The 235,326-nt window shown below is 33.2% G+C and overlaps 14 protein-coding genes across 17 annotated transcripts; 6 read left to right on the forward strand and 8 right to left on the reverse strand.

Moving 5' to 3' along the window:
- The first annotated feature begins 28,760 nt into the window (after positions 1 to 28,760).
- LOC144842345 (dual specificity calcium/calmodulin-dependent 3',5'-cyclic nucleotide phosphodiesterase 1A-like) lies at positions 28,761 to 64,927 on the forward strand. The gene is made up of 14 exons (XM_078698819.1): positions 28,761 to 28,977; positions 32,537 to 32,608; positions 44,180 to 44,429; positions 47,652 to 47,843; positions 48,662 to 48,728; positions 51,391 to 51,507; positions 54,529 to 54,669; positions 55,544 to 55,644; positions 57,873 to 57,998; positions 59,784 to 59,888; positions 60,554 to 60,674; positions 62,203 to 62,284; positions 64,183 to 64,376; positions 64,787 to 64,927. The coding sequence occupies exons 1-14, from the start codon at positions 28,947 to 28,949 to the stop codon at positions 64,925 to 64,927; spliced, it is 1,740 nt and encodes a 579-aa protein (XP_078554945.1). The 5' UTR covers positions 28,761 to 28,946.
- Positions 64,928 to 65,085: 158 nt separating this feature from the next.
- LOC144838411 (uncharacterized) lies at positions 65,086 to 69,247 on the forward strand. The gene is made up of 2 exons (XM_078693752.1): positions 65,086 to 65,530; positions 65,896 to 69,247. The coding sequence occupies exons 1-2, from the start codon at positions 65,341 to 65,343 to the stop codon at positions 66,147 to 66,149; spliced, it is 444 nt and encodes a 147-aa protein (XP_078549878.1). The 5' UTR covers positions 65,086 to 65,340; the 3' UTR covers positions 66,150 to 69,247.
- A 1,754-nt stretch (positions 69,248 to 71,001) lies between these two features.
- On the reverse strand, positions 71,002 to 82,564 carry LOC144838418 (uncharacterized). Its single transcript, XM_078693766.1, has 11 exons — positions 82,445 to 82,564; positions 80,484 to 81,296; positions 79,932 to 80,038; positions 78,357 to 78,518; positions 76,985 to 78,120; positions 76,556 to 76,590; positions 76,080 to 76,179; positions 75,174 to 75,401; positions 74,226 to 74,641; positions 73,706 to 73,912; positions 71,002 to 73,334 (listed from the first exon to the last, which is right to left on the reverse strand). Exons 1-11 carry the CDS (start codon positions 82,502 to 82,504, stop codon positions 73,305 to 73,307), a joined length of 3,294 nt encoding a protein of 1,097 aa, XP_078549892.1. The 5' UTR covers positions 82,505 to 82,564; the 3' UTR covers positions 71,002 to 73,304.
- A 4,983-nt stretch (positions 82,565 to 87,547) lies between these two features.
- On the reverse strand, positions 87,548 to 96,272 carry LOC144842596 (uncharacterized). Its single transcript, XM_078699087.1, has 4 exons — positions 96,188 to 96,272; positions 95,485 to 95,547; positions 89,221 to 95,343; positions 87,548 to 89,049 (listed from the first exon to the last, which is right to left on the reverse strand). The coding sequence occupies exons 1-4, from the start codon at positions 96,270 to 96,272 to the stop codon at positions 88,070 to 88,072; spliced, it is 7,251 nt and encodes a 2,416-aa protein (XP_078555213.1). The 3' UTR covers positions 87,548 to 88,069.
- Positions 96,273 to 96,476: 204 nt separating this feature from the next.
- LOC144852599 (uncharacterized) lies at positions 96,477 to 99,003 on the reverse strand. Its single transcript, XM_078710507.1, has 5 exons — positions 98,839 to 99,003; positions 97,774 to 97,810; positions 97,616 to 97,654; positions 97,322 to 97,381; positions 96,477 to 97,042 (listed from the first exon to the last, which is right to left on the reverse strand). Exons 2-5 carry the CDS (start codon positions 97,787 to 97,789, stop codon positions 96,492 to 96,494), a joined length of 666 nt encoding a protein of 221 aa, XP_078566633.1. The 5' UTR covers positions 97,790 to 97,810; positions 98,839 to 99,003; the 3' UTR covers positions 96,477 to 96,491.
- A 1,173-nt stretch (positions 99,004 to 100,176) lies between these two features.
- LOC144842665 (uncharacterized) lies at positions 100,177 to 104,231 on the reverse strand. The gene is made up of 3 exons (XM_078699219.1): positions 104,041 to 104,231; positions 102,183 to 103,372; positions 100,177 to 101,192 (listed from the first exon to the last, which is right to left on the reverse strand). The coding sequence occupies exons 1-3, from the start codon at positions 104,145 to 104,147 to the stop codon at positions 100,360 to 100,362; spliced, it is 2,130 nt and encodes a 709-aa protein (XP_078555345.1). The 5' UTR covers positions 104,148 to 104,231; the 3' UTR covers positions 100,177 to 100,359.
- Positions 104,232 to 109,295: 5,064 nt separating this feature from the next.
- LOC144838451 (serine-threonine kinase receptor-associated protein-like) lies at positions 109,296 to 113,532 on the forward strand. Its single transcript, XM_078693822.1, has 7 exons — positions 109,296 to 109,448; positions 109,762 to 109,897; positions 110,366 to 110,447; positions 110,789 to 110,961; positions 111,812 to 111,949; positions 112,533 to 112,669; positions 112,807 to 113,532. Exons 1-7 carry the CDS (start codon positions 109,331 to 109,333, stop codon positions 113,019 to 113,021), a joined length of 999 nt encoding a protein of 332 aa, XP_078549948.1. The 5' UTR covers positions 109,296 to 109,330; the 3' UTR covers positions 113,022 to 113,532.
- Positions 113,533 to 124,776: 11,244 nt separating this feature from the next.
- Positions 124,777 to 127,042, reverse strand: LOC144852615 (uncharacterized). The gene is made up of 4 exons (XM_078710531.1): positions 126,744 to 127,042; positions 126,515 to 126,660; positions 126,190 to 126,326; positions 124,777 to 125,519 (listed from the first exon to the last, which is right to left on the reverse strand). The coding sequence occupies exons 1-4, from the start codon at positions 126,944 to 126,946 to the stop codon at positions 125,376 to 125,378; spliced, it is 630 nt and encodes a 209-aa protein (XP_078566657.1). The 5' UTR covers positions 126,947 to 127,042; the 3' UTR covers positions 124,777 to 125,375.
- Positions 127,043 to 127,922: 880 nt separating this feature from the next.
- Positions 127,923 to 140,455, reverse strand: LOC144838425 (next to BRCA1 gene 1 protein-like). The gene is made up of 18 exons (XM_078693778.1): positions 140,209 to 140,455; positions 139,827 to 139,889; positions 138,950 to 138,968; positions 137,631 to 138,208; positions 136,415 to 136,511; positions 135,841 to 135,913; positions 135,450 to 135,623; positions 135,047 to 135,250; positions 134,686 to 134,815; positions 134,067 to 134,345; positions 133,396 to 133,609; positions 132,859 to 133,014; positions 132,508 to 132,570; positions 132,195 to 132,331; positions 131,730 to 131,948; positions 131,159 to 131,448; positions 130,799 to 130,904; positions 127,923 to 130,579 (listed from the first exon to the last, which is right to left on the reverse strand). Exons 1-18 carry the CDS (start codon positions 140,302 to 140,304, stop codon positions 130,385 to 130,387), a joined length of 3,093 nt encoding a protein of 1,030 aa, XP_078549904.1. The 5' UTR covers positions 140,305 to 140,455; the 3' UTR covers positions 127,923 to 130,384.
- A 1,694-nt stretch (positions 140,456 to 142,149) lies between these two features.
- On the forward strand, positions 142,150 to 167,914 carry LOC144838459 (ubiquitin-conjugating enzyme E2 E1-like). 2 transcript variants are annotated; one of them, XM_078693833.1, is made up of 6 exons: positions 142,150 to 142,270; positions 142,687 to 142,903; positions 152,696 to 152,746; positions 161,148 to 161,280; positions 162,601 to 162,748; positions 164,622 to 167,914. In XM_078693833.1, the coding sequence occupies exons 2-6, from the start codon at positions 142,692 to 142,694 to the stop codon at positions 164,717 to 164,719; spliced, it is 642 nt and encodes a 213-aa protein (XP_078549959.1). In that variant the 5' UTR covers positions 142,150 to 142,270; positions 142,687 to 142,691; the 3' UTR covers positions 164,720 to 167,914. The 2 variants fall into 2 exon arrangements, with proteins under 2 accessions (XP_078549959.1, XP_078549968.1); XM_078693842.1 differs by having other exon boundaries at positions 142,172 to 142,245.
- A 1,177-nt stretch (positions 167,915 to 169,091) lies between these two features.
- Positions 169,092 to 178,502, reverse strand: LOC144838467 (dnaJ homolog subfamily C member 7-like). The gene is made up of 13 exons (XM_078693856.1): positions 178,338 to 178,502; positions 177,662 to 177,750; positions 177,340 to 177,464; positions 176,724 to 176,837; positions 176,281 to 176,355; positions 175,624 to 175,742; positions 175,203 to 175,356; positions 174,849 to 175,013; positions 174,018 to 174,109; positions 173,827 to 173,900; positions 173,225 to 173,371; positions 172,726 to 172,878; positions 169,092 to 172,333 (listed from the first exon to the last, which is right to left on the reverse strand). Exons 1-13 carry the CDS (start codon positions 178,463 to 178,465, stop codon positions 172,224 to 172,226), a joined length of 1,545 nt encoding a protein of 514 aa, XP_078549982.1. The 5' UTR covers positions 178,466 to 178,502; the 3' UTR covers positions 169,092 to 172,223.
- An 8-nt stretch (positions 178,503 to 178,510) lies between these two features.
- LOC144838475 (splicing factor YJU2-like) lies at positions 178,511 to 182,589 on the forward strand. Of its 3 annotated transcripts, none has more exons than XM_078693874.1 (7): positions 178,511 to 178,556; positions 179,118 to 179,193; positions 179,939 to 180,039; positions 180,445 to 180,589; positions 180,792 to 181,099; positions 181,393 to 181,525; positions 181,655 to 182,589. In XM_078693874.1, the coding sequence occupies exons 2-7, from the start codon at positions 179,170 to 179,172 to the stop codon at positions 182,168 to 182,170; spliced, it is 1,227 nt and encodes a 408-aa protein (XP_078550000.1). In that variant the 5' UTR covers positions 178,511 to 178,556; positions 179,118 to 179,169; the 3' UTR covers positions 182,171 to 182,589. The 3 variants fall into 3 exon arrangements, with proteins under 3 accessions (XP_078550000.1, XP_078549993.1, XP_078550008.1); XM_078693867.1 differs by having other exon boundaries at positions 178,536 to 178,556; positions 179,113 to 179,193; XM_078693882.1 differs by lacking the exon at positions 178,511 to 178,556 and adding an exon at positions 178,616 to 178,637.
- A 114-nt stretch (positions 182,590 to 182,703) lies between these two features.
- On the reverse strand, positions 182,704 to 186,160 carry LOC144838493 (large ribosomal subunit protein bL21-like). The gene is made up of 7 exons (XM_078693895.1): positions 186,014 to 186,160; positions 185,525 to 185,564; positions 185,166 to 185,263; positions 184,282 to 184,448; positions 183,885 to 183,937; positions 183,579 to 183,682; positions 182,704 to 182,888 (listed from the first exon to the last, which is right to left on the reverse strand). Exons 1-7 carry the CDS (start codon positions 186,075 to 186,077, stop codon positions 182,827 to 182,829), a joined length of 588 nt encoding a protein of 195 aa, XP_078550021.1. The 5' UTR covers positions 186,078 to 186,160; the 3' UTR covers positions 182,704 to 182,826.
- Positions 186,161 to 189,091: 2,931 nt separating this feature from the next.
- LOC144842757 (uncharacterized) lies at positions 189,092 to 234,895 on the forward strand. Its single transcript, XM_078699319.1, has 27 exons — positions 189,092 to 189,247; positions 196,607 to 196,810; positions 197,295 to 197,547; positions 197,990 to 198,105; positions 198,935 to 199,139; positions 200,641 to 200,806; positions 201,299 to 202,224; positions 202,894 to 202,977; positions 204,383 to 207,271; positions 207,911 to 208,041; positions 210,396 to 210,480; positions 210,588 to 210,734; positions 211,216 to 211,292; positions 211,589 to 211,729; positions 212,161 to 212,310; positions 213,796 to 213,949; positions 214,394 to 214,513; positions 214,830 to 214,945; positions 217,750 to 217,965; positions 218,248 to 218,355; positions 219,323 to 219,498; positions 219,718 to 219,798; positions 220,078 to 220,212; positions 221,053 to 221,184; positions 221,600 to 221,687; positions 221,778 to 222,776; positions 232,556 to 234,895. The coding sequence occupies exons 1-27, from the start codon at positions 189,092 to 189,094 to the stop codon at positions 232,769 to 232,771; spliced, it is 8,271 nt and encodes a 2,756-aa protein (XP_078555445.1). The 3' UTR covers positions 232,772 to 234,895.
- The last annotated feature ends 431 nt before the right edge of the window (positions 234,896 to 235,326 follow it).

Below are 235,326 nucleotides of genomic sequence, written 5' to 3' on the forward strand. Positions count from 1 at the left end.
ATTAAAATTAGTTAAGCAAAAATGTATGCAAATTATCTACTCTTACTATGCAACATCTCCTTTTTGATGTAGGTGCTTGTCTGTGCTGGTAAAAGCATGCACATAGAAAATTAGACTTGTCGAGAGCAGCTAGTTTGATATCCTTTAGGTTAGATCATGGAGGTAATTTTATATTTGTGCGTGATGCGTGTATATAATAGTATAACTTTGCTCTCCGCAAACGCATCTAATTTGTAAACCAGGTCACATCGTTTCAAACTGTTTATGCATGTTTTATTACTGATGTGTTCACGTTTATTTTGTAGGTTTGCAAAACTTGTGTTCAATATAAGCACTTGTTCTTGAATATATATAAATACGTTTGACGGGTGGGTGCGTTTAGTTTCTACAATGATATCATAGTACCACCAGAAGCATGTGCGCGCACTTCACGGTGCGCGCATAATACTGTTTTATTTCAAGCACCATTTTCTACGGTGTAGTTACCCCAATTCCGGTTGTAGCAACCGTATAGCAAAAATATCTAGTGTGAACCAGTCCTATTGAATGTGAACCACCAATCATTAGTCCTTGAAGTTAATTGCGTTTATGTATAAGATGAAATCAAATTGAGAGCTAAATTACTGAACTATTTTCTACTCAGTGTGAAGCCATTGTTCCACACAATGCTATCTTAATTATTGATGTTTTAATGGATCGGCACAAATGTAAAATTTAAATGTGATTGATAACTGTAATGAGTAGGCTATGTATTTTGTTTGCGAATTTTTACAAAATGTAAATAATGAAATGTAAAGGTTAGTTGATTGTGAGGACATACTGTTCACCATTGATAGGCCTAACTAGTGATCGAGTCAGGATTTGTACACATTCTTTCTAATAATTATTACCTTTTATTTTCACTACCCGCCACTACACTAAGCGCCTATCGTATAAAAGTAATCATAACATGTCTGTGTTATTTGTTACTCTGGCTTCACTATCAAACTAGTTTGACAAAAACCAGTGGGATGTGCCCAAATATGGTAGTGATATGACATCATCATGTCCATATATAGGCACATCACATTCGTTTGTCATATCAAGTTTGATAGTGCAGACAGAGCTTTAGACTCACTGCGACGTCGCTTTACGTAAATAGAGCTAATCAAACTACATTTTGTAAAATATTGGTTCTCCTTTCAAATGCACTCACATGTATGACATAGGTTCAGGAGTAAACGTTTAAAAAATAATCTTTAGCCTAAAGAAATTGATGAAAATATAATTGATAGCGCTGACTGCTTAACAGCAACAGGCGAAAATTGCATTGTGTACCCGTAAGGGCTTTAGATTTTAAGAAGTAATCCAATTAACTGAAAGGCTAGAGATTTGAAAAAGTAAGTCTATTCACTACAGTACATTATTATTTCAACTGATAGATCTGACTTTGAAGAAATTTAATTCACAACTTTCATATTCAAAACTCCATTTCATTGTGATAAATTAAATAAATTGGTATCTAAGTCTAGACAGTAAATGTTAGACATATTGATTGTTCCAACCCAGTATCTAGCCTGCATAATCTTACCAGGGTTTTTTTTTTTTTTAAAGTCTATAGACATCTGCGCGTTAGACAGGAAAGCTTAATAACGTGTTCTTAATTGTACAGGTTTATACTGAGAGTAGCTAGATTAACGCTTTGTAGAAACTTGTTGATCTTGGAGTAGTCAACAATGCGTCTTAGATGGAAATGCCATAACGGCGCACCGAACAATCAGTAAAGCTCTGTCTAAACTTTATGTGACCAAACAAATGAGTTTTTAGAAAATACTGCCAAATTTTCCTAGTTTTTTTTTGTCTTTTAATTAAACATACTCAAACATAATAAAAGTCTGACTGGAGCTCCACTTTTAAGAAAACCTGTGTTGCTGCATCATTATACTTCCTTGCGCCTTATGGAAACTACACGAGAGCGTGTGCTTAAAACGGAAATATTCCCCATGCTCGTCGTACAGGGATGTATGTGCATGTAGTCGAAAAGGTATATCAAGCGCGAGGTATGCAGCTTTTACTATATAGATCGGACGTGCACTTGTATTTTGCACAATTTTTAACTGTTATGAATGTCCTTTCCGGGCGCATAAAGGCTCATATTCTCGACCTCACCCCTCTACTGCCAAATTATGCAATTGTGACTTTACATCAGCCGTGGTTATTTTAAGCATTTGGGTAGTAGTATATAGAGTGAATTGTGTCAGTGCATTATTGTATACCATGATAAAACGACAACATCAAATCAGTTTGGCAAATACGTAGTGCATTGAACTGAATAATCATTTAATTAGAAAAACACGTTCTTAGATTTGAAAACGCCACTTTAACAATTTATGGTAATATCACGTGATTATTTCTAAGATATATCGAGATTAATAAACAACAAACCGCGCGAGAAGAGAATAACACTCATAGATCACATCATCACGTTTTTATTAAAATGAAAAACCTTAATTGTTGATGAAAAATCCTGGTTTTTTGATGGACTAGTTTAATTGTTGGTATTATAAAATACATTTTAGATAATGAGAAAATGAACAGGCCATTTGTATTGTTGACAGCAGGTTGGTAGCATTTTTAGTTTAGCCATTACGAGACTGGTTCATCATTGTAGAACGAGATTCTCTCTGATTAATCTTGTAAATCCGACAATATACGATTTGCTGCCTAAACTTAGCGTACAAACTGAACGATGTTTAACAGCTCATTGTGAATCAGTGAAGATGCCGTGGATGCATAACTAATTGCCGCGTACCGAGAATATATACAGGGGAAGGTGAATGTACACGGTGCGTTTTATTTTCTTTTAGTTATTTGCGTGTACTGTCCACGTGATTTCTCGTAAACGTCTTCTCGAGAGAGTGATTGCGTACTCATCTTCCTATATTCCACGGATTTGTGGCGCTCGACGAAGGCTCAGAATTATTTCTAACGGCTGACGTAAGTTGTATCTATAATTGAACCTAACTCGACTACAGCAGTTTTCCTGTACATACATTATACGTGCATTTTAATTATAATTGCCAGAACAATGATGTTAAAATCTGTGTTTTAACTTTATCGTAAAAAATGAAAGACGGTTTATCAGATCAAGATTATAGTACTATAATACTCTTACGCTCATTTTGTTTTATCCGTATCAAAACATATTCTATTAATGAATTGTTAAACCCAGCCAAAGTGTAATTCCCAATGATTCTAATTTCCTAATTAACATTTAAAACAAAATGTGTTTGCCTCAATGACTTCAAGATGCTTCTTATTAATTAAAGAGAATATTGTTACTCGGTTACCAAAGGCACTGAGAAAAGAAATTCGCAACTGCACGTATTTTCCTCTTATCTTATATTCAATAATATCTAAGCATTAAGAATCGCAAACGTTTGAGAGTGATTCATTAGCGTGAGCGTTTGTTATAAAGTGTCACTGTTTAGCTGCCTTGATTTACCGTATTTTACAAGAATAAATAGAATAAGTGATTGGAGAAATCGAAAAATAGGAAAATATAGGCCTATACTCACTGATGGAGCGTACTAAATGATAACGGAATCAAATTATTTCTGAAGATGAATCTATTAAATATGTAATTAAATAAGACATCGTGTATAGCATATAACGACGTATTGGTTTATTTTAACGGTATATTACATGTGAGAGGAACACTTGATTATCTTTCTAGCGATACTAGTGGCTTGGTTCACAAAACTGGGAACTTCTGCTGTCAAAAGCGATGCCTAATTGTTAGGCATTAGGCCTTGTTCGTCGAGGTTTCAATCGATTTATTATGTGTTTGAAAAAATAAGTTTTGTATCTATGTGGATTATCTATAAAAACAATGGGATCCATTGTTTGTACACCATCTGATCCAACTGAACTTGTTTATGTCAATTCGAAGGAAACAACAATACAGACCAAGAAACAGAAAATATCCGTCGTTAGGAAAGAACTACATGCCGGTGATCAGATCGAAGAACAAGGCCAAGATCGGGAAAATGTTAAAACTGTTAAGAAAAATAATCGGCGGATGAAACATGTACAGGAGGAGTCTACTTCAGGTCAGGTCAGGGGTGAACCCCAGGTCAGTCCAAAAGGTACGTTGTATTTTTTCAGCAATACTTTAATTTTTTCAACAGAAAACATTTTTTTACAGGAGAATAATAATAAATATACCCACAGACGAGGGATTTCTTTTTGTTTTGTAATAAATAGAGTTATGTTCATCAAACATACAGTACCTTGTTATTATGTTTTTGACCGTTTTCCGGTTCGAGAGATCTACCGAAAATAAAATGTAAACCTACTATTTACAACAACCAAAAAAATTGTTGCTATTTTCTCTGTTTGTTGTCGGTACGATCAATTACTAATACACACTCGTATTGCATTGAAAAGTGCTCGAAACAATGTTCTGTGAACACACACGACACCGACAAACAAAAAGCTAAAAGTTTAATTCCCGAACACCATGGGAAAACTCAGAACAGAAAAAAAATCGGTAATTGAATATATAATAAATATATACAGTAGTCGTTTATTATTGCAACAACAAAAAATAAAATAGCTCACAGGCTAATTCACACAATATTTACATATTGATTAGACATAAGGAAATATAAAACATCAAAAAAACTATCATTGTTACTACTACTGGGCATATATCGTATTCAGTATTATTAAAATTAAATTCTCACAACAGTTTTGTAACCCTAAATCAGGATATAAGAATAAATCTATGATAATTTGTGTTATTTAATTGGACACTCAGTTCCTACTTAATTCAGTGCTAATGATGATCTAATGTATTGTTTTGCCAATTGTAGTTCTCAAGGTACGAGCAAATCGATTTGACTGCAATTTTAGACACTAATTGGTAGGAAATTATAATATGTCATACTACAAAGAATAATAATAATGTACAGGTGTGCTGTGTAAAGCAGGTTTTACATATGAAACCAGGTGTTTATAAAAGCAACAGACCTACATTATATAGAACACTGTGGTTAGGTAAAACTACGTGATTAGGTAACACTACACGTTAGGAAACACTATGTGACCAGGTAACACTACGTGATTAGGTAACACTACGTGATTAGGTAACACTAAACGTTAGGAAACACTATGTGACACAGGTGATCAGGTAAAACTATAATTAGGTACCTCAAACACAATGGAGTTTGGTATTAACAGTACATGATTTCTGATGTTTGTGTGTATGAGAGAAGCAGATAGCGGAAAAATCAGCTCCCGCTTATTTATGTTATTTGACACCTTTTGGACTTTTATTGGGATCTAGATTTACCGTAATAGCAATGAACAAGGAACTGAAAGGAAAGTAACACTTTTTTTATTACAGAAAATTACTAGATTCAGTGATTAAGACCTTTTACACCTAGGCCCACGGATAGACAAAAGTTATACCATAAGGTCTTTAAAAGGGTTAGTCTGACTCATTTCATCGTTAGGACCTCAGACAATAGTACCCTTTAAATCGACCAATCAGAGCGAAGCGTTGTTGTGCTAGGCAACATTACCAAGATGTCACATACTGCTGATATTTGTTGGTTTTAACATAGTTCCATGATCATAGCCTCATCTTTTCCTACTGGAATTTCCTCGAATTATCGTCCCTTGGTGGAGGAGATGCGCTTCTAAAATATATTTTCTAATAATGTATTCGCCATTTTTCTTGATGAATAATAGAGCTGAGGCCAAAAAAGATTACGAGCGTTAAAAAAAAAAATATCTAGATAGAGCACACCTAAGCCTTATGCAAATTCAAATCATTTGAGTTTTTGACACTACCATAAAGAAATCTCAGATCCATCTAGTTTTATGTATCATTATTACATACTGTTATACTACAACTGTTACTGAACACTATTTATTGCATGTTATTTTAAACAATAATTATCCTTTCTGAAAATTCAGGGTTGGCGGAAACTTCTCATATCGTTCCCAATAGAGCACTCATAATAGTTAAAGATCGTCAGTAAATATTACGGATGACTGTTATTTTATTTCAAATAATATTTTATGTATTGAGAAGTCAATAATAAAAGTGAAAAAAGTCTGTTGATTTATCAATAGCGACGTATTGTTTCTTGTGATCATACAGTTAAAATGGTTCATTTTTTAGTATGGACGTTTTGATTTTAGTACCGTCGTGATTGTATCTATTCGTATAGTAATTCTGCATTACTCACGAATCTCTCCTTCCGTGATTTATGAACGTTGGATTGCAGGCTACTTCTAGCGGCGATTAGACATCACTCTCTCTTGCTAAATGAAAATTGCATCAACAAACAAATGTGGTCTAGTTTCAGGCAATACACTCTGATTCCTAATTCTATTCTCACTTCTCATCGATCGCCGTTCATTCGATGATTGAATTGAAGCCTAGGCCTATGTATATATCACAGAAGCCGTTACATCCTCGAGGTACGTGTTATTATTTAGATATATTTAAACTAAGTACACAGGTCATATATATATAAATGTAATTAGCTAATCTATTGCGGCGAGTGTATTAATTGATATACATACAGTAACCAGCGTAATGTTTAAATACACAGGTCTGTACAAATATGCTACACAATATTTTCGTAGACTAATGCATATAAGTGCTGTTTGCCTATGTGTTGTACGCTTAAAAAACCAGCACAGTATGTAACAATGTTATGCCTTACACACGTACTTATAATAGAAATGATTGTAGGTAAAGTAATCACGACGCCGATACATTAAATAAACATTACGCATGCGCAGATGATTTCTATGTACAATCATCAAGTAGCCTATTGCATTGTCAATTGTATGTAATTGTTTTTGTTCTCAATGAATGAGCTAGTGTACAAGTGGGCAGCATTATCCGCTATATTGGCTATTGAAGAATGAGTTTATTGAAAAATGAGAGGGGGAAGGGGGTCGAAAGTTGAGCTCAGCTCTCTTACTGACAGAGAATAGAAGATTTGTAAACCATATTTAAACAATATGTTCAATAGAATAGAGGACCCAGTTGTAGTTTCTTTTATGATGCAAAAATCTGCATAAGTTATCCTTTTAAGAGAAGTGAATACATTAAAAATATTTAAATGTAGGCCCTAATTATTATGTCGTGTATAGTATTTATATTGCTTAAATATTAATGGTGTTCTAATGTGCACCAGCCCCATTCCGATCAGCAATATCTTGGTATATCATATAATCGAAAGTATGCCTATGTTTTGTTATAAAAAAAAGTTGGGTTCTATCTTTTTATGCAACCTTTGTATTATAATTCAGTACTGTGTGGTTATTTTCCTATAATGCTAGGTACAACTATAGCGTTAATTTACTGATATATTGCTATAATAGACTGTATTTATGCATTACATTTTTGTACCAATCCGTCACGTATAATAATCAAATCGCAATGAGATGCAAACATTACAATCTATCCTGTAATGAAATACTATATGAAAATTGGCAATTGTAAAATATTCGACAATCATACGAGATCCCTCAGTATAGTAATCATGTAGTTTGAAGCGTTTTATGTAGATTTGTATTCTGTGTTCAGAGAAATCGTGTAAGGTCAGTCCAGAAGACGATGACGCTTTTTACCAATTACAAACATCTTCAATTTCACCATTACTCGTCTTGTCTTGATGCATTCGATAGCTGGCTGTGTTATAAATAATTCAATTCTCTTATCGCCTATGTTATCTTGATTTCTTCATATTGAGCTATGTAATCTTAATGGCCATTTTGCTTTCTTCTTTATTTCCAAATTTATTTCCAAATGTTCATTCTTGTCTTTCAATAAAATGTCATTGCTATTATGTTTATCAAGTCACATTAATATAAAGTATCATAGGCAAATTCCAATATACAGTGCCACATGTGACGATGATGTAGTTCATTTGTGACTAAAATGTGGTTTTGTATCACGAAATGTTCCTAAATACGGTACTGAACAATAAGACGTTACGGAGAGTCGGTCGAAAATTTTTCTAGAGATATCATTATCATCATCATCTGCATAATCGCCATAATCATCATCATCATCATCACCATCATCATCATCATCGTCACCATCATCATTATCACCATCATCATCATCCACCATTATCACCATCATCACCACCACCATCATCACCATCATCATCATCATCGTCACCATCATCAGTATCACCATCATCATCATCACCACCATCATTATCATCATCATCACCACCATCATTATAATCATCATCATCACCATCATCATTTATCATCATCGTCATCATTATGATCATCGTTTTAATCAAACGAATCTCTGTATGGATACGACATAATCATCCAATTGTAAACCGGCAAAGACCATATAATATTGTGTATCTTCACATATGAATTTCTTTCTTACTGTATTTTTTATATACTTTCGTTTCACATTATATGGCCTACAGTTCTATCAAGTTTTTTCTGTTGAGCTTTTTTATCTTGTCCCTTTTATTTTTGTCTATTCTTGTCCATGAATAAACTTAAATTGAATTGAATATAAAACGTAGACTCGTGTAAAAAAAAGAATGATGGCGTCACAGTCTCGTTTCAATTTGAACGATTTATTTTCAATTACTAATGTCTAGTCAATGATAGTATTAATGGAAATTATTATTTTTATGTAAGTGCTTTAATTACACGGTACATAAATATCGATTCGTTGTTTAAAATGTTAATGGTGGTATTCCATTCTATTGTTATCGAATATGATTGGATGTTGTACATGTTGTACAAATACATTTAATTTTATATTATTGCTTAGCTTTTTACAAAAATCGCTGTGGGAATCATACGAGGCAACAGTCAGATAAGTCCATTCCCTTTCTCATTTACACAGACGCAGACTAGCATATATCACCCTCTTCTTATCAGCTGTCTCTAGGTAGTTCCTAACTGACTATTGACAGTCATCTAGATACGAGTCTCGCTGTATTCACTTTTAAAGCTCTGTCTATACACTATCAAACTAGTTTGACCAAAAAAAGTGAGGTGCCCAAATATGGTGGTGATGTGCCCAAATATGGTAGTGATATGACATCATCATGTCCATATATGGGCACATCACTTTTTTTTGTCACATAAAGTTTGATAGTGTAGACAGAGCTTAATACATGTTATCCCGGTCCTAGGACAACGTATATATTATTTTTAAGCAGAGTCATTGACTTATAACTTGCAACAAAGATAATTTTGATAAGTTTGAAATAAGTCTAACCTCTGACCTTTTTACATCTTGGTACGGTCTATGATAATAACTCTTTCATTTTGTCATTATACCATCTCTATTTTAATTTGTCTTCCATCTCCATTCCATTCCATATACTTTGTACCCAATAATCCATACATTTGATCATCAGAATACATACAAGACATAGCATATTAGAAAGCTGCGTGATGTGTTATTTTTGTTCAAAATAGAATGCCAGATATTAGGAAAGCGTACCGGACACAATCAAGTAAATCGACGCTTTAGCACGTACGTTTCAATGTTTTATTAACCAACATGTTTTGTTAACTTGTTAAACATTTCCAACATCATAGATGAATTGCTCTGTTGGTTGTTTATTAGGACATTATATTCCTAATTCACTTTGTCCTTAAGAGAGTGTATTATAAAAGGGTAGATTTTGTATTTATTATTGAAATAGAGCAGTTATAACTAACTCATTTTCAACCTATAGATATATCACTCTGTTATTTTATTTTGACATATAATGTTCCAAGCAATTTAGTCTGTGTTCCGACTATGTACTTCTCCTTTCCGTGTTTGTCTGTTCATTCCGCATTTGTCCAATCCGCGTTTTTGTTGTCTGTGCTTCAGTGCGTATAGATACATTTTCTTTTCTGGCCCTAACGGCCGCTCACACTATTTGGACATTATATTCCAGATTTGTCCTTATTTGGGAGTGTTATTATATACTGTAGTTTAAGTGTATTATATTAGAATAGCAGAGCATTTTTTTACCAAAATACAAAAGGAATGGGAAATCTTTACTAGGTTAAGCAATCTTCAGCTTTAACATTGATGACAGCCCGGTCTACTAATTACTTATGGAATTCAATACGTTTATTATCAAAGTAGGTTTTACATCTCTCGTCTCAAGGTCTGTCTACTTTATAAATGATGACTTTTTTTGTCTATTTCAGTAAACATTTATTATACTCAGACGTGTCTATTTTGACAGGCTGTGCATACACAATGTACATCTCACATTGTGCATATTAAAAATGATTATTGTCTATCAAGTGATCGTTATCGAACAGTAAAAATAAAATATAGATAGTCATGGCTACAACGCTTCAATGTGAACCCGTTTTAATTTACTCCAGGTGTATAATTCAGTGTGAACTAGGTTTAGAGCTTGGTTCACAGAGACCCAACACAATGACGTAAGCGCAGCGCAAGTAATTTGACCAATCACAAACGATGGATTATTCGAACCGTCACTTCTCATTGGTCAACTCGCTTGCGCTTACGTCATTGAATTCAATTTTTACCAGAATCCATACACCTCATGCTTAATTTAAGTGTCCATCTGGTTTTATTATACTGTGTATCATGTTTTACTTGACTCCAGTGTGAACCAGACTTTCTGTAATTTGGTATAGTGTGAATCTGTATATTTCTTTCGGTGTAAACCCAAGTTTTAACTTAAAAGTTGCTTTAGTGTTCACCAAACTTACTTTAGATAGTTAGCATGAACTAATCTTAATAAGTTTGGTTTAGTGAAACTAACTTTTATTTTTTTCACCCTCTAGGCCTAATAATATGAACATGATGCCATATCAAATGATTAACTGTCGGTAGACAAATTACAAAATGTCTGGCTTATAATCGTATATTGATACTAGAGTATTAATTTGATTTAGAAACACGTAATAAATTATTCTATACTGTCCATAGGTAATGTAATTTACTTTTTTTTATTATGAACTATGTGGGCTGAATGATTACCCTTACCTTTTACCATTCAATTGCTCTAAGTTAATACACTTATTTTTTGTTATTTTGAATTATTTTTTTTGTATCTATCTTACATTAAAACTTGTGTACAGCATTATAATTATTCATTTTTCATTCAAACACAATACACAGTAGACCAAAAAAGTGTGAAATTTAAACGACGCATGGCGGGAAAAGTCTAATCACCATTTGTTCTGAAGATGGCGATGTTAGATTATTTTGTCTGCTCACATGTTGATACGTATCATAGTTAATTTCTATCGACTATGGTTGAACCGGGGGTTGAACATCATTATTGCCATTCATTCATTTAGTTGGTCAAAAATAATTACAATAACAAACATTTCGTATCATCAACATTGTTTCGCCGTCATCGTCATCATCGTCGTCCTTCCGGCTGATCATTATCATCATTACCATCTTCCTCGACATTCTCATAATTATCAGCAGATCCTTCATCATCATTGCCATCATCATCAGCATCATCATTATCGTCATCATCATCATCGCCATCAGCATCATCATCATCATCATCATCTTCGTCATCATCATATCATCATCGCCATCATCATCATCTTCATCATCATCATCATCTTCATCATCATCATCATCATCATCACCATCATCATCATCATCATCATCATCTTCATCATCATCTTCTTCATCATCGTCATCATCATCATCTTCTTTATCATCATTATCATCATCTTCATCATCGTCATCATCATCAGCATCATCATCATCATTATCATAATCCATCCATCACACAATAGTTCATTCAATTACACGTTTTGTCAAATTCTACAATCTACAATAAACATTACCACATACCCAGTGAATCATTAGAAATATAATATTTTCTAATAATATTAATGTTTGAAGCGTTAAAAACACATTTGAAAATAACTAAATAAAAAATTGATTTGTTTGTATTAATGCTATATTAAAGCTTGCTTACTTGCTTACTTTAATTTCTTTTCTTGCATTATATTAATACGTTTATTATTGGTTGTATATTTATTTGTTACTCTGTATTTTGCTCTTTGTGGAAATAAAAGTTCAGTGTGTAGGTTAATTTATTGTATTCGTTGGTAAATGTGTAATATTTGTCACGATTGTTTGTTTGTTTTTTGTCATTGCAACAACACGATCGTTTATAAAGTAATACGATATTTTACGGAACATTTAGTGCAATTTTATACATGGTTAATTAAGCTAGTTGATAACATGTCAGTGTCTTATGTCAAAATTCATTAAAAGGCTCTTCTTGCCACTGTTGTTGCGTGATAGAATATTTTAAAATGCAATGAATATTAATTTATGCTTAACTTATCTACGTTTGGCCAAAAGCTTGGTTCCCACTTGCACGTAACTCAAGTACCTAAGCGCACCAATTGTCGCTTGTGACAGGAAAACCCATCACTTGAGTTGTGCCTAGGTCGCTGCGTTGCTTCGAAGTGGAAACCAATCCTAAGGCCCAACGTTATAGATAAAGCATATTTCATATTGCGTATGTAGGCCTTACACTAAAGCGTGGTTTCCATTGGACGCAACGCAAGGACGTAAGTGCAACGTTTTTTGACCAATCAAAAGCGATGAATTATTTAAAACTGTCGCTTTCATTGGTCAACTAGCTTCCGTTGCGTCCCAGTGGGAACCAAGCTTTAATTTCTTAAGGTCAAGTTTAAACTCAATACATAGTTTGGTAATTATGTCAATATTGACAAAACGGTATTAATTCCATATTGTCTTGAATTGATATGGAGAGGACCGTCTAAAAATAATCAAACTCCGCACTCAGAACCTTGTCAATTTTGGCGATTCAAGTCAATAATACGTTACCTAGTTTGACAATCGTAGAGTGAATGCAAGTTAATTGATTAGATTTACTGTCAATGCAAATATTTTTATTTACACCCACTAATTATATTATTAGATAAGTCTAAATGTATGTATGTTTTAATAATCGGTTTATTAAAAGCCCAAATTAATCAATCAATTCTCCAAAGCTTGTCATAACACCACACCGTTTATATAACAAATGGATTGATCGGAGATTCGGTTATATGTCGTTAATACTCGTATTAAAATCTTCTCACTTTTCCGTTTGTACAGCACAATTGGATAAGGAATACAAATTATTTTTACTGTTGGCTAAAACATTTTGAGAATGCGATCAAACGCGTGTGTAACCCTCTCTTGGGGATTCCCTTCGTGATAGTGGCACGTGGGAGGCACGCGCCTAAAGTACAAGTGACCACGTAGAGTAATTAGTTAGAACAACTATTTGCTAACTCAATTACCTGGTAAGGTGTACAACAGAGTATTGGTTTCGAATTTGAGAATTTCTTTCTGGCCGAAGGATTTTTTTCTAGTTGAAAGAAAGCTTTAAAGAAGACGCGAACGTGAATTCTACGCGCGCGTACGTGAAAGTAGAACTAAATTGATATCATCAAGTCATGAATTAAGTATGTCATGCGCTTACAGTATATCTTATACATATGGCACCATTTGATTTAAAAATATCATGTATTATGTATAGACTAGATCCGGAATGACATGTTAGATTATTGTTAACGATGATATCCGAATTTACGACATATCATTGATATGTGACCTATAAAATATTTATTGAAAATGAATACAGTATACAAATTAAATAAAACACATTTACAATATCAGACGCAAAAAATGTTTTGTTTTAACTCAAATAGCTAGAAATATAATCGAGGCAAATTAACATGAAGTAAACAAACTTGTAATATCTTTGGGTATCTTGATGTAAAATTGTCCGCTAAAAATGGGCAAGTAATCATAAAATTACAATAACTTTGATAACTTTGGATACCGCTGTAAACGCTTGTTTGTGAAGTAAAGCATAGCAAAACAATGTTGAGAAACTCCAGTCAATAATTGCGAGGAATGGCGAACAGACGTCTACAATTTTAGTTGGGTATTGAAATCGTATTAAATGTTTACATGTATAATACAGAGAGGAATGGGGTTTATCAATGTCTGTATTGTAAGGCTCTGTCTACATTATTAAACTAGTTTAACCAAATAAAAAGTGTGATGTGCCCAAATATGGTAGTGGTATGCTTAAATAAGGTAGTGATATGACGTCATCATGTCCATAGGCGCATCACATTATTGGTCACATAAAGTTTGATAGTGTAGACAGAGCTTTAAGCTAATAATTCCTGTCATCTATTTACTCAACTTACTATAGATTAGACTTTGAGAAGAGTAAACAAAAAACAACCGAAAGTGTAGCCTTTTTTGCTAGTTAGGCATAACACCAATTCTGTAACAAATTAGAAGCCTCAGATGACGTCTGAACGCTTGTAATAATTGTCTCTATCCAGCTTAAAATCTTGCTAAGTATAGTTAATACACTCATTTATATTCTCAAGTTGTTTTGATAATCCTTATTGAATATTAAATTTAATTTGCATAATATTGACTATCTTTAGATGATATTCTTGAAAGTATTAGTTAATGTAGTAATAAGTGAAAGTGCTTCCACGAGAGATGAGAATACTGAAATTGTTGTATTGACCCATTTATCTTGAGTTGAGTACTGTAATTAAAACTCGAATAAAATATTATAAATGGATAAAATGCTTATTTAAAGTGCTTATATTGGATGAGACACGCATGCGTGTCTCTTATAGTAATGTGTACATCTGTGCATCATCAATTAAAACATCAGTATCGTATACCATGTTTAACGATAATATTAACGAAAAGAGAAAATGTTCAAGAGCGATACTGAAATTCATAATAGTATAGTAGTAGTAGTAAATCTGTATTTATTCAAATTAAGTTTCACGAAAATAAGTTTTTCATTAAGGTCGTGAATAAACATCTCAAGCTAACATGAACAAGTAAGAACAAACAAATTTGCGAGAGTGAAAAGGGTTGCCCAAACCAAGATTCAACTTATTACGTTTGCTCAATCGGTTAGTGGAATATGTCCATATAGATGATTCGTTTTATGGAGGATTTGTTTGTCAATATTACGATCAGCCGTTAAAGGGCGCTGTTATTCATCTTAGGGCAGAGCCATATATTGAGAGAGTTACGACTTCGAATGGATTAGAAGCCATGTTTGTGTCCAACTATTCCTATGTAGCGTATGGAGTTGAGTCTTTTATTTTGAAAATGTATAACGTTCAAAAGGCAATAATTATCGAATTTAATATCAAAACAATCAATTTGTTTAAATGTTTTTGTTAAAATAATAAAAAAATTATAAAGTTACTGCGAACATGGTTTTAAACAACAAAAATAGCAATTTCGGAACGGCTCTGGTTGTGCGCTCCATGCACGCTCTACGCGTGCGCGTTTAGTTTGTACAGCGATTCTCTATAGTAATGCATTGTTTTTACATTTTCTTGTTTAAAATCATGTTCGCAGTTACTTTATGATTTCGTTATTATCTTGACAAAAGCCTTTAAACAAATTGATTGTTTTGATATTAAATTCGATATTTAAAGCCTTGTGAATGTTATACATTTTTAAAGCAAATGACTCGACCCCATACGTTACATAGGCATAGTTGGACACAAACATGGCCGGTGTGCACACCACGTGACTTTCTAAAATCCGTGAACGCAATGCCGTAACTCTCTCTATATATGGCTCTGTCTTAGGGCAGAGCCATAATATATGGCTCTGTCTTAGGAGTTCCTTATGGACAATTGAATCGCTTTTTTGGAAAAAACTTTCTTGCATGTACTCTAAAGCTTGGTTCCCACTTTTGACCAATCACACGCGACAGTTCAGGTCCATCGTAATTTTTCAAAGTTGTAAAATGTTGACTTTGTTGACGTGTACATCTAGCTATGTCCACTCCGTGTTAAAAGCAGACAGTAATGTTCCTGATATGGATTAGTAATGCAAGCATACCGTTCGTCAATAATATTTGGCCGTCGGCTCGATCGCCATCAATTGACGTCAAACAATCAGTATATGACTATGTTTATGACATTATTTTGTCCAATAGGTCAGTCTGTTGATTAGTATAGTTATATCCGGTTGTCAGTCGGTCGGTTAGTCTGTTCACTTGTCAATCGGTCAGGTTTTTGGAATGGGGCTAAATGATTCGATTGGTTATCTGTTTTTTAATCAGTTGTCGATCAGTTTATTGTTTGTCCAGTGATTCGGTCAGTCAGTTTGACATGTAGTGTTTTTGTTTTCAATCTGGACACTTACACCGCATACTCTAATTAAGTGACCAGTTGATGTCTTAGAATATATATGCATCCATTTCTAGCACTATCATCTACATTATATTGATTGATTGTTTAGAGATCCTACTCATTTAGCTCGCATTTGAAAGGTAACGGTTTACTGTGCCGATCTATTAAAAAAACATGCTTATATCAGCAACCTACATACAGTAAGCTTATTAGCGGCTTAAATCGAAGAGCAGTAAATTATATATTATTTGTATTTTTCTAATACTGTATTGCCAGAATAAATGGAACCGGATATGTAGATTTTGATATAGTAGGATGAATTATGTGCATGTATAATGTAATGTTCACTTACTGTTTAAAAGCAAAAATGACATCCTTCGTCTTAAGACCTAAATGATTATTCAGGATAATATTATGCGGATGAGATTGAGAATATGAACCGATTAACAACTCAGTATCTATGACAATTCCGTGATACTGCCTCAATGTGCGTCACATGTGAGTACCGGTACTGTATCATACTGTATTTTATCCCTCTCGTTCGTTTCACGAGGTAGTGTTCCCTTATAAGCGTGTCTCCTCTCCTGAATAGGGGTGTTCAAAAGAAACGGTCCTATGCTGAGTACGTCATAACAATAAAGAATGATAATGATGACTATTATTACACTTAAATGGCAAAATGTAATACTGCATTAATGACAATAATGTGAAGGGAAAGGCACGACGTATATCCAAAGTTTAGATAAGCATGGTGTTTTTGTTTTCATTGTTTTTTCATGATATACTTTGTTGTTGTTATTCTTTTAAAAACATAACATTATTGCCTTTCGTCATCGCATTATATGATTCCACAATGTCATCCTTTCAATCTCTAAAATCGAATATAATGGTAGGCTTTCGTATCGATCACAAACACACACACATTATCCGTTTATTTCTTGGCGGATTGAATAGCTTACAACGTCTCAAATATATTATTGATATTGGAATTTACTGTGCTTATTCTAATGACTCTGCTTTAAAAGGTTGTATTTACTACCGAGCAGCTTCATCTTGTGTTTTCTCCTGTCTCGTAAATTGCTTTATAGATGATTTCGTCAGATCGACGACTTAGAAGTTTATACGAGGTGTACTTATATATGTTTTGTTAGGCTACTTGTTGTTACCATTTTAATTGAAATTTTATTCACAAATATCCACAGATACTCCGTGCTGTTTCTCTACATGATAATTTTGTCCAGTATCATAGTCAAATTCCGTAATACAGCATCTCATATGTATCACATGTTTCTTCTGTCTCTTACTGCTGCAGCATCCGATTCTCAGTGCTGTATTTCCACACTGTGATAATTTTGTCCAGGCAAATTCTACAGTATCTCATGTATATCACATGGTGCCTGTATCATGGAACGTATTACTTGTGCTCATTACTGAAATTATTCTGATGGATTGACTGAATTTATTCAGTTTGTTAATGTCAGTTTTTACTGTTACACTAAAAATGTGTTAAGTATTCCTAACGTCGACATAACATGTGTTGTATTAATTTATGTATCACAAACAAATTAATGCTTAATAAAAAATAATCCCTGTATCAGAAAATCATATCCATTATTTAAAGATGTATTGTCCCTCAACAACATGGCAAGTGAACATTAATGAAATGAGACTTTTAATAGGCCATTTTGTATTTTTAATAAAGTTATTTACTCACGTAGAATAAAAACAAAAAAATAATAATGATTTTACTTACGGCTATAAAAAAGGCAAATAAAGGTTACATTTAACCAAAAACTCATTTTCTGACAGATAATTTGACTATTTGTTGCTTTAGATTACAGTTTTCTTCTGGTAAAATATTTGGGTGCAAGTGAATAACTACAGTATTGTGTGACATTAAAATGGCATATTCAACAACAACACAAATTTTAAAATATATTTTTCCATAGGAAAAATACCTTTAAAGATATACCATAAATAATAACTGATATTTTATTCATTCGTTTGAATTATTATATTATAAAATTGTAATAGATAGATATGTAATCTATGCCACGAAGGCCATTCGCAGCCGATTACAATTCTACTACAGGCGTCTACAAAAATATATAAATCTGCTCCAAGCAATACATTAAGAGCAGTTAACACAAAATCACTGACATTTTTTTACTATATTGAGAACACTATACAAAATCACAAACACAACAAGTTAATTGAATCAGCAGTTTCCTTGCAGTATCATGTCTAGTTACAATAAACAGCATGCAGTATCGTGTTTGTAGACAGCAACAGCCCTACAATAGCACCTCCAGTTACTCATACTCCTGCTCTTTATCGGCATGGCATGAACGTCCGTGTATCGGGTGATTACGTTGTTTATTCAAACGAATTTCCTATATATACAGCATACTGCAAACAACCTTTATAGTGTTATGTGCGGTAAAAACATTTTTCCTTATGATGTGTTTTATGATTTTTACAATTAGCATCGAAAAGCTTTATTGATGCTTGCCTGCGTTCATTTTGTTTCTGGATCACTCGAGGCCCATCCATCAGAAAACTACACATTTATTAAATTGTTTTCTGTCTACCTACTAGCGGTTTGCTTAATGAAATCTCTGCATACAACGCTGTCACCCATGTATTATGCAAGTGATGTATCATGCTCAAGTATTGTTATTGGTTGTAAATACTCACCTAATTTAAATGACTTACAGGAAGAAGAAGACATCTTCGTAAGAAAATACTTTTAAATTCTGCTCATGATTAATTCAGAATAATTTATATGTAAAAAGCTTCTTCGATCATCAGTACTTAATAACTGTTTTAGTGAAAATATGTCGTTTCATATCTTTTAATTGGTTTCTTTGTTTTGCTTTATTTTTCAGTAATTTGATATAATTATTCTGGATAATTTATGCAAAAAGCTTCTAGACCAGGTCTGTTTTAGTGAAAATATGTCGTGTTTATCTTATACTTTCTTTCCATACACTAACTAATTGATATTAAATTGCATTTGGAATAATTATGTAAAAATCTTCTCCGTCACTCCTCAATAGTTTATCTTATACTTGGTTTAGGCCTATTTGTTTTGCTTTCTCTTTCAATATTAATGTACATTTAAATTGTTGGAATTTAATCCTGTTCATCAAAATAAAATTAAAATTAGTAACGCGATATCGGCCTGTAACAAACTTATTTCGTAAATTACTTTCGATTTTCATGCGATTTATATAAATTATACGTAAATATTTTTCAAATGTTTATAGTTATCAAGTTTTATTTGATAAATTTGTGTGACTTTCCCACATTATTTTAACATAATGACGTCATTTATGTTATGATCATAACCAATGTTCTTGTTTTCCCACATTAAATGTGTACAATGACGTAATTTATGTCATAAAATGAAATAATACCTTCAAAAGAGTTCTTAAATGTATCCAATTCAAATCAAATTAAATCGAAGTTTGCCCAGTGCGTCAGTGACACAAACACCACGCAGTTGATGCGCGCGTACAAAAGTATGTACCTATCGGTATTTGAACGCGCGCGTATATGATCAACACTACCTGTCAGCGTTTGAACACTTGTAAGTTAGGTCTACATAGTGCATGTAATAATTATAATAGCCGACACGGTAAGTAAAACGCTAGTAAGTGGAATAAAGAATTTATAGTACGTACTATTGCACGCCATGTGACCCTAAATCGTCCAATCAAATGACAGGAATATATTTAGATGTTTCTACTCGACTTCGTCTCGGGAAAATATAACCTTTCATCATTCACCTTATGACATTATTTGTACCATTCCACGAATATGAAACATTCATTATGTGTATATTATACTATATTTTATAGTATTGTGCAACTTCAAGTTCAGTGTGTTCATGTTCTTCTTTATTGAATGCTTAAGTCATTATATCTAATTGATTTTAAACCGTAATGCTAAATCAAATAATGATAAACGCCGAGCATCGATTTTTTGTATTATTGGACTAAAAATTGATTGAGATTTATTCAAACTGTCAGTTGAAATGACGTCATGTTTTTAGTGAGCGTATGGACCGTTCAAACGGCAGGTTCATCGCTTTAAAACGGGATGTTACTTTTGGTCGTTTTTATCACAGTCATTTGACCGATAGTAAATGTTGTAATGATTCAGTTGGATGTTCCTAAGTAGTAATTATGATATTTAACAACACAGGCAGCAGTATCGGTGGATTGGCGAATACATAGTTTGAATTGCCTGTGATTAAAATGCTATAGTCTGAATTTTGGAGGTAATTAATACTACAAACACACGATTCTCTCAAGCAAGCTTTGTACGTGAGACTTGTTCAGTGGAAATAATGAATCGCTGCTGCTTTTCCTAGGAAAGATTGGCTGTTTCTTAATTCAACGCCTCATCACCTTACATACGTTTTCATAATACAGTTACAACTTGCACACAAGTATCTTTTATATCCGGTGTCTGAAACATTTTTCATTCCGACTATGCTTTTCATCGATTATGGAATTATTTTTGGTGTGACTATTACGGCTTTGCATGCAGCAGACAGTAAAACTTAAAACGGCGGGGATGTTATGCGTCTGGTAATTTTGCGCTTGGGAACTAAATACTATAACAGACTTACTTACTGAAGATGTCTGATAAAAGGCAGTTTCGGAAATGTAAAAGCGCAACATTTGTTGTAGATGGATATAACTACACAATAGGTTAGTTATGTTTTTGTTTTTCGATATCTCTGTTAGCTAAAGCGAAACCATGAAGAAACGTTTTGTATTACCTCTGTGCCGGGTAAACCTTCCGTAACTAGGGTAGGCTCAACATTCCAAATGCCATAAATTAATGTTGAAAAGGTATAGTGCATGCATGCTTTAACAGCGAGGCCTACTCGTAAGATTATTGTTGCAGTGATGATGACGACAGAACAGGTGTCAAATACGGTAGTCATTATCATCATCATAATCAGATGACATGATAGTTCAATCACGGGTGTTGGAAACGTAGGAAATTTGTTTTATTAATGTTTTCCACTTTTTGCCAATTGTTGTCTTGTTGGTTTTGTGTTCTCTCAATGGGGGCCTTTGTTTATTTATGCTATTCCACTGTCAAACATGCAGGTAGACCATCTAAACATGTGTTTTGTACTTTATTGTATGTTATTATACTTGTTCACAAACCGGTTTAAACGAATATTCTTGGATTGTAATTTACGATATCTAGGGCTAAGAGTTTAATCAATTTCCCGTCTACCCATTAAATAATACCCCTAGTAAAGAACCATTCTTCTAATTTGAAAGGAAATGTAATTGTCCTGGGCCTTTGGAAATACGTATGTGTTTGTACAGGTGCTTTACACCGTCGCAGTGTTATAGATGGCTAAACCAGAAACGAGTATTGAAAAACGTTCTTTATATGATTTTAGCAGTCAAGTACTTGGAATCGTTTATTATCACAGCTTTAATGCATAATAATTTCATAGAAAATTATCAAGGAAATTGCTAGTATTAATATGTATATTCCTAAAGAGATTCTGCTGATGAGGTAGATGATTATTATGACGGCGGCAGGCTATGAGTTGAATAAACATGAAGGATAATGCAAGTTTACCACGTTCATCAACATCATAATCAGCGTATCCAAAACTAAGGGCTACCCCCTCCCCCAATTTAGAAAAATACAAATCCCAAAAGAAGGATATTAGGTTGACCCTTCTTAAGATCCGCCACTGCTGTCCGTTCACTGGATTTCGTCTGCGTCGTATTCGCTGTCGTATCCTACATTAACTGTATCCAATAGGCCTACTGTCTCATTCCTACAGCGTAGGCCTATACGACGGCTACCCATGTTAATTTCCTGAATTTGGTTATTTCTATTATTTACGTTGCTGCGCACGCACCGCATGATCTTTCATGTGCGGTACGGGCTTTCCAACCACCACCACCCCCGTCCTGGATTTTTTTGCAATAACTGTTGTTATCTGAAGCTGATTGAGATCTTCTGACCTAATATGATGCCTTGATTACGTGTTATAGGTCTAAATAATAATTATTAACGTATTAAAAGCACTTGGTAACTAAATAATGTGTTGAAACAGTTACAGTACATTATGAAACATCACGGTGCATTGAATACACCGGTAATATACTTACCATACTAAGACCACAATCAAGTGTTGTAATCACTGGAAAAGTGTATCGTTTTTCGATTTAATTAATGTTGAAGGGCTCTTTGTTACTTAAACCATTCATGATTCTGTATTGATTGAACAGTATGTCGGGATATGCATTTAAAGTCGGTTCATTTGCGTCCCATAGTGATCACCATCTTTAGCTTAAAATCACGTTTTAACCCGGATATTGCTTCTTAGTTACATTATTTATAATTAGATGGTAATCTCTTTCCTCTTAATTTCCATAATCAATTTCTAGACCATTGCCAGTGTATGCTACTATTTTTGTACGACAATGACAAAGTTGAATTCTGTGTATTTTTATTTGTAATTATTCCCAATCACTTAAACATGATAAAACACGTCTATTGTCTAGAATGTAGTGTGACGTAATGCAGTATATAAATAATATTTAAGGTACTAATTAAGATAGCATGTACTAATAGTTTGATATTCTCTTATCCACGCACTTGTCCCCTACAAGTCTCAAGCCGATTTTCCACTAGGCGAATTTGTTCGCGCGAATCGAAAGCGCCAGCTTGTACGCATGCGTATTCATGTTTACATCTTCCAAATCCTTCTCTATGCATGCGTATTAGCTAACGCCTTCGATTCGCGCGAACAAATTCGCCTAGTGGAAAATTGGCTTTAGATTATAATAGCCGATAGTAAACTACAGGAATCACAAAACGTTATTAAATAGAGTACATCTAGTTTGCGTCTATCAGGCCATTGTTTACTTAGTTTTTGACAATTTCCCGCGAGACTCAATAACATTGATTTATTGCTGCTTTCATTTTAACCGAATGTTGATAAATGATGCGCAAATAAGCAAATGTCAATTACACATATGGCGACAACAGGTACGACGAGGAAAATCAAGCGATTTCGTAGTAAAAGTCGACGGCGACGATCTCAATCATTGCCACGACGTTCCATACATCCAGACAGGCATTTTTTTCTTCATATCACGACAAATTTCGAAATGCATTGATAATATGAAATTTATCGTCGATGTATTTTATTAAAATCGATGTTACGTAACTTTCGTCGATGCATTTCATTCAAATTGACGTTACGTAACGTGTCGTGATGTCATTCACACATTCGCGACAAGTTTCGTTAATGCATTTTCATTCCCATCGCGACAGATTTCGTATTTTCAATTTTATTCACATCTCGACAAGTTTCGTATCAACAATGTATTTCATTAACATCGCGACAAAATGTGTAACGTCAATGTATTTCATTTAGGCCTACTTCGCGTCGTCATAAAATTCTGCATTCTTTAATTCATAACACGAAAAAAAAGTATTAACCTTTGACATGAGTGCCACATAGTTGAATTACCCATAGTTCACGAGAGTTGCCAACTTCTATATATCCTCCTATTAATTGTTTTTATTTCTGCACATTTCATACGGTCATCCAGTTTGCATTTTGTAAATGCATCTAACATCAACATATGGAACATTAAAACTTTACCTCGAATGGCCGTAGGTTGAATTACGTTATACGAGCTAGTACATTATATTATACTATATCAACTAAGTGTGTAAAAGGTTAACTAATAAAACACTGTGCTCTACATTTAATATATGTGACTCCTGCTTTACGTCTTTCTGAAATAATTTCAGTAATATGTGTTTGCGAAAGAAAAAAATGTGTTTATATGAACTGTACAAAAATCATATCACACAAATTCAGACCATAAAAACCTTGCCTACCATACCACATACCATCATTATTATATCCCATCCTATCATACCACCATCACACCTCACCATATTAAACACCGTTTACTATGTTACAACACGATCCATGGCACCACATACCATACCATTACAACAACTACTTCATACATAAAGATACAGATACCATACCATACCACAAACACTGTGCTCCATCCATTCCACAAACCATACAAGTTTATACCATATATCACCATATATACCATACCACATACCACACGGCACCATCATACCCATCACCACGTGTCCTACGACCATCACCAATACAGTACCATCATGGGTGTTATTTTTCACCAAGCCTGCATTTGGATCAATGGCTAAAGAGAACTATCGGTCCGGTTTGCGCCCGTACGAGGTAAAAAGCTTTGTCTACACTATCAAACTTCATGTAACAAAAAAATGTGATGTACCTATATATGGACATGGTGATGTCATATCACTACCATATTTGGGCACTATCACATTTTTTTGTCAAACTAGTTTGATAGTGACGGACTCATAGAATAGCCATGAATGTTGGTTTAACTGTACTTGTTTTATTTATCTATGCAATTCGTTCGTTAACAATTTAACATTAGGATACTTTAGTTTATAAGTGAAAATACTGCGTCATCATAAATCCAGTAATCCGTTTCCTTGTCACCAACCTTCTAACAATTTTCGTAAATATATCATATTAATTTTTTGTCAAGCAAACCAAATGTTTGGAATAATAAGTTGAGATTTTATAGCTCGATGTTTTAGAGGTCAAGATAGTTTAGTCTTAATTTTCTAAGTGCTGTCCTTTCTCTCCATAATCTCGTATCGTTATTAGTGATTAGTTTTGTAAGCACACAAACTCTTAATGGTTATGCGCGCAAAGGTACGCGGACTCTAGTACGCATGACTGACGAATGAAGTCACAAAATAAATATTTTTACCTACTTAGGATATAATTTAAAACAGTTTGTATATTCTTTAAAATAATTTACAGTCTGCAAAATGAACCATAACCTTACTATGCGAGTAAAAACGTTTATAGTTTACGTAGAATGATCTATGTCAGTTGACATTAAATAATGCTAAATTGACCTCTGACACTGCGATGGATTGACTAATGTTTCATCCATAAACATTCGTTTACATTTTATTTTCGATTCAGTAGCATTGCCAATTTTCTACCTACAAACGTTATTTCATATCTTTGTTGTTTGATAGAATAATCCGAAATCCGTATTTAAATAATGCCTCTGTCTGTGACTGGGTAGGCCTATGCGAGTAGGACTTCTAGTACACCAGATCGTTAGTATTTTAGTCCACGACGCAATTTATTCAGAAATAAAATTAGCCATAGCTTATAATTTAAAATTTCAGAAAGTTCAATTAGGCCGAATTATTTCATATCAAAACGAAGTCAAATAAGTAATTAAAACGTATACAATCCACTAGGAATAATTAATTGTATTAATTAAACTATCTATCTAATTCTATCCGAATTAAAAGACGTTTAATATACAATTTACAAAGAGAAATGTTGAAATAATTAATTATTATTAATATTATTCTTTAAGAAAGCAAATTTTTAAATATTTGTAATTAATTAATTAAACAAAAGCTACATGTGCTTAAATAATTTAATTCTTAATAACTCAGTAATGGTCATCTGATGGCAATTCATTATGTGAACGTATAGTGTTTATATCAGAAATTATCGTTATTATTACCATCATTATCATTATCACCATTATTATCATCATTATCATCATCACCATTATCATCGCCATTATCATCATCATCATCACCATCATCACCATCTTCATCACCATCATCATCATCACCATCATCAACATCATCATCATCATTGTCATCATCATCACCATTATCATCATTATCATCATCACTATTATCATCACCATCATTACCATCATCATCACCATTATCATCATCATCACCATCATTTTCATCATCATCATCATCATCATCATCATCATCATCATCATCATCATCATCATCATCATCACCATCATCATCATCATCATCATCAACATTATCGTAATCATCATCATCACCATCATCATCATCACCATTATCATCATCATCATCATCACCATCACCACCATTATCACCATCATCATTATCATCATCATCACCACCATTATCATCATCATCACAATTATCACCATCATCATTATCATCATCATCGCCATAATCATCACCACCATCATCATTATCATCATCATCATCAACATTATCGTAATCATCATCACCATCATCATCATCACCATTATCATCATCATCATCACCACCATTATAATCATCATCATCACCACCACCATTATCACCATCATCATTATCATCATCATCATCACCATAATCATTATCACCACCATCATTATTATCATCATTATCAACATTATCACAATCATCATCACCATCATGATCTTCACCAATATCACCATCATCATTATCATCATTATCACCACCATCATTATTATCATCATTATCAACATTATCACAATCATCATCACCATCATGATCATCACCATTATCACCATCATCATCATCATCATCACCATAATCATCACCACCATCATCATTATCATCAACATTATCGTAATCGTAATCATCATCATCACCATCATCATCATCACCATTATAATCATCATCATCATCATCACCATTATCACCATCATCATTATCATCATCACCATAATCATTATCACCACCATCATTATTATCGTCATTATCAACATTTATCACAATCATCATCACCAATGGATGTGATTGCGATACACTAAAACCACCGTTTAAAATTGCCAATTAATATCTTCCTTAATCAAAACACTATTTGAACGGATCTACTTGGGTTCACTAGTCATCGCTGGAAATCTATTTTCCTCTTGGTTAAACCATGGATTAATGAATATTCATTAATCCATGGGTAAACCGACAAGGATCAGTTTGGATACGTTTTCTAAATATGCTCACTGCCTTGCCGTCCACTTGTATTAAGTGCTTTTAAAGACTTTACCAGAATGACAGTCGGGTGAAATAAATGTTCTGTAATCCTGTGGGAGAAATTAATATAACACGTATAACATTAATTGTTTGTTTATTTATCAATCAACCTACTGATTTTAAAAGTGTATTTCATATTAGCCCGGCCCACATATTGCAACCCTCCCTAAGCCTACAGATCCACGAACGGTCACTTTACATATCAAGACTCATCGTTGAATTGTATTTTTCGTAACTCGGTTTAGCTTCTAGATAGTTTTAAAGATTGCGTATCAAATTTGTCATGAGTGTTTCCCCTGTGAAAGTCTAATTTTTAAACTTGTCAAATCTGAAACATATACAACAAGTTAACAGCTTGAATGCACTGAAGCATACAAATTAAATTTGTGTGCGGCATTTGAATGAGAAGTCGATGCTACGCGTAATTTAGGACGACATTAACTTAAACATTTGATATGATTCTTTGCTGTTAGTTTATACAGTATTTAAACCTAACACTAAATATAGATAAATCCCATAAGAGCCATGCGTTACCACTAACATATAGTCTGCTATTACTAATTATGAAAATCCATTTAATATTCCGGAGACGTGACCGTAGATACTGACTGTTGATTGGTCAAATGTATTTTTTGTCGGTAGTGTACATTTATTTCTATAATTCCTTGAAAAAATATTGCAATACTTTACTCCTTTTTTGTACACCGAACAACTGACTAGAAATCCATTTGCAGTATTGTATTTTCGTGATATATATAGATAGTACGCGATATATTTTAAAACAGGCACCATTAGTTGTTGATGGTTTCCATAGCAACATTACCGTCAGTATAGTTTCATATTTCGCTTACTATATTTGAAATGCTTAAAATCGTGTAGATTAAAATATATTTAAGGCATGTATCCACGATTAGTCTTGTGTTTCAGCCTGAACCAAAACCATTCATTGATTAATTACTAAGATTAATCTTCCTATCACATAAGTGAATTATTTAAGTGTATATAGTATCATAAAAGATAACCCCCTCCCCACTCCAAAGCAGTTTTTTTTTTAAACCTTCCCAGTATAAATTCCGGTTATTTTTCATTTCATCAGTCATTACCTACACAAACTTCCTTCTTTCTCGCTCTCGCTGACTTTCAAAAGTATAGTTTAAAACTTCCCAGTACAATTGCGGACAGTTCAATTCCCCATGTATCGAACGACGACGTAGACTTGCTCCAAGTTTATTGTCTTTTTTATGTTATTCCACACGTCGTTTTGATTTTTGTCTGAAAATACAAACGTATCCAAACTCAAGTAATACACGTATGAAACGCCATATGTGCAAAAATATTTATATTTTTACCCCGATTTTTACTAATACTCCGTCTGGCGCCCAAACTAACGACGACGTTGCAACGGTAAAAATACTCTCTCGGTGTAATATTTTGATACACAGCGCCCTCAAGAATAACAAAAGTTTTTAAACGTTGTCGCGTTCTCATCCCTTATCATAGAACTCCACATCTTCTGATAAGACTATTTTTACTATATATCGCCCTCATTTTCATCATTACGCGGTTTTACAATTTGCCTGCGTGTATTCATTATGACTTTAAATCCGTTCATCCTTCTGATTGTAAACCAGATCCATAAGTCTATGGGAAGAAGAGGGCATATTTTGTTTGTTGACCTATTTCTTCAGCTTTGATTTTATGGGAGTACCACCCGTGTCTGTTACGTATCCTATGAACACCGTCGCAGCTAATTACCCGCTTTGGTTCTATTATTAGCTGCTCTAAGCTACAGAATGGAAGACGAGAACGCAGATCGAGCTCCGGGTAGGTTTTTTTTTTTTTTCTGCCCATCTCATCTGTCGTGCATTCTTACTTTCGACACTATGTTAGTCTTGAACTGAATGCATTGGAGCGTACGGTTGACAATTTCGCTTAAACGTGTTTGTTTCATGTACGTATACGTAAGCGCATATACATAAGTAAGTACCTCATTTGAAAAAGTCAGGTGCTTATGTGGCGGTGGTAATTGTATCTGTAAATGTGTATTCACCCTAAAGTGCACGTACCGTTCTGCACTCCATGAACAAGTATGCATCGGCCAACATAGGTATATAATGTTTATATTAGACATTACGTCAGTAATATATCATTCAAGCTAACGTTGTTGACACTAAAGCACGTATGTAAAGTAATGTACTATTGAGATACATACTGTGTGTAGCAGGTAATATACACTACATTCAGTCTCCGACTCGTGTTTAGATAACCTATCTTATGAGCATGTCTCACGTAAAAAAAGCATGTACACTCTGAGGAGTTTAATTTAAAGCGCCGGTTTGAACGAAATGCGAACCATGTGAAATTGTGATTAAGCTGTGCTCAACGCGTAGGCCTACTCGTCGTAGAAACTGCAATATGTATGTACATTATTCGTAATGTACAGAATTCATCTTATAGGCCTATAAATAATAATATAATAGTAATTTTGTTATGGTTGTTTTTTTGTCGTGTTATGGTGAATGAAGTGCATGCAACTTTGTTTATTACAACATAATGCTTGGTTCCCACTAGAGACTCACAATGACGCGTAACGCAACGTAAGTGATTTGACCAATCACAAGCAATAGAGTTTTACAACTGTCGCTTGTCGCTTGGTTAACTTGTTTGCGTTGCGTCTACGTCCTTGCGTTGCGTTTCTGGGGAAACCAAGTTTTAGAATGAACTAACATTTACATTAAACACGTCTAATGTAAACACTACATGGAAACTGCTGTAGAAACACACATTATGAGGTCGAATGATAGTATGGTGTATGAAAATATGTTGTATGAGACAATAAATAAAGAGATTAAAAACGCTAATGGTTAAATGGCGTCTGTAAAGCAATTAATATTCAAACAGAAACAGGGCAGTTAAAGGAACGAGTGAACGCCGTGCATTATAGAATATTTTAAATATTTATTAAGAACTAGACTTAACTTTGGACTCTAACAACTTAATTAAATTAGCAATTGTCGTTATTTTGCTGCTAGGCAAATATGGTTACCAAATGCTGTTAAAGTTCAGACTTGGTATGAACAAGCGCGCGTGTGTATTAGTGCACGTCCGATTTTGTAGGCCTCGTGTTTGAATTAGGACTATTTACCCAGGTAATTCGTTTCATGTGATATATACAGATATCGCAAATCTGTTTGGAAGGAACTAACTAAATAAATAATAAGTCTGAACAGGCCCATAGAAAGGTACACGTGTAGACTTCGTTAGACTGGTTGGTCTAAACGAGTGTTAAAACGCGTACATAAGGTTTAGGTAAAGTCAATGCCCCCCCCCCCCCCCAATTATTGTTTGTAGGCCTACAAGTTTCAGTTAGTAAATAGGCCTACTATTCACGTGTTTACACCCAGAGTTAGCGACTGATCTATACGTCGACTCAGCCATAATTATTTCTGAAGCGTCTATGGAGTCCAACTATTACACACGGCGTTTCGAGTAGGCTGTCTCCCTATCATAACGTGGGACAAGGGCTACAGAATTCAAATGTCATTATATCCACTTGATTCGCATCAACAAAACATGTGAGACTAGAATGATGGATTTGCATCCAGTTTACGTGCCTGATAGACACTCTTAATCTGTCATTGCTAAATGATTGAATGTAATAAAAAGTTGTCTTGTGGGGACTCGAGGCACGATTCATTTATATTTCAACACAGCGCGCAACGATATTCAAACAAGGGGCACGTACATAATGTTACTCATTGATCCTCAACTGCACTGACGTCATCAATATTAAGTTAATAAATTAATCAAAAAGTATTTTTGTAAATTTTCACTTATCTTAAATCAATTTTAGAACCATGAGAAGTAAGAGTTTCTAAAAATATACATCTTCGGCAAAAAAAAATAATAATCTGAAAATGAGATTGAAAGTTTATTGCAAAATCAATATTGACGAATGATCTACCGAGTGTAAATCAATGTTAAATTAATGGACGACGCATCCGTGAATTGTGTTTAACGATTTTTGGAGGCTTTTTCTTTGAGGATAGTTGCGTGTTAAGCCTGTTTTCCTGTCGACGTAACGTTACGGCGAGTTGCGTTGAGTTGCTTTGAATTTTCAAATCGAAGAAACCAGACATTGCGGAGACCGAGGTTCTCAAATTACTGTCATTGTAGTTGGACTGAATGTTCTCTGCAGCGATTGTTGTTTTCGTACAAAGTTGGGGACTCCTTATGTCAAAGAAATCCAAGATACTAAATATAACTTAACCTAACCCTCTAAATATAATCTCTCTCGCTATAATGTAAAAAGAAGCTGCTCATGGGAATCGAACCCCATACAGTACATCAACATGCAAGCCAATCGAATACAGCGTTAGAATTAGTAAATGCTTACGTCACACCTCATGCTTATTTTGTGACGTTCTCATGAGTGGTCCCCAACTTGTACGAAAACAAATATCGCATCCCGGCATGCCATGGCATTACATTGTCTTTAACGGTTTTATAAAATTTTGTCGTGATCAATTGTACACATAATTTCTATAATTCTGAATGTTAAATATTCTGAAAATATTATTATAATTATCATGTATAAACGGCAAAGGTGAGGAATTCTATGAGAATGTCGCCATAACCGAGATTCGAACCCGGCATGTTCTGCTTGGTACTGCAGACATCCTATACCACTGGGGCTTCCATATGATATGGTTGAAATTCGATTAATATTTTAGTGTTTGCCGTATGGGAATTCTCTGAAACGGTCAGTGCCTTCAATAAAAATATACGTTAGCATTGCATGAACTTTGTTAGAGTTTATAAATAACAAAATCAAATTAAAGAAAAAAAGAAAATTGATGTAACAAAAATACCAATTCTAATGTCAAGTTCACTATTGACTATAATAGTAATCAACGAGTTAAACAATATTCCCTGAGCATGATGACGTCGCTACAAAACACAGTTCAATCAAATATTTTTTAAGACCACAATTATCAACATTAATTGCATGTTATCATCTCTAGAGTCTTGATATAATTGATGCTTGATTAAGTGCAGTGGTTATCAATAGATGGGCAGTGAAGATTGGACGGTTTGTCGATTAAAAAATACTAATGAAATATATATCTGTTGATAACGCAGGTTATATAGCGTGTTTCCCACTAAAGACGCAACGCAAGGATGTAGTGACTTGACCAATCACAAGCGATGGATTATACGAACAGTTGCTTGTCATTGGTCAACTCGCTTGTGTTGCTTCTACGTCCTTGCGTTGCGTCTCTAGTGGGAACCAAGCTTAAGTTTTGTTCATTTAAAAAACAAATTGTTTCTATTTATATTATGTGTAATTTACTGAGGTTGAATTATTTGTCTTGCTTTCCAGTGGCTAATCTACCTCCAGGGCATACTGCCGAGGAGGTTGGCGAACACGGAAATACTCAGGTAGTCGTTGCACGTAAGTATATTCGTTTTATTCCCATAAATAGACTAAAGCTTGGTTCCCACTAGAAAACAAATATGCCGCAATGCAACGTAACGACGCAACGTATCGACGCAACGTATCGACGCAAAGTGATTGTAGCAAGATGTCCTAGATGGGAACTACGCGTAATGGAACACTATATATATATATATTGGTTCTCACACGTGAATCAGAGGCGACATTTCAAAATATCTATAATTAATTTGGTTTCGAGCAGTTGAAAGATGTATTATAGCTATTTATCTTCATATTATGTAATAATATATTATTATAAAACATTTAGTTTAAGAGAACAACATTCATTGCATATTTTTATTACATAATATATTTTAGTTTGGACAGTATATAAACCTTCCCTCCACACCACCTCAATATAGACATATGTTTTGACGCTACGATTTACTATTAGTAGTACTAGAAGACATCTCTATTAAAGAGACATTTTTTTAGCCCGAAGGTGTTCCTTTAATAAAGGTCCAGCTGTATTAATAGTAGTTCAATACCGTGAATATCAGTAGTTGTAGTACGGTACTTATTAGTAAGACATTATTATTATTTATCAATAATTATCATACAATAATACTGATACCAGCTTATTATTAACGAAATATAATATATTATTTTACCAAATTATAATATAAATATCATTAAATCAAATAATTCACTTAACTGTATAAAGATGCAAATGTTGATATGCGGCTGCAATTAGTCATCTTTTGTACGCGCGCGTGAAGTTCATGTCTATGCCGCGTATCATTGACGATATCAGTAACATAATCGGTATATAATTGCCTCGTATAACTTTCTAACATTTCTGAACTTGCTCTGTTATGCAACACAATACATTAATGGATTTCAAAATCTAACAAAAAAACTCATGGCGGCAACATTAACATGATCATATCTACTAATGTCTTATTTGACGTCATACAGTTCTCAATAATTTGTTTGAATCCGGTAATAACTTCTCTAACCGTTGATTACCGTAATATTACAACTCATTATTGTATGAGATATCTCGTACAATTCTTGCTTTTTTGAGTTGCTTCTTAGGTAAATGACAATATTTTGATCATTCGCATTTAATATGCCTATAATCTTCGAAGTACATATTCTCGGCATGAGTTTGGTATATTGATTTTTGAATTGCTGAAGATTTCTTGAGGCTGTGTTATTTAATCAGACACGATTGTTCTACTACCTAGCTAGTAATCATCAATAAACACGCGGTATTGTTATGCATTGATTCACTACCTTTTTACGCTTCATACGTGTGTTTTTTTTCTGGATGTTATGGAGTCAATTATAGAGAAGAAAGAGGGACACCACAATGGTATTGAGGGTATGTTATTATACATAATTTGTAGTCTAGTCGTGTTGTAGATAAATGACGCTAATGCACTTCTTATACTGATGTCTCCATGGACGTATATTTCTATGACTAAATTTGATTTTTCACCTGTCTTTTGTGACTTTTTAATATCCACAATTTTTTTTTTCAATTTTTTTTGTACATTTTTATAGGCATAATAGGCCTACTCTAAACGTATCAGTATGATACACTTGTTGACTTTTGTATTTTCTCGCAATTTTAAGGGTACGCTATCGTCGAGCTCATTTCGAGTGTTTATTTTTTTATGTGTTTTCTTTTCATCTCTTTATCGACATGTTTTTCTTTTCTGATTTTTCTTTATGTTTTGATGATAACCATGATGATTTTATTTGAAATAGCAAATATAATAATAACTAGATTTTAATCAATAATAGGGCTAAATATGTAAAACTTTATGATAGAATACAGTACTGTACAATGTTTTTAATTCATTAAATATTCCCATTTTATAAATTGAATAAGCAATGATTTTGTTATCGTTTATTATTCAACCAGCATAATATCAGTACAAAAGAACCAGCTAAATCTTGTATAGGCCATGACTATCTTTTTTTGTACCATGCTTTCGACTTAAAATGTTAATCCTCTCTTTTAATATCATGTTGTTAATCTATTTTGCCACGATTATTTCAGTTACACAAAGTTTACGCGCGCGTACAAACAATGTACAGACGATTTATTTAACCTTTTTTTAATAGCGAATAAATCTATCATTTCATGAACGCGCACTATTCTAATTAAATGTACTGTGCGTTACTACACAAATTATTCGTAATGAATTAAGAATAGCCAATTAATTCTCCGCGGCTTTTTGCAATCAAATATCAATATTATATATTATTATATTATATAACACAGCTGATTTTCTTGTCTGATTTTATTTTATAAATTCAATGCTTATACAGATAAACTGCAGGATTGTGACCTTTGACCTCTCATCTACCGCCTTCCATGTTTATAGCCAAAATAAACGCAATTTTACAACCGCGACGTTATATCAACTAGACTTCTTTAATAATAATCTTTGTTCGAAAATCTTTAATTTAGATTTCAAACATGTACGGACGGAATGTTTTTGCGAACCTTCAATCGCAGTATAGTCAGCATGATTCTTGTAATTATTCCATAGCGTTCTGTCAGAGTAGTTTGAATAATGGCCTGAAAGTCGGATTAAAACGAACAGTCTCAACAACAAATCCTCGACTTGATTAGAAATTCGTATTATGGGTTTGACCGTGGATTTATACCGTAGAGACCATTTATTACCATACGCGAATTGTTAGTTTCTTGAGATGCGATGCGTATTATAACTAGTATGTAGTACGTTCTTTTTCCATTCAAGGTATTTTCAAAGAATGATATTAAAAATGAACCATAATAAATTGACAAAACTATCCCCTTTTTTAATCGATTAAAACGACTTCAAAATCCACTAGATATCCACTTCGAGCCGCCGATTAAATTGTCTACATATAGGCCTAGACGCTCGGCAATTGAAGCATAATAATTTATAATAGGCCTACACGTCCCCCATTTCAGAAAACCAAATTTCCGACACTGCCGTTATAACCCACAACTATACGTATCAAAACAAGTTACTCAAAACAATATTTATACTGAATATTCAGCAATAATAATTATATGATAATTACGGTATAATATTAATTATTGAAATTATTTTTTAAGAACATATCTTCGAGTGTGCTAATTGCTAATTAAATTGACGTCAACGCCAATGAAAATGTTTTCAATAATTACTAAGAATTGATAAACAATAATAATATGAAAACAATTACTATTAATAATGCTATCGTCCGTCGTGACAAACAGTGACGATACAATAAGAGGCACTCGTTTAACGTCCGATTTTAATTTTAATTTTAAGATAATTATAATTATATAATACATGTTATTAAAGTTTCCAAATGATAATATATACTTATAGTTAATGCTTGTTAGCAAATTTTTCACAAATCTAGGAAAAATTGCTTACCAATAGCTTTCTTCGCCAAAGTGTTCAGAAACATGTCTACTAATAAACATGGTATATATTGTGTATTGTTGTTTCGTAAGATGTCAACGTGAAAAGAAAATAACTGTCAAATGAATGTATTTGTGTGAAACATATGGCCCAACAGACTGGATGCAATTTAATGCCCTGTTACCTCTGTGGTGACATTAGCCATATTTCAGTTTAAATTCATTGCTTTTTTCAACATTAGCTGAGTGTAATGTGTTAATGTTGTTAATAATTGTACGGAAATTAAACGCACATTATAAAACAGATTTCCATAAAAAGGATAAGCTTTATTTTTGTTTTGTTATAATACTATTTAGTTTCTTTCCCTTTAACAAACATATTTGTTTATTATCCCAACATAACTCCTCGTTTGCTGTAATCACACTGTAAGATATATCGCGAGCAAACTTACAATCGCCATCAATTTCTTGTTGCAAAGTCGTATCATCCCATCATTGTTTGAACGCGCGCGTCGTATCCGTCATCGTTTAACGCTCGCGTCCTTTCATTTTTTAAACGCGGTGAAATGTTCATCATTGTTTGATCGCACGCGTACCATTTTCGTTATCGTTTTAATGCGCACAGCATTGTCATTATTGTTTGACCCACACGTCATATCCATCACCATTTGAACGCCTCGTATTATTTCCATTACCATATTGAACTTCCATCGTTGTTTAGACGCGCGCGTCGTTTCATTTCCATCGCAGTTTGAACAAGCACATCAATCATCGTTTAAACGTGCACGTCGTGTCATTTTCATCATCGTTTGTGAACGTGCACGTCAAATTATGTCGATCTGTGAGTGTACATCGTTTCTAAAAGCACATTTAAAAACATTCCAACTTCATGTTTTATAGAAATGTTTGCAAGTTAATTTAAATTGTCTTTTACTGTTAAATGTATATTACATTATAGTAATCAAAAAGGTTACATCCGTCAGAATGCATCAAGTATTCTATTACTTGATTCCCCATACGACATCATAACACTTACCGTATACCTTCTTTACTTACACTTAAAAATATGAGCTTTAATTCGTAAATTTATTTGATTCTCAAATTACGTTGCAGAAACGTGATCAAGACGACACAAATTTGTTTCTGATTGATTCAATGAGAATAGACGGTATAACGTTTGAATAAACAATCGTTTGAAATTACGGACACAGATTGGTAAAGTACAGATCCGTTAGTGCGGGTCCGTTGGGTTCTTCGTAATGTGTCCATTGATATCAATGAGTTTAAAATCAATGATTCTGGTCTTTCTGACAGTTTTAAGTTCTCAAAGCCTATGATTGGAATAGTATCAATAATGTAGTAGAATGTATTCAACAGTAAGTAGTGGAGCTGTAGCTTGGTGGTTAACGTGCTTGCCTTCCACAACAAAATGTACCGGTTTCAATCCTGACATTGCCAGGGCTGTAACTTACGACTCTTTCAACTCCACTCCCTAAGCCTCAAATGAGACTTAGTTTATAAGCACGATAAATTATAAAATATTTGATCCATCCTGTAATTGGAAAATTAAATGTAGTGTCTTCATAAGCCTTTTTGTATTGGTCGGAGGTCTATTCTTTAGTTAATTTATTCCCTTCTCTGTGTTGAATCTAAATTATAATTTCTCTGTAAAAGTGTGAAACCTGAAGTATGACCTTTTTATCATTAAATACTCATTATAGTAGATTCGCCGTAGAGTTCACGTCGACCTGTTTATCAAAGTAAAATTAGACCGTTGTTGGACTAACTGACAAATCCTCATCAAAGAGACAAATTAAAACGATGTTACTTAGGCCTGAACGGTTCTTCAGTGAGTCTGTCACTACAAGTGTTTAAAATTGTTAGCATATTCAGCTAGTTCATTAGACGAATATGAGGAAGTTAGGAAAAGACTTGTATCAACACATTGTTTGTTTTTGAAACAGAATCAATCAAACATGGCGGACACAATTTAATTAAAGTTGCAACAGCCGAGTTTATGTAAAGAACACTGAAAAAAGCTAAAAGCACTGCTACTAAATAAACAATAATAAAGTCTATAAGTTGAAAAGAGGTTACCAAACATTAATATAAAGTATTTAAAGAGCGCGTACAAAATATGTTCCATTTACATAATTAAGTAAACGCGCGGTGCATTCCATTTTCATCAGTGTTTAAACGCGCGCATGAAAGCCCCTGTAGGCCTTTGATGTGACGAATTATTACAGTAAAATAATTGTTTAAAAAGGTACGGTATACTAGAAACTAGTTTTTTATTTATTGTTATCTCTTACTGATTATATAGGAAAACCATGGATTCATATCAGTCGTAATAGTTACACTAATTACCATAAATGACACACAGAATAACTATAACTGCCGAGTGTTATAATGTGACTAAACATTTATAGCTACATAAATATTCTCTTACTTTAATTTAATACCGTTATATCATTCGAGGAAAATAGTCCATTATGTAACACGACTATAATATAGGCTAGTTACAGTTAATTTTAGATTACAACGTGGATCAATGTAAATATTTTATTACGCCATGAATATTCACTTTTAATTTAATACCGTTATCGCATTCAGTTGAAATTGACCTTTATGTAACAAGACTATTTAAGAGGATAGTTACAGTTGAATTTAGATTACAACGAGGATACTATCTACTAAAACTAAAGTTAATGCCCTCTTAAAGGAGAAGTCGTCTCCAACATCTTCCCATGACATAAGTAGGCGCATGCGTACTTAATTGTAGTACATTTACGTGTCTGAAAACACCATCAGCTCTCAATATCGCATACGTATTATGTAATCAACACGAAGAGACCAGATTGAACGCGCGCGTACAAATACTGTATTTCGTCTGTTTGAGAACGCGCGCGTACAAATACTGCAAATTTTAAAATATTCGATGTCACAGACAATAGCAAATGATACAGTTCATGTGTCGTCTACAAGATAACACTGTTTTTGGTTTTTTTTCAAAATATCTCTTTAATCCAATTCTCTGCGGAAATTCACTTTTAATTAGATTATTAATTATTTTTTACAGTTTTTTGTTTAGTTTTGTACGTATTTCATTTAAAATAATGCTTAAAGTCGTTGTGTTTGTAAACCACAATATAATGTGATTTGGTCAAAAGTACATCTATAACCGTTAAACTCTATATAAATATAACTGTTAATTTGAAGTGACGTTACAATCCACATAGGAAAGAACACGATACATGGAATAAACACGAGTTGTCGCGTGATCACGCGATAGATAAAGTTGAAAGTTATTGGTGAAAATCTGGATGGTAATTAATGATCTGGAAAAAAATAAATATGCATTTATAATTTGGGAACTAACTGTGTTGATTCGATAATTGCGTTACAACAAAGTACAACTCTTGATTCCATCGAACTATTTAATCTTTCCATGCATGGTTTTCTTGTAATAAAAAATAATAAGATGTTCACATTTGTAGACCTACATGTGTGAACATTATCCCATGGGATTGTTTATGAACATGTTACATTATTTAATGGTTATTGAAGATGTCAAAATTAGCGCAAAATAAGACTGTACTCATGTGTATACATACAGGTGTAAATCTAAAAAACCCGTGAGACAAACTTGTTATATTATTCATTTATGAAAGTCTTTGTTGACGCGCGATATGATATCCTCCTGCTCTTTATATAGTCTAGGTATTTTTTGTTTTGCCGAATGAAGCAAACATCATGAATTAGAGCGGAGAAAATATAAATAATTCACTTATAAGGATAAAACTATACATTTACACTTGTTTGTTTCACAGTTTACTGTAAATATAGTTTAATGGAAAATGTTTCAAAAAATGTTTTCATCTGGTTTTTATTAACTAATCGTACGTATTTTTTACTGGTTTAAGATAATAATTGTATAGGCTACAGATAATGGAAAATTATGGTTATGAAGAATTGAACGATGCCGTCTTCCGTTCCGTGAAACAAAGCAAATGTGAATGTAACATAATGGAAGAATTTTTACATTTTAATTTTTGTTATTGAGATATTATCAAGTGGGTTCGAGTTTTGTCTGGAAACACGAATGTGTAAAATAACAAAATGCATCCGTAAAGCCTTATCTACACTATCAAACTTTATGTGATGTGATGTATCCAAATATGGTAGTGATATGCCCAAGTATAGTAGTGATATGACATCATCATGTCCATATATGAGCACGTCACAAATATTTTTGTCACAAAGTTTGATAGTGTAGACAGTTTTATGAGAAAAAATATCTTGCTGTGGGCCATGTGTATATGCCTGCAATCCTTTGCCAAAAGTTGATGGTCCCTGTATAACATGATATAATTCGATCAAACGGTGTCATGTTGGAGATAGGTAGTTAGGAGAAAGGTAGTATAGTGAGGAGACAAGAACCTGCAAGTGATGTCATTGTGTTTCTAGACATAATAACCGTACGGATAGCTTACCTCATTCAAGCTTGGCTGTATTTAGTAAAATCATCAGTCAGAATCAGAACTTATACACCATGTTTTCTTTTCTAATCATTGACGTTCACTTCAATTAACGTTACTTCGATTAAGTTTACTTTTCATTAATTGCTGAATCAATCTGAGTTGAATTCACTGTGTAGTATTCATTTCGCGAAATATGAACTCTCAAATGGTAATAAGTGTATTAATGAAAGTTGAAATTATCAACCGTTTCGTTGAATATCCTGTGAGAATAAATGCTATATTAAAGCAAAACTCTTTAAAATACCACCTTTGTAAAGAAATAACAACAATGATGGGGATATTTGTGAAACTCTCAAAGGGAAAATGTAATTCTAAAAAAGAATTCCTAAAATTTAAAGAAAACAAATCTGATAATCATCAAATAAACTAGAGATAACACACAATTTCGTTAAAATTTAAGAAAGAACCTAATAAGTGTTGATTGAGAACATTTATGAATTCGCGAAATTGAAAGAAAATAATCTAATAGTCATTAAACAAACTAGAGAAAACACACGATTTCGTTAAAATGTAAGAAAGAACTTAAAAAGTATTGGTTTAGTACAATCATGAATTCGCGAAATTGGAAAAAAAAACACACTTTTTTATAATTCAGCGTTAAAAGAAATGACAAAACATAATTTGTTGATGAGAACATTGCGCATTTAAACGTCTGGTTGTTATTGCACATATATATTAATGAAGATACCTCGCTGTTCATTAGTCACAATGCAGATTGTTGTTTGCTGATAATTACTGATTTAATCGCCTGTGATACATGGCTTTGTATCTTCAAGATATCTTACGTTATTGATAGATTTCCTGTTAATACATTCACGATGTAGGTTTATTGCTTTTAACATCATGATTACTGTCATCGGACAAAGATGCATGTTGTATCTATTTTTGAGAGTAAAACAAAATGTGACGTCATAGTCGGTGATTTTCATTAATCAAACTTTAAAAATAAGTTATGTAATTTTATGAAAGCTTTTTGGCTAACTTAATAGTCTCGTAAATTTAGGATCTTTAAAGAGCGGTGTGTACGCGGCGTACACTTAACTGAGCCGCCATTTCGCGTTAATTTCATTTTACGTTATGAACTCCAGATGCGAGACCTAACAATTGTATTACGCTGTCTAGAGTTCAGACACATTATGTAGGCCTATGCTGCGTACAATCGCTACTATTAAGCAATGAGTCTTATTATACTTATTGCTTTCAAATGAGGTTTTTCTTGTCTTCCTGCGGTGTCTTGCTACATACGTAGCATATAAAAAGAACTACAAAATACCACATAACATCTCCAGCCGATGCCCGTTTCATAATTGTATTATTTGTATATATTATATTACCTATCACGAACTTGTGGAATAACACCTTTATTTTATGGTGAACGAGTTTTATATTTTGTACTTTTGTATTTTATAATTTCGTGAATAAATAAAGATTTTGATTGATTGTTAACTGCGGAGCTGTTTTATGTCAGGCGACGATATAACAGGCCCATCCCTATCACACGTGTGGCAATGCGATACGTTGACATAACACTTTTGAAAAAGAGGCAGTGTATACTGCCATAAAGTAAAGGTATAAACACTAACTCATGTTGGAGAAATGCATTTTTTTAATACAGCGTGGTTCCCACTAGAACGCAACGCAGCGACGTATTGCGTAATCACAAGTGGGAACCGACAACGCAATAGTTCTGCAAAGGTTTGATTTCACGCAGGCGGGGGAAAACACAATTATTAGAAGGGCATTTGCTTACATTGCATAGATTGCGTTACGTTGCGTCGCTAGTGAGAACCAAGCTTTACATTGCATAGATTGCGTTACGTTGCGTCGCTAGTGAGAACCAAGCTTTACATTGCATAGATTGCGTTACGTTGCGTCGCTAGTGGGAACCAAGCTTTACATTGCATAGATTGCGTTACGTTGCGTCGCTAGTGGGAACCAAGCTTTACATTGCATAGATTGCGTTACGTTGCGTCGCTAGTGGGAACCAAGCTTTACATTGCATAGATTGCGTTACGTTGCGTCGCTAGTGGGAACCAAGCTTTACATTGCATAGATTGCGTTACGTTGCGTCGCTAGTGGGAACCAAGCTTTACATTGCATAGATTGCGTTACGTTGCGTCGCTAGTGGGAACCAAGCTTTACATTGCATAGATTGCGTTACGTTGCGTCGCTAGTGGGAACCAAGCTTTACATTGCATAGATTGCGTTACGTTGCGTCGCTAGTGGGAACCAAGCTTTACATTGCATAGATTGCGTTACGTTGCGTCGCTAGTGGGAACCAAGCTTTACATTGCATAGATTGCGTTACGTTGCGTCGCTAGTGGAAACCAAGCTTTACATTGCATAGATTGCGTTACGTTGCGTCGCTAGTGGGAACCAAGCTTTACATTGCATAGATTGCGTTACGTTGCGTCGATAGTGGGAACCAAGTTTACGGTACAAGAATCGGGTGATACAAGTCGGCTGCAGTCTCTTCAAACTAATTATTGAAGATGTTTGGGCGTGTGGATTATTTGGATAGATTTGGAGATTTTCTAGTAATCTTATATAAATATACTTGAGATAGTCAGTCAGAGCATGTACTTTATCTACTTTACCATCGAATCTACATTAAGACATTCATTAATTAACTATTAAGATGATTGCCAGTTTCTCTAAAGATTTAGTCTCCACTTGGACGCAACGCCGCCAGGGCGAAAGCGCACCGCAAGTAATTTGACTGGCAAACTCACATGTGTTTCGCTTACGTCCTTGCGTTACGTACGGAAACCAAGCTTAAAGCGTGGTTCCCACTAGCGACGCAACGCCAGGACGTAACGCAACGCAAGTGAATTGACCAATCACAAGCGATGGCTTATTCGCTTGTGATTGCTAACTGTCTATAACTTCGCTTGTCATTGGTTAAAACGCTTGCGTTGCGTTTACGTCCTTGCGTTACGTTCTAATGGGAACCAAGCTTTCGAATATAGGCCTACATAATGATTGTTTTTCTCCCGCGCGCGGTGTTCATTAATATTTTTTAATTAAACATTAAACCAGCACAACTTCTTCTATATCCTCGCATACATCTGAACAGATTTTTTTTTTCTGTGCAGAATTTATTGAATTTCATTTTAAAGTACGTTACATGTTTCTTATAGCATGTAATTGTACGTCGTATCCGATTTGGATTGTACAAAACAGTCGATTAAAGTACAACTAAATTCAGGTGTTTGAAATAATGATGGTTTTCCTCAGTCATTCAATTGATGCGAGGAAACGTTGAAATGTGTTTCGGAAATGAAACAGTTTATTACTCGAATACTGAATGTATGTAACACAATGTAAATTAATTTTCTCATTTTCAAGCGTTTTTCAGACCTATTCAGATCTATTAACTACAGTATATAATCCCTATTAAGGGGATATCTTTGCGACAAAAACGTGTCCCCTTAATATAATATTGTGTTTGTTTTGTGTTTTTTTAGATTTCGATTTTAGATTATTCATATAAAAAATTATAATTTGTTTTATGCAGTGACAACTAGTCACATTGCTTCAAGGTAAAATGCCATAAAAAATAATACAGCATATGTCACAGATATATGACACATTATTTAATTAAAATCCATTATATTTTTTTTTTTGCAGAATCAAATATTATGTCAAAGAATGTCACCAGTAAAGAATTTGACGGCAGTATGTCCGAACAAAAGGACGTCAGTTTGAATTCGGATAATTTACCGTCACCCGGAACTTCCGAGTCAGTTTCTATAGCAACGGAAAGACTACGTGCGTTGATACATCGAGTTGATAATGGTGATTTTGACGCGTACGCTTTACGGAGTACGCTGAAATATGTTGCTGATGTTCTGGATTCAGTTCGACAAGATGAAAACAGGTAAAACAAAGTATATGTTTATTTAATGTTAATTATAACTAGACTTGTACGCCTTATTATTAATCACAATACAATAACTTCACCGCAGCCGTGTATGCATTTTCGTTCAATCATTTTCATAAAAATTAATAAAGGACCGAGTATCATAATGCGTAGTCTTGGTTCCAGACGAGGTTTTGACTTAATATTAGTACTACTACTACTACTACTACTACTACTACTATTTTAGCACATATGGCGTTTCATACGTGTACTACTTGAGCTTGTAAACTGTCTGACATCGAAAAGCCTCGAAATAACTACACGACTTTTTGGGACCAGTCTGCATAGTGTGGTTACCACTATAGAACCATTAACAAGTCATTTAACCAATCACGAGCGATGGGTCTGCTGAACTGTTGCTTGTAATTGGTCAAATTACTTGCGTTGCGCGTATTTCCTTTTCTTGCGTTCTTTGTAAACGAGAAAAATGTCATTCCAGTCCATTGGGTTGCTTTAAAACCTTTCCACACAAAGCCATTATGATCACCAATTCAAGACATATGGTTGATGCATTTTTATCTCCTATTCAAGTTAATTATATTTTTAAAATGCAGCAACACCGATATCTTTCAAATGCTGAAAGCAAATGACTATACGAAAGATTAAGATTCAAAAATAACATCCTTACTTCTTTCATTACCTTTAATTTTTGTTTGTGGATTTGACTGCTCATACGAATATTACCACGTAGTTAATCCATTAAGAGAAATGGAAGGAACAAATGTTGTTAATAATAGTGCATAATATCATCACCTTAATGTTATTGACTTCAAATACTTTTTAAGTTCAAACGAGGTTGCAAAAGGCTGATTTATATATAACTGCATAGCGATTCAAAATAAACTGACGTTAATGCAGTATGGCGCATAATGAGGTGTTGACGGCTGTCGTATTGAAAAAAAGACAATAGACTTAGAGCGCGAATATGAATGTTAGACGCATGCATGTGATGTGAGTGTACAGTGACTGTAAGCATCATGCTATAGTCAACAAATGTAATATAAAAGACGAGTTATAAGTTTAAAAAATGATAATAATTTAGGCTTAATGTAACTGTAGATTAATGAATATTCGTTAATCCACGATGTAACCTATATGGATTAGTGACACCACTAGGAAACACAGGTTGACACGCGCGCGTTCATAATCCGTATCATCATCATTACCACTGTTTGAACGCGCGCGTACAAATGCCGTTTCATTCTTATCAGTCTTTAAATTCGCGCGTCAAGCGTGTATATCGTCGCGGCGTCATTAAAATTGTAAGGCATGTAGAATGAAATAGAATTGAAGATGGTTGTGCTTGTAAATAACGTCGAGGCAATACAATCAGTTTGACGTGAATAAAAGTTTAATACGTTATCAACAACCTGAACGACGGTCGGTGTCACATCTTCACCAAACATGCTCTTCTAATTAGTATTATTTCATTTCATCGGCATTAAACGGTCAATGACAGAATAGATTGAATGAAAAAATGAATTCTTAACCTACAATATAGATAATAAGATGCATGATTATATTAGATTGGGTGGCATTTGTATTTTAAAACCTCATTGTTATTTTTTTCATGTTAGCTATTGTCTATTATCTGTATATTGAAGGATAAACTTTCGACGACGATTGATAATGAGGATACTGTGGTGATGATATGATGATAATGATTACGATTATGATCTTATGACTAATTATCGAAAACTAATCAATGGTTAATAAATGGTCTTTGAATTGGATGGAAAATTGTGTTCTAAATAAAATAGATTTAATATTGATATCAATAACGATGTTGATAATGACAGTGATGATAATGAGAATGATCTGATGATGGTAGTGATGATGATGATTATAATGAGGATGATCATTATCCTCATAAGGTTGTTGATGATCATGTAATCGATTATAATGCTACGGTAATAATGATACGATTTTATGATAACGAGCGTTTTGATGTTGATGATGATGACAATGAGAATGAAGATAACTGTGACATGTTGCTAAAGGATACCCAGTGCGAGGATGAAAGTCAATAACATTACTGGTAGAAGAGTTGAGACGCGTACAGTGCCTTATACAGTAGTCGTTGAACGTGATTAAAAAAAACTCCATTGTCTAAATTCATGTAAATCTCTGTTCATTACAAGAGCTTACAACATAAATACATATCACGAATCCCTGTATCGACCTTGTATGTATAATTAGCTCATTATTTCATAGATGGCTACAATATACTACGTTATAATGAAACATATTGTCATGTTAATGTAAAATATGAATGATTGTTCTAAGGTCACACAACATTGCAAATACAAGCCAATTAAACCGTAATGTTAGAAGATGTACAGCAGGCAGTTATGATAATATACCTATATAGTACAGTACAATGATAGACGGAATAGAAGCTGTTAATGCTCCATAATAGGCCATTATTAACCGAACCATACACTATTTCTTCTTTTTTTTTCAAAAGTATTATATTCTGCAATCCGGCTGTTAGGTTGAATAGTTATTTAGCTTCCCATTCATTAGAAGACTAGTAGACATGACACCGTACGAGAATCGGTTACATAAACAGTAGCCTATGTATGTAGGAGAAAGTTTGTCGTAAGCAAACACGACACAGCATATTGTTTATTTTCGGTAGAAAAAATGATATTCATAGAATTCAATGTTCGGTAGATATATCACATTGTTACTTTCAGGAGTTGGTTCAGTATCGGTATAAAAATCACACCTCTATTTAGACACCAAATAATATACTTCCCTTTACACAAAGCCTGAGTCAAGGATAGAGGATAGATAGTCAGGGCCTACTCTGTAGGTCCTAGACTGACGTGTTTCTACTTAATATTTATAGTAAAAAGATAAATATTTTGGCACATATGACGTTTCATACGTCTAATACTTGAGCTCAGAAACTCATTTCTCATCATGTGTTTTCCATACAACAATATAAATGCCGACTGATGGACAAACATGAACAGGACAAATAGGTAGAGACTTTTAGGACAAGCCTATTACTCCATTTATCATACAGATCATGGAGAAATAAGTTATTTCTCCATGTGCATGTACTGTATGACTAATTGACATTGTTCTTCGCGACAGACGTCGGCCATAAATAAATAAAAATATATGATAATTTCATCATTTCATTTCAACTTAATGTATTAATCATTTCAGAATGGGACTATATCTAAATAATGACGAAGATTGTTTATCAGAAGTTCCTGCAGAAGAAATCCCAGATCAAGTACGTGATTGGTTAACGTCAACGTTCTGTCGTCCTAATGTCAGATCACGTGGTCCAACGGATGAGAAGCCTCGTTTTAAGAGCATCGTCCAAGCCCTACGCACTGGCATGTTCCTCGATAGGTATAAACACATTTTTTAAAGTCGTCTTGTTAATACTGTCATCTTTACCTAAAAAAATAACTGCACTTGTAGAAAATTAGAGAAAATTATATATATAATTGCGTTTTTGCATTTAATGAAAGTTTTAAAATTCCGTTTGATTCGTAATTATCGAATAATATTGTAAACATAATTTATTGGCTCTCTTTACAATAAATTAACATAGCTCTGAGCTATTGAATGCCAATGCTAAATTGTAATATATTCAATGTTAAATAGCTTTACATAAAATATAATTGCCAATATGTTTGTATTTGCTTAGGCCTAATTATCGCATGATTGTAAATATAAATATTGGCTTTCTTCTTAAACATAGCTTCGAGCTATCGAGTATCAATAAAATGCAAAATTGTAATATATTCAATGTTAAATAGCTTTACATAAAATATAATTGCCAATATGTTTGTATTTGCTTAATTATCGCATGATTGTAAATATAAATATTGGCTTTCTTCTTAAACTTCGAGCTATCAAGTATCAATAAAATGCAAAATTGTAATGATTCAATATTATATACAGTATATATAGCTTTACATAAAGACATACGTGTGATATATAATTGCTAATGTTTGTGTTAATAATGTTAACGAACTTTTAAGACAATTACATTAACAACCTCGCATAAATGCAATCAAGTGCTGAGAAGGAATTTAGAAATGACTCCTCCTTATGTTATTAGTGGATATGATTTTAAAAACAAGGTCATTTGGTTAGTAGAAAAGTTTATTCAATGATGTAATATCAATGTATTTGAAATTGTACGGTGTTTGCCTCCACAGAATGTTTCGGCGGGCATCAGGTTTAGCAGGCGTGTCTTACGCCCCATCTTTGTCTATTAGATTCAAGGTAAACAATATGACTTTTCATACAAGTAGTCTAGGTTCTCTTGACTGTATTTCAACTTAATATTGGTAAAATGATAAATATTGTGGCACACGTGGCGTTTCATACGTATAATACAAAAAATCGAAACGTCGACTGGTGGACATACAAACGATTGATTGATTGATTTTGGAATTTGCGTAGACCTACTCATCATTTCAAATACCCGTATCCAGACCCAGAAATGGTCCTTACAACATAATGTATTACTATATAAAAGTACTATTACATTCTTTCCAATAAACCATTCTAAAGTGTCTATGCGCTCAATAGGTGCGCACGCGTAAAAGGTATTAAAAGCGTAATTCGTGGAGTTCAGATCATCGCGTCAATGACATTCGGCTTCACAGACGACTCAATTGAAGCCACTTTTGTAAATCAATTCAATTATTCCGTCACATCTTATACACATACTTATATAACTAGTAATTTTACAGAATATGAATTCTACAGAGAATTTGTACAATGCAGTAATGTTGGTATTTGTCGCAACCATGCATAAAGATCAAAAGACTGTTATGAGTTCCTATCTTGGGAAGGGAGCTTAGTGTCCTATTGTTAGATGCCTTGGTTCAATAATGGCATATTTGACAAGCGTTAAACCATGACACTCTTTTGGCACATAATCCGTGTTCCTGTGCAGATCGTAACGTTTGCGCTCGTAACAATTTCAATCTCTTTTAATTTCTAATGTATATGAGTCATAAAGTCCCATAGAAATAGTTAGAATTCCAACGGCAAAATCTATATTAACTAATTATTCCAAGTTAAAACGCGTCATTAGAAAATTTATGACGCATTTCAGATGTTTGCACAGTCGGCCCAATGAATCGAGAAAAATGAATCGCCTTGTCGTTATGTACAGCAGTATGGGTGTCTATACTTGGAAATTCGTGTTCAGATTCGAACATTGTTTTTATTAACTTGCGTTTGTGTAAATAATGCATGGTCTCATGGGTGTGAACTAGGAGATAGAATCAATTGCGAATTAATGGAATTATTCGTGTGGAACTATATAGCGAAGTGCGTTTTGATGTAAAAGACGAAACGAAAATATTATACGAACATCAATCTCCTTAATGAAATAGAAATTGGAAATTCAATACGAAATACATTGCTTTTAGGAATAGAATTGTGAGATATGTGACTGTTTAGAATTCGTACACATCCTATACACATTGTATCTAGTCTCCTCACAACAGGTTTATCCAATAGCATGCATACGTTTAGACAGATTGAATTATAATGTTCGAAATCATTATTATAAGGTTAACTTCAGTAGGCCAATCGATAATAAAATCGTATTGATTATAAAAGCTTGATATTATTATATAGGCGCGCCGGTTTGACTGGATCGATGCTTGCTCGATTGATCGCCCCCGATTTAAAATCAATCGATTGCTAAATCAACTGATTTATTTCAACAACAGTTGTTGGCTAGTTGTTGGTTTGCCATAGCGATGATATCACGAAGAATTACGCTCTGATATCAATAAAAAATAAATTGTGTTCATACAAAAATTAAGATCGTGATTAAGTTGTGGAAAGGGAGCTTAAATTAAGCAAACCTACATAGGGCCCCCTCTAAATTTCGCAAATTGTAAAGCAAAAGATAGGACATCAAATTAAGCTCAGCTTCTAGAAAAGTGTCCCCTTAATTAATATACCCTGAATAGAGCTTCTAAACAGTAACATATTAAAAACAATTGTAGTTTGGCCGTCGGGCATCGAAAGCTCCCTAATGCCAAATATTTTCAGTCCTGTTTTTGTTTTTAATTGCTTCTATCAAATTAACGATGTGAGATGCATAACTTTCTCATTTACAATATTGTGAATAACGTAGTATTCGATTATGAATACAAATGATTATTTTTATGTTATTCTTGGTAATTATGTTCCGCAGTGCAATTAAACTATTTTAAGGCACGTCACGTTTTAATGGATGACTGATGACGTGTTTCTATGGATAGGTAGAGTAATTGAAGCATATTTTGAATAGAGGTTTGCCGTAGCCTTACAACCCATAATGCCCTCGTTTGTTCCACTCGGCATCCTCATAGAATAATGAAGAACAGAAAAAAAGTTATCCATGGTTTGTTTCAATAACCTTTCTGAGTTTGATGAAACCTTTGCATAAACCAAGGATAGTGTTAAATTATTTTCTGAGAATGACATTAGAATCTTGATGGATAATGCAGTTGCATTTTGTGTTAAAATATTGACTAAATGGCAAGTAATCATCTTACGTATTATGTAATGAATACACAGATTATGAAATGAATGAATTACAGTAATTCATTGAGCGGCTGTAACTGTAGCGGCATCAAATGTACGACTTACAGAAGCCGTACTATTATAGTTATCAGCGTTGAACGCGCGCGTGTAAAAGCCGCACTAATCAGTTTTTGAACGCGCGCGTACAAAACCCGTACAGTTACTATCACCGTTCGAACGCGCGCGTAAAACAACCGTACAATCATCAGCATTTAAACACGCGAGTATAAATCCCGTTATTATCAGCGTTTAAACACGCTTGTAAAAGAGCTGTACAATCAATTATCAGCATTTGAACGCGCGTGTTAAAATATATGTCTTAAGATAACACTATATGATGTTGAATTTTCAGACTGTAGATGACTGGAATTTTGATGTGTTTGCCTTGAATGACGAAACCGAAAATCATGCCCTGAAATATACCACGTATGAGTTATTTACCAGATACGATCTAATTAATAAATTCAAGGTAAGAACCATTTTACAATTAATTCATAATTATATTGAAAACCACCAATTATGTCAAGTCAAATCAGGGAAGAGTGAAACTTCCCTGGTCAAATTAATATTAAAGAGAGAAGAATGTTATTTGCCGAATGGTAAATTATGGATATTAACGGTCACACAAAAGGTAAGGAGATGATAATAATGATAATGATAATTTGAATGATTCCGGAATACCTGCTACAGATGAAAGGGTGTACTTGATTCTTGAGGGAGAGCGAGACACACGTTGATCATTACTTTTAAACTCTAGCACGGTTAGATGTTGATGATTATGATGTCTGTTATTCACTGTCAAACGATGAAACTGTTATGCTATGTGGAGATTCAAAATTAATTTGACCGTTGGCGATTAAACTTGTGACCTATCGCTCAGAACGTGGTTCGATTGCTTTTTTACGAAAATAGTAATTTGACAATTCATTTTTAAAATGTTATAAAACATACTTCTCCCTGCTTCTGCATCTAAATTCTATAATTTATTTATGAATTTAGCTGGTGGTATATAAATGGATGATATGATCGATACTATTGTATACCAATTATACCAATAATTTGACAATTCATTTTTAAAATGTTATAAAACATACTTCTCCCTGCTTCTGCATCTAAATTCTATAATTTATTTATGAATTTAGCTGGTGGTATATAAATGGATGATATGATCGATACTATTGTATACCAATTATACCAATAATTTGACAATTCATTTTTAAAATGTTATAAAACATACTTCTCCCTGCTTCTGCATCTAAATTCTATAATTTATTTATGAATTTAGCTGGTGGTATATAAATGGATGATATGATCGATCCTATTGTATACCAATTGTATGCGGCCTATGGTATAGTGTTTATATTCATGTATACGCCATACATAATATACAATGATATTTAATGAATGAAGAAACTCAGTTTAGATCCACTTATCTTTGACATTAATTTATTTTTTAAGAGTATTTATATGCCCTAATTAAAATGTTCTAGTGACGAATACAATACGATAATACAGAAGAGAATATAATTGCATTGGTTAAAATAAAGCTGCGAGTACTGTGGGAAGGATAAAACCAAATACCGAAAAGAAGCCCATGGCTATGTGCTTCTTTTTTAGGACTCGTTGCTTCTTTTCGATATGGGCTTCTATTGGAGATGACCTTCTTTTGAAACTAAAGAGACGGATTCCTTTCGAAATGAATGCTGTACATTTTGTGAATTGCTACTAAAATATTATAAATTTTAAGACATCTTGGTTGAAGTTTAGAATTTCTCTCGATTTTACATATTTTGCCGATGAAGCAGACGAATAAGATAGAATTAGATAATAATAATAAGATTTATAATATAATAATAATAATAATAATAATAATAATAATAAGATTTATACAGCGCACTTATCCACTAAAGTGCTCAATCAAATCAATCAAAGCACTATTTGGAAGACAATAAACTCTAAAATAAATGTTATACACGATACAGTATTTGCATGACCCAACTAACTAGCAAGCAGTGTTTGTTATTGTTTATTTCTGTTCCCCTGACATCCATGTTAACATGGACTATGCATTCGTTATACAGTTTTATAGTACTATTTCGAAAGTAAGCCCATACATACTTTGAAAAGAAGCCCGGGGGCCTCATTTCGAGATGAGCTTCTTTTCGAGATTACTTTTCCAAATATAACCAAGGAAGGGCTTCTTTTCGAGATTGGCTTCTTTTCGATAAGAAGCCTTTGTGAGCTTCTTTTAGTGATTTCACGGTAAATATTAAAGGGCAACTGCATGCTTCGAATTTGATTGTTGGGTAATGGGTAGGTAGATATAAGCTCATACCACTTTTTTTCTGATGGCATTGAAAGAAATCGAAAGAGCGATCATAGAATGTTAATGATTTCTCAAAAAAATCAGTAAATTTCCTATGTTTTACTTATTTCACACAACGCTCGTTGTGCATCGCCGCTTTTTGGAAAATTGAGCGTTATTAATATGATGTTTGCGAATTATTGTATAGGCCTAATGATAGAATTTTTTTTTATTTCGGGCTTAAACACCCGGAGTCACCCTTTAAGTTCGCATATATAAATGAAGAGTATTGCAGCAAGATCAATTACAAGTACAACTTTGCATGAGAATATCTAGATTGCGGATGTGCTAGATAATATATCGAGCGACTCGACTTTTTCGTAATTCATGAGATGTTTTTAAAATCTTAAACTGATTCTATTCGTATTAATCACCATGTAAACCATTTATTTTATTCTTTTGCAATCTTACTTTATTAATCATCATTTATTATCTTACAGAACGAGTGATAAATCGGAACGGAATTTCATTTATTTAATGAATTACGTTTAGTTTCAGGCATATTGGCTCTGTTCTTTAAACTGATGATTAAAGATGTTTGCGATATTTTATATGTTAATTATAATTATCCCCGTGGACTGTGTGTACCGTGTGCCGTGATGATTGAGTAAAACATATATAGGAAATTATCGATTTAGAGTTAGTTATTTTCGTCGTGATCGTCAGTTGCGGCATTCTGTGTTTGTTCTTTTAATAACGTCATTACGTCATAAGTTACAGTTTATCTTTATAGAGGTTTATTAGTGATAATCTAGTGCTGAACGAAAAGTTTATACTGTACTAAACCATGTGCAAATGGAATTTATTTATGCTTTAACTCATCATCATCAGTCGATCAATGACTTTCCTCAATTCTTCATACGCCCATCCTTTCTTTCTTCTCCGCATCGTCTTGGTTCATCTCTATTTTTTTCAAACGTATTCATAAACACGATGTGTGTATTCGCTCCAGTGTTTCGAACCTTAAGAAAGCGCCCGATTCTCGCACGGTATTATGTCTAGCGACACTAAACGGCATTCTGTTTCTTGTCTGCTGACTACAATCGTTGGCACACATGTGTTACTGTTTATGTCTTTATACATGCATTGCACTGTTTTATTATTTAATTTTCTTTTTGTTTGCAGATACCGTCGTCTGCTTTACACGCATTTCTTGACGTCATGGAAGCAGGCTATCAGAGGTATAGGAACCCGTATCACAACCATGTTCACGCGGCAGACGTACTCCAAACTGTTCATCACATTATTGTAAAAATGGGAATTGTGGTAATGCTTTATTTTATTTAAAACGTAACAAAGAGACGAAAACGCTGGCGTGCGCGTTTAGACTATGATACTTTGGCATCTGAACGGTTTTTGTACGCGCGCGTCAACTTCATGTATTTTCGTGATGTCACTGACATGCTACGTGCAAATAATGTTCTTGTTATGCTTTATAGCAAAAAGTTCATGACTGTGAAAATTTACCATTATAAAAACGTAGTAAACATTCCGGGAAATTCGATATTAAATTCCAATAAATAAAAAACAATTTCTGTTCTTAATGTTGTTAGTCACCTTTTACTTTGCTATTTTGTTGCAGCGTAGGCTAGCCTACGGTAATTAATATAGTAACGATGTATTTATTATTAATAAATTAATTCGTTTCGGTTTCTAATAAAAATGTTATTTCAGCGTTTTCATGAATATTGATGTATTCAGTGTATAGAAACAGTCGACTATTATGATAATAATAATATTCATCTAATCACGTGCTATAGGCTTGTCCTGTCACAAACAACGTATTATCATCAATCATGGCCTTTCCTTGCAATATTAAAGAAAATCTATGTTTACACGCTCTTTTCTCTATCTCTGTCAATCAGTTGGTTTAACTCGGTAGCTCTGCGTTAACACGTATGGTGGCATTAGGGAGGTATAAAAATAATAATTATTTTTATACCTCCCTGGTGGTATGGTGTATCGGGTGTAGCTCTGAAACATATCGGAGTTATATCGGAGGTACATTACGTCTGATGATTCAGATCAGCTTAAACCCGTTCCGTTAATCCAGTGCGTGTGAACACAGCTTGTGTTTAGGAAACACATTCATTTAATCGTCGTATTTTACAATATTTGTGTTTTATCTTTTCTGTTTTAGCATTGGTTGAGTGATTTGGAGATTCTATCAGCGTTACTGGCAGCATTAATACATGATTATGAACACACGGGTACTTCAAACGCATTTCATGCAAATACAAGGTATTGTTGTCCTCATGGTTGTGATGTGTAACTAGAATACTTAAATTACCAACACAGTTACACTATTCCCTGATTTGAACCATATTTTCGTTCTCATTAGAGTAAAGGGATTGTTTTTGTTTATTATTTGATTATTAAACGTATGAAACGCCATGTATGCCAAGATGTTTATTTTTTTTCCAAATTCGAATCGCCTTCTACAACCCAGAATACTAACAAGTGTCATCATGATATTGCAAATTATTTGTCAGCCAATTTTAATAAACTCCTAAGCCGCCCATTTGTTGTTTGATTTATAAAGCCAGTTATTACTTCAATTCAATTCTGTAATGTGTAAAGTGAATTATTAATTGCATAATGAATGTAACCTTATGTTTAAATGTCAGCTAGTTATTATACAAATAATGAATGTTTATGAGTGTAATGGTACAAATAATGGCATGAGGTGAATGATGAAAGGTTATATCAACGAGGCAACGCCGAGTTGATGTAACCTTTCATCATTCACCAAATGCCATTATTTGTACCATTACACGAATATTAAACATTCATTATTTGTTTTATATAACATCTAAATAGATTCCTGTCATTTGAATCAAATATAAGGTAGCCCTAGCCAACAAGAGGCCTACATTTCATTCAGATTGATTAAAACAGTAATATTATAATATTAAATGTTAATGTTATATTTATATGGATTTTATAAACACACCTACTTTAGTGTTAATTATGTCAACAAACAACCAAATAATCCTATGCTTAGCAAGGCTAAAACGCCTAGGCTAGGCCTAGCCTAATACTAACAGGCCTAGCTAGGCTAGACCTGGTGTAGTAGTACTAGATTGGCTGAAAGGCAAAACTTCGACAGACAATTGGAACTTATCTTGACTAATTATGGTTTTTCCAACGATTCCACGTCTTGTAGGGATGTCCCCATTAAGTAATCAAAATCCTAAAAACGATCTAAAGCTAATTTAAATGCCTTTTTGAATGAAATTAGTACATATTTATCTCCAAATCGTACACAAAAATCTGCTGCTTTTGCATATCTCGCGGTGGTGTTTACAAACAGAGGCAGGACGACAGGTGGCGCTGTTGTATTTCAATGTAATTTTTGTATTCTTCTTCTTTATTTTCGTACACAAAATGTTTAAAAAAGTACTATTAAACGATCGTTTAATAGTGCGTACTATTGCACGCCATGTGACCCACAATCGTCCAATCAAATGACAGGAATTTATTTAGGTGTTATATAATATCGTTGATTTCCGGTAATTATATTTACACAGTGAAGATAAATCGTGCATAGCAAGCGAGGTTGTGTAAATTTCTATGTAGGTTATATGATTCAAGTGATAATCATACTGACATTTTCTATGCATAATGTTATTTTGGTACTGTATCTACACTTCTCCTAGTGTCGTGGGTCCGTTCAGGCTTAGTGATATTTGGCCATATCACTACCATATTCGGGCACATCACACTTTTTTTGTCAAACTAGTTATGTAGTGTAGTGTAGACAGAGCTTTACCCGTATAAGTTAGTTATTTACACGGGTATGTTAATTATTTACCCGGGTAAGTTATTTATTTACCCGGGTAAGTTATTATTTACCCGGGTAAGTTATTATTTACCCGGGTAAGTTATCTATTTACCCGGGTAAGTAATTTATTTACCCGGGTAAGTTATTATTTATTACCCGGGTAAGTTATTATTTACTCGGGTAAGATGCATTGTGCATAGCAAGCAACGTTGTGAATGTTTCTGAATATTTGAATCATATATAGATTAAAATGATAATCACAATTAAAAATTATGATCACTTAAAAGAGGCGTCTTTTTGGGTTCTAAAAGAGCCTGTTCGGACCGAACAAATTTACACGTGTAATGGTCGCGAGTGGTGTTTTTGAGATAAACTTGCTGTTTCAAAAATCCACCTTATGAGGTGGATTTTTCAATTACACCTTAAACCGCAAGCTGATTAACCGCAAGATAAAGAGATGCATGAAACATGACCCTGCTGGGTATTTTTTGTTAAGTTTACACGTGTAAATTGTTCATCGTCCGAACGATCACTGATTACACATGTAAAGTTACTGATTTTACGTCCGAACAGAGCCAAAGTGTTCCCTTAACTTCAGTTTCTACTGTAGTTATTACTTATAATCTTTTCACTCCATTTGTGTTATTCTTACAATACATTTTCCTTTTCTGTTTTCTAATTTCAGTACAAATGTAGCGTTATTGTACAATGATCGAGCAGTCTTAGAAAACCACCATATTAGCAGTACATTCCGAATTTTACGAGACGAAGATAAAAATATTCTAGTAAATCTATCAAGGGAAGATTTCAGGTAACGTTAGTTGTTATTATTACAGTCTTACTGTCTTCTTTAATAAATATTTATTCTATGTCAGGTAATCTTCCCTTCTCCGCCAATGTTTATGTTTTTCATGACAAACACACACATTATCCTCCGGTAGTTACTCTGGCCAAATGACGGCGTAAGACATTCCACCAATGTTAATTTTATGTTTTCTGGGTGATAATATTATCAGGCCCAGTTCTAATGACAGTAATAATGTGTTACCGCGTATCAAATTGTAGCTTAGCGGTTAAGACACTGGGCTACCTATTCCAGGATCCTAGTTCAAATCATGCACGTCATGCAGGAATAAAACAAACCCACTCCACTCCTTCGTTTCGTTTATCTATTCGACCAGCATAAAATCAATACAATTTAAATATATATTTTTAAAAAGAGATGGAAAAATGCTGGGCAGGGGCAGCTTAAACAAAATACAATTCACAATAACTCAAATGAGTCAGCTACCCCTCATATACATTTTAAACATTTCATAAACATTTGTCAATAAAATTAAATTCTAAATTAAATCCTATATACTTTGTTTATGTAGAGCATCTTGTTGTTACAAGAAAACCTTAATAGGCGTGTCCAAAGAAAATGTTCTAATTAAATATAGTAATACTATAATAATATAGTTTTCAGATCAGGCATCAGGTATCTTATACCTGTCAAATAATCTAATATTACATAATAATAATCTAATAGAAATTTTACATTGTCATTTAACCGTAAAGTTAATAAATATTACGAACAAAGTACATTGTAAGCCTAACATCGAGACATGAATGATATATTGTGATAAATTGTTAACTGCCAGCTTCCACGTTATACACTCTTTTAGCGTTCTTCCCGCCGGTGTTCTAGTAATGTCGGTTAACTGATTTCCCCAGTGCCGAGGGCTATATTTGATATCGGCTATTCGTAATTAAACCATAATGATTATGTTTACATAGTGAATAATACGTTATTTTGAGAATGACATTTTAGATTAGTTGTTAATAACTGTGGTATGAACTGATCTGTAACCGTCTTTATTGATGCGTCAGTGTTTCTGGTTTTTATAGGCCTTTTATAATGTTACTCCGTGAGTTCAGTCCAGGATTTTGAAATAGGGAGGGTGCCAGTGGTTAGAAAATTTGATAAATCTAAACATTGTAAAATGACATTTTAAATTGTCATACATTTGGCTTAGAAAATTATCTCACTTTGATAAAACCAAACCTTCTCGGGAGAACAGCATGACCATACGTATATCGTTTAGATGGATTCAGTACCGCATGTTTTCGTTATAAATTATGAGCCTTTTAAAAATCCCCTTTTTAACCTTGACGAACAAATTAGTTGTGAACAACTGTTAACCTCATGCTCCCAGGTAACGTCATATGTACATTAACGAAACCTCAAAGATTAACGGTTCCCACGTGGACGCAAACACAAGAGGACGTAGACGCAACGCAAGCAAGTTGACCAATGACAAGCGACAGTTCCAATAATCCATCACATGTGATTTGCGTTGCGCTTACGTTCTTACGTTCGTCCTAGTGGGAACCAAGATTAAGGAGTTATGTTATGTTAACAAACCATGACTCCTATGATTTGAACCTAGAACATAGTGCTTGGAAGGTGCTTTACCATTTAAACATAATACACCTCAAGCCCTACATGTAATTGTTCAGTGTGCTATTAATAGTAGGAGAATGTTATTAGTGAGTTTATTGAAAACCGCAGGGACTGCAGAAGAGATTATAATTAACTTTTGGTTATCTTTAGGGAACTACGTCGTCTGGTGATCGAAATGGTCCTTGCAACCGACATGTCGTTTCATTTTCAACAAATCAAACAAATTAAAAGTTGGATTGGAGTTCCTGGCGAATGGTGAGTTATAAGTGTTAATATTACAAGGGCATATATTTGCACGACTCGCATTAGTTTTGATGGTGTAAACTATGGGAAGCCAACAGCGCGATAAATTTATCGTCATGGTTGATGTTCTGTCTGGACGTAAGAATAATTATAATGAGATTCATTTAGCGTCGAGCGCATCTCTATATATATATATATATATATATCTTCTTTACTTTATGATCGCACTGTGATCGTAAAGGCAAATTTACACAGACGGGATGAAAACCGCGTAGCTTGTCCCACGTAGAATCTGTATCTATCCTGGGCAAAAACTCCGCGTTGTGTGTAAATGGTAATTAAAAGAAATAACATAGATTCTATATTTGTATTACCGTTGCCGCTCGTCTGTGTAAATTGGCCTTTATGCGTGATTAATTTAGAAATAGTTAGGGAATGCATCGGTATAAATACGTTGCACGCAGTGTTCATTGCTTGTACATAAAACATGTTGTTTTGTATTTCGTTCGTATTTCGACATAATAACCTACATTGATACATTTTAATAGAACATTACAACTTTGAAATGCAGACTTGTATTGTTAAGAAACGTAACCAAATACAATTGGTCGTATACATGTTACATGTTATACGTATCATTACGTTATGTATAATGTAAGTAATATTTTTTGTTGCAGTGTCGATAAAGCGAAGGCATTATCACTGATACTTCATTGCTCAGATATTAGCCATCCGGCAAAACACTGGGATTTACATTATAAATGGACCCGGTTACTCATGCAGGAGTTCTTTTTACAGGTTCGTATCATTATGCTTTCATTCATAGCGCATCAAACGAAACAAGAAGTCGACGCGCGCGTACTATTTTCATCATCATATCAACGCGTGTGTAAAATTGCCTCTTCGTTGTATCACGGACGAAGAGACATCCATGACAAAGTTGGTTCCCACTAGGACTCAAGTAATTTGACCAATTCCAAACTGTCGCTTGTGATTGGTCAACTCATTTACGTACGCACTTTCCTTACGTCCAAGTGAGAACATAGTTTAAAAGAAGTTTCTACTAATTGATCTTTTTACGGGAATACAACGACTGAAAAACTCGTTTTTGATTGTCTTTTGTGGGTTCATCCCACTTTTATATAATAAAAACATTAATCTAAATTACACATAACAATCAAATGAATGATATACGATTGATTTTTTTTAAATAATAATGTGTATATATAAAACAAAGTATATCACTTCAGGTAGAACGATGGTTCAGTAAAGATGGTCCCTTAATAGAGGTGGTTCACTGTAGGGCGATTTTAAACAATAATTTTTTTATTTTTCATATTCGCAACATCTGTGACTTTTTTTCCTAAAATGTTGTTTATCCATGGTTTTAGAGCGAATGAACCAATCACATTAATGCGTGCCGTAATAGAGACCGTAATTCTAAATTACCTTGATTTACACCACATTCTGGTGTTCTTTCTTTCCTTTTCTAGTGGGCACATTAAACTAATGGGTATATTTATCATGCATTTACATTTAGTATAAACATTACTTAATGCATTGTTTAATTATGATTGATTGCCCGTCTCAAAGTGCACGAACATAAGGTTCTGATGAGCAATTCCTTGCATTTACAATAAGTACTGTAAGTCTCATAATTATAGCTGTTTTGAGTAGTAGCAGCGTAGTAGTATTATTATGAATGTAAACATTGATTTCATTCAGAATACAGTAGAACCCCTATTAAGGGGACACTTTTGTTGCCCGTGTTCCCTGAATAGGGGTTGGGCGTAATGTTAAACCTATATTGTCCCTCGTTCGTTTCACGTTAAATTGTCCCATTAATATGAGTGTTTTAAAGGAGAATACAGTTAATACTGCAATACCAAGGCAATCTAACAACAGGACACTGAGCCCGCCTTGCAGAAATAGGAACTCTTAACAGTCCTTTGATATTATGCCTATGTGTGGCTGCGACAACAGTAGGCCTACTGTACTATGTATACTTATTCTCCGCGGCGTGTTGTCTGTCAAAGGGCGTGGAACTGATCACGTCGCAGCCACAGATAAAGCTCAGCATCCTGTTGGTAGATTGCCTTGGTAATACTAAGACATCCACGTTCCAAATGAATGTAATCACTTCTAAGAGGTCCGCTTAGAAGAATACACAATGTAGTGATTAGGTACTTTCCCGCTTGGCCGTTATAGAAGGTAGGCCTATAATAAACAACCCACATTCATTCAATCCATCTATAAGAAATAAATTTAATCCATTCAACATCAATTGAAATTGAAAGACGTTTTGTTTTCAATCACAATACTTTAGGGTGACCGAGAAATGGAGCTCGGACTGCCATGTTCACCATTATGCGATAGACGAAGTACTTTCATTGCCGAGTCTCAAATAGGTAAGACGGTTATAAACGAATATGTTGAAATTTGATTTACGCGTGTGTTAAATAAGACTTATGACGTACTATTTCTTTCTATGGTTTATCGATTACTACTTGAAAACAATAAGTAGCTTCGTCTCGTTGCTTTAATTAAGTGTATTCTTATCGTACTACACTATATATTATCTTATCCTGAGATAGTAAATCACATTGGCTGGTTTAAAAACAAGATGTTAAAGGCTTCGGGTTTAAAATTTATATTATTTAGTATAGAAAAACAAGATAATAACCCTACTTATTTTCTGACAGTGGTTAAACAAAACGAGTTAGTGAATTAAGCCCCATTTTTAAAAGTGTTTAATATAGTGTTACAATTTATCATTAATTTTGTTTAAATTTAGTGACATTTTTTTTTAAAGAAAATGTATATAAATCAAAATAACAAATTCATTTTATGAAGGAAGATACTACTTTTTATTACAAATAGTTGACGATTATGAAAATGTTTGAAAATCAGTAAAATTCATATATTATAACATCACGGGCCTTCGTCCGATTTTTGTGCAATCACATCCCAGTTGAACTTATACTCGTAAAGTTCCTCGAATTTACGATATACACACCCACTCTCATTGAGTTCCTTCTTTAACATCACTTTTAAAAAGGGACTTCATTTCATGGCAATCGTTTTGCTTAAACCACTCATCAAACAAAATTGGGGTTACTAATATGTTCCAACCAACAATAAACAATTTAAACCCGGAGCTACCCTTTAAGATTAATCTAACTAATGTAACGTTAATACGATCAATGTATCAGTATTAGTGTATCTTCATCAATGGAATATACACGCGTAGGTTTCTTTAAAAACGCAGTGATACTGATATAATATCATTTATTATAATAATTACTTTATAGAGGTGAGTTTAATGAACGTAATATGATGAATGTTAGTTTTAGCATAAATTGATTGATTGAACATGTTCAGAATACGAGTGTCAGGAATACACATTGAATATATTTCGTCGCTTTGTCCTTATGTGCATCGTTTATATAATCATGATTTACCCAGATACAAGATACAATAAGAAAGAGCTTCAGACGTGCGACGACCTATGGCCTATACTATAAATGACTTATGTCAATTACATACGTCATTTGTCCAAGTAATGCCTGTAAAAATGTATTTTAATGTTTCTCAACGACCCCACCCCACTCCAAAAAAGTGCGCATGTATGTGATAATAAAATCCGTCACTGGGAACCAAATTTAATCTGACGTCATAAGTTCTAGATTAGCGAAGTCGAACGCTTCCTATTCTCTTGTTCAGTATTCAGTTATTATCACATTTTTATTTTCGTCTATAAAATTTGTCTAGACACATGTCTTTTATTTTTCAAAGGAAATGTTTGTCACATTGGCGATAAGTCTAGACATCATCTTAAAATCAATACCAATCATTATGTTCGTTAAGAGCTATATTATGTTTTTCAGTTCCTATCTACAAGGCCAGTTCCCGTGTTCTCCATTCAAATTAAGCTAAGGGAAACAAACCCTTAACATTTAAACTTTCTTCTATCTTCTAAGCAAATACCACTAACGGGACCGCTTGCATACTTATTAGTTTAAGTGCAATACTTAGTTGTATACTTCCCTTAAATGAGATATTTCTCAAATTCTAAGAGTGTGATTGGTGAATAGTCGGCCACTGATATCATCATATTTGTTCAATATCGATTTTAAACGTGATGTATTTTGGGTAATGGGTTTCCAGAGGCCTAAAACAACTATTACAATGACCCCGGTCCCATTTATGATGGTTATTACTAAAATCATTAGGACCTTCCACCACCCAATTCCCAATTTCAGAATACGTCCTATTTAAAATTATAATATTCCTTTTTTTGTTGCAGGGTTTATTGACTTTATCGTTGAGCCAACCATGCTACTTTTAGGAGATTTAATTGATAAAATCCTCAAAGAAGTGACAGACATTGAGCAGGAATCTACCAACTGTGAACAGAACACAACAATTAGTAAAAGGAATTCGCTACCAGCCACATCTACAATACGAGAGGGATCCACGCTACAAACAGGCTGTCAATCCGTAAGCAAATCAGGATGTATTACATTTAAGCTTAGTTCCCGCTTGGACGCAACGCAACGACGTAGGCGCAACACAAGTGAGTTGACCAATCAGAAGTGACAGTTCGGATGATCCACGCGTTGTGATTGGTCAAATCACTTGCGGTGCGCTTACGTCCTTCCATTGATAGGAAATAAAGATCCCCTAGACGTATATTGAATCCATGGGTGATATATAGTTAGTCACGTTTTTCATCACTTGTTTAAAATTGGCGCTCAGTAAATATTTGATAATAGGCCAATACGATAGAATAACATATTATAAAACGATAATTCAACTAAATCAAACTCCATGCTATGATTTGCTTTAATTTATACCCATACGGTAATTAAAATGATGACGATTGTAGGCTAAAACTTTTTTTTTTGCAGGGTCGGTCTAGCGTTGGTCGTCCATCAATGATGCGGCAGACAACCATTCCAAACAAAGCGCCACGAGTATGGCTAACACCACTGAAGCAAAACAGTAAACTTTGGAAAGAAAGGGCTGCTCAAGGCAAGCATAACCTATAATCTATCTATACATCTCCTCCTCCTCCTCTTATTTTTCGTTTAAATTTTCTTTCCATTTACTACTTTGCCTAATTCCTTCTCCTCCATTTCTCCTTGGAATGTCCTGTACTGTTACCTTCTTTCCTTCTGTTTTTATTTACCTATTTTGTCTTCTTGCACTACTTCTTTCATGTACATTTTCACCTTCATGTCTCCTTTCCCTTTTCTACCTGTTTCATGTTCTATCTCATCATTGCTTTCTTTTGGTACTTTTCTTTTTTATTTTCCATTATTCATTTACATTTTGTGTTTTTTATACTAAAGATGCAATAGAGAGAAGCAAAGGCGCGACAGACGTGGAGTTACATCTGAGTGACATAGAAGACCCTACCAAAAAATATGTTGTCAATGATCATCGTCCGAGCATTGATAGCATGAGCCAGGCTATAAATATGGCCTTACTACCTGGATTTAGCCAGGAAGAACACAAAATCAGAATCATGCGAACGGAAAAACGGCGGGAGCAAAGAACAACATCATTATCTTCATCGGCGTCAGAAGATCGCACGTCGACACCAGACGCTGATTTGGCAGCTCGTACTACTGGGTCTGATACGGTCAAAGGTACGAGTTAGACGCCCTCTTCCCCTTCCCTTCCTCATTTTTATGATCATCTACACACATACACACACGTTACAACCTAAATGCGTACTACTGGGTCTGATACGGTCAAATGTACGAGTTAGACTCCCCCTTAATTCCCCTTCCTCGTTTTTACACACATGCATTTAACATCGTTAATTACATTCATACCTTCATTAAAAACTTATCAGGGTAAAAAAACACCCACAAAAATTTAAATTATATAACACAAACGAAACATAAGAATACAATTAACCCTAGGGTATACACAAGAAAAACATTAATTTAGATGCCTTGTAACTTGATACTTATTTTAATTATTCGGAAAACTGATTATAATACTGCAGATGGACGCCATGGCAACGGTGGAACTACCAAAACCTCCAATGAGCATGCGCCAAGAACTGAAGATCTTATTGTAAATATATGCTCGACAAATTCACCCGATAAACAGAACACAGGCGTAGAAAGAGAAAAGTCGACGGTTTGTCCAACCCATCAAACGATCAAAATATCCAGAATGATTGTAAGTCCTAAGAAGAGACCGGCCAGCAATATACAGGAATCATCTACGAACATTTGTGGAACAGAGGATAAATAATTAATATTTGTTTAATATCTATAAATGAACCAACAGAACTAAGAGTAGTCCATGCTTGAAACCAAGATTCCAATATTGACAGTTACTGTTTGACTAAAAATAGATTTTGTTTTTGTAAGTAATGCAGTTCTGAAACCATATCATTTTGACCAAGAAAAAGATAATGTTATAGTGTTATAGTATGATTAATAAAGAATCCCCATGGAATAGATCACACGGTACATTTACTGAGCTATCTTTAGCCATAACAAAAACTGACGCGTTACACTGCGGAATATATTCATCGACAAAATATATAACACGATTTATACATTGGCTATTTGGTCACTGGATGAGACTGAGTATCGTCTTGCCGCTATATTATTGATTTCCAAATGAACGTAAATACTTCTAACAAGCATGTGGCAATAATAGGGTCATTGGCATTGTAATGTTGTCGACTATAATTTGATTTGTTAGTAAAAATGTAAATCTCATTCGAGGTTCACGCTAAGGTAAAACGCGAAAAAAAAAATAAGTAGAACAGGTCATATTTAATATTATACATCCAATGTACAGTAGAACCTCTATTAAGGGGACACATTCAGAATCATCCACTGAATAAGGGGTTAGCCATAGTATAATACGGTAACCTATATTGCCTATATATAGTGTTCCGTTTCACAGAAACATTTTCATTTAATAGGGGTGTCTCCTGAACACAGTAGAGGTGTCCCAAAGGAGGGGTTCTACTTTATAGAATTAATAACTAGAAATAATAATAATGCATCCATTTTAATTTTGAATTCAGTGATTTGTATTATCTTGCCAGTATTAATTGATACGATATCGCCCGACCCTCCGTGGTACAATTTTTTTTGTCATTCTACATCTCATAGTAAGCGCCCCGTACTCTCGCGTATTGACTTGGATGTACATAATGCGCCCCGTACTCACGTTGAATTAAATTTACTTTTGTGGTTTATAGTGTAACTAAAACTATGGAATCATTCTTTTCTAACTGACTACATACTATTATTACTACTAATATGGATACGCTGTGGAATAAATACGTGTTTTATATAGACAAAATAGGCGAATATAATTGTACTATTTTTGCAGTTTTAAATATTTTAAGGTTTCTTTAAATTGTCTTCCTTTTGTGTACGTATAATAGATAGTATGGTACAGAGTTAAATTAGTATAGATTACAATTAGCCTAGTTTATGCATAGATCCGAGACTTGAGGGAAGAAATAATAAATGTATTAATTCCTTTATAATCCGAGCAGACAATAAAACAGTATAATTGTAGATGCAGCAGTATTGTGAAATCTACGAAGAGACTCAACTATATCCTACATTTAATGTGAAAAATATTACGAAGGAAAGAAAAACATGATTTCTTGATTGAAACAATAAAGTGCATTGTTATCTACTTCAATCCATCACGCGCTGTTTGAAAGCCTTTGGGGTATTTTAAAATTATAACCGATTTATATTATTATTTACAGACTTTGTGTCTTCGATCATTATGGTTAGAATAAATATTATTTTGTAGATTTACATACAATTGTTAAAAGATGGAAACATTAAAAAATGTCACTGCTGTTTCAAAGTGTTACATTACAGAGGCTGTTTGTGTAAAATAAATAAATATTTTTGTTTAATTCTACTAGGCCTATGTATAACACAAATTGTTTACGATATTAATTTACTTGCAGTACAAGTGTAATCTTTGAATTATTGATAATTTTCATAAAGTTGATTGGTAAATTTAGGTAATAATTCGGTAATACTTCTTTTTTGTTGTATTTCAATGCAATGACTTATGTTTTAAAGATAAATATATCATTAGGTTTGTACAGTTAATTCTCCTAGTGTATCTATAAGCAAATGATTTGTATAGTTCATATGAAAATTCCTAATAACAGAGTAACATAATTCCTATAATACAGCCGTAACATGTGACGAAATATAAAGCTGTATCTCGGAATTGTAGAATACAATAATCTAATTAGCACATTAAAATACACGGAGATTCGGGTGTTTAGTGTAGTTATTGTATATACATAAATATCAATAATCTTAAAGACAAACATTTATGATTACAGTAATTTCAATACAAAATTATGCAGGTATTCGCACTGTATCTTATATTTTTGTCTGACACATACACTATCTATAATCAGGCAATAATACCCACTTCTACAATGTCTGACCACACGTTATTCCTGTAGTTTAGTTTGTACTTAAAATCAGGACTAATGTCTACGAAAGATTCAACCAATCAGAGTACAGCAAATATCTGTAGTTGCAGACGATTCGAATGAGTGTGGCGGTTCGGATAATTAGACATAGTTGACCTGGCTTTGATAATTTAATTGATTATTTGAATAAAATCATTGTTTATATTATGTGAAGTGACCAGACAACAAGTAATTAAAGGCTAAATTCAATACTTAGACAGCCAATTACTGCAAGCTGGGAGGAAAAGGTATGTAAATCTAGGTCTAAGTCTAGGCCCTAGGCTAGGCAAAATGATTCGAGGCCTAGCTAAATTGATGAAGGGGAATTGGAGGCCATGGACCTTCCTGGACAGAGTATCTGGTAGTGTCAAATTATTGGCCTAAGTTTCCTGATCAATGGCGTGTTGGCCTATGTTTGTCTGTCTCTAAGTATAATTTATAATGTTTCTATACGTGACATTTAAACCACGGTATTCAAAAATGTAAAAAATATTATTTATTAATATTAATTATGATATTTTTATTTATTTTGATCCACCCTCTTTACAGGATGGTGTCTTACGTCATGATAATACTAATCTATTCATATGTTTCTTAATAATAAGATTGTGAAAGATATAAATATTATTACAAAAATAAAATATTTATAGGCCTAGGCTAGGCTTTGGTGGTGATACCAATTGAAACTACGTTTAAAAATATGTTTATATTTGATAAAAATACCAAATTAAAATTGAAACTGTTAAAACTACTTAAAGTTTACTATTGACATTTAAAGAGAAAGGCATTTATACTAAAATAATCCATTTGAAAATAATTTAAAGTATCATAGGCAAATGCTGTAATACAATGTCACATACATCACACCTGTATTATATTATGGTTAGGGCTGAGTTAGTCCAGGGATCTCCCTGGTTAGTCTTATGGCCTATGATACAGGCGTCAAACTTTATCACATGATTTGCCTATATTTTATGTACAAATTGAAGACAGTACCAAGAATCAGTTAAACCAAGTTCGACTCTATTAAAATTTGAAGTTTGACGTGTGACGTGTCGAAATATATAATGCATTATTTTGTTATTTTATCCAAATATATTTGGGGTTGAAGGTATTAATATGGACTTGTACAGTATTATTATTTATTTAGATACAAAACGTTTCATTATAAATGGGAAATATGGAGGATGTAACGACGATAAAATGTTTTGAAAATAAAGAAAATCTCGAAGCAATTGTTGCATATGATCTTATTTGATGGAGTTTTATTTTATTTCGTTTAAGTACTGTACTAACAACTTGTAGTACTACATTCTCTATTTATTTATTACTACAGTGTCACAGTATCAGTTGACCAATGAAAAGCAACAGTTCAATCCATCGGTTGTGATTGGTAAAATTACTTGCGCTCACACGTTCTTGCGTTGCGTCGTCTTTCTGGGGAAAACCAAGCTAGCTTTAGTATAATATTATAGTCATCGTAAATCCGCAAATGGTTTGAGATGCAGTGAATTAGCTTGGAGCCTACATCGGACTAGATTCTAGAACAAATCAATTCCGATCCAGTACTATGTCTACAACGTATTTCGATAGGCCTACTTTACCAAATGATCATTGTGTACGTACTATTATTATAGGCCTACATCAAATGGTCGAGAACAAATGGACCCAGGATAAAGATTCAAATTTGAATACAACTAGTTTGTTATTGTGCAAACTTTAATGGATTTAAAGTTCATTATATTGGTGTGAATTGGAAAATGATTTTTCCTGAATACATTCAGTTCCACACGCTATATTATACTGGAAACATTTTATAACCATAATAACGGCATAATTATTAGTCTACAAACTGCGTTTATAGTACATTAAAGTACACCAAAGCACGTTTGGGTCGTAAATTAATTTCATTAGGGAACCATGCTGTAATGACATTTTGGGAAATCATAGGTCTAGATATACGAACTGTAAAGCATATTCCGGCTGTGCACTTGTTCAATAAAAGTAGTCATTAAAATACAATCGAGTAAACTAGTCGTATACAGTAATTAGTGATTCTCGGTGAAAGTTGTCTGTGGTTCTTGGTTCGAATCCAGTGTTGATCCTTTTTGTCTTGGGGGTCATGTTTCACATGTTCCAGACAATACGCGTTTAATTGTTGGTCTGTTTACGACCAATTTATATTTGCCTCTTTTCAATATAATTTGGAATATAAGTATAAGTGTATTGCTTTTGTTGACCAATACCGGCCTTATTCCTTGACGACCGTACATCGGTTTTCTGGTGAAAGGCTTTAATTAAAATTTTGTGAATGTTATTATTAATATTCTATTTTTATGTCGGTCGGTCGGTCTGTCTGTCGGTCCGGCATCACTATGCGTTTTATCGCTTTTCTGTACTTTTTGAACTGTTTTGATGTACAGAAAAGTTTTAAAGTACATTACTTTTTGAAAGTTCATTTGTTTCTGAGAGCACGCGACTTATGGCTGTTGGCCTTGTTTGGGCATAGATTAGAGTCTACATAGGACCGTATATGTATAGTGTATATTTCAAATAACTAAATTTCTTAATTGTGTCATAGCAAAAACGTTGGTCAAATCTTCAATAGAATAACAACGACATTAATGTTATACGATTTATTTGTTGTTAAAATGGTATACAGTATACAAATACATTAAAAAATGAAAACCATACAATATAACCATTATCTGTTTCAGCACAAAAACGTTTTCTTTTTTCTCACTAACCACTTTAATCTTCTTTTACTTACAGTACTAAATAAACTATTTCAAGTAACCTTAGAGATTATAGATGTAATGTTTCATTAGCAAAACAGTAAACATCATTAAAAATTGGTATATAATGTACAAACTAAATGTCTATCACTGATGATACAAATGTATACACAAATGTGCAATATTTTATATAGGCAGCCTTTATTTGTCTATGAAACAACAATAAAATATATATTAGAGGTTATAAAGGATAACCTCTATCAAAATGACACGCCTATCCTTCTCACCTAAACCTCTGTCTACACTATCAAACTTTGTGACAACAAAATGTGATGTGCCCATATATGGACACAATGACGTCTTATCACACCTTTTTTTTGTCAAACTAGATTGATAGTGTAGACAGAGCTTAAAACTTAATTACCACTAGGCCGCAACACAAGGACATAAGCCAAATGCAAGTGATTTGATCAATCACAATCGATGAATTATCGAACTATCGCCTGTCAACTCGCTTGCGTTGGGCTTTAGTATCTGCAACACAATTCTATCACCTTCACCAAATTCACCTATTCAATTCAATAGTATATACCCTTTCAACACTTAACGATTTAAAATGTTCATTTTTATAATCCCCAAAAAATATAAAAACATTTTTTCTAATAACTAAAATCATTTAATTTTCTTCTAAAATTTGTAAACAGCTGATAAATGATAAAACACACTCTAAAGGTATTAATAGTTATCATAAACATCCAGTCTTTATTACTTTAGCGTAATAATTGACCGATGCTATTACCACTATGATGTTGAAGGTTAGACTCATTCTATATTCATACAATAAAAATTATATCCAGCTTATTAACGAAAAAAATGGCCGGTAAGTTAATTGTTGATAAAAGGCCATAATAAAATACTACTTTTGTCCTAATGTCCAGTTGTAGGGATTTAATTATACCCTGTGTGCTGTTGGCTACTTGAATTTTCAAGGCTGGAATACACCAATTATATATTTGCTAGAAGAACAAAGTTTGCGTGCATTACCAGTTTCAACTAAAGATGCACTTAAATCTGAAATATTGCATTAACAAATGAATTTCATATCAAATTACAATACAAAGTTATTAGCTAAAATCTAGACTAAAAATGTCTTGCAATTTTAATACCATAAAGAGTTATTATTTTTGTAACTCAGTAAATACGATTTTTTTTTTGGGTTGTTTTTTATTTAAACAGAAATAATATTCTATTATTATAGCAATTCAAATGAGTTATAGAAATAAAGTATATCATATATTAATATTAATGCACTGCACTGTGAATGGACACACTACAGATAACTCTCAAAAATAGGTTTACATTAACCAACATACTAACAAAAAAATCAGCTGTTTTAATGATATTGGCTAAAGATTGGTTCCCACTTGGATGTAGCGTAGTGGTGCATGTGCAACGCAATTGAGTTGACCAATCACAAGATTGCACCAAGCTTTAAAACGGTTTTTAAAATAACTAAGTATTTTTTTATGAATTTTGTCTTTTAAGTCTTAGATCACAAATTCCATTCCATAAGATAAGAGGACTGGTTTGACAGAACTTCTTAGTCATCTTGACTTAAGCAAACATTTGATAATGCCAGCCCCAGTTTTCTACATTTTAATAGTAAGACCAGTATTGGTCAATTTTGGACCATACGAAAATAAAGGTTAGAGTTAACTGTAATGTAGTGTAAAGTATTATATATAATAGTTTCATACACAAAATAGTAGACAAACAAATATGTACATACCGAGTGCAAAAAAAATAAATATAAAAATATTACAATTATGTAAACAAAAAACAGTTTTTCAAGAATACAAATATTCTAATTTACACATAAACATAAAAATATCCAAATATACCAACATGATTCAACTAATAATTAACTAATAAGATTTAGCAATTACTTTCCTATACAGTATTCAAATTTTTTAAGCCGATTCTCGATTCTATTTGCTAAATATCATACAGTAGGCAAATCATGTGATACAGATCATGTGATTACAGATCATAACATAACCTTCACCTAACCTTCCTTGATACAAGTACTATGTGGAAATACGGCACTGAGAATCTGGTTAATTTTTAAATAATACTTTTTAAGTAAATATCAACTATGAACATATTTTCAAAAAACAACAAACTGCAAGGTCTTCATTGAAGATTCTCGTGGTAGTGGTCAAGCTATAAAAAAAAAGACAGATAATTTGTATAACATATACAGTATAATACTAATTAGTAAAATACTAAGTAGGTAACTGGTCGAAGGTAACATTTGTGCAAATAATTCTATCATTAGATGTGTTGTGTCTGGTTGTCAACATTTGTAATACTATACTTAAGCTCTCTCTCTACACTATCAAACTAGTTCAACAAAAAAAGTGTGATGTGCCCAAATATTATAGTGATATGCCAAAATATGGTAGTGATATGACATCATCATGTCTATATATGAGCACATTTTTTTGTCACATAAAGTTTGATAGTGTAGACAGAGCTTAACCATTTCCAAAATAAAAGTTTCAACTAAATGAAATAAATAATTGTTAACTTACTATAATGTTATTAGGAGGAGCTTCTATCCTAACAGGCTGAGGTTGTCGTCTTGGAGGTACTCTTTGCATACCAAGCTGGATTTCAGGTGAATAATAGGTGGCGCCCTTGTATGTAAGTCCATGGTTGTCTATCATAACTTCTTGTTGTATTTGTGGGCCCATTGAGGGCATGTTTTGCGTGGCTGCAACTGCTGCCTGAGGTACACTCTGAAATTATTAGATTAGATTATAAAGATTACTACTATAAAGCTCAATGTCACTGTAGCATGGTGGTAAACAAACTTGCTTACAAATTCAAGAGTTCTGGTTTCAAATCCTAGCTCTGTTTCAGTTTTTTTTTTCCAGAAAAATTACATTACAACTAATGATATACTATTGTGCTTATAGAGCAAGTCTCATTTGAGGCTTAGGAATTATAATAGAAGGAGAAGAAGGTCATGAGTCACTTGACACTAGGTCAACATTGAACCCATGACTTTAGGATTTGAAAGCAGGCATGACAGCTCCACGATATACTTACAGTTACTGGGAAATGTTGTACAGGAACAGGTGGAGCGATCTGATAGGGAGCACTCATTGGTCCTGCTATACCTTGAGCTGGCCTAGGATGACCATGACCAGGTCCTGTTAGCCCTTGTGCTGGTCTAGGATGAGCAGGTCCTGTTAGTCCTTGTGCTGGCCTAGGGTGAGCAGGTCCTGCTAGACCTGGTCTTGGAGGATGCCCATGCTGCGGCAGTGGATGTCCTTGCACTGGGCTAGGCTGAACAGGAAGCCCTTGAGCTGGCCTTGTGTGTACAGGCTGTGGCACAGGGTGCCCTGGATTATAATGCACGTTCACAAAGGTAGTTGGAGGGAAGGCTCCTTGTGGCGGGTGAGCTCCCATTGATACTGCTGGGTGTAACATTCCTGTATTCCGAGGATGACCAGGCTGTAAAGCTGAATCAAGTCGAAATAAAATAATTTATAATTTAAAAGAAAATTGTTCCAAGATTCATTTAAATCTACAGATTGTAGGTACTGGAATACATAGTGTTGAAGCATGAGCGTGTGAATTTACTGTTGTTTGGAGGTTTCACAAATGACATGATACATTTTCAAGTAGGTAGGAAACTTAAAGATTATTAAATACAAATTTAAGATTAAACACTAAATAATCCTGGAAAGCGATACGAATCTAATAATTATAATTTAAGTATAATTAAAGATTCATAACATTATCTGTTTATTTTTCTTGCCCTTTACATATTTGTTTCTGTTGCTGTGCTGGTATCTTTTCCCAGTAATGTTTTAAGGTGCAACACCCTATATGCATTTGTATCTCCTCCATCTATTTGTTATATTCTTTTTGTTCAATTTTTGGAAATTCTAAATGGAATTGATTTATTATACAGTACTGTATTTTACCAAGAAGTAGGAAAACAATCTTAAGGAATGTATTAAGACACAACAGCTCCTTGGATTGACTTACCCTGGACTGGTAAACTATTTGGTAACATGGCTGCAGCATCAGAAAGCTGAGCTTGTGATGTGTCAGAAATTGAAGGTGGAGGCTGTGTAATTTGATTTGGTAGTCTAGGCGACGGTGAACCCGATATATTTTGGCTCTGTCTCATTACTCCATGTGGAGGTGTATGTGATGGATCTGGTACGTTTGGTGGCGGTGTTCCATCGCTTCTGTAAACTTGACCCTGATAGCCTGGAATAAATTACAATTTTAGTACATTTATAATTTGACAAATTCATAACATAAAAATTCATAGCTTAAAAAGCGAGATACCACATATCTATGACATGCAACAACAAAGTTTATTCTCAGTTATAAATATTATATTTTTTAAGCATATTTTTTCCTCTCGTTTATATGTTACAACATTGTAGTTGTAATAAAAACATTTGCTGTATATACAAAAAATGATTGATTTTTAAAACCATATTTGTATTCGTTATTTTACATTAAATATATAAATTAAGTAACAAAATGGCAATAAAAAGACGATAAAAATTGTAATAAACTCAGGAGAGGAATTATTATTTAACATAGTAATTTTTTTTAGGAAACACTGCGGCCCTTTTGATGTGACCCTTGACCTATTTGTAGTTCTTCATTTTCGCTTAGTTGACTCCATAGTTCTATATGTTTAACTCTACCAAACATTTTGGGCGGGCCAAAGGGCATGTTTTCTCACAAAAATTAACCCTTGAACAAAGGATGGCTTATTATATACTGTAGGTCTAACTAGCCTAGCTCATGACAATTTTTGCCTCTTTTAAAGAAAAAACAAACTTCCTTGTAAAAAAATCAAGATTATATTAAAAAACAGACAAGTTGCTTTAAAAAAAAATTGATTCAATAAAAGTCTTGTGGACTTTGTACCTGGTTCATAATAATGTTGTGGTGGTGATTCCGACTGTCTACCAGCTCTTGCATCTGCTGGTGGTCGCTGCGATGAGAATCGATGAGGCCTGTTTCCTCCCTAAATGATAAAAACATTTTCAAGTTACACGTATTCGAAAGTAAATTGCTCAATTTGAAAATGTTTAGTAGGATACAAGTTTCTTAAATGTGGCACTGTACATCAAATTTGATATCATCAATGATTCCTATTTGGGCATTTATTTACTACGGTATTAATGTCAAAACAAACAAATTTATTTTACATTTCGTTTTTAGCAAGCCCATACAGTAGCCAGGTGGTTCAAGGGTTAAACAACTTTTCAACTAAAGACCAGCTGTAAAATCCTGGCATCATACTTGGTTCTTAGTAATGTGGTATATAAAAACACATATTGTAACATTAGTAATGTAATAAAACAGTAATATATATTTTGATATCAGTTATCTTTACTAACCCTTCTTTCAGCTGCTGGAGCATGCATGCCTTTATCTGAAAAATTAAAATGTTAATTTATGAACTGACACTTGTCAATTATATATATATTATTTATCTACAGCATGAGAACATTGCTTGCCAAACATTCCCACAAAGTAGCATTGTTCCTTGTAAAACTATCATGAATTTATAGAAATAATTCAATTGCTGTAAAGCTCTGTCTACACAAACTAGTTTGAAAAGAAAGTGTGATGTGTCCAAATATGGTAGTGATATGCTTAAAGCGCTATTATAATTTTGTCCATATATGGGAACATCACCTTTTTTGTCACAAAGTTTGATAAAGCTTAAGTGTAAGTGTTTGTATAACAAATAGGTTGCATGATATTTTAGGAAGGGATGCAACATTCAAACCCTAAAAATAAAACACCCCCTTCCCCCAACTTACCTTCAGTTTTAACATGCTGTTCTTTAGTTTCCTCTTTAACAATTTTCCTCTGACCTCCTTCAAGGCGTATCTGAAAGTTCTGCAGTAATTTTGGTGCTTGACTATTTACTGCAGTACCAGCATCGTTTGCACTATCTTTAGGAACCGGCACCACAACAGAAATCTTTGGTATCTCTTTTATCGTGCTACGTTGATGCCGTCTTTGCGAGAATGACTTTGCCTCTCGAGACGTAGCAGTCTCAGTCGCAAGATTATCTTCTACGCTTGTTGATGATGTAGTAGTAGTTGGTTGGGTTTGTATAGATTCAGTTTTTGCCGGTGAACTAGACAATTCAGTATTTTCTTTCTTTATATCTTTGGCACCCCATTGCATTGGCACGACACTATCTGTATTCTTACTAGCATCCGTTGATAAAGAGGGCCATTCTTCTTCAACAACTGACACTCTTGAGGTGTCAGTCTCTTGATACTGCCTGTTTTCATAAGGCCTATTCACAACAGGGCCTTTACCTCGACCCCTACCCCTACTTTCATTATACCGTCCCCTATTACTGTATCTCATATCCCTATTTCCTGTACTTTCTTCTTGCCTCTTATCAAAACTGTTATCACCACCTAATCTATTTTGTACATTCCTATTATCATATCTGTCTCTTTGTTTATTTTCAAAACTGTCTCTATCCTGTCTGTAACGTGTATCCCGTTTATCATTCCTATTTTCCTGCCTGTTCCTTCCTTTATAATCCTCTCCATCTCTTTTATCCCAGTTTCTATTTCTTTCCCTGTTCTGTTGTGCACCATCCTCTTGAGATCTGTTCCTCTCGTCATAACGATCTTGATTCGTATATTGTTTTCGGTCATTATAAGTATTTCTATAGTTATTTCTTGTATGCCCACTTTGATAATTCTGTGTGTCAACATTCTTGTCATATACTTCATCCACCATTCTTTCTTCCGATTGTTTTGGATATGTTTTACGTCGCCCTCTTTGCAGACCTCGGCCAAAACCTCTTCTTTGTGGTGGGGACTCTCGTTTTTCTTCTGCCTGATAATCATCGTTTCTTTTATTTTCGATGTAGTCAGATACTAACGGTTTTGAGCGCTGTCCTCCCCTTCCGCGGCCACGATTACCTCTACTGTAAATAACAAAATTAAAGATGTTCTTTTATTTAGATAATGTGATACAAAATTCAGGGGCGGATCTAGAATTTTCCAAACAGGGTAGCACTACTAATATAATATTAATAATCTGTCAAATATACATTAAAAATGAGTTCATATTTCATTTTAACTATCAAAAGATATCTGGCCCTCAAGTTTATTTATAAATTACAATCAGGCCCAAAGTAGGAAACACCCGATATTAACTTACCCACTGTTGTAATCATTAAAGGTCGGAGGTGAGTTTCGCTCTCTGATATCATATCCATAAACATGCATAACATCTCTATATGGCTTTGGTCCTTGTTCATCTAGATTGAATCTATCATGCCCCCACTTGCCTTTGTCATCCCAAAGCTTCTTTTTAGCAGGTCTGTCAATGGTAAAAAACAATATAATTACTATGAATGATGCATACTGTATTACAGACTTTTATACTTGTATTGTGGAATGACTTGAATTACGAACTACAAAGTACCAAATCAATATATATATTTAAATCATTGTTTAAAGAACATTTATTATCATTTTACAAATAATTTTAAAAATAGTACTTGTTGCAGGATTTAGCTTTTTTTATTACCTCCGCCAAGGAGGTTTTTCACCCCTGTATATTTGTGTGTGTGTTTGTGTGTGTGTTTGTGTGTCTGTGAACAGCCTGGAGGCCACAGTTTTTATCCGATTCTCACCAAATTTGGCAACAATGATCTATGCCCCAAAAGCTCGGACGAGTTCGAATTTGAGGGGAAAAGGTCAAAGGTCAAGGTCACAACTAACAAAAAACTATTTTACTGCCTAGAGACCACAGTTTTTATCCGATTCTCACCAAACTTAGCCACAATGATCAATGACACTTCATATAATTGCGGTTAAATTTTGAAGGGTCAGGGTCAAAGATCAAGGTCCACAAAAAACAGAAAAAAAAGAAATAAAAAAATAATAAAAAAAAAAAAACCTCAGTGGGCCTTGAACCAGCGATCTCAACTGTGAGAGGCTGGATACATAACCATTACACCACACTGTCATCCACAACTTTGTAGTGTGCAGTTAACATATTTACACTTAGAACTAATAAAAAAAAATGTAAAAAAAAATATTAAGGGGGAATTTTATGTAGGGGAATTTTACAGTAGGCGGAGGTTTGTACTCTCGGAGTACCCTCTAGTTATTTATGTTTTAGTTTTTAGGCTAGTTAGGGACGTAGGGGGACACAACTAAAAACTTTGAGTTTTTATGTGTTTCCTTTTCATCTTTTTTTATGTTCTCATATATTGTTGTATATTTTCATGATTGATGATGAATAAAGAATATTTGAATTTAATTGAATTGTAATAATTTGACTCTATACATTTTCCTGGCCTTGTCTTTTGAGGGATGGACACACCTAAAATGCCCCTGAGGTGTGTCATTTACAGTCCACATGGTAAACTTCTACACATGAAGATACAACAGCACACCTGAATGTATTAAGGAGTGCACTTTTTCAGACTTTTTATAGTATTACCACCTACAGGATGCTAAACAAACCGTACGATTTTTTAAATAACCAATGTTGATTATAAGGCTTCGGTAGTAACACCATAATTACCCGGAAAAAAAGGCAAGATTTGGCCATAAAGTAATAAACACAAAGTACAAAATAACCCATGACCTGATACACTGTTCAATTGGGTAATGTATGCAAGTTTGGATTCCAAAGAGTTCAGTTTTTGAAGACTCCCCTTAAAGTTTCATTTTTAAAAGGAAAAGCATTAAAAACAACTTCAGTACAGTACTAGTCACTTACGCTTTAGTGTCTTCAGTTGAATCAGTTCGATCATCATGCATAAAAAACAGACCTTGCTTAGGAACAAATTGGGGGTTCTCTGTGTCTTCTTTTTCCTCATTCGTTTCCTTCAAAAAAACAATGAAATTTTAAATAGTGACTTGGTTAGCTCATACAAATGTAAATAACCTGTGTGTTGAGTCAAACTTGGCTGAATTGCGCACATGTGTGAAGGATTTACACAACAATATTCATATCCTTCAGCAGCCATTAAACACGCACGATAAACCCCTACTCTTACGAAAGATGCACTGGGTTCACACACAAACAATATGTGTACACTGGACCTCCAGATTTAAGTCTTTATCCGAGAAGACTTGTCAGTGGCAAAATGGCTATGAGTGCCCACTGGCTAAACCCAGAGCATGAGCCCTAATGCAACAGAGAACCCCCTTTTCCCCCTGCCACTGAAACTTGTTCTACCACCAGAACCACTGGTTGGTTACTGTCTTCATAAGATGCACCATAAGATATTACTGTTATTAAGAAAAAATATAAAATTTAATACATTACCTCCTCTCCCTCTTTCCATCCTTCTTCCTCGTTATCATCATCAATTATTTCACCTTCTTCAAGTTCTTCATCTTCAATAATGACATCTTTCTCCTCTTCCTCTGTGATTTTTCCTTCTGATTGTACTTCATCTTCTTCCTCTAACACTTCCTCTCCATCACTAGAGACTCCCCTTCTCCTTCTAACTGGTGCCCCATCCTCATTATCAGAAACTTCATCATCATTATTTTCATTTTCCGATTGTTCACCTTCGACCTCTTCAGATTTGTCTAAAGTAGCACCAGTTTCTTCTTTATTATCAACAGGCTTTATTTCATCATTAATCTGAGGATCATCTTCATTATCTATTGTTTGTTGATTAATAACAGGATCTACATCACTTCCTTCTTCAATTTCACTTTCATTCTTTGTATCAGAGGTCATCCCTTCAGCAGTTGACTGCAAATCAACATCTGATGGTTGTTCATCATCATCTCCTTGATATTTATCTGCAATAGCATTTACTACCTCCTTTTTACAATCATCTGTGGTAGCATTAACTACTTCCTCTTTAGAATCATCTGTGGTAGTACTAACTACCTCTTCTTTACAATCATCTGTGGTAGCTCTAATTACCTCTTCTTTACAAGCATCTGTGGCAACACTAACTACCTCTTCTTCCTTTTTTACAACCTCTACATTTTGGGTGACCTTTACATCAGATGTTTCTTCAATGTTATCCACACTTTCAATTTCTGTCTTGCCAGTTAAATTTGCATCTCCTGCTTCTTGTATCTTGTTTCCATCTACATCACTTCCAATGTCCGTTTCCATCTAATTATTAGTAAGCAAAACAGTAAATTTAAAACTGTGTTCATTTGTGCCTCATCACAGTGATATTTATAAAACAAAAAACGATTTAATGATCAGTATCATTCAGTAGAGTTAGTTTGAAAACTATGTACCTAAATTAATCTAGCCTAGCTCTAGAGCCAGGAAATTGCAATACAGCTAATATAGAGCCCCCTCCCAACTGATGTTAGAATCAGAGATGTACATGGACGTTTCGGATGACCAGTGATGGTTTTGTTTAGCCTGTAGTCCAGGTTGCATGGGACAACTAATCAGAATCTGTCAGATTCTATTTAATTGTTAATTTAAGCCTAATTTTATTTATTCATTTTTGTGGTATACTATTATTTACTAATATGTTTTTAAACTAAAACCGTTTTATAACCCTCGGCCTATATTTTAATTAATGTGTAGGCCCTATTACTATAATATAATCTCTCAACTCAATGTGTGCAAATCGATATTTTATAGGCCAACCAAGTCTAGCCTATAGTTGTTAGGCCCTGCAAATTAGGCTTTTATTTTAGGCCTAGCCTACTAGAGGCCCTAGGCCTACTACTACTAGGCCTAGCTACACTTATTTTCATGACACAATAAACCTAAAGACCATGAACTTTATGTACTAGGACACCACTCTAATCACTACGCGAAATGTCGTAAAAGACGCAGTGGGCGTTTCATAGAAATTACCGGCGGCTCAACTTCTCGGCGGCCCAACCGGTCATATCCCCTACCTAGCTAGCCTAGGGCCTGCTAACTAGGCCTAGGCTAGGCCCTTTTTTTTTTGGACAGCTAATTAAATCTGGCAGTCAGCTGAGATTAATAATTAATAAGCAAACCTCCAAGCAATAAGAGAACCATAATTTCATAATCAATTGGACTTTAAAAGACTGAATGGACCAAAACGTCTCGTGGGGCGAAACGTCCCAAGCCGAATCGTATCAGGGCCGAATCGTCCTGCGTACACTGTATGTAGCCTGTAGACGGACGGCTAGCCAGGCGATAGGATAGCCGATCATTCAGTTATGGTTTCTAACAGCTTTTTTGTAGGGATACACATAATAGGGAACTCATATATTATTAATAAAACTAAAAAACTATAAACAATATAGAAATAATTGAAAACTTACGATAGAAGCTTCGTTTGGTTCCTGAATATCAGAAGTCACACTCGCAGTTGTTTCCGCCATTTTCGTGAAACACGCGTAACTAATCAATGGTGGTTGCCAGGCTAATCTGTATATAAACCAAATTCTTTTTTATACCGTAAATCTTCTAATAGTAACCCCCCCCTTCTAATTACCCATCTTATAAGTAATCAATCTATAATAATAACCCACTACTCTAATAGTAACCGATGGGGGTTACTATTAGAGTCACAAAAACTTATGATGCAGCCTTATTTTGAAAATAGGGAGATAATGCATGTGAGCTCGGGAGTGGGGGTTTGAGTTTATAAAATAAAGTTAGAGTTCAACCAAATTTGTTTATTCGTAGGCCTACTGTTTTATTATTTTGCTATGAGTTGCTGACCGGAAAAGTTGGGGATGGGTTACTATTTTCAGGTGCCTAATTTAAGATTAGTAATAGTAGGCCTAACCCACTACTGTAACCCCACTTCTAATAGTAACCCACCCTAAAAACAATCAAAGAATAATATATAATAACCCAGGGTTACAATTAGAAGATTTACGGTGTGTATTGGAAATATTATGTGACATTCGAGTTTCATACTTTATTATTGTTCTTAAAGTTGTTGTTGTAAGTGTTTGTAAATTGTATGTTTATATTGCTAAATGTCAGAACGCACTGTCTTTTAACCGGGCTGATTTTAAAGTTCTTAAGTTCTGTCTTTTTTTTTAAATTCATTTTATAATGTGCCCACTTTCCTTGTCAATGTTTTTACATTTTTTGACATTAATATTATAATGATGCATTTTTATTATTATGTCACATTGTCAATAGGCCTTTTTTATAATATTTTAGCATGTGATTTTTTTATGGTGCCATATATATCAGTGTGACAAGCAATCGGGCACTTCAGCCACACGGTGACCAAATGAATTTGATTCAAATTGAAATGCCGTCACTATGTCGGTCGGTTGGTCGGTCGGTTGGTCGGTAAACATTAATTTTAGCACGCGACTGCAGCCATGTATATGGCCTTGTTTCATATCTAGTGGGTAATTTATTTGATTATACATGTTACCATTAATATTAGACCCAAAATAACAGGCGAATAGACGCCTCCCTCGAATAAAACCCTCGGTGTTATGTATTCGAATAAATACAGTATAGTCAAACATGTCAAAGTGTATTCTGTAGCATAATTTGGATTAACAAATAATTATACACTATCGTTTTAAATTACAGTATATTTACATTTTATTTCAGGGTTAAAATACTTGTATTCTCATATATTACTGATGATTCTTATCGGGTAAAAACAAGGTGAGTTTGTTTTTTTTATTCATTATTGATTGTGTTTTAACATTGTGATATATCTTAGATCTGAGTTTTCTAGACAGCCAGATGATAGTGTAAGTTACTCTTTTGTATAACATACACTGGTATGTTCTCTTCTAATACAGCATCTGCTGAGCATTTTCTATTTTGGCATTCGTATTGTTTTTTCTCCTCCTGTGTGTGTCCCTTATTTAGTCGCGTGCAACTTTACAGCTCACTATGTCGATCGGTTGGTCGTTGGTCGGTCGAATACGAATACGAATAGAACTTTATTGCAATCAAAGAAAGATTGAAGTTTAACAAAAGCGTTTCACTCAGAAACATAAAATGCAATATAAAAAACATTTAGAAAGTAAGTACATACAGTCAACAAATTAAAACAAAATTTCAATTAAATAAAAATTATCATAAAAACTATATATATTAATTCAAAATGTAAAAAAACAAGTTTAACTGAAAACATCAGAATATAGATATAGGCCTGTAGTAAAAAAAAAATTTTTTAATTCAAAAACTTTCAAATATTTTCAATATAATTTACACACAATGGTACGGAAGGTCGCGGAAACAGAACACTAAATGATTACCATTTTTGGAAAAGTCCGTGATTAATAATAAACGTTTTAGAACGGTTAGTTTTAACTCTAGGGATACAGAACTCACGGAGTCTTCTAAGATTATAAGCAGCAGAAGGAGCCTCCGGTAACAAATGATTCAATCTGTGACTGGGGTCTTTGATTTTAACGAAAAAATCCTTGCACAGTCAAACACGGCGGTCTTCTAAGGTAGAAAAACCAAGGAAGCTGCGGGCATCGAAATAAGTAGCCTGCGGAAAAATACATTTAAAGGCCCTTCTCTGAATTTGTTCAAGTTGTTGACTCTGTTGCTTCGTAATATTTGATCCCCAAACTGGGGCCGCATATTCTAATATTGGTCTAATGATACTAGTATAAAAGTGGACAAGTGCGGGGGCATCCCGGCCTGCCCTCCGCACCTGTTTGAGAAAGTACATTTTAGAATTACATTTACTAATCATTTTGTCAATAAGGGGTTGCCATGACAAATTATGAGAAATAATTACACCAAGGAGTTTAAATTCGTCAACACGTTCCAGATAACAATCTCCAACATGAAGTGGCTCAAAAGCCGTCTTTGACCTTTTACAACTAATTCTCATCTCTTTCGTTTTCTTAATATTAAGGGACATATTGTTATCATTAGCCCACTGGACAGTTTCGTCAAGAGTGGTTTGGAGTACAGTTGCCCCATCGTTGCCGACGCGTTCATAGATGGAGGTGTCGTCCATGTATTTCATGCACGGCACCCCATCCAGAAGATCGTCGACAAAGATGATAAACAACATGGGCCCCAACCAGGAACCCTGGGCGATACCGCCCTTAACGACTATCCATGGGGACAATTCATCGCCTAGTTTAACACGTTGTTTTCTGTCACAGAGAAAAGCATAGATCCAAGAGATTAGATGGTCTTCGACCCCTAACTTATGCAACTTGTCAATTAATATATTATGGTCAATTAAATCATAAGCCTTTTTGAAATCAAGCAATAATAATCTCATTTCATCTCCTTGGTCAGTAGCAGTAAAGCATTCGGTTAACAAATTTATAAGAGCGTCAGTGGTAGACACACCCTTAGAGCAACCAAATTGATTCAACTTGATTTTATCTTTAATTTGGACCCAAATCATTTCCCCTACGATCCCTTCAATAACTTTCATGGTGGTGGAAGTCAGCGAAATAGGACGCAAGTCATTCTCAAGAACCATAGGTGGGTTAACCTTTGGAATGGGGATTATATCGGCTGACTTCCAAAGCATGGGAATGACCCCTTCCCTTAAACTGGAGTTAACTATAGCACTTATAGGCTTGGAAAGGACATTGGCAAAATCACGTAGTACCCACGGAGGGATTCCGTCCGGGCCTGGGGCTTTATTACATTTCACAAGTTTAAGCTTAGACTCAATTGTCTCTGGCGTGATAATTAAATGGGGTGGTACAACAGTGTTACTATCATTGGTTTTTGGTTCAAGGGGTTTGAACTCAGAAGTAAAGGACTGGAAAAAACCACTAACTTTCGTGGTAAGATCGTATACGTTACCGCTACATAAGTCATTAGCCATAGTTTTAAAGTACTTAGTACCCTTGCTGAGATTAAGAAATTGTTTAATACCCCTCCACCAAGATTTAGAATCGGACGAGAATAACTGGGCAATACTATTACGATAAAAATCACCTCTCAAAGATTTAGCCATTCGGTTAGATACATTTCTAAGTTTCTTATATTCGGCAGACATGGGGTCAGTTGCAAAAGCTGCTTGCCGTCTAGAAACGATACCTTTAAACGCATTATTTACCCATGGCTTATCTTTAAGAAGTCTTTTAATCGTTACTTGGGGGAAGTGTAAATTTAAGAGTTCAGAAATGTTCTTATGATACAGTTCAAACTGGTTACAGCATCCATCCATTCGATATAGATCTTGCCATCTAATGTTATTAATGTCGCGTTCGAAGTTTTCCTTCGCACCCGGTTTACAGCTACGTTTTGTATGGTAAGTGAAGACGTCATTCTGTAATTTTCTGTGGTGTTTCATTACTAATTTGCCGTGGTGTTTCAATACTAATTTGCCGTGGTATTTATGTTAAATTGCCGCGATTTTTTATTTTTAATTTGCCGTGATGTTTTATTTTTAATTTGCCGTGGCTTTTTTCAAATTGCCGTGGCTTTTTTCAAATTGCCGTGGCTTTTTTGAAAGTTGCAGTGATATTATTTGAAAATTGCGGTGACCACCGTAGATTTGTTTATGCTGTTGAAAAATTATTCATGTGCAGTTTTTCCTTGGTACAGTATATGCATTGGTAAAATTGACTATGACCAATATGTAATTTTTTTCAACAATTGCCAAAAATGTGATTTGAAAGAAAATATACCAATTATCTATACAATCACATTTTAATTACGGTACATCTTTTGCTCCTCTTATGCAATTATGCTTGTATTTATTTGAATCGATCTGTAGTTTTATCATTCTTTATATTTCATTTTTATCTTATTTTCTTGACCGTTTGGAGAACTTAAACTATCCTTCATGATCCGCCATATTTGTAACCGCGGCACATTATGATGATCATTATTATTTTGGTCCGTCATTGTTTCAGTAAATAAAATAAAATCTCCGTATAATATTCCCTTCAAGTTCGAGAATACATAACCCACCTACCTGACGATCTATGACACATCAGCGACAACGATGTTAGTATGTAGTTTGGTTGCCCAACGAACGTTGGCGTGTAGACTTGCTTCAAGTCTGTAGTTATTGTCTTTTTTATGTTTGTCCACCAGTCGGCGTTTCGATTTTTGTCTGAAAACTATATATACGAGCTCAAGTATACGTATGAAACGCTATATGTCTAAAAATATTTAACTTTTTACTAATATTAAGTCAAAACTCCGTCCATCATGCTCCTCACCACGTTCATCCCTTTGTCGTCATCGCTATGTTTATCATCTTTATTGATCAACATATTATTCAATCCGCACTGTGAGAATATGATCATCATCGTTATATCTCTATTTATCATCCTCCTCATATCATCATCACCACCACCACTGATACATTTGAACAATCAAGCAGGGGTGTGTAAGTTACATTAACAGAAACAATGTCGATTCGTTATATGCTAATACAATTACTAACAAATAAAACTGTAGAGATTTATTTGTATTTTGTGTATATCATTTTATTTGGAAGAGCATACGGAGAAGTACAATATGCCATATTAAACATAATATGGTAAATACAAAAAAACTTAAAACAATATTCATCAATACTGTAATCAAAATATATTTCCCACTATTCCTGTGGGTCAGATACGATACGAATTACAGAACGATTACACATTAAGATATAGTATTGGGCGATAATATGTTTATAATTAAAATTACCTATAATTATGAGCGTATTGTATATCATACAGTAATACACATTTATATATCATTACCACAACAAATGTATATACAGGCTCATCCTGTGTATGTATGTATTTTTCTGAGTAAAATTATTAAATATGTCTAAAGCAGTTTAGGAGACTTACTGAAGAAAATACCCAGTAAAATACAGTACCACCAAAGGATACCAATATCATTATTTTAACATCAAGCTCTTGTATACTTTAATTGTAAACACATTTGTTGCATACACTTTGATCATTTCATTTAGTACCGTACGTCACTTGATAGATTGCAATTATGCAGGATATATTATAAGTTACTCAGCTTAAGAAAGTACCAAGTAAAGTGCCATCAATGCCACTGATATCATTATACCCAATATCAAGATCTTGTAAGTTTAACTCATTTGTTGCATACACTCTGATCATTTCATTCATTACGTCACCTGACAGATTGCAATTACACATGTAAAGTTTACTCAGCTTAGAAGACTTACTCAAGAAAGTACCAAGTAAAGTGCCATCAATGCCACTGATATCATTATTCTTAATATCAAGCACTTGTAATTCTAACACATTTGTTGCATACACCCTGATCATTTCATTCATTACGCCACCTGATAGATTGCAAGAGTCCATTCCAAGTTCAGTCAGCTTAGGAGACTTACTCAAGAAAGTACCAAGTAAAGTGCCATCAATGCCACTGATATCATTATACCCAATATCAAGATCTTGTAAGTTTAACTCATTTGTTGCATACACTCTGATCATTTCATTCATTACGTCACCTGACAGATTGCAATTACGCATGTAAAGTTTACTCAGCTTAGGAGACTTACTCAAGAAAGTACCAAGTAAAGTGCCATCAATGCCACTGATATCATTATAATTAATATCAAGCACTTGTAATTCTAACACATTTGTTGCATACACCCTGATCATTTCATTCATTACGCCACCCGATAGATTGCAAGAGTACATTTTAAGTTCAGTCAGCTTAGGAGACTTACTCAAGAAAGTACCAAGTAAAGTGCCATCATTGCCACTGATATCATTATACCCAATATCAAGATCTTGTAAGTTTAACTCATTTGTTGCATACACTCTGATCATTTCATTCATTACGTCACCTGACAGATTGCAAATATACATGTAAAGTTTACTCAGCTTAGAAGACTTACTCAAGAAAGTACCAAGTAAAGTGCCATCAATGCCACTGATATCATTATACCCAATATCAAGATCTTGTAAGTTTAACTCATTTGTTGCATACACTCTGATCATTTCATTCATTACGTCACCTGACAGATTGCAATTACACATGTAAAGTTTACTCAGCTTAGAAGACTTACTCAAGAAAGTACCAAGTAAAGTGCCATCAATGCCACTGATATCATTATTCTTAATATCAAGCACTTGTAATTCTAACACATTTGTTGCATACACCCTGATCATTTCATTCATTACGCCACCTGATAGATTGCAAGAGTCCATTCCAAGTTCAGTCAGCTTAGGAGACTTACTCAAGAAAGTACCAAGTAAAGTGCCATCAATGCCACTGATATCATTATACCCAATATCAAGATCTTGTAAGTTTAACTCATTTGTTGCATACACTCTGATCATTTCATTCATTACGTCACCTGACAGATTGCAATTACGCATGTAAAGTTTACTCAGCTTAGGAGACTTACTCAAGAAAGTACCAAGTAAAGTGCCATCAATGCCACTGATATCATTATAATTAATATCAAGCACTTGTAATTCTAACACATTTGTTGCATACACCCTGATCATTTCATTCATTACGCCACCTGATAGATTGCAAGAGTCCATTCCAAGTTCAGTCAGCTTAGGAGACTTACTCAAGAAAGTACCAAGTAAAGTGCCATCAATGCCACTGATATCATTATTCCTTATATTAAACTCTTCTAACTCTTTTGCATAGACGCTGATCATTTCATTCATTACAACACCTGACAGATTGCAATTATACATGTAAAGTTTACTCAGCTTAGAAGACTTACTCAAGAAAGTACCAAGTAAAGTGCCATCAATGCCACTGATATCATTATACCCAATATCAAGATCTTGTAAGTTTAACTCATTTGTTGCATACACCCTGATCATTTCATTCATTACGCCACCTGATAGATTGCAATTACACATGTAAAGTTTACTCAGCTTAGAAGACTTACTCAAGAAAGTACCAAGTAAAGTGCCATCAATGCCACTGATATCATTATTCTTAATATCAAGCACTTGTAATTCTAACACATTTGTTGCATACACCCTGATCATTTCATTCATTACGCCACCTGATAGATTGCAAGAGTCCATTCCAAGTTCAGTCAGCTTAGGAGACTTACTCAAGAAAGTACCAAGTAAAGTGCCATCAATGCCACTGATATCATTATACCCAATATCAAGATCTTGTAAGTTTAACTCATTTGTTGCATACACTCTGATCATTTCATTCATTACGTCACCTGACAGATTGCAATTACGCATGTAAAGTTTACTCAGCTTAGAAGACTTACTCAAGAAAGTACCAAGTAAAGTGCCATCAATGCCACTGATATCATTATTCTTAATATCAAGCATTTGTAATTCTAACACATTTGTTGCATACACCCTGATCATTTCATTCATTACGCCACCCGATAGATTGCAAGAGTACATTTTAAGTTCAGTCAGCTTAGGAGACTTACTCAAGAAAGTACCAAGTAAAGTGCCATCAATGCCACTGATATCATTATACCCAATATCAAGATCTTGTAAGTTTAACTCATTTGTTGCATACACTCTGATCATTTCATTCATTACGTCACCTGACAGATTGCAAATATACATGTAAAGTTTACTCAGCTTAGGAGACTTACTCAAGAAAGTACCAAGTAAAGTGCCATCAATGCCACTGATATCATTATTCTTAATATCAAGCATTTGTAATTCTAACACATTTGTTGCATACACCCTGATCATTTCATTCATTACGCCACCTGATAGATTGCAATTACACATGTAAAGTTTACTCAGCTTAGAAGACTTACTCAAGAAAGTACCAAGTAAAGTGCCATCAATGCCACTGATATCATTATTCTTAATATCAAGCACTTGTAATTCTAACACATTTGTTGCATACACCCTGATCATTTCATTCATTACGCCACCCGATAGATTGCAAGAGTACATTTTAAGTTCAGTCAGCTTAGGAGACTTACTCAAGAAAGTACCAAGTAAAGTGCCATCAATGCCACTGATATCATTATACCCAATATCAAGATCTTGTAAGTTTAACTCATTTGTTGCATACACTCTGATCATTTCATTCATTACGTCACCTGACAGATTGCAAATATACATGTAAAGTTTACTCAGCTTAGGAGACTTACTCAAGAAAGTACCAAGTAAAGTGCCATCAATGCCACTGATATCATTATTCTTAATATCAAGCATTTGTAATTCTAACACATTTGTTGCATACACCCTGATCATTTCATTCATTACGCCACCCGATAGATTGCAAGAGTACATTTTAAGTTCAGTCAGCTTAGGAGACTTACTCAAGAAAGTACCAAGTAAAGTGCCATCAATGCCACTGATATCATTATACCCAATATCAAGATCTTGTAAGTTTAACTCATTTGTTGCATACACCCTGATCATTTCATTCATTACGCCACCTGATAGATTGCAAGAGTCCATTCCAAGTTCAGTCAGCTTAGGAGACTTACTCAAGAAAGTACCAAGTAAAGTGCCATCAATGCCACTGATATCATTATACCCAATATCAAGATCTTGTAAGTTTAACTCATTTGTTGCATACACTCTGATCATTTCATTCATTACGTCACCTGACAGATTGCAATTACGCATGTAAAGTTTACTCAGCTTAGGAGACTTACTCAAGAAAGTACCAAGTAAAGTGCCATCAATGCCACTGATATCATTATAATTAATATCAAGCACTTGTAATTCTAACACATTTGTTGCATACACCCTGATCATTTCATTCATTACGCCACCTGATAGATTGCAAGAGTCCATTCCAAGTTCAGTCAGCTTAGGAGACTTACTCAAGAAAGTACCAAGTAAAGTGCCATCAATGCCACTGATATCATTATTCCTTATATTAAACTCTTCTAACTCTTTTGCATAGACGCTGATCATTTCATTCATTACAACACCTGACAGATTGCAATTATACATGTAAAGTTTACTCAGCTTAGAAGACTTACTCAAGAAAGTACCAAGTAAAGTGCCATCAATGCCACTGATATCATTATACCCAATATCAAGATCTTGTAAGTTTAACTCATTTGTTGCATACACTCTGATCATTTCATTCATTACGTCACCTGACAGATTGCAATTACACATGTAAAGTTTACTCAGCTTAGAAGACTTACTCAAGAAAGTACCAAGTAAAGTGCCATCAATGCCACTGATATCATTATTCTTAATATCAAGCACTTGTAATTCTAACACATTTGTTGCATACACCCTGATCATTTCATTCATTACGCCACCTGATAGATTGCAAGAGTCCATTCCAAGTTCAGTCAGCTTAGGAGACTTACTCAAGAAAGTACCAAGTAAAGTGCCATCAATGCCACTGATATCATTATACCCAATATCAAGATCTTGTAAGTTTAACTCATTTGTTGCATACACTCTGATCATTTCATTCATTACGTCACCTGACAGATTGCAAATATACATGTCAAGTTTACTCAGCTTAGGAGACTTACTCAAGAAAGTACCAAGTAAAGTGCCATCAATGCCACTGATATCATTATTCTTAATATCAAGCATTTGTAATTCTAACACATTTGTTGCATACACCCTGATCATTTCATTCATTACGCCACCTGATAGATTGCAAGAGTCCATTCCAAGTTCAGTCAGCTTAGGAGACTTACTCAAGAAAGTACCAAGTAAAGTGCCATCAATGCCACTGATATCATTATTCCTTATATTAAACTCTTCTAACTCTTTTGCATAGACGCTGATCATTTCATTCATTACAACACCTGACAGATTGCAATTATACATGTAAAGTTTACTCAGCTTAGAAGACTTACTCAAGAAAGTACCAAGTAAAGTGCCATCAATGCCACTGATATCATTATTACCTATATTAAGCTCTTCTAACTCTTTTGCATACACCCTGATCATTTTATTCATTACGCCACCTGATAGATTGCAAGAGTCCATTCCAAGTTCAGTCAGCTTAGAAGACTTACTCAAGAAAGTACCCAATAAAGTACCATCAGTGCCACTGATATCATTATTTCCAATATGAAGATGGCATAATTGTGAATTATTTTTTGTTGCTCTTATCATTTTATTTATTACTTCACCTGACAGCCTACAATCATTCATGCTAAGTGAACACATCTGACTCATCAAAGAACCCAGTAAAGTACCATTAATGTCGCTGAGATTATTGCTATTAATATTGTGATTGATATCACTTACTTTATCATAATTTTCAGTCATCATATCATTTATTATTACACCTGATAGGTTGCATTTCTCCATAGAGAGATTTGGTAACTTACTAAGTATTTTACCATTAATGTTGATGAGATTATTACCATCGAGAATGAACTCATCTAATAGTTGTAAGCAGCTACTTTCTTTACACTTTTTAATCATATCATGTATTATTGTACCTGATAAGTTGCAGTGTTGTATATCAAATGAATATAGGCTAGGGGACATGTTCAATAAACAACCCAGTAAAGTACCTTCAATGTTGCTGAAATTATTCTCTTTGATACTAAGATTACTTATTCCTAAATTACCACCCATTTTACGAACCTCTTCAATCATTTCATTCATTACATTACCTGATAGATTACAATTATCTAATTCAAAGTTTCGAGTACAAAAATATAAAATATGTGCGAGAATTTCTCCTTTATTAGGAAAATGTAATGTATTACAAAATATGTGAAAATCATTTCTGGTTGTCCTATGAATATCCCTTATAAGCTGTATAAAACTTTTATTATCAACTACATCAACAAACATTTTTAAAGAGTTACATATGACATCAATTTGTGTTTGTTTTGTTGTTGTTAAATTTGTGTTCATGTACTCATTTAGGGCTGTGTTCACACTAAAATAATGTTGCTCTTCAACATGTTCCAAGTAAATACTTGCTAAAGGGCGATATGTTGATAGCTCATTTGTTATCCAATGCTTTAAAAATTTACCAGCATCATCTCCAAGAAACTCAACTGCAAAGGTATTTGCAACCTCTAAATACTCACATTCTCTTATAACTTTCCATTCTTCTTCAGGTTCAAATTCTGTAAGTAATCTTCTTACATCCTCTGGGTATTCATTAGTCACACCTTCACACTGTTTATATAAATAAAATCCTACCAATGACTCTGCTATCGACTTGTGCAGAGGCATGTAAACCTCACTCTTCTCTGTGTTACTCTTTAAACTAGATGGTTCTTTATAAACAAATCCGAGACCCAGGACGAGATCAATTATATCTTTGCTTACTGTCAGATCGTTTTTGTAAATCGAAAGTTGATTTGATTTTAAGGAATTATACATATATTTTCCTAACACAATCATAGCATGTATATACGCCTTTGGAGCGTCTTCAAATTGTGAAATATTTTGCCCTGTTTTTCTCTGTTTGTTGAACTGATTAAAAAAGCAGCGAAAAAATTCTTTGAAAAGGTCACACCTACTAGAAGGAAGATTTTGATTATCGTCCCATATATTACAAATTGATAAAAGTAACATTGGATTTTTGCACAATAAGTATGCTTCAGGGTGTTTACGATCAAAATATGTCTTGCCAATACCCAATTCTTCTTTAAGGGATTTTCCGAGATCGACATTTTTAAAATACTGAAAATATTTATCAATATAGTTTGTTATGCTGTATTCATTAAATCCATTCACTCTCACATGTACATCACAACTTTGTTTTAATTCAGTTACATTAATTGGTCGTGATGTAATGATTACAATACTCTTCTTAAACTCTATTCCCCTGAAAAGACGATTTAATCCTTTATGTTCAAATCTCAATTCATCTAATCCATCTAATAACAACACTATTTTATCTTTATTATGTACAAGGTATTTCTTAATTAACATGGAATCTTTTTGAAGGTCCGTTTCAAGATGAAAATTATCGATGTCATATTGCCTTTCAATTAGACTTAAAATGGCCTCATCCTGTTTTAAATCTCTTATTTTCAAAAGATACACTATTTTACCTTTAAATGCTTCAATTTCAATTTTACCTTTAAATCCTTCATTTGTTTCAGTAGACCACTTGTGTGCTATGTACCGTAATAAAGTCGTTTTTCCGATACCAGCCTCACCTTCGATAAGAACTTTACAAGCAGGTGTGGATTCAATAATACCCATCACATCTGGTAATGTCGTTGGCTGTTTTGCTGTCGTGTTCTTATCTTTCTTGAGCAGCTCCAAGTCCGTAAACATTTCAGAAATAACGACTTGAAATTCCGGATTCATTGTAAGTGGTGTAAAAATTCCTTCATCTTCGCAAAATACATGTTGTACCTCATGAAGATATTTTCGTATTTTTTCTATTATATAAACAATAAAATATTATTTATAATATTATTATTAATCAATATTATTTTTGTGTAAAGCATGATTCGACTTCAGGTTACAATTAGTGGTGATAATAAAGAAAAACCTACTAATAACAGTAAAATTATACATACCTTGATCAATTTCTTTAGGATCGTGAGCTTGAGGAATCGTTGGTGGTTTAGCTTCTGAATTTTCTGTACAAAAACAAAATCGACTGCATTTACAACAATATTATTTAACAGAGATTATCTTTCGAATAGACTAATATTATAATCAAACATGGTACGCACATTTTTACGAACCAATATTTACAGTACCAGGCTGAAAATTGTATAAATCAGTAATAATATAATAATAATAATAATTCACACATATTAACTGAATTTTTTAACATTTTTTGGTTGAATATGCCATTTTAACATCATATAATTGTTATTCAGTTTGATTGACAAGATCAAATCAAAAATTATTTACTTGAAAAACTGTAATTAAAACAAACAAGGCCAACAGCCATAAGTCGCCTGCTAAAACGCATAGTGATACCGGACCGACAGACAGACCGACAGACCGACCGACATAGTGAACTATAGAGTCGCGTCCACGCGACTAAAAATTATCAAATTGGCTGCCAGCCATGGGTTTTTAGTTGAATTTAACTATTTTTTGTTTTACTTTATTTTTCGGGTTTTTTCTACGAAAGTGGTTAACTTTATTAAAACTGCAAAATCCGATTTTTTATTAATCTTCATTTTTAATATTTTTGGGGGACAATACATCTTTAAATAATAAACAAGGTACATAATAATATTATCTCTTAACAAGTAAGGCCTTTACCTGGACCTTTATGTAAATGACTGTAATTTTTCCCAAACGTTAATTTTCTATGGTTCGATTGACTTTTAAATAATATCGGAACCATATAACAACTCAACTACATTAACAAAACAGATATCACCGTTCGAATCAAAAGTATTGTTTAAACGAATTCTAGTACTGGTGCCTACAGTATAGGCCTACAGTAATTTAATTGATCTTTAATTCCTAAAACGTTGTTACTATATCCGATCATTGTACAGATCAATATGATCATTATCGATTAAGTTAAGCAATATTTTATTTATTATTTGTTAAATTAGGCCTACATTTTCCAACATTCAAAATAAGAAAGCATACCTGTTCTTTGAATTATGTTTAAATTTTCAACAAATTCGTTCCAATTATCTTTGTTTAGTGGTTTATATCTGCGTTTTTCAAGATCAAAGAGCATATCCCATCGATCTGAATATGATTTGTTTGGATTATTGTATATTCCGTTAATTGTCTTCAAGTCGTCATCAAACAAGGAAGAGAAGAATGCGATGCTTGTTTGTCTGTAAGAAGATAGTATTGATGAAACTATTTTTACATCTGGGAATGATGCCATCTCCTTCCTAATCAGGTCTCTTAGTCCAAATTGATTGGTGATAATAATCGCATCGTTCAAAAGTGTAAGATTCTGTGGACTCAGATTTCCACTAGCATGCAATGCTTGCAGCAAGTCTATTGTACTTTTGACGTTGGAAAATGTAGCTGTGTCCAATAAATCACTGTACACACATTTAAGCTTATTGAATAGTCCATCCTTGCGGCGCTCGTCATACCAGGATGAAAACTGTCCTATTATCACTTGGTACGCTTCCTCTGCTGTTCCTTATGAAACAAACAAATACAGTGTTATTTATTAAACTCGACCGATACATTATGTTATTTTGTTATTTTTGGGCTAGTATTTAGTAGCACAGCGAGATATTTCTCACTATTTACAGGTTTAATTTTATAGCAGAATGTGTGATCACGATTTTCAGCTTTAAATAAAATTAAATGTCTTTTTTATATATAAAACTACAGATGTAGCATGGTCTATATTCTTGAATTGGATCCTCGACGATTAAATTAAAAATGACGGTAAAAGTTCATTTAATTGTTCACCTTTAGACTTACTTGGAACTACTTTTTTGGGGCTTGGTTCATCTTTATCTTCCCTACCATCTATAAATAACATGTTTATACCGTATGAATAAATATATTTAGATTAAATTGTTATAAACTAGCGAAACAGGCATAATGCTTTATTTTACCTAATTAACCTTGAAATAATGGTACATTAAAATGTATTATAACAAATTCAACATATGATGCAATATATATTTTACAATATTTATTATTAGCATATTTTAAAACAATTTCAACATTTAATCTTTAATTATTTAAAAATCAAATTACCATGTCTTCTTTTTGACGTGCTTTGATACGATATTTCATCTAAATAAAATTAAGAAAATAAATGTTATATGTTATATTTTTATAGTGTGGACGGTTATAGCCTTGTTATTATTAGTAAAGTCGGCTAAAAGAAGTGTCAACAAAATCATCAAACTTACGTTCACGATCTGCCATTTTCCCAAATTATGTGCCTATCTGCAAAACAATTGTTTATAAATCATTTTTACGGTAGTTGTTTAAATTTCCATCCACCTTCAATATCATAAATCAATCTTTTATTAAAGATGTATGAGGTAATAATTCACTAAATTTAGTATGAACATCTATAGAATGATTCAGGATATTGACTATACAAGTAGAAGGACTATGATCAATCATATAAAAAATATGGTTTCCTCTGCAGAACGTAGATTCAACAACCATGGAGTAATAATCATTACTCCATAGTAGAACGATACACACAGTACTGTTTAATGATAAATAATCCAAATCAACCAGTTTTCGTCACATCACTGTAGTTAATTCAGATTAAAATTTGCATGACAATTATGAATTATATTATGAAAATATATGCATGTTGAAAACGTTTTAATTTCATTATAGTCTTATGGTTTAGTGGCTGCCAAGCCCGTTTAATTCTACACGTGTATATAAGGTCTACTTTGTCTTCCCAGAGATCACACCTGTGGATGAGTATCATTTTTATTTCAATCGAGAACTGCTGGTGTTCTGTCGTACCATGAAAAACAATAAATATCTCATCGCTTCCTCGCCTCGACCTTTCCCCCATCCCTCTGTCTTGTCAATGTCAATATTAACCCCTTTTCTGCCTTCCCGGATGATATAAAAATTGTAATTTTTTAAATTGTTTTTTCTATTATGTATTTTATGGTTTCGTCTGTTGAGGCAGCCGATATTTGCCCTTGTTGATGGCATCAGTAGAGAATAAAAGAATAATAAAGAAGATTTCGAGTTTGAGACACTTTTACTCCTAGGCGTCTTGGTTAAACTGAGCTCGTTGGGAGTAGCATTTTAACTCTCAAACATTTCTTCATTTTTACAGTTTACATATTCACAGTAGGCTATTGGTTGAAATGGTTTAGAAATTCCTTTCTAGTCGTAGGCCTATTTGAGTTAGATTACATTTTTTGGCGGGAAAGGAATTATAGCCACACCCAAATTTTCAGAAAACGTAATTTCAAAGTAATTTCAGGTAAGCCTACCTTAAATTCTTGAAGAAGTTGTAGAGTAACAAGTATTAGTTCTCTTACTGTGCTTGTCACCAGGGAAGAGTGAGATCAAAACTCACTCTTCCCTGTTTTGGTGGTTTCGTGGCGTAGACACAGTACCTTGGTTTAACATCAATGGTTCCCAATCGCAAATGAATTCTAACCTGTAGTGGTTACTGACTAAAAACTGCTGTGTAATCGAAATAGATTTAGCCAATCAACACGGTTACACAACAATAAAAGTATGTAATGGCGGAAGGATAATCTTCTATTGTTTGGTGATTGTGATGAGTGGTAATTTGGCACAGCTATACATTTTGTTCATGCGTTTGAAAGAAAAAAATAAAATTACTAATGGAAAATAGAAGCATTTTTTTAGAAAAATGTCTAAAAATGAACTTGTGTGAATTGTTTCGATCTTCCTATCCCATTTTTAATTACAAAATGCCATCTTCAATCATCATTATTTTAAAACCTTGTTTATATTATGTAATAATGATCCTCTTTTTATATTTTTTTTACAAAATCCAATTACAAATACGGAAACATGGACAACAGCAACCTGGCCTTACCTGTGATATTTTGTTCACCCATATTTAACGAATCATCCTGAGATTTAAGCCGTATAGCCGATGTTTTGTTCATTATTAATTAGATGGAATTATAGTTTCGATTGTTTAGGATTTTCTGTATAACTTTTTTTTTTATTCTAAATTGTTTTTGGTTTTAAAAAACTGTGTTTCCGATTGCCTTGGTTTTAATCCATTCACTATTAAAGAAAACTGGATAAACCAAATAAAAGATTTTAAATGGCAAAAAAAATGTAGACTTTAGCACCATAACAAACCATCCCGCCTGCCAAAAACAGAGATGGAAACAAATCGTGGAAATGTCGAAATGACGGAAAACGTTTCAAGAGGATTACAAAACATTTCCAATTGTTGATTATGGTGGAGTACGTATATAGGCCTATAGTGTATTTCATCTAAAGTGAGCCCCGACAAGCTACCAATTTGCCCAAAGGTATAAAAACAGTAGTGTAACGGTTGAAGCAGCACTCATGCGTTACGTTTGACAATGTATAACTACGATGAATAAATATTAAATAATGAATAACAATCCCGAGGAATTTCTTTTGTACTTTTAAATAAACACCTCACTCAATCAAACAATATGTCATAGCATATATGCTTCAGAATACAAAGACCTTGTCGTATCCACCGTTTAGATACAGGTATAATGCGTGGGCAATGAATGCAACTGTGTGTAATATCGCAAGTCATCTGCCTACCATACAATATGCATTAAAAAACTCTTTTCCTCGATAATTTTAGAGTAATATTTATTTTTCATAACATACTGTATTATAATTTTGCTCATTTAGTCAAAATGATGAAATGTGAGATGTGCCTATATGGTAGTGATATGTTTAAATATGGTAGTGATATGACATCATCATGTCCATATTTGGGCAAATCACATATTTTTGTCACATAAAGTTTGATAGTGTAGTCTTTAAGAAAGATTGATTAATGTATTAAATGAATTTTTGAGTGTGTTTAAACTGCTTTTACTTCTAAAGCTATGTCCACATTGTTCACATTTAAAAGGCATTTCTCCAGTATGTTTTCTAAAGTGAACTTTTAAGTTACTCCTTTGTGTGAACCGTTCCCCACAATGTTCACATTCATGTGGTTTCTCTCCTGTGTGCACCAACACGTGTTGTTTCAACATCGCATTTTCGATAAATCTTTTCCCACAAACTAGACATTCACACGGCTTGTTCCCAGTGTGTGTCCGCACATGTTTTCTCAATTGACTTTTAGCTTTAAAGTCTTTCTCACAATACGTACAGTGGTACGGTTTTTCTCCGGTATGTACCCTAACATGTACTTTCAATTGGCTACTATCTGTAAACATTTTTCCACAATGTTCACATACATATAGTTTCTGATTTTTGTCTCTTACGGTATGTGTTTTAGTATGTTTTTGCAACAGTTCTGAATGTTTAAATCTTTTCCCACAAATGTTGCCGTCAATCTCAAAATTACACTGGTAATTCTTCTCTTCAGAATGCACAACCGAATGTCTCTTTAACTTTGAACTATCGATAAATTTCTTCCCGCATTGATCGCACACGTAAGGCCTCTCGTTAGAATGTATTCTTAGGTGCTTAGTCAACGCACTTTTCCCGTTAAATCGTTTGTCACATTCCTTACAACCGTATGGTTTTTCACCCGTGTGGATCCTACGATGCACGTTCAGATGACTCTTTTCGCCAAACATTTTACCACAGTCTTCACACTTGTGTCGTTTTTCTTTCTGTGCGTCTGAATGTACTTGTCGGCCTTACAAGGAATACGAAAACCCAGATTAATAATTACGCAAGTGACAGAATATTTTGTTCACCCATATTTAACGAAATCATCCTGAGATTTAAGCCGTGTAGCCGATGTTTTATTTATTATTAAGTAGTTGGAATTATATTGTCAACTGTTTGAGATGTTCTGTATCACTTTTTTTTTATTCTAAATTGTTTTTGGTGTGTTTCTGATTGCCTTGGTTTTAATCCATTCACTATTAAAGAAAACTGGATAAACCAAATAAAAGATTTTAAAAGGCACCATAACAAACCATCCCGCCTGCTCGAAACAAAGATGGAAACAAATCGTGGAAATGTCGAAATTACGGAAAACGTTTCAAGAGGATTACAGAACATTTCCAATTGTTGATTATGGTGGAGTACGTATATAGGCCTATAGTGTATTTTATCTAAAGTGAGCTCCGACAAGCTACCAAATTGCCCAAAGGTATAAAAACAGTAGTGTAACGGTTGAAGCACTCATACGTTACGTTTGACAATGTATAACTTCGATGAATAAATATTAAATAATGAATAACAATCCCGAGGAATTTCTTTTATACTTTTAAATAAACACCTCACTCAATCAAACAATATGTCTATAGCATATGCTTCAGAATACAAAGACCTTGTCGTATCCACCGTTTAGATACAGGTATAATGCGTGGGCAATGAATGCAACTGTGTGTAATATCACAAGTCATCTGCCTACCATACAATATGCATTAAAAAACTCTTTTCCTCGATAATTTTAGAGTAATATTTATTTTTCATAACATACTGTATTATAATTTTGCTCATTTAGTCAAAATGATGAAATGTGAGATGTGCATATGGTAGTGATATGTTTAAATATGGTAGTGATATGACATCATTATGTCCATATTTGGGCAAATCACATATTTTTGTCACATATAGTTTGATAGTGTAGACAAGTCTTTATGAAAGATTTATTAATTTATTAAATGAATTTTTGAGTGTGTGTTTAAACTGCTTTTACTTCTAAAGCTATGTCCACATTGTTCACATTTAAAAGGCATTTCTCCAGTATGTTTTCTAAAGTGAACTTTTAAGTTACTCCTTTGTGTGAACCGTTCCCCACAATGTTCACATTCATGTGGTTTCTCTCCTGTGTGCACCAACACATGTTGTTTCAACATTGCATTTTCAATAAATCTTTTCCCACAAACTAGACATTCACACAGCTTGTTCCCAGTGTGTGTCCGCACATGTTTTCTCAATTGACTTTTAGCTTTAAAGTCTTTCTCACAATACGTACAGTGATACGGTTTTTCTCCGGTATGTACCCTAACATGTACTTTCAATTGGCTACTATCTGTAAACTTCTTTCCACAATGTTCACATACATATAGTTTCTGATTTTTGTCTCTTACGGTATGTGTTTTAGTATGTTTTTGCAACAGTTCTGAATGTTTAAATCTTTTCCCACAAATGTTGCCGTCAATCTCAAAATTACACTGGTAATTCTTCTCTTCAGAATGCACAACCGAATGTCTCTTTAACTTTGAACTATCGATAAATTTCTTCCCGCATTGATCGCACACGTAAGGCCTCTCGTTAGAATGTATTCTTAGGTGCTTAGTCAACGCACTTTTCCCGTTAAATCGTTTGTCACATTCCTTACAACCGTATGGTTTTTCACCCGTGTGGATCCTACGATGCACGTTCAGATGACTCTTTTCGCCAAACATTTTACCACAGTCTTCACACTTGTGTCGTTTTTCTTTCTGTGCGTCTGAATGTACTTGCATGTGTCTATTTAAATGGCTACTAGTTTTAAATTGTTTGTTACATAGTTTACATGTATACGGTGTTTCACCTGTATGTGTTCTTAAATGTATTTTAAGTTGGCTGGTGTCCTTAAACTTTTTTTCACAATGTTCACATTTATGTGGTTTTTCTTCAGTATTCATTTTTAACTTGTCAGTTAATTTATTTAAATGAACTTTTGTATTAAGTGTCTGATCACATGGTAATTCTAGTGGTATTTCCTCTCCATTTATAGCTTTCAAATGTATTTCAGCTGTTTTTTCTTCCTTTTCTTCCACACAACCTAATCTCATTTTTAATTTCATCACGGCCTTTTCCATGGAAACTATATAATTCTGTTTAACTGACTGACTTTCTTTCTGGATTACTCTATTCCTGCAATTACAAGAATGATAAAAATGTATTAATTAACATTAATGTAAAGTATTAATTATTATAAATACTGTATTATGGCATGGAACCGTATCATATCAAAGTTGAATCCAGGTAAGTCAAATTGCTGCAGGCAAAAAGGTTTTCTCTTTGATTGGTACGGTACTGACTATATCCTTCTAATTTATTAAATTAGATAACGGCACCAGTGCCACCACCACTCACTTTTCAGTATCAACAGTTTGGACTCCATTGGAAATTAGTTTACATATTTTTAATTTTCGATTTGATGGGTTATCTTTCCTGGTCGTATTCTTTTTTTGATTACAGATTATGTAGGTATATTTTACTACTACTACTAGTTAAGTCGAAGATGCTCTCCAGATGGAATGCCATCCTGAGATGAGTAGTAGTAATTTTGTTTATTTTATTTATTTCATTTATATGTAATTTACTTTCTATGGACCAGAGTTTCCGAAATAAAAGATTGAATGAATGAATGAATAATTAAATGTCGAACAAAATCAATCAAAATATCAATCTACTCAACAACTGAGTTAATGAATCTTTCTGGCCATTTTAACAACCATTTACAGTACTACTATGGAGCTATAAATTAGCTCCATAATACTCTATGGAAAATCACTCTAGGTTTATACAAGCCTGCGTACAGAGGAGAGCTAGATAGAGGTCCGGTTGCACCAGCAAAGGATCGCCACCCACCATCATCTAGCTGGGCGGCCAACAAGGCTAGGCCTAGTCCTAGACTAGAGGGCATGGCGCCTACTACATGGTTATGCTTGATAGAAAGATAGGATCTTTATATAAATATTAAACTTATATTACGAGCTAACTAGTCTATAATACTAGGCCGCCTAGGCCTAGACTGAAACGAAAACAAAGTCAAAAGCCGTACAGAAAAATTTACACACGAGTTATATTATTCTACCGTTTCGGTTCGGTAGCATGTTATTTTCAAAACTCTTTCCTCTGTAGCATACAAGACTACGACTTCCGTATAGTGAGCATTGTGGGTAGTTTAACTTTTATAGCTAGAAGTTAGGGAGTCTTTTTATTACTGTATTTTGTTTTAAAAAGTTTTTTTTGTCACACCTCGGTGCAGCTAGCAGTCGCGGCGCCCTTTTTTCGGTGGATTTTAACCGCAATCAATTTTTCACCGCTTTTTTTTCAAATTGTTTTTAATCACACAGTTATGTAGGTTATTCTTTTAAGAACATTTTATATTGAAAATTGTGTCCATACGACTGTCCATTAAGGAGTTAAAAAGAAATAAAGTAATTACTTATCAAGTTATGTCAATGGTAGAGCGTATAAGCCATGTCTTTTGGAAGTAACTTGTCCTCTGAAAATATGCTTGCCGCGCTATGTTATTTCTGTTGGTTACGCTTCCGTGCACAGCATTGTTTGTCATCGGTCAAAAATGTCTTCCGTTTCGTGAAAAAGGCCTATTGAGTCTGCAGTATGGGTGTTGTGTAACTGTAAAAGGGTGTAAAACAGTTTCGCAAAGTTTAGTCGAAGATTAGAAGAATATTTTCAGTTGTTGATGTTGCATTTTTGCCCATTCGAGTTTCTCTTAGGAATATATATATAATAAAATATTTTATTTTTTTTCCTAGTGGTATGCGTGGGATACCGTAATTCCTTCTTTTACTCTTCAATATTCTTATAAATTTATACTCATGTACCGTTTTTGGAGGTATATTCAGAGCGTCATTTCGACGATCGAGCATTCTCTACTTCTACGTAGCGCCATTTATGCCTTTATTTACTTCCGAATTAGAAATAGTACTACGGTAACTACTCCAGTGGACCAAATTTAGCACCGGTGGAGAACAGTGATATAAAATAGAAATAAGTCACTCATTTTAATATCTTTTCGTATGTTAATACACTGTGCTCAAGTGGACACAATTTAGCGCCAGTGAGGAGCACAGTGATATAAAATAGAAATAAGTCACTGAATTTTAATATCTTTTCGTATGTTAATAGCACTGTGCTCAAGTGGACCCAATTTGGAGTCAGGGGAGCACAGTGACATAAAATAGAAATAAGTCACTGAATTTTAATATCTTTTCGTATGTTAATACACTGTGCTCAAGTGGATCCAATTTGGAGCCAGGAGAGCACAGTGATATAAAATAGAAATAAGTCACTGAATTTTAATATCTTTTCGTATGTTAATACACTGTGCTCAAGTGGATCCAATTTGGAGCCAGTGGAGCACAGTGATATAAAATAGAAATAAGTCACTGAATTTTAATATCTTTTCGTATGTTAATACACTGTGCTCAAGTGGACCTAATTTGGCGCCAGTGGAGCACAGTGATATAAAATAGAAAAAAGTTACTGAATTTTAATATCTTTTCGTATGTTAATACACTGTGCTCAAGTGGACCCAATTTGGCACCAGGAGAGCACAGTGATATAAAATAGAAATAAGTCACTAAATGTTAATATATTTTCGTATGTTAATACACTGTGCTCAAGTGGACCGAATTTGGCGCCAGTGGAGCACAGTGATATAAAATGGAAAAAAGTTACTGAATTTTAATATCTTTTCGTATTTAATACACTGTGCTCAAGTGGACCCAATTTGGAGCCAGTGGAGCACAGTGATATCAAATAAAAATAAGTCACTGAATTGTAATATCTTTTCGTATGTTAATACACTGTGCTCACGTGGACCCAATTTGGCACCAGGAGAGCACAGTGATATAAAATAGAAATAAGTCACTAAATGTTAATATATTTTCGTATGTTAATACACTGTGCTCAAGTGGACCGAATTTGGCGCCAGTGGAGCACAGTGGTATAAAATGGAAAAAAGTTACTGAATTTTAATATCTTTTCGTATTTAATACACTGTGCTCAAGTGGACCCAATTTGGAGCCAGTGGAGCACAGTGATATCAAATAAAAAAAAGTCACTAAATTATAATATCTTTTCGTATCATTAATACACTGTGCTCAAGTGGACCCAATTTGGCACCAATGGGAGTACAGGGAAATAGTCACATACAAAAACATCGGGAAAAAATACTTCTGGAATTTAAAAATATTTCAAACTTGGTATATATGTTCAATATCGGTTACTCCATCCGTAGACCAAAAGAAAAAATAGTTTCAAGGCACATCAGTGATTTTAATAACTTGCGTTTGCTTAAGATAATACTTATGAAAAAACATACAATTCCGACACATATGTTAAACTCTAATAACGATTTTTACCCAAAAAACGGTTAGGAATTCGATTTTTCCCTGTAAATTGAGCAACTAAAATTAAAAATATACCAAGAAATATATATTGAATTCGTGGTGTATTTTTTTTACAAAAGAAATGTTCGTATGTTAATACACTGTGCTCCAGTTGATCCAATTTGGCACCAATGGGAGCACAGGGAAATAGTCACATACAAAAACATCGAGAAAAAATACTTCTGGATTTCAAAAATATTTCAAACTTGGTATATATGTTCAATATCGGTTACTCCATCCGTAAAGCAAAATAAAAAATAGTTTCAAGCCATATCAGTGATTTTAGTAATTTCGTTCGTTTAAAATGTATATTTATGATAGAACATAGAATTGCAACACATTTTTTAAACTTTAAATTTTGATCATCATAAAATAATTGTCCTACACATTTGAAATTTGGTAGTATACGTTCAATAGGTTACTACACGTTTGATATGTTACTACACAATTCATATTTTTAACATAATTGTCTTTTTTTTAATCGCTAAAGTTTAAAAATATGTGTTGGAATTGAATATTCTTTCATAAGTATTTATCTTAGACAAACGCAAGTTATTAAAATCACTGATGTGGCTTGAAACTAATTTTTCTTTTGCATTACGGATGGAGTAACCGATATTGAACTAAGTTACCAAGTTTGAAATATTTTTGAATTCGACAAAAATTTTTCTAGAAGTTTTTTTATGTGACTATTTCCCTGTGCTCCACTGGCGCCAAATTGGATCCACTGGAGCACAGTGTATTAACATACGAACATTTCTTTTGTCAAAAAAAATACTCCTCGATTTCAATATATATTTCTTGGTATATTTTTAATTTAAGTTGCTCAATTTACAGGGAAAAAATCGAATTCCTAACCGTTTTATTTTTGTCAAAATCATTATTAGAGTTTAACATACTGTGTCAGAATTGTATGTTCTTTCTTAAGTATTATCTTAAGCAAACGCAAGTTATTAAAATCACTGATGTGGCTTGAAATTATTTTTTCTTTTGGTTTACGGATGGAGTAACCGATATTAAACATATATACCAAGTTTGAAATATTTTTGAATTCCAGAAGTATTTTTTCCCGATGTTTTTGTATGTGACAATTTCACTATGCTCCCATTGGTGCCAAATTGGGTCCACTTGAGCACAGTGTATTAACATACGAACATATTAACATTCAGTGACTTTTTTTATTTTATATCACTGTGCTCCACTGGCGCCAAATTGGGTTCACTTGAGCACAGTGTATTAACATACGAACATATTAACATTCAGTGACTTTTTTTATTTTATATCACTGTGCTCCTCACTGGCGCTAAATTGTGTCCACTTGAGCACAGTGTATTAACATACGAAAAGATATTAAAATTTAGTGTTTCTATTTTATGTGCTAACTGGCGTGCACGCCAAATTGGGTCCACGTGAACTCACTACTGTGCTCACGTGGACCTAATTTGGCGCGCGCGCAAGTGAGCACAGTGTATTAGCATACAAAATGATATTAAAATTCAGTGACTTATTTCTATTTTATATCACTGTGCTCAACTGGCGCCAAATTGGGTCCACTAGAGCACAGTGTATTAACATACCAAAAGATAATAAAATTCAGTGACTTATTTCTATTTTATATCACTGTGCTCCACTGGCTCCAAATTGGGTCCACTTGAGCACAGTGTATTAACATATGAAAAGATATTAAAATTCATTGACTTATTTCTATTTTATATCACTGTGCTCAACTGGCGCCAAATTGGGTCCACTAGAGCACAGTGTATTAACATACCAAAAGATAATAAAATTCAGTGACTTATTTCTATTTTATATCACTGTGCTCCACTGGCTCCAAATTGGGTCCACTTGAGCACAGTGTATTAAATACGAAAAGATATTAAAATTCAGTGACTTTTTTTATTTTATATCACTGTGCTCCACTGGCGCCAAATTAGGTTCACTTGAGCACAGTGTATTAACATACGAACATATTAACATTCAGTGACTTATTTCTATTTTATATCACTGTGCTCCCTTGGCGCCAAATTGGGTCCACTTGAGCACAGTGTATTAACATACGAAAATATATTAAAATTCGGTGACTTATTTCTATTTTATATCACTGTGCTCAACTGGCGCCAAATTGGGTCCACTAGAGAACAGTGTATTAACATACCAAAAGATATTAAAATTCAGTGACTTATTTCTATTTTATATCACTGTGCTCCACTGGCTCCAAATTGGGTCCACTTGAGCACAGTGTATTAACATATGAAAAGATATTAAAATTCATTGACTTAGGCCTATTTCTATTTGATATCACTGTGCTCCTCACTGGCGCCAAATTGTGTCCACTTGAGCACAGTGTATTAACATACGAAAAGATATTAAAATTAATTAATTAAAAAATAGAAAATTATTTCTATTTTATATTACTGTGCTCCACCGGTGCTAAATTTGGTCCACTGGACCAGTTACCGTAGTACTATTTCTATTTCGGAAGTAAATAAAGGCATAAATGGCGCTCCGTAAAAGTAGAGAATGCTCGATCGTCGAAATGACGCTCTGAATATACCTCGTTTTTGTGACCCCCTAAGTTAGTTTTTATTGGAATACACTTTCTTTCCACACAAATCAATCTGCCAAATTGGTTACTTTTAAATACCTCTGGCTGGAGAAAAAAACACCATCATCATCGCGAAGCAAGATGGCAGCGACCATAAAGCAAGTTCCCTTGAGTTGCAGTGGTCACACACGACCTGTTGTCCATCTTGCTTTCAGCAAGATCACTTCAGATGGTTACTTTCTCATCAGTGCCTCTAAAGGTGAAGTTTTTGTGTAATTATATATGTTTTAACTCTTGAACTTGTGTGGTGTAGGCTAGCTAGGCCAGTAGTTTTTATGAAAATAAAGAAAGAAGGGAAAGGGCCGGGCGGAAGAAATCGATTTGTGGTTGCTTGGTTTTGTGTGAAGTAGGAGGGCATGGGCCTAGCCTAGCTAGGCATACCTCTATCGTTGTGACGTCATACCGTGATACTCTATATTATTTATGATTTATTAGTAGACCCTACCTAGGCTTCCCGGCTAGGCCTATAATCGATTTCATTGCATAATTTAAAATTTAAAAATGACTTACAGATGGCAAGCCGATGTTGCGTCAGGGTGACACTGGGGACTGGATTGGAACATTTGAAGGGCACAAAGGAGCTGTTTGGAGTGCGACCTTGAATGCTGAGGCAACAAGAGCTGCCACAGGGGCTGGTGACTTTTCAGCGTATGTTTAACCAGAACTAAATTGTTATAAATATTAGTGAATAATCAGGAGAGAAACATAGATCTCAGTGACATTTAACAAAAAAAGAATTTAATCAGTGATTCTAGGTGATATCTAAAAACGTAGAGACAAGGTAGTTAATTTGTCAAAATTTATTTGAATGTTATCGCAGACATTTTTTCGACCACATACTGTAGTAGGGATATTAATTAATTAATATTGATCATTAACAATTAATTTTCCTGACCTGTTTTTTTTTTTTGGCCAAATAAATAAATGAAATATAGAGTAGGGACTGAACTGCTTTTTACACTACAGTAAATTTGTAGTTGTACTTACTATATGATTTTACATTACGACTAAGTCAAGTTTTTCCTGTTATTTCATAATAGTTGATAATAATATGTAATATGTACAATTTTGTGCCCAGTTTTCATATAATAATTATACTATATTCTATGTTTGCAGGAAGGTGTGGGATTCTGTTGGGGGTTCAGAACTTTACACTTTTTCTCACAAACATATAGTCAAGGCAGTTGATTTTTCAAGGGTAAATATGTTTTAGTAGTAAATACAGTTTAGGAATGATGAGAAAAACATCAAAGTATTGTATAGTTACAATGTGACATTGAAAATTAAATTATCATTTTTTAAAGAGATTTATAAAATACTAAAAGTAAAAAAAAAAAACATTTTCACAAACTACTGAAAAAAAAAACCAGTTCGTAACATCAACAATCTAGACAGTCTAGATAATTTATTAAAATCTTCAAAACTTAAACTAATTTTACAAATTAAATACAGTTGTATAAAGGAGGCAAATTTACTCGGAAGAAGCAATTTTCTAGTAGATTTTTCATAATTGCTAGTTGACAATGTTTTAATTCTCAGGATACTAAGTTCTTACTGACTGGGAGTAATGAAAAAATATTACGAATCTTTGACTTAAATCAACCGGAAGCAGACCCAGAGGTGTTGACAGGACATGAAGGTAGCATACGACATGCTCTGTGGTGTGCAGACAATAAGCGGATAATCAGTGCAGGAGAAGACAAGACAGTTAGGTATTCAAATGTCCCTGAATTATTTTGCAGTTTAGTTTTCATGCTACACTGAATGAGTGTCTCAAACCTTGGGCTTCTATTTTAGTACTCTTGGGTGGGCTTCTTTTCAAGACGAGCTCTTTTTTAAGATGTGGCTTCTTTCCGCAATTACTTTTGCAGACCAAAGAGAAGTTCTTCTTTTCAAGGTTTTACGGTAGCTCATTCTAAATTTCTTGGCATTGCAACTGCTTTATTAGTAAAATTATAATGTTATGTTATAAGTACAGTAATTACCTCTTCCTGTCTGTTGGTTGTTAGTTTGTCTGTCTGTCCATGCACAAGATCATCTCAAAAGTGATTCACTCTGGACCCAACAAAGTGTTTTCACTGAATAGGGGTTGGCTGTAGTGTTGAAAATTTATTTCTCCTTGTTCACATGAAAGTGTCCCTTAATAGGAGGAGGGATTCTACTGCCATATTAATGTACTTGTCAATTGTATGACCCACTGGGAGATGTGCATCATGGATACATATCATTCAAAAAACCAAAATGGTACGTCACAATCGTTGAACAATGGTGTGTCGATGTTCGTCACTTTACCACACATAAAAATCATGAACAACATAGTAATTTTTCTTCAAAATGGGTGAGTCATGGTCACATAAAGGTATGTCACTTGTTTGACGCAGGGGTGTGTTATGGTACTCATAAGGTATGATGCAGATCGTACAAATGACACATATTATCGGACAAATGACGCACCTCTCCGGGGTCGCATAGTGGGTCGCTATTGACAAGTACATAAACTATCCTAAAATATAAACTTGTCCTATTATTATTAAAATTTTATTAATAATTTTCTATTCACAGAGTGTGGGATGCTAGCAATAAATCATTAATTACCAAGTTAGATTTTGAGAATTCATCCATCAGCCTGGAGCTGTCTCAGGATGACTCAGTTCTTGTAGTCACTCACAAGAACACAATTAGTTTCTTCAACACAGACAAGTAAGACATTAGAGAGATTTTGATTTGTAATGACTGACAACCAAACTATGTCATGTTAATTCATTGTATCATACATATAGTGATGGTCGGCATCATGAAAATGGTGGTCTGAAATTCCAAATGGTGGACGGGGCCAACTGCCAACCACCATGGCGAGAACCCTGGTATGCATGCAGCGATATTGGAACTTTTGTCCTCACTCCCCATCTCGGCACAGTTTTGATGGTTTCTAGGTGAAGACGACACCCACTCAAATTAATTGACTTTGTTAGGTTCCATGCAAATCTGATGCTCCCTATTTATGGTTAAGCTATCCATATGTAGTTACTTATTGTTACTCTGTAGTACTTTGGAAATAGACCCACTGCAGCCATGTATTATATTCTCATTAATTAATCACCCAAATGTAAAAAGTAATCGTGCTGATTAAGAAAAAGAACCTGTGTATGACTTTCCATCCATCTTGCAGTTTCAACAATTTTTTTTTTATAATTAAGATATGGGTATATTTATATATAGTCCGCATTCTAGTGACGGAACACCTAAGATTTTTGTTTAATTGTTGTTTTGTTTTCATTGATAGCTTTACAAAAATAAAAGAATTGACAATCCCAACTCAACTATACTCTGCTTCTTTGCATCCGGACAAATCATGCGTAGTCGCTGGTGGAGAGGACTTCAAATTATACAAACTGGATTATGATACCGGTGCTGAGCTAGGTGAGAGCAAACATAAACCTACCTCCAATTAAGGACCATTTCCAACAAACATTTTATTATCTTTGGTTTAGTTTTTGGTGTGTAATTAGCTGTAAATAATTCCTGATTCATTTACATAATTTTGTTTTATCCTCTAGAAAGCTACAAAGGTCATTTTGGTCCTGTTCATTGTGTACGCTACAGCCCTGATGGGGAGTTGTACGCCAGTGGATCTGAAGACGGAACTCTCCGTCTCTGGCAAAACACTGTCGGAAAAACATATGGTTTATGGAAGTGCACTGACGAAAGCTGTGTGGGCGATTCCAGCGTAGCGTTGTCTTCAACTCCACCATCAGTGAAAGCTGAAGCCTGAACCAGATTTTAAACCACTACAGACAAGTACATGATGAGCATTGTTAGTGAACCAAATAGGTTCCCAACCTGTGTTACATCTACCATTTTGGGTCAGTGAATCTTTATTTCTAGTACAGGTAGTAAATACTGTTTTTCACCCACCAAGGTTTGGCATACAATCAACCTGGTGTGTAAAACCGTGAATTTCCATTACTGCTACTACTACTACTACTACTACTACTAATGGAGAAGAGCATTCACTTTCAATATATAATTATTATTGCTAAATATTGCCCTTTTCTCCCATGTACATCTGTACCCACATGTGTAATATGAGGAGGCAACTAAAGCCCCATTCGCACTGGATGTGTCAAACTAATCAAGTAGACAAAATCTGTCGTCTTTGCCTTATAGAAGAATTTCTTTAATACGGCAGAAGTATTTTTTCTGGCTTTTTATAAAGTTAATAAGTTGCAAATATTATTTTTACAATACAGTGTACTTAATCTTATAATTATTGAATAAGCATTTAGTTGAAATAAGAAAAAACAAAAAAACAAACTCTTTGTTACTATGTTAAAGAAGAACTTTCAGCATTACAATAAATATTTCCAATACTAGAGAAATACAGTGAAAAAAATAATATGCCATTAAAATATTTATTAAAAAAAATGTTATTTTGTTTTTTTCTAGAATATATTTTCAAGACAATCTAGATGCGTAATAAAATTTATATTTTTTTTATACTTTAATTTATAAAGCGGGACTTTTAGTAAAGACATTTTCTAGTAAATTTTAAATGTAAAAGCAAGTAATAATTTGTTTATGAAAAATGAAATAAGTCCATTTTTTTCATGTAACGATATTATTTTCACAACTGTGAATATTGGGTAGTAAAGGGCATACAGTAGTTCTTTGAGTATTTACAGTCAGAAAATATAGTCCATGGGCTGGAGGGGGTTACCGTGCACCCCCCCCACAGTTAAACTTCTTTGGTATCATTTTCTTCCCACGGACATATAGAGTGAAAAAATCGATGTTAACAAGAAAAATATAGGGATGCATTGTATGTACTTGCGTCATTTGTAATGATCATCAGTGTTTTATCTTCAAATATTTTTTGGGGTAGGGGGTAACATTTATCCTAATAACCCAAGAATCCAACATCTAATTAGTATTATCTTAGTAACATTGTGTAGCATACATCTTTTAAAATCTTTTAAAATTTAAATAAAATTAATCGGAAGATTATTACGGTCAGTAGAGGTCAAAAGGTCATTGACCTTTTGCAAAATGCAAATTTTTCCCAAAATATAGATAAATTTCAGTATCGTATATACAATTTTCAATATTTTTTATCTTAATTGTGTTTTACTTGTGCTTACTGACATATTGAATAAGAAAATATATGTTAACAAGATAAAAATTGCAGTTAATTATATACAAATTGTTATTTTTTATTGTTAAAAATTGCAATAAAAATACATTTTTTGGGGTAGGGGGTAACAATAATAGCAATAACCCAAGAATCAAACATCTAATTAGTATGATCTTGGTGTCGTTGTGTAGCATTCATGTTTTTTAATCATATAAAATTTAAATAAAATTAATCGAAAAATGTTTAAGGTCAGTAGAGGTCAAAAGGTCACTGACCTTTTTCAAAATTGCAAATATTTGCCATAATGAGATACATTTCAATATCAAATCTCCAATTTTCAATATTTTTTATTTTAATTGTGTTTTACTTGTGTTTACTGACATATTGAATAACAAAATATGTGTTAACATGAAAAAAATTGCACTGCATTAATACCATCGTCATGTCATTTTGTTGTTCTTTAAAATTACAATAAAAAGATATTTTTGGGGTAGGGGGTAACATTTATCCTGATAACCCAAGAATCCAACACCTAATTAGTATTATCTTGGTACCATTGTGTAGCATACATCTTTTAAAATCTTATAAAATTTAAATAAAATTAATCGGACGATAAGTAGGGTCAGTAGGTCAAAAGGTCATTGACCTTTTACAAAAATGCAAATTTTGGCCAAAATATAGATAAATTTCAACATAGTATCTACAATTTTCAATATGTTTTATCTTAATTGTGTTTTACTTGTGCTTACTGACATATTGAATAAGACATTATATGTTAACAAGATTAAAATTGCAGTTCATTATACATAAATTATCATTTTTTATTGTTAAAAATTGCAATAAAAATACATTTTTTGGGGTAGGGTGGAACATTAATAGCAATAACCCAAGAATCAAACATCTAATTAGTATGATCTTGGTGTCGTTGTGTAGCATTCGTGTTTTTTAGTCGTATAGAATTTTAATAAAATTAATTGAACCATGTTTAAGGTCAGTAGAGGTCAAAAAGGTCACTGACCTTTTTCAAAATTGCAAATATTTGCCATAATGAGATACATTTCAATATCAAATCTCCAATTTTTTCAATACTTTTTATTTTAATTGTGTTTTACTTGCGTTTACTGACATTGAATAACAAAATGTGTGTTGACATGAAAAAAATTGCAGTGCAATAATACCATTGTCATGTAATTTTATTATTCTTCAAAATTGCAATAAAAAGACATTTTTGGGGTAGGGGATAGCATTAATACCAATAACCCAAGAATCTAACATCTAATTAGTACGATCTTGGTATTGATGTGTAGCATATATGTTTTTGTAATCATGTAGAATTTAAATGAAATTAATCGACTGATTACTAAGGTCAGTAGAGGTCAAAAGTTCACTGACCTTTTGCAAAAATGTAATTTTTTGGCAAAATGAGATGTATTTCAAAATCAGATCTCCAATTCATCGATATTTTTTTATTTGAATTGTCTTTTACTTGTGCTTACTAACATATTGAATAAGAAAATGTGTGTTAAGATAAAAAATTGCAGTACATTGTATAAAAATTGTCAATTTTTAATTAAAAGACATTTTTGGGGTAGCGGGTAACATTTATAAGAAGAAGAATAACCCAAGAATCAAACATCTAATTTGTATGTTCTTGGTATCGTTGTGTAGCATTTTGTTTAATTTTATTTATAATAATGCATAATTTTTATTTGAAATTCTACACAACGATACCAAGAACATACAAATTAGATGTTTGATACTTGGGTTATTCTTATAAATGTTACCCGTTACCCCAAAAATGTCTTTTTATTGCAATTTTTAACAATTAATAATTGACAATTTTTATACAATGTACTGCAATTTTTTATCTTAACACACATTTTCTTATTCAATATGTTAGTAAGCACAAGTAAAAGACAATTCAAATAAAAAAATATCGAGAAATGGAGATCTGATTTTGAAATATATCTCATTTTGCCAAAAAATTACATTTTTGCAAAAGGTCAGTGACTTTTGACCTCTACTGACCTTAGTAATCAGTCGATTAATTTCATTTAAATTCTGCATGATTACAAAAACATATATGCTACACATCAATACCAAGATCGTACTAATTAGATGTTAGATTCTTGGGTTATTGGTATTAATGCTATCCCCTACCCCAAAAATGTCTTTTTATTGTAATTTTGAAGAACAACAAAATTACATGACGATGGTATTAATGCAGTGCAATTTTTTTCATGTTAACACATATTTTGTTATTCAATATGTCAGTAAACACAAGTAAAACACAATTAAAATAAAAAATATTGAAAATTGGAGATTTGATATTGAAATGTATCTCATTATGGCAAATATTTGCAATTTTGAAAAAGGTCAGTGACCTTTTTGACCTCTACTGACCTTAAACATGGTTCAATTAATTTTATTAAAATTCTATACGACTAAAAAACACGAATGCTACGCAACGACACCAAGATCATACTAATTAGATGTTTGATTCTTGGGTTATTGCTATTAATGTTCCACCCTACCCCAAAAAATGTATTTTTATTGCAATTTTTAACAATAAAAAATGATAATTTATGTATAATGAACTGCAATTTTAATCTTGTTAACATATAATGTCTTATTCAATATGTCAGTAAGCACAAGTAAAACACAATTAAGATAAAACATATTGAAAATTGTAGATACTATGTTGAAATTTATCTATATTTTGGCAAAAATGTGCATTTTTGTAAAAGGTCAATGACCTTTTGACCTCTACTGACCCTACTAATCTTCCGATTAATTTTATTTAAATTTTAAAAGATTTTAAAAGATGTATGCTACACAATGGTACCAAGATAATACTTATTAGGTGTTGGATTCTTGGGTTATTAGGATAAATGTTACCCCCTACCCCAAAAATGTCTTTTTATTGTAATTTTGAAGAATAACAAAATTACATGACAATGGTATTAATGCAGTGCAATTTTTTTCATGTTAACACATATTTTGTTATTCAATATGTCAGTAAACACAAGTAAAACACAATTAAAATAAAAAATATTGAAAATTGGAGATTTGATATTGAAATGTATCTCATTATGGAAAATATTTGCAATTTTGCAAAAGGTCAGTGACCTTTTGACCTCTACTGACCTTAAAAATGGTTCGATTAATTTTATTCAAATTTTATATGATTAAAAAACATGAATGCTACACAACGACACCAAGATCATACTAATTAGATGTTTGATTCTTGGGTTATTGCTATTATTGTTACCCCCTACCCCAAAAAATGTATTTTTATTGCAATTTTTAACAATAAAAAATAACAATTTGTATATAATGAACTGCAATTTTTATCTTGTTAACATATATTTTCTTATTCAATATGTCAGTAAGCACAAGTAAAACACAATTAAGATAAAAAATATTGAAAATTGTATATACGATACTGAAATTTATCTATATTTTGGGAAAAATTTGCATTTTGCAAAAGGTCAATGACCTTTTGACCTCTACTGACCGTAATAATCTTCCGATTAATTTTATTTAAATTTTAAAAGATTTTAAAAGATGTATGCTACACAATGTTACTAAGATAATACTGATTGGATGTTGGATTCTTGGGTTATTAGGATAAATGTTACCCCCTACCCCAAAAAATATTTGAAGATAAAACACTGATGATCATTACAAATGACGCAAGTACATACAATGCATCCCTATATTTTTCTTGTTAACATCGATTTTTTCACTCTATATGTCCGTGGGAAGAAAATGATACCAAAGAAGTTTAACTGTGGGGGGGGTGCACGGTAACCCCCTCCAGCCCATGGACTAATACATATGATTTTACTTTGGTTGCTGGTTGCTGTAATTAATATGAACACTACTTTTGTGGCATCCTTTTTTTCCAAATATCAAATTTTTGCCAAATGAAATTTTGTGTGGACAGAAAAGAAGAATGATGCGTCGCATATTCGTATAGTCCGGATTCTTACTGTATTAATTACAAGGATGGACACCCCTTTTCTGACCTTTAACATACTCTTGGAAAACACATGCTTTTCAATGAGTGGTCTCTGAAAGGATCAGCCTTATTTGATCACTGGTTACAATGGATGCCGTTGTCAAGACAACTGGTGAAGGTAGCCTATAATGCCTGCTTTTTAAATAAAGAAGACAAATGAGTTGGGTGTGTGTTTTTGTTACAATTTTATTGTATTTGTTTTCAGACAGTGAAAATTTATAAAATGTGTGAACTAATCTATTAAAAACTATTATTATTTTCATCATACACAAACATTTTTATCAAATTGTAAACAATGAAATGCAATGAATTTTTTCGAGAAATTATTGATTATTTTTTTAATTTAAAACATTCATTACTTTAAAATCTTTTTACAGATTATTTTTAAATTGTAAGTTTTATATAAGAACCTAATATTTTTGTGTGTAATTTAAAGAAATTCACTCTAATCAAACTAAATATACACATTAAGCATTCAAATTACTAAAGATGTTAATTGTATTTTGAAGGAATTACAGACAAATGAATCACATTCTAAAGTATGTACAAAAAAGATTAATTTTATAAATTAATTGATAATTTAATAATTTGAACATTTCAATGTAGGAAATATTTTATACATATAATTATAATTTATATACAGGGGAAGAGTTTTGCTTGTTTAATTTTAATAATTAAACATTTTGATTGTGCTGTCATCGTAATTTGCTACAGCAAACGTACGTGGATTATGAGAAATGATACATAACTGATTTGGATATTTAATTCTATCTTCTTGTTTATCAATTCTTTTGATGAATTGTCCATCACTACTGAATAGTTGTAGTTTGTGGTAACTTGCTACGACAATGTTATCATCTTCATCAACTACAACTCCACGTGGCATTATCACCTTACCATCCTCAGCTCCTCCATTGATAATTACTTTCATTGACTGGTTCTTATCATCATACAATAATACTTGACTGTGTCCAGCATCTGCTACAAGTACTTTACCAGTTTTTGTAAGTGTAACATCAGAGTATCCATTGAAAATTCCTTTCTTTTGTGTTCCTATCTTCTTCAACAGCTTACCATTAATTTTATCAAACATGAAAAAACATTCAATGTGCCAATCTGCTACATATATAACATTAGTTGCCTCATCTATGTGGATACCACATGGGTTTTTCAATACACCCTTACCAATGGATTTGATCACATGACCATTCATATCACATACTTGAATGCATTTATTACCTTCATCACTGAATGCTATGTTGTCATTCTTCATTTTGTACATGCTGTAAACTCTCACACCTTCTGGTAGTGTAATCTTTCTTATACATCCTCCTGATAGTTTGTATTTGTAAATTTCATTTGTGAGCAATGAAACCAGCAAATCATCATCATCACACTTTACCACTCCTCTAGGTGTACCCTCTACTTTGATAGTAAGTGGTTTGAATACATTACCAATGTCATCACATTTTGCTACTGTGCTAGGCATATCCTCTTCCTTAATATTAACTGGTTTCAATATAACTTTTCCAATGTCATTTTCTTGAAATAAATCAGTTGGATGTTGGTTTCTGATAAAGTTGATTTGTATAGTTGTACTGACTTGCTTGATTTCTTCAGATTTGTTAATTTCATCCATCATTTTATTTAATACAGTCTCACTTGATTTCATAGCAGTTGCAGGCTCACTCATTAATAACTGACTTAAGGAGCTCATATGTTTAGTCAATTCAGAATTGATTTTTGTTAGATTTTGAATTTGTTCTTCATTAACTTTCTTTTCATTTTTATAAGTTGTTTCAACTTTTTCCTTCATTTCATCTGCTTTTTTCTGGATATCTGTGAGACTTGCCTCTTTACTTTCTTTTAGTTCTTTACCATTCTTTGTAACTATTTTGAGTGCGTTTTCTATTTTTTTTATGGATTCATTGGCAGCTTTCTTTAAGTCGTCTGAGGTTTCTTTAAACGTATTAAATGCTGTTAAAATGTTAATTAGTTCATGTTTTCCATCCCCAGCAACGTGTTCCATTTCAGTGCATTCTATGCATATTGGTACTTTACATTTTGTGCAATACATTTTTAATGGTTTAGCATGAGAAAGGCACAGAGAGGTAGTGCCTTTAACCTCATCTTTCTGTTCATGTTGTATGACAGTTTCCAAGAGGTTGTTAAGAAATGGGTTTGGTGCAAGATTTTGCAGCCCTCCTACTGGAATGGGATTTGACTTGCGACAAATAGGGCATGTCAGCTTGCCATTGTTGGTATGAACCTAATTCCACAAACACTTCAGACAAAAACTATGATGGCAGCTAAGTGATTTTGGATTTTCTAATCTGTCATTACAGATAGAACATTCTAGTTCTTTCTCATCTATAGACACATTTACATTGTTGCTAGCCATCCTGCAAGAACAATTGTAACAAGTGATTTTTTTTATGTAGACATTTAATATATGAATAGTTTTTTTGTTACCTAAAATACACAAGAACTTAAAATCAACATACTAAAAGTAATGATTTACAGTCTATCGATGATCATGTATTTAGGCAAATTTTCAAAATTGAATCATTGTTCTAATAATGGCTAATTGGGACAAACCTTCACACAAGAGCTTTTACAGTGAATTATTAATTAAGTTTTTTCAGCTAAATTCTATAACAAACTCATTGTAAATAGACTGCACTGTAAAATGAAAAAAATTGCAAAAAAATGGTATTTCATGAGACCTGGTATTTAGTAAGTTATCAGTAAAAGTTAAAATTTAATGATTTATCTAAACTTTTTTCAGATTTATTTCACACAAAAATATAACACGGTAAATACTTTAAAAAAAAAAAAAATAAATGTTTGTGGAGATTATTATTATTATCAATGTATAGACTGGACAAAAAAGAGGAATGGTTTACATATGTCTTATCACACCATAATGTTTACCAATGTACAGACCTAGTATAGACTAAACATAATATCAATTCATGGAAAAAAAAAAGAAAAACTTAAAGAACTGTTAAATCTGAAATATTGTGTCTACTTCGATCAAATTAGTTAAAAAAAATAGATGCCTATTTAAACTTCATATTTGTAAAAAATCAGACACATACTGTAGGACCTTTTAAAGTACCAAAATATAATTAAATAGCAATAAAAACAATTCAACATATGTGTACTGTACATAGTGTACTAGAATTCAACGACTTTGTGTGAAGCCTAACCGCAGATCAAAGTCTGTTACAATAGCCTATCTTGGCAAGTCACGCTCAGCGTCCTTGTTAGATTGCCTTGGTTTGACCGTACGTTAAAACATAGTAAATATCCCCTTAACATGTATTTCAATATCATTATACTTAGTTGCTTAATGTATACATAACCCATTAGGAAGCCTACAAACAACTGTTTAAATTTAAAACAGATTCAAGTTTATAAGACCAATTCTAAGTGATTCAATTGTAGACAGATTTTCACCTCAGCTCCAAAAATATTAAAATTAATTGTTTTATTACAGTTAATTATTAATTAAGTCTTTTTATTTCAGCTAAATTCTATAACAAACTCATTGTAAATAGACCGCACTGTAAAACGAAAACATTTATATTTGATTATTCATTTCTTAAATCTGAAATAGAAAAATCCAAAAACGATTTTAGGAAATTTGTTAAAGCTAAAATTGTAATTATAATATGTTTAAAAAAAATACCTTGTTGAAGCTTTCCTAATACGTGCAAATGTCGTCATTGCAAAATGACTAGTAAGAAAGGGATAGTACTGTATTTCATGAGACCTGGATTTAGTAAGTTATCAGTTCAGTTTCAGATTTATTTCACACAAAAATATAACACAGTAAATACATTTTTTTTCATAAATAATAAAATGTGTGTGGAGATTGCAGTAAGCCAAATTGGCTTTATGTCTGAACCTCCAAATAAAACAAATATATAAATATAAATATGGTAACGACTGAAATAAGTAGACAAACAATACAAGATAGGCACTTAAAAAATGTGCAGAAAGTAACTAATGTGTGTGATAGCTTCTATTGCCTTTATATAAATATGCCTTATTTACGCACAAAACAAGATACAATGTAGTTTCACTTTCTTTATTCAATATCCATCCATCTGACATGATTTTCCCCCCATCACATAATATTCTTACCAGGAAACTCCTGACTTTTGCCCAATTGGTAATTCAGGTATTACAATGTGCATAACTATGAATTAATAATATAATAACTCATTGTAAATAGACCCCACTGTAAAACGAAAAAATTTATTTGATTATTCATTTCTTAAATCTAAAATAGAAAAATCCATAAACCTTAATGGTTTTAGGAAATTTTGTAAAGCTGAAATTGTAATATGTTTTTAAAAAATACCTTGTTGAAGCTTTCCTAATACGTGCAGATGTGGTCGTTGCAAAATGACTATTAAGGGATGGTATTTCATGAGACCTGGTATTTAGTAAGTTATCGGTAAAAGTTAAAATTTAACAATCTCAACAAATATTAAGCATTGAAAATGTGTTTGCTATAAAACAATTTAATCACTGACTTATCTAAACAATGTTTATCAATGTATAGACTGGACAAAAAAGAGTAAGGGTTTACATATGTCTTATCACACATATAATGTTTACCAATGTACAGACCTAGTATAGACTTAAAAAAAAAAGGCAGCAGAGTTTTTCCAACAATTTTTTCCGGTTTTTGGTCATTTGTGTAGGTTTACATATGACATTCATTGACACAATTATTTAATGTTAAAGCCTGTTTTTCTGTCGACATAATGTTACAGCGAGTTGCATTGAATCAAGGCTATCAAACAATAGGACACTACGCTTCCCTAGATCAAACCATGGACCTATAAATTAGAATCAATTACATTAATTACATAAATATTCCATAAAAATAATAAATAAAAAATGTCCTACGGAGTAAAATAGAAAACCTTTCATAAATGATATTTTTTGAAGTCGAAGACCTAGTATTATAAGAATGCAATTGACAAAAATATGAAAAGAAAGTATTAAATTGTGAAGTAAGCTGGTTATTACTGAAACGAAACATTAACATAGCTGTTTGGAGTTTGTTGATATCGAAAATATAAGAGTGTTGTAGAGTGAGAATAAAATATTAAATGGAAGTATGTGTTTGAGTTTAGATAACATTCCAACATTTCTTGATACCGTTTTATAAATATTGGCAATATGAACGCCCAAATTTAATTGAGAGTCAATTATGACCCCCAAAAAGTTGACGATATCTGATGCTAGATCTTTAGATTTCTTATCATGATTAAAGTAAATTAGGTTAGTTTTGGATAAATTCAGTGATAATTTGTTAACTTTAAACAATGCAGAAATATTCTGTAATTCTATATTGATGATATAAGGGTGTGTACATTTTCATGTGAAAAAACTATACTGGTTTCGTCAGCAAACAAAATTAAGTTAATAACTTTGAAGTATTAGGGAGATCATACATATTATTACGAAAAGCAATGGACCTAAAATTGACCCTTGTGAGGTACGCCACAATGGGCAAAATAAGGGAATTGAATTGAATTAATAGATGTAAATTGCTGTCTGTTATAGAGATAATCTTTGATTAAGTTTAATGGAAGGCCTCTAATGCCATAGTGGGACAATTTGGATAATAAAATATCATGGTTGATGGTATCAAACGCCTTGGAAAGGTCTAAGAAGATGCCGATTGTATGATGTTTTTTTGCCAACATATGTGTTAATCTTTCGTACATTTGAAGAACTGCAAGGTCTGTAGAGTGTGCTTTACGGAAACCGTATTCATGTAAAATATTATATTTGGTGAAAAGGGACAATAGCCTGTTATAAATAATTTTTTCAAAGATTTTTGAAAAACAAGGAAGCAGAGCTATGGGTCTGTAATTACAAAATTGGTGTGGATCATCTTTTTTAAATATGGGTATAATTTTAGCTATTTTCAGTGCATTCGGAAATTTGCCAGACTGAAGTGAAATGTTAAAAATATTAGACAATGGTTTGCAAATAAAAGGGAAAATTTTCGTTATTACTTTTAAAATTTAACAATCTCAACAAATATTAAGCATTGAAAATGTGTTTGCTATAAAACAATTTAATCATTGATTTATCAAAACTATGTTTATCAATGTATAGACTGGACAAAAAAGAGTAAGAGTTTACATATGTCTTATCACACCACAATGTTTACCAATGTACAGAGTTTTCCAACAATTTTTTCAGGTTTTTAGTTATTAAAAATGTGTGTAGGTTTACATATGACATTGTTTTTATTTATTTATTTATTTTTTTTTATATATTTAGCCGAGCACCACCAAGCCACAACTCCATTACAATATTTAAAGCCTGTTTTTCTGTTGATGTAACGTTACAAGTTACAATGAGTTGCTTTGAATCAACACATTACGCTTCCCTAGATCAAATGGAATGGTTCAAAACAGAGATACCAGTTTATAAGACCAAATCTAAGTGACTAAATTGTAGTCAGATTCTCATCTCCATTCCTCCAAAAATATTTAAATTTATTTTTTGAATACAAAGCATAAAACATGTATGGAATAATGCCTATAAGTAAGTCTCACTTTATAAAACTATCTTTTAATAGATATTTCCTGTATTGTATTACAATTCTTTATTTCCTACATTTGGCACTGAAATTTGCTAAACAAAAATGAGATACAATTTTAAATAAAATGTTTGAAGATGCATACAAAACCCAAAATGTATGATTAAAATATGACCAGATATAATTTTGAAATTGAAACTAAATAAAAAACCCTTAACCATTTTTTCCATCAAGGTATTCAATTTGGAATGTGTGATGATAATGATATTAACTACGAAATGCACTATAGTTCATCATTAAATACCAGTTTTATTATCAAGGTATTAAGTTTGGAATGTGTAAATTCATAAAATATAACATAATTATATTAATAATATAACTATTACAGACACTATAGTTCATCATGTGCCTTCCCTATAAACTCCAATTTTGATATTATTCCATCACCGTTGATATCTTGATGTGAAAATACTGCTCGAACTGCATCCTTTGTGGTTAAATCATTGGTACCCTTTTGGATGTAGTAGTAAATCATCTGCAAAAGAAAACAAATTACACATAAATAAGCTAAAGATGGTTCTTATAAATGGGTTGTTTGGTTCTCCTGCTGTATAGTCAACATATATGTATAGTCAAGTAAAAGTCCTGTAAGACCGAATTTTAGCCAAGGAATCGATTACTTTTATGTACATGCGACGTGCACACAGAGAATCATTGTTAAAACCCACAACTAAAGTCCAACCAATTCCTTGAATTCATTACTGTATTTTTTTATTTGTACTAGGTGACCTCTTAAGAGGGCCCAGTGTGCAGGATCATGATTAGTACACCAGGATGTAGAGAATCGCCTACTCGTTTGAATAGTGTAGGCCTATTGAGTTTTATATTCAGTTAATCAAAATATGTAAATATCAAGAATAATGCAGAGTAAAAAAAAGGATTAAATCCAAAAAAGCAAAGCGTGTGAGAGGCAGCCCATAAACTAAGGGAAAACAAACACGGGACCAGAAACAGGAACAAAAAATTGTACACATAAGCAATGTTTGGTACACAGGACCGGGCACAACATTGCTTAAGGTCAGTGATCTGTATGGCCATATATAATATCATGTCACCCCATTTTTTTCAGGAATTCACCGTCATACACAAACTTAAAAATGACCACACTACATTATGAAAATAATTCCAACCAAGTAATATATCACCTCTTTCATTGTTATATGGCCATCATTATTACTATCCATAACATAAAATTTTCTTAGTCTTGGAGCTTCATCTTGAATTTCCAGAAGCTCAAAATGGTAAATTACAGTTGTATCGTCAAATGGAACCATTGATGATCCTGACAATATTGAAAAAAAGCTATAATTTTAAAGAAAACTGACAAAATTGTGTTTTTCATTCATCAGACATTTTTTTAAACTGTATAGTAATGATAAATATTATAACAATAATATATCAAATGCAACTATGGTCTACTTGCATGAACAAAATACAAATGATGAAAAATGTAATGTTATGTAAGCCTACCTGAAATACCTCCCTCCTGTAGTGGACCAGGTGGAATGGTTACCTCTCTTTTCTCTCCAACACACATATCTTCTAGGCCTTGCTCCCATCCTAACATTGCAAGATGTTGTCCTAATCGCACTTGCTTAGGGTGACCACTTTCGAGCCTTTTAAAAAAAAACAGTGTAGAAATAATGTGTTTTTCATAATTTATAGCCACAAAAAATTGGAATTGTAAATAGTTACTTACGACGAATCAAACTGTTTCCCATTTTCTTGGTTGATACCTATGTAATGTAAAACTAAAAGGTCTCCGGGTTCACTTCTCTCTTCACAATCAGACGGCCGGTACAGAATCTCTATCCTAACTTCATTTTCAATATTCGTGGCTGAGAGAAAAGATATAAACAAAAAGCATGTACAACACTGAAGATAAATATAATAACTCGCCATGGTTTGTATTAGTTTAGAATAAATATCGATATTGATGACGTGTGCAGCTATTTTAATAGGTGTACTAAAAACATTTTGTATGCTTTTATTGTTTACTACTACGCTGGAACACGATAACCTTTGAACCTTCATTCAAAAGGAATATCTTTATCCGAGCTATCGAACCGATCCGAATATTACCGAGTATTTTTAGTACACACAAAATGTGCGGCTTTTCTCGTTTTATCTGAATGTTACCTTTTAAGCATATTATCAATTATTGTAGGCTACGAACGCCAAAAAAATGAAAACGGTTATTATAGAAAAAGTACGTACACATCACGTACGTAACATCGAAGTTGCTGAGAAAAATGAGTTTTGACCAATCGCATTGTTCGTCACATTGTGACGTCATTTAAGAAGAAACTTTCCTCCAACAAAATTATCGTCTGCTGGCCTTTCCATTTTAATTCTCACTGAAAAAGATTTGAATTAATTTTATTTCTGACCATTTTCTGACACTACAGAAAAGGTAAGATCAATTTAGCTTTTTAATTAATATTCGTTAGATACAATTATAATGTAGTGATTCAATTTATTACTTTAAAAAACATGTTTTGTATGCTTTTCATGCCATGGTGGCTGAGGCTAAGTGTAGGCTAAGGTTATCTGCCTGCTCTAGCTACCCACCAGGACAATGTTCCACACCCTGGTCCTCCTCTAGTAGGCCTAAGTATATTTTGTATCCTAACTCTTAAAAATCACCTTACCCATAGCCTTTTAGTAAATAATTTAGTCTATCATAATCAATATTAATATGTAATCATTTCAATTTATTATTAATTAGTACTGTGGGTGGTTCATGTCAAAATATGGTTGAAACCTGACCAACAAACTGGCTCAAGCATACTTGCCTCTCCACCTTGACAGAACAGTGCTTATTGAGATTTATGAAAACAACTAAACTCAAAATATAAAGACATTTTTGACACAAATATATATTTTATATTTTTTTTTATTTTGAAAAGTCCATAATCCTTTTTCACGCTATCATGCATTGACTGTTGTCAATTAAATAATATAATCTATTATCATTCATACACTTAGTATATTCCTACTCAAATCAACTCATTCATGATCACCCTAAACCCACAACCAAACTTGAACTTAAGTTTTTGCTCAAACCTTAATTAACATTGAATATTCTACCACCTAGCACAATGCTTTTTACCACAAACGTTTTGACACACTGATTTTGTTTTGAATTACCTTTAAATATTTCTGTTGATTTTTTATATCACTAAAATGCATCATCACACATAATCTCACATAGCAATGGAAACACTTTTTTTTCTTTACATAGGATAACACAAAAATATAAATTTTAAGATCTATCACCCCCTCAGCATGCAAACAATGTTAAAGCTAACATACTTTCAAAACGCAAAATGCTATAAAATTTCCATAATTTTATAAACGAACAACTGATAAGTTTACACTCAGTTTTAATTTTATCACGCATGCACTAATTTTCATACAACATATATCAAAAATTAAATTTAAATATTCTCAAAATTATTCTAAATAGCTGAAATGGAGATTTGGATATTACAATCACTATCCACTAATTTAACCAATCTCAAAATCAAACCTCTGCATAATTACGCATTCTTTAGCCTTTCATTAAGCATTTCAAACTTTCATAAGTCAGGCCAACCATTTCCAGTTTAGCTCAAATTGAGTTTATCTAGTTTATATACTTCTTTACCATTAAAGGGCACTAGCCAATCAAATGTCATAAAATCTAAGGAATCCAAGTAGAGCCAGGTTATTGGAGTGAATCTACATCCACATTTTTGGCTACATATTTATCTAAATTGTGCAAAATAATTAACTTTTAACACACGTTTACAGTTTTTAAATTTAAAACAGCATTTCTTGAAGTGACAATGTTTTCTTACTATATAACATCAGCAAAAGTTGTTACATCACCATACATCTTTTTCTCACACAAATGAACACTGAACTATTTAAGACTAGTGCTCATAAGATAAATTATGCTCGTATATAAATTACATCTATTTTTGGCATATTTACATTGTTTCATTGCAAAATGTTTTTTAAAATCTATGTTTTACAACAAAGTAAAACCATCCACGTTCAGTTATGACATCATTCAAAATCAACTAATCAGCAACAAGCAAGTACCTCAAAAATCATTCACTACTGCAAATACATATCTTAATTCTTAACACATGCTAACATACCAATTCCTTTAAAATATTTCTTACAAATGGCTGTAATTATTACATATTCAACTGCTTTATATTAATTGGAAGGTAGGCTCCTATCTCATACAGTGTCTATTGGAACATATATGAAAAGTATTTACTAAAGCTCTGTCTAGACTACCAACCTAGTTTAACACAAAAAAAGATATGATGTTATCGTGTCCATATATGGGCACATCACATTTTTTTATCACAAAGTTTGATAGTGTAGACAGAGCTTTACAGTTCTCCTATGAACCATAGTACCATGTCATGTAGCCAAACTATGGCTTAAGCTGCCAACGTGGTGTTGTAGTCGGACGTAATGCCTATATAGAACAAGTTGCTTATACAAAATGAAACGAGAGAGTAATAATAGCATAACTTCATATGTACTACTAATACTGTGTAAATACTTCAAGGACTGACTATTCTATATTATAGAATGTGTTATATAATATCATATTTATCAATAATAAGCAGTGTACATGTGCATAAGATATTTTTCAATGTGTTAATTATTATCCTATTAATGTTCACAGTTTCCTAATAGTCAGAAACACTGAATTTGTAATTTTTCTTATCATCTTAATTCAAAACTTTTAAACCAATAGAGGAAACAAATATTCTAATTAAAAAAAAGTCAAATGTTTTTGTTACCAATCAAACTTAATTTTCTTTTTTGGATACTCCCATTAAACAAATAATTCTACCTAAAATAATTTTATAAACAAATTGTTTAGTAAAGAACCCAAAAAATGTATATAATATACAGGAAAAAATACATACTTATGAACATGGAAATCTAGTAGTACAATCATTTGAGGGAATTCATACAAACAGCTATTTAATAATCTAAAATATGAATTAATGATAATGTTCCAATTAATGAATAAACACATTTTTGAGTAAGTAACATGATCTTAATACATACTGAATATGTTGTCTTGTTAGTATTAATGTGACTATCCACTAACACAATAATTATATCAAGAAATAGTGAGGGGTACACAGTGACCTCCTTCACTCCATAGACTATCAGTAAATGTAAATAACGACACAACAATCATCTCTCTCACTTGACCACTTTATATTATACAGTATATATCATAATATTCATGATATGAATTAAGTAAACAGAAAATTAAATCTATTAAAATATATTTAAATTATTTTTTCTTGTCATCTTCTAATGTCTTGTGCCTGACCAGTCTTGGTCTTCACCAGCAAGAAGAGCCTGTACCGTCAAATGGATATTGTCTTCAAACTTTGTCAACAATCGGCTGTTTTGTTCTCGGTTTCCGAATCCCATTTCCAGGAGTTGATCCATGGCGGACGTGTAGTGTACTTGGTCACGAGTGAAGTTGCGAGCTGGTTTCTCATCCTGTAAGAGAAATGTAACCATTTAAGATATAATAAGCCAAGATTATAAAGTGCAAATTGAAATTCTGGCCAATGAGATTTATTAGTCTTTAAGGGCCTTTCACACCTGCTCTGGTTTCAAATAAAAATTGTGTCTTGTGTATTTTGTTTTTACGATACAACTGGTGGTTACATGCCAATTGAGTAAAAATTCAAACTTGTATATAAACTATATACTTACACAAACCTGTTGTGTTCCAAACAAAGCTTGGACTGAGCTAGCAGCCCCATCATAGACCTGTTTGGCGATGATACTAGCAATTGAAGCGGCACGCACTGTAGCAACACTACAAAAGAAAAGGAAAAATACACTAATAATCCATGAATGAAATTGAGCCATTCCTTTGTAAACATATACAGTGTATTAGTACATCACTGTGCCATCATAAAACTGTTTCATTTAACATTTATATTCGTTTATATATTGTTTCACTGTTGTTGGTAATTTTGCAATTGTATGTACACTCCATTCATTGTTGATTGTCACTTGTAATTTATGATTACAGATTTCTTATGTTTAGTCATTTTTAAATAAACATACCCAAGTAAGTCCATTGGGTCGTGTTCATCATACACATCTCGTCTTGCTTCGTTAACTGTTGATATTCCCTCATCTTGGGGATTCTCCTCGTTGTTTTCATCATCATTGTTTTCATCCTCCTCTTCATTATTATCATCTTCCTCGTCATCATTATTGTCGGTTGTTTCGCTATCATCATCACTCGATGCTTGCATGTTTTCAGTCGTCTCAGCAGTATCATGGAACGTTTCTTCCTCTTCCTGTAAGATTTCAGTAATAGCACCCTCAACATTTTTCACTTCTTCAGGCACCTAAAAAGGACCAAGCATCAAACCATCATAAAATATACAAGAGAAATCATACTCTAATGTATCTAAAACAATTTGTGCACTAAAGGCTTTCAAACTATGGCATACACAAATATGCATGTTTTCCATACCATACCTGTGTACCCTTTCCCTATTCGGTTGTTACTGTCAATCTGGCAATCTTTTTTTCTATGTTATGCCTTTCATACCTAATATAATCTATGGGATGCAGTTGGTGCCAAAATTGTTCAGAAAAATATAGTATAGAATGAAGGATTTCTTACAATTATATCCTCAATAATAATATTACTCTTTATCTGGTGCAGTTGTGTATCATTGATTATTAGCGTAGCAGGAGTAACGATAGGAGTCAATGGAACTGTATGGATGTCTTGTGATGTGCAGAGGATCTCATCAACATCTTTTACGGGTAGCTCTATGACCTCAGTGCTGTCGGTGGTGCATGCTGATTCGCTGCGAGATCTGACCATTGAAGATCCAGCCTAAATAGTCAAAATAAATATTTACTGAAGTAAGTAAATAGTTTGTAACAATTTTGGAATGCATTTTGTTTAGGTTTTAGATATTAACACATGCATTTTTACAGCTATATTTTTAAAAAAACAGAGTTTATTTAATATAAGGTCCAAAAATACAAAAACATTGTAAAACCAGACTTTAGGAAAAGATTGACATTTTGGGCTAAGTTTATAAAATTTAGGTTTAGCAACACTAAATTATGCACTTGCCTGAGAGGCAACAGAATCCCTTCTGATAGTCATAGATGATGTGATTGGAATATCGGTGTTGAAACAATCTGGCAGAGGTACAACAATAAAATCCTCTAGTAAATCTTCTGAGCATGTGCTTAAAACATCACAATCATCTGAAATACAACAAAATATAGAATTAATATACTAGTCATGTTAATGTCAGTTAAAACTGTTATTGAGAGGCTTTTTCCACCTTGGTTTCCATTACAATTCTGAATTATTTTTTTTTCTCTTTGTGCCTTCCATACTTATCATATTCAAAGATATCATCAATTTCTTATTTACTTACTATGATTATCAATATTGCCAGTCTCTCCTTTTTCAGAGCTGATTATTTCCACTTCATCAGTAGCTGGTAAGATAAAAAAAAATTGAAAAAAGTTATTGATAGCATACTGTTAAAAAGTTCCTAACAAGGATCTTTTTGATTGGATGACTAAGAAGCCAACCCAGATCCTGGCTCCAGCTCAAAGCCAATACCAGTGCTTGTGTCTACCTTATTCAGGGCTTTCAGTCTTGACAATCAAAGCTTTAGTATAGTACTATTCTGGTTTACTCTTTCTTTCTGGGGTAAATCCAGATTTTTGTTGGCATGGTGGTCCTATAGAAAATTGAAATCTCCCCAATATAATAGACTTACCAGGTGTGCTGTCATCTGCTTTAGCTGCCTCTTCTTCAACAATCTTTGGGTCAGATTTGGTTTCTGTCTCACCCTCAAGGTCAAACACGCAAGTATCTGGCAGAGTAAACTGTTGGTCATGCGTTTGTGGGACAGGTGATATGCAAGGGGTCAAACCTAAAACAACAAAACAAGATGTTCATTCATCTAATTATCAGAATATTCAAAATAATTTACATATAAACTTATAAATTACAATATAAGTGGTTTTCAAAGTTTGTGTTACTTTTTGAGTTAATATTACTCTACTCAGAGGTTAAAGGCCCATATTGATTTATCCAGGTAAGTTAGACACGCAAGAGATTGTAGGTAGATTTTAGGAATCTTGTTAGGGAATCTCAAAGAGGCTTTTATAGGAATAGTAAAGCTCCTGGGCCTTTTTTGAGGGAGGATTTGGTATTAGTAATAACAATCTCAACTCATTGCTATTAATTAGACATTATTTCAATCATGGAGGAAATATTTCCTCCATATTTTGATGCACATACAAGAACTCACCAATTGGAGTATTGTTAGGAGTAGCAGTGGATGCTGGTCTGCCACCACTCTCATTTCTGTCTGTGATTTTCAACATTTCAAATGAGAGGATGTCTTGGGCAGTTAGGAGTTCAGACGATACCACCTGTGTCGTCTCTTGTGGGCTGATCTGAAGACGTGCAACCGCTGTTGCTGCCAGGTCAGTATCCGTATCCCTAATCGACTCATCAATAATCTATGCGGGATAAAATAGCGTTTATATATCACAGATATATAATTAAGAATTTATTGGGCCGTATGGACATTCATCAGCTGGTATTTGATGTCCAAAATAATAGAGCACAAATACAGTACAAAAGGAATATATGGTTGCATTTTATACTTCTAAGATGTTTGTCTGATCTTAGTATGTGCCTTAATTTCCTAATGTGCGATTTTGCCAATAAAAAACAGTCACCAATTAGAGTCTCTACATATAATACACAGTCATATCCTAACCTATGTTATGGACTAAAGGGTCTTTTACACCTGGTCTGGCACCGGCAAATCAAATCAAACATAAATTGTTTGTTTTCATGCGGCTGCGCATATCGATTGGTGAATAGCCACATGGAGCATTAAGTGGTGTTGCAGTAGATTGATTTTCAACCAAAAGAAAAAATAATCTATGCAATGCAATAACAGTAACGTACCAGATTGCGTTGCACATCTTGTTTTACTATCACTGGTTCAACGACCTCTTCCTTGACCTCCAAAATCTCTTGAGGATCCACTACTATACGACACCAGACACGCTGTCCAAATTGCTGGCTACGGCCACGGTGAGTCAAACGCCAGTGGCTCTCGTAATCGCCTGGTGAAATTGGCGCCAGAAACTCGACACTGACACACCCTTCTTCATTGGTTTTCAAGGATGGGACATTGACGAGTGGAGTTGAGATTAGAGGAATGTTACCCCACTGATATTGCAACTGTTGAAATAGAATGAAACAACACCATAACAATCAAATTTAAGAACTATAATATAACACATTGATTCACCATAGATGGATACATTGGTAGTACAGTAGAACCTCTATTAAGGGATATCTTCATGAGCCAACAAAGTGTCCCCTTAATAATAATAGAGGCATGTCCCCTTAATAATAATAGAGGCGTGTCTCCTTAATATTAATAGGGGCGTGTCCCCTGAATAAGGGTTGGCCATATTTCCTATCATGTCATGTGAAGTATCCCCTAAATATTGGTTTCTGTCAGAATAGAGGTGTACCAAAGGGGTGCTACATTACTACCAATCATTGAACTACATACCTGTGTTAAGGTATCCCAGTTCACATCACCTGTGTTCTTAATAGTCCAGTTCTTAATGAACTTAGTTCCTGGTTGTAGATGGCTGCCATCTGGTATGTTAGCATGAGCAACAAACACAGCATCCATTTTACTATCAAAACAAGGAATTTGTAAATTATTGTATTTTATTACTATTTAGAAGGCTTGTCAATAGTTTTATTATGTTTCTTTATTAAGACAAACAATCTTTGACTTTCATTAATTTAATTTATTTTTTAACAAAAACATCAGGGACTTCTAAAGAGTCAATGAAGCTCTATGGCTCAATAGGTCAGCAGTGGCGCCTTAATAATTTAATCCAAGAAAGAATTGGCAAAATTACCTCATATGGGATTTTCCCTCATCCAACTCTGTAGTTGCACTGTCCACTATGATCCGAACTTTCTTCTCAGAGAACTGTTCAATTTTCTCACGTTTTGTGGGTGAAAGGCCAACACAGATTTCAGCTTGTCGCTTCATCTTTTTCATCTTTAGTTTTTTAGCTTTTTCTGCTTTACGGGCAGCTCTCTGTTCTCTTTTCCTTAGCCTGATAAAATAGAAACAAATACTGTAAAACAAATCCTTTAGAACAAAGTTATTTACAGAACAATTGATGAAAAAGAGTGGAATATTGTTGTTATTGGTCCTGAACTGAAAACAATCAGGCTGACTCAGAATGGTTTCCAGAATACTTTTAGTACTTTTTTCAGATTTGTAAATTCTAGTTTTGTCTGTATATTCCGTACCTTTCCTCGTAAGACTCTCCATATATGGAATGCTTGATGAGTGGTGCTCGTTTCCCGTCATAACGCAGTCCGACTCCTGACACCGGCCGTCTGATTTTCACAAACACATGATCAGGGTTATGTATGGAATCAATCAACTCGCACGTTTCACAAAGATCAAAGTCTTCACAATTACTGCAGAAAAAAAAGACTTGTAAATATTACTTATCTTAAAACTTGGTTCGCTCTTGGATGCAACACAAGGATGTAGATGCAATAATTTGACCAATAAGCAACAACCCATCAATGCATAATTATTCGCATTGTACCTAAGTTAATAGTGACCTTTTTCATAGCAGCTGCTGTGTAGGTTTTTGGAAGTTTATCTTACTACAATGCTTACTTTACTCACCCACATTTGTAGCGAATACCAACAATTTGATTATTACATCCATCACAGATAATACCTCTATGAATGCATATTACTGCAATTAAAAAATAATTTTTATATGAATTGAAGAATAATGTACTGGATGTAAAAAAATAAATCCAAGCCAGGGCTTTTATTTAAGTGTACATAGTGGTGGAACCAAACAGGAATAGATTTTATATCAAATCTATTCAAGGTGAAACAAAACAGGAAAGAAATCATGAAAATTAAAACTCGCCACAGATTCAGGATAAGTCAATTAATCTTAGTTTCTAGTTCATGCATAAGACCTATCTGGGAAAACTGTGAGTCTTGAATATACATAAACAAATACCATAAACAATGCATGAATGTACCACTTTACAACCGGTATAATCTTAATGACACTACCTACAAACACTATCAGTGCCGCATTGAAACCTAACAAAATTGTATAAGGGCTCCATGTATGTTCAAGTCACTGATCTGTGTCTGTATTCACCAATCAAACTTACCATAGGCAAAAAGAAACACACTTACAATTTCAAATTATTATTTTTTTCAAATTGGTACTAACCTTGGTTGGATGTTGGTGTTACAGGAGTTGAACCTGGACTGGTGTCAACAGCACCTTGCAGCCCATCCAGTACACCCTTAACAACATCTGATGTAATCTGTAAAAAGCAAAATATACAATGAATGCTGACATAGATAAATAACATAACATATCCTGACTGATAAAAGATGTACTTTAATATGTTTGAGAGTGCTTAAAGGTTCTTTCAGGTAGGCTCAAACTTCAACCCTATCCTTTAACTACCTTATATGACAGAGTATATCCCAGGGGCTTAGGTATAACATTTGGCGAAATTCTAGGGTGAAACCTATTCTCACTAAAAAGTCTTGTATTTAATTTTAGCCTAGATTAGGTAATAGAATACTTTATAAAATAATCTAATATATATAAACTACTCAAATTTAGAAAAATGAAAATAAAAACATTGTTTCTGATTTCGATTAAATTTTAAAGATAATTTAACATGATGGAAAGTAACGATCATTACTGGATGTTAACCTACCTATCTATAATAGAAACATTCACTTAGAATGTTAACCACAGGAAGGGCATATATTACTATTCACTCTAACATGCACATGAGTCAGGATGTAACATAGTTATTGCACAACCTCTGATGAGGATGTGAAATTGCTTGAATTTAAGGGAACTAATGGAAATCTAATTAAAATTTTCGTCACATTTTCATGGTATTCATGGTTGAATATATGCTAGATTTCAACTAATAATGGTTACTGGGTATTTAAAATGTGATTATTTTAAATACTTGTTCATTTGTTGTGCCATATTTGCATAAATTACTCATTTGGAAGAAGCCATGTATATTAAATCTTCATAAAGTAGAAGAGAAGTATTATTATTTTCCATATGGTTGCATAAATTAGCCACAAAAAATGAATATGGAAAAGTGTTTTTTATTCATTTATTATACCGTTCATAATTTTCTAAAATCAAAATACTTTTGGCATTTTTATATTCCAATACTTTGTGGCAAATGGCCACCAAAAATACAATTTTTTTATTTTTTTGACAGTACTATTCTACATCTAACTTGCATAAATAAATTTAAAAATAAAATTATATTTATATTTTACCACTACATTTATTAATATTTATTCATATTTCACAGATTGTAATAATGATTAATTTTGAGATTTACCTCCAAATTAATTATATTTTATATGTAAATTGAAATCTGATATCACTTTAATCTTACCTTGGACTTTTCCTTGCTGAACCACTGAGGAGCTACCTCATCATGTACCAGTGCAAATGCAGTGTCCTTTCTTGGCTTAGGAATAGGTGCCACCACAGGCTCTGGCATAAGCTCTTCAAACTCCTTATCACATGGCTTAATCGCCTCCAGCTTCGTAGGTCTTGCCATGAACTGGCCAACATTTGATGCTAGTTTGGCGTAATAATCTGAAGTTAGCTTAGGCTTGGTTGTAGAGGTCTTCTTACAAGGCATATCAGACACCTTAGACTGGGTAGTAGTAGTAGTGGTGCCTGTGTGTGGCATGGGTTGGCTTGTCCAGAACATACCAGCATTTGTTGCCAAGTTTGCGTAGTGGTCTGGTGATGGTTTACTTGGTCGGCCACGTGGAGCTAGACGACGTCTTGGTGGAACTGCTTTCCTTTCAATTTTCACAGGAACAGGCTTTACACCGTTCATATCTGGACTTCTATCACAATGGTCTACTATTGGCTTATCTTCTCCTACTTCTTTATCAATTATCATTATACGAATGACGTCTTCACATTTTCTGGAAACCTTAAGAGCCTCCTGAAACTCATCTGAAATAAAGATTCACATCCTTGTATATTATACTTTAATATTATATATTGATCGTTTTCTATAACCCTATCAATAATAAATTGACGATATTTGTATTTATAACCCGTCAATTATTAATTATCAATCTATTGGAAATCTAAAATGTGACTAAATTAAAAATGTGTCTAGGATATATAGAATTATGAATTTTCTCTCACGTGGGACAAAATTCAACATTTATTGACTGTTTTAAAAGCCAAACTTTAAATATATAAGGCCTACATTCATAAAAATGCAGATTAAAAAAACATCGAGTGGATAGTGTAGTACAGTATCATCAACTACTTAGCAATAAGAACATCTCAAAAGCAAGTGTTTTATGTTATATAAGTAACAGTATACTAAAGGTTTAAATGCAAGCCAGCCATCCAGGGTATAATAACAAAGTGGACCCTGGATGTGATCTCAAATAAGTCTTAATAACTTGTTTTGCAATAAATGAAACTCATCTGATTCTTCCTGACAATAATCAGGTTTATCAAATTCTTCCTTGTCTGGAAGTGTCTCCATTTTTTTCTAGTTGTTTATTATAGATGTGATATTTTAAATTCATGTAAATTTTCTAATGGTTAGTATAGTAATTACTAATTAATATATCTTTAGAAGAGACTACTATCGCAGTTTGGATTTTAAATCTAATTAAAATATTTGCTAAACTCATAATTATTAAATGTTTAACATATTAAAACATAGTATCTTACCTTCACAGTTAATAGTGACCTGGAGAAAAAAATGCATATTTAATTAGTTTTAAATGCATAAATCTAATGCATAAATCATGCATTATAATATTCACTTAAAGGGACATTTTCATTAATTAGCAATAACTGCTTACCATTCTCAATTTGGAGTACTATAAGAAACAGTGAGTTTTGTACTGCATTTACTTGCTCACCATTTTATGAATGTGTAGCTAGCAATAGGTGGTATAGCATAGGCAAATTCTACACTCTCGAAAATGTCCACAAAGAATAAAACTAAATTTTCTATTGGGAAACAGATTTCTATTCAAACAAAGCAGTTTTTATTGTACTGTATGAAAGGTACTTTACAGTAACTAATATGTATTATTAATGATAATATATGTGACAAAAAGAGATCATTTGTGAACATAGCAAATCACATTCTGCACTTTATTGTCTGAAACTAAATTATGTTTTTTATTACTAACAAATTCTAAATAAAAGTAAATTGTAAAGTCTTTCGAAATTCTTTTGAAACATTTAAAGGGCCAGTTAAAATTTAATTTATTCAAAATTATCAGCCCTTAATTGTTTAAAAAAATCTTGACGGCGGGTCGCCAATCACAAAATAAATATTGCTATTCGCCGACCAGGTGACCATTTAGCATGAGAAAATGTATGATCAGATTTTATTAATTTTCATAATTAGAGTCTAGACAAGTATAGACAGTAACTTGAAAACAAATACAGTGAAAAATGTCCCTGCTGTTTTTAAAATTCCCTTGGCATTATTGCAAAAGAATACGTTTTTTAATTTAAATATTTGTTATATTTATCAAATTTCAAAATAGTGTTTTAATAAATAGAAATAAAATCTAAATAAATTAAACCGTACCTTATCATTTTCATTGTCAATGTATTTCACTGTAATGTTATTCACTTCAAACCCACATTCCAGCTGTAAGTAAATTAACAATTGTAAAGTTAATCATTAAAATATTATTAAATTTATAAATTTAATAACATATGTTATGAGTCTGTGAAAATAATATCACAGAATATTCTCCTCACTACTCACACTACTGTAGCTAGGCAAATGTATTAAATTAATTCATCTGTTTGAGAATGCCTGTTAGCAGTTTAAGGATTCCGCAGTTTAATATTGACTAATTAATATTGTTTTCATTCGTGACAATAAATAGCTAACCAGACGCAATAATATCCGCCGGACAAACGCATCCTTCCCCTCTACTTCTGTGCTAGAGAGGTAGACTTACCATTGCTTTAAAATCGATCCATTTTGTTGAATAGGGCAATGATATGATGTTACTATCCCCTCCAAAAAGCACTTCAGCAGCAAAATTCTGAGACATTCTTGTATCTGAAAATCCGCTTTAGATGCACATTAATAAAATAGAAACAAATATAACCAATTATTTTGCACAAATAGACCAACTACGACATATTAATCCAACTCTTTATTATTAGTTAGCCTGCAAATTCATCATGGCCGATAATATTTACCTTGGGAGAAAAACCACGTCACTCTGTTTATGTAAACGTCATAACAAACCGTATTAAAATAGATCCAATGTTTCGACTAAATATTTTCATATAAACTAACTTTATATTATCCTATTTCAATACTATCATTATGTAAAATCGTAACAAATATGAATATAGCATTTTCTGTGCTTATATCGTCCGAAATTGATAGCGATAATGGCGGAATAATATTGGTAAGTGGGACTTTCCCAAAATAAGCATGACGTAATATTTGTGTATCAGAGGTTTCGAGATGATGAGCAGCCGTCACGTCTAAATGCATCACTAACCAATGACTTTAACAATAGACTGGTTTATGATGGTTTATTAGTTTTTACCTGTATGAAAACGCCACCTACTTAATGGTGTTTATTGATTTAATTACAAAATACAGTACTGTGTATAACAATAATACTCTATTTATTGTCTTTTCATACGTATTTCATACATTTTTAAACAACATATACCCGGGAAGGGATGATACTGTAATTTCCAAAATTGAGTTCCCTTTTTCCTCTCCCTTATATCAAATTATAAAACTGCTACAGCCAACTCCTCCTGCGGCTTCTGTATTTTTTTTTGTTTTGTCTTTTGTTTTTTTTTCTCAGTTTCGAATGTGGACTGAAGAATATGATTATGACTATGATTGTTTTATGATTTTTGATCCTGAAATAGAATGGTACGTCCATCCACTATCATAACAAATCGGCCTTCAAATAAGCCTACTTTACATCACATTACATCTTTTTGGGGATCTCTTTCAATCACACGCTCGGGTGGGTCAATAGATCCTCGGTGGTCCGGTAGGGTAGAATTTCCCCTTAGGTAGGACGGTACGTCACCATTTTTCAGAGGTGGGAGGAGAGGGGAGGGATGGGGCATGGCGGGGATCTTGTCACTATATCTTATCCGGTTTTACTGTAGTCACTCCCTGAGTGGGCATCTTCGATCCACTGTATCAGTTTTTGTTCCTTTAAACTATTTCTGCCCCTCAGACACCCCTTTACGATTGCTTTAGGAGTGATCCTCTCCAGCAGTAGTCTAATTCATAACAAAATGCCTTAATACCACGTGGTTTTGATAAATCATGAGCAAGACGAACATAGGTACATCTAGTATCTATACGAACGTTTTCTTAATTCACCAGAAAGTCCTTTTGCTTTCGGCACGTGGGTGTGGGGATTCCCTTCCGACACGAGAACAAGCTCCCATAGGGAATTCCCCCTTTGGGTAGCGGATCTATCCCATGTCCCTCCTCCCCTTAATTTTGACCGGATACGCCAATTGGATACTGCTGTCACCCGCGCCGTAAAAAGTTCGTATGCCCCTTACTTACATATTTTAAAAACATAACTTTTTTCCAATGCAGTGAAAAAAAAACAAATTGTGTGAGAGTCGTTCTAAAACGTTTGGTTTTTCGTCATCAAAAAACGAATAAAAAAAAGATATATCTCTTTAATTTGTAATGGTGGCTGGTAAACAATTGTCCAGAATTACAAATTGTCAATACATCATTCACATGTAAATGTATAGTATTATATGATTAGAAATTTATTAAAAAACTGCCGACATTATTTACGTTACGGATGTTCCAAAATATTTGTAGTGCGTTATGAAAACAGAGGGGTGAGGTCGTCGGAACAGCCAATTTACTTAGGCTTGCTTTGATTACACGGTGCGCGAGTCTCCGGTGGTCGTATTCACCCAAGCTGTGTTACGTTTGTATGGCAAGAAATTATTGTTAATTTAGCGTCCTGCACATTTTCTTGGTAATAATATTACTTATTTCAAAAGGTATGTTGATCTATAAGTATCAAAGTATAGGATGGCCGAGAACCATGGTCGTATGTTTTGTATTTCTGTTGGAATAAATACATTTTACGAAAGTGATTCGATTGGGACTTGGATGTGTTGTTGATTTCTCAGCAGTGCAGTGCGGTCAGACGTCTAGTCAGACCCTGCAAGAATTACTTCAAATAAAAACACTTTTTTATATAGAACAGTTTATCATTAGATTGAATTAGAATAATATTAAAATAATAGGCCCTTAAATTAAATCCTTTAATGTGCAAGTTGTTTGAATGTGCATTTTTTACATGTCATTTTTTCTCACTAAGTGGTTGCTCGCTCCCCACTTGCCCAGATCGTGAGGTCGTCTGAGTTGATAGATATCGTCAGGCAGTACATATTTTTCTTCTTTTTTTTCACAGAAAACATGCCAAACGAACGGAATACTAATAACAGAACACCCAATGGTGCGCAGGCAACAGGTAGTGGGGGAAATAGTGGTGCAAACAGCAGAAGAATTGGCCCTACAAACTCCTCTTCTGAACGAGAACAAACTGTTTCTCTGCCGCCTGCTCCTGCAAAAACGACTCCGTCCTCGGGAAAATGGAGTCAAAAAATGCTGAGCAACAGCGCAAGAAGGTATTTTATCACATAATTATATCAATATTAACAGTTATTTTAGTCTTTGTGAAAAGAATACCCGTTGATTTCCATTGATGGGCTGTTTGTCTATCGATCAGATATCGGAGTATAATGCACTTAAATAGAATGTGTATAGCTCACTGCTAAGTCCATTTATACGCTGTCGTAGACTGACACTAGCTCATTTGCATATAAGCTAAAACATCGTGTCTCTAAAAAACACTCCTACTTATAAACATCCACATAGTCAGATATTAATCCATATATGATATCCTATGTTTTGATACCAAATTTGTTAGATTTGGTTAAGAAATGGCAGAGAAATTAGAGTTTTTATTTTCAATTGAAACTGGCAGCCATGTTTCCTATTCTGTAGGCTTTGTTCACAGTACTGTACACTACTGTAGGGAGTGTATGTGTTGCGAGTACATTTACTAATTACTTTCATATTCATCCCAATTGATTACTGTTTAAATCAAGTAAAGAATATCAAATGTAAATTTAATTAATTCTAAACAATTGTAAGATTTTTTTTAAAGGAAATATATTTTATTGTTGTTGATTGTGGATCAAGGAATTCAGGTAATCAATCAAGGGATTTTGTTTTAGTACTCGACAGTATTGGTATAATTAATAAATAACTATGGTTTTTAATATTTAAAGTATTGTTCTAATTGACAACTGAATTGTTAATATTAATTTTCAACAATTCTTAGTTTTGTTTTAAAATGTAATGCTATTATCATCATTACGATCAAATAAGGATTAAGAAATTACTGTGACATAAAACTATGATTATTAATTATCGTATGTAATTATATCTAGGTAATAATTGATTCTAATTATTCATAACTAAAGTTCTAAATGGTAAATTTATTTTACATATTAAATTATAAAAGATTAAATTAAAGTAACTCGACACATTATGGTATTATCAAATACTATATTTGTTGATCTGTTTTAACCCAGGGATATAATCTGCTGGAGGGGGGAGGGGGAGGATAAGAACACTGATGTCTGCAATTTCATAGATTATTATATTGATTACATGTACTGTATATGGATTTTTAAACTAATTAGTGTATATCTATCCACTGAATATCAATTTCTTATTATAATTGAAAGCTTTGTGTTGCTATTATAAACACATTTCATACTGTAGGCCGATTTGGTATAGCCCCTTCTCCATTTTAAAGGTTAAAGGGCCTTTCAGGAAGGGCCCCATACATATCCCCTATTTGTTCATCGCCAAAGGGCGTGCCTCTCTTCTTATCAGGATTTGCTCGTCGGCGGGGTCTGAGTTAAAACTTGACGAGACGTGTCATCTTCAGATAGCATCGGGCATAGTTTTTAGGTTGTCTGGAGAACATTAAACATGTTTAATTTTCTCCAGACGAGACGACTCACTGGGTCTTGTCTTATACAACACTGTCTGAGTTGACCATTAGATGTCCTTCCTGTAAAGTACATTGGGAAAGATGCCGTAAAACCTTGAAGCCCACCAGAAAAAGTCCTAAAAAAGAAAGAAGCCCATGGGCTTATTTTCAGAGTTTAACGGTGTACCTTTTAAATACAGTTTCTGTACTGTAAATCCTCAAGACTCTCCTATAAGGAGTTCTGATCTTATACTGTACTTGCCCCAATGTTAGACTGGAGTAAACTTATCTTTCTTTGTGTCAGATTCACCAGTGAAATATTATACACCAATTGGCTGATTAGAAAACACAAGATCGATCTAGCCTACAGTAGTAATTTTTTTAACTGTTGACTGAAAAAAATCTTAAAATTTTATTGTATGATTGTCCAACGTACTAATTGCATATTACTAACTATTGACATTTTGAGGCTGAAAAATTGTCTTAAAAAAGAAAATTGATTGTTCATGTTGATGCTGTATTTTGGAAGAAAGAGTGGGGATGGGGGAGGGGAGAGTAGGAATAGAGGTGTTGGTATTAGCGAAAAAAATTATTTTTAGGCTGCCTTATTACTGTATATTAGCCTTACAGTATCAACATTTAACAAAATCCTGTTGTTTACCTGTACCTGACTAATTTAATATACTGTAATTAAATGAGCCAATTACATAATTGATTTTAATTTTAAAGTTAATTATTATTATATTAGCAACATTTATTTGTAATTCATTTGAGTAAAATGTACTGTAGTTTTTTATTTGATTTGAATTTATTAGGAAAATCATCATAAAAAATACATACAGTACAAAGTGATAACATAAATTACTGACATTACAAATAATACATTTATAAAATATTTGCCAGGATAGCCCAAAAAGCTTATCAGCTTATTTCCATTGGGATCCTTTTATAATCTAAAATAAAAAATATAAACATTACAAAGTATTGCATTAAACACGTAAATATAACAAAAACAATAATATATAAACAAGTTAAATTAAAAGACTATGATTGGTTTTTATTTAATTCTGTATGTTGGTAATTAGCATGCTGTTGTGGTTATCATCTTCTATAAGAACAAGGGGTGACATAGAGTTCACGCAGGAAGCTGGGTGCAAACTTTGAGTGAAAGGTGTTATTTGGCCTTTATTTTATTACCACATGGGTACTAAAAAATGTCTTAAACTCACGATTAAGATCACTTTCAACTCGTTTTAAAACAATTATACTACATTTATGGTACTGTATATATAAAAGGAGGTAACACTTAAAATTAGCTTTATTTGTTTAAAGATGTATTGTCCCTTGAAACACAAAAAAATGAAGGTCAGAATATTCTAAATTTAAATTGGCCATATCAAAGTAATATTAAAGTTATTCACTTTCAGTCGAAAATTCGAGCCAAAAACAAGAAGTTTACGTAATTAACAGCTAAATTAATTTGATTACATTTCGTCTGGAAAATCGTCGCGAGCGAAAGTAAACAAAGATTTCAAACCATGATTATACATTATGCATGATGCTAATTAGGATTGTTTACAACTCGTCACGGTTGAGAAGATGCTTTCACACAGATCGCGAAGAAGTTTTATGATTATGCATACAGAGTAGCCAAATAAGCGTGTTGCATTATGAGATATGTTTTGATCGAAAACTTTGACTGGAAGTCAAAGTTATTTTTTGAACCAAAAAACGTCTGTATTTCAGTTAAATTATTTTTTTCCGACTAATTTTTGGTGAAAGTTAATAACTATTATGATACTTCAAAATGACCCACTTTTAAAAAAAAAATTTTTTTTTCTTATTTTTTTGGAATTTGACAAAGGGACAATACATCTTTAATGAAAAGTTGTTTCTTTTGTATGCAAATTATTAAACAATTGGGCCACAAAGTATTCCCTAAATATGTAAACAATTAGTACTTTATTCCCAGAATGATACTTCCTTTATTTGTTGTTTTCAATATAGTGAGTGACAGATTTCTTTTTCTATACCTGTTTTTAATGCATTCAATTTTACAGTACAAAACCAGTATCTCACTTTAACTACTGTACTGTATATAAACAACACAGTAGGGTAGGTGAAACATAATAAATAAATTTGGTAACTGCTTTATCTGTCATTATTATGAGATGCTAGAGGGAGAAGTGATTGTTTGACATAATGTAACCTCCTCCTGACCTTGTCAGAAATGTATATAAATATAAGTTTGTCTACTAACAGTATTGTCAACTCTTAGAAATCAAACCTCTTCCAAAACCAGAATTCCTTACAGTACTTACTAACTGTATCCAAAAATTAACCGATAAAGTTCCTGTGGAAACGGGGTTTCCGCTTGAGAAAAATTAACTGATAATTCAATGACTTCATTTAAAATCCGATGATAATTTTCCGATTAATGCGATCATTTTTAAAGCTTAGATTGATCATACGCTTAAAAAATTAACTGATTAAATTGTTTGTTATGGTTACAGAACACTGCCTATCTCCAATATAAAAAATTAGACCGTGAAAACCGTGGCCGATTCCTCACAAAATCACCGGCGCACATTGTGAACAAAGTGTTACTCATGCCAATTGGCTCAGCCGATATCTCTAGTGTGCACCAGGCTTTATGCCACTGCTGGGCCACCACTCTACTGTACTGTACCTTACTGTACTTCTTGGTCAAGTGCTCAGGTTTGATCTAGTCCCAACAGTAGGTCATGGCCGGAATCGAAGTGTTGGGAGCAAACTAATACACTATACATATCTTGAATAGTTACTCTAGGATAAATCATTCTTTTGTTGTAATTAAAGTAGTTCATATTGAAAAGGATAAAATCACCCACTATACACAAAGAAAGGACATGCCAGTTGTATCCTAAGTATTAAGCACAATGCAATTCTAAATCTGTTTACATACAGTATTTACTGTTTACAGGTCTAAAGAAAGATCGGTTTGCAAACTTCTGTACGTTAAGTGCCTCCATCCAAGTAAATAAATTTCTTTTTTGGCACCAAAAAAATATAAAAATATTAGATGATGATATCACATGCCATTAACAAGATTGAGTTATGCCTGTAAAAACTCTTTTGCTGCATTGCGTTTAGAATTGTAGAATACTGTTTTTGTTACTGAAATTTCTTATTTCTCTACCATTTATTTTTAGACCTTCCACATACTGCAGGCCTAGCTAGTTAGTTAGTTGTCAACTAGCATCCCACCCTTCCACATAGAAGATCTGATCCTCACCCACACTAAGATTTGATAGCTACTGTATACCAATACTCCCCTGCGTTTTGTATAGTAATGCATACCACAACTTCCGATAATACTCATAGGAAAAACCTCTTGAAAAAAAAAATACTGATAGAATGTCTGAAACATTTTTGGCAGAGTTTCAAGACATACAGTAAGGATAATGTTGACATTTTAGTTGTCATCAAACTATACAATGGCTTTTTTTGCGATCTTGTATTTCTACTTCTAAAATTCTACAGTGATTGGAAGACATGTTGTAGCTTGTATACAACTATCAGTTACGTAGGCCTACATTATTTTTTAGTTCATGTCCATGTTTTGTAGTGTATTTTTATGTATCGCAAAATAAATGAAATTAAATGAAATATCATCACTTATAAATAAATTCATCTTCTATCTCACTCGAATAGCAATTTATACAACACGGAAGCATGTGGGATTATTCCATTAACAAATAGGGTTATTTTAGTACAATAGACCAGATGTTTTTTATGTACTGGTAAGCAAGAAATAGAAAATAGTACATGTTGTCGTATCAATTTCCCATATGGTGACTGAAAAGAATAATTTTTAAGAATTGAAAATTTTTTTTTTTCATTCTGTTTGAATAAAATGCCTCCCTCAAATAAACGTCCCGCCACATGCATATATACACAATATTGTAATAAAAAACATTTCTATTTGTAGTAGAATTCATTGATTGACATAATCTATAATTTACCAAAGAATTGTTATACAATTTTTACTGTATTTTATCAGAATTCTTGATTTTTGTTGTATTTTTCCACACCGAGGAGGTATTTATTTGATTATACATGTTTACCATATTACATCCAAAAAAACTAAACGCCTCCCCAAATAAATTCCCCGGAAAAAAAAACCTAAACAAAATCAGAAACAAACTACACAGAACTTCTTTTTCTGTACAGCGTATTATAATCATGGAAGATGTTATACTCTTTGCTACAGTAGCCTTTGTCTTCACAATGCTTCAATCACCATTCATTTAATTAGTTGGCACATTCTTCTTAATTTATCACATGCTAATTAAAATGGCTTTAAAGAATGAAATGTTTGCTCATTAAGAAAAGGTGTTAATTGACTTGAAAGTAATGGATGAATGCAATTTTCGTTCCAATGTAAATACCACCGTTGATTTCAGTGCTTTTTAGGTTCTTGTTTCTGTAATGGTAAAATAATTTAACTGTTATTTCACCATGCTCTAATCATGGACCTATAATTTATAGGTCCATGCTCTTATCAATAGAAGCTACACTATAGAGGCATAATGTACTTCTTTTCTACTACTACCTACTGTACTACCAGCAAAAAATATAGAAATGATTTATGTCTACATAATGCAAGCTAATTGAAAAGTGCGAAAGCCTCCTCCTCCACTATTGGTATTAGCACAACTTGAACAATACAATGTTGTGTAGCCACAAGAAATAAATTGGTGCGGAACAATCTCTATTCAAGCCACTGAGAAAGTGGTCACGTTGAGACCATACCAACTGTACTAGTGGCTATGGCCCTGCTATAAAAGTGAGAATTAGTGTCAATTTTTGGTAAAATTACATTTCAGTCTAATAGCAAATTACCAGTATGCAGTGATGAATTGCATGTTCATGTTTCGCTTGTCACTGATTGACCCAGGAAAGATAACAGAATACCCATTTGCAACATAAAAATCAAATAGAAGTAATGTTACAGACTTAGTGTGGTAGAATTCAGTGAAATCAAACTTTGTTAAAACATTTTAAATTATAGAGCCATTGTTTAGTGTTTCATTGCATATAATTTATGGCCATAAGTACTGTAACTATATAGTTATGTGAACAAGAAGAGTTCAAATAGAGTTTACAGTTCTGTATGCACTAGAACCCATCTTTAGACATCCCCCATTCAAGGGACATCCCTATTCAAGGGACGTTGCTTTCTGTATTAAAGGGACACTTCTCTATCGAAGAAAAAAAAAAAATTTCCTGTTAACAAATAAAACACGTATATGGTTTTTAACACTAGCCAGTCCATGGGACATCCCTATTAAAGGATGCTTTGTTAGGTCCCAAAGGTGTCCCTTTAATAGGGATTCTACTATATCTTGGTGGTTATGATGCTTGGCTACCACTCCAAGGGTCCTGGGTTCAAGTCCCGTCACATGTCAGGATTTTTTCTAAGGACAAAATTACAACTCCACTCCCAAAGACTTGTATAAGACTTTGTTTATGTAGAGCATCTTGTGTATATGTTTGTCTTGTGAACCTCTGAGGGTCCCTAATGATCGGTAATTGCTGGATGGATCACCCTCATTAAATATGGTGTAAAAAAAAAAATATAGAAACTATCGATATTTTAACAGAATCTTTAGTGTGGTACGCATTGACATGAAGTAAAATGATAAATACATTTACTTTATAGCCATTAGCAATAATACCTATGATGTGTGGAAACCAAGTTATTTAAAATACTATTCATGTATGTAGGAATCGTACTCATGTAATACATTATGATTATATATTAGTTTTTATAACATAATAACATTTATCAAACTGTATGAGACCGAGAAGTCTTAATATTTCAGATTTTTAACAAATAAATGAAAGAATTTACATAAGTTATGATAATGAGAATCACATTTTATTTTGTGGAACAATTACAGTATATAGATTCATATAAAATTGGTGAAATAAGTGATCCACATTATTCAAATGTTTAGACATGATTATATCATCAAAATGAAAATGGTGGTAAGACATACAAAAGATAATTGCCTGAGCAAAAACTGTGTGTGCTCTATTAAGGTTTAAAATCCTTTTGGGCACAAACCCCTTGAGAAGAGTGCTTTATTGTGATAGATAAAATGATAAATGAGATTATAGTATTATGGTATAAAAGTATAGTATAGTTATTAAAACATAATTAATATTATCGTCCGTAAACAAAATTAATATCTTTCAAAGCTAAGTCATTATGCAATTAAAATTACTCAAAGGTCAAATTAAGGTCAGATTCTCATGTTTGTTGCTTAGAATGACATGAGAATTCAAGCTCTGTGAGTTGTAACCAAATTGCATAGAGAATGATATTACTGTATTCATTTCCATTGAGTTATTATATTACAGCTAGAGTGTCAACTGCAACAAAATCACTGCTTAAAAGGCGGTCCACCATTAAGGCCAAAGAGTAAAGAATATGGCTACATCACGTTGGCCAGTCAGATGCTAGTTTGAAGCCACTATGGTAAACGCCTGCAGAATGTTGAACGCAAGAATATTAGAAAGTTACTCGATAGATATAAACATTTTAGGATTTTTTATATTCATAAAAAAAATATTCAATGCTGTGGCTCAAAATAAGCAAAAATACTAAATCAAAACAATAAAGCACAAAAAAATGTTATCATTTTGAAGAATTACTGCCCTGTTCTCAACATTTCCCTAATTCTAGTTGTATAATACGTTTTTAATATGATTTATGCATTTCTTGAATACCATATTATAGTAAATAGAAAAAAGGCTGTCCAAGGTTTTCTATTCATTAGTGCTTAATTGTAGTTCAGACTATTTGCTATTTAATATTCTGATAATTCACTAGATAAATATTAAAAAGTATATTTTTATATAGTACAGGGATACAGAGAAATATCCACATTTTATATGAGGTTTTTTGTCTCATTTTTATTCCTAGCAGTAAATTTATCTGCAGCAGAGGGTACAAGTACAATGAACAGAATATCTTCTATATCAGCATTAACTCCTAAAAAGCTAGCTATGATTGTGTTTTGTGATACACAATAGCTTGTGTACACAATCAGATCTGAACAATGATATGCAAGTGGTTAATTTAATCTTGTTTGTCCTTGCTTTTCATTCATTTTAAGTTAATTAAACTGATTAGCACAGCTCAGTAGCGTTTTTGTTTTTAAAATACGATTTTTGTGGGTGTTAATTGAACACATTTTTTATAAAGGCAACACTAACTAAAGTCACCAACAAATTAAGAATTATAATTAATGTTATCAAACATGAATAATATGGTGGTTGTTCCTTTTCAAGGACTTGAACACCATCGTAAAAATAATTTGTATACAGTAAGTATAATAAAATGGAAAAGAGTGATATGATATGATATTGTTAATCATTTAATCATTCAATGATCATTTAACACCATGGAGTTCAAAACTACTTCCCATCCATGCAAGAAACAAGTGCATTACAATTCAAATTTTAAAAAATGGACAATAAAAAGAAAAATCTTGTGAATTCTGTAATTCTGAGATATTTACATCATTATATCATACATTTCGCAGATATGGCGAATCGTTTATATCAATTTAAATATAAAAACATGTTATTTTGCATTACACATACAGAAACCTGATCATTATAATTTTAATTTGGGGTACAGGTAATCACTTAGTAGTTGAACATTACAGTTCAGTGCACATATCCAACAGCTCAATTAATTAACTAGTGAAACTTTGACCCCGTTGCTAACAATGTAGACAACATGGTTGTGATACTAAAGACTTTTGATACTGCTTGATGGATTGAATTGACCCTTAAGTCCTGTTTCTATTGAGTACTAGGAGGATCTCTGTTTTTAAAATAGGTCTACACACAAAAAAAAGCGATCTTAAAAAACATTTTTATAGATCCCAAACTGATTCCGGTTTTTAATGGCCAAGAACTATTCTTAAAATTGTATGATATCAGTACAACCCCTCCTTTAGTGCACACCTATTCAGTGGATACTTTTTCATGAAATGAAAGAGGAAAGTGCCAACCCCTATTTTATGGTATACCACCCCTATTCAGAGGAAATTATTATTATTGATACACTTAGTCAGTAGGTTCTACTGTATATGCTATATATCTACCATATTTTAAATAACTATACATGGTCCCGAAGGTGTTCCCTTGATAGGTTCTACTGTATATGCTATATATCTACCATATTTTAAATAACTATGAATATTTCTTTATTTTATATCTCTATATTAATAATAAATATGTATTATGTGGCTGTGATGAGTCTATTGAGTAAGAGATGCACGTACAATAGTGTGAATAAGTTGTTATGCTTCCTCATCGTTTATTTGTACAATTTATTTTTTATATTTTTCAGAATCCAGAAAGAGCTTGCCGAAATAACCCTAGACCCACCACCAAATTGCAGGTATGGAATTTTGTTTTCAAATTTTTATGAAAAACACATAGGAGGATTGTAGTAATTCTTTATACATTTTATTCATTCCAATATACAATATCTGAGAAGTTTAAAAAATGTTAACATAAACAGCAGGTTTTTATTTATATTTTTAAGTGAGCTGTTTTATTTTCATTTATTTCGAAATGTATTGATACCAGTAAAACATTTTACGTTTATTACTCTTTCTGTTAAAATTATTATCGCTGGTATTCAATAATAATTGAAACGGTATCACTGAAGGTCAGTTTTCTTTCGGACCAATCTGACCATTAAAGCTGGAGTGATGATTACGTTGATACAACTGTCAAAATATTTAATCCTCACAAGCCAAGTACAATGGAGTGTGAAATAAATGAAGATTATCACGTTTAAATTGCAGTTTGCAACTGTTCCATAAAAAAATGAACTCTCCAATTCAGTTGATTATAAAGTTTACTAATGTCAATGACTACTAAATGTTAGAAGACAATTCTCAGTAAAGGCGAATTTACACAGACGAGCGGTAACAGTAATACAAATTTAGAATCTATGTTCTTCCTTATGACCATTTACACACAATAGAGAGCGGACGGGTGGTTTTTCCGCTCATGATAGATACAGATTCTATGTGGGACGAGCTATGCGATTTTCCGCTTACCATTACCGCTTACTGTTACTACTATAAGTACTGTAATTTTAGTTTCAAGTCTTAATACAGATCTAGCTTTCGATTTGCGACGACCAATGTACATCATGTTAGTTCATTGCGCGCATGCGGAAATATTGATTGGAACGTGTGTCCTCGCTCCCTACCTCGACACAGGTGAGGAGCCCAGGCGATGACCAACAACACATAAACTGTGGGCTTCTTTTTGAGGTTTTACAGTATTTATTTGTCAGGAGCAAGTAACTGGCATGCGCCCAAATAGAACAAATTTGCTTTTATTCAATCATTAACACTTACAGTAATAGCATTACAAAAATGCTAAAAATAGTACAAAATCATTGTGTATACAGTTTTTAATATGTTGGTTTATAAAATAAAAAAATAGATTTATCTTATTCATTATCGTCTTCAGCACTTTTAAATACACATACTTTCTGTTTACCTTGCATTACATAAAATAACTTTAATATATTAATATTTTTTTCTGAATAATAATATAGTACAAGGTTTGATATTATTACTTATGTGGTACCTGGTAATAATATATATTAGTAGTTCATAACAAGTTCAAGGATTTACCTAAACTGTAGACACTCATTTACATTTTCAAATAAAAATGTGTTTGCCACTCAATTTCAACTCCTATGATATTTAACCAAAGTCCACTATTTATTTTTACCTTGTAATTAGGTTACAATTATGCACTCTTCCTCCATTACTCATCCCTATTCAGTTGACACTTTTCTATTAAGGGGACACTTTCCTGTGAAACAAAAAACGGGCAATACATGTTTTAACACTACAGTCAGCCAGGATTAATTCAACTTTAAAGGAACACTTTTTTGGGGGGATCCCAAAAAGGTCGTCTTAATAGGACTTAATATAACTACTATATTTATGAAAATAATGTAGTTGTTATTTGCTACTCCACCTCATTTTTCACCTGATATTGTGCCATTTCACTCCTACAAAATTAATCTTAATTTTTACTTTAAAAAACTGTTTTCCAGCACATATGATACAAATTTATATTATTTCCATAATGATTATTTAATGCAATAATTGGAATGTTTTATCGTATTTCAGAATTAAGTGCTGTACAATATGATAATGATTTATAAGATGAATGCTTTTAAATTTAAGATCTTTAACATTCTTATAGTAACATGCATCATTGCATTGTATTCCATTTAAAAAAAATTTTTTTTAAAATTACATGCTACAGAATTAGCTAACATATAAGTCAAAATTAGAGTTATAGTGCAGTGTCGGTTTAGTATATTCCGTGCCTAGATTACCTGGATAAACCAACAATAGCACTCTCCATCCGTGCACCCGTATCGGATTTGTATTGTCCCATCTTCATTTCTCGAGTTCTGCGCGAAGGCGTTTATCCAGGTAAGCGGCACTCATACTGTGACCAGGTTTATGGTGCACCACCAAGGACAAATATTAGTTATCATGTCCATTTCGACAGCAATTTATGGAGCACTAATATTGCCAAATTATGATAAAATGATTTTCAGATCGAATTAAAGGTCATCATATACCTGTAGGTATATATTTCCTCATTATAATCACAAAATAGCTTGCTACTATTCCATCCCGGTATAAAACTATCATGACTTTAAACCTAACCTTATAATAATATAATCCCTTTCCAGAAAAAAGACGCTATTTTGAGATACGCCTTACTGTACATGGTTACCCTGTACATATATTCCCTGCCAGTATTCCCATTTTGGCAGCCAAACAATGTAACTTGTTCAGACAAAGACTGGCAACCAAAAACATATCTTGGAATATCTTGTATCCTACTGTAAATGAAAACACCTACTAAACTATTCCCAAGCCAATTGGGAAATAGGTAACTTCCTTTGATTTCCTATAGTATAACATGGAAATATTATTTGACATAATTGACTTAATGCCTGATTCACACAGAATATAACAAGGATATCCCCTGCTATAACTTACTGTGCATTCACACACTAATGTACGGTAAGAACAACATTTGTTGTGTTTAAGCTTGATTATGAATATCTAATTTGTGTCTATTCTCATGGAGAATATTCAGAATATTCAATTCCTGTTAACCTTTGACCTACTGTAAGTAACGGAATCAGTGTACATTGTAAACATGTTCTTTATGCCCAAATGTCATCTAAACTGTTTATTTACGAAGTTGATGTGTATGTATGTGTTTTCAACTGTTTATTTACCACATTGATGTTTCTTAGATTGTGTTTTTATATTAATGACGTTGATGTATCTACAGTAGTCTCTGATTGTTTTTATATTTCCTTTATGTAAGGATATGAAAGCTTTCAATAGAACTGTACAGTACGATATATTCTTAATAGAAATTTAGAGGAACTTGTAGGATCTGCTTAAAATATCAATTTAATTTAATTCAATTATACTTAAGTGGCTAAATAAAATAGTGGAAGATTTATTAGGCAAGTACGGTATTAATATAAAAAGCAAAAATAATGTTTATAATTGAGCATCTGATTATATTCGGATGAGATTATATATTACTTATTACCGTATACAAAAAATGAAGTAAATAATTAGCATTTTAAACTGGAAGCTGATAGCAACGAATGGCACATACAGTGTATACTGTTAGTCCTAATTGGTAGATTTTTTCAATTGAATATTTCTTTATTGGCTTTAGAAATTTTACCAAAACTAATTCAAAACACCTATTATGGGGACACATTGAAAGTGTCCCCTTAAATAGAAGTTGACCATAGTGTTGACAGATATTCAGCTTTATTCGTTTTATAGGAAAATGTCCCCTCAAAGGGGGTTTCAATTGTAGTCAGTTTAACTAGTATATTCAGTTCTTGTATTAGTGTATTGTAATTGTTCTGTTGTTGAATATTGTTTAAAAACTCATCTAATAATACAATATCTGAATACACAGAATAGACTGATAACAGGTTTATGTCGTTATATGTGCCAGTCGTATTTGATTGGTTTTTACGATCAAATGACTTGTATAGGAAATAGGAAGTAGTACAGTGAAGACCTGATGTAAACAAGCGATATCAAGAGACTGAATTTTACATGCTGTACAGTCTGATTCCTATTGAGACATGGCTGTTGAATTAAATGTACACATCCCCTATGCTGACCTTGGCTCTTTTAATATTATTGCATACCTGGACAGTCAATGCTTATGAGGTGTTTAGAATGTCGTTTACCTGTTTCTATCTCACTTCATTCAAATACTTTCGCATACTGATAAATTGATAAATTTTTTAAAATATGAACATTAAAATACAGTAGAACCCCTCTTTTTGGACATCCCTGTTAAGGGACACCTCTGAAGGGACACTCGTTGGGTCCCAAAGGTGTCCCCTTCATATGGCTTAACATAGCTAATCCAACACACGTCCGTACTCTTCTGTGTAAAATGTGCTGTACAGTATATACAATTTGTCAATAGTGTTTATATGTAGATAATATTTAATAATCTTACTGTAGGCCTACATGATGCTAATATGAAATCATCTACTGTATTTAAGAAGGCTGGATCTGCCACTTAAAATATTTGAAGAGAACACTTATTTGCACTTTTAATGTGTGTCCTTGGACTGAATGTAATGTACAGTTTTTCTGTTATTTTATCGTTTTTATACAAACTGTACCATGTAAAAGAGTTAAATATTAATTTATAAATAGTATAAGACATTTTGTCACAATTGGTTATGTTTTATATCATTCTAGATACGCAGTTACCGGTACCCTTTAATGTTTTTATTTATCGTCAACCCTGATTGGCTGTTGAGACGCAACATACTGTCACACCCACATAAACATTCATGTGTCTTTCATAAGACATGATTTCTTATTACCAAAAATCATGTGATACCTTCTATTATAAATAATTCTATTAAAGATTGAGTAGTTTTGAAATGTTGAAGGGCAGTTTGATATAGTAATTTAATTAAAATCATTTTCAGACGAGCATTGAGGCACAAATGTAAATGCATTATTAACTGAGAAATTTTGGATTAGGCTAGCAAAACACTGTCAGTGTCATATCAGAGTTTTGTGTAGGGTGTGCCCCGGTGTGTATACTCTGTTTTGCTGTGAAAGTCTGGCGATGTGAAAGGGTAACAGTATTACTATTAATAGCCCATAGAGGTTTACAGTGCATTGCTGTGATCAACACATCTGAACACACTACTGAATGGTGTACAAAGTATATTTATTGAGAGTAAAGTGGCTTGTTACAATATTACACAGACATATCTTGAACACGTGCTTCTGTCCAAGTGCTGCCTCTCACATAACCAAGCCTGCCTCTCACACAACCAAGCCTGCTAGCACAAGCTTGGTGGAATATGTGTTTTTTGTAAGCATTCAGTAGGCCTATACAATTTCATGTCTCCATGTTTTTAGTATAGTAGTTAAAATCACATAAAATTTATCACATATTTATACATACACTAGTTTTATAATAGTGTTAAAACTGACGAACTTGCACATTTTGAGATTTCTTCAATTAATTGTAACTATTCAATACTACAGTACAGTCTGCTATGTGTGCCTATTGAATAATAATATTTTCTGTTTCATTTGACATAATTATTGATGGACATGCATAGACAGTGTTAATGTCATCACCGTTAATCGAGTAACATACTGTGAGGCAAATTACAGAGATTACTATTACATGCACAAAGATATTCAGAATTATGTTGTTGTCTTTGTATCGTACATGAGGTCTATTTACACATTAAAAACAACGACAACGATGCATATACCTAGTTAAGAAGAAGAAATATAGAATTTTGGTAAGGTATTTTTAGTTTGTCGCACCCTCTCTCTTCTCATAAATCGCAAACAAGTTCTAGTGGGAGGTTCCTGGTCAGTTGCAACCATCATTTTCATTGCTTATTATCAAGATATCACATGCTCGTCTGATACCATGAGATTTTTTTTAATTGCTCTCTTTAATTACTATTATAATTATTGCATTAGATAATCGAGATGTACATAATTTGTACATAATAACTCCAGCAGAGGGGTGAATCACAATTGTTGTAATAGCTGAATCAATCAATCACAGCTTAGGCATTGTGCTGTAAAATGTTGAAGTGGCACTGTTGTAAGTGTGATTACCAACAATACCACATGTTCCTGTTTATACAGTACTACCAAAATGTACTGTACAGTTGGCAGTAGAATAGGGGGTTATACAAAAATATAATGTACACATTTGATATATCAAATATATTTCTGTAAATAGTTTATGGATATTATTATTCAGTACATTGCAATAAATAATACTGATATTATTTTGTTATTTATTTTAGCCTGTAACTTAGTAACTGAAGGTGTAAAACTTCTTTCTTTGCATATTTTTATTATGCTATAGACAGAATAAGTTTTGATGATATTTTGATAAATATTTTGATGATCTTCTTCTTCTGTTCAGAAGATTATGAAATAAAAAATCCTATGCTTATTTTAAAAGATGGAAACATCCTGATATTCATAGTTGTTTATAGATTAAAATCATTAGATTTACATACAGTGTTTGTATAAATTTTGAAATGTATTCATGCTTCTTGAAACATCCTGGTATTGAAAATTCATTATTGGTTGTCTAGATTATATTGACATTTACAGTGTTTTGCTAAACAACAAACAGCATGTATTATGCTTTAATATTAAAATGAAAATATTGCATTTTCATTATTGGTTGTCTAATAGATTAATATTTTAACATTTACAGTATTTTGTTAAACAATAAAATAAAGATATATTTATGCTTATTAAAATGAAAACATCCTTATTGCATTTTCATTATTGGTTATTCTAAGATTAATATATTATCATTTTCAGTATTTTGCTATCAAATAAAATAAAGACATATTCACATGCTTGTAAAATGGAAACATCCTGATGTTGCAAATCCGTCACTGGTTATATATTGTCCAGTAGTAGATTTAATTTGGATTCCTTTTAAATATCACGACACATACTGACATTTAGAGTGTTTTGCCCGACTATTCAATTTCATCAGTGACTAGTGAAGTGTTGGTGAATTATTCTCCATGAATATCACGATCTTAAATTTGTAGTATTAGTATACCTACTTTGATGAATAATACATTTGTTTCTATTTATTTGTGCAAAATATATAAGTTTTTAAATTCATATCCAAAGGCAAATTAATGAGGGAGGGTAACAACTAAACTGTGGGTAACAGAAAAATGTTCATGAATTAAATAGTCAAAAAACAAATTGATGATGACGCGGAGGAACCATTTTAAAATTTCTATTCCCATACTGACATTTAGAGTGTTTTGCCCGACTATTCAATTTCATCAGTGACTAGTGAAGTGTTGGTGAATTATTCTCCATGAATATCACGATCTTAAATTTGTAGTATTAGTATACCTACTTTGATGAATAATACATTTGTTTCTATTTATTTGTGCAAAATATATAAGTTTTTAAATTCATATCCAAAGGCAAATTAATGAGGGAGGGTAACAACTAAACTGTGGGTAACAGAAAAATGTTCATGAATTAAATAGTCAAAAAACAAATTGATGATGACGCGGAGGAACCATTTTAAAATTTCTATTCCCAAGCACTTCATGATTCAAGACATTTTGTTGAGTCCATTTAAAATAGAAGTTCACTTTGCTTGGCATGGTTAAAACAATAAAAAACAATGATATACATCAAATTGCAAATCGCTATACAAATTTAGATTGAAAATGACACTATAGAATTAACGTCAAACATTAGAAGCTCGGAAATCAGAACTAACCAGAATATAATCAAAATGATAAATCAAAAAGGTAAAATATATAGATCAAAAAGGTCAAATCACACAACAAATTTTAAGAAAAATGTTAAATCACATTTCACAACCAAATAACTTTTTTAATTAACTTCTTTATGTAAATATATATATATATATTTTTTTTTTAATTTATGTGTTTAATGCAATACTTTGTAATTTTTAGATTATTTATTTTAGATTATAAAAGGATCCCAATGGAAATAAGCTTTTTGGGCTATCCTGGAAAATCTTTTATAAATGTATTTATTTGTAATGTCAGTAATTTATGTTATTACTGTTGTGTTGTATGTATTTTTGTGATGATTTTCCTAATACCGTGAATTAAATCAAATCATTAGGGACAGCTTATAGGAGAAGAATAAGTGGTTGATACCAGTAATTTAATCTGATATGGCTTTATCTTGTTCATAGAGATAATATAATATTTAAACAATAATAAATGTAATCAGATAACCAATTTTATCCACAGTTAAGCAATGTGTACCAAGCCATATAATTTGTATTGTACATTTACACTTATGTTCGACAAGGGTGTTTTTGTAATAAGGGATTCATTACAACAAAGAATTATACAACACAACAGAGATTGGACTTTTATATTATTATTACTAAAGCTCTGTCTACACTATCAAACTTTATGTGACAAAAAAATGTGGTGTATAGACATGATGATGTCAAATCACTACCGTATTTGGGCATATCACTACCATATTTGAGCACATCACACTTTTTTTTGTCAAACTAGTTTGATAGTGCAGACAAAGTTTTAGTAATGTATTTGGATACTACACTTTTATTGTAGTCGTACATATAATATGTATATAATGTATTTTATATAAAAAAACATTTCTTAAAATATGTTTCGATTTTTATTGTTCTTTCAGTGCCGGACCAAAAGGAGATAATATATATGAATGGGTGTCTACAATTCTAGGACCTCCAGGCTCTGTCTACGACAGTGGCGTGTTTTTTCTTGAAATTCATTTCTCACCAGAATATCCTTTCAAACCACCAAAGGTAATTTGCATTATCATAAATATATATGGTTTCCAACAAGCGTAAATACCTCAGGATTTCCCACCCGCTCCGGGCTGGTTTGAAATATATATTAAAAGTACAATTCCGTTCATTTTGAAACCCAATGATTACAGATATATTTGTACTGTATATAGACAAACATACAAACTCTCTCTTAAGCTCTGTCCACACAATCAAACTAGTGTGACCAAAAAAAGTGTGATGTGCCCAAATATGGTAGTGATATGACATGATCATGTCCACATAAGGGTACATCACATTTGTTTTGTTATTACATAAAGTTTGATGTGTAGACAGAGCTTTATAGTAAGCTATAGATTACCCATTGTGCATAGTAGTATTTCTAACGTGTTGAAATTGTACGTATAGGTATCGTGAATACTTGAATTGCTTAGTGTTCATTGTTTATTATAGCAGTAATAATGGTTTCTGTTGCTTACAGACTCAATTGAATACCGGAATATCACCTTTTGATTGGCACTAGGCCATTAATTAGGACAATTTTGCAATCCTGTGATCCTTACTGTACATTACTGTCACAGTTAGTCAATTGATTCTAACATGTTACGATCAATAATAACTTGACCACGGATTTAAACTACTGTATACTATTAAGAACAAGATTGTTTTGTAAAGGGAACATGAAAATTGGTAAAACAAAATCAAAATGTTTGAAACGTCTATAATTAATATGTGTCAATAGTGTACGCTACAGTATGAGGTAATTTCCTGATTGATCATAAAATCAAAACGTTCCTTCGCTCAACAAAGCATCCATTCATAAAAGAACTGATAAAGAAAGCCTATCTGGTGGTAACTGTAGAATGGTCCCACGATTGTTTTGTGAAGGAAAATGGAAATTGGTAAAACAAAATCAAATGGTTAAAACATCTATTATGTGTCTATTAGTATTAATAAGAAATCCATTTATTTTGTTGAAAATGTTAATTTTACACTAGGTGATTGTTATTAGAACATCATTCTAATTATTGATCATTAGTATTAACAAATAATTAGTAATAATTGTTTTCAGTATTTTGTTTTATGGAGACAATAGTATATAAGAAAAATAAAATATTTTTGTATACATTGAATTATTTTTTTGTGCATCGCTAGTGTTTAAAGCTTTGTCTACACTATCAAACTAAAGGTGTGATGTCCCCAAATATGGTAGTGATATGACATCATGGGCACACCACACTCTTTTGTCTAACTAAACTTTGAAGTGAAGACTGAGCTTTAGACTTGTTTCTTGTTTAGTGACCACTGTTTAAAACATGTTTTCATTGTGTCTTCCAGGTTACTTTCCGTACCCGAATTTATCATTGTAATATAAACAGCAGCGGTGCTATTTGCCTGGACATCTTGAAAGACAACTGGAGTCCTGCCTTGACAATTTCAAAAGTGCTTTTATCAATATGCTCGTTACTCAGTGATTGCAATCCAGGTAAGCCTCCATTCGCATTATGTTTATGCATGTAAATTAGTATCACACATAATTAACTTGTGTTCACACTATGCTGATCTTCACAAGCCCCATACAAGTATAATGGTATGCTCTAATTACATCCTGGTTTTTTTCCTGTGGAGATGCAAACGGCACTCAAATAAATGTTGTAAAATTATCGTTGCTGGCATGCAAATAAGCACTGCCTCAAAATATCAACTAAAGTGATGTTTTTGTTTACAAAAAATGCCATAGCTTTATAGACTCAAATGTCATGTGTTGACATTGATATACTGTATAATGTGATAGATTAAAATATGTTTACATTATATATTATTAAGGTATGTTTACATACCTCGACATTATCTTAGTGCAAATAGTTCATAAACCAAAAGAGCTTATGAGGTTAATATTAGTTTCCATATGTAAATATAATGATAGTAATATAGTATGCAATGCATAGAATATTCAGATAAGAGAGGGGGATGTTCGGTGGGGATCTTTAAGGGCCTCAATCTTGAACAGACCTAAAACTGTTATTAAAGTGAAGATATTAATTAATATCTGTAATTTCATTGTTACCAACCTTATTCCTTTCTCCAAACACCTTTTATCCTTAATCTGAATCCATTTAGGATGTAATCTCCTTTTGGGGATTTAGAGGCATATCCAAGAATTCATATTTTTAATATATCAAGTATTTTGATATTACAGAAAGGATTAGGTCTTTTAAATTTCATCTACAAATCGTGTACTATGGTATTTTATTGAGTAAAAATATTTCACATTTTTTTATTCAATATGACTATGCCTCGTTGAATGAAACATTCAATCACTCAAATTGTGAAATAATCATACTATTATTGAGCTAAACAACATCCATTATACATCATGGTAGTTAATAAAGAATTATTACAAATCTTGTCATTAAGTCTAGTTATCGTGAGTTCTAAAATGATAAAAACTGAAATTATAATAAAGGATGCTTTGTATTCTGTAGCCTCAGTTTTTACTGCATACAGCTCAGCAGATCAATGATTTATTGCTGTTTGTCTATTAAACAAAGGCTTGTAGCAAAGTGACTCATTTCCAAAGTGTGCAATTCCCTAAAGCTAGCTAGTTTTTAGGCTGTTAATTCTCATATAATGTCATATTGCATTGTAGAGTCCTGTGTAGTAGCACAATTAAAATCTAATTTTTACATTCAATTTTCATACTGAATTGTATCTATAATGGATTATACTTCTAATTATTTTCAGTATTTGTTATTAAATTAATAGATAATTAATGTATATTCTTATGTGTTCAATAAGTACAAAATTCAATCAGCAATTATTTAAGATCTCTCTTCCCAATTCCATTTTTTAACATAAGCTTTAATTCGTGTGTTAAGAGAATTTTTATTGGCCTCAAAGAAATAATGGGACTTTTTATCACATAGGCAGACTACATAAATTTATCCTAATTTTGGAAATGTAAAAGCCAGGACAAAATCCTGGATCCGCCATTGTATCACACTCACAGATTTTGCCCAAATGAAACCGAGTGGCCATATTCACCAATCACACTTAGGCTAAGGGAAACACTTCCTTATTCCTTTAATTCACATTCGAATAATACCACTTATAGGAAATCCTATATTATAGGAAATATTTATTCAGTAAAATATCTCACTTTAAGTGAATTAAGTTAAATTATTTACTGCAGTGAGTTCATTATCTTCAAATCTTTTCATAAAAATTAAATTAGTTTTATTAAATTGAGTTATTGAAGATTATCGTATTAGATTAATATCTTATCTATAATTTTACGAGGTAGAAAAAAATCGATCAGCTTAAAAACAAATTAAATTTAATGAGATTTTTTTTTTCAGATGATCCACTTGTAGGCAGTATAGCAACTCAATATCTTACAAACCGTCAAGAACATGACAGAATTGCCAAAAGCTGGACAAAGCGGTTTGCACAATGACATTTTAATGCAGAGATAGAACTCTCAAATATATTGATTAAAAAAGACATTTTAACTTTTAAAAATAAAACTTACTTGCCAAGCTTATAAAAGTGAAGTTGCGAGGAAAGTGGGATATAAGAAACAATGTTAAGATTAAAAACGCATGGATTTACGCAAGTTGTTTTATAACGTGGTGTTATTTATCGAGGTACGTCAACTCACATGGAACAGGCGGTTATATTTTGACAATGCCATGAAGTCAAATCGCAATTAACCCAGCCATATAAACAGATAATTATTGGTTGAGGTTTGTCGTTCATTTTGATGTACGCAGCGCCATGGAGTCAACTCACGATTTTTACAATGTCTGTGTCATGCGTAGCAATATGAAGTTAAATTCCTATCATCAACTCATATGGAACAGATAATTATTGGTTGTATCGTGTGTATCATCATCACCTACATTGCAAAAAAACGAAAGAAGATTGTATTGCGATATTGCACAGTTCTATGGTAACATAAGGTGTACTTGGTTGTTAAGTTTAATCAATGTGCTAATTTCATATGTAAATAAACACTTGCTTCTTACTTTATAAATACTAAATAATCTACAGTAGATGTTAACACAATATATAAATACGACTTATGTCTTTCTTTGTGGTAATTCCTTATAATACTAAAACTGGACTCTAGAAGCAAAATTGTTTTTATATGTTTTTGAATGACTGGAAAAAAAACCCCAAAATATCTATTATAATTATCCAAGTTTGATGGTAATCAGCATGTTATTATTTTCAAATGAGGATGTTTAATTAAATTGTTTTTCATACAGAAATTGGTTGTTTATATTAAAGGGGAAAAGCACATGTTCCATATATTTGAGACTGATTTTAAAACCCCTAATCTTGCTTTAATATTCTTTTGGTAATAATTCATTTTAAATCTGAAAAAAGTGGATAAAATGTTAATTAAAATGCAGTAAATATGATCAATAATATTATGAACAGCCTCTCATTTACAGTAGTAAATTTAAAGCTAATTTTTAATAGGTATTTTAAAACACTGAGATGTTTGATACAATAAATAGTGGTTTTATAACATAATATATATAACTGCTTTTTATCTTTGCTATCCTTTATACCTCTCAAAAGACTTTTCTAATAACAAATTATTAGGAAAAAAAAGAACCTGGGAAGCAGAATTCATTTAACAATAATGTTCACTGGATTTTAATCTAAATTTCAATCTAGATTTTCAATCTTGTGTATAGAATAGACGTAAACATTTTAATTTATGTTTTATTTGTGGTAATGTAAAGCCTCGGCAAAACAAGAAAACAGTATCAATATTATTTCTTGAAAAAATATGTGTAATATTTGTTAGAAATAATATTCTGAATTTATTATAGGCTAATGATAAACTCCCAGTTACTGGAAGTGAATCAATTACATTGTTAAAGTTCTTTTTTTGTCATATTATGTCATGTTTAGTAGATTTGTTTTTTAAAATTTATTTCACGAGCAGTAAACACTTTGTATTATACACCAACTACCATTTTCCTAGTAATAACATAATTTATGTCAAAATATTGAATCGTGATGATGCTATTTCATTGCTTAAAGTATGTATTTAATGTTGATTGGTAGATTTTTCGGTTTTCGTACACCCTAACAAGAGATACCTTTACAGCAAAAGTTTGAGGTCATTTTACAGCAAAAGTTTGAGGTCATTTTACAGCAAAAGTTTGAGGTCATTTTACAGCAAAAGTTTGAGGTCATTTTACAGCAAAAGTTTGAGGTCATTTTTTAAAATGGCTAGAAACCAATATAATTTTCGTAGGTAAGCGATACAAAAAATAAACATAATTTTTCATTATATTCCTCTATATTATTGAATGCATTAAATGGTACGTAAGAATTAACCTAAAATTGGCTAATGAAAATGCTTTCCATCTAGCTGTCTGTGTACATAGGCAAATGGTTTGTACTGTATGCTTTGTATGTGATTTACAGAGTTCCAACCAACGTTTTTTTTCTCCATAGTGAAAGATAGGTTTTATTATGATGGTTAGGTTTAATATATAACATTATGCTCATGGTCACCGGATACAAATAATGAATAAATCATGATTTCTGCGTCGCTTATACCTACAGACAAAATTGGAAATGTCTGAAAGCTTTTTTGCACAGTTCCCACAATGAAACGTGCTAAAATGAATTCCTCATTTAACCAAATGAAAGGTTGGTAGTTAAAAAATGTGAGAATTGATGAAAACTTTTTTTTAACCAGGTAGTATTATTAATTAAATATAATTTTGTTTTGTTCACATTTTTTATATTATTATGAAAATGTAATCACTTTGTATTTATAAAGAGGGCGGTGTAGCTTTGTGTAATTAATCGTGCTTCCATCCACACAGCTGTGATCATTATGTTCCTTAATTACGTTCCATTTTCTGCTAAAGCTCTGTCTACACTGTCAAACTCTATGTGACAAAAATATGTGATGTGCCCATATATGGACACAATGATGTCATATCACTACGCCATTTGGACAAATCACACTTTTTTTTGTCAAACTAGTTTGATAGTGTAGATAGAGCTTTAGACATTTAGGAATTGACCAGAACCCAGGACTTGTTCAAATAAGGCAATAAAATTCTCAAAGCAACTATTTCCAATAAACCCATGTATAAGCCCACCTGGACGTAATATAATCCCATCCCTAAATTTGAAGTATGTTGTGTGGGCCTATAATACTTGACCACATTTTATGGTGAACAAGTGTGGGCTTACATGGAGTATTTGAACCATATTTAATTTTCATGAAAACAAACACACACACACACAAATGGGATGAGCAAATAAACATGATATGATAATAATTTTTGTTTTGCAAATTTTAGTCCTATTTGATGACCCAAATTCCGCCATTGTGCACAATGGCAATACAAGTTTGGTTCGATGTTATGGGAAAACTTAAAAATGATCGTAGACCTCAATATACCCTGCTGTCTCTCTTTATGTAGAAATAATGGATGCATGGTTAGAAAATAGTGCTGCAAATAGAGACACAGGCATTTATGTATTTGTCACTTGTTTTGTTTATTCATTTTTTAAAGTCATTTTTTACATTGCAAGAGTCAGTGTTGGTTAATAAAGCAATCAATATTGTTATTCAAAGAATAAAGCAAACAAAAATGAATTGATGAAATGTTATGTTTGTAATATTTATGAGTGGTAAAGTTATTTATGCAACATAAGTTCAACATGATACCTATATCAAATGTAATGTTCTGTTGGTAAGTAGTATTATAGAATTGCAGGATTTGAACTAGTGACCTCTTAACCTCAAATTCTGTGTCTTTACCATTTCACCACTTTATCATTTCTCATAACTTGTATTATGTCAATAATATGATAAAGAAACAAACCCATTGTTTTTAAAGACAGAATTATATAAAATATAAATGTCATTTTGTGTATGTAGATTAATTTAATGTCCATACATTTGAGAATAGATTGCATTTTCTGGCATGATGCCAAAAAAGACACCTGTTTTACATATTATGTAAATTCAGTTTTCAGGGATTGTAAATGATGTATGCAAATCAGTTTGATGGCCTACATATAGTAGCCTACTGCTTTAGTAGTTGGTATAGAAGAAGTGAATTTGGAAGACACATGGAACTATCTAGGAATATCAGATGATAGTTTAGACACTTCATTTTAGGTTATTTTACACAGCAGATACCTGAACTGGTGGTGAGTACAGCATGAATTCAATTTCTACATATGATTTTGTATTTTTGTCATCATCAGGCAGCAGCTACACTAACAGTTATTTCTTAGGTATGGATGTATGTTCTGTTTACAAATGTACAATATCCCAGGGAGTGAGGTTACTATGTTCCTAATAAAGGGATACAATTAATGCATGGCTATATTATTTTGTCAGAATTGAGGTAAGCCTTCAAACTGGCTGGCAATGTTTCCAAGCATGGAGAGATGCTTCTCATCCTTTAAATGCTATGCAGGAATATGCTGTTCAAACATGTATCGTATGTTAGGAACCATTAATACTATTAATATTTGTGGCTTAGTGTACAAATCCCATGGAACTTGGGTCAAATCCCATCATAGTTGCAGGATTTTTAAGGTTTCTTCTGGCCAATACATCACCACTATCTAAGCTATATATTAGACTTGATATAAGAAAGCATCCTGGTAATTGGGTCATGTATTTACTGTTAAGATGATGTGAAAATACAAAAAACAAAAATGAACGTCCATTACAGGTAGAAATATCTAGGTAGAACTAACAATGATCTTAATCCTCCTTGTCACAATCTTAACCATATTTAATTTTACAGTAATCACAGAAAACAAAGTACAGATTAGATCAATTTATTCAACCACATGAAAACATCCAAATTTACATTTTACTGAGAAACATTGACTAGTGGTTAAGTATTTATAATAAAATAACATTATTTATGTGCCACAAAAAAGAAATCAACACATTTTGCGATGGGTTTAAATGTATTCACAGTGAAGGCAGTTGGGTAAAAGAGGTGAAATTACAAATAGAACCATTTTCAGTTTTGAATATGGTACTGGAGAGGGCTAACAAATTTAGTGAGATTATAATTCCTTCCAAATGATCTACCCGTTTCACCCACCTTACACTATCATCCATATACAGTACAAGTTTCAATTAGCCATATAGATATTATACAGTTATCTATATGAGTTAACATTGACAACATTTTATTGACAAAACACAAATTAAAGACAACGGTATACAACATCTTGAAAAAATAAAATAATTCTAAAGGTGAACAAATTCATAGGCACTAATAAGAGGGGGATAACTACTCCATAACATTAAAATCAAATTGGATAAAAAGAATATTAGAATACAAAGAAAAAGCAAAGTCAAAAGATTTTGTTCTATTAGATTAGGGGGTGCATACTACTCCACTGTCTACACAGACAAAATAACTGATATGCCCAAATATGGTATTCATATGACATCATCAGGTCCATATATGGGCACATCATAAAGTTTGATAGTGTAGACAGCGCTTAAGATTCAGGTCAAACTGGGTAAAAAGAATATTAGAATACATAGGAAAAGCAATTCAAATAAAAAAAATGTGTTCTACAGTATTGCATGCATGCTATTATGTTTGTTAGAAGCCCCAACTCAATAGGTCCTACAGATTGCATTGTTATCTCCCATCTTCCAGAAATCCCTGTAACACCCATATATCAGGCTAGCCTAGCCCTGTTCAATCTACTGTACTTGGTAAGATTCATCTTACTACACTTTATTTTATATAATTTATAATTGTGTATGTACATCAATTACAAATATCTAAAAGCTAATAACTTATTATTTACGATTTATAATGTATGATTATTATAATACTTCCAATTTTATTATATAATTAAATTTGGAAAATTTCTTTCTGAACTTGAAATAACAGTGTTTACTAAATACAAATTGATAAATAAAGAAATTTCCCAAACCTGTACATTGTAAATAGAAAACAACTATTTAAAATAGAGAAATAAAACCATCGCACAAATGATATGATAACTGTATTATATAAGCTCATCTTTCGGTTTTAGGCCTACACCATACCTTTGGAGTAAATTCACACAGAATAACATGTATGTAGATTGTGTAAGTTTTCATGTTAGTCCTCATTCTATATCTTTATCAGAACTTTCCACATACAGTAATCAAATAATGTACAGTATAACCCCTCCTTTGGGACACTTCTTTGGGTCCTGAAGGTGTCAAATTATCAAATCAAAATATTTGTCAAGGGAAATGTTCAGTTTACAACCTCAACAGTAAATTTTTTGTTTCTATAAAAATATCAAGTTCATTTTTCTTTTTACAAATTGGCACCAATTGTTAGTGTAACAGCTTTCTAGACTTAATGCGGATTCACACAGAATTTGTTTTGTGTACAATCATAAATAACTGTTATGATACAATACAGTAAGTATAAACAATTAATATAAACCAACCTTAATTTAGATATCATTTGAGTAATTTAGATATGCTTTGAGTTTGATCTGGGTAGTCAATAGTATTACAGCAGTCCCAAGGGGTCGCACACTCCTTACTTTTGAAAGATAAAACTGTTTATTGTATCTATTTTTGACAGACTATTAATATAAGCAGCCCCAGCAATTATTAGTGTTCCCTAGAAATTCTCATATTCAATATAAACCGTAGAAAATCGAGTATATTTTAATATCCATAAATGTTGTGGTCAGGCCCAACAAATTAGAAAACAAATATTGTTGATGTCATAAAAACTTTAGCTAGCTTCAGCTGCGTATTTTATTTTCACAAATAAAAAAAAAGTAAAATGCATATTTTGTAGTCTCAACTTTGTTATTTGGCAAAACAATTGATTAAGTCTGTAATCTGTAAAATAAAAATCTAAACAAAAAAACAAATTTTAATAGTTGTTAGTAATTGACATTAATGAGGATATAAACAACAAAATTAAGCAGGGTACATTGCAAGCCCATAGCCAGGTTCTTTTTTCCACAAAAGGTGCAAAAATCATTAATAAGGCAGGCTAGATTATTTATTGTCACTTTCGCTGCTGATCTCTAGGGGCACTTTAGGGGAGTTTAGTTTGAATTTCCTGGCTACGAGCTTGTATTGTTAATTAAGTGTTAATAATTGGACACGCATGTACACAATTATTTAAGATGCCCCAAAAATAAACAAATGTAATTTTAGTCACCCTTCCTAAAGGCAGTGGCTTGTTGGATAGGATTAGTGAACATTAAAGAATCATCCCCACCCACCCACCCTTTTTTTCTATTTTACTATTTTTAAAGCAAACGTAGTGCCTTATTAATAACTTAAAACTTTTTTCAAACCTTAATCATCTTCTTTTCCCAACCATTAAAAACGTCGGCAATCAAACTTGTTTGTTTTAATTTTATCTTACTAACCTTCTTTGCACAACCCAGACACCTTTGGTCACCGCACAGTATCTGGTTTTCAAAGTGGTAAGACATTTTTTTTACAAGTTTCCACTTACTATGTTGAATATTATATTCTAGACATAGGAATTGTATGTCCATCTGCCCTGTGGGGGCAAAGGGCATTTACTGTGGCAGGAAGTTCTTTCAAACAGGGTACAGTATTCATTCACATGGGTACTGTACTGTGAATAGGCTGAAGGTTTTTTTTCTGGCCGTAGTAGACACGTGTCTGTATATCACGCATTTAATAATAAAATCACATATCCGGTATCTCTTGCAGCATTTACATCATATCTCCAAACGAAATGATTATTCCTTATAACATAACATTGTGAAATAATGATACTTGTTTTTAAAGTTGTGGTCCTTTTATATTCCATTCCAATCGCACCTTCTGTCAAAAAGGACCTTCTCTCTTATTTACACCTGTGAGCACCAACTCAAGTGGTCGGACAGGTACCGGATAAAATCCCTGAGTGCCTTGCCCATGGAAGCTGTTAACCAAACTGGAATGAGAACCCGTGAGGAAAGGAATGGCCATGATGATGATGGCTATGACCGCCTCCACCACTGAAAAACGCTTGGAAAAGATTATTGGCATCAAAATCTGTAAGAAATGGGATAAAATTTAATTTAGTAACTGATTTGATTTGTTTTAATATTATTACTAATTAGCTTTGTTCATTGTCCAACCTGATGCCTGCAAAAACAAATTCAAATTTCATCCATAAGATATGAACCCATGACCATTCAAACACAGGTCTTGAATCATACCACTAGACCACTGAACTTACTGCTGTTGACAAGCCAAAATTAGCAGGGGTATTATTATACTATGTACTGATTCGGTTATAAGTCCACCCACAACTCTGTAATAATTTTCATGTAAAACCAGCACATTTTGGTACTCGGGAATAAGCACACACTGCCAAATTAAATGTAAAAATCCAATTGTGTAGATTAACTTTTGAATATTTTAAAAGTTTTTGTTCCACCTACCTGCAAACCCATTGGACATATCTTCCAAATCTTGGCCTGAATCATAGCGATATTTTTTCTTGGCGTCTGATAATATATTATACGCTTCACCGACTTCCTTAAACTTTACCTCCTCCTCTTTTCGTTCCTCTACTGATTTGCTAGCATGACGATCTTTAAAAAAAAAAATAAATAGGGTTTTCAGAAGACTTTGACATCATCTCTCCATTTCCACTCATATACATTCAATATTTGTTTTATACATACTGTATCTCTACTAAAGTAAATTTCTTGTAAATTAATTCGCTTCTTTCACCTTAAAACAAATGTCGAAGGCTAGGTCCATCAGCCAATCAGATGCCAAGTATACAAGATGTGTTATAAATAATGATATTTTTAAACTATACAATTTCTTAGAGGGATAAATGCAATGTGGTCGTAATATGTGTGACAGATAGGCTTCTTCAACATAATAAATATTATATAACATTAATTTTGTAAATAAAAATGTTCAACTGACCTGGGTGGTGGAGTAGAGCATGTTTTCTGTATGCTTTCTTGATTTCGTCCTCATTTGCATTTTTACCAACTGACAGAATCTTGTAATAATCTTTACGTTTACTTTTTTTAAGTTCTAATTTTGCGTCTTGAAGTAACATCCGGTGTTCTAAAAAATTAAGTAATGTTTGAAGGCTGGCGTAATAATGGTAATTTGTGAGCATGCTTAAAAAGATGGTTAGAGCACCAATGTACATTTTATAGAGGCTTCTAAAGACTAATCTAGTAGCAGTTGACTGTATATTGGCCATTTTTCATTTCACATAAAAGTGACACCTTAATAGTGGTGTTCCCTAAATAAGTGACTGTATATTTCTTGTTTATTTCATAGAAAAGTGTACTGTATGTTCCCATACAGCTATGAAACCATCCTTTAAAATCTTATGTAAATCAGGCAATAACTGTTTGAGTAATCCTGCTAAGAAACAAACACATACACCCGATTGACCTCGTAACCTCTCGTCATTCTCGCGGAGGTAACTAAAGCTAGAATTGCCAATATGAGTTTGTATACAACATAGTATGGTCCTAATATGCACGTTACTTATCAATCAATATTCTCACCTTTCGTTTTCTGCATTTCATAAACCTTTTCATAATCACGTACAGCTTCTTCAAATAATTCTGTTTCCATGAAGCTAAAAAAAAAGTATATTTACCTTAAGAGTACAATTTATTTGAATACAGTAATATATAATTAGTGTTGTAGGTTTAAATTATCAAAATAAATTCAGCGTATGTATACTAGTACTTACCATTTTGCACGTTTCAAATATGCTTTTGTATATTTTGGATCTAGTTCTATAGCTTTTGAACAATCTTCTATGGCTTGTTCTGTTTTCCCAAGCTGAAAATGATTGACACATAAAACTTTTAAAATATGAATAATTTGAATTATTCTATTTGTGTGCTTGACAGTATTTATTTCTATTTTTAAATCATTATTATTATTGTAATAAATTCAACATTTTAAAATGGTTGATTTCAGGAATAATAAATGAAGAATATAAAATGAGGATCAAGCTATCTAGACAAGTGTCTATAGCAAGAAAAGAATAGAAGATAGCATGAAGATGATCAAAGTGTCTATAGCAAGAAAAGAATAGAAGATAGCACGAAGATGATCAAAGTGTCTATAGCAAGAAAAGAATAGAAGATAGCATGAAGATGATGAAAGTGTCTATAGCAAGAAGATTATCACAGTTATTATAGCACGAAGATTATCAATACAGAGCTTCTATAACATAAAAATGATAGAAGTTTCTATAGCAAAAAAGATGTAAGTGTCCATAGCAAGAAGATTATAGGTTTCTATAGCAAGAAGATGATAAGTCTCTATATCAACATTTCTATGGCAAGATAATCATAGATTAGACTAACAAGATGCTTTTCAAGGTATGTAGTAGCCATTTAAAAGTGACAAACTTGACTCGCACTACTACTAATTATGTCATAACCATTACTTTAGCAAATTAACTAAAACAAGCCAATGCAGAACTTTTATCATTATCTTGCTTCCTTCTACATAAAATTTCATAATAAAAAACATAATAAAATTAGTAAAAAGCAATTGAGTATGAACTAACCCTCGTTCCAACAATTGCTCTATTCAAATATATTTTAGCATTCGTGAAAACATTGAGGGGGTCGATCTGTAGTGCTTCCGTGTAAAGGTCATAGGCCAACTGGTTTTTCCCCGACTTGAAAGCAGTGTTCCCTTCCTCCTTCTTTACCTTTAACGATTTACATTTCTGAAGAAAAAAAGTTTTATAAACAAAATTTTCGATTTAATATTTAGAAAATAAAGGAAATCAAAAATGAAAATATATAAAACATGATAAATAGAATTTTCTAAGCCGAAAAAAAACAACATTAAATTCACTATATAAATATTTAAAAAATTAAAAGAAGAAAAATATCTGAATTAATATTTAACGTACCTTAAATGCCAACCTGGACTTGGTGTGATCTGGCGCAAGTCGTAACGTTTGTTGGAAGTGTTGTATCGCTTTGTCTATTATATCTTCGTAATAAAAACACAAACCCCTAACATAGATGGCATCGGCATTCATCCCATCTCGTTGTAATAACTCACTAAAATAAAGACAAAAATAGGACTCTTTTTTATAAGTTTGATTTTGGAGTTCTCGTTTGAATTCTAAAAAAACACTATAAACACTAGTTTAAAAATTAAAAACTAAACACTTCGGTGTCAATTAAGGATTTATGAAAGTTGGAAAAGCTCTTGAAAAAATCCGTAAAAGCAGAGGCTGATATAACTACTTAAAAAATTGTGAAACATTCGGCGTATTTCCAAAATGTAAAAACTAATTTTTAAAACTTGAAAATTGTTTAACTCACTTCAAGGCAACCTGTGCTTCCCCGTAACGTTTTAATAACACTAGAGACTCCGCCCTTTGAACTTTGAACCTAGAACATGCTGGAGCCAGACTTATTGCACGTTCCATACAAAACAAAACCTGGCAGAAAAATAGACAAATATTAATGTACGGTACATTTTATTGAGTCATATATTGAGCCTAGGTCTAAGAAAATAAAACAACCATAATGTTAATCAGTGCTCAATATGTTACTAGCTCATGTACATTGCTTTAGATATCCCTTCAGATTTAAAGTAGAAATTCTCCTTTGGGACATTTTTCTAGGCACTAAATGAACACCACAGTACACACGTAAGGCCCCTTCATACTACTACTGTGGCTCTAGATGAATTAGTGGAAAAACAAGTCTTTAAAGTGGTGACTTAATGGACACCCCAGGTCCCTCCTCCCCACTACCCACTCCAAATGTTTAATATTTATTGAATAACTACAAACAGCAGCTCAATAAATATGCCTTAGTCAACAAGTAATTTCATCAATCGCAACGGATGATTTATCGTATCGTGATTAAACAAATAACTTGTGTTGTGTTTATGTCTTTGCATGGTGTCCTAGTCAGATCCAAGCTTAAATAATAATCCTAAAATAAAGCTTTACTTATAATAACATTTAATACCTTTCTAAAGTCTTCTTTTTCATATGCCTTCTTGCCTTCTGATATAAACTTAAAACAAGCTCTAGCCGTCACAAGCTGTAAACAAAAACAAGATCAATAAAGGGTAACAAAATAACAAACTAGTATTTTCTTGTGCCCTTAATATAATAGAGTATTTACTGTTACTGTTAATCTTGGTAAAGTTAGATTTGCTTCACGCCGTGTGTTTCCAACATGATATTGTAGCTTAACAATTCTCGACCTTATTACTTTACTTCATTTTGGAATCGCACGGTGTACCGCATCACAGTACTTCACATCACAGTACTTTACTGGTGTTTATACACAAGGCAACCCTTTAAACAATATCTTCATTAAAAATGTATTCTCTTTAGGAGTAATATGTTTGGTAAATGGCCAAATTGTTGCTGTGGAATGGTCTTTTGTTAAAAATCCATACTTACCTCATTTTTAGCTTGTTTGTTATTTGAATCTAACCTCATGACCTCCTCTAGCGATCGTATTGAGCCATCAACCTCGCCCAATGCTAGGTGGCACTTAGCTTCTCGCAAATGACCCTAATTTAAGGAATACAAAACGTATCACATTTAGATCACCTTTAAATCCCATAAAAGTAAAATGTAGAGTTACATTTGCAATGATAAAAAATACTCCACTAATACTGTACTTTAAAATCATGGACTATTGAAATTGAGGGGAGATTTTTCGCTGTTTTAAATTTGGAACGTGAATTAAAAACAAGAAAGTCTTCAATGCAAATGTAACCTAAAGGCCAATTTACACAGACGAGCGGTAACGGTAAGCGAAAACCCGCGTAGCTTGTCCCACGTAGAATCTGTATCTATCCTGGCCGGGAACCGCCTGTCCGCTCTATTTATACTACCGTTACCGCTCGTCTGTGTAAATCGGCTTTTACAAAATTAAACTTATTATTAGTGATAGTTGAACTCATTAATACATAATATGGAAAACATGAATATTAATGACTCAACTTCCTTGAACTATGGGAAATTCCTGGATTGACTTCTATTATTTGTAAAACAATGTAATATTAAGCACCTTTACAAAACTAGGATCCAATCTAACTGCAGTCCTTGCGTCTTCCAACCCATCCTTAAATTTATCCAGCATAATGTAACAAGCAGCTCTGTTTCCGTAGTAACTGGCACATTTCGGACACAAATCTAAAATGTAAATATGCAATGATTTCTATAACGTATTGGAAGAGAATTAATTATTGAATATAAATATAATTATTGAATATTAAATTTAGTAAAAAATTGTAGATAAATAAGGGATATGAATTGACAATTTTTGTTTTTCTTGGACTGAAGAATTGATTGTGGTGAGTGGATTTTTTTTTAGCAATTGAACCTCTTACTGATAGCTTCTGTGTAAAGGTCTATTGCCTTGAAATATTCTTTCTGAACATAAAATGAGTTTCCCTCTTTCTTCATATCTTCAGCTTTTCTATAAAAAAAATCGGAATGAAATAAATTAAGTTTGTCAAGTATTTTTTTTTTTATTAACCTGTGGAATACAAAAGTAGAGTTTACTCCGCATGCGGAAATTACTCTGAGATCTATTTTTACAGGTCCACGTTCTGACCATTAAACCGTCTTGTAATCCTATTTGATTTTAAATAAAAACACTGAATGAGGGTACAATCGGTACATTAATAGATAGAATACAACAATACACACATTCACAACACAAGCCGGTTGAATTAAAGTCAACCAAATTTACAATGAATATTAATATTATACAGAATAACACACATCATAGGCCTATATAAATTTATTATCCTTGGTTATTGACCTGTTATCCTTCAATGTGAGTCCTTTAATGTGCTTCTTATATTTATTATTTTAAAATATTTTAGGCATTTTTTACGATTCGTTAGGCTTACCCATTCAATGAATGAGTCCCGTCTACTTTCTATATAGCCTAGCCTCGATATTTTGACAACGAAATTTGGAATCTTCCAGAAGGTACGTCTTTTGTTACATAAAAAAACCACACATATTCTGAATTTTTAAATAATTTTTGAAACCTACTCTTCGGGGGTTCTTTCGTCTTCTTCTTCTTGTTCTTCCTCCATTGGTTCTTCTTCATTTTCTTCCATTTCAATGGTGATCTCTTCGGTCGTTTCTTCAATTTCTACCTCCTTGTCCATCGTCGCCATGTTTACTCTCTGCGCCGAATTTCCTCAACCGCGCCGAAGAGGGCAGTCTCGCTATTTTTTTTCTTCACACAACAAGTACGATTTTATTACGGTGAGAAAATCGACCACAAACTTTATTTTATAAATGATTTAATTTGTATTAGACACTAAATATATAATCTGAAATTGCTAGGTTTAGTCTTGCCTACTCACTTAAATAGAGTTAGGGATTCCAGAGTTAGGATGTGATTGTAAATTAATGTAGGCTATAACAGAGGATCTAGCCTAGCTAGAGACAGGCTAGGCCTCAACTATTCCTAGCTAGGCCTACTAGCCTAGGCCTAGGTAGCTCTAGGCCTAGTAGTAGTAGTAGGCCGGGCCGCGCCTGCTGCTGCTGGGTGGTCACTGGGTTGACCCGGCCCTCAACTCCACACCATAGCCCAACAAACAAGAAATTGAAATCATGGAGATGAGAGTGCTAGCCTTGATGTTCAAAATAAAGTGCCGCTTTTCTTTCATTTAATTATTTTTTAAATAGAGTATTAATATCCATCATAAAATGCTTCTATTCTAAAGATCTAATGTAATTATAGTTTTCATTTCATAGCTTTCATTCAATCAATTATTGTTGATGTTATGGTTAACCAAATAAAGTCGGTTTTTTACACTACAGGTAGAGAATAAGATTTTCAACAAATCAAAGCCATCAATAACGAAACAAAAACATGTCTGAAAGAAAAGTGTTAAATGTAAGTATTCATTCTTTTTTAAAGAAGGTATTTCAGAAAAAAACTGATTGTAAAATTATATCATCTAAAACACATCATGAGCATTAAAGCCCCCTTCCCTACGTTGTTTAGATCTAATTTAAGATCACAAACTATATTTAATGTAAAAATAATACTATATGGTCCTATTGCGATAACTTTTTTCGTCTTTAAACGGTTAAAAATGTGAAAAATAAGTCGATTCTAATAATTATAGCGGGCCGCTATAAATCCCAAAATGCATTGCGCGCGGATTGATATTTTGGTTTTTCACCTGTAATTCGCCCACTTTTCGATCAATCGTGAGGCCAAAACAAATGGAAGACTCCTAACTTTTCAGCGAAAATACCGGGTTTTCCCCAATTTGTATCAACGGAGTCTGGCAAAAATAGAAAGACAATTAATGCAGCAACTATACAACGTCAGGCTAGGTATATAGCTAGCGTACGATGTTCGTACGTTACCGATGTTTACCAGCTAGGCCTACAAAACTAAGCCTAGCTAGGCTAGGCCTAAGACCGTCCACGAGAGGTCGATCGCCGCGAGCTACTTAGGTAGTGCATTGTTTCTCACTTTTTATCATAATTTACCATAAAACGTACATTTAAGACAAGGAATGACATGGTTTAATGTTTTTAAAGTGATATATATGTATTATTTTCCAAAAAACGTCCAAAATTGCAGGGAAGGGGTCTTTAAATTATTAATGATGAATTTTTTATTTCAGAAATACTATCCGCCTGATTTTGATCCGTCGAAAATACCAAAAGTTAAAGCTGAAAAAAACAAGAAGTTTGTTGTCCGTCTAATGGCTCCATGTCACATGAGGTGTGTAAAGTCTATTTTGATATTAATTTTTACATTAATATTTCATAAACATTATCATTAATAATCTTGAAATCCACAGGGCTTCGTTTCAAGATTGTATTAGTTTCTTTTTTAGATAAACCAAATTTGAATGTCAAATGAATAGAAATGTATGATCGTGTTATCATACAGTATCAATATATTATTGACCTTACAACACTCAACATATATTTATTCTACAATTGATTGTTTTCCAAATGGTATTTGATTGCATCTTGTATCTTCTTCTTGTATGCTTTCTTGGAAAAAAATCACATTATTCAGTTTGCAAAAAGAATCTTGAAAAAAGCCCATCGCGAAAAGAGTCCTAAAAAAAAGAAGCTCATGGTATATAATTATCTGAATTGTACTGTCATTTTGACACAGATGTAAAACATGTGGTGAATATATCTACCAAGGAAAGAAGTTCAATGCAAGGAAAGAAGATGTTTTGGATATGAACTATCTGGGACTTAGAATTTACAGATTCTACATCAAATGTCCTAAATGTGTAGCTGAAATCTCATTCAGAGTAAGTACAATTTAGTACATTTATAATGTAAAAATGCAGTTGAGGCAATGAAAATCCAAGGCAAGCAATTTGAGTGTATTCCCATCTAATGTTTGCCAAATGTTGTAGCCTGGGACTATTATTTATATTCTTACCAGAGACCTATAAGAAATGTTTCATTCCATTGAATCTATAACCTATTCAAATTTTTGAATTCTTTCAGACAGACCCTGAAAGTCAGGACTATGTCGTAGAAGCAGGGGCAACCAGGAATTTTGAGGCTGTGAAATTATTGGATGAAGAGGAAAAGAGAATAAAGAAACAACGGGAAGATGAGGAAGCGAACAATCCAATGAAGGTGCTAGAGAACCGAACCAAAGACTCCAAACAAGAGATGGACATTATGGAAAATATAGAAGAATTGCGAGAACTGAACACGAGACAAGCGGATGTTGATCACATCGGAATCATAAAGGAAAAGGAGGAAGAAATGAGAAAACGACAAGAGGAAGAGGACGAAGCCGAGATTCGGTTGGTACATTTTGTCGTACAATTTGAAGTTAATACATAATTCGTTTTCCATTATTTTAATACTAGTCTGTTTCATAATAGCAACTTTTTGTTATCATGCAGCGACAGGTGAATACGTAGCTGTTGAGTCAAAAAGTTAATCTCCACATGTGTAGAATGACTTTTAGACTCATTAAACATCATATTTGCAACCAGTTCAGACTTTATTTTCTAGTTATCAGACTTGTTGGAAGTATCTACTTTCAATTTTTTAATTTTTTTTATATTAAATTATATATTAATTATAATTTCAGGAAAATCTTTGGAAAATCATCAGAAATAATAATGAAACGTCTGGATGATAGTGGAAGTGAAGAAGACGAAGAGAAACCATTGTTTCAGACTAAATTAAATAAAGGCAAAAGACCAACAGATTTTATCCATGAGGTAATTGTTCTTACAAACTTAAATTTAGAGAGTTAAGAGAACTACACACATCTATCTGGTTATGCCAGAATCACGATAAGAAGAGCGCATTTTGAACTAAGGCAAAAAAATTTCAATTTTTCTTCACAGGATGTAGAGGCTGTATCGAGTCAAAAGAAGCAGAAAGTCTGGGACCGGAGTGTAGGCCAGTTAAAGTCTTCATTATCATCCCTGGTCAAGACCAAGAAGGCACCAAAACCCAAAGATTCTGTCATACCCATAGTCAAAACCAAGAGAAATCTTTCTGAAACAAGTTTGATTAATAATGAAGAAAAAGTAGCGGAAACAAAAGCTGAAGAGGGCAGTAGTAGGACTGTTGAGCATTCATCAGTTAAGAGTAAACAAAATACTGCTGAGCCTTCATCAGTTAACAGTAAACAAAATACTGTTGACGCTTCATCATCTGGTAGCGTTGAAGGTGATCTTACTATTGGTCAACAGTCAACAGAAGAGACCAGTGGTATTGCAAGTTTAGCGGTCATGGCACATATCAAAGAGGGTATGGTGAAAAAGAAGGAATTGAAAGTCAAATCTTGTGGCCTTGGACTTGACCTCCTAGGAGGGTACTCGGACAGTGATGATTCAAATTCTGATGTATCTGAATGAAGTCGATTTTATTATAGCACGCCAAAAGATTGTTGTTTGCGAGATCATTTATGGTACATAATGCATCAAATTATAAAAGATGCTTGCCACTCCCAGTGTCCCTGGTTCAAATCATGTAAGATGTCGGAAGTTCAGGAAACTTCCGAAGATGCAATAAGACAGGGTGGGATATAAATCACTATTGGCAACATGGCTAAATAAATAAGACAGAATACAGTAGAATCGACGCCTTCAGGACCAAACAAAGTATCTTAACAGAGTGTTAAAACAGATATATTTCCCTCGTTTGTTTTTCTTTAAGGTTAAAAGTATTAAGTGAGGGTTCTACTGCTAAATAAAAACAACAGATCCAGCTTACTTTTATATCATGATTTTATTGATAATACAGGTAATTGACAATAAATTCTGTTTATATTGTACAGTGTAAAATACTTCAACTGTGTGTGAAATTCAGAACATCCAACATATTCATTTGCCTTTTATGGAGGTCTGATGATTATGAAGATTTGGTAAGCTTTTGTAAAAAAAAAAAAATATGCGATCTGATACTGCGGTTCTAAAAAAAATTCCTATAAACAAGCTATCAACATTTCAACGTTTTGTTTGTAAAACGGTGATTTGAAACATGTTTAACAAATTTTATTGAGTGGTGACGTCTACGATACCGGTGCAACTTCAATACTGTTAATTCTTAACACTGTGTGGTTGGGTTTCTTTTCTGAAAAAAAAATAGCAAAACAAATTATGAAACACTCTATAGCAAGCAGACGGGGAAGTGCATACATATAATATTAATATTTTGTAAATAGTAGTTATAATAATAATTTCACTTTAACTGTCAAAAGGACAGTTTTGCTGAATTTAAACTTTTATTACGATTTTTAATATTTGCATTCATTATGCTCCACTTAACTATGCAGCTGTCAAATTAAAAATCATTCTGTACACATTTACGTATGCGCATCTTAGACAAAATAACATAGTCGTGTGGCATGTCAGGGAAACGAAAGCCAATTATCCAGCATACAAAATTAGACCGAAGCTGCTTTCACATCGCGTCCGGTGCCCTGCGAAAAATATCGTGGAAAATTGGTTCAGTGGTAAAGCATAGGATCGCTGACACCAAATTCATACGATTTGAATCCATACCGTAGCGATAGATCAAAAAGCTATTTGTTTTCTGAAATCGTACGATTTTTGTCTTTCATCCAATCAGCAGTGAGCATGAATGACCTCGCTTGCCATCGGATAACAAAATTTGTGCTCAATGTAAAAGCGTGCTCAATGCTTGCTTGCTTTTTTTTTGGGGTGCCGGAACGAACCTGGGAGTGATGTGAAAGTAGGTTAACACAACAATTAAAATGACAAACCTATATAATATTAATGGAAAAAAAATTATGTAACACACCCTTGTATTTTTTGTGCCTCTTCCTCCTATGGAAACGGAATATTACAATAGTTGGACCCTTAGTTTTCTCAATCACTGTGGCTTCTACTTTCACAACATCTAACCTAATAAAAAGTTATTATTTATCTTTATTTTATGTATGTACTTTCTCAATTTTGTATGAGGAGCCAACACAAAATCAAACTCGATGAATCCATTGTCATGATAATCATTGGAATATATTCATTGCAGCCATGAAATCCATTGGCATAATAAAATATCATTTTAAAGAAAAGATTGTTAGTGAAAAATTGTGGATGAACATACTTAATGAGAGGCTTTCCTGTAATTGTGAAGTTTTCACCTCCTACCATTAGGACCTGTAAAATAAAAAATAAAAATTGTAGGCAATGATATATCATTACTAAGTTCAAGTGAAAATGTGTACACAAGATGCTCTCCACAAACAAAAGTCTAAAGCTATTTAGGGTAGTGTACAATATCCTGTCCATCTGAGAATCCCTTGCTGAAATCGCCTCCAACCTCCATACAGTGGCAATCTGTGAGCTTGCAAAGTCAAGTTTGCTAGTTAAGAATAGGCTTATTGAGGGTAGGGAGTTGTACAACTCCCTGATTCAGGGATACTACAGTATAGACACAAAATGCCCTTTGGTTCATTCCAGGCGACACATTTTTACTGTTTATAACTTACTGCTTAACTTACTTTTTCAAGCCGTATCCTATCACCAACATCAGCATCAATGTGCGAAAGAGTTTGGATTAGGTCATTTGTTGTTACTTTAAATTGTTTACCAGATATATATAAAATTGCAAACAGACGGCCACTGTTGGAATTTATCTCACTGTTTACGTTTTGCAATACTGAATAATCTGTAATAAACAATTTTTTTTTAAAAATTTTCATGTTATACTTTTTCATTTTCATGCCACCTTATTAACTGGCCCTGCAGTAACGTTTAGACCACTGGGTTCATTGACATTAGCCTATGTTGTCTAAAGCTCAGTCTACACTATCAAACTTTATGTGACAAAGCAATGTGTCCATATATGGACATGATAACAGCATATCACTACCATATTTGTGGCTACATCACACCTTTTTTCAGGAGCTTAAGAGTTAATTCTACTGTTTGATGCTGGAAGAAATACACTGAATTGAACGCAAACTGCTTCAATGTACACTAAAGTAAGTTCTGTCTACACTATCAAACTAGTTTGAAAAAAAAAAGCGATGTGCCCAAATATGGTAGTGATATGACATCATCATGTCCATATATGGGCATATTTTTTTGAGAGTTTAAGATTTAACAGTGCACTCTGTAAACATTATGTGTGTTGTATGTTTTCTATTATTTTTTTTTTATCATCATAAAGATCTTCAGTGATTCGAGGAGAAGACCGTGTCCTCTCCCGTCAAAGAAACGCTTTGAACCAGTTCAGGGTAACCCATCTACTGTATTCATGATCAATGAGTTGGATACTGCTTTGGTGGAAGTGGAAGGAGGAAACAAAGTAAGCCATACTACTACTACCACATCAGATATTTTTTTTTTTATTAAAACAACATTTTAACATAAATATCATTACCATTAGATAGAGAAAAATCAGTGTTTAAAGATGTTGGTAGCGTTGACGATGGTTGTAATCTAAGTAACTGTGGCAATACCATGCGATGTACTTGAGTTCTATTAAAAAATGATTTGATTAACAATTATTAAATTGGAGGTAGGGACACTCCTTGGCTGCTGACTGTTGTGGAGAATTACTATGCTGTTTCTTAGTGTCATTCTGTGCTAATAATAATAAATATGTTTTCGACAGTGCATTAGAATTACTTTTAGACTCAAAAGGTACATATTGGCATTTCGACTCATAAAAGATGCATCAATCTAGGCCTAGGCCTAGTGGCAAGAAAACAAAATGTAAAGGTAAAATGGAGAACTTACCTGACTAAATTAAAACAATTATTTACTTCAATTTGAAAACCTATAAAACAGAATAGAATAAATGATAATGGAAAAAAGTTTTTATAAAATTTAGTAATAAGTTTTAGTAATACTCAATTAGTAGTGCTGGCAGTGGTAGCCTACATTTGCCAATTCCTAAAATTAAAAATAAAAGATGACGTGAGGGAACTTTTTCACAGATTGGCTGACTTGCCAGACCGTGTTTATAGAAAATACAGGGTGGGTGCCACTGTACTTTCGCACCTAGCCTACCTAGGCTAGGCCTAGGCTTAAAATAGGCCTAACCACACTCGAGCTGCCCGGTCGGTGCGTTTTTGTCCAGCGATTTTCAATACAATGGTCACGTGTAGGTGCGAAAGTACAGTACCACCCATAAGGCCTAACTAAGAGGGAAATTAGAATAAATAACACAATTTATATAAGCTATAATACATTTTAAGAATCTCTAATAAGAAAGGTAGAGCCAACCTGGTTTCCGCAACGACCGCGTAAGCCTTCCTCCACAAGACAACCATCTCATGGGGGCAGCCATCTTGAGACAATATCTTGATCTTGCTGCCAAAATATCAGTATATAGAGGGCGGCGTATAAAATTAATTAATTCAATTTTTTAAGCCTCGAGTATAGTATCATGCACGTTGCTGCTCTCTGTCCTCCCTTTCTTTCTGCTCGGGATTTTCCAAGTTTTCAAATCACAACATCGATTTCAAAAAGACAAAGACATTTATTATATTAGCCTTTCTAGAAATAGCCTAGGTTATTTTTTTAAACCAGATGATCGGAGAATAAGGTAAAGTATACAGTACAGGCCTAACATGTTTGGATCCATCGAACATAACAATAACATGATCCAAACAAAAGAGTGACAGGTGGTGTGTAGGCCTAGGTCTGCAGTTAGTGACCTGACCAAAGATCGTATAGCGCCACGTAGTGGTGGCGGTGTCTGATCATTTCGGCCGCCAGTCATTTCGGCCGCTGGTTATGGAATTGCCAAATTCATAAAACGCCAAAAAGGACAAAATATGTATTGTTCATTTCGGCCGCCAGAATTGTAATTTTTCTTGAATATGTATGACACGCCATGTGTGTTAAAATTTTACTAAAGACTGTATTATTAAGCCCAATCGGCGGTCTTCAATTCCAGAAATAGCAGCAATATTTATGGCGTGCACATTGCCATCACGAATATTAATGATATTTTTTTAATAAGAGGAGGTGATGCTGAAGTTTTTATATGTGCCAGTCAAAAACACTTTTATTCGTATGTTTTACATTTATTATATTCATAAAGAAACACATTTTTACAAAGCACATGCATCTTCGAGACCTGTAAAATAAAAAATCAATAGTCATTTTGACCAAAATATTCAGACGGTAAAATACCGTAATATAACTTTAAATCTATACTGTACAGTTATTTCTGGCTATTTCAATTTGGTGCGCCATACCTGGCGGCCGAAATGATCATGCCATATTTTGTCCTTTTTGGAGTTTCATGAATTTGGTCGTTCCATAACTGGCGGCCGAAATGCACTGTGACCGTGGTGGCGCTATAGTATTTTTGGTAGTGACCGTCATCACAACGATTTCAGTTGAAGTGTGACTGCGATTGAGAACGATAAGTCTCAAGTTAAGTATCGGTTAGGTGTGACCGGGCCTTTACCCGGGTCATTCAGCGACTCGGGTAACTTTTTACGTCGTTTTCCGCATTTTTGCGTCCCGGGTACGACTCGGGTTATACAATTCCGGATCAACTCCGCATTTTTACTGGTGGTGTAAAAAAAGGGTATAGGCCAGCGTTGTCAGCGATAAAATTCCGTGCACATCATACGTTAGAATATTGCGCACAGAAAAACGATTATGCCATTGTGGAGCACCTAAAGAAAATAAAATGTTAGTGTGCCCTCTATTTTGTGTCTATACAGTATAGACTATATACTGTATACATACTACATACAGTGCAGAATAGGTGAAAATAACAGGACCCGCCTTTTATTCCAATTTTTAACATGATGATGTCATCAAAATGAAACAAGTAGATAGCAATTTTGAAAGGGAATTAAAAAAAATTGGATAAGTAGAATATGGAAGCGCGCTCTTTTAAATGTCATGAACTATGACGCAAAATATGAAAATACGACTTTTATAATTGAACTGGCCATATGATGACGTCACAACATTGGTAAAAGGGTGCTCAATATTATGTTTGGCGGGAGCGAGGTAGAAACATGAGAAAGAATACAGTATTGTACTTACCGCCCGTTTGAGATTGTATTATATTATTCCTCTGGAGCTGAGTGACCTAATTGTGACGTGGGAAAATGGCTGAGAAATTACGCAGCAGCATTCGGCAGTTGCAAAGAAATTGGTTTAAAAAACACATTTTTATTACAAATTTTCTGTTCTAATATAGACTAAAGGTGACTTGCGGTTTAAGAGGAGATAGAGAGGCTTAGTGCTATTAATTATTATATTATAGATATGAAATAAAAATTATTGTGTCTCCAGGATCTCAGCCCTTTAACCATGGTTGGGGCTGAGGTAAGAAAGTTATGACAATTTTTAGGGCTGTTACATGGCCAGAAATGGCACTTATAATTTAAAATAGGAAATAACAAATATATTAGTGTCTCCAGGACCTCAGCCCCTCTGAGGCTGAGGTTAGAAAATTTTGAAAGAAAGAGCTGCTCGATGGCTGGAAATGGCACTTTTAAGGGTTGGGGGAGGGGTGCGGCCGCTTATATAGGCCTATAATTATTATTATTAACTGAAAAAACTAAACCCCTTTCATAATGTTTTCGTTCAATTGTCTCTACACTTGGGGATCCACCTGCATGATCTCTGAAATAGAGCAACATAATTGGTCGTTGTGCTGCCTATCGCACACGGTAGTTTGTGAGCAGCCTTCCTATCAGAAGAGTCAATTGAATCCGAATCGAAAGGATAGAGGAACTATTGTACGGGAAAAACCTAACAGACCTGTTTTGTACAATATGATAATGTGCAAGGTGATATGTACGAAATTGCAAGATTAAACAAAATATTTTTCGTGTTTTGTGGTATATTTTTTTTTGGTTTAAAAAATACAAAATTATGTAATAATGCTGTGGCATTATGCCAGATGCCGTGGGCCTCCAAATAATGCCAAAAAGCATAATAATGGCAACTACTGTATGATCTAGGCTGAGTTTGGTGTGAACATTTCGTAAAAAAACGGCCATCAGTCAATTGATGGTACCTTGATCTCTGTTCTAGAACTTTTTTCCAGTAATACATTAAAGGCTATGATACGAGTTAAAATATTTATACTACATCCTCGAAATGTGGGCTCACAGCCAAATTTCGGTATCCAAACTCTAGATGCTTATGTTGGTTTGACAGATTTGACTGCTCTATGTGTTTTATTTATTTTTAAAGAGGGTAACTCTTCCAGTTTAGCGACCAGTGGGGCAATTCTTTTTAAATAACAAAGAGATAAAAAAAAAAGCAAGCAATGTTGAGCAAACAAATAAAACTGTTGAGAGAGCAAGTAGTATAAGCAAGGGTATGAGACCAATTACAGATTTCGCAACTACTAGCAAAACGGATGCCTCTAATACCAATGCAATAGTTGCTAGAGACCAGTTTGCATCTAGCAAAAGGAAAAAGCTTACTGAAAGTGGGGAAAAAAATGTTGAAAAGAGAGATAGAAAATCTGATTCAGTAAATTAAATTACGTTGTTCTTGCTTCAAATGTTAACTCATCTAAGTTAAAATATCACTTAGATAAACTCAATAGAGTATTTTCAAAAGTAAATGTCTTTTTTTGCTTTTGTTTTGTAAATCAAAAATGTAAAAAAAAGTACATATATAATGAAAGAAAATCCAAAAAATAATTCTCTACATTTAATATCTTTAAATGTAAGAGGTCTAAGAGATCAGTCTAAGAAAAGAAAAGTTTTTAAATGGTTCGAAGACCAAAAACCTGATATTATATTTCTACAGGAAACACATTTTGACAAAAAAACTACTAGTTGTAAAGCAAAACTGTGGAAAGGTACAGCATATCACAGTTATGGTACAACAAATAGTAGAGGTGTTTCTATCTTATTTAAAGCAAATTTTGATACGAAAGACATAGATTGTAAATACATTGACAGTGAAGGCAGAATGATTATTCTTAGTATAAAATATAAGACAAAAATAATTAATTTAATAAATGTGTATTCTCCGAATAACTACAAAGAAAGAGCCTTGTTCTTTAAAAAAGTTGAAAAAAAGATTGACACTCTTTGTGGTTCTGCTGACGAATACATCATTTTAGGTGGTGATATGAACTGTATTCTAGATCGAAAGATAGATCAGAAAAATAGTTATAATAGTTATGATAACTTACCATTAGTTCTGAAGAACTGTATGAAAAAACACAAATTGACAGATATATGGAGACAATGTCATAAAAGTAAATCTCAGTTCACTTGGCGTCGTAAAGATACCTACAGACGATTAGACTTTTGGTGTATTACAAAAGCCATGTATAAGAACGGAATTGTAAAGTCAACAGATATAAGACCTTCCCTTTTTTCTGACCACCAAGTCATTTCACTTAAACTGTTAAATGAAGACAATAATCGGGGACCTGGTATTTGGAAATTAAATAACAGCGTCATAAATGAAGAAAAATACAGTACTGCCATAAAAAAAATAATCGAAAATGTTAAACAAAATAAAAATAATCTCAACCCAGAAATGTTATGGGAATATCTAAAAATAAAAATAAAAGAATTCTCTATCAAATATTGCATAAAAAAACAAAAAAACAAAAATGCTCTGAAAGACAATTTGAATAAAGAGATCCAAATTTTAAATTAGAATGTAGCTATAATAAAGAACTAGATAAAGAATTAAAAACAAAAATAAAAGATCTTGATAATATTTATCAAGCTGAAGCACAAGGTGCCAAGATCAGATCTAGAATAGAGTGGTTCGAAAACGGCGAAAAAAACACAAACATTTTGGGATGATGTTAAATACATGTTATGCAGTTCACTAAATTATTGTTATGACCAAAATAAATTATCTAACACACAACGTTTAGGAATAATTAATTAGTTATCCGCTTGGTATACCAAGCGGATAACTCCTTGTTATTGTATGAGATCAACAGTTTTTTTCTGTATTATTCTTCTTTCCTTCCTTCCTTTTTGTGAGTAGCGTTTCTCTAAAATGTGTAAACATAACATTTCATAACTTTGACAACATATGGGCATTTACGTGAAGTTGTGCACCTCCTATTTTTGAATGACGTCATAGTTGTGCAACGTGACTTACGCGCAATTTTATGAATTTCAATGATTGATCATAGATTAAAAACCAAAAGTCATTTAGTATTGACACTTTGACAACATTTAAGTCATATCAGGGGCAAACTTTCTACGGATTAAAAATGGCATGTTTCACAAGAAGTTACGCGCGCACGCGCATTTAAAATTTCAAAATGCGCAAAATTAATTTCTAATCAACTTTTTATGCGTTTCGTGTCATTTTGAGCATGTCAAAAATTCCCACGGGTGCGCAATTTTTTACGCAAGCGGTGCGCACGTAGCGTTAAAAACATATTTTTTTCTCTTGAATTATATTTTTCAAGCCTTTCCTAGTAATTTTGAAAACAATTTAGACCTTTTCCAGTTTAAATAACGCCATACGAACACGTTGAATTAGACAATTTGTGCGCGTTTTTTATGAAAAAGCTTAAAAAATCGTCAAAATTATGTCTTTTTTTAAACAGTCATAGTTTCTAAAGTAAACCGTGAACCGTTTATTTTTATTACAAAATCTAGAAGTTGATGAGTTGTAGATATCGGATCATGCATCGATAAGGCTAAAAAAACATTGTGACGTCATCGTATGGCCACACGAATGTAAAATATAGGATTTTTGTCTCTTTCGTTATTGCTCGTCACATTCAATGGAGCGCATCACGCTTATCTGTATTCCTTTTTCTCCTACATTTATATATTGTGTAGGTCAATCAACTTTCTTTAGCATGAGATAAAAATATTTTAATTTTTATGACGCCATCATGCCTAAAAATGTTAATGACGTGGGTCATCAGTAAATTTTAATATGTAATGGCTCGTAAGAATAAAACGTGATAATCACGATTAAAACGTTTTCTGGAAGCTATTGGATTGTAGATACGAATTCACGTAAACATTTTGCCAATCGGATGTTGTGACGTCATCATATGGCCAGTTGAATAAAAAAAGTCGTATTTTCATATTTTGCGTAATAGTTCATCACATTTAAAAGGGTGCGCATCTATATTTTAAGTATTCAAATTTCTTCTACACGTTAATATGTTGTTCCTGAGATAATTTTCTTCTGAAATTGCTATCTAAGTGTTTCATTTTGATACCGTCGCCATGTTAAAAATTGGAATAAATGGCGGGTCCCGTAATTTCACCTATTCTACACTGTATGTAATATGTATACAGAGTATACTGTTTGCATGTATATACTATATGACACAAAATTGACAGAATTCAGCACTAACAGCATATCATATTTTTCAGTTCTTGTCATAATGCCATAATCTTTATCTGTGTGCAATATTCCAACGTATGACGTGCACGTGGCGTTTGTCGTGGTGCGGATAACTAACTCGTCAAAGTGACGAGTTTCATGTCTAGTTTATTATTTAAATGTGGAGAGCGAGAAAATTTAGAAAATTGGAGACCAATTACTTTACTTAATGTAGACTATAAAATTATGGCACATGCCCTAACTAACCGAATGCATGAAATTATTGGATCAATAATAAATTTCGATCAAAAGGGTTATATAAAAGGAAGATTTGGAGGAGAAAATATAAGATTAGTGGAAGATTTATTAACTTATACAAAAGATAAAAATATACCAGGTGCGATGATATTCCTTGACTTCGCCAAAGCCTTTGATTCAATAGATAGAAACCTAATGTTCAAAGTTCTGGAAAAATTTAGATTTGGTAAATCGTTCATAAAATGGATACAAATAATTTACACGGATACAATGTGTAAAATAACTAATAATGGTTGGATATCCAAAACTTTTAAAATGAACTGTGGAGTAAGACAGGGCTGTCCATTGTCCGCATTGTTATTTATTTTAGTTGCCGAAATCATGGCAATTAACATACGAGAAAATAGACACTGCAAAGGTATTAAACTACCAAGCACCGAACACAATGATAATATAGTAAAAATTGCACAATTGGCAGATGATACTGTAATTTTCACAAGTGAAGGACGCAGTTTAGAAATTTTTTTTAATGAAATACATATGTTTTGTAACATATCAGGTCTAAAATTGAATAAAAAAAAAACAAAAGGCATTTGGATTGGTTCAAGTAGATTTAGTAACTCCACTCCGTTCAATATTGCATGGACGAAGGAACCAATACAATTTCTTGGAATATATGTTGGCTATAATACCAATTCTTGTGAAAAAAAAAATTGGGATGACAAAATTATTAATTTAAAAAATACATTAAAATTATGGGAAAAAAGATTGTATCATCAAAGCCATGGTAGAAAATAATAGGTAATATTGCATGAAGACAATTTATGTTGAGCAGCAAAGGAAAGAAGATAAGATTGTCTGTCAGTGACCTTCACAACGATTTAGCCTTTGTTCCAAGCAGGAAGTAATCCTAGAAGAGGAAACACTCAATTGTCTTCTGTTCTTTATTTTTTTGCAGGGCAGTGGTAGTAATCTGATAATTCTTTAAGTAAAATCATTGAAGACATTTTGAAATCGTAGTGAAATATTGAACAGACATGGAAGGAAGTAATTTCATTTCATGGATACTTTTTTACTATATAATTTAATGTATTTTGTGGTTGGCCTCCAAATATTGAGTTGATGAATCTATCTAGGCCTAATTCAAACTTAGAATAATAAATAAGAAAAGCATACGAAGCATAGTATAATAATAGGTAGGCTAAAATAGTAAAATACTTTTTTCCATGACCAATCCATGGCCCAAATGACCCAGATGAACAAATGTAACAAAGAGTTAAAAAAGAACGGTCACCTCAAAAGGGTTATATAAAAGGAAGATTTGGAGGAGAAAATATAAGATTAGTGGAAGATTTATTAACTTATACAAAAGATAAAAATATACCAGGTGCGATGATATTCCTTGACTTCGCCAAAGCCTTTGATTCAATAGATAGAAACCTAATGTTCAAAGTTCTGGAAAAATTTAGATTTGGTAAATCGTTCATAAAATGGATACAAATAATTTACACGGATACAATGTGTAAAATAACTAATAATGGTTGGATATCCAAAACTTTTAAAATGAACTGTGGAGTAAGACAGGGCTGTCCATTGTCCGCATTGTTATTTATTTTAGTTGCCGAAATCATGGCAATTAACATACGAGAAAATAGACACTGCAAAGGTATTAAACTACCAAGCACCGAACACAATGATAATATAGTAAAAATTGCACAATTGGCAGATGATACTGTAATTTTCACAAGTGAAGGACGCAGTTTAGAAATTTTTTTTAATGAAATACATATGTTTTGTAACATATCAGGTCTAAAATTGAATAAAAAAAAAACAAAAGGCATTTGGATTGGTTCAAGTAGATTTAGTAACTCCACTCCGTTCAATATTGCATGGACGAAGGAACCAATAAAATTTCTTGGAATATATGTTGGCTATAATACCAATTCTTGTGAAAAAAAAAATTGGGATGACAAAATTATTAATTTAAAAAATACATTAAAATTATGGGAAAAAAGATATTTATCCTTTCTTGGGAAAATAACAATTATTAAAACACTGGCTATATCCAAACTTATATACAACGCCAGTATTATAGATGTACCTACACATATTTTTCCTCTAGTTGAAAAAGAAATTTTTCATTTCCTATGGGGAGGAAAAAAGGAAAAAATTAAAAGAAAAACACTTATCAATAAAATTGAAGACGGTGGTCTCAACATGGTAGATTTTAATGTTTTAGTTAAGTCTTTAAAACTGAGTTGGATCAAGAGGCTATTAAGCCCTGACCCTGGGAAATGGAAATTCATTCCGAAATACTATATGTATCCATTTGAATGTACAGTTAAAATTACTAAAATGAATAAAGAAAACCATACAACTTTAAAAGACATGCCAATATTTTATCTACAATTATTAAATGCGGCTGTGATTCTAAACAATATTATAAGTTCAGAACCACTAACTGCAAATGAAATCAAATCTCAACAGCTGTGGGAAAATAAATATATAACTCTGCAAGGTAATTCAATGTACCTTAGCAATTGGTTAAATTTGGGATTCCGAACAATAAATGATATCATTATTAATAATGAACTAATAACATACCAAGAGTTGCTTCCCAAGTTGATTCATAAAGAAAATGGTTTCATAGAATATTTCTCAATTATCAATGCTATACCAAATAAATGGAAACAAATAGTAACATCACCAATTGTTGAAAATGTAAATGATAAATATGTAGATATAAGTTTATTTTATAAGAAAAACAAATCTTCAATATTTTATAGACACATTGTTAATAACAAAGCATCCATTCCAATATCTCAAGCAAAGTGGGAATTTGAATTAGGTGTTGAGTTAAATTGGCATAAAATATGGTTTAATAAAGTTGTTAGCTCTAAACATATAGTTAAAGTTTGTCAATTTAATTTCAAGCTGTTGCACAGAATGTTAGCATGTAGTTCAAAGCTGAAATTATGGAGGTTAGTGGAAACTGACCTATGCAAAAAATGTAAAACTGAAATAGAAAATGAAAAACACATGATATTTCTTTGTAAAACAATTCAACCAGTCTGGAGAAAGTTTGATTTAATGATTGTAACGTGTTTCCCTGCCAACGAAACACGCCATCAATTTTCCAGTTGGATAAACATTGTTACAGGGAATACTAACAGCAAACTCATAAATGAACTTATTTCTATTTTCTGTTTTTGTATTTATAAGTCAGGTTTTACCTATAATAATTTATTAAAAGAAGAAAATGTTTCACAAACAATATGGAACGTATACAAAACGGAACTTTCCAATTTAATAAAATATGAACATGCATGTAACTTTATCAAAGCTGAACAAAAATGGGCTAACGTAAAAGAAAAACTGTTTTTAGACTTTTTTAGTACGTTTTGATAGTTATAAATATATATCTATGCTCCTCCGTAATACGATGAGGATGAAAGAGTTTCGCTATCCAATCGAAGATGAAAAATACCATAAAAACCCCAGTGGTCTAAAAGTTAAGAAAAATCTGCATATCAAGCAAACTGTTCCCGGTTTTTAATTTCGATTTTAGCGACTTTTCCATCTTTATCGTTTGAATTTTTCTGTACCTGTGATGAGTATATGTATAATATGTATATATATATTTAATTTAATAGATATACAAATATTTTAATATTGATGTATAAAGTTATTTTAAGTCTTTTTATTGGTATAGATATATATATATATATATAAGTTTTACATCCGAGTATGAAGCGTCTCACATACACACAGAGCCAAAATACTATTTTGGACTTGCACCGTGTATGGACTCTAACCTTACGGTTTTCATTAAATAGATCATTCCATCCTATCGATTCTAAATACCTTATTTTTCAAACTTTTGCATTCTTCTTACTCATCTCATTCATTTTTGTCTTGGTGAAAAGGGAGGGTATTTTATATTCCTCCCCTGAGTTTATAGCCTCTCTACCCGAACACGAGCTTTATAGAATAATTACAACTGTACAACATTGTACGTTTTTAATCAATTTTTATCGTCTTTTATTAGGCATTTTGTTAATTATTTTATATATTTAAATTACTTTTTTTAAATGTAAAATAATGAATGCAATGTTTTTATTACAATTACTTTTAACATTGTAAGATATAAACGAGAGGAAAAAATATGTTTAAAAAGTATGATATGAGTATGATAATAAAAGTGGGACGAACCCACACAAGACAAAAAAAAAAAATAACAAAGTGTGACTTTGATTTTTTGATAAATAGCAGTCATTTTGTCTTTGTCACTATAAACAGATCTCACCAGATGTCATGGATTCTTCAGATTCTGAAGACTGTTTCTGGTGCCATTCAAATTCAGAAGATATTTTCGAAGAATATATAAGAATACCTGACTGGCTGAACAAAGCAAATAATAGTTTAAAGCACTGCATAGAATGTGTTAAGAGTTACCACAAAGGAAGATATGAGTTTGTAGATCGTATACCTGATGGAGAACAGGTACTATTTTTTCTTGACATTTAACCTTTACATGGTCCAACTCTAAAGGCTAGGGATGACCGATCACATACTAATTTTTGTGCTGTCAAAAAGTATGTATATACAGTACAATAATTAAAAAATAAAATAAGAAGATGTATGACCATATTAATTAACCTTACAATTATTCCTCTGTGGGATAATGAACGTCCATTCGTATAATACCATTCAAGCAATTATGGTCAAGGTGCTGTGGACTGAATGTTTTACTTTTCAACTATGTGCTTCTTCACTAATGGCTGTGCCATGTCAAAGAAGTGAACATATTTTTAAATATAAAATTTTATACTATAGTATAGTACACAAATAATGAATAATTTATGATTTGAATGGCTAGAATATTTTCATTGGTTGAAAGATTGACTGTTTTCCAATTGTTTGTTGGACACACCTTTATTGAGGATTATAAGGAAACATTTTTGAGTAAATTTTTGCTTTGTTATAGGCTCTTTTTGCAATTGAGGTAGAGCGACTGTTAAACTCCTTTGATGGACTAATAACAAGACATGAGCAAAGTCTAAATGACAACCAAGTTAACAGTAATGATAACCAGGTTAACAGTGATGATAACCAGGTTAACAGTAATGAAGAGATGAACTTCAAGTGGTGTCGATCACAATCCCAATATGATTTCCCTCTACCAATCCCGGTACAAGAAATCCTTATGTTTCCATTTTATCTTCAAGATATAGAAGTTGGTAAGTTAATGCTTAAAGTGTCTCGATTGATTCAAATTTTAAATCCGAGTGACGGCAAACGTTTCAGACATTTAATCCGTCTATATGTCTCTTCTCTCAGAAGCTAATTTTTTTAAAGATGAAAATGTGTATATTTTAACTCAGTAGTATTTTATAAATATTTTAAGGTTTTTAATATAATTGTTTATACAGTTTTCAACACTCATGCTTTTTATCTATTTTTTATTTTTTTATATTTTAATGTATTTTATAGTATAATAACCAAAAGAAATTTCCATTTTATGAACGAATATATAATCTTATAATAATATAATAGTATATCATATTTGATACAGTAAACCAAAGGCAGAACTTATTTTATAGGGATGTACAACAAGTTTTATGTTATTGAGTATGAATGTAATGTAATTTAATAATGTATGTTTTTTATTGTATGTTACAGATAGGAAGTTTTGTCGCCTAATGACAGTTCTTCAGAAAGTTGAACAGCTGCAAGTTATGCCTCAAGATCAACCTTACTGTGGATTGTTCTTGCTTTTAATTCATCCCTGTCATTTGGTAAGACTAAGATAATAAATTAATAGATCCTCTATTAAGGGGACACCTTCATGACCCAAGTTTCCACTTAAGCTTTTTTTCCCTTCCACTAATATGCATTGCAAGAACATAAGAGGGTTTGCAGCAGTGTTGCATGTATTGACCTTCGTTTCTTTCACTATAAAGTATAAAATGTCCCATTAATAGGGACGTCACCAGATTATTTAATTATTTATTATGGTTTAAAAACATCTGTTACACCAGCAGCAAAAGCTGAAAAGGATGGATTACAATAAAAAAACACAAGAAATCAACATACTATACAAATATATATGATTTAAAAAAAAAACTAGTTGCAAGAAGTTAACCTACAAATTACACCTATGCCTCTCAAAACTATTGTACCACCTCTGTGAGATTTAGTACTGGGTCAGATTTATATGGCGGTAATCTCGTAGAAGCCAAAACACCTTTACCAAATGCTAGGATAAGGTTTTCTATACTCAAAGCAACTAACCCAACATTATCAACCTGGGCCAGACCATCATTATCCTTATCTCTTTTGTATTCTTTCAATTTGATTAGATTGTTGGGTAGGGTGGGTGTCCCAACGAGAGGAGTTCTATTGTAAGGAGTTAAGTACTCTGAATGAAATACTTGGCAAAATGCACAGAAGGACAGAGGGTGTGCTATTTAATAATATTTCGATAAGCTTTTATCAATCAAACTTCTATACATACAAAAAAAAACAAAGCAAGTAATATATAGTAATAAAAATTTACTGTAGAACTGTGCATTATACAGTATTTAGATTAGATTAGATTTTTGACACTAAAATTTCTCTTTTAAGGTTGCAAAATTTGCAAAAGATTCACTATTTTTTTATAAAAATACGGAAATGGAGATTTCTGATGAATTGGCAGTTATCAGGTTAATTTTGTCCGTCATCAGTTTTGATTTGTTTGAAAATCATCTTGTCTCAGATGACCCTCCAAGTGCTCTTCGCTTTTTATCAAAACATTTGTTTCCTACGCAACCATTGGGTTACTGGCAAGGTATGTATGTAGACATGTAGTCATAATGTGTTTATATTTTTTTATTTTTTTCAACAGCGAGTAACTCGCCAATTAATAATAATATCCTGGATTTATATAGCGCCTAATGTTGTGAAACCTCTAAGCGCTGAACATTATTACCCCAGTCATTTTTTCCTGATCAAACACTCCCATAATGCAGCTAGTAATCAGCGCAAAGTTGTGTCTTCCCGGATCTAAGCGGGTTCCCATTTATACACCTGGGTGGAGAGAGGCAAACGTAAGTAAAGTATCTTGCCTAAGGAATTACAGGATAGATAAACTATTTTATAATTTACCATGCTCATTTGAGGCTTAGTGAATGGATTGAAAGAGTCGTGAGTTACAACCTTACACTAAAGTCAGGATTGAACTCTGGACTTTTTTTTCTGGCAAGGTATACAATATAGATATGTACATCTTCTCCATATGACGCTTAGAAAGTATATACCGAATCAAAATATTATCGTGCTTTATTTTTTTTTAATGTAGTTTTTCTGTAATTCAACGCATTTTTTGTCTTATTATTTTATTATTACTTCAAAATATGTTCAATTACGTAAACAAGTTTAAACACGTCGAGTGGTTTGTGCACCATTGATGCTCTTGTAAATTAACTAGTCTTGTTTAGTTACCTAAACTAGTTAGTTAGTCTAACTTAACTGGTCTTATATTACAGGTTATGATGAAATTGAAATAATTAACTGTTGTTAGACAACATTTTGTTATTACATAAATAAGAATTACTTGTAAAAATCAGATCACTGTAAAGAAATTATTTTGAAAATGTAGGGTTATGTTTTCTGCTACAAGTACTTGGCAATGACAGCTTAAATGACCTTGGCAGCAGCGTGCATGAACAAATGACCTGCATTTTTTACTCTTCTCTTGGTAAGTACTGTGTTGATGCAATTCATGAATTTTAAAAGAGAAAAAAAGTGAAAAATTCTATTTAAAACAAGGCCATATACATGGCTGCAGTCGCGTGCTCAAGTTAGTGTTTACCGACCAACCGACCGACCAATCGACCGACATAGTGAGCTGTAGAGTCACGTTACACGCGACTAAAAAGAAAAAAAGAAATATCGTAAATGCTCTGGTATGATCCCACCCACTAGAACACAAAATTTGTCCGACTTTGGTGGGTGGGCATATACACAGGGAAACCCTAAATTGGTGAGCATTTCTTGTGAATAAATTACCTCCAATTTCTTGGCAGCAGAAATAGGATTTTTGGAAATGTTAATGTTTTTTTTGTCAATGATAAACCACTAATTTAATGGTTATTTGGGAGCACAAATTTAGCAGAAACAAAATTTAAGAATTATAATTTTGGTTTATTTGGCCTTATGCAGCAGAAACCCATTGTTTTGTGAGTTGTATACTGTACTCTCGTAGAACAGTCTTTAAATGAAGAAGTCACCCAGTATGAATCTATTAAATAATTAATTTTCTGACAAAATATAATTGTTTATTTTTACAGAATCCTCTAACAATGAGACATTTTGGCCAAAACTTGAAGGTTTCCACCAACTTCTGGATAAATTAGGATTTCGTGTTTGGCAGTATTTGTCTGCTCCCATTCAAGATGTTTTTGAATGTATTTTTGACCATGAGTGCATTCAAGAAGCCATCAACCATCTGAAAGAGTAAGATTGGCATTCTATCTTTTTATCTACTAATATCAAAGTATTCAGTGCAAATAGAAATAAAAAATTGTTTGTTTAAAAAGCTTGTGGTTGAAATATATATGTACATTTTTTTTACCAAAGGAATTATGAAAAATCTGTATTTTGAACAAACAAACACACATGTCGACTACAGTTTGACTTTCGTTGCTTTGTTTTATACAAAAATATTGATTAACCAATCAGTAGGTTTATGATTATTTGATAATTAAACTGTTTTTTTCAGTCAATGTCCTTCAATTGCATTTTTACTGAACTTTTTCTGTTTCTTTTTCTTCTGAAGAAAGAAAGACCACTGCAATTAAAAAAAGCTGAGAGTTATTGACCATGACAAAATTGCATCCATTTTATTTTATGTGTTGATGTTATTTTTCTATATTTATTATAGCCCAATGTGCTAATTGTATCTGGTAACATTTTAAAAAACTATGTTTTTTTTCTCATTTTTTTCAGCGATAATCAGGAAAGAAACATAAATCAAAGAAAAGACCAATTTTCAAAAAAGGAATGTGATAAATCCAACCCATATACTTGGGTGAAAGCTTTTGTATCATCATTGTTGGATTCAATAGAATTAAGCAATCAATTTATCATCACAGTGCTTGACAAATTTGTTAAAATGATAAATGATGAGTTGTGCAGGAATATCTTTTTGAGTCTAACAAACCGAAGACCAAGTCTGTTCTTAAAACACATGATAGAGTGTTTGGTTGAGGTATTGGAATGTATGAAGAGCGTCCATTTCCATGGTATGGCATCCATTAATTATTCTGCAAGTTTTGAAGTTATCACTCGCTTTCTAACGAAGTATCCCCTACAAATAACTGATCACATCTCTGAAAATTGGCAGGACACACCAGTAACATTTTTCAAAAAGATGCTCCAATTGTGTTTGGAACATGTATATATGAAGGAATCAAAGGCCTTGGTTATTGAATTGGATAAGGTTTTGTCGAGAGAAATAGTTTTTGAGGTTATTAATGCAGATGTTCTAAAAACACTGTTAGAAAAAGCTGTTGAAAAGCTAAGCTCTATTCCAATTGGAGAAATGACTGTGGAAGACTATGAGGAGTGTGATTATCCATTCATACCATTTGAAATCAAAATAGAGCCTCCAGATGATACTGATTCCAATTCTAGTCAACACCATGGTTTTAATAAAGAAGACATGGATCAACTAGTAGCAGAAGAAAACGACAAAAGAGAGATTGGGGAAACAGTTGAAAAAGAGGTTGAGGAAGTGGTCGAAAAAGGGGTTGAGGAAATGGTCAAGAAAGAAGTTGATGAAATGGTCGAAGAAGGGTTTGAGAAAATGGTCAAAACCAAAGGAAATGATGATTATATCTGGATAAGTTCTGATGATGAAGATCAAATTTCAGGTCAGTAATGATTGTGCTATATAATTAGTTTTATACTATTGATGATAACCAGAGATAATGCTAGACAATTACAGTATAGAAGGTCGGTGTCAAAGGGTAGTGGTGGGAAAAAACATTCTTATCTAAATGTTTCTTGGGTGTGGGTGTTTCTAGGCTGTGTAGAATTCTTCGAAGAAGGTGAGTTCCCCAACCCACCTCTGAGCAGCACACATATCCTTCAGAAGTTTTTAGAAATTAAGTCTGCTAGCAGATTCTCTGCCTATACTGTAAGTAAAGTATTAAATCATCCAATTAAAAGTTAACCTGCTGATAAAATGCATTATCACTTTTTGCACTTTTACAATATATTTGCCATTGAATTAAATGTCAACCATTTTTTTAATCAATATTTCTGTTATGCCCAGTAAGCAGTATCTGCTGACCATGTTTTGTTTTTCCTTTCTGGCAACAATTTAAAATGCTACTAACTAGACTAGTTGACAACTCTGATTTCCTCCATGACTGGTAACACCTCCCATTTATGTGTTGTTCACAAATTTGGGTCAAAATCACATAAGGGTCAGGAAGGGGTAAATTTTAATTTAAAACTTTGCACATATGTATTTTTAGGATAAACCTTTTGTGAAAGAAAGATTGTCTAATGGTGTTTTTAATTACCAATTTATTTAGCTGATGAAGTAGGAGAAATAGATGTGTTTAAGTTTGGATGTAGTACGAAATTGGTTGTCAGTCTTAAGAAATTAAAGTTTGAAGGTAAGACAAACACAGCTGTAGGAATTAACAATAGCATTGTTAAAAGTGTGCATGATGTCAATACAGCAGTGACAGTAACTGTGTTTTGCACAGACAGCAGCCCTATGTTCTCTCTCAAGACTTGTGTAAAAGGGAATCACATTTTTGTTAAAGCATTTTATTTTTCACCGTTGAACATTAATTAAAGATGTATTGTCCCCCTGAAAAAATTATTGTTAAAACATTTTTTTTTAATATTCCATTTTAATGTACTGTAACATAAAAAATGTATTTACCTGAAAAATGTAATTTAAAGCAAAAAATGGTCAAATTGGCTGCCAGACAATGGATTTTTGGTTGAATTTAACCATTTATTTTCCCGTTTTTTTGTCTATGGAAGTTATTAACTTTATTAAAACTACAAAATAACAATAGCATATTCAAAGTCTGATTAAATTAATCTTCATTTTCATGTTTTTGGGGGACAATACATCTTTAATTAAAGATACTAGACCTACAATTGTTGACGTTTGTAAAAATAGGGCATATATCTTACTTTAAAAATATTAAACCAGGTCATTCCTTGTCTTAAATGTACGTTTTATGGTAAATTATGATAAAAAGAGAGAAACAATACATTACCTAAGTGGCTCGCGTCGAATGTCCTCTAGTGGACGGCCTAGTTTATATAGAATCATTTTTGTAAGGCTAACTGCTAAATAGTGGTAATGTATGAACATCGTACACTATGTTTAGGCCTAGCCTGACATTTTCTTGTTACTAATTCATTTTTTGGCAAAATCCGTTAATAATAATTGGGAAAGACCTGGTATTTTCGCTAAAAAGTTATGGTTCTTTTATTTGGTTATCTTTCACACAATCGATCGAATTGAGTGCATCACAATATGAAGATTAATCTGCGCGCAATGCATGTTAGGATTAATAGCGGGCCGCTATAATTATTAGAGTTCCCTTATTTTTCTACCGTTTAAAGATTATTATTATTGCAATAGGTTCATATAGTATTTATTTTTACATAAAGCAAAAAAATGTAGGTCTAGTGTCTTTAAGTTTCCACAGCAAGTTTTCTTACCCAGTGTAAAAGAAAAACATTTTTTAACATGTTGTTGTATATGAATAAACAATAATACTATTTTTATTCTTGAATCTTGGCCATACTAAAATAATTGACATCATCAAACCACACTATTAAATCATCTGGGATATACTGTACTAATAACTATACTATAGTAGACTGGGATAGAGGTGTTCATATTTCCAAGTAGTATTTGAAACTGAGACGCTCTACTTGGATGTAAAACAAAAAGTTATATGTCCTTTTACAGTTTTTCTACTAAACTGGTAGTAAGAATTATTAAAAAGAATGAAGTTGAAACCTTTAACACCACATTCAATTATTTTACAGATATAGAGTCATATTCTGAACAAACTAGTTATATTCCTAATGACAACAGTCGCCCGGAGCATGGAAGAGAAAATTATAACAAACACAGAGTAGTTAAACAAGAAAAAACCTTGTTATACTCTGAACAGTTTTCTACTGATGTTAGTGACCAAGACATCTTTCAGCAAGATCTTCAAGCATATCCTGAACATCACAGTGACCAAGACACTTTTCCACAAGACACTCAAGTATATCCTGAACATCACAGTGACCAAGACACTCTTTCACCACAAGACATTCAAGCATATCCTGAACATTACAGTGACCAAGAAACTCTTCCACAAGACACTCAAGTATATCCTGAAGATTACAGTGACCAAGAAACTCTTGCACAAGACACTCAAGCATATCCTGAACATTACAGTGACCAAGAAACTCTTCCACAAGACACTCAAGTATATCCTGAAGATTACAGTGACCAAGAAACTCTTGCACAAGACACTCAAGTATATCCTGAACATTACAGTGACCAAGAAACTCTTGCACAAGACACTCAAGTATATCCTGAACATTACAGTGACCAAGAAACTCTTCCACAAGACACTCAAGTATATCCTGAACATTACAGTGACCAAGAAACTCTTCCACAAGACACTCAAGTATATCCTGAAGATTACAGTGACCAAGAAACTCTTCCACAAGACACTCAAGCATATCCTGAACATTACAGTGACCAAGAAACTCTTCCACAAGACACTCAAGTATATCCAGAACATTACAGTGACCAAGATATAAGCACTAAAGAAACTCAATCTTATTCTGAACATCCACAACATACTTATAAGCATGTTGTTTTGCAAGATAGCACTAGTGAAACATCTCCTACACATAGTAGTGATGAACCTGATAAAATGAACAACACTAAACATGTTTCACCAAGCATGAAAAATGAAAATACTAAACCTTCACTATCAAATGTGCCTGTAATTCAGCGTTTAAAAAGTTCTCCTGTTTGTAAAAAAATAAAGGCGGTTCTAAGAAGTAAGAAACAAAAGAGACATGAAAGAAGTAATTCAGATTCGAACAGAAATGAAAGAAAACATTTGGAATTTCCAACTGACGGCCTATCAACTTCCAGCAGTTCTTCTGCAGAAATTTCTGATTTTTCTCCAAATGGTAAAAGTGTTTATAAATACACAGATGAAAAGATTTGTGATGTTAAATATTATTCCCAAAAAAAAGTGGACATTTTAAATGAGAAAATAAAATCTATGAATGAAAAAAGAAAAGGCAGATGTATTGGTGAAACTGCAGAAGAACCGTCAACAAGCAGGTCATCTGAAGGAATAGTTTATTCAAATTCTAAGAGTTTCCAAGTAAGCTCAGTACAAGAAACTGCTGATCATAAGTTTAAAGTAAGAAAAATAGAAGAAAGTCCAAACTTAGAAGAAATAACATTATCAAGTGATACTTTAAGTACCAGTGACATCGAGGCAGGGCTAGATTTACCAATAAGTACTGAAAAAGTTGCAGTGGCTAAAAAAAGTTGGAAGATAGAAGTAGTTTCTTTAATATCAGATTCAGATACTGACACTAATTCTGTATCAAAATATGTACCAGAGACTGATAACAGAAGTGACCTTATGCCACAAAGACTGGAAAGTGAACAAAGTCAGAAAAAACCTGTAAATCACCACCATCAAACGTATGTTAATGCAATAAAAGAGGTTGCCAGTACATCCAAAGTTACATCTACAGGAGCTGTCAATTTGAAAATCCATAAACAAGTTAGATCAGAACAGGCAGTCACTGCTGGTCTTCAATGTACAGCTGCCTCTACAGTTGCCCAACACCAAGTTGGATCAGAACAAGCAGCCGCTGCTGGTCGTAAACGTACAGCTGCCTCTACAGTTGCCCAACACCAAGTTGGATCAAAACAGGCAGCCACTGCTGGTCGTAAAAGTACAGCTCTCTCTACAATCCCCCAACAAGAAGTTAGATCAAAACAGGCAGCCACTGTTGGTCGTTATCAAAGTAGAGCTGCCTCTACAGTTGCCCAACACCAATTTGGATCAGAACCGGCAGCCACTGCTGGTCGTTATCAAAGGACAGCTGTCTCTACAATTGCCCAACAAGAAGTTAGATCAAAACAGGCAGCCACTGTTGGTCGTTTTCAAAGTACAGCTGCCTCTACAGTTGCCCAACACCAAGTTAGATCAGAACAGGTAGCCACTGTTGATCGTCAAAGTACAGCTGTCTCTACAGTTGCTCAACATCAAATTAGATCAGAACAGGCAGTTGCTGCTGGTCGTGAAAGTACAGCTGTCTCTACAGTTGTCCAACATCAAGTTAGATCATCAAAACAGGCAGCCGCTGCTGGTCGTGAAAGTACAGCTGTCTCTACAGTTGCCCAACATCAAATTAGATCAGAACAGGCAGCCACTGCTGCTTGTCAAAGTACAGCTGTCTCTAAAGTTGCCCAACATCAAGTTAGATCAAAACAAGCAGTCGTTGCTGGTCGTCAAGGTACAGCTGCCTCTACAGTTGCCCAACATCAAGTTAGATCAGAACAGGCAGCCACTGCTGGTTGTCAAAGTACAGCTGTCTCTACAGTTGCCCAACATCAAGTTAGATCAGAACAGGCAGGCGCTGCTGGTCATCGAAGTTCAGCTGTCTCTACAGTTGCCCAACATCAAGTTAGATCAGAACAGTCAGCCACTGCTGGTCGTTATCAAAGGACAGCTGTCTCTACAGTTGCCCAGCACCAGAGATCCTCCGAAAGTGTAGAACATAATGTCCATAGACGGTACAGAGTTGAAATCAATCTTAAACCCACTTATAATGTTAAGTGTGAAGGTCTTGTTAATGTCATCTTGCACTGGAAACCTGAGTGGTTAGAACAACATGAAGGTAATTGATATTTTTTTTATTATTATTATTATTATTTCTCAGTTGGAAGGTATTCTCCAGTTTCATTTGTCAAAATTTGTATAGCACAGAACAATCCTAGACATACTCACTTTTAATCATCTCTTTTCTTGAACTCTGGCACTTCGTAATTTTCTCCTATAAACCACTTCCAAAAGCTTTGGTCTCAATTACCTTCCTCATTACATCAATTAGCTGTTACTGAATCTCTTCCCCATCTTTTATCATCTATTGACTCTCTCCTTCATGATAATTATCTTTAATTCTTTTTTTTTTATTTATTTTATATTCAATAATTGGGTTTTTTTTGTATATACATGTCTAAATATATTGTTTATTATAAATTTATTTTAGTTAATATCATGGAACTGCTGACTCTTGTAGTTATAGTAATCTTGTTTACTTTAGAAGTCTCTGACCAGTTCATCTCTGTATATTTTATATTATGGTTTGTTGGTAAAATAAATAAATAAAATGAAATTACAAATCTACAGTACAGGACTACATTCTCAGTGCAAATTCCAACAAGCATTCTGGGTTCAATAACTAAACTGAGTTATATAAAGTATTAGGGGGCTATTTAAATGTGTACTGAATTATACTTTTGATATTCTTATATAGTGAGACAAGAAGAAATTCTCAGGCCCTTGGGGTTGAATGTTCCATTAAGAGAAAATCCTAATCAGTTTAGTTCCATTGATGAATACTACAGAGGGTTTGTGCCACTGGTTCTCCTAGAAACTTGGAGTGAAGTAAGTTTTGTTGAGTAACAATTTTTTGTGAGGTTGCATAAAGAAAGAGAGAAAGTGCTGGTTCTTCCAGTCTATGGTCGCACAGAAAGAGCTTATCTTTCAGGCCACGGTTTCACAGAAAGAGCAGGTTCTTTCAGGCTACGGTCGCACAGAAAGAGCTTATCTTTTAGGCCACAGTTTCACAGAAAGAGCTGGTTATTTCAGACTATGGTTTTTACAGAAAGAGATGGTTCTTTCAGACTATGGTCACATAGAAAGAGTTGGTTCTTTCAGGCTATGGTTTTTACCGAAAGAGCTGGTTATTTCAGACTATGGTTTTTACAGAAAGAGATGATTCTTTCATGCTATGGTCACATAGAAAGAGCTGGTTCTTTCAGGCTATGGTCGCACAGAAAGAGCTGGTACTTTCAGGCTATGGTCACATAGAAAGAGCTGGTTCTTTTAGTCTATGGTCGCACAGAAAGAGCTGGTTCTTTCAGGCTATGGTCGCACAGAAAGAGCTGGTACTTTCAGGCTATGGTCACACAGAAAGAGCTGGTTCTTTCAGGTTATGGTCACATAGAAAGAGCTGGTTCTTTCAGGCTATGGTCGCATAGAAAGAGCTGGTTCTTTCAGGCTATGGTCGCACAGAAAGAGCTGGTTCTTTCAGGCTATGGTTGCACAGAAAGAGCTGCTTCTTTAGGTTATGGTTTTACATAAAGTACAGGTTCTTGTTTGTGAGGGAAAACCATATAGAGTGTTTGAATTGCAAAGTTCTATATTAATTCACTAGAACCAAAGATATAAGTGTGTTACATAATAGTTTGACCAAAAATTGGATTGTCTTTCTAAGAATGATTTTTTTGTGTGTGTGTGTGTTAGATTTAACAGTTTTGTCTAATTGAAATCATTATTTTGGGATTTTAGTCGCGTGGACGCGACTCTATAGTTTACTATGTCGGTCGGTCTGTCGATCTGTCTGTCGGTCCGGTATCACTATGCGTTTTATCGCTTTCTGACCTTATCTTGATATCAGTTTAATCTAGCTCAATTTTTCACAGTATATTCCTTATGGCCAGGAATCGATGTTTTCACGGTGCACAATAAAAAATTACGCGGTCTACGCACGATTTAACGAAATCACATTTGTAATCATATCTTCACAACCATGAATCACAATTAAATAAAATTTGGTACTCATAAAATTCAGGGCATAAATCATCATATGGCAATACAATTACGTGCGTACGCGCGCTTAAAATTTTCAAAATTTATTTTCGATGAAATAAGAGTACGTTTCAGGCAATTTTAAGCGTTTACAAAATTGCCATGAGTGCGCAGATTTTTGCGCGCACACTGCGCGTTAACTGTTATTGCGCACTCTTTTTGCCTGATTTCTGTTTTCTTGACTTACTTTTCAACTCGAAATTACGTTATACGAGCACGTCAAAAGTGACAGGCTACGCACGTGTAAATTAAAAAAATATAAATGTTTTTAAACATTTCAACATTTTTAAACATGTTATTTCGGTCAGTTGGTCGGTCGGTCGGTAAACACTAATGAGCACGCGACTGCAGCCATCTATGTGGCCTTGTTTTCTATGGAAGTGAATTAAAACTAGAAAATGGCCTATTCAAAGTCTGATTGTATTAAAGACCCCTTCCCTGCAATTTTGGACGTTTTTTGGAAAATAATACATATATATCACTTTAAAAACATTAAACCATGTCATTCCTTGTCTTAAATGTACGTTTTATGGTAAATTATGATAAAAAGTGAGAAACAATGCACTACCTAAGTAGCTCGCGGCGATCGACCTCTCGTGGACGGTCTTAGGCCTAGCCTAGCTAGGCTTAGTTTTGTAGGCCTAGCTGGTAAACATCGGTAACGTACGAACATCATACGCTAGCTATATACCTAGCCTGACGTTGTATAGTTGCTGCATTAATTGTCTTTCTATTTTTGCCAGACTCCGTTGATACAAATTGGGGAAAACCCGGTATTTTCGCTGAAAAGTTAGGAGTCTTCCATTTGTTTTGGTGGCCGGCACGATCGATCGAAAAGTGGGCGAATTACAGGTGAAAAACAAAAATATCAATCCGCGCGCAATGCATTTTGGGATTTATAGCGGGCCGCTATAATTATTAGAATCGACTTATTTTTCGCATTTTTAACCGTTTAAAGACGAAAAAAGTTATCGCAATAGGACCATATAGTATTATTTTTACATTAAATATAGTTTGTGATCTTAAATTAGATCTAAAAAACATAGGGAAGGGGGCTTTAATCTCCATTTTTCAAGCTTTGGGGGACAATACATTAAAAAAAATTTGTAATACATTAATGAGGAGTTTTCTACTGTTTCTGATTTCAGGTAGTTCAGGAATACCCCAAAAACAAAGAAAACAAATTACCTTGTCGATGCATAGGGTGTCCTGGTTGCTTTATACAATGCCAGGGTAAGATTTTATTTATTATTTAGAAAGAATTCAGACCTCCCAACTTGGAAAAATTAGTAGAATAGAATTTTGTTCCTTGTGGTCAGTTTTGATTTTTCTTTTTTTAGCAATGTCAGCAGAACAGGACACATACCCAGCGGTCAGTGATTTAGTTATCTTGTCACCAAATAAAGCTAGAAAGGACAACAACTACTTTGTATTTGGTATCATACGTGATCGGAAAATTGAAAATGTGTTAAAAGATAAAAAAACAGGTGCGAATAAAACAAATGAAGGGAATATTCTGTAATAGTTGGATGTTTTTGGAAAGGGAAATAATTTCATCACTTCAAGGAAAATGTTCAGTAGTGCGATTAAAGGATACTATATCCTATAGCCATGAAATCTATGCAGATTAAAGGATCTCAATAGTTATGTTAAGTCTTCTTGAATAACATCAGAACACTTATGGCGTGTGTGCACTTAAAAGAACCCATTGCATATTTCATGAAGAGTATGGGGTTACTCCAGTATCCGGGGTTAAATTGAACCAGTTGTGTTTACAGCAGTTTTGATTTTTTATTTATTATTTATACTGGGTGACCTCTTCCATCAAAGACTGGTCTCCCAGACGGCCCAGATATGATGAGTAGCCGTGTGTGAAAAGTAGTTGTTAAAATATGTACTACCATTTCAATATATTTATTTCAATCTTATTTATAAGAAATTTTAATTTCATTTTTTTCTTCTTAACAGTTAAATTGGTTTACAAGTTGCAAATAGTGACAAACATTTCACAATACATTTCGTATGATGTTGATATGAAAATGCAGGTATGTTTTAAAGATATATTGTCCTTCTGGAAAAATTCTTAATTTTAATGTCATATAATAGTTTAATATTTACTTTGATCAAAAATTGGATCGAGAAAGAAATTATTTAAATGAAAAAAGTAACGGTGAAGTGAAAAGAAAACTGGACAGGTTAAATTGGTTAAATTTTACTGTTTCTCTTAGTTATTTTTTTTTTGTCTCCAGAAGTGAATAAAGCAAAGTCTGATTTTACAGTGAAATCAAGAGTTGTAAGAGACACATCACATATTTTAACGGGTATATTTTTGTGCTTGTAGGTTGTTGCAAGTTTGGTTTCAAATCTGCGAGTCTTTTCTATTATTGAGGATCTACATACACTTACACTGGCGCGAGATATATTGTACCCCAGAGAACGGTCTAAAATACAGACAATTCCTAGCCTTTGTCCAATCACAACGGTTTGTAAACTTTAGTTTTCAATAACAATATAAATACATATAATGATATTTTTTAATGACTTTTTATTTATTTATTTGTTGACCATTTGTAGCACTCACAAAAAATGGTGCGGTCCAGAAACAACTCTAAATAGAAAGTGTAAACAAAAACAAACATAACTTTATAAAGTTATATTTGACATTGACAAATTATAAATGTAATCTCTTTTGTATTTTGTTTTTTTTATAGCTTCCTACCAAATATTTCCCAAATCTAGGAAAGTTGCTTACCAATAACTTCCTATTTCTGTCTTCAACATTTTATTATTAGCCAGATATTTTGCCTGACATATTGTTAAATAATCACATATTCTTCTCAGTTTGGGACTTGAATCCACAATCTCCCAATCACTAGTAATTATAATTTTGTTTTTGTTATTATTATTGTTTAGAAACTTAATGATTCCCAAACAAAAGCTGCAGATAAAATGTTTACCTGCGTTGAGGATGCGTATGGAATCCCTCATATCAATTTACTTCATGGTCCACCAGGCACGGGAAAAACACGGACAATTGTTAACATCATTGAAAGAATTTTAAAGGCAAGTAATTTTTTCCTATGCACTAATTTTTTTGTCTTATAATCTCTATTAGTGGAGGTTTTTTATCTCCATTTGCTGTGCATTGAATATATATATCAACAAAAAATGTATATGTATTTGTAGTAGAACCTCTCCTATTGGGCACCCCTATTCACAGAATCCCTTAATTAAGGGGGATCTTTCCTGTAAAACAAGAGGGAGACAACATATGTTTTAGCACTACGACCAACCCCTAGTCAAGGAAATCCTCTATTTAAGGGCACCAAGGCTGTGATTATATTTTTTGTACATAAGTTTGGGACCCCTTATGTGAAAGATAGCCAACTACTTCCTAAATATAACTAAACCTAACCCTCTAAGTAAATAATCTCTCTCTCACTATAAAGTAAAAAGAAGTTGCTCATGGATTCGAACCCAATACATCGACAAGTAAAGTCCACAGTCTAATTCACTCAACTACACAGACGGCTCGACAGAAACAGTTTGCATAAGCAATTTGTAGTTAGCTCAATTCTTACGTCACACTTTATGGATATGACTCTCTCTCGAAGTGCCATATCAGGAGACTTTGGCGATCATGTTGTGCCACAATTCTCTGTCTATTGCCATGTTCAGCAACTCCACTTCTTTGGTATTCTCGACCTCCCTTTCAACACATGTCCCATGAATCTCATCTGTCTAATCCTAATATCCTTCAGTAGTTTCCTGCACACTGCTCTTTTCAATACATCTTCATTACTAACTCTATCTGTCCATGGAATTCTCATCATTCTCCTTAGAAACCACATCTCACAGCTTTGCAATCTTTTTCTGAGGTCAGTTGTGATTGACCAGGCTTCACTTCCATACATCAGCACAGCATAGATGTAGCAGTTTAATACACGCAACCTGGTTTCCATACTCAGTTCGCACAGTTCTTCAAGATATTCTCCATTTCTCCAAATGCTGAATTAACTAGTCTCCTGCTCAAAGGTTACATGTTGGACTCTCCTTTTTTGACACTACTAAACACTCTGTCTTACTGCAATTTATAGACAGACCCATCTTTTCACTCTCTACTACAACCACATCCAGCAACCTTTGGAGATCTTCAGCTGACTCTGCCAGTAGAACTGTGTCATCTGCATATTTGTAATATTTCTACCACAAACTCTCAAACCCTTCTCATTCTCTAGCTCCCTCAAGATCAACTCGCTATAGTAGTTAAACAAGTCTGGTGACATTACAAAGCCCTGTCTCACTCCTCTTCCATGACTACCTAATGAATATTCAGGTTTATTTTGTGACATTTCATGAGGGGTCCCCAACTTATGTACCATATGTTTAAAACCCTGTTCAATTTGCGCTAATATATTCTCTAATGGAATATGGTACTTTGTATTCAATTCAAAATATGGAAATTATAATAGAAGTTCTAAACTTTCTTGTTGACATACTGTTCTATACTGACCTGTGGCCATGTGTTTTCATTTTTTAATATTCTAGAAAAATCGAGAAGAAGAAAATGGGTCACTACTTCCTGGGCAGAGACCTACCACCGATAACCGGCCAAAGATCTTAGTTTGTGCTCCATCAAACAAAGCTGTTGATCGGTTGGTTTTGAAGGTGGTCGAGATGTGTTTATATGAACGAAATTCATGTAAGTCTCCATTTTTTTCTAGTAATGATATATAAGAATAAATATATTGCCGTAACAATAATCCTCTGCAGTGCATGGTGAATCCACCGATGAATGCCTGTGGCTGTATTCACCATTTACACTTAGGCTAAGGGCAACATTTACCTTTAAAATTAAAAAAATCTCCTATATAAGTAAATATAATTTAATGGAAAGTGAAATATCTCACTGTGTGATTGGTATATGCCCACTGGTCCCTCTGTACTGAGCAAGTCTTCCTGGGCTGGTCTGATTAATAAGATTTAATTGATTCAATGATCTACTGTTAGTCTCCATTTGTCCTTTAGTCTGTCCCTCTTGTGTCCATCGCATGTGTGTCTGTTACGGTCCATTTTACTGGTTGAACTCTAACATTCCAAGACCATATAACTGGTCAAAAGTGCTTAATTTAATTTTCTTTTTTAGATGATCAGAAATTTAACTGTGGTAAATACAATATTGTTCGTATTGGGACAAATGTTGATAGCAGGTGTATAAAGTTTCAGTTAACCACAATATTGGAAAAACTGGTGACCAAAATGAAAGGTAAAACTTGCACCATAACAAACTTGTCAATTTTAATTTGTTAAAAAAATATAATAATTTATGGCTTTGCAGAATAAAAATAATTTTACAGTACGAGACAATAACGATTGTTAAAAGCACTATATAATTTTTTTAATAAATCTAATTTAATTTTAATAAATCCTGTCAGCCATACCTCATTGTGTGTGTTTGGATCTTCTTTTTTTTATTTTTTTAAATCAAATATACTTTATTCGTCATGCTATCATCAAAATATAAAAGAAAAATCGGTCAAATAAAGAGATGTTGAGGCTATAAATTGTATTTTTATATCCAGCTTATGATGTAGAAAAGAATAGAAAAGAAATTGCCAAGTATGAACAGGAGCTTAAGGCAGTTCAAGAAAAGTGTGCCACGTTCAGATTGAGTTCAGAAACAGCAAACTCGGATGAAGTAAGTGAGATATCTGTAATTTGATCCTTTAAGGGACAATTTACACAGATGAGCGGTAACTGTAATAAAAATATAGAGTCCATTTACACAAAGCGTGGAGAGGACGGCCGTTTTTCTCTCAGGATAGATAAAAATTCTACGCGAGACAAGCTACACGGTTTTCCGCACTTGTCTATGTGAATTTGCCTTAAGGCTTGGTTCACACTAGGACGCAACTGCAGCAGGACGTAAATGCAATGTAAGTTAGTTGACCAATGACAAACGACAGTTTTTAATAATCCATTGCGTGTGATTGGTTGAATTACTAGCATTGTGCTTACGTCTTTGCGTTGTGTCCTTGTTGGGACCAAGCTGAAAGTGGGCTTCATTCTGTCTAAATTAAACAGAAATTTTTACACAGACCACCACCCTCAAATGACCAAAACAAAACTCAACTGACCATAGCCAAAAAACTCAACTTCTAATTAAATACAAACGCATTATTTATTTTTTTATTGCATATGCATCCAACAGGAATTCAAATATCCCAATAATTTTTTTTCAGAATACTTAAATTTTATATTAATTTTGTGGTAAGCTTTATGTGGTTTTTTTGGATAAATTTTATGTACAATTAAGCTCTAACTATGACTTTGCTTTATTCAATTCTTTATTTTTAATTATATTATATATTATTATTTTATCTATATATAAACTATGGTTAATTCTGACATAGACGAGCACAATGGAAAAACTTTGAACTGTACTAATCTCCGCCTTGGATACCTATCTTATCTATCTCAGATGTACCGCTATTATGATATTACTACTATTATTACTATTATGATATTGTTCCATATTTCTATCTTAGGAAGAAATTATAAAAGGTTTTATGAGAAAATTTCTGATTTCAATCGGTAAATTTTAACTCTACACGCGGTAGAAGTAATTTCCAGGTTCACGGTAAGGTGTGTCAATCACCTTGCAGCTTCCCTGCATGGTTGGTTTCAACCAGGGAGTTGTAAAACTAAGTTGGCCGTTGGTGCTTGGTGGCTATAGCCATTTTGTTTATTTTTTGACCGCTCGTGTGAAGTTATAGTAATACATCAAGATCAAATTAAATATATTCATAAAACATAGGAGTAAATTGTGGGAAATAATTATATAAAATTACATCGAGAGAACTGATGATAAGAGCTTTTGTTTGAAATGGAATGAAACCCCGATAGCCGAGTTGTTGAGAAAGCTGCCAGGACTTTATGTATACTGTGCACTATCTGTGTCCCGTTAGGAACCTGGGATACTTCTGCCCATGTTGCAAGCCATCTAAAACGTCTTCCTTCTTAGGCCAAAACGGCTCACTGTGTTGCGGAATAATGTATTAATTATACCAATTAGGATGGTATTTATTTGAATAAACGCCCGGAACACCTCCCCAATAAAACATCAATTAAAATAATTATTGCCATTCCCCCCCCCCTCCCCCCATCCAAATATCATCTAATAAACGCCCATCCACATTTATACACACAATATTGTATTATATTTATAACACAATTATACTATTTTTAGTAGATTTCATCAGACAATTTACCAAGCATTTGTTATTCTTTTTTACCACTTTTCATATCTACAATAAACACTATACGTAAAACGCTATTAATCATCTAAGACACTGTGAAACAGGTTAGTGAGTAGGTTTAGTTTTACAAATATCAAAAGCATTTCAGTAATGGTAACCGATCGAAATCGTCCAGGCCAGAATGTCCTTCTAAAACTTTTTACCCGAGTCATTATCATTCTGAGAACCATCGTCTACACTTCCTAGAGAGGGAGCGAGTAGTAATGTAGTATATTACCATTATTCTTGTAATACTGAACATACTTTGTCAAAAAAACGTTTATTGATAAATTGCTACTACCTAATTCTAGAAAACTCAGATCTAGAAAACTCAGATCTCATCTCCGGAGATCTTAGAAAACTCAGATCTTGATATCTGAGTTTTCTGGATCTAGAAAACCCAGATAACTGAGTTTTCTAGATCTAGAAAACTCAGATATATCTGAGATCTGAGTTTTCTAGACACCCTAAAATCTTACGCTTTCACATGCTAGTCTGGTGTAATGTAATGGCTGTGTGAAGCTCATTAGATGCTTAGATAATGGTATTAATTAGTGCCATTCCTATAAGCATTAGCAGAATATCTGATTTTTAATCAGATACGGAAACACTTTCACACGATCTTTTACCATGATAACAATTTGTTATAATGTTACATTTTCTAAGATTTTTTCTTTGTGTGAATCAAGAATTAAGTTTGTATTTGTAAATATAAAATTGGTGGTAGTTCTTACTCAGCTTGCATACGATTTTTTACTGGCATCAATCCTAACAAATAAAGTTTTGGTTAACAGGTCCAATTTGTGTGGGTTTATATCTACAATATTAACACGCTTTGAAATGCAATGGTTTATTGAAACAGTTATTCTTGTATAATACCATATGGTACATATGGTATTATACCTTCTTTATGCTTTATTAACACTAGCACCTAGCTATTTTTTTTTTTGGTTTCTTTCAACAATAACTTTTTCTCTTCTGTGCTAGTCAATTAAATTTGATAGAGCGCACCTCGCTTATTTGAACCCCAATCTTCCCATACTTTAATATTTTCTTGTTTAATCAATTAACGTATTGCATGTGTTGTTTGTTGTGCGGATAACTAACTAGTCAAAGTGACGAGTTCAAATTTAGTTTTTCTTACTTTTGCCAAGGAAAATCATTTTTGCAGTGTGTAACCCTTGTAATGAAATGTTTTTAATAGTGCAAGAAGGCGAAATCGAAGAGAGAAGAATTAGAAAAATGCATCAAAGTTCTAAAGAAAAAAACAACTACACATTATCAAGATAAAGAAAAAGTTCGTAATACAGTATTAAAAAATGCTGATGTTGTGTTCTGCACATTGAATGCCAGTGGATGTTCGGATCTACACTTCCTTGCAAAGCAGAAAGGACATTTCAAATGTGTGATTGTCGACGAGGTTAGTCCAGTTCTACCATTTTCACACGCTTTCATTTGATTCAGTGTTAGTCAACTCTTACATTATGTGATATTTTTATATACAGACGCAAGTGTTTAGCAAAACTGCATCTCTGACAAATTAGATCATTTTAAGTGCCCTTTTTAATCTAGAGACCAGTAGTGGAGGTAATGGTCTATCCTAGCTAACGATTTTTCCCCTTTTGTGGAAAGAAGACTTCTTATGGCTATGGCCTTGGATGGTTAACTCTCTTTTCTTATTCTTTCCATATTCATTTACCAGGCTTGTCAGTGCACTGAGCCAGATACTCTAATACCACTGAGGTTTAAAAGTAGTAAGCTGGTACTTGTTGGTGATCCACTGCAGCTTCCAGCTACGGTGGTATCAAAGGTAGATATCTGTTTAGCTCTGTCTACACTATCAAACTAATTTGACAAAAAAAGTGTGATGTGCCCAAATATGGTAGTGATATGCCCAAATTAGGTAGTGATATGACATCATCATGTCCATACTGAGCTTTAGATAACCAAAAAAGGAAGAAACCCAGACTATACCGCTCTGTTCTCCAGTACTTTGAAGCTCCCATGAGAGCTCGCTGGAACAGTATTCACAGGAGGTCAAGAGAAAAAGGCATCTGTTTATCCTATCCTACCAAATTAAGATGAAAAAAGATGTTGCTTAAAGGCCCATTTACACTAGGACGATAACGATCGACGATAAATATGCATTTTTCATACATAAAACAAAGGAAATCTAAAATGTTTTCCTCCTAGAACTATAGGATTATCATCTATGCTGCCTTTGATGAAAACTATTTTCACACGTTCAATCAAATGACGTCATGATCAGTATAGAGCATAAAACGATGTTATTGTTTTTATTGATCCTGACGTCATTTGATTGGATTTAAAAAAATATTATTATTATCAATGACAGCATAAATGATTATCCTATAGTTCTAAAATGAAAACTTTTCCAATTTATTTTATTTCATGCAAGAAAAATGTATGTTTATCTATTTATCATTCATCATTATCGTCCTAGTGTAAATGGGCCTTTAGACTTTTGTTACTTATTAATTGTAGACCCAATAAAACTTTCAATGTAATTTCAACAATTATTAGTTTTAAGATAGGCCTATATGAGAATCATCATATTAATTATTATAGCTAGAATAAACTACAGTATATTAGCAGGCACATGGTATGCTAGAGAGCATTATTTTTGTTCCCAACATGTTAAAGCAGTGAGTGTTTAAACAACAGGGCTATCAACCCTTAAATAATCAAATCAGCATGCATTTGCACTGAACCTGGACAAACAGCATTCACAGCTACCAACTTTATTTTGTTGACAGAAAGCGACACAATTGGGTTTTCATCGCTCCCTATTTGAACGTATATACATGTATTATAGAAGCCAAGGGACGGAAGCAAACCATGTGTACATGTTGAACACCCAGTATCGAATGCACCCTGAAATATGCAGGTTTCCATCACAGCATTTTTACAATAGCAGACTAGAAACTCATAGGTACATTGTTTTTTTTATTCTGAATACTCACTCTGTGTTAAATGTTGTTTTCTGTCATACACCCACTGCTAACTTTGTTTCCCACTTGGACGCAACACAAGAATGTAGGCCCACCATAAATAATTTAACCAATCATGATGGGATGTGTCATCCAAACTGTCGCTTGTGATTGGTCAACTCACATCTACGAGCGCTCACTATCGAATTTCTATTAATCAGATATGATCAAGAAAAGCCTTTCCCATTCAAACCTTACTTGGTGTTTGATGTCATCAATGGACGAGAGGAATGCAATGACAAGTAAATATTAATTGTTTTATTATTTGAAAACAATTTATTATGAAACACAAAATTAAGATACCATTAATATACAAAAATATAATTTTTGTTCAATTTACATTATGTATATTTATTACAAAATGTTATATCGAATAATTCCTACCTGTAAACTAGATTTACAAACACACTTAGAGTACCTAATCCAAATTTCCTCAGTTTCCAGTTAAGAATAAATACATTTTAGTATGATGATTGTATATAGTGCATGAAATAGAATCTGAATTTATTTTATTTTTGTAGAGATATTAGTAACAGAGCTGAATGTGATATGGTAAAGGAATTAATTTTATCTGTGGTCCATCTGGAGAAGATCAGGATAGGTATCGTAACACCATATAGAAAACAGAAAGAGTTACTTATGGATTGTGTTGAAAGGTAATTTAGGAAAAATTCTAACTTCATTTTAGCGCCAAAAATGGCACAACTACTAGTGATAAATGTAGATGATGAAAAACGGCTAAAAGTGAGATTTGAATTAGGTTCTTCTTGATATGCAGATGCATTAGATCACTTTTGATTTTTATTTTTTAAGATTTCACTGTGTCATGAGTTTTGCTACAGGCCCATAGACAAGAGTTTTTATCTGTCTATTTCTGTCTACACTTTCAAACTTGACAATGTGATATGTGACAAATAAATGTGATGAGGTCATATCACTACCATCTTTAAACATATCACTACCATATAGGCACATCACACTTTTTTTTGATAGTGTAGACAGAGCTTTAAGTTTGATCTCCACTAGGATGCATCGCAATGTATGAGCAACATAAGTAATTTGACCACTCACAACACGATGAACCATCTGAACTATCGATTGTGATTGGTCAATTTGTTGCATTGCATTTAAGTGAGATCCAAGCTTTATTAGACGAGACATTTTGTTGTGTATAGTGGAGCTGTAGCTTGGTGGTTAACTTTCCTTCCAATCACATGGTCTAGGGTTCAATCCTGACCTAGTGCCAGTGTTGTAACTCACGACTCTTTCAACTCTGCTCTCTAAGCCTCAAATGAGACTTGGTTCATAAGCACGATAAATTATAAAATAGGTTATCCATTCTGTTGGATGCGTATAAAAAAATAAAAAATGCACTATGGTGAACACCCTATTCGAAAGAGTATGTGACCATCTGCACTTTGGCTGCTATGGGTTTTTGTATAAAGCATACTAGTACACATCTTAACTGAAGACTATAAATATTTATTTACATTCAGGCTAAATATTGATAAAAATCAAGGTATTAAAGAGAAAATCATGATATCCACTGTGGATGGATTCCAAGGACAAGAGAAAGATATCATTATTCTGTCATGTGTACGTGCAAAAGGGCGAGGAAACAATATTGGGTATGCATTACATTAGAACCCCTATTAAAGGAACATTTTCAGGTCCAAAGTGTCTCTATTTAAATAGGAGTGTCCGATGAATAGTGTTCATTGACTAAATATTTACCATACCATTTACCATATTTATTTTTTGCTAAGTTAGATTTTATTTTTTGTGTCAACCTCTGTTTGCTAAAAATACAATGCAACTAAAATTGACATGATTACTAACTATTGAAATCCTTTAGGGCATAAACATTTTGACAACTATGCATTATAATATGATTAAATTCATTCATACTTTAAATGATTTTGTTCCACTTTTTATGCATTTTATATATTTATTTGAGTGTTAATGATCGTGTATTACTTGCTTGTGCTTTCCTTGTTTAAGCTTGTCACATAAATATTAATATTAGATTATATAATTTCACAGATTTGTTGCGAATCCTAACAGAATGAATGTAGCTCTTACAAGAGCAAAGTTGGCTCTCTACGTTGTAGGTCATCTGGAAACTCTTAAGGTATTCTAGACATTTTTATTCATCAACATACAGTATCTTCTGGAAATAATTCTTTGTTACTTACTTATTTTTAATTTGTATTTCTTTCAGACAAACCCAGATTGGTGTGCATTAATAAACGATGCAAATGATCGAAAGCTTATTTTCAAAGTGCGTGATCGTGATTACAGACGAGCAGCTAACTATTGTGAAAAAGAAAATAGAACAAGTAAACGAGGATCTGCAAGTTCTGACCAGTCACATGACAGTGACCACCATTCACATGACAGTGACCACCGGTCACATGACAGTGACCAAGGAACAAGAGGACGGCATAGAATAAAGGGCAATCATTCTGGGCAAAATAGATCAAATAATAAATCAGTTACTCTGTCTGATCATCTTGGAGAATTGGAAGATGGAGAAATCAGATCACAAAGTAACAGTCCTCAATTAAATGAAGATTCTGAGCCATCTACCAGTAGCCACCATTTTAAGAGGACCAAACAAGCCATTATGGCTAAATATCCAGGCGGGCCTCTCATTAGGCACATGGACGGGTTACCTTATGAGCAATGGCATGCCAGAAAAACTAAAAGCAACCAACCTAAAAACTCCAGCAATGGACATAAACAGTTAAAAAGAAAAAGGAATCGTGATGAAGATCTCGGAAATAAAAGTAAAGGCGAAGAAAGAGATTCTAATAAAATGAAAGAACACAGAGGAATTACAGCTCACACAAGTTTTGATTCTTCTGTTAATAGGCAACAGGTACATCTAGGCCATAAAAGACACAAGAGCAATAATATTACAACATTTGAACGTAGGAGACACAGAAGTGATTCCATAACAATTAAACCAGTGGAAAAACGAAAAAGACACAGAAGTGGAGAACTACATACATCTACATGTAAGATGCATGGTGACCAAGGTCAACAGAATTCTACTGCCTCTGCTGTTAGAGCTTCCACACCAAAGTTACAGCCACTGCAAAAAGGAAGAATTAGAATAGCACACACAGCCAGGAGTGAGCTACCAAAGTCCGGACAGACTTCTTCAAACTCTGATGGCCAATCAAAGTCAAGTACATTGCAATTAGGTAACGATGAGGTAAGAAAAACTACAGTAGGTTATCTTAAGGACAGGAATGATGTAAGATCTACACTAAGAGAAGGCTCTAAATCTAAGACAGAAATGAAAACTACTGTGCAGAGAAATTTGGCATCAAAAAGTAGAAATAAGACAGGAACACAGGGCAATTCTTCTCTTGCGTCTTCATTGGCTTATAGTTCAAACAGTTCTTCAGTATTTTCGCTGGAGAGTAATAGTCTCCACCATGGACAAGACAGTAATGCACCACAAATTACTGCAGACTCTGCAGCTGGAAGCACCCAAGCCAATAGAACTACACATGGCACTGAGCTAAGTACACATGGCACCGAGCCAAGTACATATGGCACCAAGCCAAGTGCATGTGGCACTGAGCCAAGTACACATGGCACCGAGCCAAGTGCATATAGTGCTGAGCCAAGTGCACATACCAGAGACAATTTGTATAGTCCATTCAGTATGGAAGGATCATTTCCTGAAAGTAATGACAATAATGATTATGTAGGTTGTACAGATGAAAAACAAGAAAATTATGAATTTGAAAATTTGTATAGCTCAATGAGTCCGTAAGAGGAAAAAACAATATAAATACAAAAAAATTGAAATTACAATTATTTAAAATTCAGTGCAATTTTAATATTGTCCAGGGGCGGATTGCAATATAAAGACTTTGTCTTAGGCTTAGATCTAAGCCTAAGACCCCTCGCGAAAGTCTTAGCTAAGCCTCTCAGCAAAGTCGATTGCAATATCGCGGTCTAAGCTAAGCCCGATAGAAAACCTTAGTTACCACCGTTGAGGGCATAATTTGTGTGTACAAAAATAATAAAAGCTATCGTAAATAGATAAACGCCCTCAAGCTATAGACAAAATAACACGTGGGTAAAACTCGCGCGAGAGAAAGTGCTATCAATCATTAAATGACTTTTCTAACAACCAATAACAACACGCCATTTACTACAAAAAAGCGATGATTTATGAATATTTATGAGACCCCGCAACCGTGTACGTTACACGTGTGGATTTTAATAAGGAGGTGTGTGTGTAAACGAAATATTAGAACAAAATCGAAACACATTTTTATACCACTGACGGCTGAATATTAATTACATATAGGCCTAATTAGTAAGTTTTATATTGTTTATTACTACTACTTTACTCTATGCCTAGGCTCCTCTAGTCTATCTAGGCCTAGCTTAGCTAGTAGTATTATTAGTAGTACTGCATATAATACAGCCCGTGGCCTAGCTAGGCGGGCCTAATGAATTAGTGTAACCTAACCTTTCATTCAAGATTAAATTCCACTTATTTATTTATGCATGTGTAGCCGGCAAATGTACTATCTAGCCTGTAGAGTATATAGACCTATAATAATAGACTGGCCAATTAATAATATTTCACATTATATTATATTATATATACTGTAATATACGATAGTAGTATACCTATACTATATAATATTTATTATTATTTATAATAATATATGCTTTCCTTTTAATTTTAGACAAATGTGTATGAGGCCTACTTCAACAAGTTCAACAGTCAGAGAATAGATAAAGATGGAAAACAACGAATTTAATATACTACTAGGCCTGTTTCACTTTTGTTGAAGGCCAAGCAAGGGCAAGGCTCAGCTAGTAGTATGATTTTTTACATACATCTGGATTATACTATTTCATCATGAACTTTGTGTGTAATTTTTTGCAGCAATTTACAACGATGATATTGCCAAAATGCTGTACGAAACAAACATTGACTGAGAATCAAAATAATATTACTGCATGGCTGTGTACTAAATTGTACTACTGTAATAATATTATAGTACTAGTAGTAGTAGGCCTAGTAGTAGTAGGGCCTAGATAGTAGCAAGTAATTACAGATTCATCATCAGCCTATGTTGACACTACACTACTAGGCCTAGCCTACAGAGTACTACAAAACATGGATATATATTTAATGGAATGGCAAAGCTAAGCAGTAAATAAAAGAATTAAGGTATTTCTATTGGTGTTTACAAATAATTAACAATCTCTAATATATTATATATAAATTACAATTTATATATAAATACTGTATTTAATGAGTAATTCATTAAATTTCTATTGGTGTTTACAAATAATTAACAATCTCTAATATATTATATATAAATTACAATTTATATATAATTTATATGTATTTAATGAATAATTCATTAAATTTCTATGGGTGTTTACAAATAATTTAACAATCTCTAATATATTATATATAAATTACAATTATATATAAATACTGTATTTAATGAGTAATTCATTAAATTTCTATTGGTGTTTACAAATAATTAACAATCTCTAATATATTATATATAAATTACAATTTATATATAAATACTGTATTTAATGAGTAATTCATTAAATTTCTATTGGTGTTTACAAATAATTAACAAATCTTTAATATATTATATATAAATTACAATTTATATACAATTTAAATATACTGTATTTAATATATTAATACCTGTATTATGTACAATGATGATGCTGTTATGACAGCGCCACAATTATTTTAATTAAAAATTGAATCTAATAAACCTTTAACATTTATACAGTATAAACATTTTTTTGCAAATTTAATTAGCAATTGCATTTGCAACCATCTGCCTGATTGCACGTCCATTGTTGTCTTCAATTTGTTCATTGCGCTGCCCTGCATCCCCTATATCAATATCCTCTTCATTTTCAATTTCTGGTAAACCCAAATTACGAGCCATATTATGAAGGACCATTGTTGCTGCTACCACAGCGCAGGTTCTGTGAGGCTGCATACGGTTTTCTTCGTGCATGCACCGAAACCGCCTTTTCCATGCACCTATTGTCCTCTCGACAATACTTCTTGTTATGGAATGTACATTGTTATACCTTCGTTCTTCCCGAGTAATTGGATTTATAAAGGGTGTCAACAGAAATGGTCGTAAAGCATACCCAGAATCCCCCAACAAATATCCTTCTGGCATTTCACCATTTTCAAAGGCTACGCCAATACCACTCTCTCTAAAAATTCTGGAATCGTGCGTTGAACCGGGCCAACGCACTACACAATTTGTGAATCGCATGTTTGCGTCACATACGACTTGGATGTTCAGGCTATGATATCCTTTTCTGTTAACATAAACAAATTCGTCAACTGTTGGAGCTTGTATCCGGACATGAGTGCCATCAACCGCTCCAATGACATTTGGGAAACCAGATATGTCGTGAAATTTAATTTTTGTTTCCCTAATGCTTGCTGCATCCATCGGGAAAAACACATACTCATTCATATGTCTCTGTAAGGCCAGTGAAACTTGCCTTACAATTCGGCAAGCTGTTGATTCATGAATTCCTACAAACAAAGGAATACAACATATTATTATAATCTTGAATTAACCTAAAGTATTAAATAACAATTGATAATAGAGAATATGTATAAATTTAATTTTATAAATTTATAAGAAAAATGTAACCTAATTTATATATTAAAATTATAGATATTTTTACCATAATTTTATTTTTATTAAAAACTAAACTAAAAGATAAAAAAAAAAAAAACAAGCAGCCTATTTACTAGTACAAGCTTACTAATTGGCTTGTTGACTCCGCTCACTCACCATACCGCCGCCGTGCAGCTGGTGAATATTTTTAAATGGGTAAAGGTGCGAGAGAGTAAACTAGCGCCGGCGCGATAGTCATAGTCTAGGCCTAGGCCTAAATAATTATAATTTATTTTACTTAATTAGACTAAGTATTTACTAATTTTATACCTTCATTATTATCACTAAAAACTAAACAATATTATTATTGTAGTTGTGCTAATTATTAATATTAATACTTACCAGAAAGATCGCCGGAAATGTTATGCATTGACCCACTTGCATAAAATCTAAGTGCTGTGCACACTTGGAGGACCGGTGGGACTGCATTATTCCTATTCGTTACATTCAAATCAATTGCTAGATTATCGCTAAGCGTCATTATACTTTGCCGGTTGAACCGAAATTTTCTATATAATTCGTTGTCATCATATTTATCAAGCGGATGCAATCTATCGCGAAAAATACGACCTATTCTCTCGCGATAGCCTTGCACCGCGATGAAGTTCGCCATTTTTTTTGTCTTCGCGACGAATTCTAAGCCTGCTACGAGGAGGCTTAGAATCTAAGACCGCGAAACGTCCTCTCGTAGGCTTAGACTTTATATTGCAAGAGGCTTTATTCTAAGACCTCCATTGAGGGCGGTATAAAGCCTAGGCTTAAGTCTAAGACCGCGGTTAAGACCTTTATTGCAATCCGCCCCAGGAGGACAGAAAGGGACCTTTTAGGCGAAAGAGAGGAAATGGGGAAAGGTAGAATGGAGGAAGTTGAAGGTCATGGAATCAGAGATATTACCAAAAAATATCATGTTAGAAAAAGTGAAGGAGCACTAGAATATATTCTTTGTAACATATTCTGTAACATTCTTTATGGAATTGAATTTTATACAACTCATCTACCATATGATACTTTTACAGGATAATTGTGACCATTATGAAAACAGAAGAGATTCAAATCCAATTTTTATTCTACTCCATTACCTGTACCTTGTTAGCATTTCAGCCATTTTTCTCTTCTGGTCACAAGTTGGCCATCTTACCTTATTTATGACCATTATAAGTCATTCATAGTTCATTATTCAATATTGTGCTGTAGGTATCCCGTCTCTCCTTGCAATATCAATCAATCAATCAAAGTAACATTTATTTCTCTTCTTCTCTTTCATAGAATATAAAAATTAACAGTAAATATGATTAAAATAAAAGGGACAACATTCCAAAAAATTTCTGCTTTTTGCTCTCTCTATCAGCTTTCTTTCTTTCCATCTCTTATTTACATAATACATTCTACAGTTCAGAAGTTGTTGATCTCTTGTGACGCAATCATGCCTACTGCTACAAAACTAGCAGTTTCGTGATTGGCACCCAAATCATTCATCATAACAGTAACCTAGCCTAGCACTTTCTAGCCTGAATGACTTACTTAAAACCTACTAATTGCTGCCTGTATATTTCCGGTAACATCAATATTAATGACTTCATGAGCTTTGCTACTTCTGACATCGTTATAGTGGTTCAGGTTCTTATTGTTTGGGTATGTTGCTTCGTCAATACCACAATAATAAAACTATACACAAAGATGTGCTATAACTAACTTTAATAACAACTCAAGTCAAACGAACAATATGGCGGTCTACGCACGTTGTCTCTCCTTTTCTCCCACTCCCTACGTCATACGTATGGGCGGCCTTAAGGGCCTCACACCTCCCCTTAGATCCAAAGTGCTTATGGCCATTTTGGATCTTCAATCAATCTTGTAGGGGCCTTAATGGTGCTGCGCATATGCCTATGCCCTTTGGGCGGGTCCACTGGTACAAAGCCAATGGATTGCGGCGTACGTTTACGTATAAAGCGTCGGTTTCTAACTAACACCCTTCCCCTCGATGTTTTGATGAAGTATCTCCTGTTTGGTTTTATATCAATTATTGTTCCGTAAATGTTAAACAGTTTATCTAAATGATTATATACTGCAACATGGTTATGAAGCTTTAAATCTGACAGTTCTTTGGTGTGAAGATCAAAGTATTGTTTCTCTTTCACCTTCCCCTTTTCCAAGATGATTTGGGCTTCCTTAATATCTTTCTGGAAGTCGGCATTAAAGGCGCGATGGTGCGTTGGTAGTGTATCCTGAATAGGTCGTCCAAATAACTTTATAGCAGGAGATAATCCATCTTTCCTACATGGAATATTTCTGTAGTGCAAGAGCGCTTTTGCTAACTGTTCTTTGTCTGGTAATGTATGATTTGAAGATGATGAGCGGATAAGCTTTTTCATGGATTTGACTGTAGCTTCAGCTTTCCCATTAGATTGTTGGTGATAAGGTGAGCTGTATTTTATGGTGAACTGCCAGTTATTAGCGAACTGTTTAAAACCACTGGAGGTGAATTGTGGTCCTCCGTCGCACCAAAATACTTCAGGTACACCAACATTACAGAATAGGTCCCTTAGCTTTTCAGTCGTAGCTGCTGTAGTAGTATTCTTACCCATATCTTCAATAATTGGCCAGTCAGTTAGGCAATCAACCACGATCAGATAATTTCTACCATTCACAAAGGCAAAATCTGCTGCAAGTTGCTGGAAGGGTCTGGTTGGTTGGGGTTTCTGAATCAGTGGTTCTCTGGGATTGACAGGTAAGTTATCCTGACAAAACTTACAGTTTGAAGTCATGTTCTCGATATCTCGATCAATGTTCGGCCAATATAAAATCATACGGGCCCTGTCTTGAGCTCGTCGAATTCCAGGATGTGCATGATGAAGCTTGTCTAACATGATTGGTCGAAGGGCCTCTGGAACAAATAGTCTGCATCCATATACAAGAAGGTCTTGTTCAACTGACAATTCAGCTCGAATACACCAGTATTTCTTTAGATTATCAGGCATACTCGTCTTCGTTGCTGGGAAGCCATCTGTAGATACCATTTGTTTCAGTGTCTGATATTCATTGTCGTCATTTGCGGCCTTCAATATTTCGAGCAATCTGGCATTATCAGCGTCCACACTGTCCGTGGCTGCTCGAATGGCAGCCAATGTAGGTATTGGACTAGATTCTTGACCGTTGAATGCTAATTGTTCAGCTAATTCATCTGTACTCGAAGGATTCGCATGTGGGTAACGTGACAGTGCGTCTGCTGCGTAGTTATCTTTGCCTTTAACCCACTGTGCAGTGAAGTTGTATCGAGACATTCTAGTCTTAAGTCGTTGTAATCTGACGTTGACGATTTCATCTAATCTATGAGTGTTCAATATAGGAATAAGCGGATGATGATCAGTGACTATTTGAAAATGGTGCAACCCATCTAAAAACATATAGCATTTCTGTGCTGCCCACGCAACGGCTAACATTTCAAGTTCTATCACAGCGTATCTGCTTTCTGCATCTGTCAGATATCGCGAACCGGCCTGTACTGTTTTCCACTCATCACCGTCATGCCTTTGAGATAGAATATAGCCAATGCCATGTCTGCAGGCATCAGTGGTCAATCTCGTTGGCTTTTTTAAGTCAAAAAACGCCATTGTGGGTGCTATAGAAAGTTCATTCTTAACGTTATCAAAAGCTTGATCATGAACAGCATTCCACATGAATTCGTTCTTTTCAGATAGCAAGGGTCGCAGTGGAGTCATCAGCTCTGCGATCTTACTAGTCGAGGATGCAAGTTGGTTTACAAGTCCACTAAATGCCCTCAAATCTGATCTGGAACTGGGCTTTGGAAATTTACTGATCGCTTCCATGGTTTTAGGACCGATCGAATATCCATTACGTGATAAGGTGAAACCTGCGAAGGCAACTGTAGTTTTACATAACTGTACCTTATCAGTTGACAGCGCAATATGGTGTTGTTGACATCTCTTGAGATATTCTGTAACCACTTTCTGATGCTCTTGTCTGGTTTTACTGAAAATAACCACGTCGTCGACTATGCGTCTATGATTAGTTAAACCTTGAAGCGCCTCATCCATTCGACGATTATAATGGTCCGAAATAGATGTGATACCATATGGTGCTCGCAAATATTTATACCGTCCAAAAGGAGTTATGAACGTTGTATAAGATTGGCTCTGTTTCTCTAATGGAATTTGGTGATATCCTTTCAGCGCGTCGATTACAGTAAAGTACTGAGCGTCGGAAGCAGCAATATCTGCTACCGCTTCCTGTGGAGTAGTGTGGGGATAATACTCGCGTTTTACACTTTTATTTAGTTGAGATAAGTCAACACACATTCTGATTTTTTCAGTGTCCTTTTTTGGTGCAATGACAATTGGAGCACACCAATTGGAATGTTCAGTAGTCTTGACAATGATGCCTTGGCTTTCAAGCGTTTCAAGCTCTGCTTTCAGCTTATCATTGTAGGCATACGGTATCTTTCGTGGGGTGCTAACACAAAATTGTTTAGCATCATCTGCTATCTTGATTGTGAATTTTTCACCAGGCATCGAGCGAATTATACCATCAAACACTTCTGGAAATTCCTTGGACAGGTTAGTCAGATTGAAATGTGGCGCAGCAATCGGACTAATGTTAGTAACTGATGCAACGTTTGCGTGACACAGTGGCTCAGGGTAAGCTGGTGAGAGAAATCCCAACTGCTTTGATGCATCCCATGATAAAATAATGTCATCGATGTCATCAGAAAAATAAATTGTAACACTCACGCAACGTTCGTCGGTTGAAACGATTAGTGGTAATTTTCCTGCGATCTGAATTCTGTTACCTTCGACAGTTTCAGGTCGTATTTTGCAAGGGATGAGATTCTCTACGTGGTCATTAATTTGTTCGAGCAGTGATGTAGGAGCGAGACAAATATCTGAACCGGAATCAGGAAGAGCAAGAGCGTCTATGGCATGTTCCCTGTGCGTTATCATTACTGTGGTTCGAGGTGCATGTGTAAACTGATCGTACTGACTGCACGTATTGATCCGTATCGCTCCATTTTGGGGCTTAGAGCGGCATACGGTTGAAAAATGTCCGCGTTTCCTACATGTATTACACGTAGCATCTGCAGCGGGGCAGTGCTGCCTTCCACGTTGGTGGACCTTGCCACAGTAGTTACATTTATTATTATTACTAGAAGATGGTTGTTGCTTACCCTGCTGCTTATTAATATGCTGCTTTTCTGGTTTTTTACTGTGATGTTTTCTCATATTATTGGAGTTTCTTACAGCCGCAGTAGTGCTTGTCTGGTCTAGGCTTAGCTGTTGAGGATTTATTTCATCCCTTTGTCGTTTAGCGGCCTCTAACGCACGTACCGTTGATATGGTTTTGGTCAAATCCAATTTGTCAATCGCTAAGAGTTTTTCAACAATTGTATTATCAGAGAGTCCCTCGATGATTTGATCTCTTATGGCATTCTTAGCACATTGATCATTACAAAAGTTGCATTCGCGCACAAGGTCGCGTAGGCTAACAAGGTAGTCGTCAAATTCTTCGCCAGGTTTTTGTACCCTGGATCGAAACTTTTTCCGTTCAACTGATTCGTTCAGTTGACCTTGAATATGCGTTTCCAACGCCGTAATAATGTCCGTGGGTGACTTGAGCTGAGCCTGAGTAAGGCCTAGGTTCATTAAAATCTTCATAGTGTCAACAGAAAGGCTCAAACTGAGCACGTTTACCTGTGCTTGGTTGGGCTGTTTATCAAGTTCAGTGACAGCAATGTATGCTTTCCATTGAGTTTTCCATACACGAAACTCCGACAGTCTGTCGCTCGCTAAATCTAGCCTTGGAGGCTGAACTTTGAATGCTCGCAGCGCCATGTTTGGGTATGTTGCTTCGTCAATACCACAATAATAAAACTATACACAAAGATGTGCTATAACTAACTTTAATAACAACTCAAGTCAAACGAACAATATGGCGGTCTACGCACGTTGTCTCTCCTTTTCTCCCACTCCCTACGTCATACGTATGGGCGGCCTTAAGGGCCTCACACTTATAAAACACAATATCAAGTAATCTTGAAGAAACTGTAACTTTATTCACTTGCGTGATGTTTTACTAACTATTAACACATTTTTTTGACAGCAAAATACAAACATAAAGTTCTTCCCTACGATTTGACCACTGAGCTGGATGTCCGGATAAATTGGTACAAAATATAAATGTTTAGGTTGATGTAATACCGTAACAACCTAATTAATAACATTTTAATTAATTACATGGTTTTAAACATTTCTCTAAACACTAGGAACTAAACACTGGTGCAAGTAGAAACTATGTATTTGGGAATAGTAGGGAAAGAGATATTGAAGATTCTCCACAAGGTAGTGATGATGAAGAAGGAACTACAACATCTACCAGATCTATTCTGGTACCTCCAACCAGAATTACGAGACCATCAGAAAAACATGTTTCGTTTACAATGGAACCAGATATTCATGAATTTTCAAAAGATCAAATGTGATTCGTACCCTTATGATTATATTTCTGTACATATTTATAATAACTATTTATTGTACCACAGAAATAGGCTGAATATCACAGCTGAATTGTGTGACAACACTCCACTGCAACAGAGTGGTCTACCTTGCCAAACATTAATAATATATTTACTTACATCTGCCATAATTAGTCCAAGTCTACTAAATTGAAAATAGGAAGGTTTTAAGTTATATTACCAGAATAGTACTATCCATCCTTATTAGCTTCCAAATTGTCCTGTTTTGAGTAAAGTTTTATTGTATTAAAAAGATGGTGCTTACTTTTGTCCATTGTTTATGTACAGTAACAGTATTAGTTTTCAAACTTGTTATTTCTAAAAGAACACATTTCCAAACTTTAAGTAAACATAGTAGGCGCCATTATTGTGTGTGTGTGTGTGTGTAACAGAGTACAGTAGTAGAAGAGGGAAATTATCACTCTTCCCTGAAGAAGTACTTTAATATTCAATTATGCGTTATAATATCTTGTTTAAAAACATTTTATGCAGATCTAATAAATGTATATTTATATTGCCAAATTTGCTTTAAAAAATAAGGTAGGTTTGCCCTCACCAACTTAGACATTTTAACATTTTCCCAATGCAACAAATTTGTGAAAATACAATTTTGAACAACTTGTTTGTGCTTTGAAATTTGGTGCAACAGTAGAGGACAAACAAATAGGAGAAAAAAACTGAGTTGAGTATTTAATTATGATTGTAATGATGTATGTTTTTGCAATGTCTGAAGTGTAGGCCTAAGTGTAAAAATGCTTTAATTATTTTTTTAAGAGTTGTACTGTATATGACATGGCTTTAAATGGTTTATATATGCCTATAGAATCACGTTAGTCATAGTCATAGTCATATATACTTTATTGTCCATTTAAAAAACAGAAATGTGATTTGAAAACTGGCAAAATACAAAAATATAAAATACAATTTACAAAAACACACACAAAAAGTTAAGAGGCTAAAAATTGTTAAAATTATATAAAAATTATTATTATTTAATTATATTATATGATTTATTATTATATTGCACTTACAATGAAAGTTTATATAAAAGCATTAAAAATACATGCGTGAGCTATAAAAATAAACAAAAGCGGTTACATTTTATCTTTGTACTCTGGAGTTATATAAGTGTATAGCATTAGGTACAAACGAGCACCTAAACCGTTTTGTTTTGGTATTAAGTGCACGTAGTCTTATGCCAGAATTCATGAGAGCAAATTGTTTGTGAAGAGGATGTGTTTCATCATCAATGATATTTTTTACTTTTTTTAACACATTTTCTTTATACAAGGATTCAACATCAGGTAAGTGCTCTCCTACTAGTCTAATTTTACACTGAGAATTACAGAGTTATAAAACAATTTAAGTATAGTTTTGTCAATTTGTAGGTACTTCATTTTTCTTAAAATAAACATCCTTTGGTTGGCTTTGCATGTGGCTTTATTTACATTATTTATCCAATTTAGCTTATTGTCAATTATACAACCCAGATATTTGTACTCATTTACTACTTCAATCTCATTTTCATTTATAATCAGAGGTTCTAAGGGTTCTTTAATTTTCCTAAAATCAATTTGCATTTCTTTTGTTTTCTTTATGTTTAGTTTCAGGTTGTTATTGCAGCACCAGTGATAAAAATCACATCCTAGTTGTCTATAGCTTGTTTCATCATTGCCAGTAATGTATCCAGTGATGACTGTGTCATCTGCATATTTTACTATACAACATTCATTTGAATTGGCTCTGAAACTGCTGGTGAACAGTGAAAACAACATTGGGGAGATAACAGACCCTTGTGGCGTGCCAATGCTAACAGTTCTTTTATCAGATAAAATACCGTTTAGTTTAACATACTGGAACCTTTTTGTTAAGAAATTATATATCCATGAAGTCAATGTGTCGTTTACGTTCATTTCTTTAAGTTTGCGTACTAATGAACCAGGTTCAACGGTATTAAAAGCACTAGAAAAATCTATATACAAACATCTTACATATGATTTAGGCACATCTAAATGTTGGTAAATATTATGTAAGTGGAAGAGCACAGCATCTTCAACACTTCTATTACTCTGATAGGCAAATTGGAGAGGATCGAGAAAAAATTTCGTCTGATCAAGCAACTGCCTAAGTACAATCTTTTCTAGGCACTTACCAACATTGGATGTGATAGCTATTGGCCTATAGTCATTAAGTTCCTTGGGATTTTTTATCTTAGGAATTGGTGAGATACAGGCCGTTTTCCATTGATTGGGCACTGTACCACTTGCTAAACTCTCATTAAAAAGTTTGGTGCCAACTCTTGGTTGCAGTATTTAATAACACGATTTCCAATTCCATCAGGGCCAGTACTTTTACCAGGCTTTACTTTGGCGAATACATTACGCACATCAACTACATTTATGACTGCATTGTTTACTAATGAAGTCTCATTTTCGCGGATTTCTGTGTCTTCATTTTCATTTTTGGTAACTAATATCTCAGATTCAAAACGACAGAAAAAGTTGTTTAAGTCATTAGCGAAG

This window comes from Antedon bifida, chromosome 1 (genome assembly GCF_963402885.1).
Source record: "Antedon bifida chromosome 1, ecAntBifi1.1, whole genome shotgun sequence".
NCBI lineage: Eukaryota > Metazoa > Echinodermata > Crinoidea > Comatulida > Antedonidae > Antedon > Antedon bifida.

Bases quoted from the DNA above. Each gene is read 5' to 3' on its own strand.
- LOC144838475 (XM_078693874.1), top strand. From the start codon at position 179,170: ATGTCTGAAAGAAAAGTGTTAAAT. The intron at 179,194-179,938 runs GTAAGTATTCAT...TTTTTATTTCAG, and splicing joins CTGAAAGAAAAGTGTTAAAT to AAATACTATCCGCCTGATTT. The intron at 180,590-180,791 runs GTAAGTACAATT...GAATTCTTTCAG, and splicing joins TAGCTGAAATCTCATTCAGA to ACAGACCCTGAAAGTCAGGA.
- LOC144838493 (XM_078693895.1), bottom strand. From the start codon at position 186,077: ATGGCTGCCCCCATGAGATGGTTGTCTTGTGGAGGAAGGCTTACGCGG. The intron at 184,449-185,165 runs GTAATGATATTT...TGTTTATTACAG, and splicing joins TGATTTTTCTCTATCTAATG to ATTATTCAGTATTGCAAAAC. The intron at 183,938-184,281 runs GTAAGTTAAGCA...TTTATTTTACAG, and splicing joins ATAGGATACGGCTTGAAAAA to GTCCTAATGGTAGGAGGTGA.
- LOC144852615 (XM_078710531.1), bottom strand. From the start codon at position 126,946: ATGGCGAGTTATTATATTTATCTTCAGTGTTGTACATGCTTTTTGTTT. The intron at 126,661-126,743 runs GTAAGTAACTAT...TTTTTTTAAAAG, and splicing joins GGGAAACAGTTTGATTCGTC to GCTCGAAAGTGGTCACCCTA. The intron at 125,520-126,189 runs GTGATATATTAC...TTTCTTTTGCAG, and splicing joins GCCATATAACAATGAAAGAG to ATGATTTACTACTACATCCA.
- LOC144838411 (XM_078693752.1), top strand. From the start codon at position 65,341: ATGAGCCAGGCTATAAATATGGCCTTACTACCTGGATTTAGCCAGGAA. The intron at 65,531-65,895 runs GTACGAGTTAGA...ATAATACTGCAG, and splicing joins TGGGTCTGATACGGTCAAAG to ATGGACGCCATGGCAACGGT.
- LOC144838425 (XM_078693778.1), bottom strand. From the start codon at position 140,304: ATGTCTCAGAATTTTGCTGCTGAAGTGCTTTTTGGAGGGGATAGTAAC. The intron at 135,624-135,840 runs GTGAGTAAAGTA...TTTTTTCTGCAG, and splicing joins GGTATTCGCTACAAATGTGG to TAATTGTGAAGACTTTGATC. The intron at 132,571-132,858 runs GTAAGTCTATTA...TTATCTTACCAG, and splicing joins AGCAGATGACAGCACACCTG to CTACTGATGAAGTGGAAATA.
- LOC144838467 (XM_078693856.1), bottom strand. From the start codon at position 178,465: ATGGCGACGATGGACAAGGAGGTAGAAATTGAAGAAACGACCGAAGAG. The intron at 173,372-173,826 runs GTGAGAATATTG...TTAATTTTTTAG, and splicing joins TGAAATGCAGAAAACGAAAG to AACACCGGATGTTACTTCAA. The intron at 172,879-173,224 runs GTCAGTTGAACA...TTTTTTTTAAAG, and splicing joins TGCTCTACTCCACCACCCAG to ATCGTCATGCTAGCAAATCA.
- LOC144852599 (XM_078710507.1), bottom strand. The intron at 97,382-97,615 runs GTAATTTGATTT...TGTTATTTATAG, and splicing joins CACGTCAAAAAGAAGACATG to ATGGTAGGGAAGATAAAGAT. The intron at 97,043-97,321 runs GTGAACAATTAA...TTGTTTCATAAG, and splicing joins AGTTCCAAGTAAGTCTAAAG to GAACAGCAGAGGAAGCGTAC.
- LOC144838418 (XM_078693766.1), bottom strand. From the start codon at position 82,504: ATGGCGGAAACAACTGCGAGTGTGACTTCTGATATTCAGGAACCAAAC. The intron at 81,297-82,444 runs GTAAGTTTTCAA...ACTAATAATTAG, and splicing joins AACCAAACGAAGCTTCTATC to ATGGAAACGGACATTGGAAG. The intron at 80,039-80,483 runs GTAATGTATTAA...GTTTTTTTGAAG, and splicing joins GATGGAAAGAGGGAGAGGAG to GAAACGAATGAGGAAAAAGA.
- LOC144842757 (XM_078699319.1), top strand. From the start codon at position 189,092: ATGAGACCAATTACAGATTTCGCAACTACTAGCAAAACGGATGCCTCT. The intron at 189,248-196,606 runs GTAAATTAAATT...CACTATAAACAG, and splicing joins GAGATAGAAAATCTGATTCA to ATCTCACCAGATGTCATGGA. The intron at 214,514-214,829 runs GTAAAACTTGCA...TTTTATATCCAG, and splicing joins ACTGGTGACCAAAATGAAAG to CTTATGATGTAGAAAAGAAT.
- LOC144838459 (XM_078693833.1), top strand. From the start codon at position 142,692: ATGCCAAACGAACGGAATACTAATAACAGAACACCCAATGGTGCGCAG. The intron at 142,904-152,695 runs GTATTTTATCAC...TATATTTTTCAG, and splicing joins CTGAGCAACAGCGCAAGAAG to AATCCAGAAAGAGCTTGCCG. The intron at 161,281-162,600 runs GTAATTTGCATT...TGTGTCTTCCAG, and splicing joins ATCCTTTCAAACCACCAAAG to GTTACTTTCCGTACCCGAAT.
- LOC144842665 (XM_078699219.1), bottom strand. From the start codon at position 104,147: ATGCCCTCTAGTCTAGGACTAGGCCTAGCCTTGTTGGCCGCCCAGCTA. The intron at 103,373-104,040 runs GTACGCAGGCTT...TTGTAATTGCAG, and splicing joins CCTCTATCTAGCTCTCCTCT to GAATAGAGTAATCCAGAAAG. The intron at 101,193-102,182 runs CAAAAATTCATT...ATTCCTTGTAAG, and splicing joins AAGCAGTTTAAACACACACT to GCCGACAAGTACATTCAGAC.
- LOC144842345 (XM_078698819.1), top strand. From the start codon at position 28,947: ATGGAAGACGAGAACGCAGATCGAGCTCCGG. The intron at 32,609-44,179 runs GTAAGTATATTC...TTTTTTTTGCAG, and splicing joins TACTCAGGTAGTCGTTGCAC to AATCAAATATTATGTCAAAG. The intron at 44,430-47,651 runs GTAAAACAAAGT...TAATCATTTCAG, and splicing joins GTTCGACAAGATGAAAACAG to AATGGGACTATATCTAAATA.
- LOC144838451 (XM_078693822.1), top strand. From the start codon at position 109,331: ATGGCAGCGACCATAAAGCAAGTTCCCTTGAGTTGCAGTGGTCACACA. The intron at 109,898-110,365 runs GTATGTTTAACC...CTATGTTTGCAG, and splicing joins GGGGCTGGTGACTTTTCAGC to GAAGGTGTGGGATTCTGTTG. The intron at 110,448-110,788 runs GTAAATATGTTT...TTTAATTCTCAG, and splicing joins AGGCAGTTGATTTTTCAAGG to GATACTAAGTTCTTACTGAC.
- LOC144842596 (XM_078699087.1), bottom strand. From the start codon at position 96,272: ATGGTTCCGATATTATTTAAAAGTCAATCGAACCATAGAAAATTAACG. The intron at 95,344-95,484 runs GTATGTATAATT...TTTATATAATAG, and splicing joins TCCTAAAGAAATTGATCAAG to AAAAAATACGAAAATATCTT. The intron at 89,050-89,220 runs GTGGCGTAATGA...GCAATCTGTCAG, and splicing joins GGACTCTTGCAATCTATCAG to GTGACGTAATGAATGAAATG.